The sequence below is a fragment of the Lynx canadensis genome, chromosome D4 (assembly GCF_007474595.2).
Source record: "Lynx canadensis isolate LIC74 chromosome D4, mLynCan4.pri.v2, whole genome shotgun sequence".
NCBI classification, from domain to species: Eukaryota; Metazoa; Chordata; class Mammalia; order Carnivora; family Felidae; genus Lynx; species Lynx canadensis.
The window spans coordinates 30,421,560-30,709,917 of NC_044315.2; the positions used below are offsets into that span (position 1 = coordinate 30,421,560).

At 39.9% G+C, this 288,358-nt stretch overlaps 3 protein-coding genes, 3 long non-coding RNA genes, 2 other non-coding genes and 1 pseudogene across 19 annotated transcripts; 4 read left to right on the forward strand and 5 right to left on the reverse strand.

The window, feature by feature from the left end:
- Positions 1-248: 248 nt before the first annotated feature.
- On the reverse strand, positions 249-440 carry LOC115498976 (annotated as a pseudogene).
- Positions 441-3,134: 2,694 nt separating this feature from the next.
- HABP4 (hyaluronan binding protein 4) lies at positions 3,135-43,295 on the forward strand. Of its 2 annotated transcripts, none has more exons than XM_030293780.1 (8): positions 3,135-3,635; positions 9,245-9,407; positions 17,016-17,156; positions 17,392-17,460; positions 26,668-26,751; positions 38,328-38,499; positions 41,457-41,642; positions 43,121-43,295. In XM_030293780.1, exons 1-8 carry the CDS (start codon positions 3,242-3,244, stop codon positions 43,175-43,177), a joined length of 1,266 nt encoding a protein of 421 aa, XP_030149640.1. In that variant the 5' UTR covers positions 3,135-3,241; the 3' UTR covers positions 43,178-43,295. The 2 variants fall into 2 exon arrangements, with proteins under 2 accessions (XP_030149640.1, XP_030149641.1); XM_030293781.1 differs by having other exon boundaries at positions 3,135-3,599.
- Positions 43,296-47,200: 3,905 nt separating this feature from the next.
- On the reverse strand, positions 47,201-163,522 carry CDC14B (cell division cycle 14B). 8 transcript variants are annotated; one of them, XM_030292912.1, is made up of 14 exons: positions 110,454-111,003; positions 108,987-109,077; positions 108,373-108,448; positions 105,756-105,848; positions 91,862-91,938; positions 85,825-85,891; positions 83,010-83,072; positions 79,432-79,519; positions 78,921-79,151; positions 72,653-72,791; positions 72,326-72,485; positions 71,494-71,591; positions 49,721-49,780; positions 47,201-48,679 (listed from the first exon to the last, which is right to left on the reverse strand). In XM_030292912.1, exons 1-14 carry the CDS (start codon positions 110,926-110,928, stop codon positions 48,607-48,609), a joined length of 1,791 nt encoding a protein of 596 aa, XP_030148772.1. In that variant the 5' UTR covers positions 110,929-111,003; the 3' UTR covers positions 47,201-48,606. The 8 variants fall into 8 exon arrangements, with proteins under 8 accessions (XP_030148772.1, XP_030148773.1, XP_030148778.1 ...); XM_030292913.1 differs by lacking the exon at positions 47,201-48,679 and adding an exon at positions 61,327-61,443 and having other exon boundaries at positions 49,721-49,784; XM_030292918.1 differs by lacking the exons at positions 47,201-48,679; positions 49,721-49,780; positions 110,454-111,003 and adding exons at positions 52,563-56,346; positions 61,327-61,443; positions 163,363-163,522.
- On the forward strand, positions 86,426-86,571 carry LOC115500223. The gene has a single exon (XR_003964459.1). It is a non-coding gene; the product is annotated as a U4 spliceosomal RNA (small nuclear RNA).
- Positions 111,021-120,550, forward strand: LOC115499186. The gene is made up of 2 exons (XR_003964070.1): positions 111,021-111,242; positions 118,776-120,550. It is a non-coding gene; the product is annotated as an uncharacterized LOC115499186 (long non-coding RNA).
- Positions 163,523-192,284: 28,762 nt separating the features above from the next.
- Positions 192,285-202,451, reverse strand: PRXL2C (peroxiredoxin like 2C). Of its 4 annotated transcripts, none has more exons than XM_030293728.1 (6): positions 202,117-202,449; positions 201,649-201,717; positions 200,708-200,761; positions 200,429-200,534; positions 195,471-195,512; positions 192,285-192,640 (listed from the first exon to the last, which is right to left on the reverse strand). In XM_030293728.1, the coding sequence occupies exons 1-6, from the start codon at positions 202,324-202,326 to the stop codon at positions 192,513-192,515; spliced, it is 609 nt and encodes a 202-aa protein (XP_030149588.1). In that variant the 5' UTR covers positions 202,327-202,449; the 3' UTR covers positions 192,285-192,512. The 4 variants fall into 4 exon arrangements, with proteins under 4 accessions (XP_030149588.1, XP_030149586.1, XP_030149587.1 ...); XM_030293726.1 differs by having other exon boundaries at positions 195,471-195,602; positions 202,117-202,448; XM_030293727.1 differs by lacking the exon at positions 200,708-200,761 and having other exon boundaries at positions 195,471-195,602; positions 202,117-202,451.
- Positions 202,452-202,696: 245 nt separating this feature from the next.
- LOC116738439 lies at positions 202,697-219,590 on the forward strand. The gene is made up of 3 exons (XR_004344390.1): positions 202,697-202,827; positions 210,324-210,437; positions 219,486-219,590. It is a non-coding gene; the product is annotated as an uncharacterized LOC116738439 (long non-coding RNA).
- Positions 219,591-222,808: 3,218 nt separating this feature from the next.
- Positions 222,809-271,177, reverse strand: LOC116738440. The gene is made up of 3 exons (XR_004344391.1): positions 271,119-271,177; positions 249,966-250,041; positions 222,809-223,200 (listed from the first exon to the last, which is right to left on the reverse strand). It is a non-coding gene; the product is annotated as an uncharacterized LOC116738440 (long non-coding RNA).
- A 1,332-nt stretch (positions 271,178-272,509) lies between these two features.
- On the reverse strand, positions 272,510-272,614 carry LOC115500238. The gene has a single exon (XR_003964474.1). It is a non-coding gene; the product is annotated as a U6 spliceosomal RNA (small nuclear RNA).
- Between the last annotated feature and the right edge of the window lie 15,744 nt (positions 272,615-288,358).

Genomic DNA, 288,358 nt, shown 5'->3' on the forward strand with positions numbered 1-288,358 from the left:
ATTAGTGGCAGAGCCAGGATTCAAATCATGATAGAACTCCAAAATATATGCTTTAAATATTGTGGTAGAATCACATAAAATTTACTATTGTAGTCTTTTTTTTTTTTTTTTTGTACATCAGAGATACATTTATTCATGCCACAAAAGAAATAACACATCTGCAGGTGCACAGCGATACTCCATGTTCCCATCTAACAGCTGGCTGAAATTTACAGCCAGACTGATGTCCCATCTGATGTGTACTCCAGGTAAAGCTGGTTAATGATGAACATGAACAGGTGCCGGACTCAAAGCTTTCCCAGCTTTACTTCTTTTATCAGCACAACTGATTTTATAAACAATGAAGCCCATCAATCCCCTTCCTACCTAAATCTCCTGGTTAGCTTGGACAGTTAGGGCCTCATGGGGACCTAAACATTTTTAACAAGGATTTGAGGCATCTCAGTGCAGGACCCCTGTCTCAGGCTGCCCCAATCCTCATAGCCAAAAACTCGGAAAGGTGTGCTATTGTAGCCATTTTAAAGTGTACAATTCAGTGGTATTTACTACATTCACATTTGGTACAACTAACACCACTATAAATTCCAGAAAAATTTCCTCACCCCAAAAGGCAACTTCATGCACCTTAAATGGTCGCTCCCCATCTCCTTTCCCCCCTACCCCTGGCAACCACTAATCTGATTTCTGTCTCTATGGATTTGCCTATACTGGACATTTTATATAAAGGGGCATACAATGTGTGGCCTTTTGTATCTGGCCATAATGTTTCAACATTCATTTATATTGTAGCATGTATAAGTACCTCATTCCCTTTTACACACAAATATTAATCCATTGTACCACATTTTGTTTATCCATTCATCCACTGATGTATATTTGGGCTGTTTCCACCTTTGAATATTGCAAGCAGTACTGCCACGAACACTCATGTACAAGTTTTTGTTTGAACACCTGCTATCAATTCTTTTGGGTAAAAAGAATAGGCTTTTGATCATAAACCTCTGCTGACTCCAAAAAGGAGATGACTGAATATCTTAAAATATTCATTCAGCAAATATTTACTGAGAACCTACCACACAACTACCCAGAATTTGAAGCACTGGGCATGTAAACTGCAACGAATAAGAAAGCAATGAATGACAGGCATCATCCCTATCCTCCTCAGGAATGACAGAAAATTAAATGAGTAAAACACAAACCTGGCAGCAGTCATGCTGGTGATGACTCACCTGAGCAAGAAGCTCTAAGGTGATGCTTTTGAATCAAGACAAATAAAACTAAGAGCAGATTAAACAATAATGTTATTTATCCTCTTATATAATAAATCTGAGGTAGGGAGTCTTCCCAGTGGGATAAATCAGCACCAAGGAATTAGGTTTTCTCTACCCTTCTGCTCTGCCATTCTCATAGCTGCAATAAGGAACAGCAACTCTAGGCATTATGTCTTCCTCACATAACAAAGAGCAGAGAACAGAGGTGGGAAATAACAGATCCCTTCTCAATCCCTTTTTAGATATAAGAAAAATGTTCCCAGGAATCTTCCATAATAGTTCCCCTCAGGGAAGATTTGCACCAGGAGCTTATTCCTACACCAATCATTGGCAAGGGAATGGAATTAGAGTGCATGATTAGGATTAAGCAAGTTTGAGGCTGATAAGCCCAGCTTCCCCTGGGGCATACAGCCACCTGATGTCCTAACAAAATACAGGTTCTGGGAAAATGTAAGAGGAAAAGGAAGGAGTGGGATAGACAGACAGGTGCCAGGCAAAACTTCCTGGAGGACTGTCCAGTTCAGAGTCCTCTGAGTTCCAGTTCTCAACTGAAAGAAAAAAGGGGGGGGGGGGTGGCGCCGGGGTGGCTCAGTCGGTTGAGTTCGAGCCCCGCATCGGGTTCTGTGCTGACAGCTCAGAGCCTGGAGCCTGCTTGGGATTCTGTGTCTCCCTCTCTCTGCCCCTCCCCTGCTCATGCTCTGTCTCTCTCTGTCTCAAAAATAAATAAAAACATTAAAAATTTTTTTTAAAAACCCTCAATATGTCCAAAACTAACTCATGATTCCCATCAAAATGGTCTCCTCCAGTGTTCTATCTCTTTGGAATGCACCACCATTCCAGCTGCACAAGCCAGAAATAGGAGTCATCATACCCTCTTCATTTCCCTCAACACTCATATCTAACGCATCACCAGGTCCTGTTGATACAACCTCCCAAACAGCTCTTGAATCAATGAGTCTCTTCACCTCCACTCAACCATTCTAATTCAAGTCACTGTCATCACCAACTCTTTTCTGGAGTTCTGCAACAATCTTTTGCTTGGTTTCCTTACATCTATTTGGACCTGCCTCCAACCTAGTCCTTCACAGTGCAACTAGAGTAGCCTTTTCAAATACATGCTTAGGCTTAAAATTTGCTTCCTATTGCTCCTAGGGAAGGAAAAAAAAAAAAAAAAGCTGTCCCTCAGCTCTTTGCAATCCAGTTACAATGGTATCCTCTGAGTTTCAATGGGTTGTGCTCCATCCCACCTCAAGACATCTTCACGTGTGGTTGTTCCTGCCCCTGTCATCCTTGGTAGTATGTCAGTTTAACCGTCACTTCCCAGGGAAAGCCTTTCCAGGCCTCCTAATTAGGTCAGGTCTCTGCTACTGGCGCGTAGAAAAGTCTGTCCCTTCCTTTACCGCACTCTTCTGTCTCTAGACTAAGATCCGCAAAAACACGGAGCTAGTATCTCTTACAACATAATGCTTGGCACATAGTAAGTGTTCAATATGTAGTTGAATGGCTAGATGAACATATGAACTTCAAAAATGAGTGGCCTATAACCAATGTGTATCCAGCGCCAGAGAGAATACAAATAATGGCCGTGACCCACCCGCACAGCTGGGCCGCCCGGACTACAAGACTCGTTGCTCCTCCCAGTAGCTCCGCCCCTGTGCCCCGCCCCTCTCTGCTGAGTCGGGGGGAGGGGCATAGAGGTCGCGTGACGTGACAGCCTCCGGCCGCTGATTGGGCTTCCAGACGCGCCGACTAGGAAAGGGGGCGTGTCTGCGTGTGCTGATTGGCTGTCGGGCGGTGGCTGGGCGGGCAGCGGCGGCGGCGGCGCGGGGGCGGGGGCGGGCGCGGGGAGGGCCGGGACCGGGCAGGGCTGGGAGGGCGGTAGCAGCGGGCGGGATGGGTCCTCGCCGCCGGTTTTGCTGAGACTCGCTCGCGTGGGCTGCCAGCGGCGGGCCCGCAGTGGCCGCGGCGGCATGAAGGGCGCTCTGGGGAGCCCCGTGGCCGCGGCCGCCGCAGGCGCCGCGATGCAGGAGAGTTTCGGCTGCGTCGTGGCCAACCGCTTCCACCAGCTGCTGGACGACGAGTCGGACCCGTTCGACATCCTGCGCGAGGCCGAGCACCGGCGCCAGCAGCAGCTGCAGCGCAAGAGGCGCGACGAAGCAGCGGCGGCGGCCGGGGCCGGCAACCGCGGCGGCAGGAGTCCGGCCGGGGCCTCGGGCCACAGACCTGGCGCGGGCGGCGGCCGGAGGGAGTCCCAGAAGGAGCGCAAGAGCCTCCCGGCCCCTGGCGCGCAGCAGCCGGACAGCCCCGGGGGCGGCCCGCTGCCACCCGGTACGCGCGCCCCGCCGGGCACCTGGGCACCCCCGGGTAGGCGCAGTGGGCTGGAGGGGAAGGAGAATGGGGTCACGGAGGTCACCCCTCCTCTGCCGTCCCTCGACCCACACTGTGAGACCGGGGTCAGAGGGTCTTGATCCAGAAAGGGAAGGGGCTCCTGGGAAGACGGGTTAAGTTGAGGGTCCTTGTGGCGGAGGAAGGTAGGAAAAGAGAACGGGAGGGGGTGTCACGCCCCTTCTGGCCTTTTCCAGCCCCTTGGGCGGGGGACGGCGTGCTGGCTTGGAATAGGGGTCTCAGAATCCCAGAACTGAGCGATTACAAGTTGGGCAAAGTTGAGGGATAATGTTGGGGTAGTGTTTGTCGGGATAACTAGGGTCGCTACCCCGGGCGCTCAAATCTAGAGCTAGCAGGGACGGTCTCCATCCTCCAGCCCAACCTCTGCAAAATTCGGGTCGGGAGGTCAGAAGAGAAGCGTGGTGGGGAAGGAGGGAGGATGAGCAAGGAGGGCGCACCCGGTCTCTGGGGGTGGTGGCGAGAGCCCAGGGTGTGTGAGGAATCGTGGGGATGAGGGGCTCGGGCCTCTGTGATGGAGCGAAGGCCTGGGTGACCGCGGGGGCGGGCTGTGACGTCAGGGCCGCGAGCCGAATGCGGCGGGGGCGGACGCGGGGTCCCCGGCTCCTGCCAGGCTCCGTGCTTTCACCCCATCCTCGTACACCCCATCCCCTTACTGTAGCTTCCAGCAGTCAGCCGGCATCATTTTTCAATACAGCATGTTGTGTCGTTGGGACGTGTAACTTGTCATTAAGTCAGGCTGCTTTAAGAAAAGCGTTTTTTAACCTTTAACCCTTTTAAACAAGAATATTCAAAGTTCCCCACAACCTATTTAGCCAGGTACCACTGTCCGCATCCAGCGAGGGAGGGTACCTAAGAGTCGTTCATCACCTGAACTGCATCAGTTCATAGTCTGTAAGACTCCACCTGTATTTCCTCTGTTTTCCTAAAATAAAGCAGTGGTCCTAAGGTTTGCTTAAAAAGAGTGTTAAGATTAAGATGTGTCATTCGACCACTTGAGCCAGTGTTTGGCATTGTATTCAACTGGGCTTTGCTGGCTTGTTCCTTGCTTGATGACAGTTGTGCATCCCAGCCCTGAGATTACAACTCTGACTTAAGTGTTGGGTCTTTGACTCGTGCAGCTAGGTAATGTTTGCTCTACTTTTGTCTGTGAAAACTTCAGTCCAGCAATATCCCCTGAGAAATAGAAAATCAAGTCACTATAATAAAGATATTGAAAATTATTTTCAATGCTTTTGGATATTTTAAGACCCCATGCTAGTAGGCCAGCACATTTATGAGCCTATTTAAACAGTGAATGAGACGTGAGATATATTGTACGTTTTGTGTTCTGATTTTTCTCATAAATCTATTTAGATACAGTAATGAAAGAATTGACTAAGGCTAAGCTTTTCCTCTCCCTTTTCTTTTTAACAGATGAAAATAATGTATTTTATCCTTTAAAGTAGTGTGAAACTGCAGTTAGTGCTGTTAATATACTGCTTTTTAACCTTTTTAATATTAAAAATCATGAATTTTTATCTTATAACAAAAATTTATAAAATTTTTGTAAGTTTTGAACAATTCTGAAATGTATGAAGTAAAGCAAAAATCTATTTTTATTACTGGTTAACACCTTGTATTTATGTACAAACAGAGCTATTTCTTTTTTTCTAAATTTAAATGATATGTAAACTGAGTTGCAGCCTGCTTGTTTCACTTAGCATTGTAATCTAGTGGGTTTATAACTTTTTTCTGTCAATTGTTCATAATCCAGATGACCTGGGTTTTGAGATCTATATTAAAGATTCTTAGTTAATTTTGTAGGTAGGATGGAAATTTTGTCATCCTGGTTCTTTTTCAAGTAAATGTTATTTCAGGAGCAAACAGCTCATTAATTTCCATTTATGTAGTTAGTACTAAATTTATAGAGAGCTACTCTCTCAAGGTTTTGTAGCCCTAATTAATATGGACTGTACCTTTCTAACATTCAAAATTTTTAATTTAGTTAGAATATTATAAATGAATGCTCAGTGTAGAGAAGAATCAAAGTCAAAACATGTTTGACATATAATGGAAATATTTTTGGATGTGAATGTGGAAATCACAAGATTTTCCCATGGAAACAGAGGTTTTTAATGCCCTTCAATATTTAACCCTTGGGTGAGCCTTGTTTTATAAACTCGTTACTGAAATCTACAGAGACTGTTTTCAGCTTAGCTTTTCCTAGCCTTTCAGAACTATTGTCTTTGAGTGAAAGCTCAACTTTGTTTTGTAGGAAATCTTACTGTAAATTTTATTGTATTCTGCCCCTTCATATGGGCTTGGGTTTAGATCAGTGATCAGACAGCATGTGCCAGCGTTTTATTGGAAAGGGCTAGAGAAATTCAGTGTTTGCATTATCCACTTGGAGCTGCTGACCCAGCACAGAAAAACAAACTAGGTTCAGTTGCAATCTTGATCGCTTAGCACTAAATTGTGGGGGGAAAACTGGACCCCTTTTATCTTTGGGTTTTGGGGAGACAGATGTTTGCAGTGTATTCATAATTATTCTAATAAATATCCAGTTACATTTAATGGTATTTTTAATGTTTGTTTTGAGAGAGAGAGTGCACACATGCGTGTGCACATGAGCAGGAGAAGAGCAGAGAGAGAGGGAGAGAAAATCCTAAGCAGGTTCCCTGCTGTCAGTGCAGAGCCCCAAGTATGGCTCGATCTCATGAACCATGATAGCATGACCTGAGACCAGATCAAGAGTTGGACACTTAACCAGCTGAGCCACCCAGGTGCCCCTATATAATTTTTAAAATTTTATTTTTTAAGTTTGTACACCAAAACTTTGGAAGAAGTTTTAATATAAAGTATGCAGTAAATGTCATTTTAAGTTTTGAATGGTGAATTCCAAATTTAATACAATAAAAAAAAAAACCAAAAAACAACAACCTTGAGGAAGCAAAGAGGTAGGATAAGCTCCTAAGTAATTTTGTAGCTGAGTGGAGATACTAAAGGTTTTTTTTTTTTAATTTTTAACGTTTATTTATTTTTGAGAGAGAGAGAGCGTGAGCAGGGGAGGGGCAGGGGGAGAGGGAGACACAGAATCCAAAGCAGGCTCCAGGCTCTGAGCTGTCAGCACAGAACCTGATGCGGAGCATGAACCCACAAACCATGAGATCATGACCTGAGCCGAAGTCAGACACTTAACTGACTGAGCCACCCAGGTGCCCCAGGTTTTATCTAAAGATAGGTTATAAATAGGAAATTTGAAGCTGTATTAAAATAATGTTTTTGCATTGAAGGAAAAGTATTGTCACTATTGACATATCAGCTGATTGCTGTTATGTCATACTCTATTACAATTTTCAACTTGTTAGATAATAAACTTCCAAAATAACATTTTCTACCTCACATTCCAAATTTGATCTCTATTACCTGCCCTCATTTGGCATTGCATACTCCCGGGACAAGTGTCACTCTCTGTTTTGTTTCTGCAAGAGAAACAATGATCTATTATCAGAAAGATAACATCTTTCCCATTTCCCAAACACGTCACAAGCTCAGATTGTAACATCAGTACAGGATGCAAATCCGATTTAAGGGACATTAACTTAAGACTGAACTTAGATTTATTGTGGAACTTTTCACATTGAAAAAATACTTTATGTTAACAAGTAATAAATTGCACAATTTTATGTTTGTGGTGTCACAGACTTGACTTCTGCTTTAAAATGGAATCAGTAAGATACTGGAACTATGTTACTATGTACATGTGCCCAGTACAAAGTTCAGATAGAAGCTATTCAGTAGGAAGACAGAAAAATATGTGTAAACATATATTCCTTAAGAGTTACATATATCTGTCTAAGAGAGGAATCCAGGACTTTAAAAATTATTCATTACTTCAAATACATTTAATATTTTGATGGCTCAGTTGGTTAAGCATCCAACTTTGGCTCAGATCATGATCTCATGGGCCCCTACATCGCATTTAGGCTCTCTGCAGTCAGCGCAAAGCCCACTTCAGATCCTCTGTTTCCCACCCCACCCCCACCCCTTCCGTGCTCATGCGCGCTCTCTCTGTCTCTCAAAAATAAACATTAAAAAAAATTTTTGAGGGGCGCCTGGGTGGCGCAGTCGGTTAAGCGTCCGACTTCAGCCAGGTCACAATCTCGCGGTCCGTGAGTTCGAGCCCCGCGTCAGGCTCTGGGCTGATGGCTCGGAGCCTGGAGCCTGTTTCCGATTCTGTGTCTCCCTCTCTCTCTGCCCCTCCCCCGTTCATGCTCTGTCTCTCTCTGTCCCAAAAATAAAAATAAACGTTGAAAAAAAAATATTAAAAAAAAAAAATTTTTTTTGATAGCCATACAACCAATGTGAAGGGTATAAATTATACCAAGGAAAATCGAAGCTACTGTAATAAAAATGGTACATCATGTTTGAGATGGAGAGCTTTTAAATATCTTTTTTTTAAGAAAAATAATATGCATTTTTAGAAGATGATTTAAGAAGTGACAAAATTCCTTACAACGTACTTACCAAGTGTTAGCTGCTTTCAGACATAGACTCTGCTTAAAATTTTTAAAGCATCAAAACTAGAGAGGAGTAAAGTGAGAGAGAGGCCTGGAGTGGCCCTGGCTGGGTGCTGGCCTTTCTGTGAACGAGAGATGCCCCCTTCCAGTGCTGTCCCTTGGATCAGTTGGTAGATAGCAGTTTGGCCTCATATTGAAAAGTATGATCATAAATGTATAAATTCCATCAAAGATCAAGAGAGCAGGAAAATCTGTTTTCAAACAAAAAAAGATAACAGCAGTACAGAACTGTATTTAGAAACGAAAACCTTAGTAGCCAATGATAAACCATAGTTTATCTGAAAGTACAATCTGACATACAGGGCATTTATCCTTTAATATTCTGTATGGAGTGTAGCTACCATGTTTTAATAAAACTGCTGTTGACAACTGTAGTTAATTTAGCAAATGTGTGTATCCATAGCTGTCACAGTCATTGTGAGTTACCTGTAATTATAGGTTGGTTGGTGTAGTTTATCTTATATTTTCTAGGACAGAAGGGAAAGAAAACCTAAGTATCTTAAAAGTTTTATGAGGAAGTGCAGTTGACCCTTGAGCAACCAGGGGGTTAGGTTGAAACCAGGTTTCAAGCCGTGCAGTTGAAAATCCACATATAACTTTGAACTTCCCAAAAACTTAACTACTAGTAGCCTACTATTGACTGGAAGCCTTACCAGTAATAGTCAATTAACATTTATTTTGTATATGTAGTATATATTCGTAGGGCAGATAAGCTAGAGAAGAGAAAACGTTATTAAAATTATAAGGAAGAGAAAATACATTTACACTTCTGTACTGCATCTGAAAAATTCTGTAAGTGGGCCCATGCACTTCAAACCTGTGTTGTTCAAGGGTCGATGGTAGTTGACTGTGGGCTACGATGATATCCATAACTTTTTTCTTCTCTGAACGTTTCCAAACTTCCTGGATTTTCCTATGATGTTGACTTCTAGAAAAGTGGAATATAAAACTCCCTGTAGGTGTGCTTTCATGGACCTGGTGTCCCAGCTGTCCCTTCTGATTTGGCAGGCCAGAAGCGAGCTCCTAGAAGAGGGGAGCAGCAGGGATGGAATGACAGCCGGGGGACGGAGGTGACACTTGACAGAGCAGAGCGGAGATCCTACAGGGAATATCGACCCTATGAGAGCGAGAGACAGGCAGACTTTACATCTGAGAAGTTCACGGATGAAAAGTACGTACTGCAGACCTTGGTCAGGAGGGTGGGGGGAACCAGGAGGGTTTTACTAGAACTGTTAACCTTTGCAACCTTGGCAGTCACTTTAGGTGACACAGGAAGGATCTTCCATTTATTTCTTGGGTGACCTTAAGTCTTGGTTCAGGAAATGATGTAAGGTGAAAAATGAGTTATTTATTGGTAACTACACAAAGCACTCTTGTAAAGAAAAAAACTACACAGGAGTCTGTTAAACTGGTTAAATTTTCTTTTGCAGTTGAAGCTAAGCATAATTATGGTTTTGATTTAACATTACTAATTTAGACTACTAACAAATTTAAACAAGTTCCTAGCCCCATGGTTAGGTCACTTGGCTATCATGATGACATTTTAAGAAAAACTGATACAGTGTATAAAACCAATTTATGGCTGCCATACCTTCTTCTAGAAAGTGCTCTGATCTGGAAGGTAGTTTTGGGCTGGTGCAGCCTGACACCGCTCCTGACCACCCGTGCCTGCCTGTACACACGTAGCGGTTCTTTGTGTCTTATGCTTGGCCCTAACAAGACAGATGCTTACTGCCTAAAGTTTGTGTTAAATTATTCAACCTTCATAGCATTGAGTTTAGATTAAACTGAAACAACTTGTGAATCACATTTAAAGGAAAATAGGTTAAAAAAAAAGGCTAAAGGAGACTAGAATAGTGTACGTTGACACTATTAGCCGTCAACAGTTTAATGTCAAGGGAGCCGTTATTCCCAAAGTATTCCAAGTTCTTGACTATTGATTCCATTTAGGATCCTGGCTACAAGTTTTAACCAAAGGACATGTAAAAACTATGTTCATTAAAACACCACCTCATTAAAACACCACCCCTTCCCCCAAAAGACCCCCAGAAGTCCAGCAAAGAGTAGCTCAGTCTGAGAAGGCTGAGCAGCTGGTGGGCATACTCCCACAGATGTATTCCCTAGAAATTACATATTGAGAACATCAGGCTAGTGTATCTGCCACCATATTGGAGCGTGAGGGTTAGAGAAAGGCTTAATTCTGCTATTGTTGGAGAGTACTTCAATTTTGCTGTGTAATGGCCATAGTCTGCTTGCTTACAGAAAGACTTCTGGATCAGAGCTGCTTATTTGGGGAAGCATATGTGTATTTTTTTTTTTCTCACTTCAGGGATTTATTCTGTGGAAATAAGGAAATTATAGCTCAAAAGCACAAACTCATGTTACCAGCTTTTTTTAGTAGCAAAACTATGAGTCTTTTAAAAGGATGAGTATATGTTAACACAAAATGATGCCTATTAAGTGAAGTCATACATGAGGATAGGGGTAGAGTGGGATATGGGATTATGGAGGGATTTTTCTTTTTTCTTTAAAAATAACTTCAGATTTATTGGGGTGCCTGGGTGGCTCAGTCCGACTTCGGCCCAGGTCATGATCTCATGATTCATGGGTTCAAGCCCCGCATCAGGCTCTGTGCTGACTGCTTGCTCAGAGCTGGAAGCTGCTTCAGATTCTGTCTCATTCTCTCTTTGCCCTTCCCCTGCCCACACTCTGTCTCACTCTGTCCCTCAAAAATAAATAAATGTAAAAAAAAAAAATGAAAACTTCAGATTTATAGAAAGTTGCAAGAATTATACACAGAATTCCCATATACCCTCATCCAGATTCCCTGTTAACATTTGCTTTATCATACCCCCTCCCTCTCTCTGCCTCTCTCCTTCCCTTACACACACACACACACACACACACACACACACACACACACACCTTTTTTCTTTGACATTTAAAGTGAAGATGGGGCGCCTGGGTGGCTCAGTCAGTTGAGTGTCTGACCTCAGCTCAGGTCATGATCTCACAGCTCGTGGGTTTGAGCCCCGAATCCGGCTCTGTGCTGACAGCTCAGAGCATGGAGCCTGCTTCGGATTCTGTCTCCCTTTCTCTCTCTGCCCCTCCCCCACTCATGCTCTGTCTCTCTCTCTCTCTCTCAAAAATAAACACTAAAAAAAATTTAAAAAGAGTAAAGTGCAGAAATACCTCTTTATCCCTAAATACTTTAAATGTATTTCCTAAAAACATTGTACAATTATCAAACATATTAACCTTGATACATTACTATTATCTAATTCTCTATATCATGTAATCTACAGAGTACTCAAATTTCACCAGTTGTCCTATAATGTCCTTTTAGCAAAAGAAAAAAAATGCCTGGTTCAGGATCCAGTCCAGAGTGTGCACTGCATTTAGTCGTCTTTCATTTGGAACAGCTCTTTACTCTTCCTTTATCTTTGACTTTGACATGTCGGAAGAGGAAGGACCAGTTATTTTGTACAACAGCTCAGAACCGAGTTTGTCTGGAACAATGTCATGCACTTTGGCAGGAATACCACACAAGTGAGGTCTTGTGTCCTTCGCAGTGTATCATGTTAGGTATATGGAGGCAAGTTTTACTTTCAAGGAAATGTGAAATTATTTTTGATAAATCATGTGCTATCAGAAAAGATATTTTCCTTAGTTTCTTAAAAAGTACTCTTCTATTAATAAAGATCCATAAGACAATTTGGATAGTTTAGAAAATGCATACAATTATAAAGAAAATTAAAGCCACTTATCTTACCATTTAAGGTAATTACTTTTAACATTTGGACTAATTTTTTCCTTTTTTTTAATACATAGATATACTTAAATATTAAGATGATAATACATATATACTGAGTGCTTTATATTCTTTCTTTTTCCATTTGACATGATCAAAGTCATTTCCATGTCACTAACAATGTTTGGTAAACATTTTCTTTTAAATTTTTTTGAAAGAGAGCATTTGCAAGTGGGGGAGGGGCAGAGGGATCAGGAGGGAGAGAATCCTAAGCAGACTCTACGCTCAGTGCAGAACCTGTCATGGAGCTTGATCACTCAACCATGAGATGATGCCCTGAGCCAAAATCAAGAGTCAGACGCTTAATTGACTGAGCCACCCAGCTGCCCTGTGAATTTTTGGTAAACATTTTTTTTTAATGTTTTTACTTATTTTTGAGACTGAGAGAGAGAGAGAGACAGAGCACAAGTGGGAGAGGGCCAGAGAGAGAGGGCTAGACAGAATCCGAAGCAGGCTCCAAGCTCTGAGCTGTCATCATGGAGCCCAATGCAGGGCTCAAACTCATGAACTGTAAGATCGTGACCTGAGCCGAAGTTGGACACTTAACTGACTGAGCCACCCAGGCGCCCTGGTAAACATTTTTAATGGCTCTATTATGAGCTGTTGTGGATGCAGTACAGTGTAATAATTTCCTTAGTGTTGGACCTTCTCTAGATGGAAGTTCTAGAAATGGGAACCCCAGTTAGGGCCATAAAGCAGTGGTTCTCAGCTGGGTGTCATATATTAAAACCTGGGACCCAGTTTGTGCTTCAATGCAAGTTTGGATGGGTGCATGTAGTGTGAAAACAAATTGGAGTCAGGGGGATCTTTTGATATGTAGTGACCAATCACTGTCTTAGTAACCTGTCCATTTACTCTGTCACTAACAATCTAGAGCATTTCTCCTAGCTCTTTCTGCAGAGTTGAATATAATAAACTTTGATCTTGGCTTATTTGATAGTGAAAAATGGTGTCACCTTGCATTTCTGTGATACCTATACATATTTATTGGGCAGAATTATTGAATCTTGATAATCTTAACAGACTGTCTAATTCAGTCCTCTCAATTTATGGATGAGGAAACAAAAACCCGGAGTTTCAGTGATGGCTATTGTGGTCACAGCCAGCTCATGTGATTTTTATTCCACTAAAGCAGAACACATATTTTCACATCGAAGCGGTGTCATAAGTGGTGCTGGGAGTAACTGTCCATGTGGCTCAGGTGCAGAGATCAACCAGGACACTTCCAGATCACTGTTTTTAATGTATAAGGAATTTTTCTTTAGGCTCCAAATGATGAACCTAAGTGAATTCTTTGAACATAGGCTATTAGGAAATTAGCCTACCTCTGTCTGGATATATTTTGACTCTTTCTTTGGCTCTTCTTGAAGTTTAGTGCTGGTCATTCAAAGTCAGTTCCAGTTCTGAAAGAATCACTTACTCAGATGTTTAACTTTTTTTTCCTCCTCATATGGAAATAGTTGAGAAAAATTGGGGTAAAATATACGTAACATAATGTACCATTTTAGGGGCACCTGGGTGGCTCAATCAGTTAAGTGTCTGACTTCAGCTCAGGTCACGATCTCATGGTTCATGGGTTCAAGCCCCACATTGGGTTCTGTGCTGACAGCTTAGAGCCTGGAGCCTGCTTTGGATTCTCTCTTTCTCTCTGCTCCTGCCCCACTCTCACCCTGTCTCTCTCTCAAAAATGAATAAACATTAAAAAAATTTTTTTAATGTATCATTTTAACCACTTATAAATGTGTGATAGTACGGTGGCATGAAGTACATTCATATTGTTGTGCAACCATCCCCATCATCCATCTTCAGAACATTTTTATCTTCCCCACCTGAAACTCTGTACCCATTAAACACTAATTCCCCATTCTCCCCTCCACAAACATCATTCCCTTTATCTGTAAAACAGGTACTCATGCCTACTTAATTAGGATTGTTGTTGGAGAGTGGATTACAGGGATGTAAAGCATGGTGCTTGGCTGAAATGTTATTTTCCATCCTTTTCTTGTGAGTACATAACAAATAAAGATTCCTAAGTGGATACAGGATTTCTCAATGCTCCCTTGCCTGAATAAAAAGAGGATATGTTTTATCGTTCTAATTTTTAGTATATGTGCTGCCAACATGAGCACAAAGAGGGTATATTTTATAAGCAAGAAGCAATTGAGAATATATATATTTAAAGTGTATTTGTGAGAGAGAGAGAGAGTGCACAAATGAGCGTGGGGGGGGGGGCGGCGGTGGGCAGAGAGAGAGAATCCCAAGCAGGCTCCAGGCTGTCAGCACAGAGTCCAACACGGGGCTCGAGCTCATGAACTATGAGATCATGACCTGAGCTGAAATCAAGAGTCAGACACTTCACTGACTTAGCCACCCAGGTGTCCTGAGAATATGGGGATAAGGATGTGGGTAACCTGTGGAGTAGAGAAAAAAAAAATGTTTTAGGGGCACCTGGGTGATTCAGTCAGTTGAGTGTTGGACTTTTGGTTATGGCTCAGATCATGATCCCTGGGTCATGGGTTTGAGCCCTGCATTGGGCTCTGTGCTAAGCGTGGAGCCTGCTTAAGATTCTCTCTCTCTCTCTCTCTCTCTCTCTCTCTCTCACTCTCTCACTCTCTCTCTTTCCCTCCCCGACCCTCTCCCCTGCTCATGCTCTATCTCTGAAATAAACATTTTTTTAAAAAACCACTAAAAAAAAAAAGAGGCTTAAGGGATTAAAATAAACCCCAGAACACACAGGGCTATTTTTAGGGTCGGTTTCAATCACTATTATATTTTAAATGCCTTTGTTGTTTTGTTGGTATCTGATCTAGATTTCATGTAAATTTAGACCCAATTTTGACTGTTGACATTATTTTCCATGTATGTTTTGGTGTTTCATTTCCTCTCAATATTTAGGTAGACTTTTTTTCTCTTATGACCCTGTCCAACTTCCTTGTTAAGAATTTATTGTTATATTTTTGTTACTGTTTTAGAACTCTGCTCTAGGTATTTATTATAATGGGAATAGATTTTATAATAATCTCTGTTTTAGTCGGGAATGGGAGAGGTGGGAGGTAGAACACCCAACCTGGAGACTTTATTTAGGATGATGTTTCTTATAAGAGACTGGCATAAAGTTAATGATTGGTGCTTCTGTGTTTTTTTATCTTTTTGAGTAAGGATAATAGAGAGTTTTATATATTTTTACCCACCATCAGACAGTAGCTTTTTTTAAATAATTTTTTTATTATTATGTTTATTTATTTTGAGAAGAGAGAGAGAGACAGAGTGAGAGTGGGGGAGGAGCAAAAAGAGAGTGAGACACAGAATCCAAAGCAAGACTCTAGGCTCTGAGCTGTCAGCACAGAGCCCGACACGGGGCTCAAACCCATGAGTGTGAGATCATGACCTGAGTCGAAGTCAGGTGCTCAACCGACTGAGCCACCCAGCCGCCCCAGACAGTAGCTTTTTAATGTAACAATTTCAGCCATGACCATAGACTAGAACATACCTCTAGTTTTGGTGTTTGAGTCACTAATGCCACTAGAGTTCAGTAAGTAATTTGTTACAATTTTAAATATTTTTAAAGTCTTGACAAATTAAAAATATATAATCTGTCTTATTAAACTAAGGTTGTAATGGTGAAAAGATGTGGTCCTTGCTGCAGTAGCTTTGAGTCTAATGGAAGAAAGGCAAGTCCTCATAAAAAGTGATGGTGACCAGAGACATGGCTGAGAATGGGTGTGAAGAGGAGTGCGTGGGTGGTTAGGCCTTGGTCCCAGTGGATGTGGCAGAGGAAGAAGGGAGTATAGAAGACATCTGGTTCCTGGCTTAGGTAGTTTGATGCTGTGAGTTAGGGACCATAGCGGGAGCCAAGGGGTCAGTGTTGGTCATGTATCTGCAGTGCCAGGGTGTGGACAGAGGGCATGTCCAGGAAGTAACTGGCTTTGTGGCCTGGAATCAGAGACCCCAGTGAGAGATGCAGGGTCACATGAATGAGGGTCACGTAGCAATAGCATAGAGATGAGGACAGTGTGTGCCTGGGATGGGAAGTCAGGAATGTGGGCACCTGTGAGGAAAAACGAGTATCCAGAAGAACGAGGGAGGCAGCTGTGTGGAGAGCATCAAGACTAGTTAAGTGAAAGAGGCAAGATACAGAACGTGTCCCTTGATGTGACTCTGGAGGTGCCTTCCTCTGAAAAATGGAACTGGGGGCCTAAGAAGCAAGGGGAGTGAGTATCTTGTGAATTTTGTACCATGTTTGAGTATGACCTATTACAAAAATAAGTGTTTAAGGACAAGGCAAGGAAAGAGAAGTCTGAGGAAAATTAGTGGTCAGCGGTGTCAAATGATGAATAGGGGTCAAATGACATAAAGACAAAAGTTGCTATTGGCTTTAACAACAAAAAGCTTCAGCTGTCCTTGGAGGTGTGTGTGGGGCAAGAGGAAGAGAATTGAGGTTGTTGCAGGTTAATACTTTTAGCCCCAAATGTCACTGACTGGTTGTGTGTTTGGGAGAGGGAGGTTTGGGAGGGGCATAATTTGAAGTTTCCTATTTCTCTTATACAAAACATTCCAAATTTAATTTAAATATTGAATATTAGAGCTGGAATAAACCTCCAGAGAAAGGGGTACCCCTCCACAGATTAGCAAGACCTGCCCAGGACCTGCTTCTCTGGTCTGGCTTCCTCACCTAGCAGCTGTATGACCTTGGGCAAGTTACCTACCTCCTTTGTGCCTCAGTTTCATTGTCTGTGGATAATAGCTATATATTATACATCTGTTTATGAGAATTATATATGATGAAGTGCTCAGAACAATGCCTCAGTAGTATTATTCAGTAAAAGTTAATTATTACTTTATTATTCAAGCTACCATTCTTTCCAATATATTATAGCCATGATGTCCTCCTAGAATTTTTTTCTCAAAAAAGCCTTAGCCCTTCAGTCCAGTTCACTGCTTTTTATTATTATACCCATCTCTTCCTAGACCCATTGACAGGTTTGATCGAGACAGACCACTGAGAGGCCGTGGAGGCCCAAGGGGGGCCATGCGAAGCCGAGGCAGAGGCGGCCCCGGGAACAGAGCTTTTGAGGGTTTTGACCAGAGAGGGAAACGAGATTTTGAGAGGTACGGTGGGAATGAGAAAATGTAAGTTACTCTGTAACTGCTTTTTTGCCTTATGATCTTGGTAATACACGGTATGAATCTGTTTGTTGTGTGTTAATATGAATTGACTTGATATTAGTATGTGCTTATTCCTGAGGGAGCTGATCCTGGGACGGCTTTTCTGATCAACTTTTATGATTTGGAAATTGACTGCAGGCCTGCTCTCAGCTGAAGGGAATATTCTTTCTTTCTCTAGAGCAATCAGAACTGAAGACAACATGGGTGGCTGTGGAATTCGAACTTGGGGATCAGGCAAAGATACCAGGTATGGTGCAAATGTGTGCCTTTTGTGAACCTGCAGTTAAGTGGAAATATCCAGATCTTTATTTTCCTTTTGTGAAAATTATGTCTTCTCTGCTATATGCTTGCATTGTCTTTATACTTGTGTGCTGTTAAGTATAGATTGATTTTAGGCTTTTGTTTAGTGAGGTGACTTTTTAAAGTGGGTTTGTTATGTTGCAATTAGATTTGAAAATGACTTTTAAAGTGGTTTTAAAGTTCTTTTGTTTTAGCCAAACAAATTTGTGTATTTGCTGATGCCCCAGCACATGATACTCTACATTTGCATAGGCCTCAGAATGCTTTTTAAATTTCTGGATATTCTATACTTTTATTTTTCTGTGACCTTCCCAAGTTCTTATATGCATTGCATCTTGATTTTATGAAATCATTTGCAGGTTGAAGCTCAATGACAGATTTCACCGAAGGTTCAAATCTGACATTTCTCTGAGGTTTCATGGTGTCTCAGATCTGTACCAGTTTTGCTGCTTAGAAGAAGTACTTGGTTCTGCTGTTTCAGTCATTTCATGGCTGTAGGGGCAGTGCCTTCCTGGTGTCTGCAAAGAATAAGCAAGAAGACTTGAGGGCAGTACAAGGCAAGGAATGGATCCCTCCCAGCGCACGTTGTAGGAAAGACTTTCCACGATTTTGAAGCCTTGAGGGAATCCAGAATATAAGCTTTTTACATAAACTTACTTTTCTTTCCTTCCTTCCTCCTTCCTTCCTTCCTTCCTTCCTTCCTTCCTTCCTTCCTTCCTTCCTTCCTTCCTTCTTTTTTTTAAACTTTATTTATTTTGAGAGAGAGAGCATGAGCAGGGAAGGGGCAGAGAGAGATGGGGAGAGAGAGAATCCAAGCAGGCTTCGCACTGTCAACACAGAGCCCAACGCAGGGCTTGAACTCACAAACCGTGAGATTATGGCTTGAGCTGGAATCAAGAGTCAGATGCTTAACTGACTGAGCCACCCTGGCGCCCCCATAAACTCATTTTTCTGAAATTGTTGTCCTTAAAGACAAACATACAAAACAATACTAAATATAATATTACATGTGCTACCCTTGCACATCTGTGTTGTCCTTGAAAGGAAAAGAAACTTGTTGAATGTTTCTCAGTATGGGGTTTCATAGGCTGTTAATTATGAATCTTTTAATTTTGTTTTATTTTACTTTGATATATATTTTAAAAAGTAAATACCTCTGAGTCATCTGATTTACCACCTTATCTAATGCTCCACTCCATTTCAGTTGGCATTGGAACTTAAAATAATTTTGGCGTCAAGTAATTATGTACCCTAAGGGGTCAGCATTGGCCCTTTAACATGAAGTAACCAGGAGCTGGGTATGCTGCAGGTGATCTGGCATTTATGTCCTTGTGCTAAAATGACACATGTCCGTGTCATTTTGGATTGGTTTGTGAGTGACTAAGTCAAAGCTCTGAGGTGGTAATAATTTGTAATTTAAAGATTCTCATAGAATAAGACTTAAATTTCTTATTTAATAAGTGGAGATTTTGATTTTGATCATGAAAACAGTTCAGTACAGTGGAGTTATGGGCTGCTTTTGATTAATGACAAAGAGCAGAGGTGAGCCTACCGTAACAAGGATGTTAATGGCTGGTGAAGCCAAACACTGCACGGTGTGTTAAAAGCTGGAGGGTTTTGCTATAGTTAGTATTCCTGTTTGAAGGCATTGGCAGTGCTAACTAAATTTATGAATGTTTTCAAAATGGTGCAATGAGCCATTTCCAATGTTAATGCTTCTCTTCAGCAGTTTGACAGTGAGTGCCTGAAAGTAGAGTTTTCTCCATCTGTGGTAATTACAAACATATAATATCTGATATTATTTCTTTGTTACCAATTGAAACACACACACGAAAGCAGTTTTCAGTAATGGTGCCTTCCAACTTTTATTTCAAAGAGCAAGATGGTTTTATTAACATTCGATTAAAATCTCTCTGCTGTCATAGATTTGGGTAATTCAAGTCTCATTGAATTTGAACTAGATAACAAAGCCTTCAGGTGTTCAATTCACTTTGTGGAATGTGCTTGTGCAAACAGGCATTTTCTGCATTCATATAACTAAAGTCAAAATATATACATCTGCCCTGGGGCTGTATCTTCTTCTGTAAATCTAACATTGGTGATTTACTTTCAACAAAATAACAAAATCTGCTAACATAAATTATTGCTAATTTTGAAACCTCATTGCTCTGTAGTTTTGGTCACATGGTTCTATAAGAGCCGTAAGCACATTAGTTTTATGTTTATTCATTAAATAATGTAGGTCAACACAGGGAGATGTGTGATTTCTCTTTTTTTTAATCAGCTGCTCAAGTTTAAGAATGCTGGTGTTTGTACATAGTCCCTTTTATGATTTTTAATTGTTGAAAGCTATAAACTATCAATAAACCTATGGTTTTTATTCCCTTGGTTTATTATGTTGCCAAGGGAGTAAAGAGAAAGTTGGAATAATTTGTGCTGCTGCTGCTGGATTTTGAGGCTCCTGGATGCCAGAAACTCCTGTGACCCTGCTGGAGTCAGGCTGATGAGCAGAAGCAGCCTTTGTGACAGGGCCTCTGCCAAGCACAGTGCCAGCCACGTCTTTCCACACATAGGGTGCATTTGATTTAGGACCTTTTTCAAAAATAAAGATTAATAATTATTTGGGGCGCCTGGCTGGCTCAGTCAGTAGAGCAGGCGACTGTTGATCTCAGGATTGTGAGTTCGACTCCCACATTGGGTGTAGAGATTATAGAAAAAATTAACTTAAAAAAATTATTCAAATTTTGTATAGAAAAACTCACTTTTAAGCTCATTACAATAGCTTTGCATTGAGAATAAAAAAATGTAGGGGTACCTGGGTGACTCAGTCAGTTAAGCATCCAACTTCGGCTCAGGTCATGATCTTGTGGTCTGTAGGTTTGAGACCCGCGTCGGACTCAGTGCTGACAGCTCAGAGCCTGGAGCCTGCTTCGGATTCTGTGGTGTGTGTGTGTGTGTGTGTGTGTGTGTGTGTCTCTCTCTCTCTCTCCCCCTACCCCTCTCGCACTCTGTCTCTCTCTCCCTCAAAAGTAAGTAAACATTTTTAAAAAATGCAGAAAGTCAATTCTGTTATTACAGGTCAATTTATCTTTGCTTTTTAAAAAATAGCTTATGTTGGGGTGCCTGGGTGGCTCAGTAAATTAAGTGTCCAGCTTCAACTCAGGTCATGATCTAACAGTTTATGGGTTCGAGCCCCGCATCAGGCTCTGTGCTGACAGCCTGGAGCCTGCTTTGGATTCTGTGTCTCCCTCTCTCTCTGCTCCTCCCCCGTTGACACTCTATTTTTTTGAAACTATTTTTCCCCTTCCCTTTTCCCATGGTCCTCCTTTAAGTTTCTCAAGTTCCACATGTGAGTGAAAACATATGATATTTGTCTTTCTTTAACGTTGTTACAAATGGCAGGATTTCATTCTTTCTCATTGCCAAGTAGTATCCCATTGTATATACAAACCACATCTTTGTCCATTCATCAGGTGATGGACATTTGGGCTCTTTCTGTAATGTGGCTATTGTTGAAGGTGCTGCTGTAAAGATTGGGATACATGTGCCCCTATGAATCAGCACTCCTGTATACTTTGGATGAATTCCTAGTAGCACTATTATTGGGTTGTAGGGTAGTTTGATTTTTAATTTTTTGAGGAACCTCCACACTGTTTTCCAGGGCGGCTGTACCAGTTTGCATTCCCACCAACAGTGTAAGAGGGTTCCCGTTTCTCCACATCCTCACCAACATCTGTTGTTTCCTGAATTGTTAATTTTAGCCACTCTGGTGTGAGGCAGTATCTCAATGTGGTTTTGATCTCAGTGTGGTTTTGATTTGTATTTCCCTGATTTGTATATCCTTGAGTGATATTGAACATCTTTTCATGTGTCTGTTGGCCATCTTCTTTGGAAAAAATGTCTATTCATGTCTTCTGCCCATTTCTTCACTGGATTATTTGTTTTTTGGGTGTGGAGTTTGGTTAGTTCTTTATAGATTTTATATACTAGCCCTTTATTTGATATGTCATTGGCCAATATCTTTTCCCATTCTGTCAGTTGCCTTTTAGTTTTGTTGATTATTTCCTTTGCAGTGCAGAAGCTTTTTATCTTGATGAGGTCCCAATAGTTCATTTTTGCTTTTAATTCCCTTCCTTTGGAGACATGTCAAGCAAGAAATTGCTGCAGCTGAGGTCAAAGAGGTTGTTGCCTATTTTCTCCTCTAGGGTTTTAATGGTTTCCTGTCTCACATTTAGGTCTTTCATCCATTTTGAGTTTATTTTTGTGTATGGTGTAAGTAAGTGGCCCAAGTTCATTCTTCTGCATGTTGCTGTCCAGTTCTCCCAGTACCATTTACTAAAGAGACTGTCTTTTTTCCAGTGGGTAGGTACTCTTTTCTGTTTTGTCAAAGATTAGTTGGCCATACATTTGTAGGTCCAATTCAGGGTTCTCTATTCTATTCCATTGGTCTATGTGTCTGTTCTTGTGCCAGTACCATACTGTCTTGATGATTACAACTTTGTAGTAGAGGCTAAACTCCAGGATTGTGACGCCTTGGTTTGTTTTTTTTTTTTCCAACATAACTTTGGCTATTCGAGGTCTTTTGTGGTTCCATACAAATTTTAGGATTGTTTGTTCTAACTTTGAGAAGAATGCTGGTGCAATTTTGATTGAGATTGCATTGAATGTGTAGATTGCTTTGGGAAGTTTATACCTCTTAATCCCCTTTACCTATTTTGCCCATTCTCCTCCACCCCCATGCTCCTCTGGGAACTGCCAATTTGTTCTTTGTATTTGAGTCTTTTTTTTCTTCATTTGTTTTGTTATTTAGATTCCACATGTGAGTGAAATCATAGGATATTTATCTTTCTCTGTCTGACTTATTTCACTTAACATAAATACCTTTGGGTCCATCCGTGTTGTTGCGAATGGCAAGACTTTATTCTTTTTTATGGCTGAGTAATATTCCATTGTATGTATATAATACAATTTTATCCATTCATCTGTCAATGGGCAATTAGGTTTCTTCCATACTTTGGCTATTATAAATAATGCTTCATTATAAAAGGGGTGCATATATCTTTTAAAATTCGTCTTTTCATTTGGGGCAGGGGGAATAAATACCCGGAGGTGTCATTACTGGATCGTATGGTAATTCTGTTTTGTTTGAGGAACCTCCATGCTATTTTCCATAGTGGTTGTACCAATTTACATACCCAATGGCAGTACACAAGGATTCCCTTTTCTCCACATCATCACCAACACTTGTTACTTCTTGTCTTTTTGATATTAGCTATTCTGATTGGTGTAAAGGTATATATATCATTGTGGTTTTGATTTTTGCATTTCCCTGATGAGGAGTGGTGTTGAGCATCTTTTCATATGTATGTTGACCATATGTCTAGTCAAGTCCTCTGCCTATATTTTAATCGGACTCTTAGTTTTTTTGGTGTTGAGTTCTATGAATTATTTATATATTTTGGATATTTACCCCTTTTTCGATATATCATTTTCAAAAATCTTCTCCCATTCAACAGGTTGCCTTTTCATTGTTTTAATGGTTTCTTCCACTGTGCAAAAGCTTTTTATTTAGTTTGATGTAGTCCCAGTAGCCTATTTTTGCTTTTGTTTCCCTTGGCTGAGGAGACAGATACAGAAAAATATTGCTAAACAGATGTCTAAGAGTATACTGCCTATGATTGGGGGTTTCTTGTTGGGGTGGGGGTATTTTATGGTTTCAGTTTTTACATTTAGGTCTTTAATCCATTTTGAGTTTATTTTTGTGTATGGTGTAAGAAAGTGGTCCAGTTTCATTCTTTTGCATGTAGCTGTTTAGGTTTCCCCAACACCACTTATTGAAGAAGTTGTCTTTTCACCACTGTGTATTATTGTCTCCTTTGTCATAGATTAATTGACCATATAAGCATGGGATTAGCTCTGTGCTCTCTTCTGTTACATTGATCTATGGTCTTTATTTTTATGCCAGTCCACTACTGTTTTGTTAATAGAGCTTTGTAGTATAGTTTTAAATCTGGGATTGTAATATATTCAGCTTTATTGTTCTTTCTCAAGAGAGCTTTGGCTATTTGGGATCTTTTGTGGTTCCATACAAATTTTAGGATTGCTTGTTTCTAGTTCTGTGAAAAATACCATTGGCATTTTGATGGGGATTGCATTGAATCTAAGATTACTTTGAGTAGTGTGGACATTTTAACAATATTAATTCTTCCAACCCATGAATATAGAATATCTTCTCATTTATTTGTGTTGTCTTCAATTTCTTTTACCAATGTCCTATAGTTTTCAGAGTAGAGGTCTTTTAACTCCTTGGTTCAGTTTATTCATAGGCATGCTATTCTCTTTAATGTAATTGTAAATGGGGTTGTTTTTGTAATGTCTCTGCTGGTTCATTATTAATGTATAGAAATGCAACAGATTTCTGTAGATTAATTTTGTATCCTGCAATTTTGCTGAAATCATTTATTAGTTCTAATAGTTTTCTGGTGAGTTATTTACTGTTTTCTATGTATAGTATCATGTCATCTGCAAATAGTGACAGTTTACTTCTTACCTATTTAGATCCCTTTACTTCTTTTTTTTTTTTTTTTTGGTCTGATTGGTGTGGCTAGGACTTTCAGTACTATGTTGAATAAAAGTGATAGAATGGACATCCTTGTTTTGTTCCTGATCTTAGAGGAAACACTTTGAACTTTTCACCATTGAGTATGATGTTAGCTGTGAGTTTTCATATATGGCCTTTATTATATTGAGGTGTGTTCCCTCTATACCCACTTTGTTGAGAGTTTTTATCATGAATGGATGTTGAATTTTGTCAAATGCTTTTTCAGCATCTATTGAGATGATCATATCATTTTCATCCTTCATTTTGTTAATATAGTATATCACATTGATTGATTTGCAGGTATTGAATCATCCTTGCATCCCTGGAATAAGTCCAATGTGATTATGGTGAATGATCCTTTTAATGTGTTGTTGAATGCTGTTTGCTAATAATATTTTGTTAAGGAGTTTTACATGAATGTTCATCAGGGATATTGGTCTGTAATTCTTTCTGTATTGTTTTTGTTTTGAGTTTGGTGTGAGGGTAATGCTGGCCTCATAGGATTAATTTGGAAATACTTCTTCCTCTTCTAATTTTTGGGATATGAGAAGAGTATGTATTAACTCTTCTTTAAATATGTAATAGAATTTACCTGTGAAACCATCTACTCCTGGAGTTTTTTTGATTACTAACTCAATTTTGATATTAGTAATTGGCCAGTTACAGATTTTTTTTTCCTGATTCAGTCTTAGAAGATTGTATGTTTCTAGGAATTTACCCATTTCTTCTAGTTGTCCAATTTTTTGGTGTATAATTTTTTGTAATAGTGTCTAATGATTCTTTGTATTTCTGTGATGTCAGTTGTAAATTCTCTTTCATTTGTGATTTTATTTGTTTGAGTCCTCTTTTTTTTTTTTCCTTAATGAATCTGGCTAAAAGTTTATTTAATTTGTCTTTTCAGAGAATTAGCTCTTAGTTTCGTGGATCTTTTCATTATGTTTTTAGGCTCTATTTCATTTATTTCTTCTCTGATCTTATTTCTTTTCTTCTACTCATGTTGGGCTTTGTTCCTCTTTTTCTAGTTCCTTTAGGTGTAGGGTTAGATTGTTTGAGATTTTTCTTATTTTTTGAGGTAGGCCTGGATTACTATAAACTTCCCCTTGAGAGCTGCTTTTGCTGTGTCCCAAAGATTTTGGACCATGGTGTTTTCATTTCATTTGTGTCAAGGTATTTTTGATATCCTCTTTGATTTCTTCATTGACCCATTGGTTTTTTAGTAGCATGTCGCTTAGCATCCACATGTTTGTGTTTTTTCCAGTTTTATTCTTGTAATTGACTTCTGGCTTTATAGTGTTGTGATCAGAAAAGATTCCTGATACGATTTCAGTCTTTTAAATTTATTAGGATGTGTTTTGTGGCCTACCATGTGATTTATCCTCGAGAATGTTCCATGCATACTTGAAAAGAATATGTATTCTGCTGTTTGGAGATGGTTTGTTTTATATCTGTTAAGTCCATCTGGTCTAATGTGTCTTTCAAAGCTACTGATTTTCTGTCTGGATGATTTGTCCATTAATGTAAGTGGGATGTTAAAGTGTTGTACTATTATTATATCACTGTTGATTTCTCCCTTTATGTCTGTTTAATGTTGCTTTTTGTTCAGGTGCTCCTGTGGCAAGTGCAGAGATATTTACAATTGTTACATTCTCTTCTTGGATCGATCTTTTTATCATTATGTAATCCCCTTTGTCTCTTGTTATGGTTTTTGTTTAAAGTCTATTTTGTCTGATATAAATATTGCCACCCCAGCTTTTTTTTTTTTTTTTGCTTCTATTTGCATGGTAAATGTTTTTTCCATCTCTTCACTTTGTCCATGTGTGTCTTTAGGTGTGAGTGAGTCTCCTGTAGGCAGCATAGAGATGGGTCTTGCTTTATCCATTCAGTCACCCTGTGTCTTTTATTGGAGCATTTAATCCATTTACATTTAAAGTAATTATTGATAGGCATGTATTACTATCATTTTGTTAATCATTTTCTGGTTGTTTTTAATTTCTGTTCCTTTCTTCTTTTCTTTCTTCCCTTGTGATTTGATGACTTTCTTAATGTTATGTTTAGATTCTGTTCTCTTTATTTTTTGTGTCTGTTGTAGGCTTTTGGTTTGTGGGTACTGTGAGGTTCATATATAACATCCTGTGTATTTAGCAGTCTGTGTTAAATTGATGGTCACTGAAGTTTGAACACATTTTAAAAGCACAGGTTGAGAAATTTTATGGCCCCTTTTAATATTCGGAATTTCCTAGGACAGTAAGCATCTTAAATAATTGTTCTGGTCTTTTATAATCTGTTTTAACTTTAGACCATTCATAGAAAGTTCTATTTCTAAAAGTACTTTTAACATTTTTTAAAATAATTTCAATGGATTAGCAATTTATAACATTTTGTCATTTTTATTTTGATGTGGGTTACCTATATGTGTATGTAATTTTTTGAATGAGATTTACTTAAGAAAAAGGACATTGGAATGTTTTGGTTTTTTTTTTTTCTATCTTGAATATATAAAAGCATTGATGTGAACATATTTGTGTGACTAGAGCAATTCTCACTGCTTTTCAGTGACGTGGAGCAGACTGCACCAATGGAAGAGACCACAGCGGTGGAAGAGTCCCCAGGCCCCCTGGAGGAGGAATCTCCAGCCAAGTGGGTGTTTTACTCATTTTTCCCATGAGTTGTTGTTGGCCTTGTTCTTAACGATTTCTAAGAGCGCTTCACTGAACAAGGAGCTCAGCCTTTTGTTATATCACAGAAGGTTGACCTTAATGTATCGATGAATAATCAAACTAATTAATAATTCAAATAATCTAATGAATGATTATTAATGATAATTAATGAGTTAAATTTAAGTATCCCATCCAGTGCCCACAACCTCTTTTCCATCGGCATCCTGTACTGCAATTATTCTCCCTCTTATCAGGACCCTCATTCCTTTATTCTCTCTGTGTCCATCCTCCCTCTTTTCTTCATGGAGCTTAGGTCCCTGGTCCACCTCTAGCGTCCTTGCCCAGTCCTTAACCTCCTTTGCCTCTGGATCTTCTGTTGTGCCTTGCTAGCAAAACCTGCCTCCTGGATGACCACTGGCTGGCTGCCCTCTCTGCCTGTACTGGCCAGCTGAGCACTGACAACAGCAGAGCTGACAGGAACCCCTGTAAATTGTTGATCACCTGCATTCTGAAATGAGCCCTTAACACTGCCCATCAGTCCCCTTTTCTGGGGCTCATTCTTTCTCCCACCCTCTACAATGACCAATTCCATCCTTCTTGTATCCTCTAAGCCCTGACACTGTCCCCACTTTACTCTTCCCCCACCCTTCCCGTACCTGCACCTCCTCTTTTACTTTCTCGACATAACTTTGCCTCCTATGTCACACAGAAATTGAGAGCCACCAGCTGGGAAGTTTATCATCTTCCCGCTCTTAAAGGTACAAACCCACCTGTGCCTGCATACCTCCTAGCCTCCTTCCCTCATGGTAAGAAAGAGGCACCATCTCTCCTGCCACTTCTTCAGGCTTTGAATCCTGTCTCCTGCTGACTGCGTGGAAATCTCACACCGTCAGTCAGCTCCTTCCTCATGAGTCTGCTTACCTTCCTCCCAACTCTGGTCTTCATCAACAGTTTAAACGTGCTCGGTGTCTCCTATTTTAAGTCTTCTACTCTTGCCCCACATTCTCATTTAGCTGCCTTTTGTCAGGGTTGTGTGTACTCTTCCTTCACTTCCTCCCTCTCACTTATGCCTCACTTCACTCCAGATCTGGCTCTGTCCCCATTGCCCTTTGGAAACAGTCACCACATGTCTCCACACCTAATAGATGTTTCCGTCTGCATCTTTGTTGACCTGTCAAAGCATTTGACTTTATTGATTTCTTCTTAAGCTTTCTTTCCCTGATTTCTGTGATGTCTGCACTCTTCTGGTTTTCCCACTGCCTCTCAGCTTCTCCTCTACAGACTCATCCTTATTTTTCTGGTCTTTTAAAATGTCAAGTTCTTTATGGCTCTGCCTTAGGCCCTCTTCTCTTTAGTGTCTTTTATAGGATCTCCCGTACCCTTGCAGCTCGGGTCATCATTCATGTATCAACTCCAGAATGTATACCTCTGGCTCTCACCTTCCACCTGGGCTCCAGGTGTGTGTTTCTAGCTGCTTGCTCTGGATATCTCCCCATGGATATTTCAGATCTCCTGCTCCGTGTGTCCAGGAGAAGTCTGTCTTCATTAGGTATTTCCATCTTGTGGAGCAGCCCATCACCATCCATCCAGCTGCACAAACCAGAAACCTAGGAGTCATCCTTAAGACTTCCTTCCTCTTGATCCCCTCCCTTCCCCAAATCCAGTCTGTCACCCTGCCCCAGTGATTGTACCTTCTCTTCTCTCTGCTCATCACCATCATCTCATCCAACCTGTCACCACAACTCCTTATGGGCTCCCTGCTTTCTCATCTGGGACCAGCCCATTTCTGCACCACAGTGGCTTTCACACTGACATTCTGATTGTCATGCACCCACCCCTCATGCGAGACCCCCCATGGCTTGCTGTTCTCTTCCTATCCCTTGGCCTGACTTGCAGGGTCCTGCGTGGTCTATACCCTGCAGAGCTCTCAAATGCAGCCACTCGTGTACCTTCTCTGGGTTCATCACGTTGCCCTATGACATGTTCTCAAGGACCTTTCCCCTACCCCCATCCTATACATGCCAAAGCGCTTCAGCAAGTGCTGTTGCCTTTCCCCCCACCCCATACCTCTCCAAATTCCCTTCCCCCTTCACTGATTTAACTCTTCTCATCCTTCAGCTGCCAAGAAGCAAGGTGTCTAGTGGTTAAGAGCACAGACCCCAAGCCAGAGTGTGGATTCAAATCTCAGCTCTGTCACTCATTAGTTTGGGCAAGTTGTTTATTCTGTCTGTTCCAGTTTTCTTCACATGTAAAATAGGAATAATAATAGTACCTACATCATAAGGTTGTTATAAGGATTGTGTGTGTGTGTGTGTGTCTGTCAGTCACAGAGTGGGGCCTGGCATGTAGTTAATGCTATATAAATATCTGCTATTATTATTGCAAAAGTAAAATGCTGCAATGATTGATAATTATGAAAGCTGTTAATTTACTGTCCAAAACAACCAAGAAGTGTATTTAAGTAAAGAGAGAAATTAACAATATGAATATTTAGACAGTGATTTAACTAAGGAAGTAGATTAACAGTTTACATAAATGTTGAAAAAGTGAGTTAACTAGATCCCTTCAGGAAAAATGGTACCTTTTTTGAGCCAATAAACCATTTATACAAATTCAGGTTATGTAAGGCAGAATAATAAATTATAGCATAACTCTGTGGAATTGATTGAGATACCCTTGCTTTCCTAATATTAAATAGACAAAATAGTTCTCTCGGTCAGTTACTCTGAAAGACAGAATTCTAGATGGTTTGATGGCAGTCTCGTGTCTGCACGAGAGCCCAGCCCGCTTTCTCCCCTCCACTGCCTGCAGTGGGCAGTGAGCATCTAGTTAGGTCTGCAGGAGCTGCGCGGCCGAGCAGCCACACTAGCAGACCAGTGGCCGACCGCGCTGCGACATTCTTGTCTCCGCACTGCCCCGTCACACTTTAAAGTTATCACTAAAATTCCTAGTAATGCAGTTACAGGTTTGTGATAATTTCAGAATTAGGTTTGTATTTGAGAAGTACATTCGATGATATGATAGTGATGCTGTCTGATCTCAGCTTTTTCTCACGTTGATCTAACGCTCAGACTTTGGACCCCGAGCCAAAATGTATATTCAATGCGCCACTCAGTTTAGAACTTCCTGATAGATCAATTTAATATACCCTCACTTACATTCAAACATACACCCCGAAGAAGATATATTTTCCTCAGATTGGACACGTTTTGTTGACAATTATATGTGCTGTGCCCTTCCTTCCTTCCCTCCTTCCCCCTTTCATCATAGAAGTATTGCATGTTCCTTAATCACATGGTGTCCTCATGTCTGAAGATGCTTGTGACAACTTCTCGGGAGTATTTTGTTACAAGACTATAAGAATAAATCTAACATTTATAGAGCATTTGTTGTGTGCCAGGAACTCGAAATGCTTCCATGTCTTAACTCCTCAATCCTTTGCTGCCCTTTAGTGAAGGAGGAGATACTGTTACTATCCTCATATGGAGATACGGAGGTTAAAGGGCTTGCTAAGAAGTGGCAACCAGATGTTGTGGGACCGACATTCATGCTCTTTCCTGTAGTGAATGGTAGGAACGGTTGAAAGTGCCATGAACGCTTTGAAGTTTGCTTCAAAGAACTGAACAGGGGAGAAGCTGCTGGTTCTGTGAGCAGAGGAGGGGCTGCTGGGGTTGCTGAGGACTTTCCTATTCAGTAACATGGAATGACATTCCCTTTCTTCCTTAAAAATAAAAAAGCCATTATGAAAAGAGTGTTAAAGAAGCATCATTACAAAAATACCTGCAATGAAATATTTCTCATTGTAATTCATTTCTAAGTATTTTTGCTTAATGAAGATTGTCCTGTGTTGAATTTTCTTAAAGCTGGAAAACACCTCTTTAAAATTTATATGGCAAATTTCTGAGGAGCTCAAAGTTTAGCATGAAATTCACTTCAATTTCAGTACTTGGGAAGGAAGGAAGAGGTGTTACTTACATGTCAGGTTAAATCCACTTGCCCTGGTTAAGTATTTAGTTCATAAAATGTTATTTCTAGGACCCACTTTTTTTGGTTCCCTGCACCCTTTCATATATTGAGGTGAAAGATATTGCCTGAATGGATATTTGGACGTTTGGTGTTACGTATGTTTTCTGTGCCCACATCTTGACTCTCTTCTGTCTCCATGCATTTCTCTGTCCTCTTATTCCCTCAAGGTGGTGGAGTCTGGGCTTTGGAGATGGAATGTATAGGTATGAAACATGGCTCTTTTGTTTGTGAGCTATATGACTCTGCCTCAGTTTCCTTACCTATAAAATGGAGCTATTAATTGGAGCTAACTTGTGGGATTAATTTTCACGACCAAATTAACGTAAAGTCCTTTGAATAGCGTTTGGCACCTAGGACTCATTCAGTAAATGTTAGCATTATTGCCCCATTTATGTTTTAAATAAAGTAACAGTTGTTAAAACAGTTCTATTTCTCCTATAATTTCACCCATATAGAAACGAATGTATAACTATCAAATTTGCATATAGCATTATTCACATTACAAGTCATAGATTAGACCATTTTATATCTATAAGCAGCTTTGATGGAAAATCATCTCCCAAGATTTTTGGTAATAGACCAAGAACCGTGAAGGACTTTGAATTAGTCAAAATGGGGGGGGGGGATGCTGTTAAATTTGGAGGATGTAAATAGCAATTACAATGCTTTTATAACTGTTAGAAATATAACTGCTTTCGTCCCTCCTGGAACTGAGGGATTAATTATACATCTCTTCCTGTTGAAAATCCAGTCTTTGGTAAAACTGCCAGTAAAAACTGCCTTTAGTGCCAATTCAAATAGGATGGAAATGGGATCTGCCTCACAGAACTTTCATAGAATGTGTTTTTTGTAATCATCTGTAGTGAATAGAGAATAAGGTTAAGGAGTCTGTCCTTGGTGATTTTGTACTGCTCCCAACACAGCTTGTTGCAATGACAAATGGCAGAGGAGAATGTACAGGGGGCATCTGTATGTATACTTGTGAATGGAGTGCCCCAGAGTGAACAGGGTCAGGTGATCATTTTCAAGGAGGGAATCACTTGCAGCAAATGCTCTCTTCTGAGCTCTCCACTGTTTGCTTCACTTTGGGTGTGTCTATGTATCAACTTAAAGACTATATTTCTTTTTTTTTTTTTTTATAATTTTTAAAAAATTTTTTTAAATGTTTTATTTATTTTTGAGAGAGAGAGAGAGAGAGAGGCAGAGTACAAGCAGGGGAGGGGCGGAGAGAGAGAGGGAGACACAGAATCCCAAGAAGGCTCTAGGCTCTGAGCTGTCAACACAGAGCCTGACGCGGGGCTCAAATTCATGAACCGCGAGATCATGACCTGAGCTGAAGTCGAATGCTCAACCGACTGAGCCACTCAGGCACCCCCAAAATGTTTATTTTTGAGAGAGAGAGAGAATGAACACAATTGGGGGAGGGGAAGAGAGAGAGGGAGACACAATCCAAAGCAGGCTCCAGGCTCTGAGGTGTTAGCATAGCCAGAAACAGGGCTCAAACCCACCAACCATGAGATCATGACCTGAGCCAAAGTCAGATGCTTAACCAACTGAGCCACCCAGGCACCCCAAGACTACATTTCTTATATGCCTTATCCTTTTTTGTTCTAGCTCTTTCATGTTTATATATGATGTTCTTTAAGATAAGCAAACAGAAAAAGTACTTCTTTTGTGGTCTTAACAAAAGATGTGTTCTTACTGAACTTTTTGGAATTTATTAACTTCTTTAGTTCATCCTAGTTATGAAAGAATCCTCAAATTTACAGCATCAGTTCTAGAAATCAGAACTAGATTATAGTCTATAATCAGAATAGCCTCCTAGAAATCAGCTCTGATTATTTCCTAATTCTGTCACAAGTAGCCTAAAGAACCTTTATGAATCCTTAATATTTATTTTCAGCTCTGTATTAGAAGATTATATCACTGAAAGATGTATATAAAATAATAGTATAATGAACCTTTAAGTTATTCAACTTAAAATTTTATCAAATCATGGCCATTCTTGTTTCATGTATGTCTCTACCCACTTCCTCTTCTGTCAGGATATCATATTCATTCATAAATGTTTCACGAAGTTATATCTAAAGGTCTGCTCTTTTTAACTGGAGTAGTGTTATCCCATCTAAAGTTTTTAACAATTCCTTAAATATCTGGGCAGTTTGTCAGTTTCCCTGATTATCTCAAAATGTCTTTTTAAAACAACTTACTTGTTTGAATTAATAGTGAAATATACATCTCAATTGGCATATCTCATTTTTTTTAAACAGTACTGAGAGACAGTTCACATTCAACGAGTGACATATATTTAGTATGCACAGTTTTACAAGCTTTGACATCCATATATACTTGTAAAACCATTACCACAATCAAAATAATGAGCATATCCATCAACCCAAAAAGTTTCCTTTTATCCTTTTGTAATCCCTCCCTCCTGCCCCTTTCCCCCAGGCAGCCAGTGATCTACTTTTTGTCACTAAAGATTAGTTTGCAATTGCTACAGTTTTATATAAATGGAATCACACATCATATATTCTTTTTTTGTCTTGTGTTCTTTCACTGAGCGTACTTCTTTTGAGATGCATCCATGTTGCTGCATGTATCAATACTTTGTTCCTTTTTATTGTCAAGCAGTATTCCACTGTACAGATAGACTGCAGTTTCTTCATCTGTCTACCTGATGGTCATTTGGGTTGTTTCCAGTTCTTGCTATTACAAATAAAATTGCTGTGGACATTTTTGTGTAGTCTTGGTGGAGTATACATTTTTATGTCTCCTGTGTAAATGCCTAGGGGTGGAATGGTTGGACTATATGGCAGGTGTATATATAACTTTTTAAAGAAACTGCCAGGCTCTTTTCTGGAGTGGTTTTTCCAGCTTTTACAATGTTTAGCCAGTATGATAGGTTTATATCTCATTGTGGTTTTAATTTACATTTCCCTATTGACTAATGACATTAAGCACTTTTTCACAGGTTATTTGCCATCTGTATATCTTTATTAAAATAAAGAGTGTTGAAATTCCCATTTTCTAACTATTTCTTATTACTGTGTTTTGAGAGTTCTTCATATATTCTGGATTCAAGCCCTTTATCAGATATATGATTTTCCAGTATTTTCTTCCAATCTGTAGCCTTGTTTTCTTTCTCTTGACAGTGTCTTTTGAAAAGCAGAAGTTTTTAATTTTGATTAAATCCACTTTATTAATTTTTTTTCTTTTATTGATCTTGCTTTTGGTCTCAAATGTAAGAAATCTTTGCTCCGTTTAGTACCACAAAGGTTTTCTCCTATAAGTTTAATGATTTGGGCTTTTGTATTTAGGTCTGTGATCCATTTGAGTTGATTTTTGTATACAGTGTGAGGTGTGGATCAAAGTTCCCTTTTTTTTCATTTTGGTATATGTATATCCAGTTATTCCAGCGCATGAAATACCATTGTTAAAATGTGCAGGCCTATTTCTGTACTTTATATTTTGTTCCATTGGTCTGTTTATATTACACTAATATTACACTATCTTGATTATTCTTAAGTCACTGTTAATCTATATGTTCTCTCTTTCCCTTATAATTTATTTGTCTAAGAAACTGGGTCATATGTCCACAAAATGTTTCCCAGAGTCAGAATTTTACTCAGTGCCTCCCTGCAGGCAATGGTATGCTGGTAAATACTCAACATCTGGCTCTCTAGAATGAAAAAGCCTGGATCTGTTGGCACTTGCTGGCTTTCGTGGTGTAAATATTTCCACCATGGCTGATTTAAAACTACCACTGTGTCATACTGAACACAGAGTTGGGAAGAGATAAATGATAGTACACTATTATGTAACATTTTCACTATGCACATACATTAGGTATAATAAACCCCAAGAGCATGGATAAAGGTACAATATAGTGGAATAATTAGGGAATAATGAATTGTGATTATTACCTTTAGTATAGCTAATTATAATTTATATAATTTAATTTTTAATAATAATCTAATAATAATTCAATAATAATTAAGTAATAATTTGATTTAATAATAATAATAACTGGCCGTGAGCCAGTTTGAACCGGTGCAAGTTAATTCCAATGCAACACTTTTGTAGAGTAGCTGAACATGTTCTCTGTCCCCTGTTTGGGGCACCTGGGTGGCTCAGTTGGTTAAGCGTCCAACTCTTGATTTTGGCTCAGGTCATGATCTCACGGTTTGTGGGATTGAGCCCCACATTGGGCTCTACACTGACATTACATAGCCTGCTTGGGTTTCTCTCTCCCCATCTCCCTCTGCCCCTCCCCTGCTCACACTTACTCACTTTATCTCTCAAAATAAATTTAAAAATAAAGAAAAAACAACTTAAAAAAAGAGTTGGATGCTTAACGGACTAAGCCACCCAGGCACCCCACTAGCTTGATATTTTAAAGTCCCTTTACAAATATGCCTGTTTCGAATGGTCTGTGATTCAGTTTCTCTCCTGATTTCACTAATAGTTTTCATATCATTAACCTATAATGTAGGACAAGTTACATTAGCCCTTCTGTGAAGGTATTAGATTTGATTCCCTTCCCACTCACCACCTAATTATTTTTTCTTGTAAACTTTATTGAGCTATAATTCCCATACTGCAAAATTCAGCCATTTAAACTGTACAATTCAGTGGTTTGGGGTATGTTACATAACACATATAACATAAAAATCACCATTTTAAGCATTTTCAAGTGTGCGGTTTAGTGGCATTAATTACATTCACATTGTGTGCAACCATTACCACCATCCATGTCCAGAACATTTCATCATCACAAACAGAAACTCCATATCCATGAAATAGTAAATCCCAACTTCTCCCTCCCCTTAACCCCTGGTAACCTCTATTTTTATCTCTATGAATTTGCCTATTCTAGATACCTCATATAAATGGAATATAATATTTGTCCTTTTGTGTCTGGCTTATTTCTTTCTTTTTGTTTTTTTTTTTTTTTTAATTTTTTTTTTAAGGTTTATTCATTTTTGAGACAGAGAGAGACAGAGCATGAACAGGGGAGGGTCAGAGAGAGGGAGATACAGAATCTGAAACAGGCTCCAGACGCTGAGCTGTCAGCATAGAGCCCGACGCGGGGCTCGAACTCACGGACCGCGAGATCATGACCTGAGCCGAAGTTGGCCGCTTAACCGACTGAGCCACCCAGGCGCCCCTATTTCTTTCTTTTTGTATATTATCTTTTCATTTCTTTCTTTTTTGTGTATTATCTCTTTTTTTGGTGTTAAATACATACAACATAAAACTTAAAATTTTAATCATTTTAAGTGTACAATTAAGTGACAGTGCATTTACAGTGTTATGTAACCATTGCATTATCTAGTTCCAGAACATTTCCATCACCCCATTCCCATTAAGCAGTCATTCCCTGGCCTCCCTGCCCCCAGTCTCTGGCCACCACTAATCTGCTCTTTGTCTCCATGAATTTGCCTTTTCTGGGTATTTCATATAAATGGAATCGTACGTAAACTTTTTGTGCCTGGTTTATTTCACTTAGCATAATGTTTTCAAGGTTTATTCATATTGTAACATGTATCAATACTTCATTTCGTCTTATAGCCAAATAGTATTCCACAGTATTAAAGATAGCATATTTTATCTACTCATCAGTTGATGGCCAGTCAAGCTGTTTCCACTCTTTGGCTATTGTGAATAATGCTGCTATACACAGCATTATTAGGGGCACCTGGGTAGCTCAGTCGGTTAGGCATCCAACTTTGGCTCAGATCATGATCTCATAGTTTATGAGTTCGAGACCCACATTGGGCTCACTGCTGTCAGCACAGAGCCTGCTTCAGATCCTCTGTCCCCCTCTCTCTCTGCCCCTCCCCCATTGGTTCTCTCTCTCTCAAAATAAATAAACTTAAAAAATAAATGAACAGTGTTATTTATGGCAGTGCCATGGTGTTTTCACACGGACGTATGCTGTTGTTTCTCCTGGATGTGTAACTTAGAGTGGTATTGTCAAGTCAAATGGCAACTCTGTGTTTACATTTTTGAGAATTTGCCAGACTGTTTTTCCAGAGTGGCCACACCATTTCACATCCCACCTCCCCCCCACCCCGCCCCAGCAATGTATGAAGTTCCAATTTCTCCACATCCTCGCCAGCACTTGTTAAATGTCTTTTTTATTCTAATCATCCTACTGAGTGTGGAGTGGGTATAGGTCATTGTGGTTTTCATTTCCATTTCCCTGATGGTTAATGATATTGAACGTCTTATTGGCTATTTGTATATCTTGTTTGGAAAAATGTCTATTCAGAGCATTGCCTGTTTTTCAGTTGGGTTATTTCTTTTCATTAAGTTGTAAGTTGTAATCCTTTTTGTATCCAAGGTAAGTCCCTTATCAGATATATGATTTGCAAATGTTTTCTCCCATTCTATGGATTGGCTTTTCACTATCTTGATGGTGTCTTTTGAAGCACAAAAGTTGTCAGAAGTTTGGGGGTGATGTCCAGTTTATCTGCTTTTTCTTTTAAGTTTATTTTGAGGGAGAGCGCGCACGCACAGTGGGGAGAGGCAGAGAGGAGAGGCAGAATCTTAAGCAGACTCCACAACATCCATGCAGAGCCCCATGCAGGGCTCAAACTCATGAACTGTGAGATCATGACATGAGCCAAGATTAAGAGTCAGATGCTTAACCGACTGTGCCACCTAAGCACCCCTTTTTCTTTGTTGCTTACACGTTTAGTGTCACATGTAAGAAACCACTGCCTAATCTAAGGTCATGAAAGTTTATGCCTGTGTCGTCTTCTAAGCGGTTTATATTTCTAACTCTTATATTCATGGTGTGAGGTGGGGGTCCAACTTCCTTTTTTTGCACGTGGATACCCTGTTTTCCCAGCACCATTTGCTGAAAAGACCATTCTTTTCTCCTTTGAATTGTCTTTGGCACCTGCTTGAAAAAAAATCAATTGATTTTAAATGTGAGGATTTTTTTCTGGGCTCTGAAATTTATTCTATTGATCTATTCTTGAAGTCTCATGAATTTAAAGAGGATATTTACAAAAGTATGTATTTGTAACCCATTGTTTTATAACTCTGTTCATGGTTGCCTATGGTTGTTTTGTTCCAATAGTTTCTCCCTTTTCTTCTGCAATTTTATCTCATTTTGTATGTAATGCCATCTGGGAAGGGAATGCCTGGTGGTCAAGTGTAATGCTAATGGGATGGTGCAGTTCCTATTTTTCAAAAACTGCTTTGAAAACAAGTGGGGCAGCTGGCTGACTCAGTTGGTGGACTGTGTGACTCCTGATTTGGGGCTTGTGAGTTCAAGCCCCACATTGGGCATAGAGATTACTTAAAAAAAATAAAAAAGAAAACAGACAGGAAGTATCTTCAGTTGGTAGTGACAGCATAAGATGATTAAAATATGGAAGCTTATAGTTCTGAGATTTTCTTACCTTATGTAAATATGAGATGCAGAACCATGAAAGTATGCTAATTAATAGTAATAACTTTTTCTTTGAGAAAGTAGACATTTTAGATCCATCAAAAACTTCTGATTTTTCATAGAGTTCCTGAGTTGGAGTTAGAAGAGGAAACTCAAGTTCAAGAGATGACCCTTGATGAGTGGAAAAATCTTCAAGAACAGACAAGACCAAAGCCTGAGTTTAACATCCGGAAACCTGAGTCCACTGTCCCTTCCAAAGCAGTGGTGATACACAAGTCCAAATATAGAGATGATGTAAGTATGACATTTTCTTGTCTAGAGGTAATCTTCATTCTTACCTTACTGGAAACCAGATGGACCCTTTCCACTTCTAGTGTGAAAATGGGACATTGGTAGTGGCATTCTAGTTTCTACCTAAGACTAATCAGATATGATGTGTGCCTAATTTTATCTGTACCTGTATTGTTCATAAAAAGAGTTGAAACTTGGCCTGTCGACACTTCATACAAAGCAGTTTCAGTGACAGTGCATTTTCCGCTCAACCCACAGCTGTGCTTTGACTGTGCAAATACTGTATGTTAATTGCATCTCGTTTTTGTCTCAAGAGAGGTACAGTGTCTCATGAATAGTGCCATTTCAAAGGATAACTACTCCGCATTTCATGATTAGGTTAGATTTTCAGCTCACGTTCTTAATAAGAGCATTTTATTGGGAGGAGTTGATCATTTGCAACCTGTCAGAGTTCTGTGCTGTGTTACTGCAGCCGTTCTGTCCCCGCCGTGTAACTGTGCCACCCGGGAGGAGCTCCTGGGACAGTGCGGCTGCCTGGCCACACCCTGCTGCCGCAGCCAGGATTGCTCACATTGTTCCTCCCTCCCGTGAGGGCCTTGCTCTTCATGCTTTGTGTTCAGCCCTTTTTTGGAGGCCTCGGCTTTGAAAAGGACTCCCAGCATATATTGATGCAGATGGTCAGTGAGTCATGTAATCGCGTTCTGTTTAAGTTACTGAACTTAAGGGTGCCTTGAATATTCTCGTTTTAAACTTTAGAATTCACATCATTCAGTCACAGCTGCTTATCTTAATACACATTTCTGTGTTGATGATGGTGGTGGACAGATATTCCCACTAGATATTATACACTGATTTTCCGTTTGAAACTGTGTAGCTTTGTGTGTGTTTCCATTGACACTTCGGTTAGTTGTGTTCTTTGAACGAATACTTTCATCAGAGGGTCATTTATAATACAGGATGCCTTACCACCTCCAGTCTCTTCCAGGCCTTACTAAGAAGTTTGGAGCCACTCCACTAGCTGTTATACACAGGCAGCATGGAGGGGAGAGCCTTCTCTTGGAAGTCTCTGTGAGGTATTTCTTCACGTCCATCAGCTAACTGGGTTGGCTCTTTTCCTATTCACTTTTGTTCTTTTTTGTTCTGGGCCATTGTAAATAAAGCTTTTCCTAAAACAAATGTGCTGTCAGGATGTGAAATGTGCAGCTGACATGTTAGGTAAAAATAGCAGCTGTTTTTCCTGCATCCACACCAGATTCATCCTCCCTGGCTCCAGAGAGAGGTCTCCTGGAATATCTGAAGCAACTGGGTTAGCTGAGTCATCCAGCTTGGTCTCCACGAAGCACATGTCTTTGGTCTCTTGTTAATGTTACGGCATTGAAGATTATAGCCAGAAATTGTTCTGAGAGCAACAAAAGCCAAATCTTAGGGTCACTGATTTACTTTGTTCTGGGCACCCTAAGAGACAAAGCAATAGAGTAAAATGCCTTGTGTTTGCAAAGTTCAGACCACCAGCAGCCTGTGAAATGAGCTGATCCCTTTCAAGAAAGCACACTCAGTATTGTCCCAGGCACTGCTGCCCTTCCTCTGGCACGGCCTCCCCCTACTTCTGCATGGCCTCCCCTGACTCCTGCATGGCCACCCCCACTCCAGCACAGCCTCCCCCTGCTCCACGACCATCCCCACTCCTGCACAGCCGCCCTTGTTCTGGCACAGCCTCCCCCTACTCCTGTGCAGCCTCCCCCTACTCCGTCACGGCCTCCCCCACTCCAGCACACAGAGCCCGCTGTTTTCTGAAGCAGGTGGTAGGCTATTACTTCGCCTCTTACTGGTTTTTTGTGTCTGTCTTTTTACCAGAGTGTCAATGCTCCTGAATTGTTCTTTCCTTCACCTTTTTAGTTTCAACAGTACATCCAGCTAAGGCCTCTGCTTTATTTTAATGCAGCTTTGAAGGGAACATAAATGTTAAACACAGAACCTGTAATGAACAGATGGCCTAAAGGGGTTGATAAGTTCAGGGAGACTTGATTCCATTTTCTGGACAAGTTGTAGTAGGAATGTTTAGCATTATAGAGTTTGGAGATTCTCATCCCAGATCATTGGCATATTTTGTATAGATTTATGTTTTACTCAAAAGTGAGGGGTTTTTTTTTATCCATTATTAGGAATTGAAGCCAAATCAAATTTGGAACAAAGTTTATTTAATATAGTTTTCTTTTAACAAGAAACAGAACTTATTCGACCTCATATATAATAAAATGTAATTTCTCAAAGTATTTTGGCCAAAAATAGTTCTTAAAAAGCAGCTTGAATTCTTTCTGCAGCAATCATCAGATAACCATACTCTGTTGTTTTACTATTTTCCTAGATTTTGAGTCAGAATTGTTTATTGTAAATCATGCAGTTTTTAACATATGGTATTTGTACAGCCAGCACCCACAATGAAAGGAGTTTTTCCATCAAGTTCTATTCTAAGGAGGTGATATTTCCTTATTTATCAAAGTAGCATTTGTGAACAAATAAAAGGCAGAAATTAAATTTTTTTAATCTCAGCAAAATACATTTAGATATAAAAGATATATGTTGATTGCTGGTAGGCATGTCAAATCTTACATCTTAACCTGCCAAACTGCTAAAAACTCGGGTGTCACTTGAGTTGATAGTAATTTGAGAGATGTTTGGATTAAGATGGTGAGTATGAGAACATGTGGCTGGGAAATGTGCAGAACCCCTGTGCTAGAACCAGAGCAGCGGGGTCACCACCTTTGCCTTGCCCTGCAGCCCAGTGCCGACAGCACATCAGGGAGGGCCACTGTCCGCTGTGATGCCATATTGGCTTCCTGGCGGCATAGTGCTTCGACGCTGAGCAAGTGTCCATGGAGACGGGTGTGTGCGTGTGTGTGTGTGTGTGTGTGTGTGTGAGTGTGTGTGTGTGTGTGTGATATGCTGTAACTGTGTTTCAGATGGTAAAGGATGACTATGAAGATGATGCCCACGTTTTCCGGAAAGCAGCCAATGACATCACATCCCAGCTGGAGATTAATTTCGGTAACCTCCCTCGTCCTGGGCGTGGAGCCAGAGGTGGCACACGGGGAGGCCGGGGAAGGATCAGAAGGGTGGAGAACTACGGACCCAGAGCAGAAGTGGTGGTGAGTGTGTGTACTCTGTGACCTGGACGGTTTTCTAAAGGAGGTGAGAGGATGAGGGGGCCCCAGGCTGTGCCACTGGGAGGCCTGTCAGGGTCTGCTGTCCATTCCTGTATCTAGTGTGGGTCTGGCATCCAGGTGTTCAGAACAGTGAGGTCAGCAGCATGGACACAGTTGGATACAGACCATTCAGTGGCCGTGGCCTCCATGGTCACCGGGCACATCCACTGCTGTAAATGCACTCTCAGAACCAGAGAAAACTCACTCATCTGCATCAGACAAGTCCCCAGGCTTGGGATCCTATCAGATCACCTGACAGTTCCTAACTGTGATCCAATCATATGCCCTGTGCCCTTATGGTACTTTCAGGGTAGACAGAACCCTTCCCTTCAGGGCCTCCTTGTGACCTCCCCAAGCTCACCTTGTCACCTCAAACCATTCTTCCCTGCTCCTCAGCCAACACTGCTCTACCTCTAGTTCTTCACACAAGCATGTTCCTGACCCCACGGAGCATTTGCACCTGGTGGTCCTTCTGCCCATTTACCTGCTCACCTAGAATAGATCTTCTGACCTTGCTTCCTCAGAGAAGTCTTCTTTGGTCACATTTCCTTCCAGACCAGGTCAGAGTCCTTGAGCAAAGAATTTTTTCTTTGAAGCATTGTCTTCATTTGTAACTGTATTCTCACTGGTGTGATTGTTGATCAGTGTCTGTTGTCTGTACAGTGGATGGACACAAACCATGTCTGCTTTTGCTCATTATTGGTTTCCCCAGTGCCCAGCACAATTTAAGTGTATAGTAGGCACTTTGTAAATGTTTTATAGACAAATATATGCATACTGTTCTCTTCTAGCTCAGACCTGCCCTCAGGCCCCCACCTCTTCACCGTCAGGTTACACTGTTTGAGGATCCATATTCCCTTTGCTCATTCACTGAGGCTTATCTCTGGAAGAACCTTTTCTTCTAGAAAACCTTACCTAATGGTGATGTGCGCTCCACCTCCAAATAGCAGTGAGTGCCCCTCCTGTGGGCCATTCATAGGCCATCTGTTGCTGAAGTTACCAGGCTGTGACTTCCTCGGGGCATCTCCCCTGACCCCAGGGAACCCCAGGTCAGGCAGGAACTGCTTCTAATCAACCTTGTATCTCCATGTAGTAAATATTCTAAATCATGTTTATTGGATGGTGGAGGTGCCAGATACAAAAAGGGTCACTCGGTAAGGGTTTGTGGGAGGAAGGGAGGGAGGCAGGAACTGGTGGCCATTTTGCAGAGGGGACAAGAGCGAGTCTGAGAAGGGACCCTTCCGCACCCCCCCCTCTGTGTCTCTTCCCACTGGGAGCCTGCCTCTCCCTACAGTGTTTAGGCCACACCCACTGTCAGCACCTGCCTGGTTGAGAGCAGGCATGTGTCTCTCAGAGGGCTCTGCCCAAGTGGCAATGGGTAAAGTGAATGTTGGTTTAAAAACTTTTCTTTTCTTCTTTAGACACAAGACGTTGCTCCCAACCCAGATGACCCTGAGGACTTTCCTGCTCTGGCCTGAGAGAGCCCTATTTCCCTAGCAAGCTACAACAGCATTGGCATACCTATGAAGAGACTTTTCTTGGTGTGGGGAAGAGAGTCAGACTCTAAGAACAATAGATGTTGCTCTTTCCCGTTTAGTGTGAATTCATTGCACTTTTTTGGCCTGGGGGCTGTGGGGTAGGGATTTCTCTAGACACAAGGCAGCAGTTCCAGTTGTGGGGTGGGGGGGTGGGGGTTTAGTCTGGCACTTTCCCAAGAAGGTGGAGAATGGTGATTATTTTTTTATTTAAATAATTCCAAATGAAGTTCAGAAATAATGTTTAAAATGTGTACATAGAGATTGTATTGAATCCTCCACAAAAACCTGGAGAGTAAAGATGTAAAATAGAATCTACAGAGACTACTTCATAAGGTGTATAGATTGGGAAGGCTGTGTGCTTTAGCATTAGAGCAAATACATGTAACACCGAACATTAATTGAAAGCAGTCACAGCCTAGTTTCCAGAGACTGACAAAGTAAAATACACCTGTACTTACTGTTTACTTGTAAGTGTTACAGTCTCCTGGAAGTTTTTGAGTTTTGGTTTTCATTTAACCGATAATTTTAAATAGCTGGTGGGCAGCCATTGGCTACCACTCTGTGACAGAGAATTAGGAAAAGTATTGTTTTTGGTTTTTTTTTTAATGGTGATTTAAACTACCTCGTGGTTTCTGTGTGTGTGTACACACGCATACACGCACGCTTAGTATAAATGTGCATATTTAGTGTTTGGGTGGTTTTCAGGATGAGTATTAAGCATATGATTTTTAAAATCGTTATTTAACCCATTGATCAAGAGAAAGGGGGTCCAGGCAAAATAGTGTTACACCTTACCATCATATCCTTTTCTCCCCTAGAAACTAATATCTGAAATCAGTGCCCATGTACAGATGCCCTCTGTCCTTGCCTGGCAAGACTTGTAAATAGTATTTATTGAACACCGTGTGCAGTTTTTCTCACCCAGCCCATACACCAGTTCGAGTTCCTATTTCTTGCCTTTGAACGTTTGGGGTTGGGGGCTACCTCAGAGTTTCAGTAACTCACCGAGTCCTGCCATGCCCAGCAGAGTGAGTCCTGCCAGAGCCTGAATTTGGCCTAGCACCCGGGGCAGGGACTGGGGCGGAGGCAGCTGTAAGCTGCGGGCAGCTGGGTGTGATGCTCTCTCCAATTGACTGCAGAAACTGAAAATAACCTTTGCCTGTTGTCACAGTTAATATGCTTCTGTTGGAATCTGAACTTGGTCCCAGGATCTGTGCTTTCCCCCGCTTTGCTATACTGTTTAAGATGGCTCTGAACTTGAACCCAAGTGTAAATAAAGGTTGGTATTCCCTCCTAACTGTGTACAGAAAGCTGAATCCTTTTGGTCACTCCCAGGTCAAGAGAAAAGAATGTGGAAAAAAGCCCAGTAGAAGGAATCGGCTGACCTCCCTGCCATATGACAGTTAAGGACATTTGCTGTGGGTGACTGTCCACCCTTGGTCTCTTATTACTAAATTAATATCTGAATACTAAGATATATTAACTGTTTTATTTCCTCTCCCTGGAAAGGACACAGTGAGTGGGAGTGACCTGATGTAAGTCAAGTCTCAGGAGAGTGAATGTCACATTCAGCCATAATGATCAACTGGTACAGCATGAGGGTGTGTCTTTCCTCAGCAGGCTTGATGCTGTGACATGAAGTTACTCTGCCCACCTTGGCTCTGAAGATCAGCAAAACAGAGATCCCTTTCAAGAAAATTCCCTGATGTTGTAAATAGTGGCTGAAAAGCCCATAGCACTGGAATTAATACTGTATTTGCAAATACCGCATCCTTCTTAGATGTACTGAAGATTCCTGTGCCATGGAACAGTCTTGGGTCCTGTGGTTGGAAACCGTTCTGGGGGATGGGGTACAGTTTCTGAGCCTGTAGAAGGCTTTGTTTGCTCACCAGGACTATGTCTTGCCAGTTGGTGGGGTAGATAGATAATTGGGTTTGGTCCTGTGGTTGTCCACAGTGCCCCAGAGAAGACCAAGCAGAAGCAAAGAGCAGGGGAAATCCCTAACATGCCATAGGGAAAATCAAAGCAGGCAGGAGGCTTATGTTCGGATTTATACACAAGGCAAGGCCTTCCTGATCCAAGTTCCTCTTTTGAGGTGGGTGTAGTCCTGTTTCTAACAAGTAACAGTGAACAAATTGATCCCACAAAAGAAAACTAGTGTGTCAGTCCCCAAGACTCTTGGAAAGCAGACGTCAAACATGTTTGAATGCCAAGGTCAATGTGCCGGCCCCACTCTGGGGGGACAGCAGCTGAAGATGGCAGGCGGGGGAGGGAGTAGTCCCAGGGCCTGGAGGTTGGGGGAGCCTCACAGAGAGGTGTCGCCCCTGAAGGAAGCAGGGGTTGGCACCAGTCTTGACTGGATGAAAACCTAAGCTGCTTATCTGACAAGGTCTGGGAAGAGGCAGACTCCCTACAGAGGCTACCCCCAGGGAAGCGCCTCAGGAAGGTTAAAATCATGCATTGGATGTTTTTAACATCTGGCCAGGCTACTTGAGAAGCTGTACATCTTTAGCCTAATGTTGGTGATAAGCATTTGATGTCTTCATTCCCATGCAAGGCAAGGCCCTCAGAGCCCAAGAGGCTGCAAGGGGGACCTGCACTTCTAGTGCTGGTCACTAGTTCAGGGCTTTTCCTCTCGGTTGGCTAGGTCCTCCGGGCCACCCCAGTGCAGGCACTATTTTCTTTTGAGACAGTACCATGTGGTGCTGGTTAAGTCCTATGGAGCTACTGGACCTGGGTCTCAAGCTGGGAAAGGTCAGCTATTCTTCTGAGCTATTCAGAAGCCACGCTGCTGACAGCAGGTGGGGCTTTCCTCCCCTCCGCATGGCATCATGCAGCCAGATGAGCATAGTTTCACTGTGAGAGAAGACCTGCCCATTTCCTTTCACTGCTGCTGTGTCTCAGCCTCCACAAGGGTCACGGTTCGTGCAGCCACTCGGGATCTGCCCTCCTCTCCAGATCCTCCGACACTGGCCTGAGGTCAGTGCCCTCGACATGCCCCACGCGTCTGAGGCTTTGCCTAGCTTTGTCCCAAAGGGGTCTGTATTTATGTGGTGAAGAAAATGAGGAAGGGAAAAAGGTATTTTAAAAACATCTTTATTGTAGGGGCACCCAACTGGCTCAGTCGGTAAAGCATGCGAATATTGATCTCGGGGTTGTGAATTCGATGACCATGTTCAGTGTAGGATTACTTGAAAATAAAGTCTTAGAAAAAATATATATCGTAAAACAATATGGATACAAATGCAAATTTCCTTGTAACACCACCTAAGAAACTGATTTTCTCAGAAGCCTGTCCAGTGCCCATGCCAACCATAGCCTCCCCCTCCCCTGAAAGGAACCACTGTCCTTAGTCCCAAGGGTCATCCCTAACATTAAGGCTTTGCCCTTCATTTGGATGTCTTCTACATCTGCAGGCTCGCCCTCCCACCCTTGGTGCAGAAACTAGCGGCGTGAGGAGACGAGCAGTGGTGGAGTGGCTGCTGTGTGCGGTCTTGCAACTGTCTCATGCTTTCCAGTCAGGGAATGGGAAGGACAGTCTTCTTGGTCCTCTTAGTCCCTAGCTAGCGCCTGATGAGATAAGGCAGAAACAAGATCCAGCCCTCTAGCCCAGTGTTCCTTCCACACTCCCAAAATTACCACTTCAATTACTAGTCCCCAGGGTAAAGCTGCTAGGAGAGGGGCAAAGGCCAGAGGACAGGTTCCTCTGCAGGGGATGAACGAAGCCACAAGTACCTGCTGTGTGCTCAGGGGCAAGTAACATGGTGACCACACACAGCAGTGGCATGAGTCCCTCTTGAACAGTCTCCTGAAAACATGATGGGATTAGAAGTGTTCTTAAAGGGGCACCTAGGTGGCTCAGTCGGTTAAGCCTTGGACTTTGGCTTAGGTCATGATCTCACAGTTTGTGGGTTCGAGCCCCGCGTCGGACTCTGTGCTGACCGCTCTGAGCCTGCAGCCTGCTTCGGATTCTCTTTCTCTCTCTGCCCCTCCCCCGCTCACTCTCTCAAAATAAACATAAAAAATGTTCTTAGCTTTATTATTAGATCTCCTGCACAGGTGGAGATGGCATGACTTGAGAGGCCACGAGATTAGGTTCAAGGTCACCAGTGAGGCACTGGTGGAAATGAACAGAAGTTTGGCTCTCCCGGGGGCTTCATGGAGCCTACAGGGTCCAGCGGCTGCTTGTGCCTCTCCTAGGCCCAAGCTGCTCCCTGCCCATCTCCCGAATGCTCTGGAAAGCCTTTTCCTCAGCCACAATGCTGCTTGTGACTCAAGGTGATGGAATTTCCCCAACCAAACCACAATGCCTTCTAAGCATTGTTACTTTGCAGAAATGTGGCCTGATTTCAGAGCACAGAGTCATCTGTAAGTGGGAATGCCTGTCAGGTGAGAATGGAGTGGTGTCAAGGCGCACAACAGTCTCCAGGGCTCAATGAGGTTAGAACTTTCCTTGAGAACAGCCACCCCACCAGGGGCACTGAGAACACCTCCACCTCATGGGTGCACTGCTCAACCCAGGGGAGCTCACCCACATGGATACACCCGCACGGCCATGTTAGTGGCCCTGGCTTGCATTCCACCTGTCTAGATAACTGGGAGCATCCGAGCAACAGGGAGGAAAACTACTCAAGTATCAAAGTAAGTCCTACATTCTCAGCCATGCAAAATGACCACCACCTGCGTGTTTGGCGGTGAGGGAAAGTGAGGGGAGAGCAAGCACGGTGGCTGGAAGAGTTTTCAGTACGAGGGAAAAAGCAAGGAAAGGAAGCAAGAGAAATGTGGAGGCTGCATAGCCTAACACGAGAAGTGGGGATCCCTACCCTGACTGCATCCCACAGGTTCTTACCTGTGACCAGAGCAGAAAGACAGCCCTCAGGGATTTTAACCAAGGATCTGTAGATGCCCAGAGCAGGGCCTTGGAATGAATGGTGAACGGGCTCTGAAGCGGGACACCTGAGGGGGCGCCCTTCGTACTGCATCTGTATGAGCAGCGCCCCTGGAGTTGAATGCTGCACAGCCGGGAAGGCCACAGGGGGCCTGCCCATGAACTCTTCAAGAGTTTTGCATTAACTTTTCTGGGGACACAGACCAGCTTCCACCAAGTCAGTCACAGGGGCCCCTAATGTAAGAAAGCAAGGAACGCTACTTGGAATCTGCCACCAGAGAGGAGCCATCCCAGTCACTCCTCCTGGCCACCTACTGGTAGGCCCAGCTCTAGCCTCAGGCTGAACCCTCAATACCCAGTGGATAGAAGACACACTTGCTGAGGCTGAGGCACACGCTTGAGGAAACAGGCTTAAATTTCACCTGGAGAGACTTTCTGTTGGTGAGCATTGTGCTGTCCAGGAGAGATCTTCTCGGGAGGCCTAGTCTTTGCGGATCCCAAGCCAGATTAAAAGCCGGTCTAGAAAGGTTACAGCTCGAGACGGCCAACTATCACTGCAAAAGGGAGAAGACAGAACAAGTTGTATTTATGACACCAGAACCTGTCTTAGGGAGTCACTGGGTGTGACAAGGACTAGTTTAATATGGCAGCTAGAGAAAAGACTCCACGGTGCACACTGTAAACTCCTTAGTTAACTGCAAGGCAAATCTGGGGTTGGCCACAGCAGAATCACCCTGAACATGAGTGGTCCAGGGTGCTGGAATCAGGCCCCTGCTCTGTCCACTCCTGTTTAAGAACCTGTCAGCCACTGGCCTGCCTACAGAGCTCCCATGTGTCATCTAGCTCTGTCACAACAGACCCCTCACTCTCAAGGATGAAGACCTCTCCGTGGCTGCCACATGGCAGGAGATATGCTAGGCTCAGGCAGGAAGGCAGTTCGCTCACTGTCTCAGAGCCCCCGGCCCCAGTCTCACAAATACTCATGAACCCCATTCCTGAGGGCCAAGCCCCCTCTGCTGCCCCCTTCATGAATGAAACCTTTCCTCCAGCCCCTTCTTTTGCCCTCTGGGGTTTGCGCCAGAGCAAAACAGGGCAGGGGGACAATATTCACTTCAGCAAGGTCCTAAGAGCAACTGTTTCTGTTTCCATGACATTGCCCAATGAAGCTGTATTTGAAGCTGATCAGCAGTTCCCAACGGGGGGGCAGCACTGCCTCCTGAAGGGGGCTGACAATGTGCGGGGGTGTCTGGATTATCCAATGGCTGAGAATATGACTGGTATTTAGTGGGTGGGGATGCCAGACTGGCTACATTGTCTGGAGAGTCCCACGCAAGGAAGAACTGTCCCGCCTGAAAAGTCATCTTGTTTTACATGAAGAAACACACCCATGATGAGAAACACACCCATTGTCTTTCTCCAAGTAAAACAATGCACAAACCATACCACCTCCTCTACTCTTTCTTTTCCCACCCAAAGCCTCTCCCTGTTTAGAAACGTGACATTTGGTAGTATAAGAATTCGAGGGACCAAGGCCAGTCCCTGGGGGTGGCCAGCCCCCGTGGCCTCTGGTCATGCTGGGTGAGAAGCCTCCTTACCTGGGAATTTCAGTGTGGATGGAGCACCTGTCATCCAGAAACATGTCAAAGTCATGCAGACTTGCTAGCAAAGAGACGAGACACAGAGGCAAGGCAGTGTGGGAGGATCTCCGTTCCTATACGGGCTGGGCCAACACCCTCAGTGAAGAAGCCAGAATGTCTGGAGATGCACTTGGATGGGTTTTGCCCAGAGTCCATTTTGTTCTCCCAAAAAACTGAGAAAAACAGACTGTGATAGGTACATACTATGCCAACTACTTAGAAGACAAAAGGCCCCAAATCTAAATAATGGGGCAGCTAAGAGTTAGGACCAGATACGGCAGCGGGTAATGGTGACCCATGACCTAATAGCACTAAGGCCAGTGTCCTACTATTAATTAGCCATCTCAGCCATGCCCCGACAGCTGATGCTAAGGGGACTGTCCACTGTCACAGACCTTTTCAGAGCATTAAGGCAGTATTTTTTTTTTATTAAACACAACATATGTATGACTCTTCGTATGTGTCAAGCACTTGTTCTAATGAACAAATATTAACCAAGTTAATAATTAATCCTCATCTGTCACCCTGGCTAACAAGCAGCAAAGGTTTGCACGCAGCCTAGGTCCAGAATCCATGCTCTGAACAATTATAATAAGCTGCTTTTTGACACAGCATATATCAACAAAAGCTTTAAATTTTTGCACATCCTTGACCCAGGAGACATGCCTTTTGTAAGAATTTCTTCTAAGGAGATAACCAGCACCAACCAGGAAGAATCCACACAGGAGAACGTTTATGCAATCTGTACTAGTGAAAGGCCAGAAACTACCCACGGGGGCAAGCATGAGGAGAGACCATGCCGAAGTCTTGGCACCCTAGAGAAGGTATTATGTTCATGGAGAATTCTTGCCACCATCCTGCCTTCCCAAGCACAACAAGTGTGCTCAGACACATGGGAGGAAATGGGAGCAGTGGATGGATGGGACGCCTCCGCTGGCCTAGGGCCCAGGCTAAGGCACACTCACCTCCCTTGATCTTTTAATTCCAAGGCTACGCATTTATCAGTCCGATTTTACAGATGAACAAAGTAAGGGGCAGGAGGCAGGAAAAGGATGCCTGAGACCACAGCATGAGCGGCAGAGCTCATTTCAGAGCACACACTGGCTGCTCTTTCCACATTGACTTGCTAACTCCATATACTCCGGGGCCTCATGAAGGGGCCTTTCTACTTAACTCTACCCCCACCCTAGGTCATTTACCTAATTATGTACAGAAAATTACCTTAAATGTAGGAAAAAATTAATTTATTGAAAGCTATGTACCAGCATGTTTTAAATGCTTTGCATGGATTATCTCATTTAATTATCCCACTAACTGTTAAGATAGGAATCCCTTTCTTTCCCATTTTACTTAAGAAACAGAAGCAGAGGGGGGCGCCTGGGTGGCGCAGTCGGTTGAGCGTCCGACTTCAGCCAGGTCACAATCTCGCGGTCCGTGAGTTCGAGCCCCGCGTCGGGCTCTGGGCTGATGGCTCGGAGCCTGGAGCCTGTTTCCGATTCTGTGTCTCCCTCTCTCTCTGCCCCTCCCCCGTTCATGCTCTGTCTCTCTCTGTCCTAAAAATAAATAAACATTGAAAAAAAAAAAAAAAAGGAAACAGAAGCAGAGGGGTTTAGCAAATTGTGTGTGTGGTAGGTGGCACCAAATGGCATTGTCGACAACAGAGAGGGAGCATCTACAGGGCCAGGGTCTCCATGGCTCATCACCCACACTGCGCAGCCCTGCAAGACAGAACTTGGGGTTTCATTCCGAGTCTTCCAAGTGTTAGGCCCTTGCCACGCCTGCCCCCTTCACAGCACTTACATACTTTGGGCAGCTTCGCAGATGCCAATCAACTGAACTTCACTGCTCGGCAGGAGGGTGCACGACCTGGAGGGGCAGGTAGCTGCTGCAGCTTTCAACAACAGGGGACGGAGCTTGCGAATCACACTCTGGGGGTAGCAGTGCCTGCTAGAAGTCTGGATGGGGCGTGGGTGTGGGGGTCCCTGTGGTTTGTACTTTGAAAACCTGTATCCGAGCACGAGTGAGCTGAGTTCCTTTGGGAATGGGCCAGCATTCCTAACAGAGCAAGCTCCTACATCCCAGACACATCCTCTGAGTGGTCGTGTGGGCATTAGGTCTTCAGAATCCAGGCCAGCACGAGACAGTCAGAGGGGAGGCAGGCAGATGGCACCATGATGGCATCCAGAGTTGGACATCAGAATGTAGGTGCCTGAGCAATGGTCCTGCCCCTCGCTGAGCTCTTTACTCCTGACCTTGGCAGGTAATGTAAGGGCCTGATTTATGTGTCTTATCCTCAGTAATTTCCACAAAGTCAAACCTTGGCATAATTTGAGCTGGTGTTGGGTGTGTACAGAATGACTTCAAAACAGGAGCCCTCACGCACCATCTTATCTTGGGGAAGGTGTTATGGACTGAACTGTATACCCCCACCCCCAAATTTTTAAGCTGAAGCCCTAATGCCTAATACCTCAGAATGTGACTATATTTGGAGACAGGGCCTTTTAAGAAGTAATTAAAATGAGACCATGAGGATGGACCCTACTCCAATCTGACTGGCATCATAAGGAAAAGACACCAGGGATTATAGTGCACAGAGAAAAGCCCAAGGCCAGCGGCATCAGAAGAAATAAACTCTGCCAACACTTTGATCTTCGGTCTCCAGCCTCAGCACCGGGAGGAAATAAATTTCTGTTGTTTCAGCCCCCAGGGTAGTAAACTAATACAGTGGTTACATCCACTTTATATTCTGACCATTGCCTACTAGGATTCAGAATGGTAAGTGAATACAGTAAACTGGAAGGCTGTTTGGTTAACACTTTTAATTATATGATTATAATTATACAATTTTCACTATTCAGTATTTCGTATAAAACCAGTTACAATACACAAGATTTTCAAACTCGACAATACGTATCAAACTACATAGATATGCAAAGTTTACACGCCATTATGAAGCTTTATCTTAAAAATACCTTCAGGAAAATAAACATTCATTCAACCAGTTCTCTTGGCTTTATAAAATATGATTAGAAATATACATTTTAATAAAAAATCAAGACAATGACTGACCAAATACTGATTAATCAGTTACATTTTAAAACTTTTTAATAATCTGTACATGAGTGCAGGTTAGATAAAAGTCTGCAAATTATTAATATAAAACTGCAGTACTATAATCAGATGAACATACCTGCTGACAGTTATTCTACTGGGCAGTTAAGGAGGTAATTTCTTACACAGTATAGATGAATTGTCCAGTCTTTTAAATAGATCTGTAGTATTTCCACTTAGGAACATGAGGAATACTCAGATTTAGGAGAAATGGAAGAGCAGCAGCTAGCCTTACCAGGACAGTTTTAGCGGGAGATAGCTATTAAAGAATCAAAATATGCTTTTAAAGTTGTTTTTCATGAGCACTGCTTTCCAAGATGCAATTACTTTAAAAAATGTATGAAGAGGAACAGTTAAGCTACTTTTAGAACAAACATCAAAAGAGCGCATTGCTCATTTGTCATGAATGGTGGTGATTCAAGCAAAGGGAAGCTTCCAGAAGCTCTTGGCACAACACCACCCAGAAGGCCTGACGGTCCGCAGGGCACACAGAACTGGCCATTGGGCTCCAAGGGCAAACATATTCGCCTCACAAGCACTCTTGGGAACTCCTCTAAAAATTGTCTGGGCCCACGAAAAGAGGTAGGAATGAATGACCCCTGTGAGAGGGCAGGAGGGCAGAGAAGAAAGCAGGTGGGTGACAGGCAAACAGGGCCAGGCCGAGAGCAGAAAGATGCTGGAGACTAGCAGAGCAGCATGCCGCCCAGACGCGGCTATGTGGACAAGGCAGGCTACGTGTTTCAGTGAGGCACTGCTCAGGATTAACCCCTCTTCACAGACAGCTCAGAGAGATTTCTAGTTTTTCTTTAGCATTACAAAAGAGAAGTCTGTCTATACTTCTAGGTACCCAGTTTTGCAGACACCCTTCCTTTGGACTGTCTTGGACTTTGGACATGAGTCCCCAAAAAGCTTCAAGGACACCTAAAAATATGCATTTCTAATGCTAATTTCAAAGAAACGGTCTTGGTGTACTTTCAAAGCTATTTAAGGCTCTTAAGTTTAAAGGAATCTCTCCCTATTTCATATTCCATAGCAACAGGGTCTTTCTATGACAAGGACTTGAAGTTAGAATCTCAGGAGATTCTGGGTGTGTTGAAGTTTCCACTGGGGGAAAAAAAAAGTCCACTCTTATTCATAGCAGAAAGAACTTTCCATCAGACCCAGAGACTTCCTGGATTCTAGAAATGCCCTCCAGTACATTTAATAATAGTGTGCTATGAAATCCACCGGAAGCACTACCCCAAGTCCTTGCTGTGTTCCAAGGACTGCTCCTTTATCAAATCAGTTTCCTGGGACTCACTTTAGTGAGCCTGTTAAATAACAAGATTTTTTAGAAAGAGCCACAGTGATAGCAATTCTAGCTGGAAACTTGAGCAGCTGACACAAAAAGGCAATTTGTAAAATAAAAAGTACTGTGGTTAACACTGAAGCCCAGATTTTTACTCTTGGCCAAGACATCAAATGGCTTATTCACTGGGAGGGAGACGGCACATTTAACTTGTTCTGATGTAATAAACAGCCAAACCAGGAAAAGTTCTGATGGAAGTTTGATTTTCATAACTACCTGGATTATTTATGCAGGAAATGGCCTTCAAAGATGTCAAGGGAAGAAGAATTGCCCTGAGAATTCAATGTTTTATGCAAGGGCATAGTCTGAATATTATTGTCTCCTAGCACGAGACAGCTAATGGAATGTTTCTCCTCCCACCCAGAGCTTAGTGAAGAGAGGTCTTCCCATCAGGTAAGTGGGTCTTTGTGTCTATTCACTTCCAGGGATAGAAAACCACTTTTTTTTCTGAGATCTAGTCCCCAGCGTTTAAAAGTTGGCATGACACACCCCCATACCACCTGACAGGGAAGAGCCGCCTGTTTGACCAAGATGATGGCACCATCTCCCCTCGAAGCCAGTCAATCTTACAATTTACTCCAAGAGAGTAAATATCGAAATGGAGCAACGGCCTTCCAGTAACTTTTTGCATTAACAGAGTAAAATCTGTTTATTTCAATCGCTTCTTACTCCTCATAGTTTTGTTAAAAAGGTAGCTTTTTAACAAAAGGAATTGCTTACTCGCCTGATTCATTCATCTTGTAAGGTGAAGGCATTTGCCTTCTGTTGCCTTTCCATATTGTATCTCCTGCTCTCCATTCTAGGATAGGCAAAAATTGGTTAACAATAACTAAAACCATTCACTTCTTATTATGGAGGTAACCAAGGTGACTGCAAAATGTTCTTTTATTTTGGGCCCCCGTTTTTTGTTTTAGCAGCAAATAAATAGTTTTTGTGATTGCTTTATATCACAGACTCTGCTGTGTTTCTGGAGGGTGGAGGGGCGAAGGCACACTGAAAAGAGTTAGTTGTATTCCCCAACCAAAGGCAACAGTGAGTCTCTTATTTACAAACAACTGAAATCCAGATGCTAGTAACTGTCACTGAAATCAAAGGGTGTGTGAATGGCCTTAGGCTGATCACATAAAAAAAGAAACCCACAATGTTACAGAGAAAAACCTGAATAAAGCAGTACTTTTTTTTTTTTTTAGCCATCGTTATTTGGGATGGCTGTTTCCAAGGGAAAACACCAACAGTGTTTTTTTTTAATCATGCGTGGAAGGAAACAGGATTTTAATTTGTATGACTGGGCAACCAAATCGTGGGCAGCCTTGGCATGCTCCAGTCCCTCAATGACATAAAAAGGAATGACTTACAACAATCTTCCGACTCTGAAGGCAGCGTCCCCTCCTGAGTCTTCTAAAGCTACCACTCATGTTCTCTTGCAAATTCGGCTGCCAAAGTACCACTTTGTATCACAACATCCAACAGTCCTCAAACACGGTTTTCACAGATTCTTGTTAATAAAGCACTCTTTGGTGGAAGACAAGCAGCTTGGGTACTTAACAGAGTTACCATTACAACAATATTACAAGTATTAAAGTGAAGATGTTTAAACCAAATAGTATCAAATTACAGAAAGTACCATTTCAGTAATGCCTGTTTTCTTTTTATAAATTTTGACACAGGGTGAACAGAAAATAAATACATAAAAAACCTCCATCAGATCCTCGCTTCTTCTGAAGGCCAGCAGCTAAAATGATTGCCATCACAGGGACACACGTGCACCACACAGACTAGTCAGCTCTCCTGACAACAGAGGGCTTTGATATTTACACCTGAGACTAAATTTACAATAGCTTTTTTTGTCGTTAAACTTGAGATGTTTCTACAAAAGGAGAGCTGGGCCTCCTTCAAGTCACTGCTTGTGCCCAAACTCATGTAGTTATTTTAAACTCCAGTGGACATTGTCTTCATTGAATAAACTTCTTAGGTGGAAAGCGGCTAAGGCTTTTGCAATTTTGTTTTGTTTCCAAATAAATTGTGCTAAGTTCTGCTGTAGGTTTCTGTTCCTAGAGTCTTCCTTCAGTTCTGGTCACAGGTTTTTACTTAACGCAAGACTGTTTTAGTCCTTGAAATGGAGGGACTACAGGGGGAGAAAAAAAAGGATTTTACCATGAAGGTTTCCAAGTGTCCCATATGTAGTTACCAAAGACAAGGAAGGCAACATAATAAAAGTAGTGACATGCTAAGAAGTATACACTTTGTATAATTCTTTAATGACAAGTATTTTGGAAAAGACAGTACAATATCAACCATAAAGTAAAGACAAATGGGAGAGAAAGGCAGAGCAGAAAAAGGTTCAGTTCTGCAAAAAATAAAAAAACAATAAAAACAAAGAAAAAAAGAAGGGCGGGCAGAAGCAGCAGAGCAATGAGAGTACCATAATGCCATTAAGGGCATTTGTTGCAAAGCATTCCTTTTCCTTCTTTCCCTCTGAGGAACCAGGCTGTGGGAAAAGCGGAAAGAACGAAAAGATAAAGAAGTGTTACTTGATTATTTCCAAAGCCAGAATTCGGTCACAGAAAAAGCTCTGGCACCTCAAGCAGTTTCCAGTTCAGCAGCACGGAGGGCACCCGCTCCCAGCCAGCCTCAGACCACGCTGCAGGTGGGGCACATCTTGATGGATTCTCCTCTTACTTCCCTTCTCTCCTACCCCGGTTTATTATGTAAACTTTCAACTAACTAGCAGCTTTTAGAGAAGAACTTGAGCAAAAGGAAAGAGTCAGAGAAGCCAATTCCAATCTGGAGGTGCCCCTCACTGGATGATGAGGCCACTTTATCAAAGTAGCTCATCTGAATCGATGACTTAGTTTTTGGAGACCCCAACAGAGTACTGAGTATAAAGGTCCAGGTTAACTGGTACAGCCAAGTGGGAAAATGTCTGGAATTTCAAAGGGAAATTAGTATTTTAGATGAGCAGAGGTAACCAGCATTCTTTTTTAAAAAGATATTTCAGGATATTTAGAGACAACATCCTGGGGGCTTCTAGATGAATGGATTTTCAGAGATAATGGCAATAACTGAAAATTAAAGCCCAGAGGTGGTGGAATGGGTACTCACTCAGCTCTGAGACTGTAAACGGACAAGAAGCAGTGACAGGTGGGATAATGACAAAAGTCACAATTGAGAAAACTTGAAAAGCCAAGAAGTCCTAAATGTAGCTATTTCCAACTGAAGGGCTCGTGAAGATATGTTTTTCAGAGGCCTGAGCATTTATCTCCCCCCATGTGAATAATCAGGTGCAAAATACCCCAAAAGTCATAAATATTAGGTTGGTTTGACAGATGGAGCAGAAGGTGATGGTTCCAAATGATGCAATTTAGAATTAAACAAAATAAATAATTTGTCCATGACGAGTTTCTCAGAAAATGGATGAAGTTATAAATTAAAAAAAGAAAGAAAAGATTCCTCCAAAGAAATACCATAAGCTTACAGAAACATGTACTGGATGGTAAGTTGTGTGAAGACACAAACCGAATTGAATGTTATCAAATGAGATGGCTGGAGGTCCTCAATCAGATGCAGAGTGATGAAATTTTCAAGACTCTAAGAGAGCTCATCAGAGACTGGAAAACAGTCCAATTCTTTACTGGATTTAATAATTCTTGAAAGAGAAACATGAGAATGCATTTACAGATCTAACAGGAAGTGGGAGAGGGAGAAGATTTACTTCTTCAGACTTGAGAAAAGGGATGAGGAAGGTGCCACAGAGATGCCTCTCAGCCCCAAGGGTCAGTGTACTCCATCCACCACCAGATACTCCAGTGCTCTGGGCCTGAACCGCACAACTCTGTCAGAGCAGAGCTTGACACCCGCTGGGTAGGTTTATGTGTGGCTCACGTTCAAGGGATATAGGAGGGAATGATCATCTACCAAGAAAGAAACCTGGTGGCATTTCTTCCCAGCAACAAAGATTTATGACAACACGTATTTTTGCAGCCTCCAAATAATTGCTCTTTCAATGTGTTTGTGGAAAAGGCCTCCCAAGTTGTAGAGCCTCTCAGTAAACTGTCAAAAATCAGAAAGCCAAATCAGTGGAAAGTGAGTTTAGGTGAGGTCTCATCCTGGAAGCCTCTAAGAAGAAAATAGAACATGGGAATGAAAGGTCAGGTTCCTAACAGCAGAACAGATGATGTGAGAACACCAACCTGCAAAGAGAAGGCCTCAGAGGTGGGGGTAACAGTAGACTGGCAATCCTTGTGCCTCCTAGGTATTTATTTTATACTGAGAAGTATACTGTATCATTTCCTTGTATTGCTGTCTAAAGCAAAGTTTTCTATTCAATACTTTATAATTACTCAACAATCTTGTATTATTTTGTCCTCAGATTATGCACAAATGTGTTAATTCCTTCATTACTCTCCAACCAAAAATGACTACTATTCAGTAGGATAAAAGCTTCAGGCTAACTGCTTGGCTCCCTCAGCTTCCACTATTTCCTAGAAGGAGGAAGTGGGACCTGTATGTAATGTATTTGCCTTTCTTTTGTGAGCTGTAGGTGGGTCACAGTTAAGGTAATGTGAACACAGGTCAAAGCTCCATAAGAGGCCAAGAAGACCCTGCATGAAGGGGGCGTGTGTAAACACACTCGAAACCCAGCTTTCTCTCATTAGTTTATTTCTTCTCCCCTCCCAATCTCTGAAAGTCCCATTTTGAGAATTTAAAAGAAGACTTTTGGTTTTCAGCACTATGCCACATGCCTGGAAACTGCTTTGGGCCATTTCAAAATTCAGTTAAGTGTATTCAGTCTGAACTCTACTTTCAACCCCTCAAAGCATCTGGCCCAGGGACCTCAGGCAGATGCTCACTGCAATCAGGAACCACCTCTGCTGAGAAGCACACGTTTAGATCACTAGACAAGACCTAGATGGAAAAAGTGCCGCGTGGCCACGCCCCTCAGAGGAACGTGGTGTGACTGGGCACGCGTAGTCCCGGCTCCTGGACTCTATTCCTCTGTAGCCTGAAGAGCACAATCCAGAAAAGCAGAAAGCAGAATTAAATGTGCAAGACACACTCAAAACTGTAATAGAAGCCTGAGTAAGTATACCTAAAAAGAGTATGTTCATTCAAAACATGTCTAACTATTCCCCACAACAGGATTTTAATCAGAATTTTTAATAGGGTAATTCACCTGAAAGTGTCGAAGTTAAAATGCTCCCATTTCTCCCTACTTACTGTAAAAAAGTTGGGAGGAAAATCAAATGATAAAATAATAAAAATCCCTGGGGAGCCTGAGTGGCTCAGTCGGTTAAGTGTCTGAATTTGGCTCAGGTCATGATCTCACAGTTCATGAGTTCGAGCCCCGCACGTTGGACTCTGTGCTGACAGCTCAGAGCCTGAAGCCTGCCTCAGGTTCTGTGTCTCCCTCTGTATGCCTCTCCCCTGCTTGCACTCTGTCTCTCACATTTTTTCAAAACTAAATAAACATTAAAAAAATTTTTTTAAAATAATAAAAATCCCTAACTACCCTACCAACCAGAAGAATTGTTAATATTTCAGCATTTGTTATCTTATTTCCATACATGCATAGAAACATATGCATATATACTTAAATATATGTATAATTTATAAGCTTATATACTACATATAAATACATATGTATGAACATATACATATATTTGTAGAGGTATACATTTCTATAAAGTATATTGTACATTTATAAAATTAGAGTAATACTTCCTAATTTTTATATGTGTGGCTCTTTTCACTTACTGCTTCATGAGCATTTATCCAAGCCATTAAATTTTCTGTAAAAGCATGATTCTTGATTCATTTGGGATAATTCAACAATCTTTAGCCCATTTCCTCTTCCTCATGGTTATAAATAATGTTCTGATATTATAATGTACCTAAGACCTTTTGTCAGTATTTCTCTATTATTCTTCTCAAGTGGAATTAAGAGAGTAAAAAGAACTATGAATATTTGATATCTTTCTATGAAAAACTCAAAATCCCCAAGTCATGAGTTGGTGCTCTCAAATACTTGTACTAAGGCACTATCACATTCTGATGTAAGTAAAAGTCTGTAGTGAAACTGTAGAAAGAATTAGCAAAGAGAGGAAAATGGCAAAATTGAACAATTCCTTAAACACAAACACATACACACACCACAGAGTTCTCTGGTTTGTAGTGAATCCCTCAGGAAACAGGCTGCTGGGCCCTGCACCCCGGAGACTAACTCGGCTGTCCCACAGCCTCAAAGACAAGAAGGCAAGAAGTTAAAAAGAAACAAGGAAAATAGGGAAGGATGTTTTAAAGTCTGGTTTAGACTATCTTCAGGCCGGTTGTGGTCTATTATAAGACAGGCGCTGGGCCATGAGCACAGGACCACGCATGTTAACACCAGGCAATGATACATAAACACAAAAAGGGTACCTGCCTTCTTCTATTCATAAGATGACAGTTAAGTAGGTTATCTGCTCTTCCCTCAAAAGGGAACTGCTTCTGGAATATGTTAGAAATGAAATGTCTGCCTTTAGTTCATGATAAACATCCAAACGCAACAGTGAGTAATGGATTTGGTGATGGAACATGTGTATTTTCTTGTCACAGCCTGTAATAATGAAGGAAGGGAAGGTGCTGGACTCTTGGTGAAAGCATGAGCCCCCATGGGTGTGGTGTGGACTGTGGCTAAGAGACCAGGCCCTAGGTAAAAAAGGATCCCAAACTCACTGGAGTTCTCATATTCCACCATCACACTTATTTGCAGCTAATTCTCCAACAATTATGCTGTATCTGCTATACAGAAAAATTTCCTTTGAGTCCTGACAGAGAGAGCTTTGGAAATACAAGAACTTATAAGTACAACACTCTCAACTTCCCCATATTCTGACCCTGAGACACATCTCCAGTGTTCAGAACCACCTCTGAAAAACAAAACAAATCCTACATTAAAAATGGCCCAGATTTTCTTAGATGATGAACAAGTCAAACACATTTGATTAATTGTCCATCTTAGGGACTGTGCTTTCTCCTCTCTTCCTCTTTTCATTTCTATATCCAGAAGATTAAACTGGAAAACCAATGCCTGGAACTTTTCAGAAGAGTAGGATTCTTTTCTCACCTTTTAAAACTACTTTTTCTTGAAGCAGATCTGGTGGTTCTTTTAGTAATGCCTGCACTGCCAGAAATGTTAGGTTCAGATGTTTTACAGCTCTGAACACTGGACTGAAGAATTACTCTGAAAACAGTTGGAAAAAAATAAGATTATATTCACTGAAACAATTTTCAAATACCTGACAGAGGAAGGCATTGTTGTACTTTAGTGCAAATTATTTTATTGAGAATTCATAGGATTTTCCGTAAACACACTTGCCAATAAAAATCTGAAACACATTTTCACATCAAAGACTTTTGAATGAAGCATCTCATTTCCCCATAAAGGTTATACAAAGATAACCAGAATATACTTTGCTTTTGGAAAACAAATGACCTGGCATTTTAAGCAATTCCCACACCAAAGAAATCAATCAATAAAACAAATCTTTGTGTCCCAAAGTAAAAGTAGGTTCTCAGAATTCTACTCTTGAAAACAAGATTTCATTTAAAAACCCCAAATTCTAAAGAATATGAATATAAAAATCTACAATAGTCACTCTTCAGAGGTGAAAGTAAGGGCAATAAATGCCAAATCAATACTAATTTTACATAATATTTCAAATTTTAAAAATATGTTCAAGCAAAATTTCAATTTGTCTGGATTATAACCTACTTAATTAAATCATTAAGCACCATTAACATGAATACAAAACTGTTTAAATTCTGTGAAAAACCTGATTTAATTAAACTCTAAAATAATCTCAAGGAACTGATGCCTATGGGTGTAGGTTGCCCAGGAGGCAAATTCATGAGTCAGAAGAACACCCTCAGATAAAAGCCCACATAGAGGACCTTGCTCAAAAGTAGAGGGTGTTTCGTAATTCCTCACTGAATGGCCACAGGGAAAACAGAAAAACATCAAAAGATTTTATATGCAATTCTTTCCTTCAAAAGATAATGGCGAAAACAATGAACTGCGTGGGCACACATACATTTATATGTACTCAACTTTTATTTATCTGTAAGAGAAAACACTGCCTTAATAATAAGCTTCCTCTTTTCATGTCCAACTCACAAGAGTAAAAAGAAACCATTACAGCTAACTAGTAGTCCTACCTCCTATGCCTGTGTTACCACCATATAAGTTACTAACCAAGGCCAGGTCCTTATAATGTAGCAAAGATTAGCAAATTTTTTTTTTTAATTTTTTTTTTCAACGTTTATTTATTTTTGGGACAGAGAGAGACAGAGCATGAACGGGGGAGGGGCAGAGAGAGAGGGAGACACAGAATCGGAAACAGGCTCCGAGCCATCAGCCCAGAGCCCGACGCGGGGCTCGAACTCCCGGACCGTGAGATCGTGACCTGGCTGAAGTCGGACGCTTAACCGACTGCGCCACCCAGGCGCCCCAGCAAATTTTTAATATTATGCAAACCACAGCATATTCAGCATCAGCATTTAGTAAAATGCTAAACTTCTCATCACTAAAAACACAATGGTGGCATTGTCCCAGAGCAGAAGCCTGGGGGCCAGTGGTTTTCAAGCTGTTTAGGGAAGGGTGGGGGAGGGGTGGGGCTACTCTCAGCGGTTTTGCTGTATCCCCAGAGTATTTCCCAGAGCCTGTGAAAGGACCTTCCATCTCAGAGGGAAACTGATTCTGGGTAAATGAGCCAATGCTCAACTCAGAATTTCTCATAAAGTTTTATCACTCTAATAAAATAGAAAAGGTACATGCAGACATAGTTGTTTGATCAAAGAAGGCAACCAACCGCAGAGGCATATGAATTCTACCTCTGAAACCAAGGATTTATTTAAAAATCTGATTATATCAAGTGGAGAGGGAAGGACAGGAGACTATTTAATAGTCTCTGTATCATTAACAGGATCTGCATATAGATTTTTTCATAAAATAAAGCACAACGACAAAACTTCTGCTATTTCTGAAGCCCAAGCCCAATGTGTGGTGCCACTGCCACGGTGGTCCTGAAGCCTTGCACCTGCTCAGCAAGGCTCCTGGTTTTTACCTCCATTTATACAGAGAAAATGAGACTCCCCTTAGCTTTTTGGAAATATCACATCTACTTTTCAAATAATTTGAGGCCACTTACGGCCGAAAGTATAGATAGTTACCACACTGTGAAATCACTAATATGAGAATAGAAACAAGAGCCAATATATTACTTGCTTAGGAAATTTAAGACAACTACTATGAAGGTTTACCATTTGAAAACAGAAATCACTGCTAAATCCAATTTTAGGCTGACAGGAAACATCTTTTAAAAAAGTATCTGTTTCTCGGGGCACCTGGGTGGCTCAGTGGGTTAAAGCATCGACTCTTGATTTCAGCCCGAGTCATGATCTCATGGTTCATGGGTTTGAGCCCCGCATCAGGCTCTGCACTGACAGTGTGAAGCCTGCTTGGGATTCTCTCTCTCCCTCTCTCTCTGCCCCTTCCCCACTTGTGCTCGCTCGCTCTCACTCACTGTCAAAATAAACTTTAAAAAAAATAAAATAAAAAGTATCTATTTCTCTGTAAAATTAGTGTAAATAATTTTTGTTGATATTTAAAAAAAATAAGAGCATAACAGAAATTTGGAAAGCATTAATTGCAGTAGAGAGTCACATCACCAGATATTTGTATAGTTACTCTATCTGTAGGTTATGCATCAATCAACTGGAAAACCCCCCAGCAACTACACTTAGGTATTACCTGTGATAAACTACACACAACAACGTAAAGTGGAATAAGCTGACAAACACATGTGACGTTTTCACTCTGCTACAGGGTAAGCGGGAACCAGCTACCTCTCACCTTGCAAACCAGGCCAATCACATGGCTTTGCAGAGCAATGTTCTACAAATTCATACTTATTCTTGCCCATACAGCAGTTCACGTTTTTTGCGACTCCTCTTGAGTCCCAGTATTCCCAATGCAAATAATTGACAAGCCAGGCCTCTTATCTCCCAAACCACAAAATGCTTTGAACATAAATGTTCAACTCCAAGAAAAGAATCCATCAGTACAACTACGCACTATTGACACTTGGTTGTCTACCACTGACACACAACAAGCTTTCCAAATGATAGGCCTGCGGCCCTGCAACCTTCACAGACTCCTTTCCCATTGTCCCAGAGTTTGGCGCAGCCATCTGAGGCACTGGTACAGTCTGGTCTTCCAGGCATGACAGGTGATGATCTATCAGGCCATGCTACGTCATCAACCAACACAGGTGAATGCCACCTGTACAAGTGGCCACCTCAAAAGAAAACTACAAGGATTATATCTGTTCACATCATTGTTACTGCCGAAAGCTTTTGTTTCTGTAAATTCCAAATTAATCAAGCAGGATAAACTGAATACTCAGCTTTGGGTCTACAAATGCATTGGCAGATACCAGTAGTAACAATAAAGACTGTATCTTACGTAGAATATTAAAAAGAAAGGTGCTTGCCTGATAGAAATCATTTACTCACCCTGGGAAAAGTAATACAGTCATGAAGTGCCTGAGTATTATTAGCAATGACTCCACCCATTTAGAACTCCACCTATTTGAAATACCTTTCCCACTCGGAATAGTTTGAGAGGAATAAATCTGTGCAGTGCATGATGATCGAGTCAGAATATGCAAAAATCTAAGCTTACTAAGAGGAATAAAGGAAAAAAAAAACAAAAAGATCATCTATGTCAGAAATATAGCTTATCTATGTAATAATAAGCTTGTATTGATAAGATAGTCAAGAAAATGTCATACATAGGAACATGTTAAGCAGCCTTTCCTTACTTTTGAAAAGAATAGAGTCTGCTGGATTTTTAAGTCTTTCCTAAGCCATCTGAAGATACTCCATGAAGCCACAAATTATGAGAGTTGGTTGAAATGGAATTCCACTTTGGAGGAGATCCTAGAAGGAACTTTCATATTCTTTTACAACTCCCAAGTCCAAGTTGGAACAAGAGAATAAATTCTTGAAATATGAGCTAAAGGAAGAATTTCAGAGAAAAAAGAACACACCCTCCTTCCTATGTTTGGTGTCAACTATAAGGTGTTTCCCAGGAAAGCTTCCTGCCACAGTCTCTTCGCTGTTATGGTATTCATGAAGGATAAAAGATATTAAGAGAATACAAATTCTGCAGTATTAACCTAATAAGGGCATTTTGATTACTTTTGGGAAAGAAGGAAAGTGGGAGGAAGTAAGCATAGAGATTGTCATGCAGAAATACAAGGCTGAACAAGGGAATCCCGTCTTCTCTGCTGTCCCATTTCCATTTAACATCATTCCTGAAAACTGTACTAACTCTAGAGGGGAGGACATGAAACGAAGCAGAGGAGAAGATTCTGCTTCCTCAAGACAGAAGACTTCGCAGAGAAGCAGTTGCTGGCTGAGGGCAATGGCAGAGTCAGAGGTGAAACACGATGCAATGCTCGCTAGACTTCACAGCTACAAAAGCAAATCTCTATCAACAGCAGAAAATCAGCAGGCAAATTCTTTTCGCTACATTGAAAAGGATATGCTAAAGACATTTACTCTAGAAAACAAGGGAAAACTGACTGAAAGAAAACCACCCCAATTATCCCAAACTCACTAAATATTTTTGATAGGGAAAAGAAACTATTCCAGTGACTTCATAAATTGCCACTGCAAAAAATCTGTTAAGAGTAATAAGCACAACCTAAAAACAAAGTTTGTTATTTTTAACATCCCTACATGAAAGGATCAGGGAAGACCTCCTCCCGCCACCATCCCATTAATTGAGAAGTTTCAGAAAAAGAACCTTTGAAAAGAGGCAAACCAATAAAGCTAGGAGAGCTGACAGTGAGAAAAACATGCATCATGAGAAACACACTGGCCACCAGAGGGGACCACGTAGAGAAATGGAATGGGACACTTACACAGCAGCTATTTGTCAAAGGGTCCCGACGGCTACTGTGTTCTGAAACCATCGAGACAGAATAGCAGGATGGGAAGAATGTAGTCACAAACAATCCACCAGATGACAACACTACACAGTGCAGAGGTCAGCACAGCTAGGGAACATCTGGAAAGGGGTGAAGGGGAAAGAACAGATGTTCAAATTGGGAAGCCAAAATAAATAAATAATAAATAAATAAAGCCATGTGTGAATTTTAGACACCCTATGATAGATACAAAGGGGTGGGAAACAAGGATGGAGTCTTGCTATTTTGTGCTGGGGGAGAAAATGCTACCTTCAGTTTTCAGCTGATTGGGTATTTGGTAACAAAAGGTTAGACCCGATCTCTAACCTCTAATCTCATGGGGGATAACTGCCCCATGTTAACTTAACTGTGTGATACGGAAATCAGAGTTGTAGTTACATGACTGAAATTCTTCAAAAAGCACATGATATGCACACACAGAAAACGAAACGAAACCAGAGAAAAAGGAGGGAAACCTAACCAACCAACAATAACAAGAAGCTATGGCCTGATAATTAACAATGATTCAGAGAAGGCACAATTATAAATGAACACGGCATAGCAGATGTGATCTAACTTCCATGGAGTCATACGCTGGATCATCTGGGAGCTAAGGCAAACTGCGTATTCTGCATATAAGGCATAAAGAAGCACGTCCAACCCTGGGCAACACAAAATGAGGGCAATTTTCCCCATGTATTAACACCATATCTATTTTCTTAGTTGTTTTTTTTTTTAATTTTTTTAAATGTTTATTTATTTTTGAGAGAGAAGGGGGGGAGAGAGAGAGAGAGAGAGAGAGAGCGCGAGAGAGCGAGTGCGCGAGAGCGCCAGGGAGGGGCAGAGAGGGAGACAGAACCCGAAGCAGGCTCCACGGTCTCAGCTCTCAGCGCGGAGCCCAATGTGTAGGGTTTGAATCCATAAACCGTGAGATCATGACCTAAGCTGAAGTGGGACACTCAACAACTGAGCCACCCAGGCACCCCTCCTTCATTGTTTTCTTCATTCGTTTTCCTCCTGTGGCCAAACTGAGCTTTCAGCTCAGGATTTCTTAACCCAAGCGGTCTAGTTTTTGGCAGTGAAGAAGGAAACCTCACAGCTGGAAGAGTGGTATTCCAGCTACTATAGTTCCAACTGGTCACCTGGACACATCTGTGACCAAATATAAAAGGCTCTATTATTGAGCATTCACTTTGTGCAAAGTACTGCATGAATCAAGTCATAAATGATTGGTCTGGCTTACTAGGCCATTTTTACTGGTGTCCTTGTCATCTGAATCATTGAACACTATGTGTCAGGCACCCTGGTATGGTTATCTAGCAACAAGGGATTAGACTAAGGATGAACCTGAAATCAAATCTAATCTCACCCTGCAAGTTACACCTAGTACCAGCTCATGTACTCCTCCCACAAAAACACAAACCTACTAATAAATGTTAAGATTGAAGGGGCTTAGTATTTAGACAGAACAGAATAAATGGCCCAGGAATACTAGAGAACTCTCCATCCACCCCAACTTTCATTTGCAGTTACTGATTTAACAGTTATCTTAACGGCAGAATGGCCAAAATATTCAAGTGTCCACATTACAGATTTTTCACTGTTCCTCTAATAAAGCTCCTGGCATAAGAATTATTTCCCAATGATGAAACACACACTCATCCACACTGTGCTATTAAAGAGGATTTGAGGCAAATTAGATCCATATTTTCACCTTATTCCCAGGTAGAGTACACTTCATTCTTTATGTACCATTTCATTTAACCCCAACAAACCTAGCAGAAATCATCACTATGCAGAAAAGACAGGCAGCATGGATGAAATTATAAAATCTACCAAATCTATTTTAGCACAGACAATAATATACGTGCCATCATGTCCTGCAGATCACTTCAAGGTCATGGCGCTACATGATTTACTGTCTTCGTGGCAGTTGGGATCAGACAGACTCCCTGAGAAAAGGACTATTTTACAATATCTAACAATTTTAACCCTCCCCCAAATACTCTTTGTAAAATAGAAAACAGTAATTGGAATGCTATTTTGTGTACTATAAACTTGCTCTTAAGAATCACCAGCGCTGGAGAGGCACCTGGGTGGCTCAGTTGGTTGAACATCCGACTTCGGCTCAGGTCATGATCTCATGGCTCCATGAGTTCGAGCCCCGCGTCGGGCTCTGTGCTGACAGCTCAGAACCTGAAGCCTGCTTCAGATTCTGTGTCTCCTTCTCTCTCTGCCCCTCCCCTGCTCACGCTTTGTCTCACTGTTTCTCAAAAATAAATAAATGTAAAAAAAAAAAAAAAAAAAAAAAAGAATCACCAGCACTGGGGCTCCTGGGTGTGGCATCTGACTTCAGCTCAGGTCGTGATCTCAAGGTTCCTGAGTTCCAGCCCCACGTGTTGGGCTCTGTGCAGACAGCTTAGAGCCTGGAGCCTGCTTTGGATTCTGTGTCTCCCTCTCTCTCTCTCCCTCCCCCGCTCAGGCTCTGTCTTTCTCTCTCAAAAATAAATACACATTAAAAAAAAAACTTTAAAAATCTTATATTCATTCACCTAAGTATTTTCATTCATCTAAGTACCAACAGTGAAGCAAAATAGGTTACCCACAAGTGATAAAGGAGTCAAAATCAGGAGGCAAGGACTGAATTTAGATTTCTCAACCCAAGCTGCTGTTCAAAAACTCTACCTTAGGAAACTTTTATTTCTAAAGTAACAACAAACACTTGGGAGGGAAAGGAAATCCCTAAGTGACCTCTTCTTCTAGGACCAAAAGAACTACAAATACGACAATAAAAGAGGATTCTAATAGCAAGGAGGGTCTGAAAAAGCAGAGGAAGGGTAAGTAAAATGTTGTAAAGAAGGAAGGGAAATCTAAAACCCCCCAAGGTTTTTACACTTAAGAGCTTAAAAGGATTTTAACATTTTGTCTTTTCCTTTAAAAGTGTGGACTAGGAGCGCCTGGGTGGATCAGTTAACTGGATAAGCATCCAACTTCAGCTCAGGTCCGGATCTCAAGGTTCCTGCGTTCAGGCCATGTGTAGGGCTCTATGCTGACTGCTCAGAACATGGAACCTGCCTCAGATTCTCTGTCTCCCTCTCTTTCTTTGTCCCTCCCCTGCTTGCACTCTCTCTCAAAATAAATAAAAAAACATTTTAAAAAGTAAAATAAAATAAAATAAACTGTGGCCTAAAAGCCTGTTGATTATGTGTATGGGAGGGGGACAGTTTGGGGGCTATTCTACTGTTTTAAGGGTTACAATTACAGGAACTTGAACTAGCGCTTTATTTATTTTAACTTTTACCATTTTCCTTGGTTTATAAATTAGGCTAAGTGCTTCAGGGAAAAGGGCCAGCCATGTCCTTTATTTCTTTTGTGGGTAAGGTGGGGGGTAACTCTGTAACTAGCATGTGATAGCAGAGGCTGGTCTTTCCTTCAACCATCACTGACTTTGCTCAGCTTTCACCCTGGAGAACCTCACACACCAAAGTGAATGTAATCACACCTAGCGTCACCTGCTGGTTTCCAATAGTATTTAGATTTTTAGTCTTGTTCATGGTTTTCTTTTATATTACCACAAACATATCAGCTATGAAAGAGCCTTATCGTCTCATCTGTAGAAAAGAAAACAAGTGACGTGAACCTTCTGGAACACATATTCACAAGGGAGCGGACTCAGAGTAACTAAAGGAAATTTCCTATAAGCCCTATTTAACCAGAACTTTAGACAAAGCAGAATTCCCATCCCAACTCCCAACTTGCCTTCTGATCAGAAGTTACTGAGAAATAAACTGATGTTGCAGATTTGTAAAAACAAAACACCTAGGCATGACTAAAAGCAACCTACAAATCACCCATTTTCTAGGGTTTGCGACTCAAAGTGTGGTCCCTGGACCAGCAGTGCCTCAAAACCTGGAAGCTTGCTAGAAATGCAGAATCACAGACCAGGCCCAATAACCATAATCTGCATTTTCACAAGCTCCCAGGAGACTCAAATGCACAGTGAAGTCTGAGCAATGCTCCAGGGCACTACCTATTTCCTCTACCATGTCTCTTACCGCTTCAGGATGATTATCTGGAGGGACTACAATATTTCTAAATAAAAAGAAACATCCAGGCCTTAGATGAAGACAACAAAATTAAAAACAAAATGGCATTTGAAGTTAAATAAATTATATAAAGTGCACTATTCTTAAAGCTTCTTCAGTTTTGTGATACACCACTAAGCTGCAAAGAATGCTTAGTAAATACCTACAATCAATACTTGACGCCTCTCATTCACATGGCCCTTTTTTGAAAAACCCCATTCTTTTCTTTGGGTCTTTTAAGAACCTCCCAAGGCCGTGAGTAGCCTATGAGGACACATGCGTTCTGTGTAATTCTAGTTTATATAACAAGGAGATGGCAGTGAAGATGCACTGTTAATTAAAAAGAAGGCCTGTTCTTCTCTACCATGAACATTTATGATGCCATCAGGTCCTTACCATATTGTAAGATGCTGACTAATAAACAAAATGACTTATCTCCATTCTCCATCACCAAAAAACATAAATGGAAATGTGATAGCCCACAATGAAAAGGAAGAAATCCAACAGCCTAGATTACAGCATCTACGAAAGAATATCCTAGAAAAAAAGTGTAATGACCAAGTTTTTTAACTCTACATATTTCTCTAACAATCTGGGATATTCCATAAGATTGAATCCCAACTAACAACTTACACAACCAAGTACATGTGGACATACACAAACTATAAAACTTCCTACCTCCATACTAAACCTTCTTCTATAACTTGAAAATAGTTCAACAAAAATTAATACAAAAATAATCATTTAATCTAGTTCATTGTTACCCTAAAATATGACATTAAGCCACAATGTCATCACAGATTAAATTCTACCATATCCAAATAAACTGCCTATAATATGGTAGTGAATTTAAGGAAATTCACAATTTTAATAACTATGGACAAATCCGTCATTCTGTGGTTTTACATCTGCTGCCACTCTCCTGAGGATGTCACGTGGTGACTATCCATAGGGAAAACGCTTTCCTTTCTATACAGGCTAGTGAGGTTACAATAGAAGATGGAGATAAAGTATGGCCAAGAGCTTCTTGGGCAACATCCCTGGATTTTAAATAATGTAAATAAGCATTTCAAAGTGGCATAATGGGCATGCAACTATTGAGAAAAACATACAAGATAAAGTGCTCGTGTACATATTAAATAACATCAACCACACAAAGGAAACCAGACTCACGTGAGGGGAATAGCGTTTGTTTTTGACTGTCTTCTGCTTTTCAGGGCACGAAGTCTATCACCTTGTGTCACTCCATGGATTTCGTCATCATCACTGTACTGTATAAGTAAAGAGACACTAAGCTAGTGACTTCAGTTGTACTTATTAAGGCAAAAAAGCATAGCAGTTATGTTTACCCAGACAGACACATAGAAATGAACTGCTGAACTCTACAGTGTTTTGCTGCTTTCAAAAATAAACACGGGTCACATTTCAAGACAACCAAAAGTTGACATTCACAGACACAGAACCCAACAGCACTCTTGTTATAAAACATACTGACAGTGAAGAGGCATGATGGGTTTCCAATAATGAAAACATTCTTTGTAAAATTTCACAATCCACTCACCACCACTTAATATAGTACCACTACCCCTGAACTCTTGCTTGGTTCTTTATAAACTTTTCCATTTGAGAACAACTAGTTCCCTAAATCAACAGTCATGAAATGGAAAAAACGCCGGGTTGGGGGTGCAGGTGCACGGGGAAATGTCATTAGGTCCATCTAAAGGGCTTCCTTCACATACCTCTTTTTACCACCAGTGCCTAGTGAGTAAATAAACAAAAAGACAAAAAATAAAAAAAAACCTTCCATTTTATGGCCATATGACCTTATTTTAATTATTTTGAGTAAAAGTTTCCTAGAGGGAGCTGTAAGTATTAAAAAAATGTGTGACGATAATCCCTCAAAAACGTGCTTTATTATTTTTATCTACAATTTCCCCCATGCCCTATATGGTCCTCAACAGCACTGAAAACAATGACAACAGCATGATAGGGATGGTTCGATTACCAGTTCAGGTTCTTGCTTGTCTTGATTCTCGACCCCATTGATTGAAATGTCATCAACAGCCAAGAGGAGTTTTGAGACAGCTGCTCTGTGTTTTCCATTCTCCTGACCCCTTAACTTTTGACGAAAATAGTCACCTTCCAACCAGAGGCTTGCCTGTTTCCTAGAGCATTTAAATAACATCAAAACATAGCTTTCCAGAAGGACACATGCAAACAACTTTCTCCTACTAGACTATCTGTTGTTAGTGACTAAGAAAAACTCTACTTCCTATCATTTGCCAGGCCCATGTGTTCCCTCAGGAATTACAAAAGCTCTCTGTCTACTTACATCACCAAAAACTGTTGCTGAGGCCCAATCACTGAGCCAGGTCTGCAGATTCTGACCCAAGCAATGGTCTCGGCTGCTGTCATCCTGTAATGCTTCATGATGTAGCAGGCTATTAGAGTGCCCGTTCGTCCAAGGCCAGCTAGAAACAGAAACAAACCAAACGGACCTGGTCTCATGTACTCCAGAATTTTGTAGGGGAGGTAGAATTTTTCTTAAAAGGTTTCTGCTTCCCCGCTCAACAGTGGTTCTCAAGTTTGGATGCACATGGCAATCACCTGAAGAGTGTTAAAAAATACTGGAGAATTCTGATTTAATTGGTATGTGAGACAGCCTGGACATGGAGATTCCTAAAATCCCCCCAGATGATTCTACATAGTCAACACTGAAAATCACTTTCTAAGCGAGACTGTTAGTACTGCTTTCTACTCCGAGTTTTCTGTTCATGGTAGCATCATCTTTCCAAACACACGGGCTTAGAATCTTATACTTTCTCCCCTAACAGTTTTTTTCTACGCTATTTCTATTCCTATTTTCACATGGATTTTTAAAAAATTTTTTTAAAAATGTTTGTTTTTGAGAGAGAGACAGAGCGCACAAGTAGGAGAGGAGCAGAGAGAGAGAGAGAGAGAGAGAGAGAGAGAGAGAGAGAGAGAGAAACACAGATTCCGAAGCAGGCTCCAGGCTCTGAGTGGTCAGCACAGAGCCTGATGCAGGGCTTGAACTCACAAACCGTGAGCTCATGACCCGAGCCGAAGTTGGATGCTTAACCAACTAAACCACCCAGGCACCCTCATATAGATTTCTTTTTTAACTCTATTCCTGCTATCCTTTCTTTACTCCCATCCAGACTACTATCATTACCTGCTGTGATGGTTAATTTTGTAGGTCAGTCTGGCAGGTGTATTTGGAGGACACTGCCATTTAGATTGCTGGACTATGAGTAAGTAGATTACCCTCCATAATGTGGGTGGGCCTCACCCAATCAGTTGATGGTCTGAAGAGAACAAAGGCCATCTTCCCCAAGCTAGAGAGAATTCCCTAGCAGTATGCTTTCAGACCTCAGCTGCACCATAAGCTCTCCCAAGTGTCCAGTCTGTCACCTCATATGGCAGATTTTGTACTTGCTAGCCTTCAATTCACCCAAGCCAATTCTTTACAATTAATCTCTTTCTATATATACACATGCCATTGCTTGTTTCTCTAGAAAACCCTTGCTTATACAGATTCTGGTACTGTGAAGTGGTGTGTTACAGTGACAATATATAAAAATGTGTAAGTGGCTTTGGAGTTATAATTGTAAAAGCTCTGGAAGTTTTAAAGCACAATGTTAGCAAAACCCTAGATTGCCTTGAAGGGACTGTTGGTAGGAATATGGGCATTAACAGTGACTCTGGCTCTGGCTCTGACTCAGATGGGAATGAGGAACATGTTATTGGAAACCAGAAGAAAGGCAATCCTTGTTAGAAAATGGCAAAAAAAAAAAAAAAAAAAAAAAGGAAGAAAGAAAGAAGGAAGGAAAGAAGGAGAGAAAAGAGAAGAAAAAGAGAAAGAAAGAGAAAGAGAAAGAAAAAGAAAAAAAAAACCTGGCTAAATTGTTTTATTGCTTTATGGAAAGTAGAAGTTGTGAGTGACAACCCTGGATATTTAGCAAAAGAGATTTATAAGCCAAGTATTGAAAGTACAGCCTGGTTTCTCCTTACTGATTATAGTAAAATGTGAGAGAAGACAAATCAACTGAAGAAGGAATTGTTAAACAAAACAGAAACTAAACATTTAGAAAATTCTAGGCCTATCCATATTGCAGAGTGAGAAGGTGTGTTCTAGAGAGAACACCAAGGGTATAGTCAACGATCTATTCCATAAAGTGATTACCTATGGATTTAATCAGCCATTTCAGCAGAAGCCAAAAATAGTGATGGGATTGATTATACCAGCAGACACACTGCCAGGATGAAACAAAGGGGATACATACAGGATGAAATAAAGGCTTTCAAATTCCTGGGGTTCTAAACAGGACTAACAGAAAGATCTCACTAAAAACATATCTCATGTTTCTCTTCAAGAAAAGAGAAACATACCCCCAAGGGGCCAACAGGGCTGTCACTGCCACCATAAGCCCAGGGGCAAGGCTGTCTACTCCTGAGTTTCAGAGTGTGGGGGTCACCTCTGTGGTCAGTGGCCAGGCTGTTTCTGCCCGAGCTCAGGGACAGGGCTGCTACCCCAGTGGGCCTGCATGGCAGAGAATGGAGCCAGAGCATTATTTCTGAGCCTTAACATCTAACAGCATTTGCCTTGCCAGGTTTTGGACTTGCTTGGGACCTGTCAAGCCCTTTCTTTTTTCTGATTTCTGTCATTTGGAATGGGAACACCTACCCTATGCATGTCCCACTACTGCATTTTAGATGCACTTAACTTGCCAGGTTCCACAAGTTCACAGACCGGGAGGAATTCTGCCTCAGGATGAATTGTACCTGGAGTGTCACCCATTACATGACTTAGAGGACATTTAGATGAGACTTTGGATCTGGAACTGATGTTGGAATGAGTTAAGTCTTTGGAGGCTGCTGGGATTTTACATGCAAAAACATGAATGCTGGGGACCCAGCAAACACAATGTTATGGACTGAATTGGGTCCCCCACTCCCTGTGCCCCTCAAAATCCATATTAAAGTCATATTTCCCAATGTGACTATCTCTGGGGAAAGGACTTTTATGGAGTCAATTAAGGTTATACAAGGTCATGTGGGGAAGGCCCCTAATCCAGTAGGACTGGTGTCCTTAGAAGAGGAAGAGACATGGGGCACCTGGGTGGCTCAGTCAGTTAAGCATCTAACTTCGGATCAGGTCATGATTTCATGGTTCATGGGTTGAGCCCCATGTAAGGCTCTGTGCTGACAGCTCAGAGCCTGGAGCCTGCTTCAGATTCTGTGTCTCCCTCTCTCTCTGCCCCCCCCCCCCACCTCACCTTGCTCACGCTTTGTCTCTCTCTCTTAAAATTAAATAAACATTAAAAAAAAATTTGTTAAAGAAGAGGAAGAGACACCAGGAGTGAGTGTACACATAGGAAAAAGAAAGCAGCTGTCTGAAACCCAGGAAGAGGCCTCATCAGAATCCAACCTTTGCCAACACCCTGATCTTGAATTTCTAGCTTCTCAAACTGTGAAAAAATAACTTCTGTTCAAACTACACAGTCTGTGGGATTCTGACGTGGTACCCCAAGCAAATTAATACACTCCCTAGAAAATCTCACTTTGCATATGATAATCCACGCTTTATAGTATCATCAGTTTTCTTCCCGAAACAAAGATCCAATCCTATCAAATCCTCTTCAGGTTTTTAACTGGTCCCCAGTCAACTTCCGGGTTTCTCAACCTCAGCACTACTGAATTTGGGGCCTGGTATGGGGGCTCTCCTGTGCACTGTAGGCTGTTTAAGAGCATCACTGGCCTATACCCACCAGATGCCAGTAGCATCTTCCCACCAAGTTGTGAAAACAAAACAAAACAAAAAAAATGTCTTCAGACATTGCCAAATGTTCTCTGGGGGGCAAAACCACCCTGAATGAGGAGCTCAGCTGAGCATAACCTCAATTGCTTATTGTAATTTAAAAAAAAATGAAATAACCAATGTTGGATTTTGTTTTAATTATTTATTTTTTTATTTAAAAAAAAAAATTTTAATGGTTTATTTTATTTTTGAGACAGAGACACAGCATGAGCGGGGGAGGGTTAGAGAGAAAGGGAGACACAGAATCCGAAGCAGGCTCCAGGCTCTGAGCTGTCAGCACAGAGCCCGACGCGGGGCTTGAACTCACAGATGGTGAGATCGTGACCTGAGCCGAAGTCAGAAGCTCAACCGACTGAGCCACCCAGGCGCCCCATAATTATTTATTTTTTTTAAATTGTGGTAAAATAGACCTGACATAAAATTTACCATTTTTGTTCATGCATCATTTTTCTGGTTTCACTTACTTCCTTAGGTTTCCTTTTAGCTCACTGAGCATTTTTTTCACCGTTTACTTAAAGTAGGCTTCACACCCAAGGTGGGGCTTGAACTCACAACCCTGAGATCAAGAGTTGCACACTCTGGGTGAGCCAGCCAGAAGTCCCTAATTTTTTTTTTTTTTATTTTTTTTTTTAAATTTTTTTTTTTCAACGTTTATTTATTTTTGAGACAGAGAGAGACAGAGCATGAACGGGGGAGGGGGGCAGAGAGAGAGGGAGACACAGAATCGGAAACAGGCTCCAGGCTCCGAGCCATCAGCCCAGAGCCCGACGCGGGGCTCGAACTCCCGGACCGCGAGATCGTGACCTGGCTGAAGTCGGACGCTTAACCGACTGTGCCACCCAGGCGCCCCCAGAAGTCCCTAATTTTTAAAGTCAGCTGTTTTAAAACATGAATAGACACTTCTCTAAAGAAGACATCCGGATGGCCAACAGATACATGAAAAGATGTTCAACGTCGCTCCTTATCAGGGAAATACAAATCAAAACCACACTCAGGTATCACCTCACGCCAGTCAGAGTGGCCAAAATGAACAAATCAGGAGACTATAGATGCTGGAGAGGATGTGGAGAAACGGGAACCCTCTTGCACTGTCGGTGGGAATGCAAATTGGTGCAGCCGCTCTGGAAAGCAGTGTGGAGGTTCCTCAGAAAATTAAAAATAGACCTACCCTATGACCCAGCAATAGCACTGCTAGGAATTTACCCAAGGGATACAGGAGTACTGATGCATAGGGGCACGTGTACCCCAATGTTTATAGCAGCACTCTCAACAATAGCCAAATTATGGAAAGAGCCTAAATGTCCATCAACGGATGAATGGATAAAGAAATTGTGGTTTATATACACAATGGAATACTACGTGGCAATGAGAAAGAATGAAATATGGCCTTTTGTAGCAACGTGGATGGAACTGGAGAGTGTGATGCTAAGTGAAATAAGCCATACAGAGAAAGATAGATACCATATGGTTTCACTCTTATGTGGATCCTGAGAACCTTAACAGAAACCCATGGGGGAGGGGAAGGAAAAAAAAAAAAAAAAGAGGTTAGAGTGGGAGAGAGCCAAAGCATAAGAGACTGTTAAAAACTGAGAACAAACTGAGGGTTGATGGGGGAGGGGAGGGAGGGGAGGGTGGGTGATGGGTATTGAGGAGGGCACCTTTTGGGATGAGCACTGGGTGTTGTATGGAAACCAATTTGACAATAAATTTCATATATTAAAAAAAAAAATAAAGTCAGCTGTTTTAAATTCCTTGTCAGATAATTCAGAGATCTATGTTTCTTTAGGGCTGGTGTCTGGAGATCATGGTCACCATTGTTAAGTGTCCATTTCAGTGGCATTAACCAACTCATTGCTGTGCGACCATCACTACCATGTCGTGGGTATCCTTAAGACAAATGTGTGCTCCCTTTTTGGGGGTCAGTGTTCCGGGTGTGTCTGTTATTTCTAAGTTGGTTTTACTGTGTTGTTCAAATCCTCTATTTCCTTACTAATCTTCTCTCTGTTCTTTCCATTACTGAAATGGAAAGTACTGAAATCCTAGTACATCATACAGTATATTATTACACAGTCATTCATTCAATAAATACTTACTAAGGGCTAAAGCACTGCTTTAACTGCTAAAAACACAGAAACTTGTTAGAATATAAGCACCACAAAGACAAGCTCTTAGAGTCTGCTCTGCTCATTGACATATTCTAGAACATACCAAACAGAGAGCACTGAGTAAATATTCGAGGAATAAATGAATGCATTTCAATGTGATAGATAAGCCTTTGCAGGGTTACCAATGAATACAAGTTAATTTATGACACTTTTCATATGAAATTAGGATTTCTTTTTTGAGAGTGTGAAAGAGAGGAAGAGAAAGAGAAAGCGAAAGTGAAAGCAAAAGAACAGGGGAGGGGCAGAGGGAGAGGGAAAGGGAGAACCCTAAGAAGGCTCCGCACTCAGTGCAGAGCCTGACATGGGGCTCATTCCCATGACCAGGAGATCATGGGCTGAGCTGAAACCAAGAGTTGGATGCTTAACCAACTGAGCCACCCAAGCACCCCAAAATTAGGGTTTTAAAGGCATTTGATATATGCACAGCTTTTTAATGTCAATCATACCTCAATAAAGTGGTTTTAAGAAAACAGCAACTTACAAACAACAACAAAGGCAGCTTCATGTATCCTGGCATATAACCTAAAGGGGCATGGTGTGTTTCTAAACGTACATACATATGTGTCCAGCATCTTTAACCAATCCTAGGAACATACCTTTACAATGTACTGCAATGGCACCCTCCGCATTTTCACAAATATCCAAAAATTCTTTGACGATGGCATCAGTAGGGGTGCTGCCATCCGCAAAGAAAAGGTCATAGTGATCGAAACCAGCATTCGTAAAGCGTTTGGCATCATACATCCTTTTATTCAGACGAATAATAGTAGTAACGTTGTGATTCTTAAAATATGGAATATAAGCCTCAGGAGAATGTTGGTGGTAACCTACATAAAAAAATTCACCAGATATTGTCAAATGCAGAAAGAAAACAATGCCTAACAATTTCACCTGTAATTGGGTGGAAAGAGTATCTGACCTGGGGGTGGAATACCAATTTGATTATAACTATAAAAGCATTAATTCAAAAAGTTAAAAGCCTGGCAGAATAAAAACGACCAAGTATATTTAAATAATTAAGACAGACCTTTGGCCTCTTTCAAAAGAAAATACAGGATAGATACTTTTAATAACAAAACGATACTAGGTCCCATTATTTTTGCATACCACTTTCAAGTCTGGTTCTTGAATGAGGTCCACAGAAGGCAATAAATCGGTCTGGTATTATCCAATTTAAATCTCCATTTTCTGCTTTCTGCAAAGGGAAGACCAGTACAATTCAGTTTTAGACTTAATCTCCCATCCACACTCCTTCCCAATACTGAGTGTCTGAAGGACTTCAAATCCATTTATTTTAGCACAGAATCAGTTTATAAATGACCATGAGATAGGAAACTAAAATTTAGCCTGCTATGAGTACTCCCTGGGAGTAGTTAACTTCTTCTGATCCTAATCATGTTTTTATTTTTATTTTTATTTATCTATTTTTCTAATCATGTTTTTAAAAACACTGTTCCTTTGCTTGGATAGTCAGCCTTTGGAAAACAGAACTAACTGCTGCTATTCAAAATATACCTAAGTGTTTTAATTATTTTATCCAGGTAAATTCTCATATAATTGCTGCTAATTAATAAGAAAGCAAACTTTTTATTATGAGGAATCTTAGAAACTTTCCTATTTCCCTGAATGACTACCTGGCTTCCAACATGAGCAATCTTGACTCCTTGAACAAAGGGGGGGGGGGGGACTTCTGATTTCTTGATATTTACACTTTATTTCTAGAGACACATACTTCCATCATTTTGTTAGCTATTTAGTAAAAGGGTCAATTAAGAATTTGCACTAGGGGCGCCTGGGTGGCGCAGTCGGTTAAGCGTCCGACTTCAGCCAGGTCACGATCTCGCGGTCCGTGAGTTCGAGCCCCGCGTCGGGCTCTGGGCTGATGGCTCAGAGCCTGGAGCCTGTTTCTGATTCTGTGTCTCCCTCTCTCTCTGTCCCTCCCCCGTTCATGCTCTGTCTCTCTCTGTCCCAAAAATAAATAAATGTTGAAAAAAAAATTTAAAAAAAAAAAAAAGAATTTGCACTAAACCCACCACAAAATTACAAGTACACTAATTTCACAGTACAGCTTTAGAAAAAAGCATGAACATAAACTGATATTTGGGGCGCCTGGGTGGCGCAGTCGGTTAAGCGTCCGACTTCAGCCAGGTCACGATCTCGCGGTCCGTGAGTTCGAGCCCCGCGTCAGGCTCTGGGCTGATGGCTCAGAGCCTGGAGCCTGTTTCCGATTCTGTGTCTCCCTCTCTCTCTGCCCCTCCCCGTTCATGCTCTGTCTCTCTCTGTCCCAAAAATAAATAAAAACGTTGAAAAAAAAAATTAAAAAATAAATAAATAAATAAAACACCTTACTTCCTGTTACTAAGTCCTTTCAACTGAGTTACCATAATAATTATTGTAGGATAAATACAGCTCAACTTTAACAATAATAGAAATGGATACACAAAAACTGAAGCAGGAAGCAGAAGACTTGATAGTGGAGGGGAGAACTAGCAATAAAAACAAGCAATTGGGGTATACTTATGCGCACCTAAGAACAAGTAAGCAATAAACTGGGAGTTGCCTGAATATCTACAACTGGAGTTGCCAGTCAGGTAACCCAAATCCAATTTATTTGACTTAATTATCAGTGAGGGGAATTAACGAACCCTTGTTCCATACTAAAAGGCCTAAGCAAGAATGAAAACATGTCCAGGTATTCCAACTTTGAAATGGAATCAGAAATCTAGAGATTTTATTATGAGAAACATGTGATTAGATTTTACTGAATTTCAGACATCACATATTATAAGATGCATCTTGAATTCAGAAAAGTAATGTAATAGGAAAAAATGGGCATCGGGGAATCAATGAAAGACACTACTCCAAAATTTCTAAATATCTGTAGAGAAACAAAACTATCCATGGCTTGTAGCTACTTAAACAGCTCCTTGAGTTTCAGTGCAGTTTCACTAAAGTAAACAGCATATGGGGGCAACCTTGCTACTACCCCCAACACTGCAATTTCTGCATTAGTGAGAGGGAAGCTAATTCGCACCTATATTACTCCTCAGTAACACATAAAAGCATCACTCTGCTCCACTCAAGGAACACCAACTGGTGTTCTTAGTAGTTTTATTTGCCTAGAAAGAGAAAGTATATTTTATTTTAAATGTTTAATTTTATGAGGACAAGCACAAAAATAATGGTATTAATAAATAAGTTATATTTATCAGTTTAGGATGTGCATTAAATATATATTGTACTTCAGAAACATACTGGTATTACAGAGAAGTAAAGATACGGTTGGCGCAAATGAATCAATCATAGTATGTTTTAGATCTTTGGTACATCACAGTAATGACTAACCGTAACTATTAGAACAGTTCAGTTATACCTAAAAGTTTAAAATAATAGGTGCTCTAGGGGCACCTCGCTGACTCAGTCAGTTGGGTGTCCAGCTCTTGAATTTTGGCTCAGGTCATGATCTCAAGGTTCTTGAGATCGAGCCCACGTCAGACTCTGTGCTGACAGTGTGGAACCTGCTTGGGATTCTCTCTCTCCTCTCTCTGCCCCTCACCCACTCTCTCTCTCTCTAAATAAATTTTTTTGAAAAATTAAAAAAAATAATACTCTAGAAATTGTGAAAGGACAGTTATCTGAGGATTCCAGACACTGTTGCATAAAAGTGCTGTCTGTTGGAATCACTCCATTATTGGTGAGAATGCCTGCTCCAGATAACTACAGTAGGATAAAAAGACAAGATTCCACAAGTACTCTTGGCAAAAAAGACCTTTAGCATGATAGCATCTTACTATTTAAAGGGTGGAATGGCAGAATCAAATTACTTACTCTTTAAAATATACTATATTTACAAATGTAGAGGACATCTATTGTTTTGCCTTCCTGGACTTTCTTCTTTCTCTTTCTCTCTTTTATTGTCTGTGTGGTTTGACAGGGCTGATCCCAGCATACCCCTCCAACTACTGAGATGATCCACCCAACAACTACCCTCAACAGGAACACAGTCTAGCTCAGAGCAAGGCACATGATCTAATAAGGCAGGCCAATGAGGAACTTGTGGGTTTCTTCTGATGAGTTTGCCCAGTGAGTCAATCAAAGATGCTGGTCGCCATCACTACTGGGGAGGGCTGGCCTGGTAACAAAACTAGTTTTTTCTGGCGAGTATCTGAGTACATTCATCTGGTCATACATGAAGTTACACCTGCTCCTAGACTTTTTATTTATGTAAATCAATAAATGTCCCCTTTTTTATTTAAGCCATTTGTATTTACTTTCTGTAATTTGCACCCAGAAGTGTCTTGACTTCATACAAACAAAAGGTTATGATAAAAACATTTTCCAGAGGTAATTAGATGTATAAGGACTTTTATTCACCTCACCAGATCCTATGCTAAGGGTTTTTAAATCTCCTCATTTAATCACTCTATGAAAATTATCAGTACTAAAAAAATTAAACATGAAAGAAAAATGCCCAGGAGCACATTCATGCACTCTGGGAAAGATGCATCAAATATACAAATCACCACTAAGAACTGGAACTTCAGAATGGGGGTAAGAGGATAAGGACTTGCCTTTTTTTTTCTCTATACATATCTAAATTGTTCACCTCTTCAAAAAACAAGAATATTACCTCTGTAAGTAAAACATGAATAAAGGAGTTAAAAGCAGTATCCTTGAAAACTTACTTCATAGTGTTCATATTCATCAAGGTTAAATGTGTTGAAATTAAGGAAGTCATACTGCATTGCCTAAAATCCAAAGGAAAGCTTTTAAGAATAAAGATGCAAATAAGAGAACAATTTCCGATCCAATTTCCTAATTAAAAATATCAGGAGGTAACCCAAAAGAGCATTATTACATTTAGATTTTGTTCCACTTAATAGTTTTCAAAGAAGGTGGGCTATGTGTTCATCAATCATCCTATCCATGCACAGCTAAATAATGAAGACTTCAAAGTAATCATACTAACTTTAATAAGTTAGTCAGCTGATCTAATGATCAACACCACCAAGCAATGGTCCTTAAATAAATAATAAAAAAGAAGTAAATCATAGGTTAGCTTATCCCAAACAAATCCCACCACTTCATAAATATCTTCACTTTCAAATTCTTCTGAATTTGGATTAAAAGATGAATGTTCCTGATACAACAAAATTCAAAATTTTGAGGAAAAAATTCTTCTTTCAATAAAAAGAAAACCCATAAAATTTCTGTTCTATTCTATAGCCTCACCCTCAGTTGCAGCGGGCAGGTCATGCTAAGCAAAATAAACAGAGTATCTAATTTCTGAGACAAAGACAAGCTGGTGGCCTCTGAGAGGTGTTATCCCTGCTCACTGAGCCAGACAGCATGCAACCAAGGATTTTTTGTTGTTGTTGTAGTGGACAATGTTTTATTAGTTTCAGGTGTCCAACATAACGAAGTTGACAATGTTACACATTACTCAGTGCTCACCACACTAAGTGTAGTCCCAATCTGTCACCATACAATGTTATTGTTCTACTACTGATTATATTCTCTATGCTGTACTTTCCATCTCTGTGTGTAAAAATTCTTGATCAGCAAGGTATTCTTGGTTCAAAAGGGATGACTCTATAAACTCAGCTTTCAAAATTTAAACCACTGAAATATGAATGGAAAATGAGAAGGCTACCGTATCAAACAAAAAACCCTCATTTAAAAAAATATAGCTATTTAAATTCTAATTCCAAGACTATGATTAGTTATATTTCTTTGAATTCAAAATACTCAATATATGTCATGCTATTTGAACTACATGCTCTTAACAGAGTGATACAATAAAAGTAGTTTAAAGGCAATTTCTACTCATCAGGAGAACCTATTAGAAGCTGCATTAAGGGGCGCCTGGGTGGCGCAGTCGGTTAAGCGTCCGACTTCAGCCAGGTCACGATCTCGCGGTCCGTGAGTTCGAGCCCCGCGTCGGGCTCTGGGCTGATGGCTCAGAGCCTGGAGCCTGTTTCCGATTCTGTGTCTCCCTCTCTCTCTGGCCCTCCCCCATTCATGCTCTGTCTCTCTCTGTCCCAAAAATAAATAAACGTTAAAAAAAAAAAAATAAAAAAAAAAAAAAAAAAAAAAAAAAGAAGCTGCATTAAAATGAAGTCACAATTACTTTTATAAACCTTTTTTATATGCAATAATATTCAAAATCAGCTACAAATTAAAAATGTTTAACTTGAAAATCAGAAGCTGTTGACTCTCGAATAAAATTAAATATAGAGCAAGAAAAGGAGTCTTTGACTTATAGTTCCTGCTAATTAATTAGGCTTTGGATATAATATCTGATAAAAAGGAAAAAAACTAAGCTGACAAATAACAATAGAATGTTAGAGTGGACCATTTCCAAGGCCCTCTAAGTTTTTCACCTCTCTTTTTAAAGGAAGTGGAAGTAGAGAGAAGGGAACCCTAGCATAAGGAGAGGTATACCTGCCTGCATTAGCAGTTCCCAGGGGTCATTTATACCCTCCATCTCTTGATCACCTCCTCTGCACATTACCCGCCTAAAGTGAGGCCTGATCGAGCTGCCTCAGAGCCTGTGGCAATGAACTTGATCACCTTTATTAATAGTCACTGGACTCAAACCCAAAACAACATTAAGTTCTATACCTTGTTGCCTAATACAGGAAAAAAAAGATATACTAATTAATATCTGAATTAGTATACTAACTAGTCCTCAAATTTCTCAGAAAGCCACCATGTTTCATTATACAAGAAAGCAAACCAGGGCTCCTTTTGACTGTGAGAATGTAAGTCACATAAAACTTGAGATGTTGTTGAAAGTTTATTTGGTCCATGGGCTACTGATTTAAATTCTAGTTTCTTGTGCTGCCCTGACATTCAAGACACATACCTGAGGGAGGGAGTGTGCCTGCGTCACATAACTCCAGGGGACCCCATTCATTTAGAATGTGATATTAAAGGTGTCCCTGAGAGTCAAAGACGGCAGGCAGTACTGGTTATAAAACACAGCAGTTATTTTTAAATAACTTTGACAAAGCAGTGGTGACCTACTTAGTCTTACATAAAACCTAGTAACAAACTAATGGACTACACAAATTCTTCTGCTGAACTAGAAATTGAATGCTTGAAGACACAAAACGAAGTGTTTGTATCAATTACTGCATTACAGAAATGTCTGTGGTAAATAGGATTGGTGGCTATCAGACCCATAAAACACATAAATCAAAGACAACTCGGAAACCAGTAATCTATTTACTTTTTGTTTTTCTTTGAAATCACAACGCACCCAAAACATGTCTGGATTTAGAACCTAATTACATAACCAGCTCTGTTGTTCAAGTGGCTTTTTTCCCAACTCATTCAAGAAACACTCAGATTCAGAAAAATCATTTACTGGTTTGGCATTATTCCAAAGTTAGTGGGAAATGGGACATCTCTGACATCATACACATCTTGGAAGATCCTTGCACAAAAGGCCTAGTCTTCCAACTCAACACTGGGTACATCTTACAATTCACTTACCTTCTTTACTGCATGAAAACAGTCAAGAAGTGTAATGTAGAAATTGCAACTTCCATAGGCAGCATCTCTGAAATCCCAAAAGTATTGAAATACATAGCTCAGTTAAATTTAGTTTTCTGTAGTACACTTACCTCAAGACAAAGCAGACTAGTATTTAAAAGCAAACCACATACTCAGGATCAGACTCAAAACAAAATCTTGCCTTTCGATTTTTAAGTCAAGGATAAGTCATTGTTATAAATTTCACTGCAGTTTCTACCTATTCCAGTAGATATTATTTTATAGGCATGAATCAATAATGACCACTTTTTAAATTTCAAATGATCTCCCTAGATCATTTTTGGCCTTGATGGCTGGGCTTCAAAAGTTCCTTAAGTTCTAATCAGTAATATGTACCCTTCCCCACAAAAGAGCAAGGCATTGAATCTTTTCTTTTTTACTGGAAAATACCATATTAAACTGTTACCAGGTAAGACTTCTTTTTGATTCTGTATACACACATATGTGTGTGCATGTTGTAAGTATGTGCTGCAGGTATAGGTCTATCCATGAAGGAAAACAATATTGGGAAATCAAAGTAATATTTGAAATACTAGGTGCAAGCTTTGCACAGTGGCAGTATTGTAGCCAATGAGGTTTATCCGAGGCGCAATTATTGCTAACTGAAATACTAGTTGCAAGCTAAAAAGAAGGCAGTCTGCTCTTCTCATTATGTTTTCACAATTTTTAACAAGTTAACTGAGTAACTTCTTTCTGATTCTTACAAGATTAGAATACCAAGAAAACCACAGGAACTAAGGGGCCAACCACCTTTAGTAGAGCTTTAGCGCTCTTGGGGAAGTGCTTAAATTAGTTTACAGACAACTCCGCCCAACAGCCCAACACCTCATCAACATCTATCTGTAATCTTAGCACAAATCTCTTAATGTCAGTTAAGGTTTTGAACTCCAATCCCATCTACTTCCCCCTTCTAGCTACTGTGAGCCATTACGAAGTAAAAATGTTTGGAATTAGACAAGATAAAAATTAATTTAATTGTGATCATTCTAGACATGCCAAACAACTGTGACTCTGAATGGTCCTTATTTGGTCCCCTGGTGGAAACAGCTGCTAGCGAAGCCATCATTAATTGCCTGTCTTGGTTGAGTTTTCAATTGTAGTATTACTTAACCTGAAAAATTATTTAAGATTTCAACTTACATAAACCTTAAGAATACAGACTTTCATAGCAACTATTTTAGTTTTAGGAGGAAAGGGACTATTTTAGTTTTAGACATTACTGTCTGGATTGGTTAGAATTACCGAGTTAAGTTATAGGTTAGCCTTCATAGGATTGCACACATCTTACAATGTGCCATTTTTGTCCAGTAAGCTTCTGAATTTAAAAAGCTGCTCATCCACTCTCAACAATAGCCAAATTATGGAAAGAGCCTAAATGTCCATCAACTGATGAATGGATAAAGAAATTGTGGTATATATACACAATGGAGTACTATGTGGCAATGAGAAAAAATGAAATATGGCCCTTTGTAGCAACGTGGATGGAACTGGAGAGTGTGATGCTAAGTGAAATAAGCCATACAGAGAAAGACAGATACCATATGGTTTCACTCTTATGTGGATCCTGAGAAACTTAACAGGAACCCATGGGGGAGGGGAAGGAAAAAAAAAAAAAAAAGAGGTTAGAGTGGGAGAGAGCCAAAGCATAAGAGACTGTTAAAAACTGAGAACAAACTGAGGGTTGATGGGGGGTGGGAGGGAGGGGAGGGTGGGTGATGGGTATTGAGGAGGGCACCTTTTGGGATGAGCACTGGGTGTTATATGGAAACCAATTTGTCAATAAATTTCATAAAAAAAAAAAGAATGAATAAACATTTAAAATAATAATAAATGAATAAAAAAAAAAATAAAAAAAAAAAAAAATAAAAAGCTGCTCATCCAAAAGCTAGACCAGGTCTCTATGCAACCTAGAAAATGATTTTACCAGTAGTTTATTGGTAATATTCGGGAGGAGAAAAACAAAACGACCCATAGCAGTTATCAGTGTGGTCACTGATCAAACGATCAGCATCACCTGCTAATTCCCAGCTCTACCCCAGACCCACTGAGTCAGAGGTTCTATATGGGTGGGCCAGGTAATTTTTGTTCTAACAGGTCCTCCAGGTAACTGTGATGCATGTTCAAGTTTAAGAACCACTGACCTATATAATCAACACAAATATTTGTTGATTTGTAGAAATAATTTTTTCATTGAATAAAGAACATTTTTAGATAAAGAACCTATGGGTAAGGAAATTAAGTAATGTAGCCTAAACCGAATCAAAATTATCAGAGGAAATATGGTGAAGTCTCAAATCGCATCCCAGTGTTTTTACCACTTTTATTATCTTCTTAACGTACTGCTAATTCTTCCCCAGTGAAATTAAAGACATGTTGATTCAGTCTTTGTGATAATTTGATGCATTTACTCATTGAATATTTTCTGAGAACCTACTATGGGCCAACCCCTGCTCTAGTCGATGATGATTCAACAAGCTTTGATCTGGGCTCAGCTAAAGTTCTGCCTCATGCATCATACTACCTGAATAGATGACAAGAATCTTTATTCATTCCCGTTTACTTCATTAACACCTCCAACTTTAAACACACCCACACTTCCTTCCTTCTACCCAAGCAATCAGGCTTCTTCAAAACAGCAGAATAGCAGCTGTGAATCTAGATGTAAGGTTGGGGCGGGTAAGATCATTTAACAAACTTAGAAAAGCAGATGAGAATCAATGAAGGAGTATTGCTGAGAAACTGCAAAACAGTGTCAAATACTAGTTTAAAAAATAACAGATTTTGCGGCGGCTTGTATGCATAATAGCCCCAAACTGCAAACAACCCAGGAATCCATCAAAAGGACAAAAAGCAAATAAATTGTGATGTATTCATAGAATGGAATGCTACAAAAGCAGTAAAAAAAAAAAAAAAAAAAAAAGATGAACTACTGATGCCTGCCACAACACAGATACATCTCACAGGCATAATGTATTTTAAAAGCTAGTCCCAGTTCTGCGAAATGCCTACTCTCTGACTCCATTTATAAGAAGTTCAAAGTCAAGAAAAACTAACTGATGTGGCAGAAGTCAGCAGTGGTTACTTAGGGGGTGGTTACTCACTAGAAAAGGGCTGAAAAGAATCTTCAGGGGTGCTGGCAGTGTTCTGTACACTGAACTGGATGCTAGCTACATATACACATGAGGTTAGTGGGCTGAAAATAGTAAGTAGAGACCCCCTCCACCATAAAAAAATCAACTAAGAAGCAAAAAGGTATTATAGGTAATAACCAAAAAAATAGAAATATATGCTCTTCATAACCATAATCCTAAGGTATCAAGAAAATATCGAACTACATTTTATACTATTTTTTCATTTAGACATGCAGAGAGAAATACTCAATATATCCATTAAGAAATCAAGTCAACTCAGTGGTTGAAGAATTATATCTAGGTTGAATTAAATCTAATTAAATATTGCTGTGGAGAACCAAAAGTTTTTTAACTGTAAATCAATGCTATTCTTCTTTAAAATTTTTTTTTTCAACGTTTATTCATTTTTGGGACAGAGAGAGACAGAGCATGAACGGGGGAGGGGCAGAGAGAGAAGGAGACCCAGAATCGGAAACAGGCTCCAGGCTCTGAGCCATCAGCCCAGAGCCTGACGCGGGGCTCGAACTCACAGACCGCGAGATCGTGACCTGGCTGAAGTCGGACGCTTAACCGACTACGCCACCCAGGCGCCCCTCAATGCCATTCTTCTTAACAGCTATATTTATACTATGCACTTCAAGTGGCAAGAATAAAAGACTATAATGCAATCTCTTCCAAAATATTATCAAACTTAAAAAATATTATCAAGCTTTATTAATTCTGACTGGCCTACTTTCTAACTAGTAAGTTCAACAGAATAGTAAAAATGTGATAAAGCACCAGATTTTTATATCTGCCATATGCTGATACTCTTGTAGAATGCAGTTAAGTATAAAATACAACAGTACTGTACTATTACATACCCCAAATAACACAATTTTATTTCTGTAAGTAAAAAAGTATTTTATTCATAAAAATGCATTTTTTATAAACAAAAATGAATTACTAGAAAAACAGAAGGCAAAAAACATTAAATACAAGCCCAAATTCTTCTAATATTCGATTCCACACACATAAAAATATCCTATTACATTATTACCAAAGTCTCTAAAATCTTGCTCTCAATTGCTATACTTAACTGGAACAAAAACTTCACAGATTGACACTAATTCATAGGCCACACTTGGAGACACAATACTTTAGATATATCAAATATCTGGTATCTGTGACTGCAAAGATTCAAATTTTACCATCTTGAGCTGTTTCTAGCTAAGTCCTATTTTTTAAAGAATTACAAACATTTGCTCCTGGGACTAGAAGTAACTAACTTCATTTCTCAGTGCCAAACTTCAGTAATTTTAAACTCAGGTATGGCAAAAAAAAAAAAAAAAAAAAAAGGCAACATTTATTCTATTTTTGGCCTTTGCATTTAAATCAATGCAAACTCTCTTTTACATCAACAGTGTTCCATGGATCCTTACTTGCATTATATGAAATGTGTGCACTTATTCTATTTCAAGACCTTATGCTATAAACTTTAAGAATGGCACTATTATAGAGGAATATCAATATAAAGAGCTCTGTACAACTAAATTATCACTGTATATCAATGTTCCTGTGACTCACAGACCACAGATACAAGCCTTTCTTCTAAAGGAAGTATATGGTTGCTATTAGATTACAGGTTGAGAAGAAAAGTAGCACACTCTCCATGTTAGAAAATTATCTCCATCTCTCCCTACCCACCTCAAATAACAGAATACCTAACATAATCCTTGCACTAGAAAGAAAGGTGATAGTACTGGGTTCAAAGTAATTCTTCCAATTTGCTAAATCACTTAATATACAATCTTTAGTGCAATATGTAATTGAAACAAGTATCTATTTCATGGAGTAAGTCTATGGACAGTCCTACAGTTATTGAAGATTCTGCCCAATGGGAGACCCTCCTAAAGCTTGTCCACAATGAAGTCAAATTCACAAGCTTACGTTTAAAAAGTGAAGCCATACCTTCAAAATCAGGCATTCAAGGTATATGCAACAATACTAAAATCACTACCTAACTTACAAGTGGAAGAATAATACAGCACTTGAAATTAACAACACAGCATGCGATCAGCAAAATTATTTCACATCTTTATTACATGTCAAGCGCCACACAATATTTAGATAATGTAACTAAGTCAAGGATTTTGAGAAACACAGAGAAACTTTTAGAACTTAAAGAAAAAAAAAAAGAACACAAGTTTTTTTCAAAAGATCTTCAACACAATCACCTGGTAAGTTTGAGATGAGGATGAGGACATCATCCATTCATGTACAGACAGTATTTACATAGTGCCTCTAGGACACAGCCACTTGGTTTCTCTAGTAGTGTTGCTGCATTAGCAACCTTGCCCACTATCTCTGCTGGCAAATCCCTAGGACAAAGAAGTTCCTTTTTGCTGTGGCAACCAACTCCTGATTATCAGGAAAACTTCTCTCTTAACTCCTCAGGACTCAAACTCCTCAGCGGTAGCTCTGAGTTCTAACTCCAGGACTGTCATCTGATTATAAAGCCTATTTTCCATGAGTGGCAGAGGTTCTCACATAGAAGTGATTCACTGCCTAGAGACAATGTCTGAGACATTTTGGTTTCCACAATTAATTTCATGGAGGTGGAGGTATTACTGGCAACTAGTAGGCAGAAGCCAGGGATGCTGCTGAGTGTCCTACAATACACAGGACAGCCCCCACAACAAAATGTCGAAAAGTGTCACTGTTGAGCAACCCAGATCTACCGGATTATTTGCACCCACTCTAAAATGACTATTTACCAGGTCTTCTTTTTTTCAGAAACAATTATACCAAGATATTTCTGGCAAGGGCATGACTGAATGAATTTATCATATCACTCTTATATTTACCTGAAAGGAATATAGGATGTATTTCCACACATTAATATTCTATATGCTTCTTCTGGAGTCCTCCCCAAATATATAACCTACATACGAAAAGAAAAGAAAAAGGCAATTTATTTCTAAATGAAGATATAGTGCTGTCACTGCAAAGTGACCTCTCCAATTACCTGAGCCTGGGTCTCTAGCTTTCCCAAGGATCCTGAGAGTCCCCCAGCACCCGTCAGTGAATCCCTTTTTTGTTTCAATCTGCCATAGCTAGTTTCTGTTGCTTGCAGGAAGAACACTCAGCCACAAATTCACAACAACCTTTTGTAGTAACAAGTATAGAATTTTTAAAACAGATTTTCTAAACCAAGATGTTAGACTGAGCACATGCTTGTACCTCATCTCTTTTATGAAAAGCCACTGAAATGATCATAAAGAAGTGTGTGGGGGTCAGGGTTGGGAGATGGATTGAGACTGGGGAAAAGGTGGAAAAGGACATAAAGGCAGAGAAAGTTTATTAACTCCATCCATTTAGATTTAACTACTTACAATACTGTACAAGTTTCCTATAAAACTGCATTTGCTTCTATTCTCATTGGCTTCTTTTATCCTCAGAACTACATTATGCTTCCATTTTTATCTGGCAGAATTACTTCAAGTAGATGCTTTAGCATTTCAGGTCCATTACTGGTAGGTATTCCTCACATTTCTGATAATTTCTTGTTTTCTGCCCTGAATTTATGGACTATGTATATGATTTTTGGTGAGTAGTTCTTTTCTCTCAATAATTTATACATGTTGTTCCACTGTCTTCTTAGTTGTAGTGTTGCAGAAGTATTTTACTAGCCTCATACTCTCCTTCTGTTCCTTACAAGCCACTGGTTCTAAAAAAACTACTGGCCTCCCTCTAAATAAGTCATCTTCAATCTCCAATTAAGTTTGCCTGGGATTATCTGACCCACATGCTATCTGAAGGCACAAGTCTTTTTCCAACTCAGAATCTTCCTGCAGGGCAGGGCATTTTCAGCTCATACATAGGGGAGGGGAGGTGGCCACAAGCATTAGATTTGGCACATATATTATGATACAAATTAGAGTCAGTGCTAAAGCTTACTTTGGGATAACATACTTTAAATGTTGACTGGTAAAAATAAATCATTAAAAAAGTTAATTATAGGGGCGCCTGGGTGGCGCAGTCGGTTAAGCGTCCGACTTCAGCCAGGTCACGATCTCGCGGTCCGTGAGTTCGAGCCCCGCGTCGGGCTCTGGGCTGATGGCTCAGAGCCTGGAGCCTGTTTCCGATTCTGTGTCTCCCTCTCTCTCTGCCCCTCCCCTGTTCATGCTCTGTCTCTCTCTGTCCCAAAAATAAATAAACGTTGAAAAAAAAATTTAAAAAGTTAATTATAAACTTTTAATCTCTACTACATATACATATGAGCTGTTTCTTCAATGTAATGTGAGCTGTCTCAAGTGAGGACCCACATCATGGGTTTCATTTGACTCCTGGTTCATAGATTATATATTATATATACTGTGGTTCAATGTTTAATTCACTGAACCTAAATCTACTTGTTAATGGTTAGAAAATGTTTAAATCTTAAATTAAAAAAATCATTGGATTAAAACAAATTACAAAATCACAGATCCAGCAAGGATCTTTGAAACTTAGAGAAGGGTATATTCCAAAACTAGTCATAACAGTTAACTCAGCTTCCAGAGGGCATTTTACCAATATTCTGTTTTAAGAATCACAAATGGAAAATTTTCCCAATGTCTAGGCTGTTTCTCAATATGGTTTCATCCCATTTACTCTAAAAAAAATGCTCAACTTTAATTAACTATACAGAATCCTCCAATATTTATCTCTTAACATTTCTTTATCTATAGGATACAAATCCACAAAAAAAGTACCACAAAGAACAATCAATTCCAAGAATAAGGAAATACTTTGTTACCCAGTATCAAACAAATTTTCAAGTACAAGTATTTCTGACTCATATACGATTGCAGTTTATCATGAATTAGCCACAAGATAATCATTTTTAATCTCACTCATCATACTTGTCTATACATTATCTTTTAAGCATCAACCTATCAACTGACTTTTTATTTTATTACTATTCATTTGTAAAGACAGCATAACAATTCTTTCAGGAAAAATTTAAAACTTTTTAAAAAACAAATCCCTCTTTCCAAATCTCCTCATTCTCTTCTAGTCTCCAACATGCTTCCTTTTTTATCTAAGGCTTACTACATAACATCAGTATTTTCTTTTCTCCATTCTATTTTAGGACTTACTAGCAGACAACTCCCCTCCAAACACCACCCCTGAAACCAAAAGAACAAAACCAAATAAAAACCACTTTGAGGCAAATGAGAGTGAAAACAGGTTTGATTCAATTGTGTTTGAGTATATATGTGTATATATACATAATTTAAGTAAATGAAATCCAGAGACCTCTTTCAGATTTTCCATAAATTTCTAATAAAACCTTCTCTCAAATTATAGTAATTTTTCCTTAAGCACCACATTAAAGAAAATTCTCTTACTCAAGATTGCAGTTCTTTGGTTTCTTTAATTACTAAAATTGCAATAGTATTATTTCCTTACTTTCAAAACACAGTCGCTAATACATTAAATAATTCTGGGTTAGCCTTGGAACATAAGTTCAATTCAAAGAACACAAGAGCAATATAACATTTCCTCCTATGGGGGAATAAAACCTAAATCCCTAGCCATGAACTTTAAAAAAAAATGTTATTTTTGAAATCCAGTTGGGGGATGCTTGTACATAATGTACTTAAACAGGTAATACTGGGTATAATGAGATAAGCTGAAAGAAATTTATAGACTCAGAATAAGTCTATTTATATAATGCTATAGTCTGAATGTTTGTGTGCCCCACCTTGCAAATTCTTATGTTGAAATCCTAACCCCCAAAAGGTGATGTGATGGTATTAGTAGATGGGGCCTTTGGGAGATGGTTAGCCATAAAGGTGGAGCCATCATGAATGGGATTAGTGCCTTCTAAAAGAAGCTCCAGAGAGATCCTCAGCCCCTTCCACCACGTGAGAGGCCTCACCAGTCCATGCTGACATTCTGATCCCGGAAGTTCCAGCCTCCAGAACTGTGAGAAATACATTTCTGTTTATAAGCCTCCCAGTCTCTGGTACTTTGTTATGGCTACTCAGAAGGACTAAGACACAGAACTATTAAGGAAATATCTGCTAGCAATCTATCATTTTTAACCGTACACTCACGTATCTTCCCGCATCAAAAGGCCTTGCCAAATGAAATTATTCTAAATTTGTTTTTTAAGAAAAACCCTATAAATGGCTCCTCTATTCACACAGATCCTCAAATTAGTAAACTCTAACTCAATGCAATTTTATGATCTATCACTGTGTTCCTGGCAATTTGGAAGGTAGGTCCTTCTCAAATTCCTTTGGTATATTTTCATGAGAAGCTTTGTACAAATATAGAATGCTCACTCTAAATCCACACTGCCATCCCAAAATAGGAAGCAACAAATGAGGAACAAGAGAGATATTAAACAGCTGTGGTAGCCAGCTTCCAAAACAGTCCCAGTGATGCTCACCTCCTGGTACTTCTACCCTTGCATGGCCCCCTCCCACATTGATTGGGCACCTATGTATAAACAATGCATAAAAGGCAGAGTGTGACTTCTGAGGCATAAATGATGCTGTGGCTCCAGCATTGGATTCCCCACTCCAGGTACCTCAAGGTGTCATTCAGTGACGGTACTTGGGCAGCTGTGTGGCAAGGAACTAAGGCCATGTGCCAATAACCAGCGCTAATTGGCAGGAGTGTGAAGAGAACCCGTTAGCAGTGCACCCTCCAGCCCCAGCTAGCCTTTAGATGACTGTAGTCCAGGGGGGTAATTTGTCAGGCAGCAATAATATGGTAACACAATCAACAGTAAGAAATGATCAGTTCAGTTTGTTAAAAGTGTATAAATAAAAAAAATAGGTGACAAGTGCAGAGATGTAAAGATAAGCAAGTCTTGTAGCTTAGAAAGCATTAGGAAGGAGAGCTTGTTGCCACCTCTCTCTCTCTCTCTCTCTGAAGAAGCAAACAGCAATCTCACAGGATGAATAAAATATTGGGGCAGAAATACTTGAGAAGTCAATAGTGCTTTTCAAAGTCATGATCTTTTTTGCTGAATAAAATCAAAGCCATTTCTAGGACTTCCACCACCCCCATTTTTTAAATTACTATCTGCCTGCCTCAGTCCCTGTGAGAACTTCTAACCTTGGACTACTGATCTGTGTTGCAAAACCTGGGAGGGGCTGGGCTCAATCGGTGTTGAATTAATTAGTGGACTGAAAGAAAAGAATCACAGACTGATCAGTTTCAATCCTGACCACTCAGGCCTCAAATAATAACACCCAATCACTTAGACACATGCTTCTTATTTCTATTCTTACACAGAGCATTTTGAAGCTTAAGCTATGTACTTACTGGTCTTTGGTACAGTTCTAAAAACCAAAACATTACACAAATCATCCTAAGAATGAAGAATAACAAAGAGTACTTAAACTCCACAACAAATGTGGCAGCCCAATAAACCAGTAAACCATTTTCAAGTATTTTTCTTTTTTTTTAATGTTTATCTATTATTGGGAGACAGAGAGAAACAGAGCGTGAGCAGGGGAGGCGCAGAGAGAGAGGGAGACACAGAATCTGAAGCAGGTTCCAGGCTCTGAGCTGTCAGCACAGAGCCCGACGCGGGGCTCGAACTCACAAACTGAGATCACGACCTGAGTCAGCCACTTAACCAACTGAGCCACCCAGGTACCCCCATTTTCAAGTATTTTTCATGGAGAAATGTCACAATGTTTCCAGTATTAACTTACATGCGCATCAACCAGATGACATGGTCTTTCCTATGCCAAGACTTGAATGATCTTTTTTAAAGAAATCACTCTCTCCAGATTAATACTGAAATGTTCATGAAAGTTGGAAATAAGCTTACGGAAATAGCTTATTGAGCAGGGAAAGACTATATACAGTACAGTTTTACATGATAAGATAAATAAATCAATTTCACAGCTCCTGCACAAATACAGAAATATGAAAAAAAAACCCTAAATCATTTTTAGAAAAAATCAGATGGCCTTATATTTCAACAGTTTTCACTTTTTAATTATTTTTATTTATATAACAGTAGGCTAGTATAATGATTCTCAGTTTAGATAAAGGGAAACTGGAGGTTTGGAGTAGCAATCATATCTACCAAAGCCATACAGCTAATAAACGTGAGGGAGGGGCGCCTGGGTGGCTCAGTCAGTTAAGGGTCTGACTCTAGATTTCAGCTCTAGTCACGATCTCAGGATTTGTGAGATCCAGCCCTGTGTGGGCAGAGTCTGCTTGGGATTCACTCTCTTTCTCTCTCAAAATAAATAAATAAACTTTTATTTTTTTTAACGTGAGGGAATTGGTTCTGGGTATTAAGTGTACATGGTTATACTATGTGAGTAGTAGGGATTTTTTTTTTTAAACAAAGCAAAAATCTTGATTTTTTTTTTTTACATGAAACCTCCTAATTTTTAAACATGGCAAAAACAAACAAACTACTATTATTTAAAAATAAATACTGTTAGTTACACAAAGCCAGCAGGCCACTACTCTCCCACTTCTCCAACTGGTCACCCAAAATCACACGGCTTGCTATGGATGGAAGAGGGCCTACTGCTCAGCCCTTATTTATAGATGAGAAACCATACTATCTAAAACAAGTATTAGGGGTGCCTGGGTGGCTCAGTCGGTTAAGCAGCCGATTTCGGCTCAGGTCATGATCTCGCAGTCTGTGAGTTTGAGCCCCACGTGGGGCTCTGTGCTAACAGCTCAGAGCCTGGAGCCTGCTTCTGTTTCTGTGTCTCCCCCTCTCTCTGCCCCTCCCCCATTCACGCTCTGTCTCTCTCTGCCTTTCAAAAATAAATAAATGTTAAACAAAATTTTTTTTAATAAAAAAATAAGTATTAAAACAAGGACAGGATCCAAAATTCCAGACAGCTTGAAAGATCTACAATCAAAGCTTGTAACAGTCAGAGTAATTTCTCTTTACCTTTTCCCCAAACTAATACCACCTACCAAGTATCATGGGCAGCTGAAATACCAGCAGTCAGGCTCACTAGGGTGAAAAAGGAAGTAGTAAGGCTGTGAACTGTGATGCCTACAGCCACCTCTACCACCTGGCCTATTCCTCCGGTCCATCCTATCTCCTTTTGGGCACACCTCACACTAACCTGGTTCCTGGTTGCTATTTACAGCTGCCTGTTGCTGTTGGCCCTACTTTTCACTGACACCCAGGAAGGGTGTTTGCCCAGGGCTGAGTATTGCCCAGGGCCAAGACCCTGGCCATCCCACCTGATTTTATCCTCCAGTCTTTGCTGCCCCATTTAGATGGCTATTTGCTGAACTGGATTCTTACCTACAGCTCCCAGATCCTCTCCTCTGTGCTCCCTTTGTCTTAACTTCTCATCTGATCCCTTCACCCTGCAGCCACCTTAATCTGGTACTGACTACTCCGGGTCCAAAATAATTAAATCCTTCAGGAAAAGGAGACTACAAGTTCAAAAGATCATCATTAAATAACAAATTAAGTCCCTGAGCTCTTATTCTAATTGTTGAAGTAATCTCAAATTCAATACAATTTAGGATTCTACTCAAAGATTGCTGAATTAATCAATTCCCAGAATTTAATTAGTATAATTTTCAATGTAAATGTTAACAATTTACAAGGTAAGTCATTATAAAGGTTATAAAAATTGCTTAGAAATAAAAAATAATAATACAGAGTGATAAATTTTGAACAGGAAATCTATATGTTAGCACAATTAGCTCTACCAAAGTAATCTATTAAACATTAAAGGAAAGCAAATTTGCAAGCTATGTACCAAGAGTTTGCTTCTGTCATTTATCTTAGAACGCTTTAACCACAAAAACTATTAGAAACAATGGTTAATTTCCCACGCTAGCCCTCAAAAGTACATTTAACCTATGGAAGAGCTAAATACTATATATCTGCAGGAAAACAGAACTGCTGCTGGGGCAATAAGATAAAATGGTAACTTTCTTGTTTTTTAATATAAAACGCAGATTTAAGATATGATAATGGTGGACAGGAGCAGGGGGAAAAAAGAAAAAGAAGAAGACATTTTATTCAATGTTTAATTTGTGCCAGATATTCTACCTAAACTGAAATTAAAAGCCAGCTCAGTGGCCTCTTCAAAAAACTATTTTGCAACTAGAAATTAATGTTCATACCTACTAGTATTAAACACTATCACTTCCATTACAAAGTATACACATAAAAAATTAAATAGACAAAGATAAAGTGACAGTTATTTCTTAAATGATTATATACAGTAATTGTGCTTTAAAGAACTTCTTCACAAAAAAAATAATAAAGAACTTCTTCACTAAAATATTAATAAATTTAACAGCTAATGCTTCATTTTTTAAGTGTTTTTAAATGCCTAGTTGTGAGTTGTGAGTTCGGCTACTTCTTTTCTTCTATTTATTACTTTTTTTATTTTTATTTTTTTTTAATTTTTTTTTTTCAACGTTTTTTATTTATTTTTGGGACAGAGAGAGACAGAGCATGAACGGGGGAGGGGCAGAGAGAGAGGGAGACACAGAATCGGAAACAGGCTCCAGGCTCTGAGCCATCAGCCCAGAGCCCGACGCGGGGCTCGAACTCACGGACTGCGAGATCGTGACCTGGCTGAAGTCGGACGCGTAACCGACTGCGCCACCCAGGCGCCCCATTTTTTTTTTTTTAATTTTTTTTTTTCAACGTTTTTTATTTATTTTTGGGACAGAGAGAGACAGAGCATGAACGGGGGAGGGGCAGAGAGAGAGGGAGACACAGAATCGGAAACAGGCTCCAGGCTCTGAGCCATCAGCCCAGAGCCCGACGCGGGGCTCGAACTCACGGACCGCGAGATCGTACTTTTTTTAGTTAAAAAATATTTACAGAAGTATATTTTACAATCAATAAAAACATAATTTTAAATGTACAAGTCAATGGATTTTAACAACTGTCTACACCTATATAACCATGACACAATCCAGACAGGAAATTCCCATCACCCTCAAAGGTTCTCTTGTGCATCTTCCCAGTTAATCCCAAATGTTTCCCCCTCCCCATAAGTCTGAGACAACCACTGATATGCTTTCTGTCTCTATGGAATAGAATAGCTAGCCTTCCAAGAGCTTCATATACATAAAATCATGCACAGCTGTTTCAATTCTTGATTTTAATAGGTGCTTTAACTAAAACAGATACTTTACTGTGGTAAGTATATGTAAATACAGAAACGATTACACTCATTCTTTCAACCCATCCAGCCAATGATGGACATTTGGTTAGTAAATTCCCAACTTACCAAATGCTAATCAGATATTATTAAAAACTAATGGAGGAGTGCTGCACATTTGAAAACATGCTTAGCAAATAAGCCCAAAATCCACTGAAACTTTACTTAGATGATTTTAAAGCAGGTTATAAAATTTTGTTTTGTGGCTATCACTAGAACACTTGACTTTGAAAACTGTGTACTTAAATGGAAAAACACCATTCATTCTGCCTTTCAGTAGGAAACTGGTTTCAGGATAACCAACAATCTTAACTGGAAGAAAGGAAGTTCAATTTCCATGAAAGAAAGCCAACTAATAAATGAAGGATGAATGAAATAATTAGGAATTATGGTTATACTGAAATCATAATAAAATTGATTGAGGCAAGTACTATAATTGTTGTTTAAAACACTAGCTGCATGGTTGATGGGGAACTGAACATACAAATAGTTTCAAAATAACACCATCTGAATCCATTAAGTCATAAAGGAGAAAAATCATACATTGAAGGAATTTGATGATTAGCCCCTAATCCAAAGGACATTTTTAGCATCCTGAATGGTAATTTAGGTATTATATCATATGTTTTCTGATATGATGCAACATATTCTACTAATGCACGAGCCTACAGATTTAACTTCCAGTTCAGAAGACATACAGAGAATGGAGAAAACCAGTTAAAACATACCACAAGGAAGAAACCAGAGAAATTCGAAAGGTAGAACATTCCATAAGAGGTCTGGTCTCTTCCATAAATCAGTGTTAGCAAAAAGGTACCATGAATGTGTCAGTGAGGTTAAGGGCACAACAATCATACACAATGTGTGGTCCTGGATTACATATTGCTTTGGACATTTTGGATCGATGGAGGAAATATGAATATAATCCAGGTATAGAGATGATGTAGTATGTACTAAAATGGAACAATGAGCCACTGACTGAAAAAAATAGGTGATAAAACTGTACTAGTGAACATAAAACATATAGTATATTACACACACATATGCACATGTCCTGTTGTTGTTTTTTTTTAATTTTTTTTAACGTTTATTTATTTTTGAGACAGAGAGAGACAGAGCATGAATGGGGGAGGGTCAGAGATTGGGAGACACAGAATCCGAAACAGGCTCTAGGCTCTGAGCTGTCAGCACAGAGCCCAACACGGGACTCAAACTCACAGACCGCGAGATCATGACCTGAGCTGAAGTCGGCCGCTCAACCGACTGAGCCACCCAGGCGCCCCTGCACATGTCCTGTTTTTATAAATATAAAAGGGTTTTTATTTTTTATTTTTAAGGAAGATTTTCTAAATTTCTCAAGGGTACACAGGTTTTGTACATGACATTTTTCACAAAATGACAAAAGTTTCAAACTTTTATTTTCAAAATACTCTCTTAATTATGAATTTATTTGTTTTGAAAGGCATTTTCACTTAAAACTTCACCTTTACTTGAAATGACAGGCTATATATACCATCCCTCTCCAAATCTGGCTAGGTAATAAGGAATCACAGACTTATCACAACAGGGTAAACTTACCACTTCATAAAATGATGTAATGCACTTATCTTTCACATTCCTCAAGTCTTCTATGGTGAGTGGTATACAAGATTTTTCTTTTTTTTTTAATTTGCTTTAATTAAAATTTTAAAGTTTATTCATTTTGAGAGAGAGACAGCACAAGTGGGGAAGGGGCAGAGAGAGAGAGAGAGAGAGGTAGAGAGAGAGAATCCCAAATAGGCTCTGCATCGATAGCACAGAGCCCCATGCAGGGCTCAAACCCACACACACAACTGTGAGATCCTGACCTGAGCTGAAACCAAGAGTTGGATGTTTAACCAAGCACCCTAAGATTGTTACTTTCACCATAATTTGTTACCAAAGCTCCTACCATTTCAGATGATTGTGAATCCATTTACCAGGCCACACAAAGTGCATTACTTGGAAATATGCACATTGAAGACAAATGAATAGTTAAGCCAATAATCTCACTTCTTCTGCCACATGTGACACTTGACCATCTGACAAAAGGGAGCATGAGCATATCAATCCTGTTTTAAGTATCTGAGTTATTTTGAGTACTTATAAAACTAACCTCCTCTGTTTTTAAGACAAAAAGATAATAGAAGTACTGCCACTTTATTCTCAAGCCTCCTCCACACTCTGTATTAGGTCCTTCTGAATGTGTAAAGAAGAAGGGGACATCCCCTTCAGAATCCCGGAGTGTAAAAGGATGGATCAAGAGTCAGTCCATTTGGGGGCGCCTGGGTGGCGCAGTCGGTTACGCGTCCGACTTCAGCCAGGTCACGATCTCGCAGTCCGTGAGTTCGAGCCCCGCGTCGGGCTCTGGGCTGATGGCTCAGAGCCTGGAGCCTGTTTCCGGTTCTGTGTCTCCCTCTCTCTCTGCCCCTCCCCCATTCATGCTCTGTCTCTCTCTGTCCAAAAATAAATAAACGTTGAAAAAAAAAAAAAAAAGAGTCAGTCCATTTGGAACATTTCCTTCCTGAAACTTCTTCCTCTAGACTTTCTGTTTTAACATTACCACACCACCTTCCAGGTCAACCATTGTAAAGCCTTACAATCTCCAAAATTCCTCAATAACTCCAAAAAAAGGTTATCAAGGCTGCAGATCGATTTTTTAGGGAATTCTCATTCTTTCTACAAATCTTTCATCAGAGGATTTAACAGACTTCAACCAGATCAAATCTCTATTTACTTACCTTTAATGTTTCATCTTTTAAGGTATCCATGTTATACCTCGATCCTCTTTTGCTACTATTAATAAATTTCCTTTTCTTAGGTTTTCTCCTATTTCTCTACCTAGCATCATTTGAACTCCAAGCTCCCACTTTAGCCATCCAGTCATGGCTGCAAGGACTTTCACTACAGCCAAGAGCTGTGATCCTCCTGCCAAGCTGGCTTCTCACTGAGCAAAGGAATGAACTCAAGTCCATGTCCAAATTGCTTACCTGGCACTTTCCTAACCAATCAAATCAGTGTTAATCTGAGAGCATAAAATCCTGGAAGGATTTCTAACTCCAAATATGTTAAAAATAGAAAAATACACTTCTACATGCCAAAATAAACCATAAACAAAGTCAAAAGGCCAACACCAAACTTAAAACAAATATGACAACAAATTTTTGGTAAATTTGCCAAGAGGTCATTTTTTTTTCACTAGCAGTAACACACAACAGCAATAAGATTAAAAAGAGATTTCTTATTTATAAAATTATCAAGTGTTTTGTTTTTAACAAAACTCTTGGTTTCCACCATGATCACAGCCACCTTCTCTGGAGGGTCTTCACACTGAAGACATCATGTCTGGCTCCCCAAGACCCACCCCCAACTTGGGGACATCTCACCTGACCAGAAACAAACGAATGCACCAAGAACAGTCCAGGCAGAACTCGGTATGTTCTAGGCAAGCGCACATTCTCTGAAATGGAATGGCTTCAGCCACCCAGATTTTCCCCTGGCAGTGCAAAGACTTTTACTGTCACACCAAGGGCCATTTCTCCAGCATCTCCTCTAACACTGTACAAACCCCAAGAATTCTGGCTACATCCCTCTTTCTGTAAAGCTGTCATGATTTATCCTGTAATCCACGGGGTTCCTATCCCCAGTGATTGGCTAAGTAATGGGACCAAATGCCCCTGTTAAAAGAGCCACCTCCCTATTCTCTTTTTCTTGAGAACTTGCATAGGCTTTTTTTTACCCCTAAGAATTTTTGTTGTGAAGCACAATAAACACCAGGAAAGATGGAAAAACAAACAACTAAACAAAAGCACCATATTTCGGTAAGCTTAAGAAGTCAAATTTTAATAGACATCATCTACAACCTGTGTTTCATATATTCAGAGATGATAAAACTATCCCAGAAACATTTCTATCAACTATTTCTGTGAGCACAAGAGGAAAAACAAAAGCAAAAAAGGCCTTAATCAGGGGCGCCTGGGTGGCGCAGTCGGTTAAGCGTCCGACTTCAGCCAGGTCACGATCTCGCGCTCCGCGAGTTCGAGCCCCGCGTCGGGCTCTGGGCTGATGGCTCAGAGCCTGGAGCCTGCTTCCGATTCTGTGTTTCCCTCTCTCTCTGCCCCTCCCCCGTTCATGCTCTGTCTCTCTCTGTCCCAAAAATAAATAAACGTTGAAAAAAAAAAATTAAAAAAAAAAAAAAAAGGCCTTAATCACTGTTGTTAATGATTTACCTTTAACAGAAAAGGAAATCACTAAATTTTTAGGTGCAATGTTAGCTAGTACCACCAACTTCTGGTCTAATCACTGTACATTCTAAATTATTAAACTATATACCAGAAAATAACTTCCAAAGGGAGGAAAGCATGACAGAATCAAGTAGCAAGCTGAGGGAAGAAAGAACTTATCTAAAGAACTTCAAAGACAATCCCTTTATGGTGGATGGGAGTAGAAAACACATTCAACTTGCTCTTCTCCAGTGAACAGAACAGCTAGCTTCCATACCAACAAACAAAAAGATAAGGGACACACCACTCTGGAGCTCTCGGCATATTCTGGAAAACTTGCTGCTAAGATACTCCTGCAGATAAATGCACCAGGCAGTGATAAAATGGGACTAAAAAAGCTCTTCCTTGATGCTTATAAATATATGAAATTTATAACTCTTGTGTAAATACTGGCTATTCCAAACACACTTTGCAATGATTCAAACAGACCTCTCATTGTCCTGTGTAACCTACGCAGTATGCACCCATTTTCCTCATGCAAGATGTTTTGATAAGAATAGAGAGAATCCTAAGAATAGATCTAAGAATCATACCTCAGTTAGGAAAAAATTGCCTATATTCAAATTATAAAGCACTCTTACTTCATATGATGCACTTTGCTGTTTTTCTAGAAAAAAAAAACAATTATTAATCCTGACTCCACTTTTACAACTTCACTAAACGGACCATGGGTTTATAAAAACACAGCTTTGGGGGGGCGCCTGGGTGGCTCAGTAGGTTGGGCGGCTGACTTCGGCTCAGGTCACGATCTCACTGTCCGTGGGTTCGAGCCCCGCGTCGGGCTCTGTGCTGACTGCTCAGAGCCTGGAGCCTGTTTCAGATTCTGTGTCTCCCTCTCTCTCTGACCCTCCCCCGTTCATGCTCTGTCTCTCTCTGTCTCAAAAATAAATAAACGTTAAAAAAAATTTTTTTTTTTTAAATCTTAAAAAAACCACACAGCTTTGGGGGCATTATTAAGTGCACAACACAGAAAAGGGGTTTCACAGTAGTTAATCAATTCTTTTAAAAAATAGACTTTTTAAAGAGTAGTTTTAGGTTCAAAACAGCAAAACTGAGTAAAAGGTACAGAAACCTCCCATATACCCCATCCTCCCAAACATGCACAGCCTTTCCAGCTGGTCAAATCTTTAAAAACAAAACATGTTCTTTCTGGAAAGAAATCAAGACGTTATCATAGAAAACGTAATTTCAAAATTCCAACTGCAATTTAAAGTACCACTGCCGTATGCATTTTCACTAATATGTTAGGAAATCAGTTTAATACTTACCATATAACATCCAATAAGGAAAGCAGCATTTGCTTGTTTTCTCTGATCAGAGCCAGTAAAATGAATAATTTTCTTCCTCATCATTGTGATGGACTGCATGAAGATAAACAGCTGTTAGTATTTCTCTTTAATTTCAAGTTTTCTAAAACTTTACTTTGTGATGAAGATATAAATTCCAAATCTTAACAACATATAAGCATTTGTATTAGCAAGAACTTTAAAATAGTTAACTCTAATACTCAAAAATACCATGTACCTTCCCATAATAGACATATTCTTGGATTAAAATGAATGTACAATTAAGGAGGAAGAGACATGAACAGGTATATGCTTAGAGTACATGCTCTGAAAGAATACATACGATGCTAGAAAAGGCAGTGGGGGGGAGGGGACTTTTCTTTCCTTTCCCCGTTTTTGTTTTTAACATCTATTCCCAAAACCTTTGCATTAAAATAAAAGGGTGGGGCGCCTGGGTGGTTTAGTCAGTTGAGCGTCCAACTTCGGGCTCAGCTCAGGTCAAGATCTTGCAGTTCGGGAGTTCAAGCCGCGTGTTGGGCTCTGTGCTGACAGCTCGGAGTCTGGAGCCTGCTTCAGATTCTGTGTCTCCCCCTCTCTGCCCCTTCCCCACTCGTGCTCTGTCTCTCAAAAATGAATAAACATTAAAAAAAAATTTTTTTAATAAAAGGGTAAATAAAAACAGGCAAAAATAATTCTGTTACAAATCAGGATACTGAATGAGGTAACAGGGCAGAGAAGGGGTGGAACAGAGATAACAGAGCATAAGTGGGCTCTTGTGTGGCGTTGCTAACATTCTGTTCTTGATTTGATGACTTAGATGATTACCTACATATATTGTTTGTGAAAATTCATTGATCTGAACCTCAAGATCTGTACCTATTTCTGTACATACATTATACTTCAATTCTGTAAATACATTATACTTTTTATTTAAAAGGATATGGAATTTAAAAACCAAAAAAAGCATATGATTAGTTAGGACCTCCTCACCTGTATTTCACTAACGTGAGCAGAAACAGATTCAGGTAAGCATAAGGAAAAGGATATATTGAGTTCAAAAAGCACATATTTCTTGGCTTCTGTGAGTCAATGATGAATGTATACATATTTTGTTTACATAGAGTAAGAGATCCAAGTTGATTTTAAAAACAAAAACAAAACCCAACCAGCCATAGAGCAACATAAGCACAAGACACTGAAATTCAAACTCTATACATGTTTTTATCACTAATTGAGTAGGCAGTAATGTTTCTACCAGGTTGGATGGTCAATACCCTGAAAGTTGGTTCTAGTAAATGATAAAAAGTTTAAAAAAAAAAAAAAGGACTAATATACCAATATATTCTTGGTTGACTGAAGGATAAAAGGCTGTAGATAGAGGAATACACGGGGGAAAAAAGTCTTTCAAAATTAGAGCAAAGAAACTCAAGCAGGGGGAGAGGGAATTATTTTTAGCTTCCTAGCCCTGTATGAACAAAAGACCTGCCACTGGCAAGTGGAAAAAAGGAGGAGGGTGTGGACATAAATATACAAGGCCATAAATGCTTATATTCCTATTCAAGAGAAAAATAAAGCCCAGAAAAAAAGAGTTTCCATCTTACGTAAATCTGTAGGGCATACTATATAATACAAAAAGAAAAGGCACATTGCTATTTTGCAGATTAGTAACTCCTCTGGCAGGTATTTCCAACAGTTATGATGGGGAATTTTAGGTTTGAGGCTCAAGGGAAAAAAAATCTGCCTTAATCACTCATAAATTTTTAATACAATTTAATTTTTAGTTGAAAATAAATTTTATTTCTTCTGTGTAATAGTATGGTAAGTAATCACCTGAATAACATTGTTTTTAAAAAAGTAATGGCCCCTAAATGCAGCACTTTCTACATGAGAATTTACAGTGACTAATTTGGAATTGCTAGCAGTACACAGACACTTTTTATTATATGTAACCATAAGTCAAAGTTTTTTAAATAAAGGAATGGGGTCTGAATTCAAACTAATAGAAATATTCTTTGCAACTCTCACATACAGCCTTAAAGAGATGCTGTTTGCCCCTGCCTTCCCTGCTCCTTAATAGTATGTACAAAGGGTGAGAGTGAAAAGTCACAAGTAGTAGTACAATATCACGGGACATTAAAGATAGAATGGAAGATGATGCAATTTTCTTCACTAGTTTGCTAGCATTCTCTGTCAAAGTGAAGGCAGAAAGGTCATTGTTTGACCAAAGCAAGGGAAGTTTAAGTTTCTCTTGCTGGGTTTCAGTTCCATTAGAACAGACAGTAAGAGGTTTCACTTTAATAACCAATTTCCACTTTGGCTTTTCAAGTATTTAATCATTACCAATTCAAACCAGAACCAAACGACTCAATCAGTCTTAAACCATTCAGTCAAAACTCTGGAAAATAAACATATACACTATGACTATATAAAACAATAAGCCACATGTATGTCTTAAGCACCCTGCAGTGAGAAACAAGACTTTATTTATTTATTTTTTTTTTTAAATAAAAAACAGAGGTATGTTTTCCTTACTTTTCCCTCCCCAGGATCAGACTAACAATGATTACCTAAGTCAAATCTTAAGTAAAAAAGATTTTACCTTTAATTTCTTATTTATCTTGCAACAGTATCTGTAAACCATTGCCAGATTGAGTGGTCCAAAATCTGCGTAGAAGCTTTAAAAATGAAAAACAAAAACATATATATACATTCTAGATGCTCTAATATAAATTCATTTTTGGAACTACAAGATCCAATTAAGACAAGAAAGAGTATACCAAATTTTTACTGATCATACAACTTAATACTAGTGGTATTCTGGTAAATAATGTTTATTAAAAAAACACGGCAAGTGTGACAATGGTTAAATCTAGCCTCGATAACATCTGAAAATACCTGTTGAATAAAAAAGCTGTTTTTCCACATGTTTCTACTGGCAAAAACACAGCATCTTACTTAGTAGCATATTAGCTTAATCTCAATATACCTTAAACTATTAGAATTTCAAATGTAAATTATTAAATTTAGGAAGGTTCTTTCATTTTTATTTTTTCCTAAAGATCTATTTTATTACCAAGAGTTTTAAAAAAAAGCATTTTCCAATTATCAACAGATTAGTAATTTTCCAAGGCTATTCTACTTATAAACATACCTTTAGATTCTTCAAAATAAAAAAAAAATGTTACTAACAATCTTTTAAAAAGCAATACTTACTTCTCATATTCAAGTTCATTATCTATGCTGAAATAATGTACATTTGATGAACTCTTTGGTCTGCTGTAGAGAATGGCAAAACAAAGGCGATCTGAAATGGAAAAATTGCAATGTTCCTTCCTTCAGGTTATTAAAAAACGTTTCACATATCATGATGCAACTCTTTTCAGATGAAGTCAAATTTTTATTTTTCCCATGCATGGTAAGGGTAATGGGCAATTTCAAAATGTTTTGCTATTCTGGCAGGTGATAATAAATAAGCCACATTTTTAAAGGAGAAATTGCTTTTAACCATAAATTTCAATAGCATTAAGTAATTTTTCACATAGCAACATGGCTAGATTTTTAGAGGAACCTCTCATTACAAAACTTTAGTACCCATGGGCTAAGAAATTTCAGCAACTGGAGGCATGCATTTGATAATTATGCACCAACCTAGATTACTTGTGGTTTGTTTCACTAGGTTTTCAAATCATCCTAAAAAGTTATTTCAATAGGAAACTGCATTTTTTAAAACAGAAACTAAAGAACGCCATCAAAAAATGCTGCTAAATTAATGTTTACGGCTATAGAACACAACAAAACAAACCATATGTTTATCCAACTGTTCTTAGGGATCGCTTCTTTTTTGATTCGGAATCACTACTGTCATAGTGATTTTTACAATTAGACAAATTACCATTACAACAGAAGCAATGAGAGGTTTCTCCAAGAGGAGTGTGAGATGAACTTGTGTTGCATAAATGCAGTTAGGCTGCTGTGAAGTTTAGCAAGAATGGTAAGGAGTAGTAATGCTCAGAGGCTCCACCCTTTCTCCATGCCTCACCCCCAAAAAAAGTTGCCTAAAAATCATCAGTGAAGCAGTCACCTGCAATACCTCTTAGTAGTAATAAGTAGTGCTAGGAGAATACTCACACTCAGATTGTGGCAAAATCAAGCACAGCCTTCAAAATAGTAAAATATAAAGAACGCCAGCTGGCATCCTTTCCCCAAATGGGAATTTAAACAATTTCTGTCTACAATTCAACTCACACAATCGCTGTATTTACTTCCTTGCAAACTCAACTGAAATGTCTTGCAACCACAAACACTCAAACGGATGCCGGAGTTTATTCCTTTCCAACCACAAATGAACCTTGATCCCCGTGCACAGAATGACCTGGGATTTTGCTCCCTTGGGTGAGGAGACGCAACTACTCTACCAGCCAGGGGTGTAAGGACACCGGGTTCCCAACTGCACGTGTCCGTGTGGCTTCGCCCCAAAGCAAGACCATGCCTGGGGACAAGGAGTCCGGGGAGGCCACCCACGCCCGTGAGACAGCAACGGCCCGGCCCGAAGTGGAAGGGCAGCCCTTTGCAGGCAATTGACGCCTCCTCGCCTCCCCTAGACCCCCCCGCCCCGCGGCACCGCCTGATGCTCTCTGAGTACCGGGTGTCCCAGCGGCGACAGACAAGCCCCGCACTCACCTTTGATCACCTCGGCCACCAGAGGGGTCCCTGCGCCCTCCCGGCTCATGACTCCAAAGCATCTGGAAGGCGGGGCGGAGGGAAGGACCGGGTGGCCAGAGAACAACCAGCCCGGGAGAGAGGAGGCGCAGCGACCACACCCCCAAAGTTTAAAAAAACAAAGTTTAAAGGGCCGCGCCCAAGCGCAGAGCACAGCAACGCCCCTCGGCCACCCACCACACCACAAACGCGGGCGAGCCAACCCCGGAAGTTCAAAACTTCTCAAAAGGCCCCAAACAGAGTGGCGAAAGAGTGGGGTGCAGAAACGAGCCCCAGCCGCCGGGGCTGAGCCTCGGCCCGCCTTGGGGCCGCCTGGCGGTCTTCCGCAGCGCCAGGCCTGGCCGGGCCACACTAATGCACTTGAAGTAGGGGAGTGCAGCAAAACACCGCAGAAGCGGACACAGGCCTCATAAAAGCAAGCGGCTCCAAAAGCCATTAAAAGGACTTGTCAGAAGAGAAGGACTCGTTGGCTGACCTGCCCAGCTATGCGGGGCATTCCCACAGCAGCCACAGCCGCGCACTCAGCCCTCCTCGCCGCTGCCGCTAGGGAGCACTGTTACCAGACAGGGCCAAGCCGGGAGGCGGGGTCCAAGGCCGGGCGGCGGCCAGGCGGGGGCGGGTGGAGGCGTTCGACTTCTTAGTCCACTCAGCTCCTTGGCCACTTCGGGTCGAGACCCGCTGAGTGCCAGGTTCGCAGGAATGCTGACGTCTCATCTATGTGGGCTCTCCAAAACTGCTCAGGATTTAAAGGTAAGCCTAAAACTGAGGCCATGTGTTCCTTTAAAGGTCCTAGATTTCTCCTCCAAAAAGCATTAGGATGGTTGAAAAACAAAAATTCAGACACAATACTTAAGCATCCATTTAAAGTATTTTCTAAATCTATGTTCCTGTGTTAGTCTCAAGTGATAAAAAATTTACGATACAGTATGAGTATGTGCATATGTATATGCACATACACACTAGGACCATGGGTGATTTTGATGATTTACATTTCCTCCTGTTATTTTCCCAAGTTTCCTACAGACAAGTATTATTTTATCTGTGAAAAAATTTGCAATGACTCCCGTAAAGAGAAAGGCAATACAGGAACTACTGTACTCTTTCCCCCAAGTCACTTAAAGTCCTGATACAATATACACATTATATCACAATATATACATCTTTGCATCAAAAGTAAGCCTGCATACCTCCTAACCTTATCCTAAAATTTCCAAAAGGATCAAAGACTTTAAATGTAAAAACAAAATAATGAGTTATTTCTGTACTCTCCAATTGGGCCTTTTTAAATGAAACAAAAACTAAAAGCCATAAGAGAATGTATTAAATTGATACACATTTTTAAAATGGTGTTCATAGGGCACCTGGGTGGCTCAGTCTGTTGAGTGTCTGACTTCAGCTCAGGTCATAATCTCAAGGTTTGTGAGTTTGGGCTAGCTGCTGTCAGCGTGTCAGTGCAGAGCCTGCTTCAGATCCTCTATCCCTCTCTCTCTCTGCCCCTCCCCTGCTTGCACTCTACCCCCCAAAAATAAGTATTAAAATGATAATAGTAAAATAAAAAGGTCTTCATGGAAAATAAACACATAAAGTCAAGACATAAGCTGGAAAATATTTTTAAATTCATCTCAAGCTGATGTTGAACTTCAAAATACAAAAAATGCAAACTGAAACCACAAGGTACTATTTTTCCTTGGCAAAAATCAGAGGAGTCTGATAAAGCATTGTTTGTGAGGCTGTGGAGAAACATCCACCCTCTCAGGTTGCCTGTGAGTAGGAATATAAACTGGGATAACCTCCTTGAAGGGCAAGAAAGGGCAATTCGGCAGAAATTTCCAAGACTGAAAGCTGGCAAGGCTGCCAAGACAGGCTGCTAAATATTACCATTTATACCATTTATTTGAATGTGTGTAAAGTATATGTACGCATTTGTATGACTGTATATGGCACATTGCATAGCTAATCTCTGGAAGGATATACAAAAAACTGGTAGTAGTGAATGCGTTTTACAAGAGGACACTGAGTGTCCAGAAATACAGAAAGATAAGTGAGATTTGTGCCTTTTCATAACTTTCAAATTTTGTACCATACATTTACCTATTCAAAATGAAGAAGGTTTTGAAAAGTGAACTTGCAGGCTAACAGTGTTTCTCCAAAGCTGACTCTTCATCAAGATATGAAGCATACTGCAAGCATAGTATAAGGCAACCTGGAAAAGTCCTTCGTGCACATTTAAAAAAAAGAACTGGTAGGGGGCACCTGGGTGGCTCAAACGGTTAAGGTTAAGCCTCTGACTTTGGCTCAAGTGATGCGTTGGGCTGTGTGCTGAGAGCTTAGAGCTTGGAGCCTGAAGCCTGCAGCCTGGAGCCTGCTTCAGATTCTGTGTCTCCCTCTCTTCTGCCCCTACCCCGCTTGCACTCTGTCTCTCTCTCTCAAAAATAAATAAACATTAAAAAAATTAAAAAATAAAAGAGAGAACTGGTAACTTATTTGATTTCTACCTATGTATCTTGCAATCCAATTTCTTTTAACAAACCCAAACAAAACTGGGAATACCTAGAAGGAAGTGGGAAGAGGTTTTTACACACTATAAGGGGCGGGGGGGAAATCACTGGGGTATACAGCTGGCTCAGTTGGAAGAGCATGCAACTCTTGATCTCGGGGTTGTAGGAGCCCCACATTGGGTGTAGAAATTACTTAAATAAAAACAAATATTATTTTTAAAAAATCACTGATTTTTGATGTCCAATTACCTTTCCATAATGTATTCTCAATATTCTATTGTTAGACTAATATTGCAATAAACTGCTGTGGAGATGAGTGCGGGGATGAGAGCTATTTATCAGAAGCCTCGAGCTAGAAGCCGGAATCTTACAAAGTTCATGATTCAATTTATAATCCTGTAAACCCATGTATCTTCTACTTAATGTTTCTGTTGTCAAAAACAGAACACTGAAGATTTAAAGTAATAAACGTTCTTGCCTATATATGCCTGTCACATAATGTTGCCTCTCTTGCTTCTTTGAAAAGGGCACAGTAAAAGGAAATGAAATCTCACCATTTAAAAATGTTAACAAAAACGTTCAACATCCTCATGCCCAAGTTGTCTGTTTTGATTTGTTTTGAGTTGTCTGTTTTGATTTGGCTTTTGGGTCTCCAGTTTGCTACTTCTTCCTTTAATAAATACGTTAAATAAGTAAAAAGTATTTTCCTACATAACAAATGTAGAAATTTGGGGATAATTAATCAAACAGAGGGGTAATGTTCTAAACCAAGTGAGAAATACATGTAGGAGTCAGGTGGCAATGATAATACAGCATACACTTTTTAACAGAAAGAACTCTACTTGGACCTACAGACACAATCAACTTCCCACTATTTCTCTTCCCCCCTGGAACTGGACTGACTTCACAGAACCTGGCAGAGTAGCTAGAGAAGTGAACAGCTTCCCTATAGGGTAAGAGAGCTCACCACAAGACAAGCAGAAAGGAAGATTCACATCCCTATGGAACAAAAGAGAACAGGTAAAAAACCAGGCTCTACCTGAATAGTGACTGTCCCTTAGAGAGAGGGCCAACAGACATCAGCCTCTCAGCTGTATTAGTCACTCAGTTTTGAAGGGAAGGAGCAGAGGAAGGGGGACCAAGGGGAGCAGAGGAAGAAATGTTCACAAAAGTACTGATTTTAAAAAAGAAAACAATGACAGTGAGCAATTATCGACAGTTCAGTGCTAGGTACTGTATTAAAGCTCATAACCTATGAGGTAGATACTACTACTACTATCAGTAGTTTGCAGGAAAGGAAATCTAACCCTAAAGAGGCTAAGTGACCTAAAAGCAAGGTCACAAAGCCTGTTATAAAGTAGAATTAGGACAGGCTATTAGATTGAAGCCTGAGGCTTTTTTAAATCCTTGCCTCAGAGACTTCAGCTGATGTAAAGCAAGAATAATTAAAACAATATGATGTTACCATAGCAATATACAAATATGGACCTGGGCATATATGAAAACTTAGTATGTAATGAAAATGTATTTCAAACCAGTAACAAAGAAGGCCTTACTCAATAAGGAGCAGTTATCTCCATGTATGAAAAGAAACTGAGATTTCCATCTCACCTATCACATAGAACAAATACCAGATTAAATAATTTTTTAAAGCTGTCAGGTAACTATAAAAATTATAATGAATAGTTCTACAATTTAAATGGGGAATTTTTAAGCATGACACAAAACTCAAGTCATAGAAGTAAAAAACAAACTTAGAGGAAAATATATAATAAAGGGTTAATCATATAATAAAGGGGTAATCGTCATGACAGAAAAAAAAGTACCTACAAAGCAATGTAACAACCCAATAGAAAATGAAACAGCCAATTCAAAAAAGCTATACAAATGGTCAGTAGTATATGAAAAAATCTTCCCAGTGGCTCATCATTAAAAAAAAAAAAAAAAAAATTCATCATCATGAAACAGATTACAGAAAAAAGTCACATTATCTCATTAAATACAGAAAAAGGAATCATTAAAATCAAGTCAGTTCCAATTAAGTCTTTGTATAATGAGCCTAAAGGAGAACTTCTTTGACCTGATAAAGAGTATTTTCCAAATACCTCTAGCAAGTATCATACTTCATGCTTTATTTTGTCAGCATCTCCCTCAAATAAAAAACAAGACAAGGGATGCCTGGGTGGCTCAGTCGGTTAAGCATCCAACTTTGGCTCAGGTCATGATCTCACCATCTGTTGGGTTCGAGCCCCATGTCGGACTCTGTGCTGACAGCTCAGAGCCTGGAGCCTGCTTCAGATTCTATGTCTCGCTCTCTCTCTGCCCCTCCCCCAAACTCCCCCCCCCCTCAAAAATATTTTAAAAAAAGACAAAAATTCCTATCATTACAATAACTGGAAGTTCTGGCTGATGCCAAGATAAGAAAAAGACATGAGAGAGAAGAATTGGAAAGGAACCAGTTGTCCTTATTTACAGACAATAATTATCTACCTAAAAAATACAAGAGAAATCTGTAAACAACCTATTAAAACTTTTGCAAAGTTCCTGGATATAGATGATTAACACACAAAAACCAAGAGTTTTTCTATATACTTGTAATAACCAACTATGAATATAATAGCATGTGCATATCCTTTATGAATATATGGCAAGATAAAGCAGGTTTATAACTGGGAAGACTCACTATCACAAAGATGGTGATTACCCTCAAACTAAAGGCAATTCTTACTAAAATCTCAATACAGCCTGACAAGCTGATTCTAAAATTAATCTAGAAGACAGCAGGAACCACGAAGAGCTGAACAGGAAGGGGGCCCTTGCCCTACTAAATAGTAAAATTTAAATTTAAAAAAATTTAAAATAGTAAAATTTTAAAATTTAAAATAGTAAAATATTATATCTGTGTAGTATTGGCACAGATATAATAGACAAAAGGTAAAGATGAGAGCCCAGAGAGAAACCACATTTAAAAAAAAAAATTTTAACATTTATTTATTATTGAGAGACAGAGAGACACAGAGCTTGAGCAGGGGAGGGGCTGAGAGATGGAGAGGCACAGAATCTGAAGGAGGCTCCAGGCTCTGAGCTGCCATCACAGAGCCTGACGCGGGGCTTGAACTCACAAACTGAGAGAAGTTGTACATTTAACCGACTTGGCCACCCAGGCACCCCGAGAGAAACCACATTTACATGGAAACCTCCCATATGGCAGAGGTGGCATTACAGATCAGTAGGAAAATTACTCAGTACAAAGTATAGGGATAATTGGTTGTCCACTTTGTCAGGGGTGGTAGGAGGAAGTTGGATCCTTATCTTACACCATCAGCCATCACTCCCCAAAGAAGAAAAAAATCCCAGGTGGATTGAAAGTCTAGATACGAAGGGCACCTGGGTGGCTCAGTCCCTAAGTGTCTGACTCCTGATTTTGGCTCAGGTCATGATCTCACAGTTTGTAAGCTGGAGCCCCACATCGGGCTCTGCACTGAAAGCTCAGAGCCTGGTTGGAATTCTCTCTCTCAAAATAAATAAACACTTAAAAAAAAAAAAGTCTAGGGTGCCTCGGTGGCTCAGTTGGTTGGGTGACTGACTTTGGCTCAGGTCATGATCTCGCGGTTCATGAGTTCGAGCTCCGCGTCGGGCTCTGTGCTGACAGCTCAGAGCCTGGAGCCTGCTTCAGATTCTGTGTCTCCCCCTCTCTCTGCCCCTCCCATGTTCATGCTCTGTCACTCTCTGTCTCTCAGTAATAAATAAATGTTTAAAAAAAAAAAGTCTAGATATAAGAAGAAAGCTTTAAAAGTTTTAGAATATAGAAAAATAACTCATAACAGTGAAGGGATGGGTCTTTTTTTAAACAAAACATAAAAGGTACTAACTATGAAGCAAAAGATTGAGAAATTTGGTCACATGAAGATTTAATGCTTCTGTTCAATATGAGACTCCATAAGCAAAATTTTAGAAGACAATTCACACACTAGAAGATAGTTACAATGCATACAAGCAAAAGAGGATTAGTATCAGAACTTATAAACAACTATAAATCACAAAGAAAAAAGCTAACATCCCAATAAATAAATGGGCAGAAGATGGGAGTAAGAAATTCACAAAAGAAGAAACCTAATTGTTCTTGCTCCTCTTTTTTTAAAAAGGACCTATAAGATGAGTATGGTTTTAGTCTGTGCTATGCCTTGTGATGAACTGAGTTTACTCGTCAGAATAAACTATGGCAACAACTAACCCTGAAATCGTAGTGATTTAGTTCTCTACAACAGGTTTATTGCTTGTTGGTCCTACATGTATCACAGGTGGGGGGTGGAGGAGGCTCTATTCTATGCAGTCATCCAAGAATATGGAATAGAGGCTCCATCAGTTGCAGGTGCACCATCTGGAATTTATCCTTGTGGCTGGTTGACCGATGTGCCAGTGACTGCTTCTATAAGTAATTCCAGTGGCCTGCAGATCTAAATGCACACAGATATAAATCAAGTCCCTTAATTTTATCAGTAATAATGCCTACATTTTAATCTTTACCTGTTTAACTCCTGTGTTCCTCTATCAGTTGCTCTAAAACTAAGGTGGGGAAAAAAAGAGTAGTCTTATCTAAAGAGACCCAAAAATCTTCACCCAATGTTACATTAGTCTCCATACTCATCTATATTCCTGAAATATTTAATGATTTTTTTTTTAAAAAAAAAAGGAAGCCACTATAAGAACTGCAATGGTTTTCACACCTTTCAGATCATTAGAGCAAGAGAAACTAAGAAAATGTCATGGGGTGCCAGGGAGGCTCAGTCAGTTAAGTGTCCGACTCTTGATTTTGGCTCAGGGCATGATCTCACACTTTGGTTCGTGAGATCAAGCCCCACATCAGGTTCTGCACTGACAGCTTAGAGCCTGCTTGGGATCCTCTTTCTCTCTCTCCCTCTCCCCCCCCCCTTTTGCCCCTCCCCCACTCATCCATGCTCACACCCTCTCGCTCTCAAAAATAAGTAAACTTTAAAAAAGAGAAAGAAATGGGGCACCAGGGTGGCTCAGTTGGTGTCAGACTTCAGCTCAGGTCATGATCTCACAGTCCGTGAGTTCGAGCCCCGCATCAGGTTCTGTGCTGACAGCTCAGAGCCTGGAGCCTGCTTCAGATTCTGTGTCTCCTCGGTCTCTGCCCCTCCCCTGCTCATGCTCTCTCTCTCTCAAAAATAAATAAATGTTAAAAAAAAAAAAGAAAAAGAAAATGTGATCAAGGCACCAAACAGCTAGGAAAAACATGGCAAATATAAAACAGAATGAGATGGTAGGGATAAGTCCAAACATATTAACAATAATAAAATGCAAAATACTTAAATTCATCTACAAGAATTTCAAATTGACTTTAAAAGTACATACTGCTTAATAAGGCTACTAAAAACAAAGCCCTATAAGGAAAATTTAAATGAAAAGATAGGAAAACGGTGCCTCATCTTAGACATTTTGCTTTTATTGCACTTCACAGATAGGATTTTTACAAACTGAAGGTTTGTGGCGACACTGCACCAAGCAATCTATTGGCACCATTTTTTCCAACAGCATTTGCTCACTTTGTGTCTGTGTGTCACATTTTGGTAATTCTCATAATTATTTCAAAAATTTCATTATTATTATATTTGTTGTGGTGATCTGTGCTCTTTGTTAACTACTGTAATTGTTTGGGGTTGCCACAAACCACGTCCATATATAAGATGGTGAACTTAATCGATAAATGTGTGCATTCTGACTACTCCACTAACCAGCTATTCCCCTGTCTCCCCCTCTTCAGGCTTCCCCATTGACTGAGACACAATATTGAAATCACCCCAATTAATAATCCTACAATGGCCTCTAAGTGTTCAAGTAAAAGGATGAATTACACATCTGTCACTTTAAATCAAAAGGTAGAAATTAATACTCTTAGTGAATAAGGCATGTCAAAAGCCTATTGATAGGCTGAAAGCTTGGCCTCTTGCACCAAAGAGCACATTTGTGAGTGCAAGGAAAAAGTTCTTAAAAATTGAAAGTACTACTCCAGTGACACATCAATGATAATAAAGTGAGACAGCCTTATTGCAGATTTGGGGAAAGTTTTAGTGGTATGGACAGAAGATCACACCAGTCATAACATTCCCTTAGGCCAACACCCAAGCCACCAATTCTACAAAAGCGGAGAAAGGAGGAAGCCTCAGCAGAAAAGTCTGATGCTGGTAGAGGTTGTTTCATAAGGTTTAAGCCATCTCCATGACATACAAGTGCAAGGTGAAGCAGCAAGTTATCCAGAAGAACTAACTAAGGTAATTAATAAAGATGGCTATACTCAACAACAGACTTTCAATGTAGATGGAACAGCCTTCCATTGGAAAATGTCATTTAGGACTTTTTACACCTAGTGAAAAAAAGTCCATGCCTGGCTTCAAAGCTTCAAAAGACAGGCTGACTCTCTTGTTAGGGCATAACATAGCGAATAACTTTCAGTTGAAGCCAGTGGTCCTTTACCATTCTGAAAATCCTAGGGCCCTTAAGAATTATGCTAAATCTACTCTAACTGTGCTCTACAAATGGAACAACAAAGCCTGGATGGTAGCACATCTGTTTATAGTATGGCTTACTGAATACTTTAAGCCTACTGTTGAGACCTACTGCTCAGAGAAAAAAGTCTTCTCAAAATATTACTGCTCATTGGCAATGTTCCTGGTCACTCAAGAACTCTGATGGAGATACACAATGAGACAAACATGTTCATACCTGCTAAAAGAACACTCGTTCCACAGCCAGCCCACGGTTCAAGGAGTCACTTTGACTTTAAATCTTACTATTTAAGAAATATGTTTTGTAAGGCTATACCTGCCATAATACAGTGGTTCCTCTGATGGATCTAGGCAAGGTAAATCAAAAATTTTCTGGAAAGGATTCACCATTCTAGATCCATTAAGAACATTCGTGACTCATGGGAAGAGGTCAAATATCAACATTAACAGGAGTCTGGAAGAAGGTGATTCCTACCCTTGTGAATGACTTCAAGGGGTTCAAGATTTTAGTGGAGGAAGTCACTGCAGATGTGGTGGGAACAGCAAGAGAACTAAAATTAAAAGTGAAGTCTGAAGGTGTGACTAACATTGATGCAATCTCATGATAAAACTTGAATGGATGAGTTGTTCCTTATGATGATCAAAGAAAGTGGTTTCTTGGGATGGAATCTACTCCTAGTGAAGATAATGTGCAGACTGTTGAAATGATAGCAAAGGATTTCAAGTATTACATACTAATTGATAAAGCAGCAGCAGGATTTTGGAGGATTGACTCCAATTTTGAAAGAAGTTCTGTTGGTAAAATGCTATCAAACAGCACTGCATGCCTCAGAGAAATCGTTCTGTGAAAATCAATCAATGTGACAGACTTCACTGTTGTCCTATTTTAAGAAACTGCTACAGCCACCCAACCTTCACAACTACCTCCCTGGTCAGTCAGCAGGCACTCTCCACCAGCAAAAAGATTTTGGCTCACTTAAAGCTCAGGTGACGGCATTTTTTAGCAATAAAGTATTTTTTTATTTATTTTTAATTTTTTTAATGTGTATTTATTTTTGAGAGAGAGAGACAGAGTGTGAGCAGGGGAGGGGCAGAGAAAAAGAGAGACACAGAATTGAAGCAGGCTCCAGGCTCTGAGCTGTCAGCACAGAGCCTAATGCAGGGCTTCAACTCAGAAACAGCAAGATCATCGACCTAGATCGATGTCGGGAGCTTAACCTACTGAACCACCCAGGTGCTCCATTATAAAGTATTTTTTAATTAAGGTATATACACATTGTTTTTTTCGACATCGTGCTATTGCACACTTAAAAGATTATAATGTAAACATAACGTTTATGTGCAGTGGGAAACCAAAAAGTTCACTTGGTTTGCTTTACTATGATATTCTCTTTATTGCAGTGTTCTGGAACCAAACCCACAAATACCTCCAAGGTATGCCTGCAGAATTCATAGTAAAAAGCAATAAAAAAATGATGTTTCATGATTAAAGATATAATCTACCAGGAAGCCTGCGTGGCTTAGGGTGTTAAGCGTCCAACTCTTAATTTCGGCTCAGGTCATGATCTCCTGGTTCGTGAGATTGAGCCCCATGTCAGGCTCCACGCTGACAGCACATTGCTTCCAGGCCAGCCCATTTAATTGATGGTACAAAACTCTGCCGAATTCTCTTTCCTTCTGACAGCAGCATTCAAGATTATAATCATAACACAAACCATGTTAGAAAACCAGCAGAGTCCATAAAAAAAAATACATATTTACCAAGAAAGATACAAAGAAAGGTTCATAGAATCATTTGAAAATAATGACTGAAAACAAACTAATGTTCAGAAACAGTAGACTGAAACACTGTGATACTTCTTACAATGTAATATTAAATAACACTAAGAATGAATTAACTATGACCATGCACAATATCATGGATGACTCTCACAAACATACTATTTAGTGAAAGAAGCCACACAAAACAGTACATACAGTATGGTTTCATTTATATTTCAAAATCAGACAAATCTTGGCAACAAAAATCAGGACAGTGGGGTGCCTAAGTGGCTCAGTTGGTTGAGCATCTGACTCTTGATTTCGGCTCAGGTCATGATCTCGTGGTTCATGGGATCAAGCCCCACATTGGGCTCTGCATGGACAACGTGGATCCTGCTTGGGATTCTCTCTCTGCCCTTCCCCCATGTGTGCACAAGCACTCTCTCTCTCTCTCTCTCTCTCTCTCTCAGTCTCTCTCAAAATAAACAAACTTAAAAAAAATTAGGATGGTGTTTATCCTTGTGAAGGTTAGTGATTAGTTAAGGGTTAAAGGGGTGGTCTCTGGGGTATGGTGATGTTCTGTTTATCAGTCCATGTGCTACTTATATACCCTGATGTACACAAGCCATCTACCAAGTTACTCCTTGTGTACATTTCTGTACACTACTATTACATATTATAAATATGTATATATTATTAAAATAAATAAAGAGTTCAGTTATGTTATACTCAATAAAATTATATATGTAGTAGCTGTGCTCCAACAGCCTGGGTCACCAGAGGGGAGATTTAGAATAGGTCTTACCTCACCAATGATGGGTATATGTCACGAACAAAAAATAAACCTTTGCTTGTTACATCCCACTAAGATTTTGGAGTTGTAATCACAATATAACCTAGCCTATCCTGAACTTATCTTTAGATGTTTAAGAAAAGTCTTAAACTAAAACACAAAATGCAAAAGCTATAAAGAGAAAGGATTTGATAAATTTACAAAAGACACCATAACAATACTTTTTAGAGATGGGGTGGGAGGAGAGAATAATACTGTAGCCAACCTGAATTCCCATAAAAATAAGTATATAATATTGGGTTATAATCCAAAGTATACAATAAATATGGACAAATGCTGATACAAATAAGTGCTTAAATAAGTAAATGGAAGAGAGACAAAACTTTCTTACAGAAGAATTCCAAATAAAATAGGTAGATACTTCCCTCCAAGAGGTGGAGCATAACCCCTCCTCTCTTTTGAGTGTGTGCTAAACTTAGTGACTTGCTTCTAAAGAATACAGTATGAAAAGGGAAAAATGGCAACTTTACAGAGGAGAAACCTGGCCAATGCTACTTTAATGCACATGGTCATGATTAACCAGTGATGTCATGTGGATTTCATGTACTCTCAATATGATGTGTAAGAAGGGCACTTCTCTGTGGTATTCACTCCAAAAACCCAGTCTAGTCATTAGAAAATATCAAGTGCAACTAAGGAACATTCTACAAAATACCTGACCAGCACTCCTCAAAACTGTCAAGGAAACTGTCAAAGACCTTAGATGACTAAGAAGGTAGCACCAAAATCAATGTAGTATCCTAGACTGAATCCTGAAATAGAAAAGACATTAATGGAAAAACTGCAGATATCTGAATAAAGTCGAATATACTTAATAGCAACATACCAATGTATGTTAAGGTATCTTAAGGTACCAGAGTAATTCAAGATGATGTAGAGACTGAATTATGTCCCCTAAGATACGTTACCCTGAAGCCCTAAACCCCAACAGGACTATATTGGAGACACGGCCTTTAAAGATCTCATTAAATGAGGTCAAAATGGTGGGGCCCTAGTGCAACAGAACTGATGTCCTTATAAGTGGAGGAGACACCAGAGATCTTTCTCCCTCTCTGTGCACACACAGAGTAAAAGCCATGTGAAGTCATAGCATGCTGGGAAGAGAGGCTTCACCAAAACCAACCGTGGTGGCACCCTGATCTTGGGACTTCCCACATCCAGAACCAAAAGAAAATAAATTCTCATTGTTTAAATTTTTTTTTTCAATGTTTATTTATTTTTGGGACAGAGAGAGACAGAGCATGAACGGGGGAGGGGCAGAGAGAGAGGGAGACACAGAATCGGAAACAGGCTCCAGGCTCCGAGCCATCAGCCCGGAGCCTGACGCGGGGCTCGAACTCACGGACCGCGAGATCGTGACCTGGCTGAAGTCGGACGCTTAACCGACTGCGCCACCCAGGCACCCCAAATTCTCATTGTTTAAATCACCCACCCTGCAATTTTATTTTGGCAGCCTGAGGTGATTAATGCAGATACTAACATTGGATGAAACTGAAGAGTATACAGGAACTCTCTGTACGATCTTTGCAATGTTTCTGTAAATCTAAAAAGTTATTTTTAAAAAAAGGAACTGACTGGAAGAAAATATTTATAACTTATATAATTAAAAGATATATAGACATATATAATAAATATAAAAAATTCCTTTAAAATATCTTAAAATTGCAAACAGCCCAAAAGAAAATTGAGTAAAATATAAAAAACCAAGTCAGAAAAGTAAACACAAATGACAAAAAAAATGAGATGTTTAACCTAATTAGTAATTCAAAAAATAAAAATTATAAAACTATAATTCTGTTTCACACCATCGAATTGGAAAATATTTTAGATACTGATATTAATTAGGGAAAGGTTGTGGGGAAATTGCTACTTTTATACAAAGAAGGTGGGACTATAAATTGAATACAGGCATCCTGGAGAGCAGTCTGGCAGTGTCTATTATGCCTGTAACCCTTGACCCAGCTGGTTCCCATTCTTAGTATCTACCTCAGAGAAATGCTAGCGTAGGAGCACTAAGAAGCATTTGTGAAGAGGTTTACTATATAGCACTGTCTGCAATAAAACTAAACAGAAATAACAATTGTTATCAATAGCAGAACAATTACATAAACTGTTGAAGTCCTACTGTGACTTAAAATTAATGAGGGGGCACCTGAGTGGCTCAGTCAGTTAAGCATTCGACTTTGGCTCAGGTCATGATCTCATGGTCCATAGGTTCGAGCCCAGCATCAGGTTCTGTGCTGACAGCTCAGAGCCTGGAACCTGCTTTGGATTCTGTGTCTCCCTCTCTCTCTGCCCCTCCCCTGCTTAAGCACTGTCTCTCTCTCCCTCAAAAATAAATGAAAACATTAAAAAATTATTAAAAACTTATTTAAAAATTTTTTTAAATTAATGAGGTAGAGCACTGTGAAATCTCTTCATACTACTACAAAGACTTTTTTAAAAAAAAAATAGATGAACAACATCTATTCAAAAAAAAAAAAAAAAGAAACAGTGAAAAACAGCCATATCCCTACAGGTAAATATATGCATATGAAAATAAACAGCAAAGCAAATGGAAGAAAACTCAACACCAAACAGTTAATGTAAACAAAAGGAACTGGGATTGGGGGGGAGGGGGGGCTGATATTTTATCAGTATTACTTGGGTTTTTAAGCACATCTTAAAAGTTGGTCTTTTTTACTTAGTTCATATGTAATTCAAAATCTGTTCCTCTGGGGAGCAAGGAAGGGATGGGGGAGGAAACCATCATCTTTCCCCTCTCAACCTGGGTGGCCTAATTCCCTGTTAATAAATGCAGTGAAACAGCTATTTTCGGTCAGGACAAGATCTACCATCCCAGGGACGACATCAGTTTAAATTAAAGCATTAGTAGCTAGCACTCTTAACTGGAAGAATAAGATAGCGACTCCTGCCAGCTGCCTTTCACCATCCTTCCTTATCTAGTCTATCCTTCATCCCTGAGCTGGAGATTCAAATTTGTTTGACTCTCAGTGCACTTTACAGGGAACTACAAAAGGGTGGCAAAGATAAGACAGCTCTATGAAGCTCTCTGGTCCTTCTCTTTAAAACAGGGGCTCTACCTAAATGTCCATCAACTGATGAATGGATAAAGAAATTGTGGTTTATATACACAATGGAATACTACGTGGCAATGAGAAAAAATGAAATATGGCCTTTTGTAGCAACGTGGATGGAACTGGAGAGTGTTATGCTAAGTGAAATAAGCCATACAGAGAAAGACAGATACCATATGGTTTCACTCTTATGTGGATCCTGAGAAACTTAACAGGAACCCATGGGGGAGGGGAAGGAAAAAAAAAAAAAGAGGTTAGAGTGGGAGAGAGCCAAAGCATAAGAGACTCTTAAAAACTGAGAACAAACTGAGGGTTGATGGGGGGTGGGAGGGAGGGGAGGGTGGGTGATGGGTATTGAGGAGGGCACCTTTTGGGATGAGCACTGGGTGTTGTATGGAAACCAATTTGTCAATAAATTTCATATATATAAAAAGAAAAAAAACAGGGGCTCTAAAACTTGAATCACTGGGGGTCCCCAGGGTGGAGGGGGAATCTCCCCAGCCCTCTGTCTCACATGTTCTCTGGCTATGTGACAAAAAGCAAAATTAAGAGTTCTAGACTCGGGGCGCCTGGGTGGCTCAGCCGGCTGAACGTCCGACTTCAGCTCAGGTCAGGATCTCACAGTTCGTGAGTTTGAGTCCCTACATTTGAGCCTCGAATCAGACTCTGTGCTGACAGCTCAGAGCCTGGAGCCTGCTTCGGATTCTACGTCTCCCTCTCTCTCTGCCCCTCCCCTGCTCACGCTCTGTCTCTCTGAAAAATAAATTAAAAAAACATTAAAAAAAAAAGTTCTAGCCTCTAATTTCCTTTGTCTTTGAGTGTTGTATAATTACCCGTATCTGAAACTTGTAATATATTTACTAAGTTTATCAGAAGGTGGGTGCATTATACAGACGAATTCTTGTTTTATATAATGACATTGGGCTATTGGTAAATTTGCTTTCAAATTGCATATACAAGGGTGAAAGGTACACAATTTGGTTTAAGCTACACTGTGGGACAAATCAGTTGATCTGGGGGCAGCTGCTCTAATCAGAAGCTACAGAGATGGGCAGCTATTAAAGTAGGAAACTCACATACCAGAGATGATACAATAGCTTTTCTATTATCCATATATCTGGAGAATTTACAATTAAAACAGTGAATGCCAAATGGTTTTTACTGGTAAACTGAGTATATTGCTAATCAGAATAATTGTTAGAAAGGGCTCTCATTGGTAACATTAATAGCTGTCCATATATGTAGATGGTCTAAAATACTTTACAGATTATAAAGTTTATATGAATCTAATGTGACTCTTATTTAGGGATAGTGTTAGAGCCTGAAGTCTAGATGTCTAAACTGGCCCCTGTCCAGCTGCTAGCTGTGAGGATTTCTGTTTGGTGCCAACTATAAGGTTAACAGAATCCTGTACCTGGAATACTGTCATGTCTGCCTCAAGTGAACCTGTCACAAAAGCAGGGGTCAGATTACCTAAAATTTCAGGAGCTAAGTCCACAGGAAAGGGTGTATCGTAGTTTATGCCTGCTTGCTAAGAATACTGAATGAATCACTGTTGTATAGAAGAATTGTTTTTATCTGAGACTAGCTTTCATTATAACCTGGTAGATCAAGGCCGTAGTAGAGTTAGCTAAACCCTATCTACCTCAAGTTTTCCTGCAGTTACTGTTATCTATCAAAAAGTCCTAAGAGCTATGCATGACCAAACTGGTTCAGGTCAGTTTCCATCAGTACAATACAAAAGTCAGATTAGATCTGGCATCACTAACATGCCCTAAAACATTTGGATCATAGTCATGGAAATAAGACAGGAGCCAGAGAGAGGAAGTACACTGAAATAAAGCAGCCACATTCAGCAGACATTTTCTTTCTAGGATCCTAAACCAAGAACTTTGATAGATAAATTCTAATTTATCTACCTAAATAAATGTTTCAAAAGGCAGGGCACGTGGGGGACAGTGGTGTAAGTAAATGGTCTGTCTCATCTCAAATTTCTTGGCAGTGAATTTAAAAAAGACTTACTTTAATGAGTATTTTTAATATAACTGCCTTATCAGAAGCAAATTCTTATATACAACACTCACTATCTCTGATGGTATTTTAATGCCCTGCTAACGATATTTAGGACAAATCACAATTCTAGGCCACTAGTCCTATCAATAACCAATTTTTTTTTTCTATAGAAAAATATATAAGGGAGAGTTTTCAAAATTATGCCAATTTGGTTGTGGTTTTTAAGAAAATGAGGAAGAGGATTTTGACTATATATCACAAAAATTTTAATGGGAAAGACAAAAGATTTGAAGGCACTTTATGAAAGAAGTCATAGAAATGGCCTATAAGCTCATGAAAAAGGTATTTAAATCACACATATGCAAATTAAAACCATAATGAAATATCTACACCCACTAGAATGGTTACAATTAGAATGACACGGAGGGGCGTCTGGCTGGCTCAGTTGGGGAGCATGTGACTTGATCTTGGGGGTTTTGAGTTGAGCCCCACACTGTGTGTAGAGATTACTTAAAATCTAAAAAAAGAAGAAAAAAAAGAATGATAACACCAATTGTTGGGGGAAAATGTAGAGCAATTACAACTCTCAAACACTGCTACAGGGAATTTAAAATGGTAGTGACAAAATAAAATAAAATAAAATAGTATTAAGACATTGGAAAAGTTTAATAGTTATATATACTTTCCCTATGACCCAACCATCCTACTCCTAAGTACATACTCAGAGCAGTAAAATGTGTCTACAGAAAGACTTGTATGGGAGTTATTTGTAGCAGCTTTAGAAAGACCCCCAAACTGGAAAGGAGAATGCCCACCAACAGGAGAATAGATAAAAAGATTGTTGTATATTTATGCAATGGAACACTACCCAGCAAAAACAAAAGAATGAAGTGTCAATACACAAAATAAAATGGATGCATCTCTGAAGCATTATGCTTAGCAAAAGAAGACAGACACAATAGTTCATGCTATATGATTCCAGACATAAATTTCAAGAACTGGTAAAACTAATCTATATGGACAGAAATCAGAACAGTGGTTGTTGGGGGTAAGAATGAGTTGACTGGAAAGGAGCCCAGAGGGAACAGTAGTTCACAGGGGTATATACTTGTTAAAATTAAAATTGTACACATAAATCTATGCAATTTACTGTATATAAGTTATACTGTACTTTTTAAAAGTGGGGGCCAAAAAGAATCTTAACTGGTACACATTCATGAGAAAACTACAGAATTAATATTTTGTATAGATATGGGGCGCCTGGGTGGCGCAGTCGGTTGAGCGTCCGACTTCAGCCAGGTCACGATCTCGCGGTCCGTGAGTTCGAGCCCCGCGTCAGGCTCGGGGCTGATGGCTCAGAGCCTGGAGCCTGTTTCCGATTCTGTGTCTCCCTCTCTCTCTGCCCCTCCCCCGTTCATGCTCTGTCTCTCTCTGTCAAAAATAAATAAACATTGAAAAAAAAAAAATTTAAAAAAAAATATTTTGTATAGATAATTAAGAATTATCTTGGGGTGCCTGGGTGGCGCAGTCGGTTAAGCGTCCGACTTCAGCCAGGTCACGATCTCGCGGTCCGTGAGTTCGAGCCCCGCGTCGGGCTCTGGGCTGATGGCTCAGAGCCTGGAGCCTGTTTCCGATTCTGTGTCTCCCTCTCTCTCTGCCCCTCCCCCGTTCATGCTCTGTCTCTCTCTGTCCCAAAAATAAATAAATGTTGAAAAAAAAAATTAAAAAAAAAAAAAAAGAATTATCTTGACCTAATTAATTGGATAGCATAGACCATGAATAATAAATTACACTGCAAAAAAAAGGAAAAAGGCAGAAAAGGTCATGTGGCTAGTAGAAAGACTGTTGACTATTTGGTGAAAAGTAAATATTTTTATTCTTCCTAAGGCTGTAAGAGATTGTTTATAAAAATAAAACAAAAAAAAATTTTTTAAGCAGTCCCTCTGGTACTAAAATTTTCACAAAGGAAAAATCACAGATCCAGGGCCTATCTTTATTCATAGATTCTCTGCCATTCCTTACATTCCATCAAACATATTATTTAATAAAGTACTCTGGGTTGCAAATAAGGAGAACAGGAACTCTGTTAAATACCATCTCGTATGGCTCTAAGACTTCCTAAGTAACATAAATATAGCAGAATAATCTAGAGTTCTTATTTCTTCTCTTAAAACTACTGATCCAACTCTCTCGCACTGCCTACAACACTGCTCCAGTAGAACTTTCAGTAGTGATGGAAACATGCGGCATCTGCAAACATGGTTAGTGGTTACTAAAATGAACAACATAGACTTAGGAGAAATAGGTTCATCAGCTTCTGATCTATACAGTCTGGCAAGTGGATAATTAAGAAACAAAAGTCCTCCACTGTGGGCAAAACAAAATCAAGGGAGCTATGGCTTTCCTTCTGCTTTCAGGATCTTTGGTTCCAAGAGTCCTGATCTTAACACCAAGCCTCAGGACACAACTCTGCTTTTCTCTGGGGTTTAAGAGAATGAGAGGCACCTGCGGTCAGAAACACGGCCTACCCAGCATAGTGCCTAAGACACAACAGGTACCCACAGTAAATGCCTGTTTAAGAAACCAGTTTAGGGGCACCTGGGTGGCTCAGTCGGTTAAGCGTCCGACTTCGGCTCAGGTCACGGTCTCGCGGTCCATGGGTTCGAGCCCCGCGTCGGCTCTGGGCTGATGGCTCGGAGCCTGGAGCCTGCTTCCGATTCTGTGTCTCCCTCTCTCTCTGCCCCTCCCCCGTTCATGCTCTGTCTCTCTGCCTCAAAAATAAATAAACGTTAAAAAAAAAAAAAAAAAGAAACCAGTTTAATAAATGGAAGGAGGGTAGACAAGGCCAGAGGAAAAGGAGTCCTTTATTGAGTACATTCTGGGCTAGGCACTTTACACAACTTATCTCATTTTATTTTTCACCACGGCCCAGAATAGAGATTATCACCTCCATTTTAGAAATGGGAGAGGCAGTGCAAGGAAGAATAAGTAACTTGCACAGCTTGTGACAGTGGGGTAAAATACGACTTTGAACAAATATAATCAATGTAGCCAGAATTCACTCATATATAGTTGCATATATACCAGTAATTGCCATATAGCATTTTTTTAAAGCCCCCTATTTCTCACAATTATACTGCAGTTTGGCTTCAAGGAAAGCCTATGGAAAAATAAGTGGCTCAAGGTAGGTGACTTCCAAAACTGCTTATTTCATAAGCTATTAAAACTTGAAAGCCATATCATAACATGTTTTTCAAAAGAAAAGAGGGGCCGGGGCGCCTGGGTGGCGCAGTCGGTTAAGGGTCCGACTTCAGCCAGGTCACGATCTCGCGGTCCGTGAGTTCGAGCCCCGCGTCAGGCTCTGGGCTGATGGCTCGGAGCCTGGAGCCTGTTTCCAATTCTGTGTCTCCCTCTCTCTCTGCCCCTCCCTCGTTCATGCTCTGTGTCTCTCTGTCCCAAAAATAAATAAACGTTGAAAAAAAAATTTTTAAAAACAAAAACAAACAAACAAAAAAAAAACAAAAAAGAGGGGCCAAAAACACTGAAATCTGCATCATATAAAGAGATGCTTTATTTGAGCTTTTCCAGGCTCAAAGCTTGCTTCCTTGGGGGGAGCTGGGACACCAGAACAAACACTCTGGGGGGTCCAGAAGGAACACTGAAAGCAGCACAACTTTGTGGAAACCTAAGAAAGAGAGTGGGCTGTTCACTGAAAGCCCTCTATTAACCCAGCCACACGGCATCATTCAGCAAAGGAGCATTCTATCTTGCTTACAGGTCATTTTTTGACACAACTAATGTTCACAGCAGTAACATTTACCTCTCTGCAGCAGCTCTACATGAAACAGTAAACCTAAGGATTTTAAGAGAAATTTGTGTATGCTTTGAATTTGAAGAGGAAAATAGCTCTTGCTAAGTTTAACATAATTTTGAGGGAGATTTCTTGTTCTTAAAAAATTTTTTTAAAGAAAAGTTTTCAGAGAAGTCATTAAATATACACGAATTTAATGCCAATTATATTTATTATCTACTTAAAAAAAATTTTTTAATGTTTATTCATTTTTTGAGACAGACACACACACACACACACACACACACACACACACACACACACAGCATGAGTAGGGGAGGGGCAGAGGGAGAGGGAGACAAAGAATCTGAAGCAGGCTCCAGGCTCTGAGCTGTCAGCACAGAGCCCAACGCCGGGCTTGAACTCACAGACCATGAGATCATGACCTGAGCTGAAGTCAGTGCTTTAACGGACTGAGCTACCCAGGCGCCCAGATATTTATTATCTACTTTAAAACAACATGGTATTCAGATTGTAACTATGAAGCACAGCTTTATATTTTACAGTATTACTTAAATACTTGTAATTGAAAAACACTGCTTGAAAGCAGAAGTGAAATTCTCCTGTTTAAAAAAAAAAAACAAAAAAACAGAAAGTAGGGGCGCCTGGGTGGCTCAATCGGTTAAGCTTCCAACTTCAGCTCAGGTCATGATCTCACAGTTCACGGGTTCAAGCCCTGCATCGGGCTCAGTGCTGACAGCTCAGAGCCTGGAGCCTGCTTCTGATTCTGTGTTTCCCTCTCTCTCTGCTCCTCCCCAGCTTGTGCTCTGGCTCACTTGCACACTCTCTCAAAAATAAACATTAAATTTTTTTTAAATTTTTTTTAATGTTTTTATTTATTTTTGAGACAGAGCATGAGCAGGGGAGGGGCAGAGAGAGGGGGAGACACAGAATCTGAATTGGGCTCCAGGCTCTGAGCTGTCAGCACAGAGTCCGACGAGGGACTTGAACTCACAGAGTGTGAGATCATGACCTGAGCTGAAGTCAGACGCTCAACCAACTGAGCCACCCAGGTGCCCCAACATTAAAAATTTTTTTTAAAAAATAAAAAACCATAAAGTACTAAAGATGCTAATAAAATTTATAACTCATATATTTTATTTTTGTTTAAACTGAATGGCTATGTATAAGCATTGTTAATGCTTAATCATACACTCTCAACTTTCCTGACCAATTCTAATTTCAAATATTCTGCTCCACTCTTAAAAGTAATCCTTATATTTATCAGATGCAGTTATTTGCTTAAAATACGAAAAACATTCTCTGAAATCTGGATTCTTGATCTCCAACAGCCTAATGTTTTCCAGAGGAATACCTACACAAATAAGAGTATTAAGATCAGTCAACAAATAGAAATAAATGTGAAACTTTTTAAAAGTGTATTTACTTATTTATATATAGAAAGAGAATGAGCGGGGGAGGGGCAGAGAGAGAGGGAGAGAGAATCCCAAGCAGACCCCATGCTGTCATTGCAGAGCCCAAAGCAGGGCTCAATCTCACCAACCATCAGATTAAAATCAAGAGTTGCCACTTAACCAACTGAGCTACCCAGGCACCTCGAAACTTCATTTTTTAAAACTGCTCTTTTTGTGTGTGTGATCAAAAACAGTGTAACATAGGGGTGCCTAGCTGGCTCAGTGGGAAGAGTATGGGACTCTTGATCTCAAGGTTGAGTTCTGAGCCCCACATTGGGTACAGAGATTACAAACAATTTTTTTTTTAGAAAGTGGGTGCAAGAGAGCGAGGGGCAGAGAGAGGGAGAGCAAATCCCAGGAGGGGCAGAGTGGGGGGCGGGGTGGGAAGGGAGAGAAAGAAAGGAAGGAAGGGAGAGGGGAAGAGACAGACAGAGATAGAGAGAGAAGCAGGGCTCACCCGAAGCAGGGCTCCTGTTTACCTGAAGCAGACTTGAGCTCACCCAATGTGGGACTCGAAATCACCAACCATGAGACCATGACCTGAAGTGAAGTCAGATGCTTAATGACTGAGCCACCCAAGTGCCCCAAACAATTTTTTTTAAAAAAACCTTATTAAATTGTAATCCATCAGACATATATTAAAAAAACAAAAAACAAAACAGCATAGGGGCACCTGGGTGCCTCTGTTGGTTAAGTGCCCAGCTCTTGGTTTTGGCTCAGGTCATGATCTCATGGCTTCATGGGTTCAAGCCCCATTTGGGCTCTGCGCTGCCTGTTTGGGATTCTCTCTCTGTCCCTCCCCCACTTACACTGTCACTGTCTCTCTCTCTCTCAAATAAACTTAAAAAAAAATAGCATTAACAAAATCTACCATCTTAACCATTTTTAAATGTATCGTACAGTAATTTTAACTTATGCACATGGTTGTGAAACAGATCTCCAGAACTTTTTCATCTTGAAAAACTGAAACTCTATACCCACCTAGAACAGGCAACTGCCCTTTTCCACCTCCTCCCAGAAGGACAACCACAATTTACTCTAAGAGTTTGACTGCTTGAGGTACCTCATATGTAGAATCATACAGTATGTGTCTTTTTGTGACTGGCTTATTTCACTTAGCATTAAGGTCCTCAAAGTTCATCAATGCTTTTGTATATGACAAGATTGCCTTTTTTAAATTTTTTTTTTCAACGTTTATTTATTTTTGGGACAGAGAGAGACAGAGCATGAACGGGGGAGGGGCAGAGAGAGAGGGAGACACAGAATCGGAAACAGGCTCCAGGCTCTGAGCCATCAGCCCAGAGCCCGACGCGGGGCTCGAACTCACGGACCGCGAGGTCGTGACCTGGCTGAAGTCGGACGCTTAACCGACTGCGCCACCCAGGCGCCCCAAGATTGCCTTTTTTAAAGACTGAATAATATCTCACTTTATGTATATCCGTATTTTCTTTATCCATTCACCTGTTATGGGCATTTAGGTTGCTTTCACCTCTTGGCTATTGTGGAAAATGCAGTGAACATAGGTATGTTAGCTCTTTGAGATCCTGTTTTCAGTTCTTTTAGATAGACACCAAGAAGTGGGATTGCTGGATCACACAATAGTTCTAATTTTAACTTTTAAAGGCCTTTATACTGTTTTCCATAGCAGCTGCACCATTTTACATTCCCACCAACAGTGCACAAACATTCTAATTTCTCCACATTCTTTTTTTTTTTTTTTTAATTTTTTTTTTTCAACGTTTATTTATTTTTTGGGACAGAGAGAGACAGAGCATGAATGGGGGAGGGGCAGAGAGAGAGGGAGACACAGAATCGGAAACAGGCTCCAGGCTCTGAGCAGTCAGCACAGAGCCCGACGCGGGGCTCGAACTCACGGACCGCGAGATCGTGACCTGGCTGAAGTCGGACGCTTAACCGACTGCGCCACCCAGGCGCCCCTAATTTCTCCACATTCTTAAAACACTTGTTACTTTGGCTTTCTTTTTATAGTGCCCATCCAAACAGGTATGAAGTAATAACTTACTGTGGTTTTGATCTGAGTTTTCCTAATAATCAGTGATGTTGAGCATTTTTTCATATGCTTGTGTGAGATAACAGAAAACATATACAGTAAAACCTTGGTTTGTGAGCATGCTTGTAATCCAAAGCACTTGTATATCAAAGTGAATTTCCCCATAAGAAATAGTGGAAACTCAGATGATTCATTCCACAACCCAAAAATATTCATATAAAAATGATTACAATACTGTAATGTAATATAAAATAACAAAGGAAATACAAAATATAAAGAAAAATAAACAAATTAACCTGCACTTACTTTTGAAACCTTTGTGGCTGGTTTGAGGGAGATAAGAGAGAGGAGGGTTATTGTGTAGGACGACTTTCAATATCACTAACAGAATCACTGCTATCTATTGGCTCAACGGAATATTTTCCTGCATGGGGACCATTGTATACGCTCACATGGATGTTGACTACAGTATTAATAAACCCTTGTCATATACTGTATTTAATGTAACTGGCAATAAGGCAACAGAGGAAACGGTCTATTTCTGCAGGCAGCCTGACCTAGAATGAAACAAAGCATTCCTAAGCTTACTTTGTATGGAAAAGCAAAGGACTGTCCACAGGTGCTTTGAAGTGACAAAAAATACACCAGTTTTGGGCACCTTCCAACCTTCTGAAAAATCAGATTTCTGCCAAACACTGCAGCCTGAGACCAAGCATCCGAGCATGGGAAAGGATCACACACAACCCCACAGTGAGAGAGTGAGTGAGAAGAGAGAGAGAGAGAGAGAGAAGAACCATTGGCTCGGTTGTGATGTGACATTTGGCATCACATACTAGTACTGCAAGACATCACTCGTTTATAAAGTTAAAATTTACTAGAAACGTTTGCTCGTCTTGAACACTCACAGAACAAATTGCTCACAAGCCAAGGTTTTACTGTATATTGGTCTTGGCCCCCCAGTTCCTGGCACAGAGCTCCTAAAACCCTTGTAAGAAGAACACTAGGAGTATCTTTTGTTCTGATATTTGGTCTCTGATCCTGGTTCCTGACACAGGATCCTAAACCTCTAGAAACTCCCCAGGGTGATATGAGTGTCTTTTGTTCTAATGAGGGGACTCTGGTAGGGCCCTAGATGAGGGCTGGTCACCAGAAAGAGCAAGCCATTATTACAAGCTTGCAATATTCAGTCCTGCCCTGAATTCTCCAGAGAGGGGCTAGAAATGGAATTGATAAATTGATCATGCCTAGATGAGGAAGCCTCCCTAAAAATGCCAATAGTATGGGGTTTGGGGAGTTTCTGGGTTGGTGAACACATACAGGTACTGGGAGAACAGTGGGCCCAGGGAGGGCATGGAAGCTCCATCCTACCCCACATACTCTATGTATCTCTTCCATCTGGATGTTCATCTGTATCCTATATTATATCCTTTTATAATTAACTGGTAAACAGTAAGTACTGTTTTCCTAAATTCTGTAAGCCTCTCTAGCAATTAATCAAACCTGAAGAGGAGTCATGGGAACCTCTGATTTATAGCCCATAGCCAAGTCAGAAGCACAGGTAACAACTTGTATTTGTGATTGGCATCTGAAATGGGGGAGAGGCAGTCTTGTGGGACTGAGCCCTTCATCTGTGAGATCTGATGCTATTTCTAGGTTGATAGTGTCAGAATTAAATTACATTATAGGATATCCAACTAGTGTCACAGAATTGCTTGGTGTGGGAAAATCCACCCACATTTGGTAACCAGAAATATCAGAAATGACATATTCTGTGTAAGAGTAAAGGAGACACACAGGAGGGAAACCTGAGAGGTCTTTTTCTAATATAGCTTATTGACCCTTTATCTGTCTTCTTTGGGAAAATGTCTATGCAAGTCTTTTGCCTGTTGTTTAGTTGGATTGATTGATTGGTTGATTGATTTTGGTGTTTTTTGTTGCTGTTGAGTTGTAGGAGTCCGTTATAGGAGTTCTCTACATATTCTGGATAATGACCACCTTTACATTAACTCATTTATCAGATACATGGTTTGCATTTATTTTTCTCATTCCATAGGTTTCACTCTCTTTTGTCCTTTGATGTGCAAAACTTTTTACATCTGATGTAGTCCCATTTGTCTGCTTTTGCTTTTCTTGCTATGCTTTTGGTGCCATATCCATGAAAACACTGCCAAATCCAGTGTCTTGAAGCTTTCCCTGTGTTTTCCTCTGGGAGTTTTAGTTTCTGGCTTTACATTTATTCCTTAATGCATTTTGCATTAATTTTTGTATATGATGTAATATAAGAATCCAACTTTATTCTTTTGCATGTGGATATACAGTTTTCCCAACACCATTAATGGAAGAGACTATCTTTTCCCCGTGGTATAGCCCTTGACCATACACATGAGGGTTTATTTCTAGGCTCTATTCTGTTCCATTGGTGTATGTCTTTCTTTATGCCACCTCCACACTGTTTTGTAGCTTTATAATATGTTTTGAAATGAGAAGTGTGAAGTCTCCAGCCTTGGTTTTTGTTTTAATATTTTCAAGTCTTTTTATTTATTTTTGAGAGACAGGGGTGGGGGGCGGGGGGGGGGGGGAAGAGGGGCAGGGAAAGAAGGGGAGACTCAGAATCCGAAGCAGGTTCCAGGCTCTGAACTGTCAGCACAGAGCCCGACACTGGGCTCAAACTCACAAACCATGAGATCATGACCTGAGCTGAAGTCTGACACTTACACATCTGAGCCACCCAGGCACCCCTAGCCTTGTTTTTCTTTTTCAAGATTGTCTATTTGAGGTCCTCTAAGATTCCATATGAATCCTAGAATTTTTTTCTATTTCTGCAAAATATACCATTGGGATTTTGATAGAGATTGTATAAAATCTTTGGCTCACTCTGGGTAGTATGGGCATTTTAACAATATTAAGTCTTCCAATCCACAAGGACGGAATGTCTTTCCATTTATCTGTGTCTTTACTTTCTTACAGCAACGTAAAACCATAAGTTTTTAAAAGGCCATTTTGCTTCTCAAGCAAATTTCTATTCATCAAAAAAAGAAATCTATGATTACCATTAGCTATACCAGCTTCCTCAACAGAATTCAAAAACAGGTAGTTAAGGGGCACCTGGGTGGCTCAGCGGGTTAAGTGTCTGACTCTTGGTATTGGCTCAGGTCATGATCTCACAGTTCATGAGCTCGAGCCTTGCACTGGGCTCTGTAATGACAGTGCAATGCCTGCTTGGGATTCTCTCTCTCGCTCTCTCTCTCTCCCCCTCCCTTTATCTCTGCCCCTAATGAGTGCTCTCTCTCTCTCTCTCTGAATAAATAAACTTTAGAAAAACAAAAACAGGTTGTTAATAAGGATATTAATAGAGTCTTATTTACAAGAGCTATATATAACATACCAACATGATCAGAATGATCAATCCCTAAATTTTAATAGTTAAAAACAAAGCCATGATAATCATCTACAATGTAAAATGTAGTATTAATGAAGTTATAGTAACCCCTCAATCTTTCTTCTAGCATCTAAACATTCAGCACAGCCATTTCTATCTTCCAAATTCTGTGGTAGGCACTATGGAATCAAAGTTAAATAAAATTAAAATGTTTTCCATAATGAGTTCAGTTAACTGTTCAAGGAATTGGTATCATGTGAAATAAAAAAGAAAAAAATCCCATTTATAATAGTTAACAACAAAGATTAAATACCTAAAAAAAAGTTTAACAAGTGTAAGACATTGTGTGGTATGACATTTTAACACATTAATGAGCTACTCAAAAGACGACTTGAGCAAACAAGACATATTATGTTTGTGGACAGAAGAGTCATCATCCTAAAGATGTTTTCTCCCAGTTAGTTTTAACTAGCAAGATTTTTTGTTTATGGAATAGGTAAACTGATCCTTAAATTCATATGGAAAAAGAAACAATCATAGCTGGAGGGTTTGTTTCTTTTTTAAGTCAATGGATTTTTATTTAAGGATTTCACATGTGATTCCTTCCACTGCCAGTCAATCACCTTAGTTCCCTGCAAAGCCCGGGTCATAATCTTCAAGACAGCCCTTCAAAAAGAATTTTTGCTCAATCCACAGTTGTCATTGTCAGTAAGTCTACAATTCTTTTAGTTGAGCTTCTCTGATCATCACTTGAATATCAACACTTCAAAAATTCCCCACTTGTGGGGTACCTGGCTGGCTCACTCAGTAGTGTGTGACTCTTGATCTCAGGGTTGTGAGTTCAAGTCCACATTGGGTGTAGAGATTACTTAAAAATAAAATCGTAAAAAAAAATTTTGTCACTTATATAATCTTTGGGATCCAGTTTCAAGCAATTTACTTTAAGTCCGTGTAAGTTAAATTGTAGGAAGCACACTGATTACTATTTTGGCAAATCATCTAAAATGTATTACTCCTTCAATTGCCTGGCTGGCTCAGTTGGTGGAGCATGTGACTATTGATCTCACAGTCATGAGTTCAAGCCCCACACTGAGTGTAGAGCTGACTTTAAAACACACACACAAAATAAAAAAATAAAATAAAATAAATAAAATAAAATAAAATAAATAAAATATAATATAATATAATATAATATAATATAATATAATATAATATAATATTCCTTAATCATTTCTAATATTGAAAAGTCTTGTTACATCCACTTTTTACCCATGAGCCTGGTGAATAATGCTACAGGTCTCATGGTCACTACTGCAGTAAACTTAACTGTGATGGGAAGTATAACCAGTGTCTCAAGGTAGCCACAAAAAGATTGTTTTTTTTTTAAAGAGCTCTAAAAAGGAGCTAGCACTGGGGCGCCTGGGTGGCTCAGTCGATTAAAGGTCCAACTTCAGCTCAGGTCATGATCTTGCAGTTCGTGGGCTCGAGCCCCGCGTCAGGCTCTGTGCTGACAGCTCAGAGCCTGGAGCCTGCTTCAGATAGATTCTGTTTCCCTCTCTCTCTGCCCCTCCCCCACTTGTGCTCTGTCTCTCTCTTAAAAATAAACAAACATTAAAAAATAAATAAAAAGGAGCTAGTACTACCAGATATTAAAATATATTAAAAGGCCTCCATTACTAACACAGACCATTCCTAGCACCTGATAGACATATACACATAGAACAGAAGTTCTAAAATAGGCTCAGACACATACAAGAATGTAATACATGATAAAAATGATAAATCAAACCAGTCAAGTAGCCATCTGAAAAAACAAATAAAAGTGGCTCCATGTCCTCACAGAATTTCAAATGGAAAAACTATTTAAATGTAAGAAATTGAAAACATAATTTATATAAGAAAACAGAGGATTTCCACTACTAATCCAGACAGAGTTAATATAACAGGAACCAGACTTATTCCTGCTGGGGGGAAAAAAACAAGTTTTGTTTTGTTTTTTTTTTAAGCCAGACAAATTACACTAAATAATGGTTTTCAAGATTCTGGCTATTAGGCAATGGACGACAACAATGTCTGAAACACAGGAAACAAAAAAAGTGAGCCCTGTAACTGCCCCTGCAGAGAGGGTAAACTGAGGCAGAACCCAGGTGACTCAAGTTGAGGAGATGGAGCTGAGTGCAGGAAAACCAAGGCAGCAAGAGTTCATAGGACAGAATACCAAAGAGAAGGAAGCAGCACAAAGAGAGAACTCCAGAGATTTGCACAGTCCTAAGTATTTAACAGAATTAAGTATAGAATGTTCATGTTAGGAAACTGCTGGAGGCCCAGAAAAGAATCATCCCAAAAGATTAGAGCAAACAGTGTCTGGCACTCACAAAAAGCTGGGGGAAGGCACTTGTTTTCACAGGCCATTATGTAAAAACTCCTAAGACACAGTGGATAAGAGTACTCAGAAAGGTCTTGCCTCAATAATGAATAATTAGCCCTTGACTTAGCACTGATCCAGGCCTGCTTAACAAATACAGAAATATCCAGCACACACTAAGATAAAATTCAGCATCCAACAATTGCCAGGCATGCAAGGAAGCAGAAAAGCACTACCCTTATGAAGAGAATAAGCAGTCAGTCAAAATAGTCCCAGAGCAGATGCATAAATTAGAACAAGCAGAGAAAGACATTAAAAGTTATTATAACTGTATTCATATGTTCCCTAAGTAGATGAAAATGCATGTCCACATAAAAACTTATGTATATATGTTCATAGCAGCATTACTCATAATAACCTAAAAGTGCAAATAACCCACATGTCCATGATGAAAAGATAAACAAAACGTGGTATTATTCAGCCTTAAAAAGGAATGAAGCACGGATACATGCCACAACATAAATGAACCCATAATCATTATGCTAAGAAACCAGTCACAAAAGATCACTAATAGTATGATCCCATTTATATGAGATATCTAAAATAGGAAATCTATAGTGACAAAAAAAGTTGGTTGGTGATTGCCTAAGGGGAAGGGGAAGCGAATGGAGAGTAACTTCTATTTGGTACAAGGTTCCTTTTAGGGATAATCAAAATGTTGTAAAACTGGATTACGGTGATAGTTGCACAACTCTATGAGTACACTATTTACCTCCGAAATACTATTTTTTAAATATTTAATATTTAAATGCTATTTAAAATATTAAAAATAAACCATTGAAATGTACACTTTATTTTTTTAATTTTTTTTTAACGTTTACTTATTTTTGAGCAACAGAGACGGAGTGCAAGGCGGGGAAGGGCAGAGAGACAGGGAGACACAGAATCTGAAGCAGGCTCCAGGCTCTGAGCTGTCAACACAGAGCCCAGTGTGGGGCTCGAACTTACGAACTGTGAGATCGTAACCTGAGCCGAAGTCGGATGCTTAACCGACTGAGCCACCCAGGCACCCCTGAAATGTACCCTTTAAATTGGTGGATTGTATGGTAGTTGAATTACATCTCAATAGAGAGGGGGAAAAAAAAAAAGGAGAGACACATAAGATATTATAAGGGCCCAATTTGGAATGCCTTGGTGGCTCAGTTGGTCAAGTGCCTGACTCTTGATCTCAGCTCAGGTCTTGATCTCGGGGTTATGCATTCAAGCCCGTGTTGGGCTCCATGCCCAGTGTGGAGCCTACTTTAAGAAGAAAAGGGGGAGGGGTGCCTGGGTGGCTCAGTCGGTTAAGCATGGACTTTGGCTCAGGTCATGATCTCACAGTTCGTGAGTTCGAGCCCCACATGGGGCTCTGTGCTGTCAGCACAGAGCCTGGAGCCTGCTTCAGATTCTGTGTCTCCCTGTCTCTCTGCCCTTCCCCCGCTCGCACTCTCTCTCTCTCTCTCTCTCTCTCTCTCAAAAATAAATAAAACATTAAAAAAAAAAAAGAAATGGGAAAAGTACCCAATTCAAGCTTTCCTAAAGATGAAAATTGTAATCTATAAAATGAGGAACTGGATGGGATTAATGGAAGATAATAGGAAAAGAAAACATTAGTGAAATTGAAGGCACATTAGTGAACCTATCCAAAAGAAACAGAGTGAGAGGAAAAAAAACCCCACAAATGAAAAGAGTGTGAGCTGTGGGACAGTTTGAATGGTCTAAGACACAGTTAATTATATATTAAGGAAGATGAGCAGGCAGAAAAAAAATATTTTAAAAAATAATGGCTGAAAACTTTCTAAATTGATGAACTCTATAAACGCACAGATCCAAGAAGTTCAATGAATCCTAAGCACAAGAAACATAAAGAAAACTATGCTGTAAGCAAATGGCCCTAAACCAGTGATAAAGAGAAAATCTTGAAAGCAGCCAGAGGAAAAAGTACTTAATATATAGAGAAACAAAGACAAGGATATCAGATTTCCTGTTGGAACCAACGTGAGAATACAGGAGAGCAACATTTTTAAAGTACTTAAAAAGAAAATGCCAACCTTGAACACTACACTAAGCAAATATCTTTCAAAAAGAAAGACATGGGGCTCCTGGGTGGCTCAGTCAGTTGAGCGTCCGGACTTAGGCTCAGGTCATGATCTCACAGTTCATGGGTTCAAGCCCCATATCGGGCTCTGTGCTGACAACTCAGAGCCTGCAGCTTGCTTCAGATTATGTGTCTCCCTCTCTGCTGCATCCCACTTGTGCTCTGTCTCTGTCAAAAATGAATAAACATTAAAAAAAAAAAGACATAACAGAAACATTTTTAGATATTCAAAGATGAAAGAGTTCATCACTAACAGACCTGCACTATAAAAAAATGTTAAAAAACATCCTTCAGGCAGAATGAAAATGACACCAGTTGTCCATATCTGCACAAAGAATGAAGGGTGCTACAAATAACTACATAGGTAAATATGTGATATTTTTCTTACTTAAATCTCTTTAAAAGATGATTTTTTTTAATGTTTATTTTAACAGAGCATGCATAGAGAAGGCACAGAGAGAATCCCAAGCAGGTTCCCCACTGTCAGTGCAGAGCCCTACCTGGGGCTTGACCCCCACCCCACCCCACCCCCAACCATGAAATCATGACCTGATGGGGCGCCTGGGTGGCTCAGTTGGTTGGACGGCCGACTTCGGCTCAGGTCATGATCTCGCGGTCTGTGAGTTCGAGCCCCGCGTCAGGCTCTGTGCTGACAGCTCAGAGCCTGGAGCCTGTTTCAGATTCTGTGTCTCCCTCTCTCTGACCCTCCCCCATTCATGCTCTGTCTCTCTCTGTCTGAAAAATAAATAAACGGTGAAATCATGATCTGAGCCAAAATCAAGAATCAGGTGTTTAACCAACTGAATGAGCCACCCAGGAGTTCTTAAAAGATGATTGTTTTAACAAAAGTAATAGTATACTATGGAGTTTCTATGATATAATGCATGCATAAGGGGCACTTGGGTGGCTCAGTGGACTCTTGATTTCACCTCAGGTCATGTCATGATCTCATGGTTTGGGGAATCAAGTCTCATGTTGGGGCTTAAATGTATAATATACATATTAAGTAAAATGCATGAGATCAACAGCATAAAGGCCAAGACAGGAGAAATGGAAGGAAACATGTATGAGTTTCTTAATAACTTTGTTGAGGCCAACTAGGACTTAAAATCCAGAAGTCCAGAAGCCTTAAGAGAAAATATTATCAGGTTCACCTACATCACCACCACAACTGTAAGAAAATTAAAAAGGAAATGACAAAAAGAAAACACATTTGTAAATCATAACACATAATAACTTCCCTAATGTTTAAAGAGCCTAATGCAATAAAATTGAAACAGCAATGCATATTTGAAAGAGCAAATAGCCCAATAAAAAAGCGGGTGAAGATAATTTATAGCCAGTTTTTGGAAACTCAACCTGTGCTCATACAGGAAAACTACACTGAGACTATAATTTTCCACCTGTCAGACTGGCAAAAATCCAAAAGTCTGGTAACCTACTCTGTTGGTGAACTTTTAACAAGTCGTCTCATCCACTGCAGGTGGGAGTGTAAATGGGTATGACTTCTACCAAAATTACAAGTATATATACACCTCTAATTCAGCAATTCACTTTTGAAAAGTTATTCCTATATACTTCTGCACATAGGACGTATGTAACAGGTTATTCAAAACAGCATTATTTTTTATAGCTGAAGCCTGAAAGCAATCCTAAGAAGTATGGGATAAGGGCTTACTTAAAGATTTTATGAGCATTATAAAGTTAAATTCTATGCAGCTATATAAATATGAATGAGGAAGTCTCTATGAAATCAAGTTGAAAGATCTCCAAGATATATCACATTCCATCAATTCTAAGATGTATGTTTTTTCACATTTGAATATCTCTGAAATTATGCAACAGCTTAAGATCTGTGACTTAGTTATAATCAGCAGCATGTCTCCTTTCTTTTTCTTTTTTTTTTAATTTATTGATCTGTTTGGAGAGAGAGTGCGCTTAAGTGGGGTAGAGGCAGAGAGAGAGGGGAGAGAGAGAATCCTAAGCAGTCTCTGTGCTGCCAGCGCAGAGCCCTATGCGGGGCTTGAACTCATGAACTCTGAGACCATGACCTGAGCCAAAATCAAGAGCAATGCTTAACCCACTGAGCCACCCAGGTGCCCCATTTCTGAAGTACTTAATATATACTGTTGTGTTTTATTTTGTTGTTGTTGTTGTTTGTTTATTTTGAGAAAGAGAGAGATCATGACCTCATGAGCTGGGGAGAGGCAGACAGAGAGGGAAAAAGAGAATCCCAAACAGGATGCATGCTCTCAGCCAGGAGCCCAACATGGGGCTTGATTCCACCACCACTGAAATAAGAGTCAGATGCTTAACCCACTGAGCCACCCAGGCACCCCTGTTGTGTTTTAGAATCAGTGAAATATGGTGTCAACTGAAAACAGCAAGGTGCAGAACCATGTGTAGAATATGCTATCTTTTAGTTCAAAAAGAATCTACTAAATACATTGAAGTACTCAGGATTATATCCTGAAACAGAAAAAAAAGATATTTATGTGGGGAAATCCAAATCAAGTCTGGAGTTTAGTTAATAGTTCATTCACATCAGTGGTGGCTTCTTAGTCTTGACAAATGTACTATAGTAAAGTAAGATAACACTGGGGAAATAGGAAAGGTATATACAGGACCTCTCTGTACTATTTTTGCAACTTTTCTGTAAATCTGAAATTATTCCCCAATAAAAAAAAGTTTGTTGAAATAGTAATTTTTAAAAGTATCTACATTTTATGCATTTTTAAAAACTGAAGTCAAACGTTAACAAACTAAAACTTCTGGGGGATGGCAGAGTGGGTAGAAATAGACAAATATGGACAGAGAGGGCTGGCAGGAGACTGCTCAGCTTACATTTGTCTCAGAACCATATGAATATTTACCTATTCAGATATCAAATTTAAAAATTACAATACAAGAGGGGCACCTGGTGCCTCAGTCAGTTGAGCGTCTGACTCTTGACTTTGGCTCAGGTCATAGTCCCAGGGTAGTGGGATCAAGCCCTGCATCAGGCTCCATGCTGATCATGGAGCCTGCTTAAGATTTTCCCTTTCTCTATCTCTCTCTCTCTCTCTCAGGGTACTTGGGTGGCTCAATCGGTTAGGCTCCTGACTCTTGATTTCAGCTCAGATCATGATCTTGCACTTTGTGAGTTCAAACCCCGCATCGGGTTCTGTGCTGACAGCATAGAGCCTGCTTGGGATTCTCGCTCCCCCTCTCTGCCCCTCCCCTGCCCATGCGTGCGCTCGTGCTCTCTCTCTCTCTCTCTCTCTCTCTCTCTGTGTCTCAAAGTAAATAAGCTTAAAAAAAAAAAAATTCTCTCTCTCTCCCCCTCTGTTCCCCTCCCCTGCTCATGCACACAGTCTCTCTCTAAAAAGTAAATAAATGAACAAAATAATAAAAATTATAACACAAGAAACAATAGGTGTTGGTGAGGATGTGGAAAAAAAGAATCCTCATACACTGTTGGTGGGAATGCAAACTAGTGTAGCCACTGGGGAAAACAGTATGGAGATTCCTCTAAAAGTTAAGAATGGAACTACCACATGATCCAGAATTGCACTACTGGGTATTTACCCAAAGAATACGAAAACACAAATTCAAAGGGATACATGCACATCTATGTTTACTGCAATAGCCAAATGATGGACGCAGTCCAAGTATCCACCGACTGATGAACAGATAAGATGTGGTATATATACATACAATGGAATATTATTCAGTCACAAAAAAGAATGAAATTTTGCCAGTGGAACAACATGGATGGATCTAAAGTGTATAATGCTAAGCAAAATAAGTCAGAAAGACAAATACCATATTTCACTCATATGTGGAATTTAGGAAACCAAAGGAAAAAAAGAGACAAACCAAAACACAGACTCTAACTATAGAGAATAGATAGTTACCAGAGGGAAGGTGAGTGGGGGGTAAATGGGCAAAATAGGTAAAGAGGATTAAGAGCACACTTATCCTTTTCCTTTTTTCTTTTCAACATTTTTTTTAAGTAGGCTCCACACCCAACATGGGACTAGAACTCACAACCCCAGGATCAGAAGTTTCATGCTCTCCCCACTGAGCCAGTCAGACATTCCAAAAGTACAGCACTGAGTAATATATGGAACTATTAAATCACTGTACTGTATACCTGACACGAATATAACACTGTATGTTAAGTATACTAGAATTAAAATTTTTTTAATATGTATGTATTTACCTGATATTAATAAAGTAACAGTGACAGGAAAAAATAAAAATAAAAATTATAAAAAGATACTTTATGAGGGGGACAAGGGGGCTAAAGAGAGGTTATTCTAAATAGAGCTTATATTTACAATCTAGGGACCATGACAAGAATCCATGGCTTGGCTAGAGAAGACCTATAACCTAAAATTCTCTACCCAGTTTTTCAAATGAATTCACGGACATTTTCTTCAGTAGAGGAACTACAAGGAAATAAATACCTCATGTATCCTTACACTAAAATAATATGCATCCACTAAAAGATATATATTTGGACACATATTTATGACAATGGAAGATTCCGCTATAATATATAAAGTGGAAAAAGTAATGATCGTATTTATAGTGTTTATCTTGTTAATGCAAAAACATCTCTCTCTCTCTAGAGATGTCTATATATATAAATATGCACTAAATAATCTAAAAGGCTAAATGTGGTAATCATTAATGCTGTTCACCAAATATTTCTGGCCCCCAGCCTAACATACACATTCCTGCCCCTCTGTGGTTGGGTGGAGCCTTGTGATTAATTCTGACCACAAAGTTATGAGTGGAAACGAGCATTGAATTATTGATTCAAGACCCTCCACAGGCCTCTTTTTCCTCTGGCACAGGAACCAACAAGATTAGAGAGGATTGTTGCTTATGCACCTAGGTCCCCAAGCAATTACAATAAGCAGAACCCCCTGCTGACCCACAGTGGCTGTGAAACAGAAAAAGCTTTAATTTTTGTTTTAAACTGCTGAGATTGGGGGTGGTGGGAGGGGGTTGTTATTACAGTATAACCAAGTCTAAACTGATAAAGAAAACATCCTTGTTAGTAGGATCTCTGACCATTTTCTTTCTGTGCCTTTTTTTAAAAATAAAGAGCACCTATATCTTAGAAACTTTATTTGGAGGTGGAGGAGAGACACAGGTGTTAGCATGGGCCTTAGCACCCAGCAGACATTGACTACTCAGGGATTATTACCATCACATCTCATCCTCGATTAGGGTTATTCAGCTCCCTTTGTTTCATTCCATGCTCACTGAGCAACCCAACAGCAGTTTAAAAAGCAAAGAACAGAACTGTGAGAATAATGTGCTGTCTTTTGAATGAGAGGATACAAACATACATACATCTGTACACACATAATATAAATGTTTGCAAGTACATAGAAAATCTCTGGAAAAAGACATAGAAGAGGTTATGTCAATTGATTCGGAAATGGAAAAGAAAGTAGCTAGGTGACAAGGGAAAAGAGGAATCTTACTCTGCCATTTACTGTTTTGTATTCATTCAGTGATTTTGGAGTGACTGGTCTCAAAGTTAGTAGGATTAAGCCCCACATCAGGTTCTGCACTGACAGTGTGGAACCTGTTTAGGATTCTCTCTCTCTCTCCCTCTCTCTCTGCGCCATCCCTGCTCGTGCTCGCTCACGCTCTCTCTCAAAAAAATAAATAAATATAAAAATTTTAAGATTCTTTTTAAGTAATCTCTACACTCCACGTAAGGCTTGACCTCACAACCCTCAGATCAACAGTCGCATGCTCCACCAACCGAGCCAGCCAGGCACTCCTCTTGTGTATCTTTAAAATTCTGAACTATGTACATGCATTATCTATTAAAAAAAAAAAAACAGATAAAATGAAAAACTTTTTAAAAAATACAAACAACTCCAAGTGAAGGGATATACTACATGTCATTTAGGGGGTCATATTTCAAAAACATAGAAAGCATAATTAAAGGGCTTGCATGGACCAATTATGAATGTGTCATGAACCCAGAATAATGAATTCATCTCAATAACATGGAACATGATTAAAGGGCAGAAAAGATCACCAGTACTACTTTTTCAAACAAGTTCTATGAGCTATCCACTGACATTCAAGAAAATGAAGGGGTGCCTGGGTGGCTCAGGCGGTTAAGCAACTGACTTCGGCTCAGGTCATTATCTCACAATTCATGAGTTCGAGCCCCACATCGGGTTCTCTGCTGTCAGTGCAGAGCCTCCTTTGGATTGTCTGTCTCCCTCTCTATCTGCTCCTTGCCATGCTCGCTCTCTCAAAAATTAATAAACATTAAAAAAACTTTTTTAAAATGTTTTAAAAAAGAAAAGAAAATGAATAAAAATTATTTCTAATGCTTCCAGGGTGAAGGCTTTTATTACTGAATCTTGACTCCATGTGACAGCTTCAGCATTGTCATATTCCACCTCTTACAAGATTAACAATATGACTTATTTTTTCTCCTCCACTAAGAACAGACTGAATTATTATTTACAAAAAAAAGAAGAAAAGAAAAGAAAAGAAAAGAAAAGAAAAGAAAAGAAAAGAAAGAAAGAAAGAAAGAAAGAAAGAAAGAAAGAAAGAAAGAAAAGGACTGTGTAAGGCTTTAATAATGTGGGGAAAGCATCCAGAAAGGTAGGAAAACAGCATTTACTTACACCATATATGGTAAACTGTGATTTCCCTATTTTGTATCTGTGTAACATTTTGTACACACATATGACACACAAGTTATCAACTCTTGAGCAGTTAAATTAGCATATTTATCTGAAAATATTTGCAAGAGTACCTAACATTTGTTATCTGGCCTTATTAGAAAAAAATGACACAGGGGTGCCTGGCTGGCTCAGTTGGGAAAGTATGCAACTCTTGACCTCAGGGTCATAAGTTTGAGCCCGATGTTAGGTGTAGGTATTACTTAAATAAATGAATGAAAAGTTTTTTTAAGAAATAGTAAATAAATAAATGACATAAGGTGGTTGACTTCACATGCATGCACAAACTTCATTTAGCTGGGGATGAGGAGTTCCTGGAAACAGAACTGCACAGAAACCGCAAAGTCTCCATGGAGATCCAGTCCTGGCATTCTACGTTGGCAATGGCTCAGCTCTTCTAGCTATTTCACATTCACTGAAGTCAAGATTGTCTCTGGCCATAATTCTTCTAAGTGCTAATCACAGAGTTGTTAGTCAAACGTCCAAGCTACAGGGATGTTTATAAAGCCTTTCATAAAAATCCAAGAACTTCCAACCATCCTTAACTGCACATTGATCTTTACCTAGTTTCCTTAAACAGTTCCTTGTCTTTAAGCTTACATTTTTTAAAAAAGTTTACTTATTTATTTTGAGATAGAGTGTGCAAGTGGTGGAGGGGCAGGGAGAGATGGGGGGAGAGAGAAAATCCCAAGCAGGCTCTGCACTGACTGGGCTCGAACTCACAAACCACGAGATCATGACCCGAGCTAAAGTCTGATGCTTAAACTGCTTAACTGACTGAGCTACCCATGTGCCCCTAAGCTTACATTTTAAACATCCAGCTCACCCACTGCTTCTTTCTAACAAACCCACCCTGTGCTGTGCATACATTTTCTCAACATTTGCTATCGAAAATACCCCACACCCCACCAGGACACAGCAGTGACAGTAGTAATGCATACAACTCAGGATAACAGTTTAGCACTAACTAGCTAAGAACTTAGAATAATAGCAGTAAGAGCACACAGAAAAAACTTAACAATACCCTGACTGACTCTGGAAGCACACTGGAACAGCTCAGCCTATATACCCTGCCCCCATCAGCGCTTTCTAACTATACCAACATCTCTTTACAGGGCTTTCTCTAGCCTCCAGAGCCCATTTTGACCCATCCTCACAGCACTTCAAAATTATCACTCACCCCCACTCTAAGTTACTGGTTAAAAAATATCCCAGCACCTTCGACCCTTCTTTGTTCTGTACTACTGTCAGATTTACCCAATGGGATCAAACTCTAGTTCACACAGAAGTAACCTGCCCAATAATGAGCATTTCCAACCCTCTCACCACCCCACCCCCCTTGGGGAGTTTTCTGGGATCATATCCCAAAGAAAGTACTGCATTGGAATCCTTGACTCAATCTGTTCTGGGAAAGCCAAAACAAGACAATGACTACAGTTTTATATATGCCTATTTATACTTAGTAAAATTATTTTGAAGACAATTACAACAAAATAGCACTGAACAAGGTTATGTTAAATGGGGTGTGTAATAGGTACACAAGAAATTGACATTATTAAAAAAATTGCTTTTGGGGGCGCCTGGATGGCACAGTCGGTTAAGCGTCCGACTTCAGCCAGGTCACGATCTTGCGGTCCGTGAGTTCGAGCCCCGCGTCGGGCTCTGGGCTGATGGCTCAGAGCCTGGAGCCTGTTTCCGATTCTGTGTCTCCCTCTCTCTCTGCCCCTCCCCCGTTCATGCTCTGTCTCTCTCTGTCCCAAAAATAAATAAACGTTGAAAAAAAAAATTGCTTTTGTGGCATAAAACAACAAAACTCAGTAATTCTGCTCAGAAATCTCTATAATCAGAATAACATTTGTTTTCTGATGTTTTTAAAATAAAGCCCTTAATCCAAAGCTTTGATTTGGCGGGGGGGGGGGGGGGGGAGAGTCATTGCTTAGCTTTCAAAATATTCCACACTGTTATTTTGGAAATTCCCAAAAGTATCACATTACAGAAAAAGACTCCTCCCTCCTCCTGCACTGTTGGTAGGAATGTAAATTGGTGTAGTCACTGTGGAAAATAGTATGCAGGTTCCTCAAAAAATTAAAAATAGAACTACCACATAACCCAGCAATTTCACTACTGGGTATTTACCCAAAGAAAATGAAAACACTAATTTGAAAAGATAGATATATCCTTCTGTTTACTGCAGTATTATTTACAATAGCCAAGATACAGAAGCAACCTAAGTATCCATCATCCACAGACAAATAGTTGAGGAAGAGGTGGGGTTATGTGTTTGCGTAAGGATATATACTTATACATACAATGGAATATTATTCAGCCATAAAAAAAGAAATGAGACCCTGCCATTTGTGACATGAATGCACCACCTAGAGGACACTATGCTAAGTGAAATCAATCAGACAAAGAAAGATGATTTCACTCATATGTGGAATCTAAAAAACAAAACAAATGAATAAAGAAACAAAAAGCAAAATCAGACCTGTAAGTACAGATAAACTGACAATTGCCAGAGGCGAGGTGGTGGGGGAATGGGCAAAATGGGTGAAAGGGAGAGGGAGACACAGGCTTCTAGTAACAGAACATATAAGTCACAGGGATGAAAGGCACAACACAGGGAATAAAGTCAATGGTATTGTAATAGCATTGTATGACAGATGGTAGCTACACTTGTAGTGAGCATAGCATAAGGTATAAAATTATTGAATCACTACGTTGTACACATGAAATAAATATAACATTGTGAGTCAACTATACTTCAATTTAAAAAAGAAAGAAGGGGTGCCTGGCTGGCTCAGTTGATAGAGCATGCGACTCTCGATCTCAAGATTATGAGTTCAAGCCCCACAATGGACATGGAGCCTACAAAAATAAAAGAAAAATTAAAAAAAAAATTCCTTTACCATTGTGCCTAGAAATGGTTGTCTTCTGAATCCACACATTTAACCTCTAAAAATTTATTTGATCAAAATAATCTGAATAGGTCCTAATAGATAAAGGATGCTTTAAGGTTATGTTCCTTTTCCTGCTCTCCTAAGACCGATTAAAGTATTAAAAGTATTTTTTTCCTTTTGGAGCACAGTTGTTATTTAATTTAGGTTAACTACCATGTCTTGATGTTTGTTACTGGAAAAATATAAGAGCACTGACAGACAGGTCTAGGGGATAGAAAGGATAGTTCCTCCACACTAGGGTAGAGTCTATCCCCAGTCCCAGCAATCACACCCTCCCCAAACCACCCCAACAACTGCCACCACAGTAGGGCCAATGGTGCTATCAGCAGGAAGGAGAAAGCAGACTTGTGTTACTGCAATCAAGAACCGTTCTTTAAAAAAAAAAAAAAAAAAAAAAGAACAGTTCCTGCTGGCTCTAAGGGGAAAAGAAGAGAATCTTTTAAAACATAGCTCAAGGGGCACCTGGTGGCTCAGTTGGTTAAATATCCAACTTCCGCTCAGGTCATGATATCACAGTTTGTGAATTCGAGCCCAACATGGGGTTCCGCACTGACGGTGCAGAGCCTGAATGGGTTTCTCTCTCTCACTCTCTCTCTCTGCTCCTCCCCCACTCATGCTTTCTCTCTCAAAACAAATAAACTTTTTAAAAAAAGCTGTAAAACACAGGTCAAGCCTCTTCTCATTCATTCAGAGGCATCCATCTTTGAGTGTTCATGACATTCACTGATAAGCCCCTCTATTACTGAATAAAGATAGACATAGAGACAGAGATATAGAGATAGAGATATATCACCCAGTTCTGTGGGCTCCTGTCACTTCGCAGAGATCTGGGTCAAGTGTGAAATCTCTGCTGCAGTTCTTGCAGCAGCCAGTGCAAGGATGAAACCATAAAATGCACTCAAACATACCCTATGTGAATCTGTGCTTCAAGCCCTTTCAGTCACAATAGTTTAAATTTTTTTTTTCAACGTTTATTTATTTTCGGGACAGAGAGAGACAGAGCATGAACGGGGGAGGGGCAGAGAGAGAGGGAGACACAGAATCAGAAACAGGCTCCAGGCTCTGAGCCATCAGCCCAGAGCCTGACGCGGCGCTCGAACTCCCGGACCGCGAGATCGTGACCTGGCTGAAGTCGGACGCTTAACCGACTGCGCCACCCAGGCGCCCCTCAGTCACAATAGTTTAAAATTAGAATATATTAACAGTGAAGTTAAAATCCCAACCTCAATTGTGTTTGCTAGCTAAATTCTAAGCTTTTTTGACAGTTTATTGTCAAAAAGGAAATAAATGAATGTTAAGAGGATTCAGTTTCATGCACAAGGTGCTTCCAACAAGCTATCTGATGACAGGACTACAATAAAAAATTCCAAGAGCAGACTGAGAACAGCTCCCCAAAATGTAAAGCCATAATGTTAATTCTGTTATACATTCATGTCAAAGCAATTCTTCCTCAGCACCTATAAAAGTGTGAAAATCAGAATGCTTTTCAGTACAAGTCACACACACCAAATCTAGTTTCTAAAATATTTGGCAATCTTCGTCTTTAGTGTCTTCAATTCAAGAAGCAATACTCGCCTTAAAAGATGTTCTGTAATGGGGCACCTGGGTGGGTCAGTTGGTTAAGCAGCTGACTTCAGCTCAGGTCATGATCTCACAGTTTGTGGGTTTGTGCCCCACATCAGGCTCTGTGCTGACAGCTCAGAGCCTGGAGCCTGCTTCAGATTCTGTGTGTCCCTCCCTCTCTGCCCCTCCCCTGCTTGTGCTCTGTCTCTCCTCTCAAAAATAAATAAACATTAAAATAATTAAAAAAAAAAAAAGATGTTCTGTAATTACTTCTTACCAATAAATAAGGTATTCTTAAAAATAAACAAGACATCTCATTCTAAACTATATCATCTGGGGTGCTCTTGAGATTCAAATTAGAGATACAGAATTAACTGGAATGTAGAACTTTTGCTTTGACTGTGTTTTAGTAGAAATAGGGTTTTCAGTATGTTATTAACTATATCCATTTATATGTCAGTATTCATGTATATAGTGCATTCATATATGTATATGACTATGTACCAAAATTAAGCTTTTTCCACTTGTCACTGTTAAAGTTTGAAACACACACCTACACCCACACCCATGCCCCTACACCCCCACGAGAAAGATACTGTAAGACAGATTGTTTTCACCACACTGGAAAAAATAATTTACTTTGTGTAGGAATTATGGAGTGACATTTCCATCACAAAATTCTCTTAAACTGACACTGTGTAAATGAAGAGAACGAAACCACATAATGACGGATTCCCTCATTACCTTTCTTCACTGCGATGATGACTTAATAGTCTATGCCTTCTCAGTCTTTCAGGGATGTTGCTATAAATCTTCACATCTCCTCCTCCCTTCCCCAATAGTACTTGGCTCAATCCCTTGTTCAAGGTAGTTGCTCAATAAATACTTGTTAAATGGATACACTAATTAATTCCACAGCACGATTCATACAAATGAGTATAAATGAGCAAAATGCAGAGAATGATTCAGCTGAGATGGTCCTAAAATGGAGGGTTTTGCAGAATCCAGAGTCTGTAATGATATTATAGCATTATGGATTGGGTATAAAAAGATCAATGTCATAAACTGCAGTGCCAAGAAAGTAATTTTACTTTCAAATTAGAACTTGAAGGAACAATAAACACCATCGACAGTGGGAACAAGATGTTTTTCTTCTGTGAAAACAGTACACTGCTGACCAAATGTTAATAGTATAAAAGTGAACTACCTGAGAAATGAAGTCAGTATGTGATATTGCACACTTAGAATGAATTTGCCCAGCCTGGCTTCCTCAGCTTTTCAGACTCAAAAGACAATAGGATCAAATCTTTGAACTGACTGGTGAATAAAGCACTCTAAGAGAACTGCTCTCTAGAATGTAAATGATACTAAGAATTAAAGGAGCTGAATAAAAGACCAAGAAAATAAAGGCAGAAATTTTTTTAATTGGAAATACATGCATATGGGGCCATTCGGATTTGTTCTTTTGATAACTGGCCTTATGTGAGGAACTTGAAAATGAAATGGAATCAGAATACTTTAGCTTCCCTGTTCCCAAAGTTTAAGTTGGCATTTTCATGAGATTTCCCTCTTGCCAAAAACAGTAAATAAGATATAAGCCTGTCCATTAAGCAAAGAAAGGCCTAGAAAGAACTAAGTAACCTAGCAAAAGAAAAAAAATCAAGAATAGCTGTTATAGAGCTCATTCTAAACATCCTTTCAGCAAGTCTACGAATGAGAGATTCAATTAAAACAGAAAAAGTTTAGTAGTACCAAAAATATCCACTATCTAAAACATAGCATTCATAATTAATCTAATACAATAGCAGAGAAACTAATGTCAGCATTACCTATACACAGAAACAACAAAACTTTTCATATAAAGACAAATTTCGACTTAAGTCATAAACATACGTAGGATACTCTACAATTACAGAAAACTTGAATCTGCTACCTAAGACTAAATTTAAGACAAGCAAACAAGGAAGGGACGGAACCAAGAATGACAACCAACAGGTTAAATCTACAGTTTTAAAATCATCAGAAAGCACTGCAAAGTAGAGTCAATGATCTGAATACCTTTGTTGGAGCAGTATCCATGAAAAGCTAAAGAAAAAAAGAGAAAGAGAGAGAAGGGCGTAAAACTTTCATATAAACTAGAGAATCCAGATGAGACGCACACATTCCAGTTAAATATCCTTGTATTTAGGAAATTAAAATCAGTTTTGTTTTGGAAAATGTTTTCTAAGGTAATCCCTGTCTATTATGGTAGATCAGCACTTCTAGAAATTAAATGACTAACCTCAGAAGCTAAAAAACAAATAATGTAAAGAAACAATATTTGAAGATTGGTTAGCTCCTGCCGAACCAGTTTGTGTCTCTATATTAATCTCTCCACTTTTTGCCCACAACCCCTGCACCTACTTACCTCACTCATAAAGGTGCCTGTCCTAAGTGAGGAACAGTTTTTGAAATGTTCAGATAAACCAGTCTATACATGCTTTTCATTCAACTTACAGATAATTATGTAAAAGTACTTTTAATGTGAAGGACCTTAGTAAAGGGCTTACTCAGATTAAAAATACTCTGTAGCTAGGACAGAAAGGAAAATAAAATACTGGCTACTAAAATTATTTTGTTCCCAGTGTGGTTAAAAGACGTACAGATAGAATTTTTTATTTATTCTACCTCCCACCCCTTCCAAATAAATCGGGTCTCCATGTCACAAATTGAGCATGGAAAGGCCCACTGAAAACAATTTTGTTTTACTCAAAATAACAACAACAAAGTCCTGTCTGCCTGTAATATGCGCCACCAGGATCAAATCTTTTGGATCTGTGAAATACTCTTTTAGAACGATGTTCTAGGCCACAGTCATGCTTTAAATTAACCACTGTGAAAAGTTTATATTCTATCAGTAAAGAATTTAATATATTTGATTTTCTATAACCTACCTGAGGCTCTCCCATGAGGCCTTTTCATCTTTACAAAGACATTCCCCAATGAGCTTAGCTGCAATTTAATATAATGCAATATACAAACTCTTCAGTGTAATAAAAATACACAACAATAGCCTCAAAAAGGAAGAAACAGCTTTAGTTTATTCTTCCTCTTACAAGGAATATTTAAAGAGAAACCATAACGTTTTTCCCAAGACAGAAAAGCTTGTCATCACAGCGCCAAATTTCCACTGCTCTGACAAATTCTGAGCCAGCCTCATCTGGAGCGCTTCTGCCCTGAAAGATCATTCTCAGAAGCAGAGAAAGGAACACACTGCATTTTCACTGTGCTGATTCACTGAACCTTTTGTACATGCACACGTATGGAGGAAATGTTTGCTTCTGAGCTTGAAACCCTTCGAACCGCGATGACTGTCTGTCTGCCCTTAGTATCCCTGGCCCACTGCTGGCACACTTGTAATACCAGAGACCATTTAGGGATCCCTGGCTGTCAAGGAGGCACCAAGTCAGGCACTTCACATGCATCTGCTTCAGTTCACCCTCCCAACAACACTGCACTTTTTATTTTCAAACAGAAGAGAATAGAGGCTCTGAAACGTATTAATAATCCAGCTGTGTTCAGTCTCGGTGAGGGCAGACACTAACTAGCTTTCTCTGGTGTCCTCATGCCTAACCACTACAATTAGCTCTTCAAAAACTCTATGAACAAAGTTTTCCTTCCCCCCAAATTTCAACCATGATACGGTTCCTCTCTATACTAGTTATTCCTCAGACCCTCCAAGTTTTATTTTCTCAACACAGAAAACAAACTCCATGAGAGCAGGGATTATCTTCCGCAATGACCTATTTTTAGCTCTTGAGAAGCAAAAGGAAACCAAAAAAACAAAGCCTGGCAGAGTAGGTATTCACTATACATTTGGTTGAATGAATGAAATACCTAGAAAATCTGAGCTGTGATGACAGCCGATCTGAAAAACAGGAGGACCTGAATTGTGTACGTAGTTTACTCCTATTTCCAAATTCACTAGGTAATTATCTAAATTCAACTTCACAGATACTCCTCATGGAGCATCTACTATGACATCACCTACTAACCCATGCAGCACAGGACTAAATAGTACATGTTGAACAAATTTATGTACATAACTGCTGAAATAGCTTTATCTGCTAGAAAAAATAAAAGGCAGGTAGTATGACTTTCCCAAAAAGAAACTGCATCAATTTGGCCAAAATTACTTATCTCCGGTCTTAGCTTCTGAGGGAAAAGTGGACAGTTGTGGTATTTCAAGATGATCTCTTGAAATTCTTCCAAATAACAAAACACCTATCAATTCAGAGATCCCCAGAGACTATCTCAGAAACTTCAAGATATGTCATTGCTATGTACCCAGTGCCTTCCTTCCATTCTAAAAATCCACAATGCAGTTTCATTCCAGCTCTCCGTAACAGGAATTGGGGAAATCCATTCCCATTTAAAGAAGTTATAGTTTGCACTGACTGGCAACTCCTGGCATCAGTACCGCCTCTGTCACCTAGTTATTCCGCTTTCCCTTCATCTCTATGCCCAACCATTATGTCCATTGAAGCGGTAACAATGAAACTGGGTTAAGTTTTTGTGTGTAGTGCCCCACTGCCTAAGGAATTAAATTTAAAGCAGATAACTAACATGACACCATCAGAAGTAAAGATGCTGAAGATTTAAACAAGCACATAAATCAAGAAAAAAAAATTAGCTCATGCACAAATTTCAAAGTATAGAAATAAGGCATAAGAAGAAAAATGAACACTACATACTCTGATGAGCTTCAATTACTGAAACTCAATAATCTACTACATCAGTCTTGAAGAAAAATGAATTTATTTCCTCCTTGAATCAGTGCCCCAGGTAACAGCATTATTTTTTTAATCAAGAAAAATATACTTCTATCATTGCAAACAATGAATATGCAAGACTATTTTACATAGTAAGCATTCAACACTTCTTGAATTAATGAATAAATTTTCCCTGCCCAATAATGTCTAGTGTGAATTTTTTAAATCCTAAAAAGAAAAGAAGCAGGGTAAAGGCAGTGCTGCATCTGTAATTTGATGAGTATCTGATACACGATAATCGGTGCTTTTAAATGACAATCCTGACCTCGACTAGAGCTTCTCCAATAAAATTATTTACTGTTATAGACTCTTAAAAAGGTAGACTATCACGGCAGACATTAAAAACAAAATTTATTTTAAGACAAACCACCAAGAATCATTTTTAGCTAATAGTTATTACCAATTATTTTTACTAGTCAGAAGTTTAAAAAATAAAAAAATAAAGTAAATCGAAATTCTATACTATTAAATCCTATAAATTATCAAACATAGAGATAATACAGTAGTTTCATAGTCTTTAATATTTTTTCCTATATTAACAAAGAGGAAAGGAGAATGTGCACTGTCATTTATGGTCCTATTTAAGAGATAGGAATATAGAGATCAAAAAGATTCAGACTTCTGTTAGGAGGTTCATCGGAAAATCAAAAACCCATGTCCAACATTTTTCATTTGGTATTTTTCCCATCTCGAGAGATTCTAATTCCAAACCCAACCAAAAACTCTCTCTTCCCTTCTTCCCCAGCTTCCTTAACTGATAACAATTCATTCTGATTAGATCTTTACTCAGTATCTCTTTTGTGTTAATGTATACAATTTACAGTTTTTATGATCTTTTTTTTAATTTTTTTTTAACGTTTATTTATTTTTGAGACAGAGAGAGAGCATGAACAGGGGAGGGTCAGAGAGAGGGAGACACAGAATCTGAAACAGGCTCCAGGCTCTGAGCGGTCAGCACAGAGCCCGACGCGGGGCTCGAACTCATGGACCGTGAGATCATGACCTGAGCCAAAGTCGGACGCTTAACCGACCGAGCCACCCAGGCGCCCCTGATCTTTTTTTTTAATATGATGCATGGAACCGCACCAGGATTACAGCTCATGTAAAAATCCACATCACTGCAAATGGCAAAAACTGAGTGAATGGTGAGAGGTGGATGGGGTCCATGTGGGAATAAAACCATCAGTCTACTCCTAGGAAATGCCCAGTGTAGCCAAGTGGCTGGCTAGACATAAATAAATTAATTAATTAATAGTGACCATATAACAAAGGACTACAGAACAATAATAGGCATTAATCTGGGGCGCCTGGGTGGCTCGGTCGGTTAAGCGTCCGATTTCGGCTCAGGTCATGATCTCACGGTCCGTGAGTTCGAGCCCCGCGTCGGGCTCTGGGCTGACCGCTCAGAGCCTGGAGCCTGTTTCGGATTCTGTGTCTCCCTCTCTCTCTGCCCCTCCCCTGTTCATGCTCTGTCTCTCTCTGTCTCAAAAATAAATAAACGTTAAAAAAATTAAAAAAAAAAATAATAGGCATTAATCTATGGGAATTTGACTTAACAGATAATAAGTCACAATAAAAATAACAAGGCATTAAAGTAAAAAAAATAATGTATTGAAGGGCAGAGTGGGCAGAAGTGATAATGTGCATTAATTTTTTACAAACCAATCCCACTGGGAAAGAATCTTCATAATCCTATAACAAGTGTTGGCTAGGATGTGGAAGAACTGGTACAATGCTGGTGGGAAATGCTAGTGGTACAGTAGCACTGGGAAAAAGTCTGGCAGTTCCTCAAAAGGTTAAACATGGTGTCACCATGTAACCCAGCACCTCCACTCCTACCTGTATATAGGCAAAGGAACTGAAAACGTCCATGCAAAAACTTGTACATTAATGTTCATAGCAGCATTATTCATAATCACAAAAAAGTCCACCAATGAATAGATAAAACTATATATATTTTGGCTTGGTCTCTTCACTTCTCCTTTATTTTGCAGATACAGTCACACACGTAGGTAGACATATCCACTGATTTTACTGCTGCCATTTGCAGAAACTGAAAACCTCCCCAAAAAACAATTGTAACCATTATATAAATCACAATTCAGCCATACAATGCAATACCATACAGCCATTAAAAAAAGGACTGTTCTTGTTGATATGGCACAGTTTGTAGAAACTTAAATGTGCATAGAAAAAGAAAATATTACTGGGGAGACCAACTATATTTATATATCTCTTTTGGTAACATTCAACTTGAAAAATGTTAAGGAAACAATGAGGAAAAAACAACTTGGGGAGGATGGGACCAGTTTGCCACTTAGGCTCAAGCCTTCCCTCCAAACCCAGTGTAAAGTAATCTGCACCATGCATCCAAAGTTACTTTAATTTGTCTTGTCCATCACCCTGAAGCAGACTGATTCAGTATCATTCTTCCAGGAAGCCAAGACTGTCACTAAGGGACACCTGGAAAAATTCCAGGCAAACTTGACTCCCTTGCTGCCCTTACACTTAAGCAGGATCCTTTCATTATCTGGGCTTGCAATCTAAATAACAGCATTTTGATATTATACAATGCACCAACTCTTTCCTCAATATTCAGCTTGGCAATATTTTCTGAAGTTCAATCACTGTGCTCAGGAAAGCCAGCCACGAAGGAGGAATAAGATTTACTCCAACGACTTTACTGTCAAAAACTTCTTTTTGATGGAGACAACCTTAAATATTTATCAGTAAGGAGCTGTCTAAGGGTGCCTGGGTGGCTCAGTCAGCTGAGCGTCAGACTTCAGCTCAGGTCATGATCTCGCAGTTCCTGGGTTCAAGCCCTGTGTCCAGCTCTGTGCTGACAGTTCAGGGCCTGGAACCTGCTTCAGATTCTGTCTCTGTCTCTCTCTCTCTCTCTGCCCCTCCCCCGCTTACACTCTGTCTCTCTCCCTCAAGAATAAACATTTAAAAAAATACAATAAATAAAATAAGGAGCTGTCTAAACAACTAAAACATACAAATATCTCTGTGTGTGTGTGTGTGTGTGTGTGTGTGTGTGTGTGTACACACACACACGCACACACTTAGGGGCGCCTGGCTGGCTCAGAGGATACAGCACAAGACTCTTGAACTGGGGGATGTGAGTTCCGGCTCCATTTTGGGTGTAGAGATTACTTTTAAAAAATAAGAAAATCTTTGAAGAGATATATTTTTAAATCTACATATACTTTATGGCTTTATTTTTTAAAACTTGGTCTACTTTGGCCTAAGCAGTAATTAAAATCAAATGCAGCAGGTTTGTATGTACAGAATAATTGTTCTGCTAAGAAATACTGTAAAGAAAAAACTGCAAAACAATATGTATGCTATCACGCTTGTGTCTGATTAAGAATATATAGGTGTATGCACGCATAGTCTATTTCTGGAAGGATTCGCAGGAAACTAGGAACTGCCGTTGCCTCTGGGGAACAAGAGCCGGTGGCTGCAACCAGCTTTTCACTAGAAACTCCTGAGCACCTTCAAAATGAAGAGTGCGTTACTTGCCCTCAAATTAAATGCTATTAAGCAAAGTTCCTTTGAAGAGGTATAAATAAATAACAAAGGCACAAGGAATATGTGGTGTCGTCCCCCACCCCTCGCCCTCCTCGGCGGGGCTATCTCCCGGGGAGTGTACAGCCAGGTGGGACCCGGTCTCAGCCTCAGCAAACTGGCTTCACCTCCAACAGCGCCACATGCTACGGTGGACCCGGGCAGGTGTCAGCCGGGGACAGAGCTTAAGGCGACCCCTTGCTCCTCCCGCCATGGTTTCCAAAGGCCACCCATCCAGCGCCGAGAAACCTTCCCCTGTACTCGAAGCTTTGTTTAAAACGGACCTTCAGTTTACAACTGTCCATCAATCTAGAAATCAATGTCTACTAAATTTATGTTTGTCTGAACACTTTCTAAATTAATATTCTGCCCTGTCCAGCTCACCTGGTTTATCAAAGACTCAGGGCGGGAAACAGTTTTTTAAAAATTCCACATGCCAAGCCTTACACATTCCGCGCCACAGAAAACAGACTGCAAACTGCCTCAAAATTGTGGACCGCTATGCTGTTTACAAAGCGTTTTGCACATACATCATCACATGTGATGCCTTCACACGCTTTAGTGTCAATCCCGGCAAACCCAACAGCTACCAAATTGGATGTATTAGTCTTCAAGAATTGTAGCATCAGCACGAATAATAAAACAGCTACGAAAGGTCTGCTTTTCTACCTCCTCTGGCTGGCTGTGATTTCTCAAGTGACAACTCTGGGCATTCGGCACGCACAGCGGCTCCCAAGCCTTCAACGTGACACAATGCTAGTAGAGGCACCAGAGGGGAGCTAGCCCCAGGAGGCCGGGAGTGCTCGCGTGCCAGGGAGGGGGCGCGGGCCGTGCGGACCAGAGCGCGGACGTGGGAACGCCGCACGAGGCGGGACTCCATTTCCTCCAGAGCAGCCGAGGTTGGGCGAACGCCAAGCAAACAGGGCAGCTGCTCCCGTGCCGGCGCGTTCCGCGCGCTCGGGGAATCCTCTGGGGTGATTCAGAGGTTCAGACTCCTGGGAGGGCCAACCGAGCTTGCAGCCCCGGGAGGTGCTATCAACCCGAACTTAGAAAAAGCCCGAGGCGCCGAGCTGACGCCAGCAATTTAGAAAGGTGACCCTCGGCCCATCTCGCTGGGGTAGGAGTGCAAAACGGATAAAGTTACAGCTCGCAACACACGCAGATGGAAAGTCGGGGTAGGGGGGCGCTCCCAAGGAGCCCGGCTGCTGAAGGGGGTGTGGTCGGCAGGGCTTTTATGGGAGTGGGGGTGGAGGCACGTCAGTCGGGCCCCGGCAGGCGCCTCCACAGACTGGGTGGGTGGGCTAAGACCCCCGCGCGGGGTGCCGCGTGTCTGGGGCGCCCCGCCACGCGCTCGCTCGCCGGCTCACCGGTGATGTCCAGGTACAGGTCGTCCTGCTGGTCCAAGCGGTGCAGTTCCTGCGACGTGGAGCTGCGGCTCTTCTTCACTCCATGCGAGGACGCCGAGCAACGCCGCGAGCAGGGGGGCGCGGCGGCCCAGCTCGGCCGCCGCTCGCTCTTCCGCTTCATGGAGGCGGCCGCGGCCCGTCAGGGGGCCACGACCATGGCCCCGAGCGTCCGCTCGCCCGCCGAGGCCCCCGCCAGCCCCGCGCGCGGACGCTCGGGGCGGCGGGCGCGGAGCGGCGCTGCAGGGACGGCGGGCGCCGGTCGAGCCCGGCGGGAGGCGGCCGCGCAGGAGGCGGAGGAGGGGCCGGGCCCACCGCGCCTGCCCCGCTCCCTCCTGCGGCCGCCGCGGGACCCGCGCCGCAGCCCTGGCTACAGCGCCTCCTGCCGCCGCCGGCGCCCCCCAGCCCGCCCCCAGGTGCCCGCAGCCCGCTGGCGCGGCTGAGGCGACGGTGCTGCCGCCGGCGGCTGGGGCTGCCCGGGGTAACCGCACGCGCCCACCGCGGCCGGGGACGCTGCTGCTGAGGCGCGGGAGCACAGCGGGCCGCGGTTCCCGGGGACCCCAGGAGGGCTGTTCCGTGGAGCTTCATTCACAAAAAAGGGCCCACAACCCTCCTCGGGGCCCGCAGACTGGGGCTTTTCATTGGTCAGTGAGACGTGACGTCACGCGGACGGGGCCTTTCTACAGGCAGGTACCCGGTGACGCCATAAAGAAAAGTCTGAGTGGTTCCGCCAATCAAACATAGAAGTGTGCTCGCGACCCTCCGCCTACCCCCAACTTTTGTTTCTTCTGTGTTCTTCCAGTGCCAAGACCCGAGGTGGCCAACTTCCTTTAATGAGTCACCAAAGCTTTACACAGCCCCACCCTAGTAACTTAACTCCAGTTCTTTGGCATGTATATTTTTTTAAGTATTTCTGTGTTTTCCCTGTAATTGCGCCAAGTGAAAAGGACTCTTGCCCTGGCTGCTGGCTTGGAAAAACAGTATGGACTGATAAAATTGTCCGCCGCTCTAAGGTAAAGTTGGTTTCACAACTTAAGAACTGTTTAAATCACCCATACTCTATCGACATATGTTGTGCCCAGCATTCAAAAAGACTAAGCCAGGCTTCTGAAGGAGTCGATAAACCCACCGTGGAAACACGATCTACGGTAGGGTTTGCCTCCTAGTTAGTCTTCTCGGAGTCCAGTACCCCCATTTAACTCAGTAATTTTACACACAGTTGCTGAGTTTTTCTTACCTAAGATGTTGACAGATAAAATGATTGAAGTATTGAATGAAGCAAGTGGCGAATTTAATCCTTGAGCTTTCATCTTGCAAACTGTGGGGTTGTCTCTCTGTTTTTCTTCTGGGTTAAAATAATGCCTGGTATTTCTGAAACTTAACCAAAACTCGTTTTGGTGGGACTTTAAACAAATTTCCATGGTAACATCTAAGAAGGTGAATAGATTGGAGGGCAGTCTTAAATTTTCATAGCCCCGAGTTTTACATCTTGAAAGCGATTCTTAATTTTTCACCAACGTTTTAACGTTTTATCCTGCAGTTCTGCAATTACTGCCAGCCTCTAGAAGAGGAAGATGAATTTTAGTCAATCCCCCTAGAAGCGTCTTAGAAATGCAAATTCTGATGGAGTACCTCCCAGGGGGGCTATTTGACTTCTATTGTGGAAGGCCTTTACCCTTTAGCACTGCTAATTAAGGAGGAAAGGGGGCTGGGGAAAAAGATGGTTCTGCATCACTGACTCAGCTGAACAGTCTGGAACTACAGATCAGCCACTTAGACCAGAAGCTTAGTAATCATGTTCTTTCCTCCCTGTTTCCCCTAAGGAACTCAGTGAAGGCCTTAAATTAAAAATGGTCCACCTGTTTGTCTGCAGGGGCAGCAATAAAGCAAAAGACTTGGAAGCTTCTAGAATGCTATGCAAATGAGTCCACGTTAAGCAGAGACCTATCCTCCCTGGTCCTCTACTTTGACTAGAACAAGGAGGCCTTACTGGCCTTAGGAAAGTAGTGGAAAGGCCACCTTTTCCCAGATCATCTGAGATTTTGCTAGAGTCTTTTCTTTTGTTTATTGAGGTATAATTGACATATAACGTTACATTAGTTTCAGGTGTACAACATAAGGATTTGATATTTGTATATAGTGCAAAATAATCACCACAGCAAGTCTAGTTAACATCCAAGTAGGTCTTGTTTTGAACAGATAGATACTACATGGGAGTTGTTTTCTTGGCTCCCTAGAATTAAAGAAATTCAAGTACCCTATGACATTCTATTTATTTGAGGGTGGCTTATCTAAATGTCAAACTAAGACTGAAGTGCCAGGAAGTTCACTTACATCAGTTCATTTTCTTTCAACTACAAATTTAGTGTTTAAACTGGAAATTCTAACAAAATGCATATGATTCCAATAAATGAGGGAGAAATATAATAAGTACAGATAATTACACTGTTTAAGCATTTTCACATTTTACAAACAGAATTTTATGCTTTTGTTAGTATAACATTGTTAAGAGAGAAAGTATATAATTACAGTTTGTAAATTTGCAGAAATGTCTCACATTCTTGGGAATAGGAAATCCATACACTAAGTACACACACTGAAATTTTATTTTATTTTTTTAACGTTTATTTATTTTTGAGAGAGAGAGCACAAGCGGGGTAGGGCCAGAGAGAGGGGAGGATACAAAATCCAAAGTAGGCTGCAGGTTCTGAGCTATTAGCACAGAGCCCGATGCAGGGCTCAAACTCACCAACCTCCAGATCATGACCTGAGGCAAAGTCTGACACTTAACCTTGCTCTCACACATCGAAATTGTAAACCCTGTTTATATTTTCTTTTTAGGTCATGTTTAGGTAGTGACAGAAAAGTGGTCTTTCTACGATATTTGTTTTCATGTGTGGCACTTCTCTTGAGTAATTTGACTCTTACTGACATTTAATAAGCTAATCTCTAAGCTCTGAGAAATTGGCCATAAGAAATGTAGTTCAGTTTGCTTGGTTGATTGGTTAGTTTATTGTTCACTGTTTGACCATTGATCATAAAATTTTAGAGCTTGAAAGCACTTTAGACAATATTTGGTCCAAGGCTGCCATTTCACAGTGAGGACATGGGAACCCACAGAAGTGACAGTGCAGGGCTGGAGTGGATACTGAAACATTCTTCAAGATTCCAGTTGTCTTTCCTTGACTTGTCTGAGCTTAGAAAACAGATGCATCTGGTTATAATCTTCAGCATTATGGGCAGCACAGTGAAAAGCAAAAGAACTAGGGAAGAAGTTCTCCAAAATATTCCTTTCTCCTAGGTAGATTCACCCTGAAAAGAATACAATTATAGAAGATTTTTTTAGATGTATATTTTAGTTAAGTCATACTCTGAAAATTTGAAATCTTACCCTAAAATTAGTAGAAACTGGTCCATAGATACATTACATTACAATTTCAAAGGATAGAAGACCTGGCTGTCTCAGTCCCTAGAGCATGATGTGACCTTTGATTTCAGGGTTGTAAATTGGAGTTCCATGTTGGATGTAGAGAGCACTTAAAAATAAATATTTTTTTAAAAATGTTTATTTATTTTGAGAGAGAGCCAGGGAGGTGCAGAGAGGGAGAGAGAGAGAATCAGAAGCAGGCTTGGTGCTGTCAGCATAGAGCCCAGCGCAGGGCTCAATCCCACAAACTGTGAATCACGACCCAAGCCAAAACCAAGAGTGAGTCCCTCAATGACTGAGCCACCTAGGTACCACTAAAAGTAAAATCCTAAAAAAAAAAACAAAACTTTTTTTCAAATGACAGTAAGTTTCAATTTCAAATAATAAGTGAATTACAGCTTTAATTATGTGAAGATAAGTAATTTTCTTTAAGGTCAAATTTCCATAAAGCTAAAGGGTTTAGGTGGCAGGTATATGGGAAAATAGACACTGAAGTCTTCACTAGCATATTTAAAAAGACTGGTTTAGGGGCACCTGACTGAGTCCATAGAGCATGCGATTCTTGATCTTGGGGTTGTAAATTCAATCTGCATGTTGGGTGTAGAGATCACTTAAAAATAAAATCTTAAAAATAAATAAATAAAATTTAAAAATAAAATGTTTTTTTTAATTTATTTATTTTTGAGAGACAGAGAGCATGAGCAGGGGAGGGGCAGAGAGAGAAAGGGAGAGAGAGAGAATCCCAAGCAGGCTTCATGCTGTCAGCATAGAGCACAGTGTGGGGGCTTGATCCTACCAACTGTGAGATCATGACCTGAGCTGAAACCAAGAATCAGACATTTAACCGAATGAACCACTCAGGTGCCCCTAAAATAAAATCTTAAAAAAAAAAAAAGTTTATTTTATTTCATTGGATATTCTGGTAATCTCAGCATTAATCTGAAATCCTCCATATTCCTGACCCTGAGACTGAAAATCTCTTAGAATTGTAAAAAGGGGAGAAAATGAATATTTAGAAAGCCACTAACGGGGCGCCTGGGTGGCGCAGTCGGTTAGGCATCCGACTTCAGCCAGGTCACGATCTCGCGGTCCGTGAGTTCGAGCCCCGCATCGGGCTCTGGGCTGATGATGGCCCAGAGCCTGGAGCCTGCTTCCGATTCTGTGTCTCCCTCTCTCTCTGCCTCTCCCCCGTTCATGCTCTGTCTCTCTCTGTCCCAAAAATAAATAAATGTTGAAAAAAAAAATTTAGAAAGCTACTACCACATGCTGGACACAGTGCTAGGGGTTTAGATGCCCTGTTAGATATTATTGTTTTTATTTTGTGGGTGAGGAATCCCTCATTTGACAGGGCAAAGCAGTTATCCCAGGTCCTGCAGTGAGTTTGGTTTGAAAACCCAGGGCTCTTTCTTAGGGCCAACACCATTCTTCACAGGTTGAGGACAGAGTTTGGAGGGATCTTTCCTTGCAGGTAGGTTTTGAAATAACCTGTAAAGTTGTATAAATGTCATACATTTTTATTAAATTTGGGGACCTCAGACCACATGCTACCATTACAGATTTTTAAAACAATATTCCTGATGTTAATTTGTTTTTTTATTATGTACACTTCCTCCCACACAATAACAACAGCGACAACAATAATAATAATGTCATGCTGGCGTGGAAGAGGCTAGAGAATGGTGAGAATTCTGGTTATATTGAGTCTTGAGATCAGAGAACAACTAAGGATGCTTTTACCCCAAAGACTAGGCCTGTGCCTAGGGCACTGACTGAGCAGTACCCAGCTCATTCTCTCTCTCACTTTACCTTTTGAAAAATGCTAGCATGCATTTGACAGACTGTCAGATGTTTAATGTATCAGTAGAGTAGAATTTAGTAATCTTGAGAGAAATGGAAAAGAATGCATGAAGATCAGCACATCCATGCTCTCCTTGGCTAAATGTTTCTCCCAGGATGAAATGAATATACATGCTCATCCTCACCAGTGGCTTCTAAAATCTGGGTCTTACTTTGTGATAGGGTCTTTTTACCTCAAAGATTCTTGAGGTATTTTTCTTTTTATTTGTTTTTATCCCAAATGACCAAATAATGCATGTACATGTTATTGTATTTTTAAAAAACGTAAATAAAAAGCAGAAATACATACATAGTTGTATATATAAAATTCTTCTTCACCCTTATACCCCAATCCTACCCTACACCTTTAATAGTCTGTATTTAGATTTGAAAGAATTTTTAATAAATTGTTTCATAGTGTGCATATTGTTCTATGAACTGTTTTTTTTTTTTTTTACTTAATACTGCATCCTGAACATTTTCCTTGTCTTTATAGCCAACTCCATTGACTCTAATGGCTGCATAGATTTCCCTTGTATGTTTTCCATAATTTATTTTCCTATGGATGGACACTTAGGTTGTAGTGGGGGGTATTATTACAAACAGCTCTGCGTTGAATATCCTAACATATGTATATCCAGAGGAGGTGGAATTGCTAAATCGAAGAGTGACCACTTTTTAAATTTTGATAGACACCAATAATATTTTAGAGTACTTGTTTCTGCACATCCTTGAGATCACTAGATATAATCAATATTTTTAAGTTTGAGAATAAAAAGTAACAGCTTACTGTAATTTTCACTGCATTTCTCTCATCACTAGTAAAGCTGAACATATTATAAAGTGCTCAGTATATTTTCTAAGAATTTCTTATTCATGTTGTTTGCTCATGTCTCCATTTGTTTTCATTTTCTTTTAGATTGGTAAGAGTTGATTATATATTATAGATATCAGCTCTTCAGTCTTGTTGATATTACTTAATCTTTGTCATATTGCTCTGTTCATGTTGCTGCACAAGTTGTATGTGTTTTAATGTCTGATCAATTTTACCAGTCCTTTTTTTTTTTAAGATTTTATTATTTAAGTAATCTCTCCACCAACATGGTATTCGATCTCATGACCCCAAGATCAAGAGTTGCATGCTCCGCTGAACCAGCCAGGTGCCCCTTACCAGTCCTTTTTTTAAGGTTTCTAAGTATTGTACCTTATTTTTTGTGTCCCAATATTTTAAAAGTATTCTTTATTTTCTATTTCTTTTAGAGATGTTACTATATTTAGCTCTTTAATCCACCTGGAATTTATTTGGAGGATATAGGATAAAGTAGGGATCTATTCTTTCCCAACACTTTTTTATCACATAGCACATCTTTTTCCCATTAATTTGAAATGCTACCCATAAATATTTACAGTTCTCATATATACTATGGCCTGATTCTAGTCTCCTTTCTTTTTTTATTTGAGAGAGAGAGCACGCACACACATGCATAGGCACACAGAGAGAGTGGGGAAGGGCAGAGAGAGAAGGAGAGAGAAAATCCCAAGCAGGCTCTGTGCTGTCAGTACTGAGATCATGACCCGAGCCAAAACCTAGAGTCAGATAGATGCTTGACCAACTGAGCCACCCAGGCGCCCTGAGACTGTGTGCTTCTTGATGAACACAGCATCACCAATAAAATAGGAGAAAAATAGTTACCCTGAATCCAATCAAGTCTTGAGATCTGAGTTCAGCTTACAGGACATATAAGTGGGAGGAGGGAACAAATTAAATGACTTCTAAGAAAACAGTGTAACATGTGAGACTTTCTACAAAGTCTGTCTCTTAAACAGGTAAATGTCATGGGAAAAAAACTGAGGTCAAGTGGATGAGAAGATGTGTGGTAAATGAAAAGAACCTTAAGAGCCATAAAACCAAATGCAATGCATAGTGTCTGGTCTGAACAAACCAGCTATAAATGACATGTTTTGGATAACTGGTGATATTTGGATATGGACTGGGCATTAGGTGATATTAAGGAAATATTGTTAAATATTTGGGGTATGATAATAATGCAATGATGTAGAAGAATGGACTTATTCTAGTACTGTGGACTGAATCGTGCCCCACCCCTTCCCAGCCCAATTTATATGTTGAAGCCCTAACCTCTAATGTGATGGTCTTTGGGGATGGGGCCTTTGGGAGATAATTAGGTTTAGATGAGGTCAAGAGGGTGTGGCCTTCATATTTTGATTATCACTCATATAAGAAGTAGAAAAGAGATGGCTCTCTGTGCACCATATGAGGACACAGTTAGAAGGTGGCCATCTGCAAGCCAGGAAACAGAGTCCTCACAAGGAACCAAATCAGCCAGCGCCTTGATCTTAGACTTTCCAGGCTCCAGAACTGTGAAAAATAAATGTCTGTTGTTTAAACCACCCAGTCTCGGGGTGCCTGGCAGTCTCAGTCAGTAGAGCATGTGACTCTTGATCTCAGGGTTGTAAGTTTGAGCCCCACATTGGATGTAGAGATTACTTAAAAATAAAATCTTTAAAAAAAAAAAAACTCAAAAAACCACCCAATCTATAATACTTTGTTATAGCAGCTCAAGTCAACTGATAACTGAAGAATTTATGGATAAAGTATTTGAGTATAAAGCTTTAAAATGGTCTAGTAAGGAGGCACCTGGGTAGCTCAGTCAGCTGAGCATCCCACTCTTGATTTCAGCTCAGGTCGTGATCTCATGGTTCATTTGGTCAAGCCCCACATCAGACTGTGTGCTTGCTGCACAGCACCTCCTTGGGATTCTCTCTCCCTCCCAACCTCCCACTTGTGCATGCCCTCCCTCTCTCTCTCTCTCTCACTCAAAATAAACAATTTTTAAAAGTAAATAAAAGTAAAATGGTTCAGTAAGTATATACTCTTTATCTCATTCTATCTATCCATTTACCTATGTATTTACCTATAAAACAACTATGGCAGAATATTAAGAATTATTGAATCCAGGTAATGGTTATTTCTTTTTTCATTGTCTTTCTACTTTCTTATGTTTAAAATTTTTCATAATCAAAGCCAATTTTTTCTCTATATTCTCTATATTTTCAAGATTTTATTTTTAAGTAATCTTTACCATGCTCTACTGACTGAGCCAGCCATGTACCCCTATATTCTTACATATTTTAAAATTCTTTCTGTGATTTTGTCTGGGATAGTATTCAATTTCTAGATTAATTTGAAGAAAATTGATATATTTAAATATTGAATTTTTAAATAGGAATTTCTTAAAATACTGATTTTCTGTAATTAAAGGAAAAGGTATAAGAATACCTGGCTGGCCCAGTGGGAAGAGTGTGCGACTCTTCATCTTAGGGTCATGAGTTCAAGTCCCACATGGGGTATAGAGATTACTTAAATAAATTAAAACTTACATAATATATATATACATGTATATATACATATATGTATGTATATGTGTGTGTGTATATATGTATATACATGTACGTATATACATGTATGTATACATGTATATATATGTGTGTATATATGTGTGTGTGTATATATATATATATATATATGTCTTTGAATTTATTTAAGTCCTTCAGTAAATAAACCATGATACATTTATTATGAGCACGATTTTGTGTATTGTTCCTGTATTTTACCACTGTTACTAGGAGAAGGTACAGCCTAATCCATAGGAATGCAAACTTTTTTTCGTTAAACATACACTTCCAGCTTCTTTTGTTCACAAGGGAGATAGTATTTTAAATTACTGTCCAGACTAATTTCAGTTCCTCCTCCTGGCTTCTTACAAGGCCCAGAGGCCTACTGGGGCAAAAGAAATTATACCTATTACTGTCTGACCAAAGCAGAAGCCACTACATCTGGGACACTTTCATTTCCACCAAGGCCCAACAGAACTTTGAAATTAAACTCTTTTCTTTATTTTAGTCTTGAGTTTTGGGCAGTGCAGTCTCTCATCACCTCATTTTTGTAAGTGTAAAGGAAGCTCTTATGAAGATTTATTAACCTTATGTTCACAGTAAGCTCTGGGGGCACCATAAGATTATGATTTCAGCTATAGTAATTTCCTGCTGTATTTATTTCCAATGGGCTTTTAAAAATTTGAAATATAATAAACATGTTATAGAAGCAAAGATCTGGATGTTAGTTCAGTGAGTTTTAAAATTATATACCCCTGTATAACCACCACTCAAAACAAGATACAGAATCAATGATCCTTATAGAAATACCATCCATGCAATCATAAGCATGATTCCCTGTGTCAAGCCCGTGTCCAGACAATCCCCCATGCCATTCCAATCCATCTGCCACCCTTCCCTTGCCCCTGCTTGCTGCTCTCCACCTCTGACATCCCTTTGGCACTATACCTCAAGTTTCTGAACCTGCCCTCCCACCCAACATGACTGAATGGGATCGGCTCTGCTGGCTCGGGTCTTGGTCCTCTTCCTCAGACATAACTGGGATACAGAATTCGCAGACCCAAGCTGTCCCTGAGTTTGGCCCTTTCTCCTGGCTGCACCCCACCAGGCCTCCTTCCAGGGGGGCTTGGTAGCGGTAGGACAGAGCGTGCTTCAGGTAGGAATCAGCAGAGATAATCAGGTAATGTGAAGCAGCTAATAGCCTCCTTCACCTTCACTACACACATTTGTCTTTCCAATTGTTGCAGGACAAGAAAGACATCCTTTGTCTGACTCTGCCCTTATCCACACAGTTAGAAGTAAATTAAAGGCATCAATTTCAAGTCACTTCTGTAGCTGTAAAAGTGTAAAAGCAATTTATTCTCTATCTCCTGTTGTGACTGGGAGAATATTCCCTGCAAAGACTTTGGAAGAGAACTGGCTACCAATTCCAATATATTGGGTGGTTTTTCTGTCTTTTTGCTACAAATTTTCCCATCTATGAGGAGGTCCTAGCCTAGTCTTGGTTCTCCCTCTCACACACTGTTTTCCATAGGAGTAGGGAGGGCAGAAAAGAGTAAACACATAGATCTATAGGTTTGGATTTTGTTTGTTTAAGTTTATTTTGATTTTTTAAATATTTTTTAACGTTTATTTATTTTTGAGACAGAGAGAGAGAGAGAGCATGAACAGGGGAGGGTCAGAGAAAGAGGGAGACACAGAATCTGAAACAGGCTCCAGGCTCTGAGCTGTCAGCACAGAGCCCGACGCGGGGCTCGAACTCACGGACCGCGAGATCATGACCTGAGCTGAAGTCGGATGCTTAACCGACTGAGCCACCCAGGCACCCCTGTTTTGAGAGAGAGAGCGAGCACACACAAGCAGTGGAGGGACAGAGGGAGAATCCCAAGCAGACTTTGTTTGCACTGTCAGTGCAGCTCCTGACACAGGGCTCGAACTGTGAGATCATGACCTGAGCTGAAATCAAGAGTCAGATGCTCAACTGACTGAGCCACCCAGGCAACCCTCACAGATCTATAGTTTTTAATTCTTATATGGTAGGAGGTTTTCACTATCATTTTTTCCCTCTTCAGTGATACTAGAGCACAAATCAACAGATTAAGTTGGATTCTCCATTAACTTCATTGTTAAATGCAGATTCAAGTGAGTAGTGAATTGCTTTATCCAAAGTTAGGGGCTTTGCAAAGACAAAAACAGCTGAAATGACCCATAACATAGGCAATCAGCTTCTAGAAATTGTCCATAAAAGTGAGTTGTCATTTAATAATATTTCTGGAAAGAAAAATTATGTTTTCACATTTAATGTATTAGCTTAATTTTTTTTAGCTTATGCATTATCAAATATATTAAAAAGAACATGTTTCTGACTTAAATCTAGCTGCCAAAATAACGTTAAAATGTATTTGGAAAATCCAAGTGAAGATGGGCGCCTGGGTGGCTCAGTTGGTTAAGCATCCGACTTCGGCTCAGGTCATGATCTCGCAGTTTGCGAGTTCGAGCCCTGCATCAGGCTCTGTGCTAACAGCTCAGAGCCTGGAGCCTGCTTCAGATTCTGTGTCTGCCCCTCCCATGCTCATGCTCTGTCTCTCTCTGTCTCTCTCTGTCTCTCAAAAATAAATGTGTAAAAAAAAAGAAAAGAAAAGAAAAGAAAAGAAAAGAAAAGAAAAGAAAAGAAAAGAAACTCCAAGTGAAGAGTTTGCAGATCAAACTTGTCTTTTGGCCACCATGTTCATTTTCTGGACCGTGCTCCACCCTGCTGCATAGTAAACTTTCAAGATGGTAAATCTGATCATATTTTATCAACTAAAATGTTCTCACAGCCCCTTGCCCCATTTAGAGAGTCTTGAATTCATCTTCTGGACCATCCTACACATTTATATAAGAGTCATCTTTATTATTATTTTATTTTAGTTTGAAAATGTCAAACCTACAAGTTAATCTAGGGGGGAACCATCTGAGAAAATGTTGCAGACATCATGACCTCTATCTCCTAAAAACAGGAACATTTTCCTACATAACCATAATGTCATTGTCAAATTCAGGAAACTTAACATTCCTTGACAATACAATTATCAAATGTTTAGTTCATCTTCACAATTCACCAATTGTCCTAATAATGTCCTTTATAGCATTGGTTTTCCCTGACCCAGGAAGCAATCCTTTTTCTAACAATTAGGCTCAGGATGTGTACTTTTGCAGGAGTTTTCTACTGTGATGGTGCATCCTTGCTGTGTCAGGTAAGGAGGCCCAGGATGACAGTTTGCTTTATTCTGGGTAATTAATGAACTTTGATCACTGGGTTCATTAAGGTGTTGCCTGCCAATTTTTCCCACTATAAAGGTATAACTTTTCCCTTTGTAATTAATAATTTGTGGGGAGATAGTTTAAGACCACAAACTTCCACCCAGTGATTTAGTACACATTGAGGATTCTGAATCAGTTGTTACTATAATAGTACAGACAGTGACTTTCTAATTACGTTCTACATTTATTTATTGGCTTTCTATAGAAAGAGGAGCTTTATTTTCACTCCTGTGTATGTATGTATGCATATATGTATGTGTGCATGCATGTATGCATGCATGTGTATCTATGTGTGTGTGTATGTATGCATGCATGTAGGTAGGTGGATAGATTATGGATTTACTTCTAGTTTTCTATAATGGATTATAATCCCTTAGTGTCACTATGTATTTTGATGCTCAAATTGTCTTAGATTTGACTAGTGGGTAGCACTTCATATTAGCTTCTGTGTCCTTTTGACATGTCCCCATCAATTTTTTAGTGCTTTCTTACTTTCTGGCACAAGATTTTCAGGGTTTAACTTGTCCTTTCCCTGCCCTGGAGTCAGTTATTCCTCCAAGAAGGTCTAGCTGTTTTTACTGGGTCATAGTATTCATTATTTTTAAAATTGTTTTAATGTTTATTTACTTTTGAGAGAGAGACAGCATGAGCAGGGGAGGGGCAGAGAGAGAGGGAGACACAGAATTGGAAGCAGGCTCCAGGCTCTGAACTGTCAGCACAGAGCCCAACACGGGGCTCGAACTCATGAACTTTGAGATCATGACCTGAGCCGAAGTCGGACACTTAACCCACTGGTGCCCCTGGTCACAGTATTTAAAAAACATTCAAGGCCTCTGAGAAGTGATTCTAGTCTTGTCTACAAAATCTCCTGCGATTTCTTCACTGCCTTGTATGCTCTGCCACGTACCCTTTCAGAGTCCCCAAAGTGCCATACTCCCCCATACTCTTGCATTTGCCCATGCTGTAGCGTCTTCCTGGAGGCCATTACCACCACTTTTCTGTGTGGCTAATTCCTAAACGCTTTTTCACAACTATTTAAGTGTTAACTGATGTGTGGTCTTCTCTGACTGCCTTTGAATCCCAGCCTGACCTGTGCTCCTGGTAGCACTCTCTGTCACATGGTAGGAAAATGGCATCTCATTTGTTTGGTTTGGTTTGGTTTGGTTTGGTTTGGTTTGGTTTGGTTTTTAAGGAGCATTTCAGGGTGCCTGGGTGGCTCAGTTAGTTAAGCATCCAACTCTTGATTTCGGCTTAGGTCATGATCTCATAGTCATGAGATGGAGCACCCCATTGGGTTCTGTGCTGGGCATGGAGTCTGCTTAAGATTCTCTCTCTCATCCCTTTGCCCCTCCCCTGCTTGTGCACTCTCTCCCTCAAAAAAATAAAATATAGTAAAATAAATAGCATTTATTTTTTTAAGTAATATCTACACCCAATGTGGGGGCTCAAACTCACAACCCTGAGATCAAGTGTTGCATACAGTACCAGCTAGGCAAGCCAGGTGCCCCATCTCATTGTTTTAATTTATATTTGCCTGATTATCACTGTAAGTATATTTGATTTCTGTGTGGGAAGTAGAAAATAATACTGTTCAAGAAAACAACAGAACTGGCATTATAAGGCAATGAGGTTTCTATTCTTTGTTGCACTGTTTTTAGTTGAGTCTTCTGTAACCAATTAGTATTAACTAGAGAAGGTTATAATGCAAGACAATTTGATTATTACTTATACAAATAACTTCATTAAATAGATAATATATCCACCTCAAAATTCAATATTTTATGTATCCAGATATAGTCTATGCATATTCAAGCACATATCTGTTATTAAATACTCTGTGAGTGGTTCACTTTTATATCTTAAAACAAAATGACATAAGAAAACTTACAGAATGAATTTTATAGTTTTTAATGGAGATATGTGTGATTACACTGCAGCCCATAGATACTAACTCAATATTAGAATAATTTCTCAACGTTAATAAATGAATACATTTTCTTTCCTTAAAGAAGTGGCAGAAAGATACTTTATTTATCTTTGGTCACAGGTCTCTCTGCCAGAATGGTTCTGGTACTATATTTTAATTTTCCTAACTACACAACATACATGGATCATTGTTTCTAATAGTTTTTTTCTTTTTTTTTTTTTAATTTTTTTTCAACGTTTATTTTGGGGACAGAGAGAGACAGAGCATGAACGGGGGAGGGGCAGAGAGAGAGGGAGACACAGAATCGGAAACAGGCTCCAGGCTCTGAGCCATCAGCCCAGAGCCCGACTCGGGGCTCAAACTCACGGACCGCGAGATCGTGACCTGGCTGAAGTTGGACGCTTAACCGACTGCGCCACCCAGGTGCCCCTCTAATATGTTTTTTTCATTGAGGCATAATCCACAGAACATTATATTAGTTTCAGATGTAAATGTAATGATTCAATATTTGTATATATTGCAAAATCATCACAATAAGTCCAGTTAACACCTGTCACCATAAATAGTTACAAAATGTGTTTTTCTTGTGATGAGAACTTTCAAGATCTACTCTCCTAGCTACTTTCAAATATGCAGTAAGGTATTATTAATTAGAGGGGTGCCTGGGTGGCTCAGTTGGTTAAGCATCCCACTCTTGGTTTCGGCTCAGGTCATGATCTCATGGTTGGTGAGTATGAGCCCCAAAGTGGGCACTGTTACTGCGGATCCTGCTTGGGATTCTCTCTCTCTACCTCTCACGCTCTGTCTCTCTCCCTCTCAAAAATAAATAAACTTAAAAAAAAAAGGTATTATTAACTGGAGTCATCATGCTGTACATTATATTCCCATGACTTATTTATTTTATAAACGGAAATTGTATTTTTTGACTCCCTTCACCCATTTTGCCTATCCATGCCACAGGCAACCAGTAGTCTACTCTCTATATTCATGAGCTTGGTTTTATTTTGTTTTCATATTCTACATAAGTGAAATCAGACATATTTATCTTTTCTTATCTAACCTATTTTACTTACTTTAATGTCCTTAAGATCCATCCATGTCAACAGGAAATGGCAAGATTTAATTCTTTTCACGGCTAAGTAATATTCCTTTGTGTGTGTGTGTGTGTGTGTGTGTGTGTATGTGTGTGTGTGTGTGTTGTGTATACATATATATGTATACACACATATATATTCACACAACACACACACACATACACACACACACACATATATGTATACATTTTCTTTATCCATCCATCGATGGACACTTAGACTGCTCCCATGTCTTGACTATTGTAAATAATGCTTCAGTGAGCATGAAGGTGCAGATATCTTTTTTAATTACTGTTTTCACTTTTTTTTTGGATAAATATTCAGAAGTGCAATTGGTGGATCTTTTGGTAGCTCTACTTACAGTATTTTGAAGAACCTCCATATTGTTTTCCATAGTGGCTGCACCAATTTACATTCCCACCAACAGTACCCCAGAGTTCCCTTTTCTCCACATCCTTGTCAACACTTGTTATTTATCGTCTTTTTGATTTTAGCTATTCTGACAGGTGTGAGGTGATACCTCATTGTGGTTTTGATTTGCATTTCCCTGATGATTAGTTATTTGATCGTCTCTTCATGTACCCATTGTCTATCTGTTTGTCATCTTTGGAAAAATGTCTCCAGTACATTATTTATTAGTTATTTATTTAAAAATTTTTATTTTTAAGTTATCTCTATATCCCGTGTGCCACTTAAACTTATGATCCTGAGATCAAGAGTCACATGCTCTACCAACTGAACCAGCTAGGTGCCCCTTCAATACATTTTTGAAAGCATTTTCTTTTGCTTTGTTTTCCCCTTGTGTGGCACACAGTATTAATTCACAGGAGGGCCTCACACTTGCCTATATAGACATGAGCAACAAAATCTCAAAATCTGAGCTTTCAGTCTACAAAAAGGGAGAGGAAAGTATGGGTTTAAGCAGAAGAAATGATGAACTGCATATGAGACATGTATGCATGTTGCTTGGAATTATGAGGCTATTTATTTACATCAAGTTAGTAAATACATTCATATATGGCATTTTAAGTCCTTAGGAGTCAAAGTCTGGAAATGTCAGTGATTACAGGCTGCTCTCAGATTAAAGTTAAATAACAGAGCTGGAATGATTTCTAAAGAAACCTTAAAAGTATTCTGAGTGCTTACCTATTTTTAAAAATGGCATTGTAAGAAGATTGGCGTGATATTAAAAATAATTTTCTAGAAACAAGTTTTACTTCCATAAGAGCTTTGATCAAATACCTCATCATGATGAATAAGGCTAATTACACTTGTGGTCCTTGTGAGCTGCTTTTAAAAATTCATGTGCAAACCTCCCAGCACTCCAGTCTCCTGCCTTCCCCTCCAAGACCTTCAAATCACTGTGAGGTTTTCTGCACCCTGCAGAGGCCTGTTTATCATTTACTACCCTATTTTGTTACTTGCCCTGATGTTCTTCCTGCCCTCCCTAAATATATTCTGAATGATTAAAGGCAAAGATTCTGCTGTTTCTTTCCTTTAAATCTTCCACAATACCTAACATATAATAGGCCCTGGAAAACATCTTTTCCCTGATGATCAGACCACATCACCTGTAAGAGAGTACTGCAGCACAGATCCCAAACAAGAAAGACACCCCTGTGTTGCTATTCTAGGCAGGAACTGAATGTACAGCTTAGTAAACCTACATGTTTTAAAGATGTAGACAATGCTTTTCTACTTTCTTTGCATAAATGTAAAACTGTCGATTGCCCTCTCTTTCAACATTTAGGCTATATAGGCAATTATCAGGGAATAATGTAAGGCCAACCCAATTAATACATCTACAAAATAGGCTAAATACATTTGTGTGTGTGTGTGTGTGTGTGTGTGTGTGTAAACTCAGACACATATATGTTCACTTTTCAAAGTACTATACACCATTTAAGAATACAAAAGGTATAAAGAATGACACAACAGATACCCATGTACCCACTATACCACCTAAGAAATGAAATTTTGAGGGCACCTGGCTAGCTCAGTTGGTGGAACATGCAACTCTTTTTTTTTTTTTATTTTTAATGTTTATTTATTTTTGAGAGAGAGAGAGAGACAGAGCATGAGTGGGGGAGAGACAGAGAGAGAGGAGACACAAACTCTGAAGCAGGCTCCAGGCTCTGAGCTGTCAGCACAGAGCCTGACGCGGGGCTTGAACTCCTGAATGAGGAGATCATGACCTGAGCTGAAGTCGGATGCTCAACTGACTGAGCCACCCAGGTGCCCCCTTTTTTTTTTAATTTTTATTTTTGGGAGATAGAGGATGAGCAGGGGAGGGGCAGAGAGAGAAGGAGACACAGAATCCGAAGCGAGCTCCAGGCTCTGAGCTGTCAGCACAGAGCCCAATGCAGGGTTTGGACTCACAAACTGAACCACAAGATCATGACCTGAGTTGAAGTCGGATGCTTAACTGACATAGCCACCCAGGTGTTCCAAGGAACATGCAACTCTTAACCTCGGGGTTGTAAGTTGAGTCCCATGTTAGGTGTAGAGATGACTTACAAATAAAATCTTTACAAAAAATTAATATAGTTTTTTAAAAAAATAAAATTTTGCTAACTCAGCCAAACCCCCTTTCTGTGCCACTCTAATAATCACTTCCACCTTTATCTCCCCAAAGATATTTATTCTCCTTAATTTACTATTTATGATTGCCTTGCATTTTTTAAGACTGTAAGACATATGTAAGTATCCTTAATATATATTTCTTAAAACATTATGCCACAATTAATTCATCATCCTGGTAATAGACATTTAGGATGTTACCAATTTATAGCTATGCCAAGCAATGTTGTTGTAGATATATTTGTGCATTTTATCTGTTTTATAGAAGACTGGCTCTAGAGCTATACATGTTTTCCATTTTCCTAGGTATTGCCAAATTGCTCCACAAATTGTTTTTCCAGTTTATGTTTTATCAGTGTACCCATATCCTCAACACTTGGTATGTCATACTTTTTATTTTTGCCAAATTCCTGAGAATAAAATGGTATATTATTGTGGATTTAATTTATTAGTGAAGTTGGAAAATTTTTTCATATATTTATTCACCATTTATGAGATTTTTCCCTATGAATTTGTAGTTGTGTACTAAAGAATGTGATCTTCCCACAAAAGAGGTCTGGCCTTTGCCCTTAGCTTCTTAATCTCCAAACCCTTGGAATGTCACTCCTGACAGGAATGTCTTTGCCTGAGGTCATACCACACAATCTGATGATATTGTGATTTGAAAAACAGTGGCTTACAAATACTGCACTACTGTATTTCTCTTTCCCTGTGGATAATTAGATATCCCAGGACCACTTATTTATTCTTTCTCCAGTTATCTGTAGCGTGTGTCAAGTGTCTATATATGTTTGTCTGTTTCTGAGCTTTCCATTCTATTACATTCCTCTCTCTATATATGCCCTTCCAGTTTCACACCATCTTTTAATTGCTATGACTTAATTCTGCATTTTGATTTCTCATAGAAGGAGCCACTTCTTGACTCTTGTTTTTCAGGAATGTCTTAGCTTTTGTTCCTCTACATAAATTTTAGAATGAGCATTTCAAGTTCCATGAAAAACTTGGTAAGGATTCTGTTAGGAATCTGTAGACCACTTTGGAAACAGCTAACATTTTTAGAATAATGAGAATTCTTCTCCATGAATATATTATCTCTGGATTTATCAAATCTTTAAAAAATTCTTTAATAAAGATACAGTAAAACCTTGGATTGGGAGTAACTTGTTCTGTGAGTGTTTTGCAGGACGAGCAAATGTTTCTGATAAATTTCAACTTGATAAACCAGTGATGTCTTGCAATACAAGTAGTACATGTCGCCACATGAACACAACTGAGCCAATGGTTCTTGAAATTTGCTTTAATATTCAAGTGCTTTGGATTACAAGCATGTTTCTAGAACAAATTATGCTAGCAAACCTAGGTTTCACTGTATAATTTTCTTGTAAAGGTTTAACATGTTGGATTTATTCCTGGGTCCCTTATACGTTTATTGCTCTTATAAATGTTTTAAAAAACATTTTAATATTTATTTTTGAGAGAGAGAGACCAAGTGTGAGCAGGGGAGGGGCAGAGAGAGAGGGAGACACAGAATCTGAAGCAGGGTCCAGGCTCTGAGCTGTCAACACAGAGCTGGATGCAGAGCTCCAACCCACAAACCGTGAGATCACGTGACCTGAGCCGAGTTGCAGGTTTTACCAACTGAGCCACTGAGGCGCCCCTATAAATGATTTTAAAATCAGTTTTCCTGTTCATAATTAAGGGCTTGTAGCAACTCAAACTAAATCGAATATTGATATCACATCCAGCAACTTATTAAATAAGAATTTGTCTTTTTTTTTTTTAGAGAGAAATAACCCAATTTATTTTTTTTAACGTTTATTATTTTTTTTTATTTTTGAGACAGAGCATGAACAGGGGAGGGTTAGAGAGAGAGGGAGACACAGAATCTGAAACAGGCTCCAGGCTCTGAGCTGTCAGCACAAAGCCCGATGTGCAGCTCGAACTCATGGACGCGAGATCATGACCTGAGCCGAAGTCGGATGCTTAACCGAATGAGCCACCCAGGTGCCCCAAGAATTTGTCTTTAGATTAGTTTTGTTTTCTACATAGACAGTCATGGCATATATAATAAGTGAGAGAGTTTTAGTTCTTCTTTTCTAAATCTTATACCTTTGTTTGTTTTGTTGTGGTTTTGCACTGGCTAGAACTCTGGTATGTCAAAAACTAGCAGTAATAGTGGGCACCCTCATCATATTCCTTTTTTTCAAAGGAAGAGTTATAGTATTTTTCCATTAAATATAATAAATGTTGAAGGTTTTTGGCAGACAGTTTTTATCAGATTGAGGAAATTGTCTTTAATTCCTAGGTTGCTTAAAATTGTTTTTTTTTTTTTAAGTATAAACAGATGCTAAATTTTATCATATGTTTTTTCTGCTTCTTTGAAATAACTACGCATTTTTTTCTTCCTTGAATGTATTAATATGGTGAATTATTTTAATTTTTACTGTAAAATAAAATTTGCATTTCTGGGATAAACCCTACTTTACTGTGGTAAATTAAATATTTTGCATATTGTTTGTTTCTGTTTGCCAATATACAACTTAGGAATTTTTCATTTATTTATGGGAGAGTCCAACCTATAATTTTCCATTCTTATATTATCCTACTCTGATTGAAGTAAAACAAGGTAAAATTAGCCTCATTTTCTCTTCTCAGAAAGTTTGTATAAGATTGGAAGTATTGGGGCTCCTGAATGGCTCAGTTAGTTGAGTGGCTGACATTTGACTGGCTCAGGTCATGTTCTCACAGTTGGTGAGTTCAAGCCCTGCGTCAGGCTCTTGAACTGATAGTACAGAGCCTGCTTGAGATTATCTCTTTCTCTCCCTCTCTCTCTGCTCCTCTCCCACTCGTTCACTCTCTCTCAAAATAAATAAACTTAAAAAAAAAAAAAAAAGATTGCAAGTGTCTTTACTTCCTTAAAAATTTGATTTAAAAAAATGGTAGAATTCAAATTCTTACTAAACCTTCTTCATCTGGGTGTTTTCTTTGTGGGAAGGAACTGCTGATCTTCAACTACTGAATCAATTTTAAATGGTTATAGGGGCGCCTGGGTGGCTCAGTCAGTTAAGTGTCCGACTTTGGCTCAGGTCATGATCCTATAGTTTGTGGGTTAGAGCCTCCAGTCAGGCTCTGTGCTGACAGCTCAGAGAGTGGAGCCTGCTTCGGATTCTGTGTTTCCCTCTCTCTCTCTGTCCCTCCCCTGCTCATGCTCTGTCTCTCTCTCAGAAACAAATGTTAATAAATAAATAAATAAATGATTATAAGTCTAGGGGCACATGGGTGGCCCATTGGTCAAGCATCAGACTCTTGGTTTTGGCTCAGGTCATTCATGGTCTCAAGGTTCGTAGGATTGAGCCCTGCGTGGTGCTCCTCGCTGACAGCACAGGGCCTGTTTGGAATTCTTTCTCCCTTTCTCCTTCCCCTCCCCCATGCACTTGCGCTCTCTCTCTATAAAAATAAACCTAAAAAAATCACTTCCTTTAAGGGGCGCCTGGGTGGCACAGTCGGTTAAGCGTCCGACTTCAGCCAGGTCACGTTCTCACAGTCCGTGAGTTCGAGCCCCGCGTCAGGCTCTGGGCTGATGGCTCAGAGCCTGGAGCCTGTTTCCGATTCTGTATCTCTCTCTCTCTCTCTGCCCCTCCCCCGTTCATGCTCTGTCTCTCTCTGTCCCAAAAAATAAATAAACGTTGAAAAAAAAAAAAAATTAAAAAAAAAAATCACTTCCTTTAAAAAAGAGTTTTAAGGCTATATAGGTATTCTATTTTTAAAGACTTTTAAAAGTTAAAGTTATTTAAATAAAGCATTCTTTTTCTCTAAATTTTCAAATTTATTAGCATAAAGTTCAGAGTGTTTTTAATCTCTGCTATCTTTGTAGTTGTCCCTTTTTTATTTCTAATATTTGTACCTTCTTTTTCCTTCAACAGCTTTGCCACAGGTTTGTCTACTTTATTAGCAAATTTAGCCTATGGAGTTGCCCTATTGTATCTCTGTCTGATATTTAATCAATTGCCACTCCTTACTTAGCTCCTTTCATTGTTTTTCATATGGGTTTAGTTTGTTGCTTTCTTAACTTCTTAACGTTGAACACTTAGTCTATTAATTTCTAGCCCTTTTTTTTCTTTTCTAATATGAGAGTTTAGGGGTATAAATTTACATTAAAATACCATTTTTTAAGAATTCCACAAGTTATTGTCACTATTCAATTCTAATTCTTCACATCTATCACATTTTCTTTGTCCCATGAAGTTTTAGTGTTGTTTTTTCTTTTAATTAAAAATGACTAGGGGTGCCTGGGTGGCTCAGTAGGTTAAGGGTCTGACTCTTGATCTCAGCTCAGGACTTGATCTCAGCGTTGTGAGCTAAGGCCCCATGTTGGGCTTCATGCTGGGCTTGGAGACTACTTAAAAAAAATGTCTACAAGGGTGCCTGGGTGGCTCAGTCGGTTAAGTATCTGTGGCTCAGGTCATGATCTCATAGTTCATGAGTTTGAGCCTCATGTCAGGCTCTGCGCTAACACTTCAGAGCCTGGAGCCTGCCTTGGATTCTGTGCCTCTGTCTCTCTCTGCCCCTCCCCCGCTCATGTTCTGTGTCTCTCTCTCTCAAAAATAAACATTCAAAAAAATTTTTAAAAAATGTCTACAGAGGGTTTGGTTTGATTTTGGTATTGATTTCTAATATAGTTACATTGTGGGTTTTTTTTTGTGTGTGTGAGCCTGGGTACACGTGGGGAGGGAGAGGGAGGGAAACAGCAGAGAGGAGAGAAAGAGGAAGAATCCCAAGCAGGTTTTGAACTATCAGACTGGAGCCCCACGCAGGGCTTGATCTCACAAACTGTGAGATCATAACCTGAGCCGAAATCAAGAGTCACGAGGCACCCCAAATACAGTTGTATTGTGATACCTATAGAACATGGTTTGTATAAACTTGAATTTTTAAATTTATTGAGCTATACTTTAAGGATAATATATGGTTAATGTTTCATGTATTCTTGAGAAAGATAAGATTTTTATTTTTAACCTATTGTTTTACATTTGTTCATTAAATCAATTTTATTATTTGCATTATTCAACTATTCTTTATTCTTACTATTATTTTATTTGCTTCACCCATCAATGAAGATCATCAATAAGGTGGCCATATAATTTATGGTCCAAACAACATTTGAGAGTGAAAAAAGATATGAAAATAATTGTTTATTAATAAAAATTAAATATACATAAAAATAAAATAATTTATTGAAACACTTATTGACTGACAATTGTTTCAATGTTAAGGGACATCTAAAATTGTTCTATTCAAAAACTATTTTATTTTAGTGTATTCTTTTTTTTTTTAAGTTTATTTTATTTTGAGAGAGAGACAGACAGAGAGAGAAAGCGGGGAAAGGATGGGGGCAGGGAACAGAGGATCTGAAGCAGGCTCTGTGCTGACAGTAGGGAGCCTGATGTGGGGCTCAAACTCACAAACTGTGAGATCATGACACAAGCCAAAGTTGGATGCTTAACTTACTAAGCCACCCAGGCAGCCTTTTCTTTTTTTTTAGAGGGAGAGAAAGAACATGAGCAGGGGAGAGGGGTAGAGAGAGAGATCATCTTAAGCAGGCTCCATGCTCAGCACAGAGCCTAACCCTAATGTAGGGCCTGATCCCATGAGCCTGGGATCATGACCTGAGCTGAAATCAAGAGTCCGATGTTCAACCTACTGAGCCACCCAGATGCCCCCCCAAAATATTTTAAAAATACTTTCTAAAAATTCTAAATTATACATATTTATATACTTTAGTCCATTTCTAAGCTGAGTCTGTCTCTAATGCCAAGTCATTGGTATTTTTCTGAAAACTATTTTTTAAATATTGTTTTATTTTTAATTTAAATTATTTTTAATTTCATTTAAATAAAATTCTCTGCAACCTTCTCTAATGTTGGATTTTATAGTTAATTGACTTGGAATTGTAGACCTCTTCATTTGATTTTTCTCTGTAGTCCACATTTCAAATGGAGAATATACTGTCTCTTTAGGTACTGAAGTACCTGGTAAACTCCGGAAAAATATTGTTAAATGGAGGGTATTTAAAGGCCATTTTTTAAAATGTTTATTTATTTTTTAGAGAGAGACAGGGAGGGGCAGGGAGACAGAGAGAGAGGGAGACACAGAATCTGAAACAAGCTCCAGGCTCTGAGCTGTGAGCACAAAGCCTGATGAGGGGCTTGAACTCATGAACTATGAGATCATGACTTGAGCCAAAGTTGGATGCCTAACTGACTGAGCCACCCAGGCGCCCCTAAAGTCCATTTTTTTTGATACCAAAAAATATTACAGCCCTAACATTTTCAAATATGTACTGTCTTTTGCTTCCACTCAGTACCTTTCTTCAACACATAATTTTTACAAGATAAAACTCATCAAATAAATTCTCCACTTAAAATTCTTTTGAATGTTTTACCATATTTTTATGGTAAATAATCAGAGGCCATTTTGTTCCTTTTTTTTTTCCATTTCATTATTATTATTTTTTTTAAAGTTAGCTCTATACCCAATGTGGAGCTTGAACTCATGACCCTGAGATCAAGAGTGGCATGCTCTACCAACTGAGCCAACCAGGTGCCCCTCCATTTCATTCTTTCAAAATTAAATCTTATTTTATTTGAGTTTTCAATTATTTATTGTTTAGTTTCCTTCTCATTTAAAAGCCAGATTTCAATGCCCTCCTATTTGTAATGTTTGTTTTCAATCATATGATTTGCTAAAAGTTCAAAATGAAAGTTTTTTGGCACACCATTCATTAAATAAACTCACTAAAGATTTCCAACTTAAACAACAGAAATCAAAAAATGTAAGGACCCATTCACAAAAAAAGAAAAAAATATCCACAATCAGGACAACACAGTTGATTTACAAAGCTGTTCTTTAACACTCCAAATGTTTCTAATGTCTGCTCAATAGTGGACTTTGTTGTTGAAAGTTCAGGCTGCCGTGCTTTTTTTTTTTTTTTTTTTTTAATTATTTAACATCAGCTGCTCATAGATATTTTTTCTTTTGGTTATTATGTGTATACATGTTTAAAAATTGGTAAATTTTGTCAAAACTACAATGAGGTACCACTTTATACCCATAAGAGTGGCTATTATAAAAAAAACGAGAGGGGCGCCTGGGTGGCACAGTCGGTTGGGCGTCCGACTTCAGCCAGGTCACGATCTCGCGGTCCGTGAGTTCGAGCCCCGCGTCGGGCTCTGGGCTGATGGCTCAGAGCCTGGAGCCTGTTTCCGGTTCTGTGTCTCCCTCTCTCTCTGCCCCTCCCCCATTCATGCTCTGTCTCTCTCTGTCCAAAAATAAATAAACGTTGAAAAAAAAAAAAAAACAAAAAACAAAATAAAACGAGAGAGGTGCCTGGGTGGTTCGGTTGAGCAGCTGACTTCTGCTCAGGTCATGATCCCATGGCTTGTGAGTTCGAGCCCTGCATGGGGTGTGCTGACAGCTCAGAGCCTGGAGTCTGCTTCAGATTCTGTGTCTCCCTCTCTCTCTGCTCCTCCCCTGCGCGCGCTGTCTCTCAAAAATAAATAAACATTTAAAAAAAATTTAAAAACTAGAAACAAATGCTGGTGAGGATATAAAGAAATTGGAACCCTTGTACATTGCTGGTGGGAACGTAAAATGGTGCAGCTTCTGTGGAAAACAGTATGGCAGTTCCTTAAACACAGAATGCCCCTATTATCCAGCAATTCCACTTCTGGATATATACACAAAAGAATTGAAAGCAAGGAATCAAACATATTTGTATACCAAGGTTGACAGCAACATTATTCACAATAGCCCAAAAGTAGAAATAACCTAAATGTCCACTGAAGGATGAATGGATAAATAAAATGTATATACATACAATAGAATATAATTTAGCCTTAAAAAGGAATGAAATTCTGGTGCATGCTACAACATGGATGAACCTTGAGGACTTTATGCTAAGTGAAATCAGATAGACATAAAATGATAAATATTGTATGACTCCATAAATTTACAGAGGCAGAAAGCAGAACAGTGATTACCAGGGGCTATAAGCAGGGAGCAATGAGAGTTATTTAATGGGTACAGAGTTTCAGTATGAGATGATGACAAAATTCTGGAGATGGGTAGTGGTGATGATTACATAACACTATGAGTATACTTAATGTTATGAACTGTAGATTTTAAAAATGGTTAAGATGGTTTTTGTGTATATTTTATCACAATAAAAAAGTTTTAAAAAATTTAATAAATTTTAACAACTATAATATTTATTTTGACTGACAGCTTGGACACAATTATATATATATATATATATATATATATATATCACAACCAAGTTCCAAGTACACTGTGCTCCATAGATTTCATAATTTAGTATGAACATTGTTTTTATCACAGTATATAATCATTTAGATTTATATAATACTGATATAAAACTGGCATCTGGGAACTGTCTTCAAAGTTTTGTGCTAATAGAGCTAATATATGAATAGCTGCCATTCCACTTTTTATATGGGTACAAGAAAACTTGGAAGTGAAAATGAGCAAAATTAATTTAAAAGGACTCTGTTCTAAATTAAAACTAGGTGTGCATGAATGTCTGTTGGTAGAGCATGCAACCCTTGATCTCTCAGGGTTGTGAGTTCAAGCCCCATGTTGGGCATGGAGTCTACTCAAAAAAAAAAAAAAAAGAAAAATAAATGTTCACAGAATGATGTGTAAATGTACCTTCTGTAACTGTACATCTTTAATTATTTTCTGGAACACTCCTCCTCTTAAAATAACTGGTAACTTTGGAGTAGATGATGTTTCTTCTTTAGAAAGTTTGTCTCCCAGTTTCACATGGTCCATGTTATCACTCTGGCCCCACTGGTAGATGGTAACATAAATAAGCATGTTATGCTGGTTACTAGCTTATCATCAATCTTCTTGAGAAACAAAAGTATTTGGTTTTTAAACATGCAGTCCGTTAAGAAAAAATTTTTTAGTAAAAAAATTAAAAAAAAATTTTTTTAACGTTTATTAATTTTTGAGACAGAGAGAGACAGAGCATGAACAGGGGAGGGGCAGAGAGAGAGGGAGACACAGAATCTGAAACAGGCTCCAGGCTCTGAGCTGTCAGCACACAGCCCGACGCGGGGCTCAAACCCACCGACTGTGAGATCATGACCTGAGCCGAAGTCGGACGCTTAACCGACCAAGCCACCCAGGTGCCCCAGTAAAAAAAATTTTTTAAAAGGTGCTTAGGTGGCTCAGTCGGTTAAGCGTGTGACTTTGGCTCAGGTCATGATCTGTTTGTGGGTTCGAGCCCCACATTGGGCTCTGCGTTGACAGCTCAGAGCCTGGAGCCTGCTTCAAATTCTGTCTCCCTCTTTCTCTGCCCCTCCCCTTGCTCGTGCTGTCTCTCAAAAATAAATGTCAAAAAAATTTTTTTAAACATGTACGTTCATGTTATTAAAATTCTTGTTGCCCCAGTAGTTCACTGCAGGAGGCTTACAACACACTTCCTCACTGGGATCTTTGGTCTATGGATGGATCTGACTGCAATGCAGCTGTAGCTTTTAGAAGTCCCAGGAAGTCCCAGGTCTCAGGCTTAGGTCTCAGGCACTAGTTTAGGCAGTGGTCTTGGTCTTAACTCTCTACTACACAAAGCCTTTGAGTTGGCCAAAGAACATTCCTGGATGAGCACAAACTTCAGGGCAGCCCATGGCTTCAAGGCATGTTTCTGCTTCTGGCCCTGATGGTTTCCTCACTTTCTTATTAAAAGTTAATTAAAAAAAAAAAAAAAAGATGTTTCTTCTCTGTGAAATGGGCATGATGGGGATGTCAATTCTATAGAGCACTATGTAAAGCACTTGGAACACTACTTGGCAAATAATTAGCACCATAACAGGGCTAGATGGTATTCTTTTAACAGTAATTTCTATGTATTTATTATAGGAAGGTTTTCAAAATTTGGAGTCTAGTATATTATTGGGTATGCAGCATGTTTATATATATCACAGTAACTACCAGAAATATTTTTTGTTTTAAATGTTTGGGTCAGCAATTTACCACTGCACTGTATTTATGTAACTGAGCCTCCTGAAACCACATAAAGAACATTTGTGTATCTTAGAAAAACGTGGTGTAAGTTTATAAATATATAAATTTTTGTGTAAGCTCTGATTCAGCAGTTTTAAGTGTAAAATCAGCAAAGGGATCTGGGTCACCAGAAGACTGGTAAAGGGAAGACCCTTACTATAAAAAATAGCACAAAATTGCTTAATTTTAAATGTCATGAGAAATTTTGTTTTTATTGGTTAAAAACATGATTGTTTAATGTATATATACATGAATGTACATTAAAATATTTGGATACTTAAAATATATTTTGTGTGTGTGACCTCATATGCTTGATATAAAAGTTTATAAGTTCAAAGCAGTGTATATTTGCTACTAATTACCAAGATTTTGATCTTGCTGTACTTTTTTCATCAGAATTTCTGGGACACTTCCCAAGTAAACCTATTAACATTCTAGAAAAATAAAAGATAACAGTACACTAAATAAAAGCAATTTGGCAAGCAAACCAGTGTACATTTAAGTTACAAAGTTTTTTTTTAGTTTAAACAATTCTTAAAATTCTTTCAAAAAGCATATTGAACCATATTTTAAATACATGTATTAAATATATAAAACATTTTTTTCTCCTTTTACTCTTTCCACCTCCCCACCCCCCACCAAATCCTAGTGAAATGGATACTGTGTGTGTGGTACAAGGTGCTTTGAACACAGGCTATGCAGGTTTGGTTTGCAATATTTCCTCTAAGTAAAGCAATGTGGATGGAAACATGTAGACAGTTGCATTTATATGCAACTTTGTGAAGCTTCCTATATAGGAATATATTCTTCATATAATTTTTAAATAACTTTTCCTGGCTAAAAAAATGAATCATGCTCATTATAGAAAGTTAGGAGATAAAGGAAAATATGGAAAAGAAAATAAAGATACTGTAATCCTACCATATAAAGGTACCTACTGGCAATAACCTGGTGTGTTTATATCCTGTCTTTTTTCCTAAGTATGCAAAAATATAAACATATACATAAAAATATGATTACATTATTTACAGGATTTGACATCCTGCTTTTTCACTGGATAAAATGGTCCTGAGTTGCTTACCTTTCCCTTTATATGTTCTTCATAAGAATTAGGGCCAATAAAAACTTTCATTGAATGGATATACCATAATGTAAAATAAAAAATGGTATTTCTAATTTTATAGCTTTTAAAGTTTTATTTTATATAAATAAAATTTTATTTTACATAAAACTTTAAAAGCTATAGAATTATAAATATATATAACATTTTTGACAACTGATGCCTCCCAGTATGTAGTTCAACTAGTACATGGTCTCTTTATGTTTTCATAACTCCTCAAAGACTGGGAAAAGCCAACAAGTGAGACACTGCACAAGGATACCACACTCTGAACATTTCAGGTCATATCCCAAGGGTCCATTCGAAAGTGATAAAGAGTCTATACCATCACACATGGATAACTGAAGATCTGCTTGTAAAGTCCACATGCTGAACTCCTACAAGCTGTAAAACAGAGTTGATGGGTTTGTGATCCAACCTATTTCTATCACGGTGTATAAAATGGATGTTGTTACCTAGAAGAGAGTAAGAATAAAAGGCAGAAGTTGGCATATAGTATTATTCATTAGATTTATTGCTTATTAGAATAAAGGAAGCAAAAGCAACTTTTAATTAATCCTAAGGGAAAAATTAATTGCCTGGAGTTCATAATATTCTCTATATAATGCTGTAATAATTTTTAATTAAGGTAATAAAGGATGAAAAGGATTATGGTTAAATAAGAGTGATACTTAATGTTTTATGAGATCTAAGGGGAAATATTCTTAAATTATAACCTCTGTTAGGGTTTATTAGATGTAATTAAATAAAATGTCCTGTCAAACAGACAGGAACAATACAGAACATAGATATCAAATGGAAAATCACATCTGTTTCTTAAATGTAATAATGGAATAAATCACTTGCTTAAAAAAAATTCATTCTCAAACACTGATTTAATAGGCTATCTGCATTATAACTAGAGACCAAAAGAGGCTGAAAAGCAGGGCATTGAGACTGTTAAGACCTCCACAACAAACCTTTTATCTGCTCAAATAAAAAAAGCCCCATAATTTATAGGTCTAGGTCTTTTTACTTTGATTCTTAGACTCAAAGCCAGATGCTGAACTTAAAACATTAGATTAGCGTTTTTTATTTCAACCTACAGCTGAAATTCTGTAATTCTTTGCATGTGTATTTTTTCTTTTCAACTTTTTATTTAAATTTTAGTTAGTTAACATATGGTACAATATTGGTTTCAGGAGTAGAATTCAGTGATTCATCACTTACATACAACACCCAGTGCTCATCACAAGTGCCTTCCTTAATACCCATCACCCATCTAGTCCATCCGCCCCCCCCCCCCACATTCCTCCATCAACCCTCATGATTAATTATAAGAGGCATGTTCTCTGCATTATACTTAACTGTTGTCTATAGTATTACTGTAGATTTAATATCATGAATTGGCTTATTATCAAATAAGACAAAATACTGGGTTAACTGTGATAGTAGATTTGTGTAAATAAGTACACCCAACTCTTTCCTTAGAGGAGCTACACTCCTTCCAGCAGAGAGTATCAAAATATTCTCTTTCTTGAGTATGTTCCAGTGATGAACTCCGTGTGCTCATCACTCTTACACACCTGAACATGTGGTCACATGATGCTGAGACAATGGAGATGAGGGGCTCACAACAGGTTGGACGATGGAAACAAGCCATCCAAAACTATGGCTCAATGTCATTGAGGATAATCTATAGGACTCAGTCTCATAAAACAGGGCTTCTCTTCTGTCTGGTCTAACTGGTGTAAATTCACAAGAGAGGGAAAGAGATTGAATGACAGGTTTTAGCTAGCTAAAGTACTCTAACTGCAGAAAGCCAAAAAGCCATAATGTTCAGTCAAAAGCCTCCTTCTAAAGACTTTTAGACATCTGGAGTTTATTAAAGTAAAATTTTATAACTTTTAGAAGCTATGCTCACTATTGTGGACAGTTTCAAAGAGGAAGAAGAACTAAGAAAAATCTACTTAGTGCCTGTCCCTGACTACAATACTTGAACATGGTAGAGATCCAATGGTCAACCAGTTAGCAATGTGGAGCCAAAGAAATTTCAGGTATTCCAATCAATAAAGCTACTAAAACTATGTGGCTTATAGTAATTGTTACTGAATGAGCTGACTTGCCTTCTGACACTAAGCAAGTCTTCTAGCCTTATTAGATATAAGTAACTGGATTGATTCTTCTATTGACGCCCCCTCCCCCCCCCCCAAAAAAAAGGCAGGGTGGGGGGGAAGCTTGAGGATTTTCTCCTATGTGGAAATGTTCACTTCCATGAACTTCTTATTTTATTTATTTTTTTTTTATTTTTTTTTTCAACGTTTATTTATTTTTGGGACAGAGAGAGACAGAGCATGAACGGGGGAGGGGCAGAGAGAGAGGGAGACACAGAATCGGAAACAGGCTCCAGGCTCTGAGCCATCAGCCCAGAGCCCGACTCGGGGCTCGAACTCACGGACCGCGATATCGTGACCTGGCTGAAGTCGGACGCTTAACCGACTGCGCCACCCAGGCGCCCCTATTTATTTTTATTTATTTTTTTTAATTTTTTTTTAAACGTTTATTTATTTTTGAGACAGAGAGAGGCAGAACATGAACGGGGGAGGGTCAGAGAGAGAGGGAGACACAGAATCGGAAGCAGGCTCCAGGCTCTGGGCCATCATCAGCCCAGAGCCCGATGCGGGGCTCGAACTCACGGACCGTGAGATCGTGACCTGAGCTGAAGTTGGACGCTTAACCGACTGAGCCACCCAGGCGCCCCATATTTTTATTTATTTTTTAAGAGAGAGAGAATATGCACAAGCTGGGAGAGGGGCTGGGGGGGGGGGAGAGGGAGAGAGAGAGAGAGAGAGAGAGAGAGGGAGAGAGAGAATCTTAAGCAGGTTCCACGCTCAGTGCAGAGCCCAATGCGGGGCTCAGTCCCACAATCTTGGGACTACAACCTGAGCCGAAGTCAAGAGTCAGACATTCAACTGTCTGGACCACCCAAGTGCCCCTCCATGAACTTTTTAAACAGTTTTATAGCCATATACAATTCGCCAAACCACCACTGACTTTCCTATCTCAAATACTGAAATCACTGAGGCACAGAATGATGGGCACATTACATCCAATAAACAGACACAAAATACACAGAAGCCTTTAAAAACAAAAGATGCCCCCTGCCCCCTACAAGCACAGAATGGTGACTATTACAAGTCAAATTGCCATTTTTACATGGTATCTATTTTATGAAGAAACTGGGTGGCCTCTTAACTTCTAAAAGGCACAAAAAGCATACTGCTGGAATTGCACTTTGATGCTTACCTGGACCTAAAATGAGGGTTCCACCTTGCTGAGCAGGATCTCCTTGAAAATCAAAAAGAGGGCCAGTCACTGCCCTCCACAGGCTCTGAATGCTTCCCAAGAGTACATTTGATTTTATATGGGGACTCTTTCCTGAAATATTGGTAATTGTCTTTAGATATTATCATTTTATATTCAATTAGATATCAGAAGATAATGTTAGTACTTCTGTTAAACATTCACTCTCTCTTTCTGAGGTATAGTTGACACAGAATGTACATTAGTTTGGGGTATATAACAGCAATTCCACAGCTCTGTAGTTGGGCTGTGCTCACTACAGTGTAGCTGCCATCTGTCATCATCCAAAGCTATTGAAATACCATTGACAATATTCCCTATGTTGTACCTTTCATTGCTATGACTTATTAATTCTATAACTGGTAGCCTTTAAGTCCCAGTCCCCTTCACCCACTTTTGCCTATCCCCCTCTAAAACATTCTCTTTCTTGTGTGTTATCTTACTTTCAAGTTGTCTTTTTTTCTTCCTTCAAGGAAAGGTTTCTCAGCCTTTCACTATTGACATTTTGGAGCACACAAGTCTTTGTCCTGTGCAACGCACGATGTTCAGCAGCATCACTGCCCTGTGCACCCACTAGATGCCATAGCACCATTCACCAAGCTGTGACAACCAAAAATGTCTTCACACAATACCAAATGTCCCCTGATCGAGAACTACTACTTTAAAGGAAGAAGTCATGATATATCCCAGTGCCACAGAAGAATGTCAGCTACAGACTTCTCAAATTGGTAGTGCTTTCCCTTTTCTCTTTAAAGGTTTTATTTTTAAGTAATCTCCACACTCAACATGGAGCTCGAACTCATAACCCCGAGATCAAGAGTCACATGCTCTACTGACTGAGCTGGCCAGCCGCCCCAGTGCTTTCCCTTTTAATACCCCATTTATCCTTTTTTGAGTCTCTCACCTACTATAAGTAACTACATTCCTTTTCAAGAGACACTGTGGCACAGACTATTATATGCTGGCAAAACCCATTTCCTCTTTCTGGGCCCACAGCTAAATTTCCTGGCAGTTTCGTATGGCCACGTGACTATGTTCTAACCCCTGAATAAAATGATTTGGGCCATTTCCAGGCCAACTCCTTAAAACCTCCCACAAGTGATTCTCCATATTCCCTCTACATTCTTGAAAGCCTTGGGTTGAAAATGACAGAACCACAAGATGGAAGAGGCCTCAGTCCTTCCTACTGTGTTCCTGTTGGTATTGCTGCTTGGAGGAGAGACATCTGAATAGATACACCCATCTTGAAATTAACAGAAAAAGAACTAATCTTCTACTGTGTTATGCTACTGAGACTTTGGGAGTTCTCTGTAACAACAGCTACTCCAGCCACCTTTCCATCTCTCCTTGGCTGTCAGTTTTTCAATCTCCTTTCCCACTGTGACAAATACTTCCCTTCCACTCCCACTGAGTAAAGGGACTCAGTCTCTTTACCCTTCTTGTAACTTATCTTTCTCCTATCCTTGCCTTTTACGTTTTGCTTTTGGCTTATTATTTACACTGCCTTTGACCTGCTTGAATTCCTAGTATTTCCAAATACCTATTATTTCCCTTCATCTCCACGACTCTTTTATTTGTTTCATGTTTCCATTATGATGGACACTGATGTTACCAAAAAACAAATACAGGCTCATTAGCTTAGAGACATGAGTAAAAGACTGGTTTACTGGTTTATAGGATTCTCTATCTAAAATATTCAGAAATCCAAACTATTTCTTCAGGTCCAAAGATGGGGTCATTTAATATTTCTGAAACTTTAGAAATTCAATTGAAGGAGATTCCATGACCTAGAATTTGACAGTCTTTGCTTCAAACACGATCTAATTATGCCCATTTGAATTTAGTTCATATGTATAAAACTCCTGTTTTTCAGTCTTCTACAAACCCATTATTTCCTGGCATGTAAGGGCTTTATTTTCTTATTTTGTCTTTATAAAATGTCCATTAATTTAAAATTATAATCTTATTTTTTAGTGTCTTAATTTCCAAGTAGGACTATTCTGAGACTTATGCTTTTTCAGAGATGAACTTGTAAAAGATGATCTTATGAGAAAATAATGTTTTCTGGTTGGAAATACAGTACTTTAACACAGGTCAGAAGAGTTTAAAAAATTTAAATATACCTTATCTAATAACTACAAGCATAAGTTTTGTTTCAAATTCATCTGCTTTTTTTTGCAATTCTGTATTTTTATTGTGCCTGCGAATGGTGAGGTGTTATTAAGATGAAGCTCACAGTTTAGATCTAAAGTGCTAAATGATAAACAGAACTTACACACACTGGGACTATTATAACACAGAAAACAGTCTACCAATAAGTAAGGCTCACAATCTATACATTACAATTTCCTATACCAAGGAGAAAAAAGGAAATAGTAAACTCTGTTTATGATAGCTCATTATTAGTTTTAATAAAATTTAGGTTGCTTTTTTGAAAAAACATCAGTAAAGCAATCGTATCAACTCTATGTCATAAATAGCTCCTGACCCATCCCCTCCTCTTCATCTCCATTTTCTGCCCGAGCACTTCTTTCTAGTCTATTGCTACACCCTACTGTAACTGTATCAGTGGCTCTGGCTTGGCAAGTTCTAAATACTCCACCACAATGGACACATGGCTATCACTTCTCTACCTAAAATGCTTGTGTGACATCCCTACTGACTCCAGAGCAAATCCAAACTCCTTGGCTGGTCACCCCAGACCCAGTCTGAAATGGCCAACACCTGTCCCCTGGCTCACACCAATTCCTCAACTGGCTCCTAGACTCTGGCGTGATGCAGGGATCTGCACTTCTCCAAGGGCCACAGTTTTTCATGCCCATGTGCTTTTGCATGTGCTTTCTGTCAGCAGCACCCTTCTCCAGACTCATCTCACCCAGCTAACTCCTTTAAGAGTAGGCTTACGGGGCGGGGCGCCTGGGTGGCTCGGTTGGTTAAGAGTCCAACTTGAGCTCAGGTCATGATCTTGCAGATCACAAATTTGAGCCCTGCATCTGGCTCTGTGCTGATAGCTCGGAGCCCGAAGCCTGCTTTGGATTTTGTGTCTCCCTCTCTCTCTGCCCCTCCCCTGCTCGTGCTCTGTCTGTCTGTCTCTCTCTCAAAAAAAAATAAGCATTAAAAAAAAAATTGAAAAAGAAAAAAGAGTGGGCTTAGGTGACACCTCCTCTGGAGAAGCCTTCCCAGATTCTTCTCTGCCCTCATATTTCTGGTAATGATATTCTCCTTACATGTTCTCTAGTACAAGCCCTTAAATTGTAATCAGCTGTTCGCTTCTGTTTCCTAGAGAAGAGTATGAGTTTCAGGATGGCAGGGGCTGTTTATCACTGTTCTTCTGGGAGCATCCACCAAAGTGGGGATTACTGACAACAGCGCAACAATATTTTTTGAGAGTGAATGATTTGAGTTTGAGTTCTCTCATTTGGCATTTTTTTTAATTAAAAAAAATTTTTTTATTGATTTTTGAGAGAAAGAAAGAGAGAACAGGGGAAGGGCAGAAAGAGAGGGGAGACATAGAATCTGAAGCAGGCTCCAGGTTCTGAGCTGTCAGCACAGAGCCCAACGGGGGGCTTGAACTCACGACCACGAGATCATGACCTGAGCCAAAGTTGGACATTTAACTGACTGAGCCACCCAGGCACCCCTTCTCATTTGGCATTTTAGAAGCCACATTCTTTCCACCTAAAACACAGCAATGGTTCACCTAAAGCTGATGAAGCTCTGTTAATTATAAAGAATTGTGCTAAGGGCAGGGAATATGGACCACATAACAATGAATAAAATTTCAAATTCTTCAAATAACCATAGTATCTGCACACCTTAATCACTAATAGAGTATATAATAAAGTACAAGGTGCTTTTATTTTTTTTCTTTTTTTTTTTTTTTAATTTTTTTTTCAACTTTTATTTATTTTTGGGACAGAGAGAGACAGAGCATGAACGGGGGAGGGGCAGAGAGAGAGGGAGACACAGAATCGGAAACAGGCTCCAGGCTCCAAGCCATCAGCCCAGAGCCCGACGCAGGGCTCGAACTCGCGGACCGCGAGATCGTGACCTGGCTGAAGTCGGACGTTTAACCGACTGCGCCACCCAGGCGCCCCAACAAGGTGCTTTTAAAGTACAATGAGGGAAGCAATAACTTCTGCTTGAAGGGCCCCTTTGAGTTGGGCTTCAATGAAAACAGATTTCATCAATTAAAGAACATAGACTATTTAAAGCTATGGTGTTGAAGTAGCAAAATATATGAACTCAAGCAATATTATTTTTTCATTGAATTACAAAAGTAAAATGTACTTACTGTTAGGGGTGCCTGGGTGGCTCAGTCAGTTAAGCATCCAACTCTTGACTTCAGATCAGGTCATGATCTCACAGTTGGTTCAAGACATCGAAGCCCACTTCAGGCTCTGCCCTGATGGCGTGGAGCCTGCTTGAGATTCTCTCTCTCCCTCTCTCCCTACCCCTCCTCTACTCACACATGCGCTATCTCTCTCTCAAAATAAATAAACATTAAAAAAAATGTACTCCCACTGTTAAAAGCACAAAAGCCACTTTTCTAACTTCTATACCTTGGGGTAAGCATGGGCAGTATCTTTTAAAACCTTTTTCATTACACACACATATACATACTCTTGATCTTTATGAAAATGGTTTTTATTTCCACAAAAACAGAATCAAACCAAAAACAGTGTTCTGCAACTTGCTTTCTTCACTCCTTTAGTACTTCACAGCTTTCTATGTCATTACACCTATGAAATGAATCCTTGAGAATCTGGTGTATCTGGCCCACTTACTAGAATCCTAAAAACCAGCCTGATTTATGAGTTTACCATTCGTTTCTCTATGCATACATACACAAATGTAAAATACACCACCGGCATTTTCTGATGGGACGTGTCATGTCTTACCTGAAGGGGCAATTTCTTCACCTCTTTTCATTCCTAATTTTTTATAAATTTCTCTCTCAGGATCAACATAGATTTCATGAGAATACCCAGTCAGTTTGCAGAAAGGCTAAAAAAAGATAATATTTGGAATTTGTATTAGTAAAAATGAGAGAGGAAAGTAATGATAACCTATCTTTATTTTTGTAAATTTAATCTATACTTAGTTGTTCAAATAAAATAATTTTTATGTCTGAAACTGATTTAATCTGTTGGTTTCGCAATTTCTGATGATACCTTTACCTCAATATGATGGTAGGATGACTGTCCAATCACTATAAGGGTGACATTTGCTTCCTTTAGGAGAAAAAAAGGACAGGTACATATTACCAGAAATTATATATGTTTTATAAAACTCCCCCTTATTCAACTCTTTTGTTCCATTCTAATGCCACCTATAGGCTTCTAGAAGAATGGAATAAACAGCAAAATTGTGTGAATCAAAATAAAGAAATGTATGCTAAAATGTTCAGTTAATTCAGTTGGTCTTTTGCCAAGAAAGAACTTCAAAATAATATAGCCAATAATTATTTTCTCTCCTCAAAGACATACATTAAAAAAGAATAAAAATTATTGGAGGGTTTTTAAAAATCAGACAATTTTACTTTTTCACATCCCAATTGCTAATGCCCGAGGGAAACAGATCTTAGTTTTATAAAGGTTGCCCAATTCCTTCACTCAAAAATTCACCTGGGGACAAACATATATGTATCTGAAAAAAAGCGTGTATGTGGATGTCCCAGGAATGTGGAAAGCGCATCCTAACAAATACAAATGTTCGCCTTTAAGATATATTAGTATTTTCGCATAGTCAACAACTATTTGCAGTGCTCTTATTACAAAAATAAAGGGAATAAAATAGCAATAATTTCTAGCATTTGTGCTTTTGGTCATTATCATTCAACATTTGCAAATAAGTTACTAACATCTAAATTATTATGATTAGTACATATTAGCAGGCAGTACATAGAAAAGTAAAGCAGGACAAAAATAGATCTCTAAACTCTGTCTCCTTTTTGAAAGTGTTGGGAGAGATGTGCGGGAAGGTGATAATACGGGTTTGTAAGAGCCTGTTTGGGAGATGTGTCATACTCACCACACCTCGCTTCTTAATAAATGACAGGTGACTTTCACAAGGTCGCCCTGAGGCAAGGCACACTGCTGCTCACTCTCAGGAAACTTACTTGTAAGAAACTCTTGGGGATTTTGGCCAGATCTTCTACGTATTCCTTGCAGATGTAACACAGGAAATGCTGAAATCCCAACACGGCAAAAAGGGCAAGTTAGCAACTATAAAAGACCAGGTACTTTGTTACTCATGACGCCACTCGAGGTGGACAGAAAAAGGTGTGAAGGGCGCTCGAGGTGCTTTAAAATTGGGCCGCACCCGCTCTTAGGCCTCGTTTGCTGGGAGAATGTACTTGGCTTGGCGGGCTATTTTTCCATTCCTATTAAAGGAAGCCAGAAGGGCAGTTCGTATTCCGGAAGCCTCTACTGACCAGCAATGGGGATGGCCACGCCCAGGGAGACCTCACTCTTGGGCCTTGAACCTTCTCAGGGACCCGATGTCCCCCAGCGAGGCTACAGAAGCAACCTCCATCCCAGCCTGCCGCAAGGTCCCTGCTCTGGGCCGCCCCTCTGCCTGCGCTCACCCTCACGAAGACCACGATAACCCGGCGCTCCCGAAACAGCGCGCCGAACGGCACCTGCCTCCCGGAGGCGTCCAGCACAGACAGCTCGGCCACTGTTGCGGCCAGGGGCTGCCCGCGCTCGGGGCCGCTAGGGACTGCGGCCGGGGCGGCGCGGCCGCTGACCTGCCGCGTTACCGGGGCGAGGGCAAGGTCGGCCATCGCGCCCAGCATCTGCCCGGCCGGCCAGGGATCGCGCCCACGGGGCTCAGGCTGATCGCATAGGCTGTGCCAGACAGGTCGAGGCCGATCAGAGTGCACCCGGCGGAGCAATTCGGGACTGGGGACGGGACGCTAGGCTGGGCGGGACTCAGGGCGGAGCGGGGCAGGACGCACGGGGCGGAGCTGCGTGGGGTCCCGGCCCGCGGGGGCGACCCTCATCGCGGCGGGGCGGGGCGCAACCTGGGTGGGGCGGAGCTGAATGAGGGGCGGGGCGCAACCGGGGAGGGGCGGGACAGAGCTCCCGGCGGGCCGTAGGGCGGAGCACAAGGGGCGGAGCTGCGTGAGCTTTCGTCTGGCGTGGACGCTGGGTCGCGGCCCGCTGGGTGCTGGTAGAGTGTGGAGCGTACGGGGACTGGATGGGGCGCACACCGTAGCTGCGAGATGAGGCTCCGCTGGCCGCGATGCGCAGGCAAGCTTAAGCTGCACGGGTGTTTTCTGACTCAGCCACTATAGGTAGGAAGAGGGAGAGGGGTCCAGGGGAGAAAAAGTTGTTTAGGAAGGACGCAGCCCCCTGCTTCGGCCGAAGTTACTTCTTATTTAGAGAACCAGTTACCAATTTAAAGAATTTTCTTCTCAGAACAACCACATTTATGATTTAACAGACTTATTGTATTTTCCTTCTATTCCGTTTTTAACCGAGCCCCTCCTTAGTTCTGGTGTTTTGTTTTGAGGTATCATTAATACACAGTGTAATGAACACATCTTAGCTGTAGAGTTAATTTTTATTTTTAAAATAAATATTTAATTTTAACTTAATTTAATTTTTTTTTTTAAATTTTAGAGAGAGCACGCGCGGGCGTGGGAGAGGGGCAGAGGGAAAAAGAGAGAATCCCAAACAAGCTCCACACTCAGTGTGGGACCTGATCTCAGAACCCTGGGATCATGACCTGAGCCAAAATCCGGAGTCAAAGGCTCAACCGACTGAGCTATCCAGGTGCCCCAAATCTTTAATTTTTAATTTAAAGATTGCCAACATTTTATCATGGATATTTTATTTTTTTTATTAAAAAATGTTTTTGTACTGAATTGGGTTTTTATTACAACTATTATTTGTATACACATGGTCAAATGACATAAGTCATTACATAATTTGACATGCAATTATTAAATATAAAATGCAAAATTATTTTTGACATTTATTTCTTAAGGACATGAATGGGCTTTCCCCCCGATTCTTGTATCTGTGAATAAACATTACTCATTTTGCTAATAGAATTCTGCTCAGCATAAACGATGCCACCGTAAGATTTAAAATACACATCTCTTGATTTATGTTTATGCATTTTTGCTGAGTATATACCCAGGAGAATAATGATTGGGTCATTGGATGTGCATTTCTTCTTTATTTTTTCTGACCGTGATTAAACAAGGAGTTTCAATTTATTTAATTTTTTATTAAGTTTTTAATTTCAGTTTCAGGTGTACGTATCTTGGATACTTTACAACACGCTCAAAAAATTGAAAGAATTGTGCAGTGAACACTCCTGGGTCCACCATCTAGTTTCTATCGATAATGTTTTACTCTGTCACTTTTCTGCCAGAGTCCAGCCCCAGCAGGTCCAGAGGTTCCTGAAGGATGAATGGCGTCGGCGAAAATAACAAATGGACACAGACAATAGCAGTGTGTTAGATAGGCCGCTTTATTGTGGCAAGCGTGGCATTATATTTGTTAGCAAATTCCTTATAGCATGTGTCATCTATGCTTTCTGGCATTACCTAATTCTAAAAATGTTCTTTTTTGTAATCACCCGTTAAGGAACAACATAGTTATTTTCTTGTAACATTTCCTCTTGCCCTTTCAAGGTCATCTAGCTCTCAACACCTCAAGTGGAACCTTTACAGGGACATGACTTCTTAATTGTTCCTTTGAACCATCTGGGATACAAGGAACAAAAGTATTCGCTTTGGTCTGGGGTGCCCGGAGGGAGGCAAGAGGGCCCTGGGAACCCATGTCTTATGTGCTCCCAGAGAGACAATGTATACCTAGGAACTAATGAACCATTCTGTACCTTAACCCACCAGGTCCAGATATGCTCTGGAATGCCTCCTGGGGGCCAAGTGGGCCTGGGGGTTGGAGTAACTTGTATCCATAGATACATTCCTTTGTTACTGGAATTGGGGATTTCAAACCCATTTGTCCCCCTCCTTGGCTGGGAAATATATGGGGCTATCCTTCCTTTAGGTAGAGGAGTCTTTATAGGGGGTGGCAAAGGCTGGATGTAGGGCCACTAATTTCCCTGCGGAATCTTCTTTCTTTCCCCAATGGTTTTTTTCCCCGAGGGGCCTGTCATGGGCAATTCCCCAATCAACAAATCCCCATGTACTTTCATTGGTAGGGAGGCTGCCCTGACCATCGCGAAGGCCAAATTACAGAAAAGCAGGAGTACAAGAAGCTTCACTTTCGGTGGGCCGCCATGCAGTCCCGATCCGTCCACCGCCTGGGCCCTGCCATCAGGCTGGTTGGATAGCTTGGCTTCTGGCACTTTTCTGTGCATCTCTGCACAGTCGAATGAGTTTTGGCTGATTGTCCACCCCTGTTATTCACATCCCTATGAAAATATGGAAAATTTTCATCACTGGAACAAACTCCTTTAATTCTACTTTGTGTGTGTGCGTGTGTGTGCAAGGTAGTGATTTAAATATTTTAAGTCATAGAACAAAGTAAGTTTGCAGCAATTTGTGCAAGTGCCACAGACAAGAAGAAGCTAAGATGCATAGGTTCAACTTCTTTTGGTAAGACCACCAATTTTTTTATTATTAATTTTTGTATTTGAGTGTTGTGTTGACACACAATGTTACCATTAGCTGCAGGTGTAAACATGGTGCTTCAACAAGTTTAAACATTATGCTATGCTTACCACAAGTGTAGCTACCATCTGGCACCATATAACACTATTATAATATTGGCTGTATTCCTTATGCTGTGCCTTTTATTCCTGTGACTTCTTTATTTCGTAGCTGGAAACTTGTATCTCTCTCTCCCTTTCACCTGTTTTGCCCATCTACTCCCCATCCCCTCTGGCAACCATGAGTTTGTTTTCTGTGTTTACAGGTCTGATTCTGCTTATTTATTTGTTTGTTTTGTTGGTTTTTTTTTTAGATTCCACAGTGAGTGAAATCGCATGGTATTTGTTTTTCTCAGTCTGACTATTTCACTTAGCATAATACAGTAAAACCTTGATTTGTGAACATAATTCATTCTGGAAACACGCTTGTAATGCAAAGCACTTGTATATCAAAGAAAATTCCCCCATAAGAAATAATGGAAACTCAGATGATTCGTTCCACAACCCAAAAATATTTATATAAAAATGATCACAAGGGGTGCCTGGGTGGCTCAGTTGGTTAAGCGTCCGACTTTAGCTCAGGTCATGGTCCCACAATTCATGGGTTCGAGCCCCTCATCGGGCTCTGTGCTGACAGCTCAGAGCCTGGAGCCTACTTCAGATTCTGTCTCTCTCTCTCTCTTTCTCTGCCCCTCTCCCTCACACTCTGTCTCTCAAAAATGAATAAATGTTAAAAAACTTAAAAATAAATAAAGATAAAAATGATCAGAATACTGTAATATAATACAAAATATGAAGAAAAAATAACCTGCACTTACCTTTGAAAACTTTCCTGGTTCATGTGAGGGAGACGAGAGAGGAGCGTTGTTGTGTAGGAAGACTTTCACTCTCACTAATGGAATCTTTGCTGTCTTTTGGCTCAATGGTATCTTTTTCTTTTCATGCACCTTTAACAAGGAACCTATCCAATGACACTTGCTTTTGCCTCCTTTTGAGGATTTCACAGAAACGTGACCTTGCATTGTTGTTAAACAGATTCATTGCTTGCACGCTGCTACAGCCTTATTTGGGTAGTGCTTTTCTACAAAATTTTGCATTGTTTCCCACATTTTACACATCTCCCTAATTTCATTTGAAGTGAGAGATTCCTCCACCTTTTTCTCCTCCTCCTCTGCAGACAAGACACAGACCTAGACTTCTTATGAAATCTTGCAGTTCCAGCTACTTGCATACCTCATTTGTACTTCGTGATGATGTCTTTCTTCCACTGTAATCATCCCCTTCTTTTTTAAAAAAATTTTTTTATTAATGTTTATTTATTTTTGAGAGAGACAGAGTGCGAATGTGGGAGGGGCAGAGAGAGAGGGAGATACAGAATTCGAAGCAGGCTCCAGGCTCTGAGCTGTCAGCACAGAGCCTGATGTGGGGCTTGAACTCACAAACTGAGATCATGACCCGAGCCAAAGTCAGACACTCAACCGACTGAGCCACCCAGGTGCCCCTCATCCTGTTCTTCTTACCGCCTTTCTTTTCCACCTTTTTCTGCATGGGGATCATTGTATATGCTCACACGGATGTTGACTACAGTACAGTATTAAGAAATTCTTGTCATATACCATATTTAATGTAACTGGCAATAATGCAGCAGAGGAAAGGGTCTATTTCTGCAGGCAGCCTGACCTAGAATGAAGCAAAGCATTCCTAAGCTTACTCTTGTATGGAAAAGCAAAGGACTGTCCATTGGTGCTTTGAAGTGACAAAAATACACTAGTTAATGTCAGTTGTGGGCACCTCCCAGTGTTCTGAAAAATCACTGATTTCTGCCCAACACTGAGGCCTGAGACAGAGAATCTGAGCATGGGAGACAATCATCCACAATCCCACAGCAAGACAGAGAGAGAGAGAAGAACCATAGACTCAGTAGTGATCACGTGACATTCGGAGCCATGTACTGCTATTGCAAGACATCACTCCTTTATCAAGTTAAAATGTATTAGAAATGTTTGCTTATCTTGAGGAACACTCGCAGAACAAGTTATTCACAATCCAGGGTTTTACTGTGCTGTTTAGGTTCATCCATGTTGTCACAAATAGTATGATCTTGTTCTTTTTATGATTTCATAATACTTCTCTGTATGTGTGTGTTTTACTTTTCAAGAGTTGGTATGATAAACCTATCTTAGGGGGCACCTGGAAGGCACAGTCAGTAGTCAGTATAGCATGCCACTCTTGATCTCCGGGCCTTTGAGTTCAAGCCCCACATTGGGTGTAGAGCCTACTTTAAATAGATAGATAGATAGATAGATAGATAGATAGATAGATAAACAAACCTATTTTAGAAATGTACTGGATAGAATAGGGGCACCTGGGTGGCTCAATCGGTTAAGTGTCTGACTTCAGCTCAGGCCATAGTCTCACAGTTTGTGAGTTCGAGCCCGTGTTGGGCTCTGTGCTGACAGCTCAGAGCCTGGAGCCTGCTTTGGATTCTGTGTCTCCCTCTCTCTCTGCCCCTCCCCTGCTCACACGGTCTCTCTCTCTCTCTCTCTCTCTCTCTCTCAAAAATAAGTAAAACATTAAAAAAAAATAAAAAGACATGTTCTAAATGTTTCAAGAGTACTCTCCCCCCCCCCCAGATGTTTTTTAAGTAAAAGACTCCTCAAGTGAGACAACCCACCTGAGTGTGTAAAAGGGCTGGGAGGGATGAGGACGATGGAGTTAGATGACTTGGCATCAGTTTTGTAGAAGTCTCTACCAGTGTGAAAATGAGTAAAGGACACCTCATTTAAAATGAAGTATGGAGACAGATACCATATGGTTTCACTCTTATGTGGATCCTGAGAAACTTAACAGGAACCCATGGGGGAGGGCAAGGAAGGAAAAAAAAAAAAAAAAAAAGAGGTGAGAGTGGGAGAGAGCCAAAGCATAAGAGACTGTTAAAAACTGAGAACAAACTGAGGGTTGATGGGGGGTGGGAGGGAGGGGAGGGTGGGTGATGGGTATTGAGGAGGGCACCTTTTGGGATGAGCACTGGGTGTTGTATGGAAACCAATTTGTCAATAAATTTCATATATATATAAAAAAAAATGAAGTATGGAAAAAATAATAATAAAATGGAGTTCAGAAGCCATGAAGGGGAAATTTTCATGCAGATGCCACTCCTTGCAGCCTGTACAACCAGCAGGAAGAAGGAAGATAAGAATTATCTTGGCAAGAGAGGGCATGTTTCACTTACGAGTTTATCTCCTGCTTTTAAGATAAAGGAAGATCCCATGGGGCGCCTGGGTGGCTCAGTTGGTTAAGCGGCTGACTTCAGCTCAGGTCATGATCTCGCGGTCCGTGAGTTCGAGCCCCGCTTCGGGCTCTGTGCTGACAGCTCAGAGTCTGGAGCCTGTTTCAGATTCTGTGTCTCCCTCTCTGACCCTCCCCCATTCATGCTCTGTCTCTTTCTGCCTCAAAAATAAACAAACGTTAAAAAAGAAAAAAAGATAAAGGAAGATCCCTCTCTTCCCAGCAACATGCTAACTACTGCTTGTGGCCAGTGAGAAACCACCACAGCTGCAGACTCTTATTCTTCTCCAGTGAACTTTTGTTCAAAAGAAATCTCCCAAATTTTCCCAAAGGCCTAATAAAAGCTGAACTTCCCTTTGTTTCTTCATACTTGCCTGTGGTTTGTCATAGTTTGTTTGTCCCAAATTGCAGTCCCTTTGCTATTGCCAAATAAATTCATTTTGCTGATAAAATAACTGGCTGTTTTATTTTTAAGGTCGATACCAGGTAGTCTTTTAGGCCTGCTTCTAGTTCCACCCTAATTTCTCCTAAGGCAGGCTGTATGTAGGCAGGCATAGGGGAATTTAGGAATTTCTGCAGCCTCTAGGAGACCCCGTTGGCCCCAGACTTGGGGGTTAATCTTGTACTGGGGTTTCTCATAGTTGGTGACCATGTGTCCAGAACTCCTGGGACGGGGCCAGATAACAGACTTCGTCTTTATAAGTTCACCCACCTTTGTATCTGGATTTGCAATTCAGAAAATGTGATCCTCTATTATATTTGTCTAGTTGAAGCCCTTTAGAGTCACCCATATCCTGGACAGAGTGCTAGTGAGGTATATGTGACTAGTGTCTGCCACAAAATGTGGGAGAAACTGATCCTGTATCCTCTGGCTTGCAGCTGTGTGATGTATACATTATTGGACAAATATTTAAGTGCTTTGTTTGAGAAACCTGCAGTGGGTTTAGACATTTTAAAGCATAGATCTGTTGCTAAATCAAGAAATAGGTGTTGGGGTGTCACAGTGTACTTACACAGTATGTACAGCAGGATATTTTAAATATTTGAGGAAACGGGTCATCTGTCTGACATCTTGCCTGTAAGTAGAGAGTAAAGATAGTTCATGATTTGACGTTTCTTTTCTACTGCATTTCTTTGAATGACATCATATCTTTGCAAAGCTGGGTTTTCAACAGCTGTGATAAAAATCTGGAAACACACAAAAATTACCGTGGAACAGGAAACCAGGGTGGTGGTGTCCAATCTGATTTCGAGGATTGAGGAGTTGTATAGTGCCCAACAGGCACACAACCTGGAATGAAATAAAAATGTGACATTTTCTTTTCATTTATAGCTTTATCTTCAAACAGCGATTAGGTTGTTAAAATATAAATACTTATTAAGTTGTTTGGACCCTACTTTTTTTTTAATGACTTTTAAATATTTATTTATTTTTAGAGGGAAAGAAGGAGAGACAGGGAATCCCAAGCAGGCTCTTTGCTGTCAGCTCAGAGCCTGATGTGGGGCTCAAACCCCTAAACCGTGAGATCATGACCTAAGCCGAAATCAAAAGTTGGTTGCTTAGCTGACTGAGCCACCTAGGTGCTCTGGACCTAACTTCTTTTTTTTTTTTTTTTTTTTTTAACGTTATTTATTTCTGAGACAGAGAGAGAGAGCATGAACAGGGGAGGGTCAGAGAGAGGGAGACACAGAATCTGAAACAGGCTCCAGGCTCTGAGCTGTTAGCACAGAGCCTGACGCGGGGCTTGAACTCACAGACCACGAGATCATGACCTGAGCCGAAGTCAGCCGCTTAACCGACTGGGCCACCCAGGCGCCCCTCTGGACCTAACTTCTAAACGAAGGGAACTGACAGGAATTTCTGTTGCCCTAAAGGTGCTGTGAGCCGAGTATTTGGGAACCTCTAAATGAGACAGTAAGCTCCTTGCCTTCTGCAGCACTGTACTATCTTCACAGACTGACATGAGGTGTGGCACATAGTAGGCCTCGGTGAGTATTGTTTGGGGAATGCATGGAATAGGTGAGAAATGGTGGTGCCGGGAAAGCTCAGCCAGCCAGTGTGCAGTGAGCTATGAGTGGGAGCAGGGCAATCAGAGTGCTTCACAGGTCGGGTGTTTCCCACTGGTTGAAACAGGCAGGGCAGAGCTCAGAGAACACATCCAACTCAGTCTGGCCAGTCCACAGAAACCTGTCCACCTAACACCCAGCCAGTTCTATTTCCGCTTAGATTATTCCAGAGATGGGCCTCACCTGACTGTAGATGTTCAGATTTCCTTGGCTTAGTTGCTAACCACTGACTCTAACAAGAATTTTCACACTGATCATCCCAATAGCTATCAAAAGTCCCCAAAACTGGGGCGCCTGGGTGGCGCAGTCGGTTAAGCGTCCGACTTCAGCCAGGTCACGATCTCGCGGTCCGTGAGTTCGAGCCCCGCGTCGGGCTCTGGGCTGATGGCTCGGAGCCTGGAGCCTGTTTCCGATTCTGTGTCTCCCTCTCTCTCTGCCCCTCCCCCGTTCATGCTCTGTCTCTCTCTGTCCCAAAAATAAATAAAAAACGTTGAAAAAAAATTAAAAAAAAAAAAAAAAAAAAAAAGTCCCCAAAACTGCCTGGTTGGACTCAAGTATGTTAATAATTTATCAACTATTTTAGCCCAGCTAGAGAACCCTAAACTGCTACCTTCTGGTTATTTGGTGCACTGCACACTTCAGTATTTTTAAGCATTTGTTACAATTAGGATTAAATAAGTATTTGTTTCTTTTCCATTTCTTAAGTAGACTATAAACTCCCTGAAAAAAAGTCCATGCCTACTTTGTTCTATCTCTAAAATCTATCACAGAGAAAGTACCCAAGAAATATTCATGAATGCATGAACTTCCTTTTGCTTGTCTTTAAGTCTTCCTTTTGCACGCACTTCTTCTTCCACCTATCCTCCCCTATCCCCAGTTTCTCTTTTCCTTCTCCCCAAGCACACCTGGCTGAGTGCTGTGACTGTACCTTGGTCTGAAAGTAGTGCATTATTGGTTTATTCATCTCTGCTGCTGTCACTAATGCACCTTGGTTTTTCTGAAACAAGGAATGTAGTTCCCAAGAGGTTAATTCCTCAAGAAGTAACTCAGGGGTATCTGTCTGGCTCAGTTGGAGGCGCATGTGACTCTTGATCTCGGGGTTGTGTGTTTGACTTGGGTGTGGAGATTACTAAAAAGGAAAAGGAAAGAAAAATAGGAAGGAAGGAAGGAAGGAAGGAAGGAAGGAAGGAAGGAAGGAAGGAGAAAAGAAGTAACTTAGGCTGACCCATCAGGTGCCAATATGCCCCATCAGCCTTTTGAAGAGGGCCTTTCTCAGAGAAATAAAAGTAAAGGACTTTGTTGTACAGTAAAAAGCTATCTGTGAAAGGCAACTTTTGGGTTTTATCATTAGCTGTTAATTTTTAGTGTGAATAGAGTGCAGTATTAGCAGGGTGAATGAAATACATAGATAATAGAGGATTTTAGAAACCATGTAGACCCGTGGAGGTCAGGAATCAAGCTCGGTTCCCTTCAGGCCTGGTCCGGTTCAGTGACCTCCTGTCTAGCCTTCATTCCAGCAGGTGCTAATGGTGTTTTCAGCCTGCTCCTTCCAGTAGTTCCCTGTGAAGGCCTTCCTGTACATGGGGACAAACATTCTTTCTGAGTCACTTCTCCAGATGAAGGTGGGAATCACCACAGGAATATACTGATGTTCGTTTGTAAGCCATAAAATGTCTTGCATTTATAAGGCATTATTATTACTACAAAAGAATTCTAGAGGGGCGCCTGGCTTGCTCAGTCAGTAGAGCCCGCAACTCTTGATCTTGGGGTTGTGAGTCTAAGCCCCACATTGGAGGTAAAGTTTACTTTAAAAAAAAAAAAAAAAGAATTTCCAGAAAGCTTTAGACAATAAGTCTCTAGATAAACAAAAATTAAGAGAAATTCTGTAAATGCCTGGCCAATACTCTTCAAAAGTGTCATAAAAGTCAAAGACTAAGAAACCATCACAGATGAGAGATAAGGAGTCATGACAACTAAAGACAACATGGTATTTTGTATTGGATCCTGGAGCAGATAGAGGGTATTAGTAGAGAAATTGGGGATTTCCAAATAAAGTCTGTACTTCAATGAGTTTAGTTTTGACAAATGTATCATAGTTGTGTAAGATGTTAACAGAGGTAAGTGAGTAAAGGGTAAATAGGAACTCTGTACTGTTTTGCAATTTATCTGTACATCTAAAATTAGATCAAAATAACTGGTTTTAAAAAAATGTTCTAGTGTCCAAGTGACCCAGAAAGAAGTATGCATACAAGCCAAAAATGATTACCACAGAATATGTTTTATTCTGGTTTGGTGTTTCATTTGGTTACTTTCAGGTGTATTTTTTAAAAATTTTATTTAACTGCAATGTATTATGGTTTCCTTTACATTTTAAGGATACAAATTGTTTTTCATGTAAACTCCTTAATCCCTGTACTCAGGATATAACAGGTAGAACTAGTCACACAGTCAACAAATATTTACTTAGCAACTTCCCTGTGTCAGGTATTGGTAGAAACTAGAAAGATTAAGATAAATAAGACACGCTTAAGGCAATGAGCTAATAGTCCATTTGGGAAGATAAGCTCAGAATCAATAGTTGTGATGAAGAGCAATAAATAATATAGCAGAAGAATGAATAAGTATAGTGAGAACTTATCAGTTACAGTGCTTTTGTTTTCAAGTAATAGAAAACCTGGATTCTATCAACAAAAGCAAAAATCATTTAGTGGGACTCCATCAAACTTAAAAGCTTCTGCAAAGCAATAGAAACAACACAATGAAAAGGCAATCTATAGAATGGGAGAAAATATTTAAAGGCAATCTATAGAATGGAAGAAAATATTTGCAAACCATATATTGGAAAAGTGGTAAATATCTGAAATATATAAAGAACTCAGAACTCATTAACAACAAACAATACAATTTAAAAAAATAGGGGGAAAAGTGGGCAGAGGAACTAAATAGACAGTTTTCCTAAGAAAACATCCAAATGGCCACCAGGTACAGGAAAAGGTGATCAACATCACTAATCATCAGGGTAATGTAAATCAAAGCCACAAGTAGCTATCACCTTACACCTATCATCAGGGAGACAAGAAATAATTGTTGGTGAGGATATGGAGAAAAAGGAGTCACTAATCACTGTTGGTGGGAATGTAAATTAGCATAGCCCCTATAAAAAGTATTATGGAGGTTCCTCAAAAAATTAAAAATAGAACTACCATATGATCCAGCAATTCTACTTTTGGTATATAACCAGAAAATGAAAACAGGATATTGAAGCAATATATATGCACTTCCATGAAGATTGTAGCATTATTCATAATTGCCGAGACATGGAAACAACCTAAATGTTCATCAGTGGATGAATGGGTAAAGAAGATATGATATATATGCAGTGAAATATTATTCATCCATGAGAAAGAAGGAAATCCTGCATTGTGACAACATGGTTGGCCCTTGAGGATATTATACTCTGTGAGGTAACTCAGAGAAAGACAAATTCTGTACGATATCACTTATACTATGGAATCTAAAAAAAATGCTTAACTTGTAGGAACAGTAAAATGGTGGTTACTGTCATCTTGTGGAGCCCTTCCCTGCTTCTGCACCAACCACAGTTGTTGAGTTCAGCCAAGAAAGAATATAGAGAGCCAAACTCTTAAGGGGGAGTTTTTGGCCCCGTATGGTCCTTGTTGGAACTGCCATGGCGGCTGTCTACCACCCCCCCCAACCCCGCCCCAGAGGTGCGGAGTCAAAACTGCAATGTAAATGTATTATAATGAAGCTATAGGTTACTGTAGGGCAGCCTGTTATAGGGAAGAATGCATGTATATCCTCCAGGGTCTTTCCTGGCTATTTGGAATCTGGTTTCTGCCTTTTTTTTTTTTTTTTTTTTTAGTTGGAAAGCATTTGTTCCCTGCTTTTATCTAGCTAATTGCCTACTCTATCAGTTACCAAGGCCTGGAGGGTAGAGAATAGGAGAGATGTTAAAGGGTGTAAACCTGATAAATAAGTCTTAGAGATCTAATGCACAGTATAGTGATTATAGATAACAATATTGTATTATAAACATCAAACTTGCTAAGAGACTAGATCTTAATTATTCCAATCACCATAAAAAAAGAAATGATAATTATGTGAGGTGATAGACGTGCTAGCCAACACGGCACTGGCAATCACAATGCAATAATAAATGTATCAAATCAACACGTACACCTTCAATTTACACAACGTTATATGTCAAATATATTTCGATTTTAAAAACCCACATTTTTTAGACAACTGGAAGCCATAAATTGGGTTTATACTAAGGAATTCTTGTAATTTTTGTTAGGTGTGATAATGTCAATGTTATGTGTTTTTAAAGGTCCTTACTGTTAGAGATACATACTATTCATAAGTAAAACAATATAATGGTGTAATTTGCTGTTTGTTTCAAATTACTCAAAAGAAGAAAGAAAAGGTGAGAGAAGAATAGATGAAACAAGATTAGCTGTCACCAGCTAGACCCCAAGACCCACCTTTACTGCCATGGGAAGTAGGGGAGATGATTCGTTTTCAGAAACACCAAATAAAAGTGTGCTGTCTAGTTAACAGTAGGTTTACAACCTATTGGAAATATGTATAAACCCCCCCCCCCCCCCCATGGAATCCCAAACCCTCGGACACTTGACTTCCTGGGTCTTCTTCCTCTCTCCCTTTTGCAGGCGTATTTTTGCAGGCTTTGCAATGAGCATGCACCAAAAAAGAAGGGACTTAAAGTCTGTCACCTCAGGAAATATACATTTGTTCCAATCAGACTACTTTTTGGCCTTACATGGGCAAAGGCAATGTCCAGGTAATGCTGTAACCTCTGTAATACTCAGCCAATGAGGAACCAGGGGAGGGACTTACATGCTAAAAGATAAATTGCTGTAACTGCCCCAGGGGTGACTGTCCATCAGACTCCCACTCCTGCAAGAACGTTGATTAAAGCCTCGCTTCACCATGCTGTGAGTCTCACGACCCTCCTTTGATTGGGTCAGTGGACTTATTTCTTACACTGCTCACCTGCTTGTACTCCCCTACCCTTGTCCCAGTTTTCCTTAAGCTCTTCTTTCCAGATTACCTCCTAACTCAGGCAGGTGGAAAGCGAAACCTCCCCTGGAGTGATAGTGACTGCCCTGTCAAGACCTCCAGCCGGCCCAGACCACCCAGACCAGTTTGAGTGTAACCCCTGACTCACACTTGTGCAGATGGATAATGGAGTGACCTCCAGGATGACCAACAACTACCTTTACTCCGTTGTAATACTAATATCTCCAAGGAGGGGCATGAGCCTCATTTATGTAACATACAATGTGTGTATAGGAATGTTTCCTTAAGGTGCATGAATGACCTTATGCCCACCTCTACATACGATGACAAAGCTTCTATATCTAAATATTCATCCTAACCCATAAAAGGAACCCATCCACCCTTGCTCAAAGGGGGTCATGGCTTTCGAAATTATTCCCCATGATCTTATTTGCTGCAAATAAACTTTTCTTTGTGTGACAACTCAGCGAGTTTCCAATTCACCAAGGTGGGTACTCACATTGGTTTGGTTACATAGCCAAATGATAATTTTTGAAGGTGCATGATGGTTAAACATGAATTCATTATACTATTCTTCCATTTTGTATAGTTGGGATTTTTCATATTAAAAGTTTAGTTTGTATAGTTTGTCCTCGGGCTTCTAACAAACATAGTTAAATGGTTTCCTAGTGATGTAAACAATTCCTTCCTTCCTTCCTTTCTTCTTTCCTTTCCTTCCTTCCTTCCTTCCTTCCTTCCTTCCTTCCTTCCTTCCTTCCTTCCTTCGACTATTAGAAATAACATTTGGGTCACATCCTTTTGCAAACACCAATTTTGAATTGGGAGAGTATATTCCCCGGGATAAATTGCTAGAAGTCGAATTTCTGAGCAAGAGGATGTGCTCATTTTACATGAGGGTTATTGCCAAATTTATCATAGCAGAGGTGGTCTTGGAAGTTCCTGTGTCCCCATCCTCTTGCCAGCACTGAGTATTAGCAAATTAGGATAATTTAAAATGCTCACAAATAGTGAGGTTATTTCTAAACTTCTAATTTGCTATGGGGCTTATGTGGGATTTAAAATTGATGTCAGGGCACATGGGTGGCTCAGCTATTTGAGCCAACTCTTTGTTTCAGCTCAGGTCATGATCTCAGGGTCATGAGATCGAGCCCCACATTGGGCTCCATGCTGAACGTGGAGTCTGCTTAAAATTCTCTCTCTCTCTCTCTCTCTCTCTCTTTGAAAAAAATAATTAAATTGATGTCTCCATCCTCTTTCTTGTTTGGGAGTCATCAATTCTCAAGGAAAGAGAATGGTGTATTTACATTGAAGACCTTTTGCCAGAGGGAATTCAGTACCAAAAGCCTCTGGCCTCTAGAGAGGAAGCTTCTTGAATTTCTGGGAATAAATGAGTAGAGGAGAGTAAAAGGCTGATGGATAGCACTGACAACATGCAGGTTGCCAGAGAAAGACTTGACTGCACTTATTACTAGCATCGTTCTGGTAAGTAGACATAGATGTGCAAATAAGAAAACAGTTGCTCCTATTTTGACAGCTCTAATTAATTACTGATATCAGTAGATTTAAAGTATTCTTTTACAATACTGCTTTTGGGGTTATATTTCACGTAAAATAAGAATTACAGATTAGGCAGTTTAATTTTCAAATATAAAGAGACATGTGATTTAGTCATTGTTATTTTAGCAGAGCAATGAACCCAGGCATCATTAAAAAGTAATTCTGTAGGAGGGAGAGTAGCCATGCCAAATGCAGAAATTAGAAAGGATTATGGACGGAGCATCAGAACATGACTGAATGAGTTAAAAACTCTGAGGGATAAAGCACCTGTGACAGTTACCAGTTTATTGTCTCCCAGCTCCAAATTAATCCTTCAATATATGTTCTGTGATACTGGACAGATTTCCTTCAAGCATCTCTCATTTATAGTGAGCACAATGTTAAGCATTTTCAGTAGAGGGCATGGGGTCTGGTGGGGGGTGCTTTTGCTTTTGCAGGAGGAAGGGGCTCTCATACTGTTTCTGGCTGCTGCATGTTGGGTCAATGAGAACACCAGGTGGATCTCTGCCCAGTCACATGCCCAGTTTGTGCATCTCCTCAGCAACCTTGCAGTCATGGCCTCATCTAGTAATAATCTTGCTTGACGCAGAAACTGCCCAGAAGCCCTCCTGCCTCCACCAGTGGCCCAGTTCCTCACCTGCACCACAGGTGGTTCCTGTCTAGCCACCACTTTCTCTGCAGGCCTGCACATGGTCCACCTGCACTTCTGGACACTCCTGCACACTCATATCTCTTCTGGGATTATACCTGTGCCTCACCTGCCCTCTGGAGAGCTGCTTCCAGCTTGCCCACTAACTGTAGACTTTTGACACTGATTGGCCTGGGGGAACTAGCAAACTTCTTTCTCTGCTATCCAGTCTACTGGATATCTCTGATATCTCTGATATTTCTGAATCTCTGGTACCCAGCCTAGGCTGGACTGCATCTTCTCCAATGAGGTATGAACCCTGGATTTGGGGAAGGGGCCCATTCCAAGTTTATCTTCCTTGGGTACTATCTTTCAGCCATAGTTTATGTTTTCCAGTCACATGTCAATCAGAGTTGAATAATGTTTTGTATTAAACTTTCTAACCTACGTTGTTATTTCAGTCTCCTTATTGGGCCCAGACTAACACAGTGCCTTAGAGACTATGATCAAGGAAGTATAAATACATGAACCATTGTCACTTCTATCTTGTTATTTAAAAATGGCCTGTATTTTGTGGTATAACTAAGAAAAATGCTCTTCATGTGTCCATGGTTTTAAATAGAACCAAAAAACATGAATTGGAAAACACATACACATGGAGACAGTGCTGCATGTGGATAGGGTTGCCAGTATGAACTATTTTGTTGCTCTAGAAAAAAAACCTCCTGCCCCAAAATATCCTCTGACAAATCCAAGAGCAGATTCAATTGCCAAGAATAAAGATCCAAGGGTGATGACACAAAGGATGTGTAAATTATTTTTTAATTCCTTAATTTTTACCCTTACTAAAGATCGTGGTAAATACAATTAACATAAAGCTGACCATTTTAAACATGTCTAAGTGTACACTTAAATGGCATTAAGAATATTTGCATTGTTGTGCAGCCATCATACCACCCAGGATTTTTTCATCTTCCCAAACTGAAACTCTGTACCCATGAGCCAATAACTCCCCTCACCCAAACCCCTTGACAACCACCATTCTACTTACCTCTATGAGTTCGACTGCTCTATATATCTCATAAGTGGAATCATACAGTAATTTTCCTTTTGTGACTAGCTTATTTCATTTAGCATATTGTCCTCAAGGTTCATCCATGTTGTAGCATATGCCTAGGTTTCCTTCTTTTTTTTTTTTTTTTGTTTATTTTTGAGAGAGAGAGAGAGCATGAGCAGGGAGAGGCAGAGCATGAGCAGAGAGAGAGCAGAGAGAGAGAGGGAGAGACAGAATCTGAAGCAGGCTCCAGGCTCTGAGTTGTCAGCACAGAGCTCGATGCAGGGCTTGAACTCATAATTCGCAAAATCCTGACTGGAGCCGAAGTCGGACACTTAACCGACTGAGCCACCCAGGAGCCCCTGATTTCCTTCTTTTCTAAGGCTAAATGACATCCCATTATATGTATATATCACATTTTATTAATTCATCTGTTGATAAACATTAGGTTTCCACCTTTTGGCTATTGTGAATAATGCTGGTATGAACATGAGTGTACCATTCATTAACTTTTTAAATGTTGTACTGGTATATTACATATATTAAGAATGAGAGAAATTTATTTTACTAAGTCGACACATGATTGTGGGGGCTGGCAAGTATAAAATCATGTAGGACATGCAAATTCATGTAAGAGTTGATGTTGCAGTCTTGAATTTGAATTTTTCAGGACAGGAGGCTGGAAACAGAGTATTTATATTGTGGTATCGAGGAGAAATGCTTCTTTTTCAAGAAACCTATCTTTGTTCCTGTGTTGTTTCCTTATAATAAACCAGCAATAGTAAGTAACCTGTTTTCTCAAGTTCTGTGAGCTGTTCTAGCAAATTATCAAAACTGAGGAGGGTGTTTTGGGAATCCTTGATTTATATCCAGTTAGTCAAAAGTACAGGTGACAACTTGGGACTTGAAACTGGCATCTGAAGGTGGGGGAGAGGGAGTCTTGTGTGATTGAGCTTTAACCTGTGGGGTCTGCCCTAACTCTGGGTAGTGTCAGAATTGCTTTGTGTGGAAAATCCACACATTTGGTGTCAGAAGTGTGAGTAAAAAAAATAATAATAATTTTCCTTTCAGATGCCCTAAGAAATCTCTTATATTCCACACACCCTTTTCCTTACTTCCATTGTAGAGTAGCAGCACAATTTCTCCTTGGTAATCACCCCAGCCAGCACAATAACTTCCTTGTTTACCTGTTGATTCAGAGGCATGAGGAGCCCAAAATGGCCAGCTGGCAATCTTAAGTTCTAGTTTAAGGAATTATTGTTGTGTCTCCTGGCAGAAGCGTTCTTCCTTTTAGAACTAAGTCCTCTAGCAGAGCAAAGCATAAGGTCATGGGGATGGGGTGAAAATTCTGCTGGTGAGGGGTGCCTGGGTTGCTGAGTCAGTTAAGCATCTGACTTCAGCTCAGGTCATGATCTCATGGTTCATGGGTTCAAGCCTTGTGTCGGGCTCTATGCTGACAGCTTGGAGCCTGGAGCCTAGAGCCTGCTTTGGATTCTGTGTCTCCCTCTGTCTCTGCCCCTCCCCTCCTCATGCTCTGTCTCTCTCTCAAAAATAAATAAACATTAAAAAAAATTTTTTTAATTCTGCTGATGAGTCACTAGGGGTAATACTGAGTAGTACCATTCCCATTTCCACCCCCTGACTCCTGGCTATGGAAGAAACAACACCACATATGGATGCTGATGTAGAACATATGCCTCTTCCTGGAAAACGTTGCCCCAGCCCTGCAAGGTATTGCCATCTAGCTGGCATTGTAATTGAGTTTTCAAAAGGCCATTCCACCAAACATTGAAAACAGCTGCTTTAAGGTTGGTGTGGAACATTACAAGTCCTTGAGTTTCAGCCCATTAGCACACTTCATTTGCTGTTAAGTAAGTTCCCTGATCAGAAGCAATACTATGTGAAATACCATGATGGTAGATAACGTGTTCTATAAACACATGGATCATAGTTTCCCAGAAGCATTGAATGCAGGGAAAGCAAATCTATATCCAGAATAGGGGTTTATTCCAGTAAGAACAAAATACTGTTGTTTCCACAATAGAAGTGGTGCAATGCAATCAACCTGCCACTAAAAAATGGTGCCATAATGCGGGCTCAGTGTTGGTCTCTGTTGCTGGCAAATTGGGCACTGCAGTGGTGGCTATAACCAGGTCAGCCTTGGTGAATGTTGCCAAGCCCATGCATGACCTTCATCTCTGTCACCATAGCCATTTATTTAATGAGCCCATTGGGCAATAATGAGCAGATGGGGAAGAGGCTGACTGGTTCACAGAAAGAATCACCATATCCACTTGATTGTTAAAATTCTCCTCTGCTGAGGTTACCCTTTGGTGAGCATTCACATGGCAAACACATATCAGTTTTTCACTCATTCAGAGAGGTGAGTCCACTTACTTCTTCCTTAGACCTTCTTTTTTATTGTTCATTTATTTTTGAGAGAAGAGTGTGAGTGGGGGAGGGGCAGAGAGAGAAACAGAGGATCTGAAGCAACTCTGCACTTACAGCAGAGGGCCTGATGTGGGGCTCAAACTCATGAGCTGTGAGATCATGACCTAAGCCAAAATTGGACACTTAACCATCTGAGCCACCCAGGTGCCCCTTCCCTTACACCTTCTTGATGCCTACTTTCTAATCATGTTCCCTCCAAATCCTTGACCACCTAGTCAAACCATTGGCCACAGTTCATGAACTGGTATATAATTGCACATCTGGTCATTTCTCTTTCTAAGCAAATGAACAACCAGATGCACTGCTTAAAGTTCTGCCCTCTGGAGGATTTCCCTTCAGCATTGTCCTTCAAGGATATCCCAGAAAGGGGCTATAGTGCTGAAGCTGTCCACTTTTGGGATGGTACCAACACATTGTGCAAAACCATCTACAAACCAGGCCTGAGTATTCTCTTCCTCAGTCAACTGATTGTAGGGAACTCCACATGAGTTCATGGGTGCAGGTTGGGAAATAGAAGGTAATGTAGCAGGAATGGGGACCGTGGGCATTTGGGTTACTTCCTTTTGTAACTTTATAGTGCCTTCAGAGCTGTGCAAGCCCAATCTCATATATGCTGCTTCCATTTGCTGATGGAGTGTATAACTTTATGGCTTGGGGTCAGATAATATCCAGTTCATGATGGGCAGTTCAGGTGCATGGTAACTTGGTGGCCTATGATTAAGTGTTCAGTCTCTACTAAGGCCTAGTAGCAGGCCAAAAGCTGTTTCCCAAAATGAGAAGTTATCCACAGTGGAAGGTATGGCTTTGCTCCAAAATCCTAAGGTTCTGTGCTGCAGTTCACCTATAATGGCCTTCCAAAGGCTCCCAACAGCATCTCTATCAGCCACTGACACTTTAACACCACTCGGTCTCCAAGATCATCTGACCTAAGTGGCAGAGCAGCTTTCACAGCAGCCTGGATCTATTGCAAAGCCTCCTCTTGTCCAGGCCCCACTCAAGAACAGTAGCTTTTAGGTTACTTGGTAAATGCGTCCAAAGTAGCACACCCAAATGAGGAACACGTGTCTGAAATCCAAAGAGTCCTGCAGGTGTTGTGCCTCTTTTTTAAGATGTAGGAGGGGCAAGATGCAACAACTTATTCTCCACTTTGGAAGAGATATCATGACATGCCCCACATCACTGAATGCCTAGAAATTTAACTGAGGTAGAAAGCCCCTGAATTTTTGCTGGATTTTTTCCTATGCTCTGACATGCAAATGTTTTACAAATGAGTCTAGAGTAGTTGCTACTTCTCAATCCCTAGTTCCAATCAGCCTAATGTCAGTGTTTTGGAACACCATGATGTCTTGTGGAAGGGAAAGGCAATCATGGTCCATTTGGACTATTATGACATAGGCGGGAGACTTATCATGCCCCTGAGATAAGACAGTCAAGTTATATTGTTGGCTTTGCCAGATGAAAGCAAACTGCTTCTAAGAGTCTTTTCTAATAGATATTGAGGGAGAAAAAAAAAAAAAACATTTACCAGATCAATAGCTGCATACCAGGTAACAAGGATGTATTTATTAATTTGTTGAAGCAATGAAATCATATCTGGTATAGCAGTTGCAACTTGAGTCAACTTTTAATTAAGTTTGTGATAATCCATTATCATTATTCAAGATCCATATATTTTCTGCATAGGCCAAATAGGTGAGTTGAATGGGGATATGGTGAGAATCATCATCCTTGCATGCTCCAGGTCCTTGATGGTGGAATTAATCTCTGCAATACCTTCAGGAATGCAGCATTGCTTTTGGTTTTCATTTGCTAGGTAGAGACAGTTCTTGAGGCTTCCACTTGCCTTTCCTACCATAATGGCCCTCACTCCATAGGTCCGGGAACTAATGTAGGAATCTGCCAGTTGCTGAGTATGTCTGTTCCAATTAGGAATTCTAGAAATGGGAAAATAACCACAACATGGGTTTGGTGACCCACAGTGTTAGATGAACCTGAGCTAAAACCCCATTAATTGTCTGACCGCCCACAAGAAACAACAGGTGTTGACAAGGATGTGGAGAAAAAAGACTCCTCTTGCAACTGTTGCTGGGAATACAAACTGGGGCAGCCACTGTGGAAAACAGTATGGAGTTTCCTCAAAAAGTTAAAATTAGAACTACCCTAAGATCCAGTAATTGCACTACTGTGTATTTACCTGAAGAATATAAAGCACTAATTCAAAGGGATATTTGCACAGTTATGTTTATAGCAGCATTATTTACAATAGCCAAGATATGGAAGCAGCCAAAGTGTCCACTGACTGATGAATGGGTAAGTAAAATGTGGTATATGTATACAATGGAATATTATTCAGCCATAAAAAGAATGAAATCTTGCCATTTTCATGGAGCTAGAGAGAATGGAGCTAGAGAGAATAATGCTAAGCAAAATAAGCCCATCAAAGAAAGACAAATACCATATGATTTCACTCATATGTGTAATTTGAGAAACAAAAAAAAAGGGAAGAAAAGAGAGAGAGACAAACCAAGAAATAGACTCTTAACTCTAGAAAACAAACTGAAAACAAACTGATGATTACCAGAGGGGAGGTGGGTGGGAGGATGGGTTAAAGATGTGATGGGGATTATGGAGTGCACTTGTCATGATGAGCACCAGGTGATGTACGGAAGTGTTGAATCATTATATCATACACCTGAAACTAATACAATGCTGTATGTTAACTAACCAGAATTAAAATAAAAACAAGTCACCTGCACTTGTTGGAATGAGCACTGGGTGTTGTATGTAAGTGATGAAATCATGGGAATATACTCCCAAAGCCAAGAGCACACTGTATACTCTATGTTAGCTAACTTGACAATAAATTATTTAAAAATAAACAAATAAATAATCCCCCCAAAATCACCTGACCTCCATTAGCCCCTTCTGTGGCTAGGAGACCACAGTGACATTTGGGGTCCCTTGAAATCATTTTAAGTGTAGAGCCAGTGTCCAGCAATCCAAATAGTCTGATTAGTTCCTTTTCCCCAGTGCAGAGTCACCCTAGTGATAGGCCATTGGTCTCTCTGGGAAAGACTGGCAGAAAGCTTAACAGTATAAAGTTTGAACAGCATCCTGAGTTTGGCTAGGGTCCTTCCTCAAGGGAACCTGGCTTTTCCTTCATTCAACAGGTTCTGAGTCTGTAAACTGTCTCGAGTCTAGGGAATTGGTTGAGGGATCTTTTTTTTTAATTTTTTATTATTATTTTTCTTTATTTTTGAGAGGCAGAGAGAGTGCAAGTGGAGGAGAGGCAGAGAGAGAGGGAGACACAGAATCCGAAGCAGGCTCCAGGCTCTAAGATGTCAGCACAGAGCCTGATGTGGGGCCTGAACTCACGAACCCGTGAGATCATGACCTGAGCTGAAGTCAGACGCTCAACCAACTGAGCCACCCAGGCACCCCTTGACTCTATTTTTTAAAAATTCAAGTTAGGCTTTTGTTCATTTAATCTAGAACACTTCCACTTATACAGATCAAGTAAGAGTTTCATACATTGCCCATCTATTTCACGTGTAATGACACCATGATCAACTAGTTAATGCCATACGTCTCTGCAAATCAGACTATTTTATTTACTGCTTTGACTCTGCTGTCCATTACAGCAACCATGGGTACCTTGCCTTAGGTGATTAAGTGCCACCACTTGACCCTTGGCCCCTTGGGGATCTAATACTCATTGTTTTTAGGTTTCCCAACTTACTGGCAGCAGTTCCCATTGTAATTTCTAACCTACAGAGAAGAGTGAGCACAGAGATCTTCAAGGATGCTGGAGTTCCCTTGCACGAATTTATTTCCCTGTAGTGAAAGGTGTGTTGTCTGTATGTTCCTCGGGTGGGTGAGCAGGACTTAAATAATAAATGTTCTCTAAAACCCCAATCTCCCTAGGCCTTTGGATACCTTTCTCTAAGAATACCAAGGAAGTTCTGGAATTTCAATCTCATTTAATATAGGCTACATTTTTGGTCTAAACAACCAAACATACTATTAGAGATGTTTTTAACCCCTTGAGCTGCAACATTAACTTTGGAATCTTTGCTTCGTGGGCCCCTATCAATAAATTTAACTGATCTAAACTTCCACCATTATCCTACACTCTTAATATCTCTTAATATACTCTTAAGATACTCTGGATTTCTGCCTCTATACATTGGAAAAATAATGTAATTCTTTTGGAGTGTGTTACACTCCATGAGTCACACTTCATAGGTCACCTTTAGGGGCTTGATGGAACTTGAATCCAGTTATAGGTCTAGAAGCAAAGACAGGTGGTAAGTAAGGGTTGGTCTTGAGGAGAATCAGCATTGTCTTGCAAAGCTACTACAATACCTCAAAGGAAGCCATTACGAGTTCTTCAGGCAAAGTAGGATTAATGTCACGTGTCGGTGGAGTGGCTGCTTTTGACAAAGAAGACTCATCAAAATTTAGGGGCTGTGTTCCATTTTATCAGGATCTTCCTGATTCCAGTTTTCAGGATCCCATTCCTTTCCAATCAATGTTTTATTTTAACAGGAGACACCTGTGAGACTGGGAATTCCATTTGTGCTATAAGTCAGCCATTTCAGGATGAAACTCTAGGTTTGTTTTTCAGCAATCTCAGCTCTGCAGCTACAGGACATAAGGTTTTTTCAGGACATAGAAAGCTTCAAGTAATTTATTCAGCACTCAAGCTGGGATTTCAAATCCCTGGGCTCCTCCTTTTCTTTCCTCACTCTGTCCAGTACAATTAGGAGTAACCAGCCAATCTCATCATACTTGTTAGTTTGACAAAATGTTTTTTTAATGTTTATTTATTATTGAGAGAGAGAGAGAGAGAGAGAGAGAGAGAGCGAGCGAGAGAAAGGCAGAGAGAGTGGGAGACAGAGAATCCCAGGCAGGCTCTATACTGTCAGCACAGGGCCTGATTTGGGGCTCAAACTCACAAACTGTGAGATCCTGACCTGAGCCAAAATCAAGAGTTGGATGCTCAACCGACTGAGCCACCCAGGCACCCAGACAAAATGTTCTGAAGGTATCAAATACATGGTCACCCAGGACCTTGCTCCATATTAATAGTGATTAGGAATATTCAGAGGTAATGTTTATCTCTATTGCCACATCGTGCTATGGATTATAAATGTTCTCTTTGCTACTGAAAATAGAGTTATTAGTGCCTTTAAATGCTACCAAATTAAAGAACCAATTCCAGAAACCCCAGAACCAATTCAAGAAATTCAACTTTAAGATTGTGTTCCTGGGTCGCCTGGGTGGCTCAGTCAGTTAAGCGGCTCAGGTCATGATCTCACAGCTCAGTGAGTTTGAGCCCTGAGTTGGTCTCTGTGCTGACAGCTCAGAGCCTGGAGCCTGGTTCGAATTACCCCTCCTCCGCTCATGCTCTGTCTCTCTGTCTCAAAAATAAATAAACATTAAAAAAAAAAAAAAAAAAGATTGTGTTCCTGTAGGGGCACCTGGGTATCTCAGTCAGTTAAGCGCCTGACTTTGACTCAGGTCATGATGTCACGTTTTATGAGTTTAAGCCCCACATCAGGCTCTTTGCTGACAGCTCAGATTCTGGAGCCTGCTTTGGATTCTGTGTCTCCCTCTCTCTGCCCCTCTCCAGCTTGCACTCTTTCTCTCTCTCTCAAAAATAAATAAAAACATTAAATAATTTTATATATAAAAAAAGATTGTATTCCTCTGAACCACACTCAGTACCAAAATTTGTATTAGTCAGGGTTCTCTAGAGAAATAAAACCAATAGGATATGGTGGTTGGCAAGTTTGAAATTTATAGAGCATGCATGCCAGCAGGCTAGAAATTCAGGGATGAGTTGGTATTATAGTCTTGAGTCTCAGATATGCAGGCTAGAAACTCAGGCAGGGTTTCTATGTTGCAATTTTTTTTTTTTTTTTTTTAGAGAGGGCACAACTGAGTGAGGGTCAGAGAGAGAGAGGGAGAGAGAGACCCCAAGGTCACCCGATGTGGGACTCAAGCCCACGAACTGTGAGACCATGACCTGAGCTGAAGTCAGATGCTTCAGGCACCCCTATGTTGCAATCTTAAGGCAGAACTGCTTCCTTCTCAAGAAACCTGGCATTGTTCTTAAGACCCTCAACTAATTTGTTGAGGCATTTCACATTATGGAGGGTAATCTGCTTTATTCAAAGTGTACTGAGATGGCTAGGTAGATAGATGATAGATATAGATGCAGATATGGGTGCAAAGAAAGTAGTAAACTGGAAATATATATAACTATTAATGGTGATTATCCTTGATGCAGAGAGGAGAATTGGAGTTAGGAGATTTTAATGTTTTCCTATGTATGATTATGAATGATCACAAAGGTATGTCCATGTAATACTTTTAAACTGAGAGAGACAGAGAGAGAGAGGCTACTAGACTACATGTTCTCTAAAATCCCAATTGTAGGAAACCTGAACTATTGGGCTGGTCCCCCAGTCTTCCCACTCCCTCTTTCCAATCTCAGTCTGGCCAGTCTCCTAAAGCAGGGCAGATGTGAAAGTGTGATCTCTGAGAAGACACATTCTGCTCTGTTGCCTGGGTTGTATAGAAGCCCAGCCCCCCTGAGAAAGAGGGCAAAGCACACGTGCAGACAGAGTCCATGAAGGATAAAGATTTCTTAGCACAGGGGCACCTGGGTGGCTCATTCCATTAAGTGTCTGACTTCAGCTTAGGTCATGATCTCATGGCTCGTGAGTCATGAGCCCTGCATTGGGCTCTGTGCTCAGAGCCTGCAGCCTGCCTCAGATTCTGTGTCCCTCTCTTGCTCTGCCCCTCCCCTGCTCATGCTCTGTCTCTCTCTCTCCCTCAAAAATAAATAAATGTTAAAAAAATTTTTTAAATAAAAATAAATAAAAAGATTTCCTAGCACAGCTGAATCTTTGGTTTCAGTTCATTACTGAACTTGGGCTGCATCTCAGCCCCTAGGTTCTGTGAGTCCTTTGAATCCTGATAATAAATATCTCTGTGACTTAAGCTGATTCTCTGCTGTTTTGTTCTCTGTAACCCCAGCACCTAGAACTGAATTTTTCTTTTGGCAGATACCTGACATATGTTAGGACAAAATGAAGTTACAACTCACCATCTCTTTTGCTTATTGTTGAAAACATAGAATGGAAATAGCTCAAAAGTAAAATCAAACCTAAGTTTTGATGAATTTATCTGAAACTGAATTTATTTGAATTATTCTGTCAGATTAGAAAAAATGAATTAAAATTCTTATGTTTCACATATCAGATTTATTCATTAAACAGGAAGATAAAAAGCAAATGTGGTAAAGGGGCACCTGAGTAGCTTAATCAGTTAAGTGCCCGACTCTTGATTTTGGCTCAGGTCATGATCTCACAGTTATCAGATCGATACCTGTGTGGGGCTTGGGGCTGAGCCTTAAGCTTGCTTGGAATTCCCTCTCTCCCTCTGGACTTCTCCCCTACTCATGCCGTCTCCCTCACTCATGTGTGCTCTCTCTCTCTTAAAATAAATAAACATTTTTTTTAAAAAGCAAATGTAGCAAAGAACCAACTTTAATCTACCAGAACGGGGAAATAAATACTTTGCAAAGAATTTTGTTGAAAGAAGTCACAAGAGGATTATGCCTAGGTGGCGCTGTTTGCTTTTATACATTATAAACAGAATTCAGAATTCATTTTTAAAATTTTTTTAATGTTTCCTTATTTTTGAGAGAGAAAGAGAGAGTGAGAGCAGGGGAGGGGCGCACACACACACACACACACACACACAGAATCTGAAGCAGGCTCCAGGCCCTGAGCTGTCAGCACAGAGCCCTATGCAGGGCTCAAACTCACGAGCTGCGAGATCATGACCTGAGCCTAAGTGAGGCACTTAACTATCTGAGCCACCCAGGCGTCCCTACATTTTGTTTTTTCTTTTTTTTTTTCTTTTCTTTTTGGGACAAAGAGAGACAGAGCATGAACGGGGGAGGGGCAGAGAGAGAGGGAGACACAGAATCAGAAACAGGCTCCAGGCTCTGAGCCATCAGCCCAGAGCCTGACGCGGGGCTCGAACTCACGGACCGCGAGATCGTGACCTGGCTGAAGTCGGACGCTTAACCGACTGCGCCACCCAGGCGCCCCATTTTGTTTTTTCTAGAAGGAAACTGAAAAGTGGACTCTTGTGGAGATCTACTTCCTTAGTTCTGTTAATTATTCCCATCTTGGAAAACATAGAATAGTATCTAAATCTTCACTAGAGCTGATAGCAAAACCATTTGTTACTTGTTTTTTTTTTTTTTTTTTTTTTTTTTTTTTGTAATCTCTACACCCAACGTGGGGCTCAAACTCAAATCAAGAGTTGCATGCTCTACTGACTGAGCCAGCCAATCTGTCACGTTCCCCCCCCCCCCCATATTTGATAGTGCCTAACACTCTGTCATCATTCCTAGACATCATGATTCTGACACTATCATGTGTGCCTCAGTCACTGCAGGCCAGAGTCTAGTTATAAGCCTTACTGATATACTTACATACCCCTCGGAAACCATATTTACTCAGAACAGTGTGGCTCACCATGTTGAACCGCCAATGGCCCTTCTCATACACTATAGGAGAAGCTGCTAGAGGCATGCTCAGGGCTGACCCTCCAGGAGGGGTATGATCCTGACTGGAAACCTTCCTAGCAGGGGAAGGTATGAAGATAGAAATAGGAAGTGCTGGGCCCCATGGACAGTATATGAGAGTTGGCTTCTGTCTACTTATTACGCTGTGACTGGGGAGGTGCTTCCTGGAATACTCTGGGACTTTGGAGACCACATTCAGAAGAGCAAAGTCTTGCCAGGTATGGCAAGAGCCTTCAGGAAGAGTGTCTGCTGGTATTAATTGTTCCCTAGAGTGAATCAGGGCCTTAGAGTATTGGAAAGACCTTCTTCCTAGCAGTAGGTCAGAGAAGGGACACCATCAACCTCTCTCTGTCCCTTTTTTGGGGGCTGGACATTAGGGGTAAAGGTGTCCAGCAAGAAGTTTCTAGTTATGGGGGCTAAATATGATCCCTTTTGTGAGGACAACCCCAGAATTAGGACCAGAGGTCTCCCTCTTGTAAAGTGTGAGCTGAAGATGAGAAAATTAACATATAAATCATATTAACTGGTTGCAACACTTCAGACATTTATTTTTCTTTCTTTTCCCCAAAGATTTTAGTACATCCCAGTTTGAAGGTCTCAGGTCACTTTCAACTGTCCCTGGGTTTGATAGGAAACCAGAAACCTTTTTAGTAGACTGCTTTATTCAAAGTGTACTGAGTGTGCATGAGTTGGGGAACAGCACCTTCTTGTGGTCAGCACAAAAGTAACAGCATTAACATTTTTATTATTATTATTTTAATTAAAGAAGGTGTCATTGCCCTGTTGAGCTGTGCAGGAGCAGAAGCTTGTACAAAGGGCTGAGGAATCCATCCTGGTGTGCTAGAATATCAGTGGAGGTGTTGGGGCCCATCAGGGAATCCACTTGAATTCTAGTCACCCTCAGTGTCAGGGCCCACTCTGTACATGTGGGTGAGAAAAATTAGATGTGCTCCAATTTGAACTCTGGCTCCCCAGGGCCAGGGCAGCTAAAGGACTGAGGCTAGTCATCCCACTCAGCAGACCTGGATAGCTACATGGATTCCCTACAGGAGTCAAAACTCCCTGTCACATGGGAAACTAAAGGTGAAAGGGTTCCCTGTGGCCTCTGGTAAGGAATGGAGAGAATTTGGGGGCCAAGTGAGAAGATTTTGGGACTCAGGCCAGTGTAAAATCAGGACCAATTTAAGAGGTGCTGCAGTACAATAGTCATAGCTAATATTACTTTATTTGTTGCTGTGATAGAACTTAAGGAAGAAGAAAAAAAATCAGGTAAACAACGGACAAGTGAGGACCTTTGAGAGGGAACAGAGGGCAAGAGTTTCACTTGTAGAAAGTGTTCTGAAATGAGGCAAAAGAGCCCTGGGACTGGATATCACCCTACCAAATATTGCAACCTCCTTAGGTGTCTTCTAAGCACACATCAACATAAAACATATATATATATATATATATATATATATATATATATACACACACACACATACATATATATATGTGTATATATATGTATATATATATATGTATTTTTTAATTTTTTAATGTTTATTTATTTTTGAGAGACAGAGACAGAGAATGAGCAGCACGGAAGGGGCAGAGAGAGAGGGAGACACAGAATCCAAAGCAGACTCCAGGCTCTGAGCTGTCAGCACAGAGCCCAATGCAGGGCTCAAACCCACAGACCGTGAGATTATGACCTGAGCCAAAGTCAGATGCTTAACTGACTGAGCCACCCAGGCACCTCATATGTTTTTTTTTAAATACATTAATTTTTAAGTAATCTCTACATCCAACCTAGGGCTCGAATTCACAACTCCAAGATTAAGAGTCACATGCTCTATTGACTAAGCCAGGTCATTTTCATGTTTAAATAAATATATATGTATATATTTTAACTAATTTGTTTTCCATCTTCTTCTCTAAAAAATGATACCTTTGGGATCTGTTTCACTCACCACTCTACTCCCAAATACCCCTAAAATATAATCTGGCACATAATGGGCAATTTATCAATTTGTGCTGAATAAAAGGTACAACAAACACAAATATTGCTTCTTTCCCTCTCCCATTGTCCAGTCAAAAAGTGAGACTACTTTTTGTGACTTTTTATTTTATTTAATTTATTTATTTATTTATTTATTTATTTATTTTGAGAGAGAGAAACTGTGGGTGGAGGAGGGGCAGAGAGAGGGAGCATGGAATCTGAAGCAGGCTCCAGGCTCTGAGCTGTCACCACAGAACCCAACGCAGGACTTGAACTCAGGAGCTGTGAGATCATGACTTGAGCTGAAGTTGGACGCTTAACCAACAGAGCCACCCAGGCATCCCATGAGACTATGTCACTTTTGAGGCCAGGTCGTAAATGGTTAAAAGGGTTGGTTTTTATTTGTTTTTCTTGGATTGCTTGCTCTGGAGAATTCAACTACCATGCTAAAAACATTCAAGCAGCCCTGGGGAAAGGCCCATGTGCCAGCAGCTCAGGCTGAGAGGAAGCAACCTAGCCAGACATTTGAGTAAACTCCCTGGAAGTGGATCTTTTAGCCTCCATCGAGCTCAGATGATCTCAGATGCCCAGGCTTTAAATGTCCCAGCTGAGGACATGGTGGAGAAGAGACAAACCATTCCCAGTGTGCCCTGTCTCAAGTTTTGACTCAGAGACCAATCTACTAAATGTTTTTGTTTTAAGCCACTAAGTTATGGGGTGACCTGTTAAGCAGTAAGAGGTAAATAATACATAAGTGGTGCTATGTAACTTCTGAGAATAAGTCATAAGAACTAGCTTCATGGGCACCCGGGTGGCTCAGTTGGTTAAGTGGCCGACTCTTGATTTTGGTGCAGGTCGTGATCTCACAGTTTGTGAGATAGAGCCCAGTGTCAGGTTCTGTGCTGACTCTCTCTCACACAAAGTAAATAAATAAACTTAAAAAAGAAGAAGAAAAAGAAGAAGAAGAAGAAGAAGAAGAAGAAGAAGGGTGAGAAGGAGGGGGGAGGAGGGGAGGAGGAGGGGGAGGAGGAAGAGAAGGGGGAGGAGGGGGACATGGGGGAGGGGGGAGGGAGGAGGAGGGGAGGAGGAGGATGGGGAGGAGGGAGAGGGGGAGAGGGAGGAGGAGAAGAAGGAGGGGGAGGGGAGAGGGAGGGGGAGGGGGAGGAGGAGGAGGAGGAGAAGAACTAGCTTCTGCCTGGGTCTCTCAGATGATTGTGGCCTTGGCTGACATCTTGACTATAGCCTTGTGAGAGACTAAGTCAAAACAGCCTGGCTCATCTACTTCCACAGGAACCGTGAACGGTAATAAAACGTACTGTTGTTTTAAGCCTCCTGAGTGCTGGGGTACTTTGTCCAGCAGCAGTAGATAGCTCACACATCACTGTCACAATTGCAACCTCTGCTTTCACTTGTCCCCTTAGCACCTGTCACTATCTCATATACTAGGCGTTTTACTAATTTACTTCTGCCTTCTCTGCTAGAATCTAAGATCCATGTTTATTATTTTTTGAATCTATTTTAGTCATTGTTTTACACCCGTTCCTCGAATAGAATCTGGTACATAATGGACAATCACTGTTTGTGTTGAATAAATGAATGGCAACAAAAACAAAGTCTTGGCCCTCCCTGACTTCAGAGAGCTCTGGTAGGACTTTTTGTCCCGACAGAGGAATATACCTGCCTTTTTTGCCTTTCTTGCTCCAACTATATTTGTATCACTCCTTGAATTACTCAATGGCATTTATTTGTTCATTCACTAACTGATTGATTCCACATCTTGGGTAGGTAATTTAGAGGGCCTCACCCTAGAAACAGGATGACCCCCCCCCCTTTCTCCATGGTAAGAGTGTACAGATATATTCTCTGTGCTGTGTTCTACCCTGAACTCCTGTGGGTATAACCAGAGGTTATAGTAACTGGAGATGATTAGTGGGAGATCTGCCTCTTCCCCACCAAAATTGTGATGCTCTTTTTTCTGCCTTATCAACCTCCTCCTCCCTGAAAAGGCAGTTTGTGAGCCTAGGAAAATCCTGGCACCTTTTACTTTGATTCCTCACACACAAGCTCCCATCTGACAGCTCTGTTCTCCTTCTCCTTCAACACATTCACACCCACTCCTACCCCAACATAACCAGCTCCCTCCAGCAACAATCCCACCTGTGTCCATGTCACTCCTGAATCTCAGACACCATGTCTTCCCACTTTAATAAAATTTCAAACATGAAACCAAAAATATACATATTTTGACCATAATTTTCTCTTATAGAAAAGAATATTTAAATATAAAGGCAGGGGCTCCTGAATAGCTCAGTTGGTTAAGCATCTGACTTCGGCTCAGGTCATGATCTCACAGTTCATGGGTTTGAGCCCATGTGGGGCTCTGTGCTGATAGCATGAAGCCTGGAGACTGCTTCAAATTCTGTCTCCTCCTTGCTCTCTGCCCCGCCCCCTGCTCTCTCTCTTCTCTCAAAAATAAATAAATAAATAAATAAACATTAAAAAAATACATATAAAAGCATACAAAGCCAGTGAAAACTGCATAACACCTTACCACCCTATGTGTGAGGGGTTGGAGACATAGGAGTTCATTACTATAAAACAGTGGCATGTAGTTTCACCACTAGGTGGGAATCTTAGGGAGATACTTTATTCCTGAACCGCTGAGAGTCCTTGTGTGCATCCAGGGGAGACAGGAGGTCCCAGTGGAGATAGGAACCTAGACTCCTGGGAGATACTGTTATCTCTGGCACCATCTAAGGTTGATCTAGAAAATGAGGAAGCAAGACGAGTGAGACTGGTGATCAGTGATGAAAAAAACCAAATGTGGTCCCTAAGCGGCTGGAGAAACACTGGGCTTATTCCTTTAGGTTCCTTTAGGGCCACTCCTAGCTCAGTTTCTCTAGTCAGACTCTCCCCCTTTTCAGGATTAGAGGTTCCCACCTCTTGCTTTGACCTCTTTGACCCACTGTCTCCCAGCTGCCCCCCATTTGCCTCCTGCTCCTTCAAGGCCAATGGGGAAGATGTGTTAAGCTACTCTAAATACCTAGATGTCACCTTAGAGAAAGGAAGGAAGCCCAAAAAATAATTTTCTTCCTAAGACAGTTATCCAAAAGAGACAGTTTATTTGGAAGAGACTAATATACTCTTAATTCACAAACTTAAAGTGCCCAGTGCCAACTTATGGACTACAACTGGGATATATACTTTGATGGTATTCAGATACTATGAATACCTAAAAGAGTAGGATGTGGCCCAGACCAGGAGGTCAGAGAGGGCTTCCCCAAGAAAATAATACTTGATATCTACAGGGTTAGAGTTATCTAGGTGAAGATGAGGAGGGAAGAGCTTTCCAGAAAGAGAGAACAGAAGGACAAAGGCTCTGTGGCAGAAGGGAGCAAGACAGGAAAAGGGGATTTTAAAAAGCTTTTGGTTAGAGCTGAGAGAGTGAGGTGTAATCTCATGGGAGATGAATCTGGAGGGGTGGGTAGGTAGGTAGGTAGGTGTCAGTGTAGGGTCTTATAATTCCTGATGAAGAGCTCTGCTTTATCTTAATAGCAATGGGAAGTCAGTGAAATAGCTCACAAAACTCTTTTTTGCTGTAATCTAAAATATAGATTCATGGGGTTGAAGGAGGGATGGTCCACATTTGATAACAGTAGATCAGTTAAGAAGTTACTATGGCTTATTTTTGTGTGTTTCTGGCAGGGGGAATTTTAAAAAAATCTCTTATTTTACTCAAAATAATTCTTTTTTTAGGTTTCCACCTGAATTTGGATCTCATAAATCACATTTCAAATTGCCCAAGTAAATGCCTGTTTGTTTAAATTTTCAGTGAATTCTTTTTTTTAAAGTTTACTTAATTTTGAGAGAGAGAGTGTGACCAGGAGAGGGGCAGAGAGAGGGAGACACAGAATCTGAAGCAGACTCCAGGCTCTGAGCTGTCGGCACAGAGCCCGACGCAGCACTTGAACTCACGAACTGTGAGATCATGACCTGAGCCGAAGTCGAACGCTTAACCAGCTGAGCCACCCAGGTGCCCCTACTCAAAATAATTCTTAAAAAAATGTTTTTAAGTAAATGCTTGGCCCAACTTGTGGCTCAACCTTACAACCCCCAGATCAAGAGTTGTATGCTCTACTGATTTGAGCCAGCCAGGAACCCCTCAAAGTAATTTTTTTTTCATAATTGAGTTTTTATTGATTGTTAGGATCGGTACAGACATTTCAATTTGTACACAATTCTTTTTATAAATTTTATTTACTTATTTATTTAAATGTTTATTTATTTTGAGAGAGACGAGAGAGTGTGTATGTGCATGTGAGTGGGGAAGGGGCAAAGAGAGAGGGAGAGAGAGAATCCCAGGCAGGCTTCACGCTTAGTGCAGAGCCCAACTTGAGGATTGATTTCACAACCCTGAGATCATGTCCTGAGCTGAAACCAAGAGTCAGATGCTTGGGGTGCCTGGATGGATCAGTTGGTTAAGTGACTGACTCTTGGTTTTGGCTGAGATCATAATCTCACAGTTTTGTGAGTTCAAGCCCCTTGTCAGGCTCTGCGCTAACAGGAGACTTTTTGGGATTCTCTCCCCTTCTCTCTGCACCGCCCCCCCCAATTAAATAAATCAACTTAAAAAAAGAGAGAGATGCTCAACTGACTGAGCCACCCAGGTGCTCCTATGCACAGTTATTAATGTACGTACTGAAAACCTAAAAAATCATGTTATGATTCTTTTGTAAAAGTTATTCCAGTGACCTTACAGATTACAATTTGGAGGCAAATTTTCCTTAACAGTATATCAAGTACCAATATCTTCAAATGTTCATATGCTATCACATTAAGTCCCATTAATTTACAATTTGATATTATATACACTACATACTCAAATTTTCAGTCTCGCACAGCACATTAAAAGGTACTAGGAAAACTGGATTACCGGGACCAAGATGTTACAGAGTGCATAAAATTCTGACAGGGAGAGCCAAAATCAAGGAGTGGTTTTCTTTAGGAAACCATTCTACCAAAACAACCCAGGAATAAGGGTAATTTATAATGTTCAAGACATATTAAAAATACAACGGACTCCAAATTGCTATTTACCATCCTTTGTATTATAGGCTATAAAAACTACCCCATGTATGGAATGTTAAACTGGCACCCAGGACCATGAAAGCCTCCCATAGTCAATATTCCACTATTTTCTGGTTGTACCAAAAAAATGATTTCACTTCTTTAAGGACAGAGCATTTACACTTTAAAAAGTGGGATGAGGTGGGATTCTCTCCTTCTCTACAACGTTTCTAGAGCTACTACTAAAAACCTTGCATTTGCAAAATAGTTGATAAAAATATTCCTCTGGATTGTACAAGAAGGGAGACAGGGACCTGAAAGACATGGTAATGACATTAATCAGCCTGGGCTTCTCTCTCCTCTTCATTAGAGGCTGGACTCTCCTGGTTTTTAGTTTCTCCGTTTTCTGCAGGTTAAATCTTTCGTTTCTTCCATAGCCACTCTGACTTTCTTGTCTGAAGATCTATCCCTCCCTACATCGTTTCCACTTTTGCAGAGGAGGTTTGGCAGACAACTGCTCCAAACTCCTCTCAGGGCGGCTCTTTCCTCTTTGGGTTGGTGGCGGGGTGGCTGCCCTCCGGTGCAGGGCCAACTGCGTGCGGGCGGTGTGGTGCGCGCAGATGGGCAGGTGTGGACCCAGACCCGAGCCGGCGGGCAGGCCCAGTGTGCCTGCGGGCGGGTGCGGAGCTAAACGCGTACAAGCGAGTGGGCGCCTGCGTGCGTGTGTGCGTGCAAGGGAGGGGCCTAGATGCATTCATGTGGGCGGGGGGGGGGGGCGGGCTGGCACGGGGTTGGCTGCCGCCTGTGGGCTGCCCAGAGATTTCTGGAAGCAGGGCTGCCTGGCCGTGGTAGCTCCTCCTGCCCAGAAAGCTTCTCTCAAAATAATTCTTTCTGTGTGCTATTATTCTATCGTGTTTTAGCAAATCTTATTCTAATATTTTAAATAGAATTGTATTAAATCTACATATTTATCTAATCAATACTATCATCTTTCCTGTATTGAGCTAAACAAATGAGCCATATAAAGCTAAGGCGTCTGTATAAGACTCTTAACCTCAGTCTTTTTGTTTGCTTGTTTGTTTATTTTAAAGTAATCTCTACACCCAAGGTGGGCCTGGAACTCACAACCTGGAGATCAAGATTCTCAGACTGTATGGACTGAACCAGCCAAGTGCCCCAACCTCAGTCTTAACTCTCAATTATCACTGCTTTATCTGTAAGGGTTAAATTGTAGTGTCGGGCTCAACCTCAGTCTTAACTATCAATTATCACTGCTTTATCTGTAAGGGTTAAATTGTAGTGTCGGGCTAACGTAGCTTGAAAAGTAACAGCTTTGTTCTGACATTGAAGGTCAAGAGATAACAGCCTTGCTTTACTCTTGTAAATTATGCTTCCTACTCTTGTAAATCAGGCTTCAACAACGAAGGAAACAAAAGCTCAAAGAAAAGAGCATCAGAGGGCAAGGTCAAGGAGATCCACTGGTTGCAATTGAGCGGCAGAAAGTCTAAAATAATCACCTCATCCGGCAACTGTTTCTAACTCATCTGGGAACTGTTTCTCTGTTCTGTTCCCAGGTAATGATAAAACGATGTGATCGTGATCGGCTTTAAAAACTCTGTACCCCGGCTGTTCAAGGCCGCACTTTGATAAAGAGTGTTGGTCCCAATTGGTCGGCCTTGCCTCTCATTGCAATAAACTTTGTTGTAACTGTCACTGGTGCCCGTAGCATTGTTTCAGGAGTCGTGTGGATGCAACATATCTATCTATCTATCTATCTATCTATCTATCTATTTAACTAAGTTTTGAAGAGAGCCTGCACGAGTGGGAGAGGGGCAGACAGAAGGAGAGACAGAATCCCAAGCAGGCTCTGCACCATCAGCACAGAGCCCCTAGCCGGCCCCAACTCACCAACTGAGATCATGCCCTGAGCAGAGATAAAGAGATCAAGAGTTGGACACTTTACCGACTGCGCCATGCAGGTGCCTCCCATTATCACTGCTTTAAACAGTTTTCTTGTAACTAAAAAAAAAAAAAAAAAAAAAAAAATCAAGTCACAATTCAACTACCTCATGCAAGATAAAAAAAAAAAAGAAAAAAAGAAAAGAAAAAACCCACAAACCTAAACTAGGTTGAGTTTGAGCCAAGCTCCTCTGCTACTCCAAAATATTCAGTAACTTTCTGTGGTATCTTACAAGCCTTACAGAAAAGCCTCATTTCGTACCTTCCAGTTTTGTTAGAATCATTCACATTCAAAATGAATGTATACTGCTTGCAACTAACTAAAAAGCAAGCATTCTTATCTAGGAAAATTCACTGTACTTAATATGGGCTCCATAAAGGAGAAATATTCTCTAGATATTATAGAAACAAATGCTGCCAAAGAAAATGTTTCAACTTTTCTTTCAAAACATGGTATGAGTAGGGAGTGATTGCTGTAGTGCTAAAGGCTAATCTCACGCTGGGGAAGCTAAGGTCCAGTCCAGATAACGAGAAGAGACCTCTGTGAGTACCAGAGGAATTTAGTTGAGGTCCAGAAAAGCCACACTTGAGCAATATGGACCAAACTGAGAAAAGGCCATGCCATCCTGGGATGAAACACAAAAGAGAAATAAGCCTGTCTTAATCAAGAATAAAAACAAACCTGAAGAGATCAAAAGGATTTATCAGTCATTTAACAGCAGGCCAGAACATCTTTTAAAGGATGACAACACAATGCAGACCCCTTGTGACATACCACACAAAATGTCCAGGATAAAAAATTATGAGACATGTAACAGAGGAACAGTACAATCCATAATTAAGGGGAAAAAGCAGTCAAGGTAACTTAGATCTGGAATTAACAGATAAGGGGCTTTAAAACTATAAATATGTTCAAGGACATAAGGAAAAGTAAGGATAAAAGGTGCAAACTCTAAGCAGAGAAGTGGAAAGAATTAAAAAAAAAATGATGGAAATCCAAGAAATGAAAAAGAACAGTATCTTAAATGAAAACTTCACTGGATAGTTTTAACAGATTATGGGAAATTGCAGAAGAAAGGGTCAGTGAACTCGAGAGATCAGAAGAAATGACTGAATCTGAAGACTTGACTTGAGAGAAATACAATGAACAAAAATAGTTGAGTCTCTGTGACCTGTGAGACAACATGAAGTGCTCAAATATATATTCTCCAGAAGGAAAGGAGGGAGAGAGAAAATTGGGGGGGGGGGGGGGAAGCAGGGGATATCCGAAAAAATAAGGAGTGAAAATTTCTCAGTTTTGGCAACATCAAACCATGGAGCCAACAAGCTCAGAGAACTCCAAGAGCATAAATATAAAGAAAACACCTACATCACAGTTGACCAAGTGCTCTCAGTTTTGTAATTCACCCACTGACCTGACTTGAAAAATTTTAGTCAGGTTCTCTCCTCCCCACAGGCTCCTGAACTTTGGCTGGTTCACTAAGGTTTAGCAATTACTAATGTGTAAAACATCCACCTTTAAAAGCTCATTCTGAGTATCAGCCAACCACAGAAACATTGCTGTTGAAATGCCCTGATTTTGCCAACTGTTCACCCATTACCTGCCCCAGATCATGCTGGTCCTGCTTACCCCTCTCTATAAAAGTCTTTTTCTGTTTGGTTTTGAGACATTTGCAGATCCTGAGGTTGGGGCATCCTACCTAATGCAATGGTTTTTATGAATAAAGTCTCCTTGTCTAAGTACAGATTTGTTTTTGTTTAACATAGTCAAACTGCTAAATATATAATACATAAATATATAAAACTAAATATAAGGAGGGGCGCCTGGGTGGCGCAGTCGGTTGAGCGTCCGACTTCAGCCAGGTCACGATCTCGCGGTCCGTGAGTTCGAGCCCCGCGTCGGGCTCTGTGCTGACAGCTCAGGGCCTGGAGCCTGTTTCAGATTCTGTGTCTCCCTCTCTCTCTGACCCTCCCCCGTTCATGCTCTCTCTCTCTCTCTGTCTCAAAAATAAATAAACGTTAAAAAAAAAAATTAAAAAACAAAAAAAAAAAAAAAAAAAAAACAACTAAATATAAGGAGAAAAATCTTAAAGGCCAACAGAGGGGGAAAAAAGACATTACAAACAAAGGATGGCTTCTCATTAGGAGCAATGGACACCAGAGAATACTGGACTATCTTTAGAATGCTAGAAGAAAAAAAAAAAAAAAAAAGAATAACAAGGACCTAGAATTCCCCATCAGTAAATATGTCCATTAAAAATGGGTGAAATTGGGGCACTGGATGGCTCAGTTGGTTAAGCATCTGACTTCAGCTCAGGTCATGATCTCATGGTTTTTGAGTTTGAGCCCCATGTTAGGCTCTGTGCTGACAGCTCAGAGCCTGGAGCCTACTTCAGATTGTGTCTCCTTCTTTCTCTGCCCTTGCCCCACTTGCTCTCTCTCTCTCTCTCTCTCTCAAAAATAAATAAACATTAAAGAAATGGGTGGAAAAACATTTCTCATAACTAAAAAAGGAGAGAATTTGTCACGAGCATACCTGCATGACAAGAAATGCTAAAAGGGCATTCTTCAGGCTGAAGGAAAATAATTTCAGAATAGAAATTCAGATCAACAAGAAAGAGTGTGGCTCTGTTGGGTGAGCATCTGACTTTTGATTTCAGCTCTGCTCATGATCTCATGGTTGGTGGGATCCAGCGACACACTGGGCTCTGCACTGACAGTGTGGAGCCTGCTTGGGATTCTCTCTCTCTCTCTCTCTCTCTCTCTCTTTCTCTCTGCCCCTACCCTGCTCTCTCTCCCTCTCAATATAAATAAATAAACTTTAAACAAAAAACAAGAAAGAATTAGGAGTACTGAGAATGATGGGAGGTGTGTCCTTTCTGGTTAAGATGTTGATAGGTAAACCACATGGATCTCAGAAATGTTAACCACTGAAAATACAACCAACATAGAAACCGAACTGTACAGGGTAGTTAGGTTAGTGCTGGATAATTCAAGGTTTGAATCCCAACTCCACAACTTACCTGGCACATGACCATGGACAATGTTGTTCATCTGTCAATAATTCAATAAGTATTTAGTGAGCATCTATGTCCAAGACACTACTCCAGGAACTGGGGATTTAGTAGTGAACAAAACAGACTAAGTTCCTGTTCTCACAGAGCTTATAGTCCAGTCATATAATGACTTCATATTTAAGTTTCTTTTTCTGTGAAGTAGATATAACCAATTTCTTAGAGTTTATTTTGAAGGTTAAGATAAAGCATGCAAAGTGTAAAGTGCTTAGCGAAGCACATGGTACAGAATAAACATATGAAATTTCACCACACCATTTATTTCTTTATTATGGTAACAATCACATCATTTAGTACATTAAGTCTCCACTTATAAGTCAGAGTGAAAGAAAGAATGAAAGAGGGAGAAGAGAAACAAAAACAGAAGATGCAGGTAACCTTAACTTATACCCTCTGTTGTATTTTTCTCTTCTCTGTTTGGCTGCATGATTCTGATTCTCTCTCCTTCTCTGTCATTGGTACCAAATGGATCCTAACCTCCTCTTCTCCATGGCCATTATAGAACTCTTTGTACGCTGAGGAAGAATCTGGTTCTGAGCTGGAGGAAGAGCTGTAACTGTTACAAGTCTATTATTTCACTTGCAATAAAAACCCAAATATGACTAGTTTATATTTCAGAAGAGAGGCTAAGAATGAATGAAATCCAGGTAAAATGATCTCCTTTGTTCTATTTCTGCTGTTGTCAAATGCAAACACACAACTGTGAAGTTTGGAACGAGACAAAAACCACTATTTTTTTTTTTTAATTTATTGTCAAGTTAGCTAACATACAGTGTACATGGTGTGCTCTTGGCTTCAGGAATAGATTCCCATGATTCATCACTTACACACAACCCCCAGTGCTCATCCCATCAACTGCAATCCTCAATGCCCATCACCCATTTTCCCCACTTCCCCCAACCCCCCACCATCAACCCTCAGCTTGTTCTCTGTCTTATGGTTTGCCTCCCTCTCTGTTTGTGACTATTTTTTTTTCCTTTCCCTTCCCCCATGGTCTTCTGTTAAGTTTCTCAACTTCCACATATGAGTGAAAACATATATCTGTCCTTCTCTGACTTTCTTATTTCATTTAGCATAATACCTTCCAGTTCCAACCACATTGCTGCAAATGGCAAGATTTCATTCTTTTTGAGTGCTGAGTAGTATTCCATTTTGTGTGTGTGTGTGTGTGTGTGTGTGTGTGTGTATAGTGTGTGTGTGTATATATATATATATATACATACATACATACACAAACCATATATATAAACTATACACACACATACATATATATATATATATATATATATATATATATATACCAGATCTTCTTTATCCATTCATAAGCTGATGGACATTTGGGCTTTTTCCATAATTTTGCTATTGTTGATAGTGCTGCTATAAACTTTGGGGTACATGTACTCCTATAAATCAGCACTCCTGTATCCTTTGGATAAATTCCTAGTACTGCTATTGCTGGGTTGTAGGGTAATTCTATTTTTAATTTTTTTGAGGAACCTCCACACTGTTTTCCAGAATGGCTGCACCCATTTGCATTCCCACCAACAATGCAAGAGGGTTCTCCTTTCTCCACATCCTCACCAACATCTGTTGAAAAACCATTATTTTAATAAGTGAATCCCTAATAGCACTGAACCTTGATAGGAATAAAAAAGTATCATGGCAGGGGCACCTGCATGGCACGTTGGTCAAGTGTCCAACTTTTGATCTCATCTCAGGGCATGATCTCATGGTTCAGGAGTTTGAGCCCCACATCCGCTCTGCACTGACAGTGTGGAGCCTGCTTGGAATACTCTCTCTTCCTCTCTCTCTCCCCTTCCATTCCCTCTCTCATTCTGCCTTTGCCTCCTTCCCTCTCAAAATAAATAAACATTAGAAAAATATCATGGTAAAAACCAGCTCAAAAATTAATGAATATATATTATTAAAAAGTATGTACTTAGAAGCTACACTTAAAAGCCTGGGTGGCTCAGTTGGTTAAGTGTCTGACTTCAGCTCAGGTCAGTGAATTTGAGCCCCCCATTAGGCTCCGTGCTGACAGCTCTGTGGCTGAAGCCTGCTTCAGATTCTATGTCTCCCTCACTCTCTGCCCCTCCCCTGCTCGCACTCTGTCTCTCTCTCTCAAAAATAAACATAAAAAAAAATTAAAACTAACTACATAAATAAATATATGTGCTGCCAAAGCGAACACACTAACTAAATAAAAGCTATACTAGACCCAGACAGTTTGCATTCAAATGTTAAAGGAAATTTAAATTTTATTTGGGTGAAATTTTTCAAATTAGTGTTAACAAAACATTCCTTGAGTTGATTTTGGAGAGTAATACTGATTATTCAGTTCTGTATACGGCTCAAGGACCTCCCTCCTCAGTCAGGTCCTAAGATGGGAGAAAAGTAGGGAAGATCATAAGCTCAACTGACTGGTGAGAATAAGATAAGATAAGCTGAGACAAGAATACAGAAGACCCTCATGAAGGTCCAGAAAGGTTTATTAGACCCCAGGAATTTTTTCTAGCTCTAAGTTCTCAAAAGGTTCACAATCATAAAAAAGGATTGTGATATGGTGACATAATAAAAAATATATATTTGACATTGTCCCTAGTTCCTGTCATAGAGCTTATTAAATGCTCAGAATTTCCTGAGTGATGGGGTGAAGAGGAATATATTTTGTTACTCATAATAACCCTCTTTCAACCATATCTGTTTATGATAATGAGGTGACTCTTGGTGGGCTCTAGACAGCTTCAGGATAGGTTGCGAGAGCAACCAACCAAGTGATTAGAAGGTTGGAAGTTTCAGCCCCAAGCCTTCCCTAGAGGGAGGGGAGAGAGGTTGGAGGTTGTGATAATCCCCAATAGCTAGTCCCCAATGGCCAATGATTTAGTTGATCATAACCATGTAATGGAACCTCCATAAGACCTCTAAATGATAGGGTTTGGAGAGCTTCCAGGATGGTGAACACTGAGGTGCTAGGTAGGAGTGGGATCCTTGGAGAGGGCATGGAAATTCTATTGACCCCTACCCCACCACACCTTGCTCTGTGCATTTCTTTTATTTGTCCTTTTCTAAGTTTTATCCTTTATGCTAATCTGCAATAGTAAACTGTTTTCCTGAGTTCTATGAGCCATTCTAGCAAATTATTGAACTGAGAAGGGGATTGTGGGAATCCCTGATTAATAGCCAGTTGGTCAGAAATACAAAAGACTCAGGCTTGTGACTGACTTCTCAAGTGGGGAGACAGACCTGCGGTACTGAGCCCTTAACCCTAAAATCACCCAATACCACTATTCTACAAACATTTGATACTTAAGAAAGAGAAATTCAGGCCAGTTTGAAAGAATCTAATAAAATAATCCAGAGCATTCAATTACTTAACCTGTAGGGTCTGTTAGTGAAAGAATTTAACTGAACTGTAGGATACCCAGCTAGTGTCTGGCCAGTTGGAAAAAAACTCACACATTTGGTGTCTGAAGTGCTAGAAGTAAAAATCAAATCCTATTGGGTTAATGAGCGCTCTAACAAAAGACTTCATGTTTTTATCTTCTCCATTTTTCTCCATCCTCAAAGACACAATATTGGGAGCTTACCACCAGGTAGGGGCTGCTCAGTTCTCCTTCAGGGGAACTGTCTAAATCACTTGAGGAAGCAGTTTTATTGACATGTTTCTTCATGGGTCTTTTCTTCTTTCTGGCTTTTCCATTCTTCTTCTTATTCTTAAATGTCCATAAGAGTAAAGACAAAGGAAAACTTATACAGGAATAAAGACTTCACTGGATAAAGGTGGAGGGTAGAGTATCTGACGACCATCAAAATAGCCATAAGAGCCTCTATTGCTTTGAACCACACACAAAGAAACTTACATGTTAAATGATATAGATTCTTTAGTCTGTGGTTAAAAATCTGTAACTTCTGATTTCTTATTCTGGAATTGCTTAGAGATGGTAGATACATTTCTTAATACATAAGACACTAAATTAATGCATTTTTGCAAAAAAAAAAGACAAATTCAAAATTAAATAAGTTAATTAAGACTTTAAAGTCTTTAATTACATAATTTAAAGCCTTTAATTTCTCCAAGGCAGAGCAAGATCAGTGAGTGTTAAAAGTTGGTGTGTTTGGATAGCTGTAAAACAGAAGACAGTTTATTTCTTAAGGACTTCTTAAGGTAGGTCTTAAGGGGATAAAAGATGCAGAAAACAAAAGAAGGTTATGAGGGTCACTCTTTGATACAGGTGATGGCACTGCTATCAGCTCCCAAGTAGTTAGAAAAGCTAAAAAGTCATTAAAAATATTTTTTAGGGGTGTCTGGGTGGCTCACTCAGTTAAGCGACTGACTTGGCTCAGGTTATGATCTCACAGTTCATGAGTTCAAGCCCCATGTTGGGCTCTGTGCTAACAGCTCAGAGCCTGGAGCCTGCTTCAGATTCTGTGTCTCCCTTTCTCTCTGCCCCTCCCCCTCTCACACTCTCTCTCCTTCAAAAATAAACAAACATTAAAAAAAAAATCAAATCTGAAGTAAATATGCCAAAAAACATGAAGATTTGCTGAAAGTAGGGGTGTTTTATGAAAATATATTAAAAAATATATATATTATAATCTGTTTAAATCCAAATCATAAACAGTGACTTCCATTTGTTTAAATGATGGAACCTGATATTTATATTTTCTTGTTTTAAATGTTTATTCATTTTTTGAGAAAGAGAGAGAGACAGAGCATGAGCACCGTAGGGGCAGAGAGAGAGGGAAACACAGAATCTGAAGCAGGCTCCAGGCTCTGAGCTGTCAGCACAGAGCCGGATGCAGGGCTCAAACTCGTGAACTGCGAGATAATGACCCGAGTCTGACGCTTAACCAACTGAGCCACCTAGGTGCCCCTTGGTATTTATATTTTCAAAATAACAGAGGAGGCATGAAAGATAATTAACCTTCCTAAGGCCTAAAAATCATCTTTGTAAAGCATTGTAATTTAATTATATAGATGAGATATCATAAAATTAGTTACATGAAACCATACCTCCTTTGATATTTTATTCTTGACAATAAGGAAAAACAATGTAGGAGAAAACTATTTTACTTTGGAACATTTTTCTATATATTATCAGGAATAATCTTCATTTTGCTAGCATTACAGATTAAATTATAAATCTGGTACTTTGCATAAAGTTTCTAAATCTAGTATTTAGAAAAATGTAAAATTTTTTTTGTAACGGTAAGATAAATTAACCTCCTGCCTCATAATTGATAAACTCACAAGTAAATTTATTTTGGTGGAGTATGAGGAAAATGTCTATGTGTGTGTATTTGGGAGCTGGTAAAGGTGGTAGGGTCTGTAGTTTTGAGAAGGGTTTCCATTTTAGGAATTTCCCATTTGAGCTATTCTTAAAGAACCACAGTCTAAAATTTTGTCTTGATAGAATATTGTGAAAGGGTATGATTTTATTCTGATTTTACACTTAATGTTATTTTAACTGTCATTTTATTTTTGTCCTCAAGTGGTAAGGTACAAATTGAAATTAAAATAGTCAAATGTTCTGGAAATAATAACTGAATGAAACAGTGCTTTCTCTTTGTAAGTGAATTTAACTATAAAATGGTAATATTTCAACTTGATCATACTCTAGATAGAAATCATTTGCCATTTCTTTTCTAAAACTATCTTATACTTTAGTTAAGAAGGATAATTTCAGGAGCCCCTGAATAGTTCAGTTGGTTAAGCAACCAACTCTTGATTTCAGCTAGTGATCTTGAGGTTCGTGGGTTAGAGCCCACCTCGGGCTCTGCACTGACAGTGAGTGGCCTGCTTGGGATTCTCTGTCTTCCTCTCTCTGCCCCTCTCCTGCTTGCTCTCTATCTCTTTATCTTAAAAATAAATAAACATTTTAAACAAAATTTTAAAAAAGGATAATTTCAGGCCAGTGTGGAAGGAATCCAATAAAATAACCCAAAGCATTCAATTTCTTAATTAAAATATATGTTAAATTTTCTATACTAATAGTACAGTCACACACCTGAAACTACTGTAACACTGTATGTTAATTATACCTCAGTAAAATAAAAAATGATATCTAATAAAAATAGTAAAGTTATAAAAGATGTCAGTTATATACATAAAAAATATTTGTTAGCTCTACCTTGTGTAGAACACAAACCATAATAGATATTTAATATTTACTAATTTGTCATGAGAGCAGGGATGACCTACTTTCTTGGCACTTACTTCTATTTGATGGGAAAATGAAGATATTGAGAGTATAAAGGTAGAAATATCCAGGTCACATATATATTTTTGCCTACAGATTTGATTTAATAAGTATACTTATTAATATATTTAATGATTTAATAAGTATGATAGATTTAATAAGTATAATAGAGCCAAAATATTGGCTTTCTAAAATTTTTTTTTAATATTTATTTCGGAGAGAGAGAGACACAGAGCATGAATGGGTGAGGGGCAGAGAGAGGGAGACACAGAATCTGAAGCAAGCTCCAGGCTCTGAGCCGTCAGCACAGAGCCTGACGCGGGGCTCAAACTCACAAACCATGAGATCATGACCTGAGCCAAAGTCAGACGCTTAACCGACTGAGCCGCCCAGGCGCCCCTAAAATGTTGACTTTCTAGAGAGAAAAAGTTTGAGAAACCACATTAGCAATCCATCTCAGGAGGTGCTGTGACATTATCTGGTTTCCTTATCCTCCTATCCTCTATCCATTTCAATTCCAGGATCTCAACCTGATGTAATACAACAGTTTTATATAGTTTTAGCAACTATCATTTTCATGTATAGTTTATGATGTTTATTCTTTTCCATTGGGTTTAAAGGAGATGGTAGGAATGGAAGAAAATAAAATGCTTTGTTTTAAACTGGTTTTATAAGACGAACTTGAGTGTAAGAGGGAATTCGCAACTTAAAAAATTTTTCTTGTGTGGCAGAAAATACACAAAATGTACCCTTAACCATCTCTTAGTGTATAGCTCAGCAGCTTCAAGCACATTCACACTCTTGTAAAACTAACCTCTAAAGCATTTCATCTTGCAGATCTGGAACTCTACACTCACCTCCAGCAAAAATAGCCTCCCAAGCCCCAGTGGAAGTGGTATCCCCATCTTCAGTGATAGTGGCTTCTCCACAAACAGCGGTATCCACAGTGGCTTCCATCTGAGAGGATTAATACTGCATTGCCTGAGAAAATGGTATTGGCCTCCTCTGAGGCAGTTCCCCCGTAAAACAATGCTGATTCTCCACAGGACCCACCCCTATTACCCCTCTTTGCTTCTAGACCTATAACTAGACTCAAGTTCCAGGAGACCAGTAATACTGAAGTACAAAGTGTAACCCATGAGAAAGTATGTTACATTCCAAAAGAACTACTTGAGCTTTCTAATTTGTATAAGCAGAAATCTGGGGAACATGTGGAAATGGACAGTAAGAGTGGGGGATAATGGAGGAAGAAACACAAAGTTGGATCAGGTTGAATTTATTGATATGGGCTTACTAAGCAGAAATTTTGCTTTTAATGTCACAGCTCAAAGAGTTAGATATCATTTTTTTAATGTTTATTTATTTTTGAGAGAGAGGGAGAGAGAGGGAGGGATAGAGAGTTCGAATGGGGAGGTGCAAACAGACGGGGAGACAGAGAATCCCAAGCAGGCTCTGTGCTGACAGCACAGATGTGGGGCTCAAACTCATGAACTGTGAGATCATGACCTGAGCTGAAATCAAGAATCAGATGCTTAACTGACTGAGCCATCTAGGCTTCCTGCAGCTCAAAGAGTTAGAAAGGGCTCTGTTTGGTTGGCTGGCTGAAATATGGGCCAAAAGATGGCCTACAATTATCAAACTGGAAATGCCTGACCTGTTTAGTGCAAAGGAAAGGATTTGGCGGCTTATGGAAATTGGTATGTTAGGGTGGATTTGTTAATAAGGCCTACTCACCCACACTGGGAGGGTCTAGAAGACATATCTTTTACCAACACTTTGAGAAATAAATTTGTGAGGGGAGACTTACCATCCTCGACGAACTCCATGATTGCTTGTCTCTGTAGGCCAGACCTTACAGTGGGAACTGCAACCATTCGCAAAACCTGAATGCAATAGGCATAATTAGATCCCAGAGTAGCAGGGTGGCTACACGTAGTGGCACAACTGCCAAAGGGAAGTCACAGAGTCAAAATAGGTCCTTGAACCCATTTTGTGGTTATTTCCCTAGTTCTAGAATGCATAATTGTAAGAGACATACTTAGCAGATGGCAGAATATCTGTACTTCCTAACTTGTGGAGTTAGGGCTATGATGGCAGGAAAGGTCAATGGAAACTATTAGAACTGCCTCAAATTAGCAAAATAGTAAATCAAAAGCAATACTACATCTGGGCAAGGACTGCACAGCTTAGTGCGACCATTAAGGATGCAAGGATGGTGACTCCCACCACATCCTCATCCAATTCTCCTATCTGATCTGTGCAGAAAACACATGGATCTTGGAGAGTAACAGTGAATTATCATAAACTTAATCAAGCAGTGACTCCAATCACAGTTGCTGTACCAGATGTATAGCATCCAGTACATTTGCTTATTACTTGAGCAAATTAATGTATCTCCTGTTACTTGGTATGTAGATGTTAATGTGGCAAATGCCTTTTTCTCCCTATCTGTCCATCAGGCAGGCCCACCAGGAGCAGGCTGGTTTAAACTGCAAGGTTAGGAATATATCTTAACTGTCCTGCCTCAGGGCGGTATCAGCTCTCCAGACTATCTCATAAGTTAGTTTTTACTTTTTCTTCCCTTTCTTTCTTTCTTTCTTTCTTTCTTTCTTTCTTTTTCTCTTTCTTTCTTTCTCTCTCTTTCTTCTTTCTTTCTTTCTTTCTTTCTTTCTTTCTTTCTTTCTTTCTTTCTTTCTTCTCTTTTTCTTTTTTTAAATTTATTTTCTTAAATAATCTCTATACCCAATGTGGGGCTTGAACCCACAACACTGAGATTAAGAGTCCCACCCTCCACATACTGAACCAGCCAGGCCCCCCCCCCCCCCCTTTTTGTTTTCAGGAATCTTGATCAACTTTTTTTCCTCCACAAGATATCACATGTGTCTTTTATGGTGATGACATTATGCTGACTGGACCTAGTGAGCAAGAAGTAGCAACTACTCTAGACTTATCGATAAGACATTGACATGTCAGGAGATGAGAAATAAATCTGACTAAAATTCAGGGACTTCTATCTCAGGAAAATTTCTAGGGGCCTAATGGTGTGGGACATGTTTAGATATCCTTTCTGGGTGCCTGCGTGGTTCAGTCGGTTAAGCACTGGATTCTTGATTTTGGATTAGGTCATGATTCCATGGTACATGGGACTGAACCCCATATCTGGCTCCACATCAAGTGTGGAGCCTGCTTGTGATTCTCTCTCTTCCTCTCTCTCTGCCCCTCCCCAGCTTGCTCTCTCATAAATAAATAAATAAATAAATAAATTAATAAAACATTAAAAAAAAAAGACATTCTTTCTAAGGCAAAGGGTGAGTTGTTGGATCTGGCCTCTTCTACAACCAAGAGCACAAGCCTAGTTGACTTCTTTGGATTTTGAAGGCAAGACATTCCTCATTTGGGTTTGTTACTACAGCCCACATATTCAGTACCCCAAAAGATGCTAGTTTTGAGTAGGACCCAGAACAAGAGAAGATTCTGCAACAGATCCTGACTGCTGAGCACTCTGTTCTGTCACTTTGACCATATGATCCAGGAGAGCAACTGGTGCTTGCTATGGCAGTAAGAAATAGGTATGCATTTTGGTGCCTCTGGCAGGCCCCTATAGGTGAATCATTGGGCAGGCTTTCGGATTTTGGAGCAAGACCCTACAAGGTGAAAAAACATAACCAGCTGAGATACTTACTGAAGGCAAAAGTAATGCAGAATGGAAAGTATAAGGAGATAGTTATAAATACCACCTATTACCACTTGACTGGTTACAGAAAGGAAGACTGTAAACGTCTGGAGTATTTCCTCATTTTTTTAATGAATATGGTACCATATACACACACATATTTAGCTAATGTCTTTGTTTTCTTTCCTCTTTTATTCCCTTATTATATAACAAAAGATGTATTGATTTTATATTAGTATTTAAGTATTATTAATTACTTTATTTTATTTTATTTTTTAAATTTTATTTTTTATCTAAGTTACAGGGTATCAGGAGAGGAGTAAACATCACTCATAAATCCTTGATTCTCATCTTAGTTAAAAATCTCCCTGATTTAGGGGCGTCCGGGTGGCTCAGTCAGTTAATCGTCAGACTTGACATTGGCTCAGGTCATGATCTCACGATTCGTGGGTTTGAGCCCTACATCAGGCTCCAAGCTGACAGTGCAGAGCCAGCTTGGGATTCTCTCTCTGCCTGGTTCACACACTCTCTCTCAAAATAAGTAAATAAATTAAAACAAAAAAACCTCCCTGATTAAAAAAAAAGTTTAATTAAAAGGGTAGTCAATCCTTGTTATTTAGGCTGTAATCCAGTTCCTTGGGGAATTGGAGATAACTTTGTCTAGCAAATGTCTACAAAACCAGAAATGGAACCCTAGAAACAATTCAAGCCCATTTATTTTTACCAATATCCAAACCTCACCTTAACTTCTCAAAATATTTAGCAATATTGTAAGATGAGGGTATTAGAACAAAATTGCCCTGTACTTAAGGGGAAAAAAGGGGAGGTTCCTGGGTGGCTCAGTTGGTCAAGTGTCCAACTTTGGCTCAGGTCATGATCTCACGGTTCATGAGTTCAAGCCCCGTGTGGGGTTCTCTGCTGTTGGCTCACAGCCTGCTTCAGATCATCTGTCCCTCTGTCTCTCTCCACCCTTCCCCTGCTTGTGCTCTCTCTCTCTCAAAATAAATGAACATTAAAAAAAAAAAAAAGAAAGAAAGAAAAAGAGGATAAATAGCAATTACCTGAACACTCTTAAGAAAAAAATGCTTTCTTTTTCTATTTCTTGAGGTTATAAATCCTATCAAATCTTTGAAATGTAAACCCCCAAATCACCTGACATTAAAGAACAAAAAAAGAGAAAGAGGCCTTTTTAAAATACAAACTGCTAAAATGGCTCTTGTGCCCAAACTCTAGCAGTCTCTTTTTTTAAAATTATTTTTATTCTTTTTTAAAGTTTATTTATTTTGAGAGGGGGGGAGGAGCAGAGAGACAAGGCGGGGAGAGAGAGAGAATCCCAAGCAGACTCTGCACTGTCAGGGCAGAGCCTGACTCAGGGCTCGATCTCATTGAACCATGAGATCATGGCCTGAGCCAAAATTGAGAGTTGGACACTTAACCAATGTATCCACCCAGGTACCCCAATTTTTCTTAATGTTTATTTATTTATTTTGAGAGAGGGAGAAAGTGTGTGCACATGTCAGCAGGGAAGGGACAAAGAGAGGGGGAGGCCAAGCAGGCTCCCCACTGTCAGCATGGAAACTGATGTGGGGCTCAATCTCACAAAATATGAGATCATGGCCTGAGCTGAAACCCAGAGTCAAGACACTTAACTGACTGAACCACCCTGGTGCCCCTAAAATGAAATCTTTTGACAACAATCTGAGATGTTCCAGGGAACTCCTGGAACATTTTAAAGATTCTGTGAAAAATTAAACTAATTAGAATTATTTGGTATGTTAAATTACATGGGAAGCACTGCCAAATAAGTGATAATAGACACTGTTAAATTATAGTTGTGTCAACTGTAATTAAAAGAAATGTTCTAAAATTGTATAAAACCCCTAGAAATCTGATGTCCTGGTATGTTATTATCTTGAGGTGTTGTGTGTCTTGGAAATAAACAGATGTTATAGCCAACTGCATCATCATAAACTCTCATCAAATCTTTAACCATGGTCACTTTTAAGTCTCGTCATTTACAGTTAACTGTTTTACACTGATGCTATTGAAAACATGTTTCCTCTTCAGTGAGATTGATGGAAAAACTTTTGAGTACAGGTTTCTGGTAACCTTAAGATCATAAAACTGAATTAGGTAAGAATTTCCAAAATGAGTGTAAAAATTGGATTCAAAGAAAACAAAAACTAATAACATGGGACTGAATGAACTGAGGAAGATAATTATAGTTCTTATAACTTTGTTAAAACACTGCTGACTTTGAAAAATGGTTTGGGGCACCTGGGTGGCTCAGTCGGTCAAGCATCTGACTACGGTTCAGGTCATGATCTCATGGTTCATGAGTCCAAGTTCTGCAGTGGGTGAGCTTGTGCATTTCTTCAGGTGAGCACAAGCCTCGCGTCAAGTGAACATGAGCCCCCCCTTCGGGTGAGCCCCACTTTTCTCTGTCTCTCTCTCTCTCTGCCCTCACTCACTTGTGCCCTCTCTCTCTTAAAAAAAAAAAAAAAGTTTGTTTCTCCAGATCTATGGAAATCTTTTCTCTTAAACTAACTGGCCTAGGGGCGCCTGGGTGGCTTAGTCGACTAAGCGTCCGACTTCAGCTCAGGTCACGATCTCGTGGTCCGTGAGTTCGAGCCCCGCGTCGGGCTCTGGGCTGATGGCTCAGAGCCTGGTGCCTGCTTCCGATTCTGTGTCTCCCTCTCTCTCTGCCCCTCCCCCGTTCATGCTCTGTCTCTCTCTGTCTCAAAAATAAATAAAATGTTAAAAGAAAAATTAAAAAAAGCCTAACTGGCCTATAGTAATTTGATAAATTACACCATTATAAGCAGAATTGAAACATTTATCTTTTCTCCCTACCTGAACCCTCCAGAATTAAAAAACTCAGTGAATATTCTTGTATTTTTAAAGATATATATTTATTTGCACTAATTCAATAAGAATTTGTTCTCCTTGTAAGAGGACACAATTGGAATCATTGGTTGTATTAGCAAGATTTTGACTGGAATGTTTTATTTGAGGGAGACATGCATAGACTCCAGATATGACTAGATTGCCTTAAGGAACTAAAGTAGAGTTATGGAGCCAATCAAGACTGTTGGAAAAACAACCTGATGAGTTTACTTACAGGATTCCTAGCAGCCTTACCAGGTAAGTAAAGATCACTTCCTGGCAGGGACAGAACTTCAGGAAAATTTGGAGACCTGGAGAAGAAAGGAATTAACCCAAATCTATAGGTATTGCAGGCAAAATATAATGGTAAATATTTGGGTTGGCTTCTGGCCTTGAGAGGCAATTAAAAGTTCAATCTGGAGATTCCTTATGAAAAGTTTCAGCAAAGCAGATTCAAAAGAGTCTATGTGACCATTTGCTATTCTTGCTGCACTTATATAAACAAACAGGACTTGCTTTTTAAATAAGTTAGTCTTAATTTGGATACCTTTAGTAAAAATGAGGATGGTTATAAAGAGAAAAATTATGTTTCAGTAAGACATTGTCAGAGAACAAGAATTCCTGCTCTTCCCTTAGCTAGACTAAGACTCAAATTGACTTACGACAGATTAACAGGAGAAAATAGAATTTAATCCTATATGTATAGAACTCCCCATAGACATGGAAATCCAAAGACAGTCAGGCAAAATGAGGCATATATGTCATCCTGAACTAAGGATAAAGGTGTTGGGGTCTGGGACTTCAGAGGGAAGGAAAGTACTTCATAGGGCAATAAGAAGAGCAGATGTGTGGTAATTAGATGTTTGCCACACCATACAGATGGGTCACTCAGATTAAATTTATCTGTTAATAACCCTTCTTCTGGCAAAGACCCCCAATTTAGATTATTCTGTGTGGTTAAGGGAGGACAAAAGTTTCTCTTGAGTCTGTAGGGTCTCAAATGCCTTCAGCTCAAAATGATCCATATGCCAAAGTGGCACATTCTGGCCACTTCAACATCTTTGTAAATATTAGAATTCAGTTCTGCTAATGGTCTTTGAGGTTTTGTTTTCTATTTCAGAGACCCAGGGCAGATTGCCCCAAGATGGGCCATTTTGGTATGTGGATTATTGAGCTGAAGGCAACCCTGAAGGCTCAAGAGAAAATTTGCTGCCCTCCTTAACTACATAGAAGAATCTAAATTGAAGGGTCTTTTTGAATAAGGGTTATTACCAGAGATAAGTTTAACCGAGTAACCCACCTATATGGCAGGGCAAACCTTTGTTTACCAAATATTTACTCTTTTCATTTTTTTGTGAATTGCATTTCTTCCCTTTGAAGTTCCAGACCCCTACCTCCTTCCCCCTAGTTCGGAATGACCTATATGTCTCATTTTGCCTGTCTTTGGAATTTCCATGTCTGTGTGGATTCCCATATGCTATTAAATTTGATTTTCTCCTGTTAATCTGTCTCATGTCAATTTGATTCTTAGTCCAGCTAGAAGGACTTTGAAGGGAATAGGAATTCTTGCTTCTCAACACTTGGCAGAGTCAGTAGGATACTTTAACTTGCTGGACACCACTCGCTGGACACTGCTGCAGCTGAGAGACCCTGGGACCTCTGACATTTAGCCAGCCATAAGTGAGATTTCTCACCATGCCAGCTTCTTGGAATCTCTATCTGCTAAATCTGATGGAGCAGGTGTGGTGAGTCCTTTCATCTAAATTTAGATTAGGAGAAAATATTTATGGAACTAGTTCCTTTGGCTTAGGGACTCTTTTTTGTAATTAAAAAAATTTTTTTTGAATGTTTATTTAATTTTGAGAGAGAGACAGAGTATGAGCAGGGGAGGGGCCAAGAGAGAGGGGAACAGAGAATCTGAAACAGGCTCCAGGCTCTAAGCTGTCAGCACAGAGCCTGATGTGAGGCTTCAACTCATGAACCACGAGATCATGCCCTGAGCATTGCTGGAGGGATGCTCAACTGACTGAGCCACCCAGGAGCCCCAAGACTTAGGGATTCTTTGGTTAAATTTGGTAGAGTACTGTTTGGTCACTGATCCATTTCCTCCCCGAGATGGTCTTTGTTTTCCTCTGTGTCTTTTATGTTATCATCTGTTGCTAAGGGACATCTTGGAAGTCAAAGCCACAAAATGGGTGGGTAGAGGTCGATCACTTAAAAGCTATTAGAGCACTCGCCTCCTCAAGGAGACTCCTGTGATAGGATAAGTTGGTCATGGAACAGATCAGATTGACACTAGGTCACCTGACAAGCTCAAGAAAACTTCCTTGCAATGAAGTATGCTGTAAAACAACACACAGAATCTAACCTCTCAGCAAACCCTCTTAGGTATTACAGTGGCTCCAAAAGACCCAAGGTTTAGATAAAACTGTTAGAATTTTCCTTTTTTTTTCTCTATGTCCTGAGATCTTGGCTTTGTGATCAATGAGAATATTCTCTTTGTCTACACTATCTGGAGGGTGTGCTTACCAGGGTGACCATTGGTGGCCAGTTAAACAGACTGGGGTTCTAAGTCTCTCTGTTTGGCTGTGCCAGGTTTCAGGGGTGTTTTTCTAACCTTTGGCATCTCAACCTTCATTGCTGGATTACTGCTGAAAAGTTCCATTCCAGAAGCACCTGCCTGGTATAACAGATTAGTGTGTCTGTGACTGGCAGCATCTCATGTCTTCATGGGATTCCAGAGACATTATTTTCACTATGCCATCCTTATTGCTTATGCAACAAAGGCCTTTGCTTTCTTAGACTAATTTCAGAATAAATCTTCAGATTGTAGGGGCTGCATCATCCATATCCTCTCTGGATGTCTCCTGTACCTTTGGTTAAGCCATTAAAAGGCTTATTGGTTTGAGTCACTATTAATAGATTCTACTTGTCAATGAATGGCCAGACAATAGGTCCTTTGACTATATTAAAAAAAAATATATATATATATATGGCACAGAAACAGACACATAGACCAATGGAATAGAATAGAAACCCCAGAACTAGACCCACAAATGTATGGTCAACTAACCTTTGACAAAGCAGGAAAGAACATCCAATGGGAAAAAGACAGTCTCTTTAACAAATGGTGCTGGGAGAACTGGACAGCAACATGCAGAAGATTGAAACTAGACCACTTTCTCACACCATTCACAAAAATAAACTCAAAATGGATACAGGACCTGAATGTGAGACAGGAAACCATCAAAACCCTAGAGGAGAAAGCAGGAAAAGACCACTCTGACCTCAGCCGTAGCAATTTCTTACTTGACACATCCCCAAAGGCAAGGGAATTACAAGCAAAAATGAACTACTGGGACCTTATGAAGATAAAAAGCTTCTGCACAGCAAAGGAAACAACCAACAAAACTAAAAGGCAACCAATGGAATGGGAAAAGATATTTGCAAACGACATATCGGACAAAGGGTTAGTATCCAAAATCTATAAAGAGTTCACCAAATTCCACACCTGAAAAACAAATAATCCAAGAAATGGGCAGAAAACATGAATAGACACTTGTCTAAAGAAGACATCCAGATGGCCAACAGGCACATGAAAAGATGCTCAACGTCGCTCCTCATCAGGGAAATACAAATCAAAACCACACTCAGATATCACCTCACACCAGTCAGAGTGGCCAAAATGAACAAATCAGGAGACTATAGATGCTGGAGAGGATGTGGAGAAACGGGAACCCTCTTGCACTGTTGGTGGGAATGCAGATTGGTGCAGCCACTCTGGAAAGCAGTGTGGAGGTTCCTCAGAAAATTAAAAATAGACCTACCCTATGACCCAGCAGTAGCACTGCTAGGAATTTACCCAAGGGATACAGGAGTACTGATGCATAGGGGCACTTGTATCCCAATGTTTATAGCAGCACTCTCAACAATAGCCAAAGAAAGAACCTAAATGTCCATCAACTGATGAATAGATAAAGAGGTTGTGGTTTATATACACAATGGAGTACTACGTGGCAATGAGAATGAATGAAATATGGCCCTTTGTAGCAATGTGGATGGAACTGGAGAGTGTTATGCTAAGTGAAATAAGCCATACAGAGAAAGACAGATACCATATGGTTTCACTCTTATGTGGAGCCTGAGAAACTTAACAGAAACTCATGGGGGAGGGGAAGGAAGAAAAAAAAAGAGGTTAGACTGGAAGAGAGCCAAAGCATAAGAGACTCTTAAAAACTGAGAACAAACTGAGGGTTGATGGGGGGTGGGAGGGAGGGGAGGGTGGGTGATGGGTATTGAGGAGGGCACCTTTTGGGATGAGCACTGGGTGTTGTATGGAAACCAATTTGACAATAAACTTCATGTATTGAAAAAAAATAAAAATAAAAAATATATATTATATATAATATATAATATTATATTATAAAGAACTGTCAATTGTTTTATTAGTATAATGACTAGCATTAGGGACTCCCTTGACAAGATGAAATCACAGAAATTGGATATAAAACAAAAAGAAATGTCTACATCCAATGTAAATTTCCCTTCTTTAAAAAAAAATTATTTCTTTTACTTATTTTTTTTATTTTAGAGAGACAGAAAAGAGTGGGAGAGAGAGAGAATCCCAAGCAGGCTCCATGCCTAGCACAGAGCCCGACACAGGTGTTGATACCTAAGCCGACATCAAAAGTTGGATGCTTAACCGACAGAAGCACCCAGGCACCTCTGAAGACATTTCGAGCCTGACATCTAGATGCCTTTTGGACTGGATAACTTCAGAACTGAGAAGTTCTGGCTTATGGAGCACCTGGGTTACTCAGTCAGGTAAGCGTCTAACAAGAGTTAGATTTTGGACCAGGTCATGATCTCACGTTTCGTGATTTCCATCTGTGTGTTGGGTTCTGCACTGTCAGAGTGGAGTCTGCTTAGGATTCTCACTCCCTTTCTCTGCCCCTCCCCTTCTGACGTGTGTGCTCTCTCTCTCTCTCTCAAAATAAATAAACTTAAAAAAAACTGGCTTATAATTTGATCCAATCATTAATCACTGTTTTTCTTTTGTTCCCATAGAAATGCCTCTTACTGACTACCTGATTATTTGAATCATAGACCTAACTTTGAGAACATCCCTGAAATAACCACCTCCTGAAATGAATTTTACTAAACTGACCTATTGTCAGGACTAAGAGGCTGGTTCAGTGAGATAAAACCACCTACCAGCTAACTCTGAATGTGTGCAATGGTAGGCTGCCCCCAAATGTGCCACTTTGGCTTACTATTTTAAATAAATCACTTAAGAAAACCCAAAGTTACTTAAGAAACAGCCAATGCCAAACGAATACTCTGATCCCCCTAAAAGGGACCATTGCTATACCAGGATGTAAAAAGACAACCTTATCACCAGAGACAGGGATTTTAAGGCTGAGAAGGCTGTCTAAACAACCCGTGTTACTTTTTTCCTAATTTACTACGCCAGCCCAAATCTGTTTAGAATTCCTAATTAAAGTTCCTGGACATAAATTTTCTTTGTCCTGTCAATTCCTCACAGATTTATCATCTCTTTGTCTAAACAGTATAAAAGCTTTCTGTCAGGGGCGCCTGGGTGGCGCAGTGGGTTAAGCGTCCGACTTCAGCCAGGTCACGATCTCGCGGTCCGGGAGTTCGAGCCCCGCGTCAGGCTCCGGGCTGATGGCTCGGAGCCTGGAGCCTGTTTCCGATTCTGTGTCTCCCTCTCACTCTGCCCCTCCCCCGTTCATGCTCTGTCTCTCTCTGTCCCAAAAATAAATAAACATTGAAAAAAAAAAATTTTAAAAGCTTTCTGTCTTGGTCATTTCTTTAGGTCTCAATTTCATTATTGGGTCTTTGTGAACACATAATAAAACTTTAGTTTTTCTCCTATTAATTGGTCTCATGTTAATTTAATTCTTAAACCAGCCAGAAGACCTTGAAAGGTAAAAGGAAAAGTTTTTCCTCTACTACATACTCTCCTTCAACTTCCTATGCCTTGACCCAGGCTGGAAAAGGAGAGAAATGAGTCATAGCCATCATCACAGTAAGCTCTGCCAAATTCTCTCTCACTTGACACGGTCACTAAGAGAGCCAACAAAAAGATATTTGGTCTGGGTGTTGCTAAACTAATATTAAGAATAACTCACATGTATATAGCATTTCGTATGGGCCAGGTACAAAGAATCATATACAAGCTCATTTAATCTTCACAACCTTAACAGGCGGGTACCATTAACACCCCCATTTTGGAGATAAGAAAAAATTAAGGCACTAAGAGGTAATTGTTAGCCAGTAGTTAACTAGTGGAACCAAGATGATTCCTAACTCTTGATGGATTTTATGTCTTAATTTCTCCTTCTGTCAAAGAGGGTAAGGAATACAACTAATAAATGATTAAGCACATTTTATTTAAGGCTCCTTATAGAGTTGTACAAGTTACAATGCCAAGGTTGAATTTAAAATAATGGATTGCAATATAGGAGAGGAAGATGGTGGCAGAAAAGGAAGACCCTAGGCTGGCCTTATTCCACAACTAGATAATGATCAAATCATCCTAAATACCTCAGAAATAGATCTGCAGACTGACAAAACAAACTCCACAAGTAAAGGGAGAGAAGAGGCCACACCAAAGAAGGTAGGAAGTGCACAGATGGGGTTTAGGGGAAAAACAGATTGTGGGTGCTATAGTGGGGGAGGGAGGCATGGTTTCAGAGAAGGGTGAGAGACAGAGGAGCATACAGAGGAACACACAAGGAGAACATTTCTCCAAAGCCATTGGCTTGGAACATGAGAGGGGCTGAATTTCCTGAGTTCTTGTAAATCATGAAGCTTAAAGCCTGGAGTTTTAAAGATCAGCAGTCTTGGCTGCTTGGATAGAGCCTTGCTTGGATAGAGCCCTGAGGGCACTGCCATGCTCCTGGAGAGAAGGCAGACAAACAACCAGCGGGACAGACGGCAGCATGGAAAGTGATTTGAAGAACACCTGGGGTACACAAGGGGAAGATTATTTACTCTTCTTGGAAGGTGTTCCTGAGAGGTAGTGTTCATGGAGATGGCCCTCTGGGGACAAAGGAGCAAACTAGTGCAGCTACTCTGGAAAACAGTATGGAGGCTCTCAAAAAATTAAAAATAGAAGTACCCTATGACCCAGCAATTGCACTACTATTTATCCAAAGGATACAAAAATGCTGATTCAAAGGAGAACATGCACCCCATTGTTTACAGCAGCACTATCAACAACAGCCAAATTATGGAAAGAGCCCAAATGTGCGTCAACTTATGAATGGATAAAGCAGCTGTGGTATATTTATACAATGGAATACTACTCGGCAATCAAAAAGAATGAAATCTTTCCATTTGCAACAATGGGGATGGAACTAGAATGTATTATGCTAAGTGAAATAAATCCGTCAAAAAAAGGTAAATATATGATTTCACTCATATGTGGAATTTGAGAAACATAACAGATGAACATAGGGGAAAGGAAGGAAAAATAAGACAAAAGCAGAGAGGGAAGCAATTCATAGGAGACCCCTAAATACATGGAACAAACTGAGGGTTGCTGTAGGGGAGGTAGGTGGAAGAATGGATTAAATGGGTGATGGGCATTAAGGAGGGCACTTTTTGGGATGAGCACTGGGTGTCATATGTAAGAGATGAATCACTGGGTTCTACTCCTGAAGCCAAGACTACTCTATATCTAACTTGAATTTAAATTAAAAACAAACAAACAACCAAACCAAACCAAACCAAACCAAAACAAAAAAGTCATTCATTATGATCAAGTGGGATTTACTCCTGGGTTGCAAGGGTAGTTCAATATTTGCAAATCAATCATTGTGATACACCAACAACATTAATAAGAGAAAAGATAAGAACCATATGATCATTTCAATACATGCAGCAAAAGCATTTGACAAAGTAAAACATCCAGTCATGATAAAAGCCATCAACAAAGTAGGTTTACAGGGAACATAATACCTCCATATAACAAAGGCCGTATATGGAAAACCCACAGCTAATATTGTCCTTTAAGGGAAAACCTAAATGCCTTTCCTAGGGTCAGGAACAAGACAGGATGTCCACTCTCACCATTTTTATTCAGCATATTACTGGAAGTGCTAGCTGAAGCAATCAGACAACAAAAAGAAATAAAAAGCATCCAAATTGGCAAGGAAGAAGTAAAACTTACACTATTTGCAGATTACATGATTCTATATTTAGAGACTCTGAATGACTCCACCAAAAAAACCCTATTAGAACTAATAAACGAATTCAGTAAAGTCATAGGATACAAAATAGATATACAGAAATCTGTTGCATTTCTATACACCAATAATGAAGCAGCAGAAAGAGAAATTACAAAAACAACCCCATTTACAACTGCACCAAAGGAACTGTAAATAAACAATAAACCTAGGAATGAACCTAACCAAAGGGGTGAAAGCCCTGTAGTATGAAAATGATAACACACTGTTGAAAGAAACTGAAGAAGACACAAAGAAATGGAAAGATATTCTATGCTCATGGATTGAAAGAATAAATATTGTTAAAAAATCTATAATACCCAAAGCAATTTAACATTTAATGCAATCCCTATTGAAATACCAACAGCATTTTTTGCAGAACAATCCTAAAAATTGTATGGTATCACAAAAGACCCCAAATAGCCAAAGCAATCTTGAAAAAGAAAAGCAAAGTGGAGGCATCACAATTCTAGACTTCAAGTTATATTACAAAGCTGAATTAATCAAAGAAGACTGGTACTGGCACAAAAACAGACACATAGGGGGTGCTTGGGTGGCTCAGGTTGGTTAAGTGTCCGACTCTTCGATTTCAGCTCAGGTCATAATCTCATGGCTTGTGAGTTTGAGCTCCTCTGCACCAGCAGTGTGGAGCCTGCTTGGAATTCATTCTTTCTTTCTTTCTTCCTTTCTTTCTTTCTCTCTCTCTCTCTCTCTCTCTCTGTCTCTCTCTCTCTCAAAAATACATAAATAAATATTAAAAAAATAGACACATAGATGAATAGAACAGAATAGAAAACCCAGAAATAAACCCACAATTAGATGGTCAATTGATCTTCTATACAGGTGGAAAGAATATTCAATCGGAGAAGGACAGTATCTAAGAAATTGTGTTGGGAAAACTGTATAGAAACATGACAAGAATGACACCGGACCCCGTTTTTATATCACACACAAAATTAAGACTTAAATGTGAGACCTAAAACCATAAAAATCCTAGAGGAGTACACAGGCAGTAATTTCTCTGACATCGGCTATAGCAACATTATAGCAAAAGTAAATTATTGGGGCTTCACCAAAATAAAAAGATTCTGCATAGCTAATGAAACAATCAGCAAAACTAAAAGACAACGTATGGAATAGGAGATGATATTTGCAAATGACATATCCGATAAAGGGTTAGTATTCAAAATATATAAAGAAATGATACAACTCAACATCCCCCCCAAAATAATCTAAAAATGGGGAGAAAACATGAATTGACACTTTTCTAGGGACCATATCCAGATGGCCAACAGACACTTCAAACGATGTTCAACATCACTCATCACCAGGGAAATACAAGTCAAAACTACAAGAGATATCACACCTGTTAGAATGGCTAAAATCAACAACACAATAAACGAGGTGTTGGTGAGGATGTGGAGAAAAAGGAACCCTCATGCACAGTTAGTGTGAGTGCAAACTGGTGCAGCTACTCTGGAAAATAGTATGGAGATTCCTCACCAAGTTAAAAATGAACTACCCTATGATCCATCAATCACACTACTGGGTATTTATCCAAGAATATAAAAACACTAATTCAAAGGGATACATTCACCCCTATGTTTATTGTATCATTACTTTACAATAGCCAAGATATGGAAGAAGCCTACATGTCCATCGATGGATAAATGGATGAAGAAGATGTGGTATATACATACAACAGGAATATTATTCAGCCATAAAAAGAATGAAATCTTGCCATTTGCAACAACATGGATGAAGCTAGACAGTATAATGCTAAGCAAAATAAGTCAGAGAAAGACAAATACCATATGTTTTCACACATATGTGGAATTTAAAAAACAAAACAAACAAGCAATGGGGGGAAAAAAAGAGAGAAACAAACCAAGAAACAGATTTCTAACTATAGAGAATAAACTGATGATTACCAGAGGTGAGGTGGGTGGGGCAATGGGTGAAATAGGTATGAAGACGAAAGAGTGCACTTCTATTATGAGCACCCAGTGATTAAAATAAAAACTTAAAAAAAAAAGGTGGACAATAAAAAGTGTTAGCAAGGATGGCTGAGGGGAAATGAAAATGGTAAAGACTTTTTGGAAAAAGTCTGGCAGTACCTCAAAAAGTTAAACATAGAGATACCAGCAATTGTACCCCTAAGTGTGTGTGTGTGTGTGTGTGTGTGTGTGTGTGAGCGTGTGTACATACTGAAAACATAGGTCTACACAAAAACTTGTACATGAATGTTCATAGCATTATTCATAATGGCCAAAAAGTGGAAACAACCCAAATGTTAATCAACTGATGAAAGCATGAACAAAACAAAGTATATCCATACAATGAAATATTATTTGGTCATATAAAGGAGTGGAGTTCTGATACAAGGATCAGGATGAATCCTGAAAACATGCTAATTTAAAGAAAGCAGACAAAACTTCATAGAGACATAAAGTAATTAGTGGTTGCCAGGGACTAGGAGGGGAAAGGAATGGGGAATAACTGCTAATGTGTATGGTGTTTCTTTTGGGGTGACAAAATGTTCTAGCCCTATAGAGTGGAGATCAATGCACAACTTGGTGAATATACTCTACTAAAGAAATAAATCAATACACTGAAAAAAACAGTGAATTGTCCATTTTAAAAGGTTTAACTTCAGGGCATGTGAATTATTTTGGAATAAAGTTATTATATATATATTTTAATGTTTGTTTATATATATATTAATGTTTGTTTATTTATTTTGAGAGGGAGAGGGAGAGCATGCATGTGACCAGGGGAGGGGCAGAGAGAGAGGAAGAGAGGGACTCTCAAGCAGGCTCTATGCTGTCAGCACATAGCCAGATGTGGGGATTGATCCCATGACTGTGAGAGCACAACTTGAGCTGAAATCAAGAGTTGATGCTTAGCCAGCTGAGCCATCCAGGTACCCCTGAAGTTATTATTATGAAAAGGTGAACAGTACTTTTTCTGCCTTGGAATTGACTCCCCACTTAGAGTTAACATAGAAAGATTCTGAGAGGGTTTAGGTCACAGGAATAATCTACTCAATACCAAAACAGTAATTATTACAAAGTGTTTGCGAGCTTATGGCCTTTTAATCCTTTATTATTGTTCCCCTTTCCACACTACCTTTATATAAATGTAAAAATAAATTTAGAAAGAAGACTGGTTAGCAATTTCCCCTGTCTTCTAACAACATGCAGATGAATCTGGATACACTATCACTCTATTAGTTTCCTTTATACATGAAGTCTTACAAACAGTAAGTGCCTATTATAGATGCAAAGTGCTGATCCTGCCCCCTGTTCAAGATGTTCTTCTTTTTACTAAAAATCAAATAAAAATGTCTGATTTTCTGCTATTAAGTGATAGCACAGACGTTCTTCTTCTGCTACATCAAATCCCACCTTAACAACTGTGAGAACAGTAGACTTTGTTAGAAGAGATGAAACTCTTCACAATTTGGTTATCACTCAAAAATCTAACTGGTGGAATTCTCTGTAGAGCTGCTCATCCTACTGAAGGCTTAAAATTGTAACATACACCTGAATAGACCAATATAAAAACAAGTCTTTTTAATAGTGCAGACATGAAAAGCCCATCAAACTTGACACTTGCTTGGCTTATCTATCCAACACCTGTTTGTGGGGGATAAATTTAGTAATCCCCTGGGCTTACACCAATGGGTTGACAAGTCATAAAGAAATACAAAGTCATAAAATACTGACACCCAAGTTTGGCTAAATCAGATTGGCACCCCAAGAATAGGGGGGTGCAAAGAAACCCCGAGAATAGGCAGGCACAAAGGTGCCAGGAATAGGGAGGTGCAAAGGCACTCCAAAATAGGAGGGATGTAGAGCCCCCCAAAATAGAGTGAGGCAAAGGCCTGAAGTAGAAATGACGCAAAGTTGCCCAATACATAGGAATAACAAGATTAGATATTCAGGGTGAAAGCACCCCAAATTTAGTATATAGCAGAAAGTTGCTTTCATAGGAGAATAGGGCCGGGTTAGATAAATTGGTGAATTGGACCATGGACTGCTGCACTGCAGGCAAAGCAGCTCAGAGAAGAGATGGTTAACAAAAGAAAAGGTGCCTTGTCAGCCCTGAGGTTATTCCCCGGATCTGTCTCATCCCCTAGGCTAGCTAAGTTATACAGAGGTGCTGCCTCATGTCCTCTGTAAACAACCTTCCTCCCAACTGCCCGGTGCCTGGATTTTGTTTTGTATGAATCCAAACCTCTAACCACGAATATCTTCAAGACCCCCTTTCCCTCACGTCTACAAGTTAATGTTCACAGATTCATTGTCCCTTTCTGTACGCCCATTGCCATGTTTGTAAGCCTTCTGATCCTAATAAAAATGGGGCAAGGACCCTTATTCTGGGGTCTTGTCTTTTCCCGGACATTAGCCATCTCTCGCTTTCAATCCTGTGTCTGCTCTTTTGCTGGCCAAAAGAGAACTTTAGACTTATAGAGTCTACAACACCAATTGACAAAAAAGCCATTCTAATACTGATCAGTACCTTGCAGCCTTTCTGCCTGCCCACTTCCTCACTGTTCCAGCTGATTGAAGCAACACATTGGTGTCTAGTGGTTCTCTCAGAATTCATGTCAGCCAGTAAAAACCCTCCCTAGACACCTTGACATTCCTGGAGATTAGGGATGGGGATGGGGATGAACACCATAATGTATCAAGTTTAAATCAAACTACTTATCTGCTGAAAACAATGCTAATGCCCAATCTTCTTTAAGTTTGGTTGAGTACAGATACCACATCTGCCCATCTGTCTTCTTGAACAGTTTACTAAAACTTCTTAAAAGCCACATTTAACATTGAAATCACCAATCCTGAAATCCTAAAATGAAGCAAATCTAAGTGCATCAAAGTTAGCTTTTCATAGGACGCCAATGCTGATTAGGCCTGAAATTCTAATCTATACATATGTGAAGACTTACAAACCTTATGATTTAATTTTCCCCATAATTCACAAATAGTTTTCTTTTTATTGGTAAATTGCTGGGTTCTACCACCACTATTAATAAAGCAAATGAATTCTCACCTTTTCAAAGAAATTTAAAATCTCATCTTTTCAATCTAAACTGCTGGGTTCACCTGCAAGAGTGATATATAATGTGCTATTTCAAATACTTTTCCAGCTCTAAAAAGATTAAAATTAACACACACACACACACACACAAACAAGCCTGTAACCTTGACTACTATTCTTTCTTAGACAACTACGTTTACTGTAACAGTGGTTTTGTAAACCAGCCTGCAAAAATCAAGAGAAACTTCGTGTCAGGAATTCTCAATCTCAAGTTTTTTCTTCCACATATTTTCATAGAAACTTTGTGCTTGTTATCACTCTCTTTCAGCAACCCAAAATAATGTTAACAGAAAAACTTGGATATGTGGTTTCTTGAAAGTTATGTCTGCCATTTTTGAGATGTGATCTGCATAAAAATTCCTCATTAGATGCATGATAAATGGAAATTAAATACCTTTACTTCATGGAGCTTTGAGCTCTGATGTTACCATAGCTGATAAGTGTGAACGAATAAATAAATGAGTTTCAACTGAGGCCCAGTTATTACCATCAACTGGTAAAACAACTCATGGTGCTCTGCAATTAAAGAACAGGTTTAAGAATTACTACTTATGAGAACAGGGATGATGTCTTTGTAATGTAACTTCAAGGCTGCTCAACAGTATACCTGGGAAACTAAGGATATTCAGATACATGTCTGATGAGTAGCCAAGACCAACTATGAAACAATTACATAATCAAACTCTTGTACTAACCTAGGATTCAAACTCTGTGGGCCTATGAATGACATTATCATTGAGGACTTAAGTGGTTGGAAAGGCTTCAGAAGGCACAAACTGAACTTGTATCAGAAGGATGTGGAAAATATGGATAAGCACAGGGTTCATGAGGGCATTCCTGGCATCAGAAACATTAAGTAATTTGTCATGAGGCCCTCTAAGAAAACCACCTAAGTGGACAGAAAGATTCAAGTTGGAAAAGGAAGATGGATGGCTAACTACGAGGCAAATCACAGGGAATCTCAGAGGTCTTTTAAGCAAGTTGGGTGTTTGCTCATTTACTCATTCAATAAACACAACTAACATATTATTACATGGTTACAATGGGATGTCTGGGAAGATTAATTTCATTTACCTTCAAGGTCCCTCTAGCTGGACTAACAATCAAATTGACATGAGACAGATTAACAGGAGAAAATCAAATTTGGAAGCATACCTATCGGGAATTCACACAGACATGTAAATTCCAAAGACAGGCAACGTGATACTTACATGAGCCAAGGAGAAGGGTAAGAGTCTCAGGACACAAAGGAGAGAAAGACCACTAGTAGTAAGGTGAAAGGAGATGTCTGGAAAACAAAGGTTGCCCTATTATATAGATAAGTTTCTTAAGCAAAGAGGAATCTCCTTTAATAGCTCTTTTCCTGGTACAATCAGGCAGTTAAGGTGGAGGTAAAGAACTTTTCCTGAATCTGCTGAGTTTTGATTACTTTTAACTCAAAATAACATTCATGCCAAAGTAGCCCATCTTGGGGCTACTTGCCCTTGGCCCCTACAAGGACAAGTACTGGATATAAAAGAGTGAACAAAACACACATCACCTTTGTCCTCATGGATTTACATGAGGCAGAAAAGCAATGCACAAATAAACAAACATGTAACTAATTACAAATACTGATAAGTGCCAACAAGGAAACTAATAGAATGCAGAGAGAAGCTTGCTTCAGATCAGTTGATTAGGGAAGGATTTCCAAGGTATGGCATTTGAGACTAGAGTCTCAAATTTATTTACCTTGTTTATTACCTTGTTTAAAATGGAAAGTGGCTTTCCAGATAGAGGCTTCTACATGGAAGAGCCAGGGTCCTGCAGCTGGGGTGGGGGTCAAAGAATTGAAAGGGACTAGTGTGGCTGCAGCTTAGCAGACATGGAGGCGAGTGGAATAAGGTAATGTTTGAGAGGGAAGAATAAACCAGAGGCTAACAGGACAAGATACAGAGTATGGATGCTTTCTATAACGGAGTAGATGCTTTGTAAAAATGCAAGTACCGATGTGCATTTTACAGAGTTGTTGGGCCATAAGCCATCAGAGAATGTGACTTAGTGGGTTTGAGGTGGGGCACCCAGATTCTGCATTTTTAACAAGCATCCCTGCTAATTTCTGATACAGAAACTCTTCAGAAAAGCTCTTGCAGTCATACACTAGAAAAAAATCACCTCTCTCACCTTTCCTAAAGTTCATCTAAGGTAAACTTTGATATAATGGCTTAAATTCTTATCTAGAGAAGTTAGGAACAAGGGACCCTTTAGTTAGAACAGTGCAGACTCAGATCCATGCTACACTCACACATGCTAAACACTGATTCGTTATAATACTCTTTTTCACAAGGACTAACTCAAGGCAATTATCCGCCAATGTTTATCCAGAACTAGATGGCGCCTCCCGAAGTGCCACTCTCAGGAGAGAGGACTGGAATGCACTAATTTTGTTTTGATGACTCCAAAACACCTAAGAGTGTGCAGACTTCCAAAGGGCAGGGACAATTGTCTTTGATTTCTCCTAGAACCTGACATACATGGCTACACAGAAGACATGGTAACTGGTGCCCATTTCTGACAAGATTATCAATGAGTAGATGAAAAAGGAAATTAAAATTACTACCATTAAGTATACCCACGATTTTCATATTAGTTTCTTCCTACAAAGAGATCGTTTCGAGTTGGATTTAATGTTGCAATTCTCACCAGTCCTCATCTGGTGGAAGCTCTTTGTGGCTCAGATAAAATTATCTCCCACAATTCTTTAGAATTCTGTGTAAAATTACTTAGGAACGGAGTAATTCCTAGACTGCTTCACTGACAATAACAAATGTTCAATTAGTGCTTTACTAAGCACTAATAATCTTTTTTAAATGACGCCCAATTTCTTCTAACTTTCCAGTGCATTTTATAAATAGCAATTTAACAGACTGGAAGATATCCGTCTCCTAGCAAAGGCCGAGCTGCAAAGGGCTCAAAGCCGCGACAGGTAGAGTTAAAGGATCTGGATGCTCTGAAGGGCCCCTCCCCCCCTTCCCCCCCAGCCCCTGTGCCTCTGACTCACGTGAGCTACGTTCTCGTTGCAGCCAGAAACTTTCCGCGTCTACACCAGAGAGTAAACCTACAGACGTCCTACCACTGGACGCCACTGAGCAGGCGCACTCCGCCCCGGACCACTCACTGCCTGCCTACTCCCGCTCCCTCCCACCCCCGACGCAGGGTAAGAGGCGGGGTCTCACACGGAACCAAGCTTTCGGCCTACCGGTTCTAGTCTCCCGGTAATGCGGTGCCCTGTCCCTGCCTAAGGTGGATCTGAAGGACCCAAATTCTTGCATAGCGACAGGTGAGCGCGCCAGGATCTCCGGCGTTTTAACTTGCCCGCAACAGGAGTTTCTTGGGCCTTTTCCAGGACTGCTTTCTCAGAAGACACAAATCGCCCTAACCACAGAATTCTGGGTGTCACAAATCGGCTTACCTGAGCTGTGCAAATGACAACGGAGCTGGGACACGGAGGGTGTATCAGAGAGAGCCAAAAGAATAAAGGAAGGAAAAGGTATTTTAGGCAGAACGTTCTCTGAGTTCAAAGAATGGGAAGTTCAGTAAACTGTGTAGAGGTGAAGTAAGGGATGAATGAGGCTGGGGAGGGACATAGCCATCACTGTAGCCTTAAAAAAGTTGAGGAGTTTGGACTTTATCATAAAAATCATCGAATAATTTTAAGCTGGAGAGTGACTTGATATGTGTTTTAGGGAGATAATTGCTGTGGATCAGAATGGATTAGAAAAGACAGGGAGAACCCTTAGGCTGTTGACTTCATCTTGGGAAGAGGTGTTGGTGGCCTGAAGCAGCACTGGGAATAGAGAGAGGTAGATAGACGCTGCATTTATTTTGTACATTTGTGGTTCCTAATATTACTGCCAGATATTTTGGGAAATAGAATACATAGGACTTAGCAATTGATTGATGTAGGAAGTAAGGAAGAGAGATGTCAAAAACAAATTCTGAATGCTCAGAATTCCCTTTGGGCAGCTGTGGGTTTGGTTTCTTCATTGACAGAAAAAACACAAGAGGGCTGGAGAAGGTTTTCCGGCCTGGTGTGGGGAGTTCACTTTAGGACATATTGAGTTTGAGGTACAGCTGATGAACAGATTAATTTAAGAAGGCATTTCACTGGGGAATTTCAGATATAAGGCAGGAAACATAGCAGTGATCATTTGCGACCTCATTTTCAAAGCTTTTTTTGTGTCCTTTGGTTTATCATTTTTTATTGAGATATAATTGACATATAGCATTGTTAGTTTCAAATGTACAACATAATGGTTAGATATTTGTATGTATTGCACAGCGATTGCCACAGTAATCTTGTTAACGTCCATCACCATATATAGTTACGAAAATTATTTTTTCTTGTGATGAAACTTATGAAGATGTACTCTGTTGGCAACTTTCAAATACAAAAATATGGAATGTTTCACACATGTGCTTGTCATCCTTTTGCAGGGTCCATGCTAATTCTCTGTATTGTTCCAATTTTAGTATATGTGCTGGTGACGTGAGCACTAGTTTATTTATCTTGATGGAGAGCTTGTCATTAGGGAACCATTTTGTTCAGGCAGTTTTTTGGGACAGGCATACCAACAATTTCTTGCTCTTTTGTTCTCTATTCCTGTTTTCCTTTCTGAATCTTATCCATACTAAATGTGATGGGCTTAGAACAGTAGCAAAAGGAAGCAACATGGGCCTGATCACTTTTCAGTAAATTTATTCAGTTGAATTAAATGGCCAGATCTGGATGAGAAAGGAGAGAATGGCAGCCTAGAATCCCTAAGCTAAATGTTCTTCTCAGCCTAGGGACCTTGCTTTTCTTCTAAGGCCCCCTTGTTTTATCTTTCTTTTGGGTTAGTTCCCTGCCTCATCTGGCTTTCTTTTTCATCCTCATAAATCTCCAGTACCCTGTTATGCAAGTGGATAATAGTTTGCTAATTGCTGCACTTATTTTGTACTTGTGTGGTTCTTAATACTACCAGAACAATGGCATTTTCAAAGTCCTTTGCTATTCTACACAACTTTTTTAAAAAGGAAGAAATGGATTCGGGTGCCTGGGTGGCTCAGTTGCATAAGCATCCGGCTTCAGCTCAGGTCATGATCTCACAGTTCATGTGTTTGAGCCCCATGTCGGGCTCTGTGCTGACCACTCAGAGCCTGGAGCCTGATTCAGAATCTGTGTCTCCCTTTCTCTCTGACCCTCCCCCACTTGTGCTCTGTCTCTCTCTGTCTCTCAAAAATAAATAAAAACATTAAAAAAATAAAAAGGAAGAAACAGAAAAACAAGGAGAAGGAAAACACAAGCTCCTGCAGTGTTGGAGTTAGGCCTTGTAGACAGAGTTCCTCACTATTTCTTTTTGTTTTTCCTTTCTTCATTTAACAAACATCTCTTGGCATTTATTTTGTGCCAGAAACTGTTTTAGGTGCATTCCTGTGGATAGTTGGGGGAGTGGGAGTATATGTTCCACCCACTGTTCCCTATCTTGAATTTATTTTTTTTTTATTTTATTTTTATTTAAAAAAAAAATTTTTTTTCAACGTTTATTTATTTTTGGGACAGAGAGAGACAGAGCATGAGCAGGGGAGGGGCAGAGAGAGAGGGAGACACAGAATCGGAAGCAGGCTCCAGGCTCTGAGCCATCAGCCCAGAGCCTGACGCGGGGCTCGAACTCACGGACCGCGAGATCGTGACCTGGCTGAAGTCGGACGCTTAACCGAATACGCCACCCAGGCGCCCCTTGAATTTATTTTTTACATTTCAAACTTAATTCATGCTCACTGCAATAAAATAATTAAAAAATATAAATGTGTAATAGAAAAAGTAAGTCCTCACCCTATCCACTTCCTCTCCCAATTCATTCCACAGAAGTAATAATTTTTGCTACTTTGGTGTATTTCTTTTCACACATTTTTTTTGCACACATAAGTAGATAAGTCGTGTGTGTGTGTGTGTGTGTGTGTGTGTGTGTGTATGTGTGTGTATGCAGATTCCCTAGAAAAAACCCTGAGTTGAGGATTATTTTGAAAATCACTTAAGAAAGTGTTCCCAGAAAGAAGGAACATATGTAAATATCATAAAAGCCATTTATGAAAAGCCCACAGCTAATATCATCCTCAATGGGGAAAACTGAGAACTTTCCCCCTGAGATCAGGAACATGACAGGGATGTCCACTCTCACTGCTGTTGTTTAACATAGTGTTGGAAGTTCTAGCATCAGCAATCAGACAACAAAAGGAAATCAAAGGCATCAGAATTGGCAAAGATGAAGTCAAGCTTTCACTTTTTGCAGATGACATGATATTATACATGGAAAACCCGACAGACTCCACCGAAAGTCTGCTAGAACTGATACATGAATTCAGCAAAGTTGCAGGATACAAAATCAATGTACAGAAATCAGTTTCATTCTTATACACTAATAATGAAGCAACAGAAAGACAAATAAAGAAACTGATCCCATTCACAATTGCACTAAGAATCATAAAATACCTAGGAATAAACCTAACCAAAGATATGAAAGATCTGTATGCTGAAAACTATAGAAAGCTTATGAAGGAAATTGAAGAAGATACAAAGAAATGGAAAAACATTCTGTGCTCCTGGATTGGAAGAAAAAATATTGTTAAAATGTCAATACTACCCAAAGCAATCTACACAATCTGTGCAATCCCAATCAAAATTGCACTAGCATTCTCAAAGCTAGAACAAGCAATCCTAAAATTTGTATGGAACCACAAAAGACCCTGAATAGCCAAAGTAATATTCAAGAAGAAGACCAAAGCGGGAGGCATCACAATCCCAGACTTTATCCTCTGCTACAAAGCTGTAATCATCAAGACAGCATGGTATTGGCACAAAAACAGACACATAGACCAATGGAATATAGACTCCAGAATTGGGCCCACAAAAGTATGGCCAACTAATCTTTGACAAAGCAGGAAAGAATATCCAGTGGAAAAAAGTCCCTTTAACAAATGGTGCTGGGAGAACTGGACAGCAACATGCAGAAGGATGAAACAAGACCACTTTCTCACACCATTTACAAAAATAAACTCAAAATGGATAAAGGACCTGAATGTGAGACAGGAAACCATCAAAACCCTAGAGGAGAAAGCAGGAAAAAACCTCTCTGACCTCAGCTGCAGCAATTTCTTACTTGACACATCCCCAAAGGCAAGGGAATTAAAACCAAAAATGAACTATTGGGATCTCATGCAGATAAAAAGCTTCTGCACTGCAAAGGAAACAACAAAACTAAAAGGCAACTGATGGAATGGGAAAAGATATTGCAAATGACATATCAGACAAAGGGCTAGTATCCAAAATCTACAAAGAACTCACCAAACTCCACACCCAAAAAACAAATAATCTGGTGAAGAAATGGGCAGAAGACATGAATAGACACTTCTCTAAAGAAGACATCCAGATGGCCAATAGGCACATGAAAAGATGCCCAACGTCACTCCTCATCAGGGAAATACAAATCAAAACCACACTGAGATATCACCTCATGCCAGTCAGAGGGGCTAAAATGAACAAATCAGGAGACTATAGATGCTGGACAGGATGTGGAGAAATGGAATCCCTCTTGCACTGTTGGGGGAATACAAACTGGTGTAGCCGCTCTGGAAAACAGTGTGGGGGTTCCTCAGAAAATTAGAAATAGATCTACCCTATGACCCAGCAATAGCACTGCTAGGAATTTACCCAAGGGATACAGGAGTGCTGATGCATAGGGGCACTTGTCCCCCAATGTTTATAGCAGCACTTTCAACAATAGCTAAATTATGGAAAGAGCCTAAATGTCCATCAACTGATGAATGGATAAAGAAATTGTGGTTTATATACAGGATGGAATACTACTTGGCAATGAGAAAGAATGAAATATGGCCTTTTGTAGCAATGTGGATGGAACTGGAGCGTATTATGCTAAGTGAAATAAGTCATACAGAGAAAGACAGATACCATATGTTTTCACTCTTATGTGGATCCTGAGAAACTTAACAGAAGACCATGGGGGAGGGGAAGGAAAAAAAAAGTTAGGGAGCCAAAACATAAGAGACTCTTAAAAGCTGAGAATAAACTGAGGGTTGGTGGGGGGTGGGAGGGAGGGGAAAGTGGGTGATGGGCATTGAGGAGGGCACCTGTTGGGATGAGCACTGGGTGTTGCATGGAAACCAATTTCACAGTAAATTTCATATTAAAAAACAATTAAAAAAAAAGAAAGTGTTCTCAGGGTGCAATATTGTGATTTATAAGAAATATTTATTTCATCATTTAGATGACCAAATTTATCTAAGATATGTTTTCATCTATGGTTCTTGGCTTACAACTCACAGCTCCCCAAAAACCCTTGGTATTTTCTGAGCAATAAGAAAACTGGAAACATCTTTTGTTATAATATTTGTCCTCTTGTCCTCAGTTCCTGAAATCACTTCAGAGCCAGAAAGGTGTAATGGATGTCTTGTTATTCATAACAAGCTCCTGTCCATCACAAATAAGATTATGTTAATAAGATGACTTTTGGAAAGCACCTGCAGATGGGGGCTAGTTGCCAGGGGAACCAACCATGAATAGAGGTTTGGAACTTTCAGTCCCACCTCCTGATTTTCACAGAGGGGAGAGAGGCTGGAGGTTCAATCAATCACCAGTGACCAATAATTGCATTAATCATGTCTATGTAATGAAGCCTCCAGAAAAGCCCAAAAGGAGGAAGTTCAGAGAGCTTCCAGTTTAGGGAACCAGAATGCTTCCATATGCCAACATGCAGGCCCCAAACTCCAGAAGGACATAAGTTCATTTGTTTGGGACTTCACTCTATGTATCTCTTCATCTGGCTGTTGTTTTTACCCTTTAATATCCTTTGTAATAAATCAGTAATTTAGTGAGTAAAAGTTTCCTGAATTCTGTGAGCCTCTGTAACAAATTAATTGAACCCAAGGAGGGGGTCATGGGAATCTCTGATTTATATCTAGTCAGTCAGAAGTACAGGTAAGACCTGGACTTGCAATTGGCATCTGAAGTCCAAGGCAGGGTGGGCGTGGGGTTTGTAGGAACTTCCAACCTGTAGCCAGTTGGTCAGAAGCACAGGTAACAACCTGGGCTTACGATTGGTATCTGAAATGGAGAGAAGTCTTGTGGGTCTGATTCCTTAATCTGTGGTATCTGATGCTATTTTAGGTAGATAATGTCAGAATTTATTTGAATTATAGGATACTCACCTGGTGTTACAGAATTGTTCAAAGTGTGGGAAAAACCTACATGCCACCACATTGGGACTGGGTATAGGACATATTACAGGGGAACTGATAAAGAAGTTGGGAAGTGAGATAGGGAAAAGATGAGAGCCAAGGAAGATGCAATATTAGGGACATCTGCAGAGGACTGTTTCAGCCTGATCCCATAGGGGAGTTCTGGAGTATAAATTATATACCAGAGTTGTCTCGACCAGAAGGATGGGAGATGGACTTGCACTCTCTCATTCATGATTTTCACTGGTTAAGGGAAAAGGCACAGACACATTTAACTCTCTGCACATACAGGCAAAGCCATTCTAATTGGCCAAGCAAGGATGGTTCTCCAAACAAGAACCACTGGTGCAGGCATTTGGAAGTGAAAGCTGGTTGAAATTGATGTGTGTGTGCAGAGTGGTACAAAATGATCTGAGGGGGTGTATTAGGGTACTCCAAAGAAATAGAATCAACAGGATGTATATGCATATAGATATTTATTTTAAGGAATTGGCTCACATGTTTATGGAAGCTGGCAAGTCTAAAATCTGCAGACCCAGAGAAAAGCCAACACTACAGTCTAAGTCCAAAGGCCATTATGCTAAATACCCAGGAAAGAGTCAAAGTGGTGTTCAAGTATGAAGGCTATCAGGCTGGTGACACAGAAAGAAGCTGATGTTGCAGAATTCCCTCTTGATCAGGAGAGGTCAGTCTTTTTTATTCAGACCTTCATTTATAGGATGAGGCCCACCTTCATTATGGAAGGTGATCTGCTTTACTCAGTCTATGAGTTTAAAATTTTTTTTAATATTTATTTATTTTTGAGAGAGAGACAGAGTGTGAGCAGGGGAGGGGCAGAGAGAGAGAGGGAGATACAGAATTCGAAGCAGGCTCCAGGCTCCGAGGTGTCAGCACAGAGCCCCAAGTGGGGCTCAAACTCATGAACCATGTGATCATGACCTGAACTGAAGTTGGACGCTTAACTAACTGAGCCACCCAGGCGCCCCTCAGTCTACCAGTTTAAATGTTAACCTCATCCCAAAATGCCCCCACAGAAATATTTAGAATAATGTTGGAAAACATATTTGGGTGCCAATGCCCAGCCAAGTTGACATATAAAATTAACTATCACATCTGCTCTGTTTTAGTTCTTACTCTCTCCTTGATGCCTAGCCCCATTCCACCCTAGCCCTACTCCACAAGTTCTCTCCTCATGGTTGCAGAATGGCTCATACACTTATACTACACTGATCATAGGAAGGAAGAAGGATCTTTCTTAGTAACCCCAAAGGAAGAGAGATGATCTTCAGCAGGCCTCAAGACGGGTGGATAATACTGGATGTGGTAGATTGTTGCTGTAATGACGCCTAATTTGTTTAAACCTCCCTGAAGTACTCCTTTAGGCCAGTTGCAGGTCCCAGGAATGTAAAGGCAGTGGGTCTGTGAGGGCACTTCTCACTGCTGCCACATTCCCTGAAAGTCTGAGGAGGACCCAAAGGAGCACTGATCCAGAAGCAAACTGTTCTGAAATCTACCATCTGGTGCCAGATTTTGGAGCTTCAGAGTCACAACAGGGATTCCAGAAGGGTTCACTGGAGACCTGTGGGTTTCTTTTGGATACTTTTTTTCAGTTTACCAAGAAACCAGTTTCAAGAGTTCCCATGAAAGTTATGTAGGGAAGGAGGGATTAGAAGTAGACAATGTGGAGGAGGAAGGCAAGGTTGACAAGGCTCTGGGCTATAGGATCCTAGGGTTCAAATTTCTACTTGAGTTTCCTTGTGTTATAAACCTTAAAGTATAAACTCTGTCCCTGAAAGCCTTGTAGGGATCTCACCCCTGAGGGATTGAGAGAGAAATTGTGAGTCTCTCCTTATGGGTTCTGTATCTGTCAGGACAACTTCACACAAACTCCCTAGCTCATCCTTCTCATGAGTGAATAATCAGTTCCCTTGCCTGTTACTTCCTGGTGTCCACCTGCTTTGTCCTTAAAATTCAAGTCTAGTCCCATGTCTTTAGAAAGGGGTCCTCTCCTCCCCCCAGTTAACTATTATTTTTTCTTCAGCACCATGGTTTTGTACTTCATGATGTCACTTGGTATCATGTATTCCTCCCTGCTGCTTGGATTTTGGCTCATCTAATTATAGTCTTCTAGAGAATACAGAAGAATTTCTAGTGGAGAACAACTGTACAAATGATAGAAGAATTCTCATTAGAAATAGTTGAGGCCAGAAAGATGTCAAAAAATCATTATGGGGGAATGACTTCTTTAAGTGCTGAAAGAAAAAACAAAATACCAAGGTGGTAGACTTACGCCCACTCATATAGTAATTATAGTAAATTGCTAAACAGAAAAAGAAGGGTCCAATTCCAAAGAAGATGGAATAAGCACGTTCTACTTTGTGTCTCCCACTGAATGCAACTATAAATTCTCAACAGAATATATATATAGCAGCTATCTAAGGACTCTGGAAATTAAATAGCAAGAATAACAACACAGTTTTAAACAACCAATGGGTCCAAGAAGAAATCACAAGGAAAATCAGAAAATATTTTAAGATAAAAACAAAAAGCAACATACCAAAACTGATGAGATGCAGTCAAAGCAGTATGTGACAGAAAATTTATAGTTGTAAATGCCTACTTAAAAATAAAAGATCTCAAATCAATAACCTAACTTTACATCTTAAGTAACATCAAACAGAAGCAAACCAAACCCAAAGCTAGCAGAAGAAAGGGAATAATGAATGCTAGAGTGGAGAATTAGAATAACCATAAGAATCAATGAAATCAAAAGTTGGTTCTTTGAAAAGTTAAATAAAGTTGACAAACTTTACCTAGACGAAGAAAAAATGACTCAAATCATCAAATTTCAGAATGAATGTGAGAACATTACTACAAAACTTACAGAAAGAAAAAGGATTATGAGAATACTATGAATAAATGTACACCAACAAATTAGACAAAACTAGATGAAACAGACACATTTCTAGAAATCCACACATTGCCAAAACAGAACCAAGAAGAGATAAAAAATCTGAATGGTCATATAACAAGTAAACAGAACGAATCAGTAATCAAAAATCTCCCAAAAAACAAAAGTCCAGGACCAAAGGCCTTCCCTGGAGAATTGCACCCAACATTTAAGGAAGAATTAACATAAATCCTTTATAAATTACTCACCAAAATAAAAGAAGATGTAATACTTCATAATTCATTCTATGAGCCCAGTCTTCCCTGATAAAAAAGCTAAACAAAGACACTTCAAGAAAAGAAAAATGTAGTCTAATATGCCCTATGAGTACAGATGTAAAAATCCTTAAAAATACCAGCAAACTAAATCTAAGAAGATTATATACCATGACCAAGTGGAATTTATCCCAGGAATGCAGTCATGGTTCAGCAAAAGAAAATTGATTGACGTCATATACCACATTAATAGAATGAAGGTAAGAAACCACCTGATCATTTCAATTGACACAAAAATCATTTGACACAATTCAATGCCCTTCCATAATAAAAACATTCACCAAACTAAGAATAAAAGGAAACTTACTCAACATGATAAAGAGCATTTATATACTAATCTACATAATAGTACTCAATAGTCAAAGGCTGAAAACTTCCCACTAAGATCAGGAACAAGAAAAGGATGCCTGCTTTTGCCACTGTTATTCAACACTGTACTGGAAATTCTAGGCAGTACAACTAGGCAATTAAGAGAAATAAAGGGAATCAAAATTGGAAAGGAAGAAATAAAACTATACTCTCTGATAACATGGTACTATATACAAAAAATCCTAAAGAATCTGCACACAAAAGATGATTACCGATAATAAAAGATTTTACTAAAATAGCAAAGTACAGCATCAACACGCAAACACCAATTGCATTTTTATACACTTGCAACGAACATTCTGAAAATGAAATTAAGAAAGTAATTCCATTTATCTGGCATCAAAAAGAAAAAAATATACTTAGGTATAAACTTAACCAAGGAAATGAAAGATTCATACAGTAAAAACTACAAAACATTGCTGAAAGACACAGATAGAAAGACATCCCCTGTTCATGGATTGGAAGATGTTAAGATGTTAATGCATCTAGATTCAATGCAATCCCTGTCAAAATCCCAATGACTTTTTTTTTTTGTTTTTTTGCATAAATTGAAAAATCTAAAATTGATATGGAATCGCAAGGGACCCTGAATAGCCAAAACAATCATGAAAAGGAAGAACAAAGTTAGAGGACTCATGCTTCCAGATTTCTAAATTTACTACAAAGCTATGGTAACCAAATAGGGTGGTATTGGCATAAAGACAGACATGTCAACCAATGGAATGGAACAGAAATCCCAGAAATAAACTTTCACATATATGGTCAGATAACTTTCAATAAAAGTGTCAAAGACCATTCGTGGGAAATGACAGTCAACAAATAGTGCTGGGGAAATTGGATATCCACATCCAAAAGAATGAAGTTGGACCCTTTCCTAATACCTAGTCCTCTAATATACAAAAATTACTCAAAATAACTATAAACCTCTTAGATTTATAGCGGGAAATCTTCATAACATTGGATTTGGCAATGATTTCTTACATACGACATGGAAATCACAGGCAGAAAGGAAGAAACAGACAAACTGGACTTCATGAAAATCTTAAAATTTTGTGTATTAAAGGACACTATCAATAAAGTAAAGGCAACCCAAAGAATGGGAGAACATATTTGCAAATCACATATCTGATAAGGATTAATATCCAGAATATATAAAGAACTCCTAAAACTCAACAACAACAAAAAGCAAACAACCAATTCAAAATGGCAAGGAACTTGAATAGACATTTCTCCAAAGAAGATCTACAAAGAGCCAACAGGCACGTGAAAAGATGCTCAACATCAGTAGTAATTAGGAAAATGCAAATCAAAGCCACAAAGAGATGCCACTTCATACCCATTAGGATGGTTACTATATAAAAAAAAAAAAACCATAAAACAAATGTTTGTGATAATGTGAAGAAATTGGAACCTTTGTGTATTGCTGATGGGAATAAAAAATGATGTAGCCCCTATGGATAACAGTGTGGAAGTTCCTCAGAAAATTTAACATGTAATTACCATTCAATAGAGCAATTTTACTTCTGGGTATACGCAGAGAGTAATCAAAATTAGGGACTTGAACAGATATTTGTACACCCATGTTTATAGCAGCATTATTACAATAGCTAAAAAGTGGAAACAACCCAAGTGCCCATTAACAGATGAATGGACAAAATGTAATAAGTACATACAATGGAATATTATTAAGCCTTAAAAAGGAAGGAAATTGTGACATGCTACATATGGATAAGCCTCGAAGTCATTATGCTATATGAAATAAGCCTAACAAATTGGGCAAATATTGTATAATCCCACGTATATGAGGTATTTAGAGTAGTCAAATTCATAAAGACAGAGGCAGAATAGTGGTTGCCAGGGGTTAGGAGAAAGGGAAATGAGGTGTCATTGTTTAATAGACACAGTGTTTCAGTTTGGGATATTGAAGAAGTTCTAGAGATGGATAGTGGTGATGGTTGTACAATGATACGAATGTACTTACTGTCACTGAACTGTACACTTAAAATGGTTAAAGTACTTACTGTCACTGAACTGTACACTTAAAATGGTTAAAGTAATTTTCATGTTATGTATATTAAAAAAATTTTTTTTAATGTTTTTTTCTTTTAGAGTGAGACAGAATGGTAACAGGGGAGGGGCAGACAGAAAGAGGGAGACACAGAATCCGAAGCAGGCTCTAGGCTCCAAGCTGTCAGCACAGAGCTCCACATGGGGCTCAAACCCACAGACCATGAGATCATGACCTGAGCCAAAGCCAGACTCTCAACTGACTGAGCCACCCAGGTGCCCCTATGTTATGTATATTTTAAATGCAGTTTTAGAAAATGTTTACTTATTTATTTTTGAGAGAGAGAGATCGTGAGCCGGGGAGGGGCAAAGAGAGGGAGACAGAGAATCTTAAACAGGCTCCATACTGTTAGCACAGAGCATGATGCAGGGCTCGAACTCACAAACCATGAGATCCTGACCTGAGCCAAAATCAAGAGTTGGATGCTTAATCGACTGAACCACTCAGGTGCCCTAACTGCAATTTAAAGTAACTTCTACACCGATTGTGGGTCTCAGACTCACAACCCAGAGATCGAGAGTTTCATGCTCTACCGACCAAGCAATCCAGGTGCCCCTATCTTGTATATATTTTATCACAATTTTTAAAAATGCAATAGCTAAGACTTCAGCTCTGCCAATGATAGAGTTACTTGTATCAGTCTGGCCATCACCAAAAACAGACATAAAACTTGACATAATAGGAGGCAACTATTTTCAAGCATTGTAAAATAGGCATTTCAGGTCAGGGATACTTGAGAGAACAGAAATGCACATTTTTAGTCCCTCAATCCCTTAGCCCTTTGCTTCACAAGGTACTCTTCTGTTTTGCACAAAGAGTTGGAGCTCAAGTGCGGTAATGGTCCTGCTGGACTAAAGAAGTAACTGGAATTTGTAGGACAAGTTTCTTAAGACAAGGAAATTCCAGTTTGTGTGTGTGTGTGTGTGTGTCTGTGTGTGCGTGCGCACACGTGCGCGTACGTGTGTATGCATATGTGCATGTGTGCACACATAAGTTGTAGAGGGAGAGAGGGGTGGCAGGGGTCTGGTTTTAATTCAAAATGGGTCCTTGGCCAAGAGCAGGGTTGAATGGATGCAGGCCAGGTTTCCATGATGCTTACTGTAGGTTGTTTGTTGTGAGACTGAGAACTAAATTACGGTATCAGCTGTTAGACACTGATGGAAGATGTAAGCACTTCTGGCCAGCTGTAGTAGAGAAACCTAGATAGGACCTTGGTGTTTCAGTGAAACCATAGAAAAGTCAGTCCTTAGAAATAAGATTACACCTTGGAGAAAGACCATGTCCTAGAATTAAGTTCAATATTATAATAGACACATCTTATTAAAGATGAAAACAAAGCCTTACATGTCAAAAGGACCCACCAGTAACTCAACTGTCTGCCTGAACAATATTCAAGATCTACAAATATAAAACAGAATCTCTACAATATATCATCCATAATGTCCATCATCTAATCATTAATTACTAAATACATGATAATATGACCCAAATCCAAGGGAAAAAAATGCCAATAGAAAAGACCCAAGATGATTTAGATCCTGAAATTAGTCCCTATGTATTTTGTAGCAGCTATTTTCATATAAAGACATAGGTATGGACATAATGAGTGAACAGATGGAGAACTTAAGCAGAGATATATATGATAATTATAAAAAAGGGAATTCTAGAACTGAAAAGTTGAATATGTGAAATGAAAAAATATCACTGGATGGGCTTGATAATTATTGGTGAATATAGAAAAAGTTCATGAACTTGAAGAGACATCAATAGAAATTATCCAAACTAAAGATTAAAGGTAGAGATAGATTGAAGAATTAGAAACAGAGCCTTAGTGATGTGTGGGAAAATAGCAAGTGATCTAACATGTGTAATTGGAAACACAAAGGGAGAAAGAAGGGAGAATGGCAAAATATGTATTTGATAATAGGAAAGACAAACTGAAGAAATAATAGCCTAAATTTTTCAAGGTTGGTGAAAAACATCACATCACAGGCCCCCAAAGCCCAACACCTAAGCTGAGAAATATGAATAAAACTACACCTAGGTATATCATAAAAAATCTCTTGAAATGAAATATAAAGAGAAAATGTTAAAAGAATACAGAGGAAGGGTGTCTGGCTGCCTCAGTCTCTTGATCTCAGGGTTGTGAGTTCAAGCCCCACATTGGGTGTAGAGTTTACTTAAAAATAAAATATTTTTAAAAAATGTTTATTTATTTTTGAGAGAGAGAGAGAAAGAGCACACAAGTAGGGGAGGGGCAGAGAGATAGAGGGGACACAGTATCTGAAGCAGCTCTGAGCTGCTTAGTGTGGGGCATAAGCTCACGAACTGTGAGATCATGACCTGAGCCGAAGTCTGATGCTTAACTGACTAAGCCACCCAGGCGCCCCTAAAAATAAAATCTTAAAAAAAAAAGAATACAGAGGAAATAAAAATGCATGGTCCATAATGGGGAACATCCCTAGAAATGGCAGTAGACTTCTTATCAAAATTAAAATCTGAATGACCTCAAAAAGACCATTATGAGAGAATGACTTCTTTAAGTGCTGAAGGGGGAAAAAAAACCCAAGGCTGTAGACTTAAGCTCACCTATATCAGTTATCATAGTAAATGCACTTAACACTCAAACTAAAAGATGGAGGCTTTTAGACTGGATAAAAAAGCAAGATCCAATTATATTTTGTCTAAGAGAGGTATTTTAACTGCAAAGACACAGGTTGATTGAAAGTAGAAATGTGAATAGTGATAGAGCATACTCTGTAAACACCAAGCATGAGAAACCTGATACAGCTTACTAAAGTAGGACTCAACACCGTGGGTATTGCCAGAGATAAAAAGAAACAATTCGTGTGAGAAAGCATCAAATTATCAGGAGGACATAGTCATAAATATGTATATACATACCTAATAGGAAAACTTCAAAATATACAGTGCAAAAACAGAGACTAAAAAGAGAAAAAAAGACACAATCTTCCTTGGAAATTTGACACCCTTCTCTCAGTAACCAATAGAAAAAAGTAGCAAAGAAGTAGCTCTAGAAAGGATATAGAAAACTATATGTAGATCTATGTAGAAAACTATACTGAACAACTTCAGAATACACATTCTTTTCAAATATATGCAAAACACAAAGACAGACCGTATTTTGGGCCACAAAGAAATTTGAAACAAATTCTAAAGATTGAAAGGTTAGAGAATGTTTTCTGACTATAGTGAAATTGATTTAAAAACCTATAATCTTGGGCTGTTGTTCTCTATGTATTGGAGATTTAAATATATTCTCATGCAGTATTTATGGCACCTCCCACAGGCAGTTAGTTCCTTGACTGGGAGTCAGTGAGGTAATGAAATTGCATTCAAGCCGTGCTTATTCTATGAAGCCAGAGATACCATGTGGAACAATTGTTTCTGAGTGGTCCAATCACATTTGTTATAGTTCTTGGGAAATAGAAATGCTACCTGTATGTAAGAAATTGTATCACTGAGGATCAAGCTATGTCTCAGAGAATGATCTCTTTTCTAAATTTTTTGTTTAATGTTTGTTTATTTTTGAGAGACATACAGAGAACAAGTGGGGAAGGGGCTGAGAAAGAGACACAGAATCTGAAGCAGGCTCCAGGCTCCAAGCTGTCAGCACAGAGCCTGAGGCAGGACTCAAACCCATGAACGGCAAGATCATGACCTGAGCCAAAGTCAGACATTTAATGGACTGAGCCACCCAGGTGTCCCTGTTTCTAAAAGGCCTGGGTTCTACAATCACAGATAGGCAGATGAGAGAATTTCTCATAACTCTTCATATCCCTATGCATCTTTATAATGATCTTCTATCACATAGGGAACATGATGTATATGTGTCCCTTGTATCCTTAAAGATGCCTTGGGAGATCTCACTGACAGAGAAGTAAGGGATATGAGTGGGTTCTCAATGAAACACTTAAATACCTAGAACTTGCCTACAGCTATAGTGAGATACTGACCTCTGTTCAAAGATGGTGGCAACAGATGTCTATCTACAGGAGTCCTCCAGATAGGTACATCACACACTTCCCTTTCTGTTACAGAGTTCTGCAGTCATCTTCAGAATAAACTCAGCCTGGTTCATGATTTCAATGGAAGAAAAGTCCAGAGATAAGAGAGTTTAATAAGAATTTAGGGTTTTATTTTATTTATTTTTTGCTCTCCCATCTTGGAATGGCCAATATCACAGGGCTTTGCACCTTCCCACAAGCTCCTTTTTAAGAGGAAAGTGAGGCAAACATGTTTATGTTTACTTTTCCATTTTCTAATTTAATTTTAATTTTTATTTATTTTTAATTTTTAAAAAAACGTTTATTTTTGAGAGAAAGACAGAGAGACAGAGAGACAGAGAGAGAGGGAGACATAGAATCTGAAGCAGGCTCCAAGCTCTGAGCTGTCGGTATAGAGGCAGACATGGGGCTCAAACTCATGAACCTGAGCTGAAGTCAGACGCTTAACCAACTGAGTCACACAGGAGCCCCTATTTATTTTTTTTAGAGAGAGAGAGTGGGGGAGAGGGGCAGAAGGAGAGAGAGAGAGAGAGAGAGAGAGAGACCCAAATGGACTCCATGCTCAGTGCACCTGATGTGGGGCTTGATTCCAGGACCCTGGGGTCATGACTCGACCTGAAATTGAGTCAGATGCTCAACCAACTGAGCCACCTAGGTGCCTCAGGTTTATTTTAAGTTTCTTATTTCCTACAAAGTATTCAGCTGTTGAGGATATTTTAGTCACAGCAGAAGTGTCTCATTCCTTGGTAGAGGCATAAAGTCCTTTAGAGTAAAAACCAATGAAAGACAGTATCTTGAAAACAGACTGTCATTATACTCTAAATCTCTGGGAAAATAGATTTTAAAGGTGCTTAGCACTTCACTTCCTCCTGAAAGCTAAGTGGGGGCAAGGAATGGGGGAGTGTGAATCTCCTTCTCCTTTTACTTTTTCCTGCAGGAAGAAGCGAGAGACCATTCTGTCTAAGAGAGGGGGAAAGGGAAAGGAGAGACAGGAGAGGCAGTGAGAAGGAGAGAGTCTGGGGGAGGTAGAGTTTAGCACAAGGCACCCTCATGTACACATCCCTATATGGGACAGATACTGGCACCCTGCTGTGCCACTCAAAGTGACTCCTATCAGTCGGATTCCCACCTGTAATCATTCTGTGAAGGGTGCTTTATCTCTGATTCACAGAGGAAGAATAGAAGTCCAAGAATGTGGAGTGACTTTGTTGAAGTTACATAGTAAGTTGGTGCTGGAACCTGGACAAGACTCAAACCTTCTTATCCCTAGTTCAATTTTCTGGATGGAAAAGGAAGTTGTAACCCCTTCTTCCTTTC

Excerpts from the sequence above, each read along its gene's own strand:
- HABP4 (XM_030293780.1), top strand. The coding sequence starts at position 3,242 with ATGAAGGGCGCTCTGGGGAGCCCCGTGGCCGCGGCCGCCGCAGGCGCC. Across the intron at positions 3,636-9,244 it reads GGGCACCTGGGCACCCCCGG|GCCAGAAGCGAGCTCCTAGA; the intron begins GTAGGCGCAGTG and ends CTGATTTGGCAG. Across the intron at positions 17,157-17,391 it reads GGGAAACGAGATTTTGAGAG|AGCAATCAGAACTGAAGACA; the intron begins GTACGGTGGGAA and ends TTCTTTCTCTAG.
- CDC14B (XM_030292911.1), bottom strand. The coding sequence starts at position 110,928 with ATGGCTTTTGGAGCCGCTTGCTTTTATGAGGCCTGTGTCCGCTTCTGC. Across the intron at positions 71,592-72,325 it reads ACAAGCAAGAACCTGAACTG|TACAGTGATGATGACGAAAT; the intron begins GTAATCGAACCA and ends TTACTTATACAG. Across the intron at positions 56,347-61,326 it reads AGAAAAAGTAGTTTTAAAAG|TCCCTCCATTTCAAGGACTA; the intron begins GTGAGAAAAGAA and ends CTCCCCCTGTAG.
- PRXL2C (XM_030293726.1), bottom strand. The coding sequence starts at position 202,326 with ATGCTGGGCGCGATGGCCGACCTTGCCCTCGCCCCGGTAACGCGGCAG. Across the intron at positions 200,762-201,648 it reads TCCCCAAGAGTTTCTTACAA|GAAGCAAATGTCACCCTTAT; the intron begins GTAAGTTTCCTG and ends TTTCTCCTAAAG. Across the intron at positions 192,641-195,470 it reads AACCCTCATTTTAGGTCCAG|GTAACAACATCCATTTTATA; the intron begins GTAAGCATCAAA and ends ACTCTCTTCTAG.